Here is a 272,433-nt window from a genome sequence, read left to right on the forward strand (position 1 = left end):
CAATGCAGATGAAACGTTTTTCCATGTGTATTATCAACTGTATGCTGGGTTGTTGTTTTTTTGTATGAAAATCAGATTTTTTTTTTAGATGTTCGTGTGCCTTAAAGGGGTATTCTCAAGTTTGAAAGTTATCGCCTATTCAAAGGATAGGGAATAACTTTCCGATCGCAGGGGTCAAACCACCTTGGCCACTACTGATCCCAAGAATCGGGAATCTGTCACCCTTTTGAGCTTTTTGAGTTATTAATATGGACATATAGGTTGTATACAGCTGAAATTAGTAATAAGTGTATGCCTCCTGGATGATGCCTTGTTCAGTAAAAAATCATCTTTTATAGCTTCGATCTTCCAGCCTATGGGACATAGCTGCCCAGTAGACAAGACAGCCTCCGGTCTTCATTATACAAGATTTCTCCTCCCCTTCTCTTCAGTGTCCCTTTCAAGTCATGTTTGCGTCCGGAAATCTCGCTCCTGCGAATTCTGCTTAGCATCGCTCCTCTGTGGGCACGGTCTTCAATTTTGATGTGCGCAGGTGCCAGAGAGTCACTGTAACTTCTGGTCCCAGTGATCTCCGGTGCACAGTGAAGGTGAATTCTCCACAGTGCAGAGGAGCGACATCAGGCAGAATGCGCAGGCGCGGGATTTCCAGCCATGCACATGACATCAAAGGGACACTGAAAAGAAGGGGAGGAGAAATCTTGTATAACAAAGACCGGAGGCAATCTTATCTTCCAGGCTATGGGGCGTATGCTGCCCGGAAGATCGCAGCTATAAAAGATGATTTTTACTGAATAAGGCATCATCCAGGAGGCATATGACTAATTTTAGTTGTATAAAACCTGTATGCCCATATTAAAAACTCAAAAAGCTCAAAAGGGTGACACATTCCCTTTGAGGGCTGAATGGAGTAGAGGTCGATCATGCGCAATACCTCTGCATTTATTATAATAGGAGCGCGAAGATCAGCCAAACGCTGTGTTTGACAATCTCCGGTGCTCCTTTTAAGAATGAATTGAGTGGCATTATCTACCTACGCTCAGCCGGGGTTGGTGGGGTCCCATGGCAGTTGGACCCCCAGCAATCAGAAAGTTATCTCCTGTCATGCGGATAAGTGATAACTTAAACTTGTAAGCTGTAATTTCAAACCGGCTACTTGGGATACACATTTGGCTCCTAAGCTGGGAGCACCTACAGATAAAATTGTACATCCGTGCCATCTACTGAAACAGAAACTAGTACTCTCAAAGGCCTTATTCAGACGTCTGTTTTTCACATATTAGTTCTATTCATGATTTTCAAGGATCGAATACATACCCCATTATGTCTTATGGGGCTGCTCACATCTCCATTTTTTTGTGGAAAAATCACAGTTATATCCGTTTTTAAAGGCATTACCATTACAAGTCTATGGGTCCCTGAAAATCACAGGCAGCACATGGATTGCATCAATGTATAGAAGAAACTTCGTAATTTATTTATCCACATCTGAAAATCACTGATGACATCCGGATCCAAAACAATGATGATCTTCAGATTGTTTTTTGGCTTACTTGAACAAACACGGATGTCTGAATGAGGCCTAATAGCAATTGTTACCAGGATGAAATTACTAGCTGGTTAAAAGATTCTCTTAAATTTTTTTCCACTGTTTGAAGACCACTATAGCGATTTTGAAGGGAAGCAGCATTTTTGTTGTATTTTTTTCTTTCAAAATATGCTGCAGCTGTTTACTGGGAGTCAAAAGAAATTATAAGGTCATACCCTTTTTTTTAGCAAAACCAAAGAAATGAGCAGGAACATAAGTTGGTATATGTGCAATGTGTAAGAGCATGTTCACACTGTGGCCATTTCATAGGCAAAAACAAAGGAAAAAACCCAAACTGAGCATATACCTTTTATTAAGTAAATAAATAGTAATAGTATGAGTAAATAACATAGGGTACTTCGTAAACACTATTTTGAACAAAAGAATGTAAAAGCCACCCTATCATGACAAGGTGTACCCATCGGGGCGGTCCTATCCTGTCTCCAGTATTAAAACCGTACCTTGTATCAGCCGACCTCATTGTAGATAAGAGCAGAGCAGGACAGGGGTCCGACTGTTCAGACTCCTACCCATTGGAGTCTATACAGATGAAATGCCTAGCTCAGAAAGTGGGGCCATACCCCTGTTTGTATAAAGTACAAGAAACTACAGCAAAACCAAAGAAATGAGCCAGAGCATAAGAGCACTGTTTAAAACACTGTTTTTAGGTGCCATTTTTGTTACTTTATGTATGTTTTTTGCGATTGTGGCCTTTTTTTTTTCAAAAACACTGCAGCTCCAGATACTCCAATTTTGTTCTGTCACTTTGAGGCGTTTTTCTCCCATAGACCTCTATTGAGTTTTCATAGTAAAAAAAAAAGTATGTGTTGATATGAGTTGCATTTTTAGTGCATTTTTGTAAGTGCAAACTCCTATGGTTCTACAAAAAAACATGGAATCACATGATTGTTAGATTACATGACTTGTGATGTGACCATTAAAAAAAACACAGAAGAGGATGCATTTAACAGTGGCATTGATAGTTCTGAAGATTGGGGCAAATGGTCTGGACTTCTTGACCGATGCCCTGGACTTTGGGCATGTGCCACTTCTAACTATAGCACTGTCAACATAATGCCAATACAGTTTGAACCTGTGGTATAGGCTCCCTGTCATACCAGTCTCTGTCTTGTATGCTTCAAACATTAACCAGCAAAGGATCATATCAGGCATTATTAAAGGAGTTGTTCACTACTTTTTACGATTCTCCCAATGTACTAACCCTGTGATTAGAAGACTTTTTGTAATTACCTTTGTTAGTCTTTATTGCGTGTGAGCGGCGCTATCACTGGCCGCTCACAGGCATCACGAGACCCCCGGCTGCAGCCAGCTCTGACATCCGCTGATGTCACGTCAACTTCCGGCTGCGTTCCATGGTGGATGCTGGGCTGTGGGTGGGTTACCCCACGCGTCACAGCCAGCATCCACCGCGCGCTTTCCCTCTCCTCATTCATTGGGAAAGCGCGTAGTGGATCCTGGGTGTGATGTGTGGGGTAACCCCGCCCACAACTCAGCATCCACCGCGGGGACCGCGCTGCTGATGTCACGCCTCACTTGACGTGACATCAGCAGGGGGTCACGTGATGCCTGCGAGTGGCAAAGGATAGCGCCGCTCACAGGCAATAAAGACTACCAAAGGTAATTACAAAATGTTTTATAATCACAGGTTTAATACATTGGGGCAATCTTAAAAAGTAGTGGACAACTTCTTTAAAGTCTAGAAGCAAAAATGGGGCACTATCACTTTCTAGGATGCACACATATGGCCCTACTACTCTTTAGGGAGCATAGTGGGGGCATTATTTCTTTCTAAGTTGGACAAAATGGGCACTTAACTGTTAGGAGGAATTGTGAAATTCACCATTACTGTGTTGGACACAAAAAAGGTGGCAGTTACTGTGTAGTCCACTAATACCGTCTGTTTGGCACTATTAATTTGAGGGACACTATCTTACTGGCACTATTGTTATTGTTATAGTAATGAAACAATTTTGAAAGCATTGGGATCACTGTGCTACCTAATATATGGAGTGATGAGTTAAATGGGGCAGCAACAGATAACAGAACCAGGGGAAGCAGCAGGATAGTGAGTTAGTGTAGCTGGGATGGTGCTAGAAATGTTCGACGAAAAACAGGTCTTTGTTGCAAGACATGACTAGAAGAAGTCATCATAGTGGCCTGGGTCAGATGGAAAATACATGAAAAGTGGACAACTGGCATAAAAAAGGGAGCTTTAAATGATCTACACAACTGGTGTCTATCGCTGAGCTCAGTAATTGGCAAGAATGGTGATGCGCACTATTGACGTGACATCACCGCCGCAGCACTGGTGGTGGACGCAGGGAGGGCAAGTACCTGCTGAGTTTGTTATTCAGTTATTTTTCCTGAAAGTGGACAACCCCTTCTCATAGAAAGAGCTACAGGCAGTGCACCTCCCCCCATAATCAGTTTTCCTACTAGTACAGTTTCATCTATAAAATGGGTGTCCAGTATACGTATTGTATTTTACTGGCTATCACTGCTCTCTATCAATGGTGGCCGGTAACCTAGACACCTAACAGATAACCATAGAAATAAAAATCCTTCTTGAGAACAGAGAGGATTTTTAATAAGCATTGAATTGTAAAGTTTCTTCTTTTTACAAGCACTTTGCAATTTTAACCATTTAAGAAGATGAGAAAAGCTCTTTAACCATGAGACCAAATTTTATTACTGTAATCTCTCACTGCAGGTTTAGTCTCATTTCTGGCAAAACAAAACAAAACAGTTGTCCTAATGTTGCTACTCCTGCAGGGTATTTCTCAACTGGAATTTTTTTTTCCTTTGTGTATCTTTCATAATTTACTAAATGGGGCTAATGTGTACAGTGCATTAAGTTTTCGTACCTTCGAATTCACAGCGGTTTCCAAAATGGTTTAAATGACTGCCATGTAAATGAGCCGCAGAGCGCTGCACCACAGGTGTCTCTACAGAAAACTAAAGATCAAAGCAATGAACTGCAAGATTGAAGACCACGTATCGGGAACAATTCTAATACAAATGGAGAACAGCCAGACATTAGCTTTACTGCACAGAGTTGGAGACAAAAAAAAAATAATCTGAAAAAACCTGAACAGGAAAAAAATATATTCCTGACACTACTGAACAGACAGGATCTCTGCTTGCTTTTTCTTATAAAATATAGAGTATAAAAAAAAATTGCATGAAAAATAAATTGTGCAAAACTAGTAAAATAAAAGCACCAAAACTATAAATAATGATGATATAATTAGAACGCCTTACAGAATAAAGATATAATCTTAAATATACGGCACAGAAAGAATGTACAAGGGGCTGTATATAACAGGGGGGTAACGATAGTGGTCGCAGGGGGTTAGACCCTGACCAGACCCGCAGGTGAGGGGGGCCAGTACTATTTTCAACTGGAGGTGTGTCTTCAGACGAACCTCCAGTTGAAAACTTATGCTGAGCAGAGAGCTCCTGGCTTGCTGAAGACCTATCAGAGGCTCATAGCTGCAGAGCACTACAGCGTAATGTGGTCAGGGGGGCCTGCGACGTTACGCCAGTGTGACCTGCAGCTTCAGCCCTCTGATAGGCCTGCGGCTATAAACTAAATTGCACAGGGAGCCAGCCAGAAGGAAGAGGATCAGGTGCTCAACATTGGAATGGAGATAGGTGAGAGAGTGGCATTTTTTTTTAAATAATAGTAGAGCACTGTATGGGGGACATAATTACAATATTGGGGGGGGCATTATTAATTTATATAGCCAGAATTGGGGTGCATTACTATATAGGGGCTTTATTTATAGGTTCAGAACTGAGGGAGGCCCAGGTCCAAATTTTGCCCTAGGGCCCCTAGGACTCTTGTTACTCAATTGTCTAGAACACTGGTTCTAAAGAGATTGTATGAGATTACAAAAAAGGTCTACTTTTTCTCCCCCAGATACAGTTCCTCCCTTGACTAAGGGCTGAGGAAGCAGAGCTCCATGTAAGTGAATCAGAGTGAGATTTAACACTGTGGTTCATGGAGTTCGAGAGTGGCGCTGCCATTCCATTCATGATCGATGTGGAGTATAAGTGTTGGGAGCTGACAGCTTTTGGAAATCAAGACCTCCAGAACACGTGCACATCATTGAGCAGACTCCTAAATTCAGTCCACACTGCAGCTGATAGACTACTGCAAGAAAAAACTGTCATGGCTAAAATCAGGATCTCGCACTTAAATCTAATGGTAGATTCTCTTCATTTCATGTCCTATACGAGTATTTTACACTTAGGTATCTGTCCATTTCTCAAATTTCTAACCATGTACAATGAAATATGGTCTTTTATTTTTTTGCAAAGACACGTGTGACTAAGGCTTAAGACGGTTTATTTTCAGACCAGGAGAAATTTCTTAATTAAAAACAAATATAAAGGTGTATATATATGTATATATATACACAGGTGCTTCTCGCTAAATTAGAATATCAATAAAAAGTTAATTTATTTCAGTTCTTCAATACAAAAAGTGAAACTCATTATATAGAGTCATTACAGAGTGATCTATTTCAAGTGTTTATTTCTGTTAATGTTGATGATTATGGCTTACAGCCAATGAAAACACAAAAGTCATTATCTCAGTAAATTTGAATAATTAACAAAAAACACCTGGAAAGTTGAGTGGAAGGAAAAGGTGTGGTAGAAAAAGGTGCACAAGCAACCGAGATAACCGCAGCCTTGAAAGGATTGTTAAGAAAAGGCCATTCAAAAATTTGCAGGAGATTCACAAGGAGTGGACTGCTGCTGGAGTCATTGCTTCAAGAGCCACCACACACAGACATATCCAGGACATGGGCTACAAGTGTCGCATTCCTTGTGTCAAGCCACTCATGACCAATAGACAACGCCAGAAGTGTCTTAGCTGGGCCAAGGAGAAAAAGACCTGGACTGTTTCTCAGTGGTCCAAGGTGTTGTTTTCAGATGAAAGTGAATTTTGTATTTTATTTGGCAATCAAGGTCCCAGAGTCTGGAGGAAGAGTGGAGAGGCCACAATCCAAGCTGCTTGAGGTCTAGTGTGAAGTTTCCACAATCAGTGATGGTTTGGGGAGCCATGTCATCTGCTGGTGTAGGTCCACTGTGTTTCATCAAGATCAAAGTCAGCGCAGCCGTCTACCAGGAAATTTCAGAGGACTTCATGCTTCCCTCTGTCGTCAAGCTTTTTGGAGATGGAAATTTCACTCTCCAGTAGATCTTGGCACCTGTTCACACTGCCAAAAGTACCAATACCTGGTTTACAAACAACAGTATCACTGTGCTTGATTGGCCAGCAAACTCGCCTGACCTTAACCCCATAGAGAATGTATGGGGTATTGTCAAGAGGAAGAAGAGAGACACTAAACTATGCAGATGAGCTGAAGGCTGCTATCAAAGCAACCTGGGCTTCCATAACACCTCAGCAGTGCCACAGGCTGATCGCCTCCATGCCATGCCGCATTGATGCAGTAATTGATGCAACGGAGCCCCGACCAAGTATTGAGTGCATTTACTGAACATACATTTCAGATTTTAAAATAATTTTTCAAGGTGTTGTCATAAAGTATTCTAATTTACTGAGATAATGACTTGTGATTTCATTGGCTGTAAGCCATAATCATCAACATTAACAGAAATAAACACTTGAAATAGATCACTCTGTTTGTAATGACTATTATATGAGTTTCACTTTTTCTATTGAAGAACTGAAATAAATTAACTTTTTGATGATATTCTAATTTTGTGAGCACCTATACATATACACACACAGTGGGGAAAATAAGTATTCGATACACTGCCGATTTTGCATGTGGTCCCATCTTGAAAGAATGCAGAGGTCTGTAATTTTTGTCATAGATACACTTCAAATGTGAGAGACAGAGTCTTAAAAAAAATCCAGAAAATCACATTGATTTTTACATAATTAATTTGCCTTTTATTGCATGAAATAAGTATTTGATACAATACAAAAACAGAACCTAATATTTGGTACAGAAACCTTTGTTTGCAATTACAGAGGTCAGACATTTCCTGTAGTTCTTGACCAAGTTTGCACACACTGCAACATGGATTTTGGCCCACATCTCCATACAGAGCTTCTCAAGATCTTTCAGGTTTTGGGGCTGTCGCTGGGCAACATTGAGTTTCAGCTCCCTCCAAAGATTTTCTATTGGGTTCAGGTCTGGAGACTGGCTAGGCCACTTAGTTGCCCTGGCTGTGTATTTTGGGTCATTGTTATTCTGGAAGACCCAGTCACGGCCCATCTTCAATGCTCTTACTGAGGGAAGGAGGTTTTTGGCCAAAATCTCGTGATACATGACCTCATCCATCCTCCCTTCAATACGATGGGGTCGTCCTGTCCCCTTTGCAGAAAGGCACCCCCAAAGTATGATGTTTCCCCCACCATGCTTCACGGTTGGGATGGTGTTTTTGGGGTTGTACTCATCCTTCTTTTTCCTCCAAACATGGCAAGTGGAGTTGATACCAAAAAGTTCTATTTTGGTCTCATCTGACCACATGACCTTCTCCCATGCCTCCTCTGGATCATCCAGATGGTCATTGGCGAAATTCAAACGGGCTTGACATGTGCTGGCGTGAGCAGGGGGACCTTGCGTGCCCTACAGGATTTTAATCCATGATGGCGTAGAGTGTTACTAACAGTAATGTTTGAGACTGTGGTCCCAGCTCCCTTCAGGTCATTGATCAGGACGTCCCATGTAGTTCTGGGCTGATTCCTAACCTTTCTCATAATCATCCTTACCCCACGAGGCGAGATCTTGCATGGAGCCGCAGACCGAGGAAGATTAACAGTTATCTTGTGTTTCTTACATTTTCTAATAATTGTGCCAACAGTTGCGTTCTCACTAAGCTGCTTGCCTATTGTCCTGTCGCCCGTCCCAGTCTTGAGCAGGTTTACAATTTTTTCCCTGGAGTCCTTAGACAGCTCTTTGGTCTTAGCCATGGTGGAGAGGTTGGAGTGTGTTTGATTGTGTGACCAGGTGTCTTTTATACAGTTAACGAGCTCAAACAGGTGCAATTAAAACAGGTAATGAGTGCAGAGTAGTAGGGCTTCTTAAAGAAAAACTAACCGGTCTGTAAGAGCCACTTATTTGCCCCACTACCAATATTATTTTTAAGGCTCTAGACCACACATGTCAAACTCTATCCAGCAGGGTGGTAATATTTGGCCCACGACACCAGAACCGCCACCCCCATGTAGGGCCCATCATTCTGTTTGGAGGACTATGTGGGGCCCATTATTCTGTATGGAGGACGATGTGGGGCCCATTATTCTGTATGGAGGACGATGTGGAGCCCATTATACTGTATACTGGTTGGCCCGCAACTTTGTCCAAGTTTTTTATTTTGGCCCTCTGTGTGTTTGAGTTTGACATCCCTGCTCTAGACAAAGAGGCTGAGGCACTTGTAGACAAAAGATCTTTACTTCCCATATGGTTTCCATTCTTGAATTCTCTTCAAAATATATGGACATAAAACCATTTTACTCTTTTCAACAACTTTGGAAGGTTTCCCAATTTCCAGTGGGATACGTGAAAGAAAAACAAAATGTTAGTGCCCTGTCTACTAACAATAACTGGCTTAGATGCATTTCATATGTACTAACAACACGAGCCATGGTGGTATATATACCGTAAGCCTTTTTTTATCACACTGATATAATTATAAAAACACTTTCCCTTGTAAGGTGATCCAGTTCTTCTTAAGATTTTATCACCAGTAATGAAGCAAGTTCTGCTGGACACTGAGGGGCATCTGGATGCCAACATCAGGCTGACCACACAGTAAGTTACTATTCAATGACATCACTATTTTATAATAGAATCCAAATAGACGGGTCATCTAGTCTGAAAGTGGCGACTTAAAGGTGTACAAAAAAGTCACCCTTTCACAAGTGATCTATAGATTTATTTTAACCTATTCAAACTATCTATCTAATGATACATGCTCATTTTCAAATCTTTTTTTTCTTCTGATATATTTTATTAGCGAAACGTATTAATAGGGGCAGTCATCTTTCTGTTTCCCTATGCGGTGGATATCAGTTCAGAATTTTGCTTTATAGCAGGCACATGGATAGAGGTAACAGTCAGAAAACAACTTACTAACCGTATAGGATAGGGTTTTGAGGGCGTTTTCTGACAGTAAACTTATTTTTAATCAATGGCACAAAAAAAAATTAACAGATGCATACTGACCTTCTAGTTGCCCCCCCCCCTCGCTCCCCAGAGATCAAGTGTAGGCTGCTCTGGAGGTCTGCACGAGCTCCAAGAGTGGTGTCTGCCCAGTTTGGTAATCAACAGCATGACATGCCACCTGACTGCTGCAGCGGTGTTGTTATTTTTGAATAGTTTAGACATTGCTTCTGGAGACAGCACAGACCTCCTAATCGGGATCTGCAGGAGCGCCGGAACATGACTATGCATCATTTATTATTGTTAATCAATCCATGCCCAAGATAAAAATATCTTATGTTGGACACCCAATTTAAGAATACTTTAAGATCTGTGCAGAAGTCATTGAGCAGGGAGCGGAGGAAATTAGCTGTGTTGATTACCTATGGTCAGTAGAGGAATAAGGTGGCTTAACATATTTCAGTACTGCATAGGAAGGGAGTAGCCTGCAAGTGTTTTTAAGCTGAGATCATCTTAATTGCAATTATTCTGAAAATTGCTGAATCGCATGTATTGAAACTGCAAGATTTCAAGAATTTTTTTTTATATACATACAAAAAACTTGATTTGAACAATTAGCCATATTACTCTGGATAAAGTTCTTCTCAACAACATTTTACTGGGCTTAAAGTGAATTGGATGGAACTGAAACTCCAGACACAGCTATACACGAGTGGCGATGTTTCCGGGAAAATCTTTCCGTTCAAAGAAAATCCTTGTCATATGGGAAAAAAGGGAAATATTAACAAAATATATATTTGACACTTTTTATCATTTCCATGCATGCACAGATATGCAAATAAATACATCTAATAGTGGAATTTCATCATAAATCATAAAGGTCCAATATGTATTAAAAAACACATCAAAATTGTTATCCTCTTAATATATTGCAATCATATTATATTGCTCATTTTGCTCTTCAACCCAGTTAGACTTAATGGAAAGGAGAAGAATTATGATATCACATGATTAAAAACAGACTAGCTGAATCCTTCTAAGCTCTATGTAGAAACAGGAGGTCAATTTTCCCTGCATGACACATAAGTCACTGCAAAAGTCCATGGCACGGGGAAGGAGAAAGCAGTCGGGTCAGGAGTTGAAGTGGGTAATGATAAATGCAGGGAAGAGACTTCCTGTTTCTACATGGAGCAGAGAAAAAAGAAGAATTAGCTGGGTAGAAAGACAAAATAAGCAATTGTAAGTTCATATGATGAAGAGGATAAAAACTTTGATGGGAGTGCTTGTATAACTTGGACGTGTGACCATATCACCATAAGGCTTTCCTTTCACAGTTTATTTACATTTTTGGCTAGTAAAACAAGCTATGAATTCCAAGGATTTTTAATAAGTGTTTTTTAAGTCCTATAGAAAAGCCTATAGGAAAAATGAAAAAAGGGCCATATCTAGAGCATGTGTTTATTTAGAAAATATCAGGAACCCAAACAATGCACCAATAATGTAAGAAAAAACGCCACAAAAAAAGTGCAGTATTTTTAGTGCATTTTTCACCACCTAAAAAAAATGCTGAAAAAAATTATACGTGAAGCGGTTAGAAGAAGTGACAAACAGGACACGTTCATAACAATGTCATTTTTGACATTGCTGTACATTATGTTCATTTTTTGAGTTGCTTTTGCGGTGCTTTTTAGTATGTATGAGGAGGGTATGTGCACACGGTGCCTCATAAAATCAACATAATACACAGCAATGTCAAAATGATATTACTGTAATCCTGTTCTGTCTTATGTCCCGTCTTTTAACTGCTTCAGGGTTCAGAAACCCTGAAGCGGTGAAAAAAGCGACATGTTCATTCTTTGGGCACCTTCCTGAAATTATGGAATAAAAGACGCCGGTGATGAAGCCGAAGCAAAACCGCCAGTGAAGATGCTTCAGCAGAACTGCTGGCATTTTCTTGAAGCACTTTTACCGGGGAAAACTCAGTCAGGTGCGGCCAGTCCGTGCATTGCGGTATGTACTGTGATGAATGGATGTTTGAATGCAGTGCTAAAAAGGTTGTCCCGTTAGGGAAACAGCTTCTAAGGGCTCATACCCATATGTGTGAAAAAAAACGTTCTGATATCTGGAACGAAAAATTGGACGAGTGTCATACAATTTTCATTCGAGGACACTGCGATTCTTCACACATAGCATCCGATTTACATCCGATTGTCATGTGAATGCGATCTGACTGCAATGCGATTTTAACATGGGCTTTTACATAGAGAATTCCTATATGTCATTTACACATAGTTTTCCAAGTTAATATTCACACACACACATTCACACAATAGATATACAGACAGATAGATAGATACATACAGAAATATATATATGTAGATATAAATATGTTAGCTATATATTCATTGTTTTTCTTGTGGAGCTTACTGTACATGTCATTATTAAATTAAATAATTTTTGAAAAAAATGGTGTGGGGTCCCCCTACATTTTAATAACCAACAGAGGGAAAGCAGACAGCTGTGGGCTGATGTTTGTAGCCTGGGAAGGGGGTAATACCCATGGAGGTTCCCAGGCAATTAATATCAGCTCTCGACTGCATACTTAAGTTAATTTTAAAAATTGTCTGTGTCTGACCAAGTATGGAACATACCACAGCTCCTGGACAGGGTAGGAAGTAAAAGACTATACAGACATTACAGCATGGGATCACAGAGGATTCATTTTGTGAGGTAAAATATTGTTTAAAAACAGGCAGTGAAATGTTTTACCTCAGAAAATGAATCCTCTGCGATCCCCTGCTGTAATGTCTATATTGTCTTTTGCTTCCTCCCCTGCTCAGGAGATGTGGTATGTTCCGTACACAGTCAGACACAGACAATTTTTAAAATTAACTTTTGTTTGTGGGAAAACCCCTTTAACTTTTAATGACTATTAAAATGGTGGACCCCTCAAAAAATGACATGGGGTCGCCCCTATTTTAACAACCAGCAAAGGCTAAGCAGACAGGTGGGGGCTGATATTAATAGCCTAGGAAGGGGCCATGGATATTGTCCCCCTCCCAGACTACAAACATCAGCTCTCAGCCGCCCCAGAAAAGGCCGCCACTCTTCTCACTTGCCCTGGTGCGGTGGCAAGTGGGGGTACTATGGATGGGGTTGATGTCAACTTTGTATTGCCAGCTGACATCAAGCCCAGGGGTTAGTAATGGAGAGGCGTCTATAAGATGCCCAAATTGCCAACTCCATAGCCAAATAGTGAAATAAAACACAAACACCCAGAATAAATTAAATCTAAATTTATTTCAAATAAATTATTAAAAGAGTCTGTGTGTTTAACTAAAAGCCATATGCTTATCATAACGCCCATTCCATTGAAGCCCATGTCACCTAAAGTAAAAGTAAAATAATAAAGCAACATAATCTTCACCTGTCTCCGATGTGAAGAAAATAATCCATTTGTCCTGCGACGGGTCTAGCTCTGCTACATCTAGATGGCAGGCTGCATTGTTGCATGATGCGACTATACAGCCTGCCATGCTGCAGAGAGACTGAGCTGCACATGTTTGCGCACCTCAGTGACTCGCGGTGCTGGCAGAAAGGTCATCGGGGTTCATATCCAATGAACTCTGATGATCTCAATGACGTAAGCGCATGCATGGCGAGAACTTTCCCACGGCGCTCGTGCAGACATCATTGAGATGAACGAAGTTCATTGGATATGAACCCCGCATTAACTTCATCACTTCACCGCGAGTCATTGAGGTGTGCAAGCATGCGCAGCTCAGTGTCTCTGCAGCATGGCAGGCTGTATAGTAGCATCATGCAACAATGCAGCCTGCCATCTAGATGTAGAAGAGCTAGACCTGTCGTGGGACAAATGGATTATTTTCTTTATGTCGGTGACCGGTGAGGATAATGTTGCTCTATTTTATTTTTATTTCAAGTGACATGGCCTTCAATGGAATGGGCGTTATGGTACGTATATGGTTTTTATGTAAAATTTAGATTTAGGAGTCTGGCAACACAAAGTTGACATCAACCCCAGCCCTATTACCCAACTTGCCACCGCACCAGGGCAAGTGGGAAGAGCGGAGTCTAAGCGCCACAATTGGCACGGATGCGCCTTTTCTGGGGCGGCCGAGAGCTGATATTTTTAGTTTGAGAGGGGGCCAATATCCATGGCCCCTTCCTAGGCTATTAATATCAGCCCCCAGGTGTCTACCTAGCCTTTGCTGTTTGTTAAAATAGAAGGAACCCTACTGTCATTTTTTTTGGGGGGGTCCCCCATTTTAATAACCAGTGAAGGCTAAGTATACAGCTGAGAGCGGATATTAATAACCTGGGAACATCCATGGGTATTACTCCCTTCCCAGGCTATAAATATCAGTCCACAGATCTGCTTTCCCTCTGCTGGTTATCAAAATTTAGGGGAACCTCATGCCATTTTTAACAGAAATGTACACTCACTGCACTAATTATATATGTCAGTGACATCTTTCTATCTATTCTCTCTATTTTATAATGTCGGGTCCCGCTGTGATTTTACTGTACGCGGCTGATGAATTGTTGGGTCTTCAAGGAGACGGGTGCTTAAAAATAAGACGACACTCGCGTGGTCCAAGTGCCATGCGATTTTTTTCTCACACCCATCAACTTGCATTGGCGAGTCTCGTCTGATATACGCGGCAAAATGTAGCATGCAGAGATTTTTTTCTCCGTCCGATTTTGATCGGATCCGAGCTGAGAAAAAAATGGTATATGAGCAAGGACTCATAGAATAACAGAGTGCAATCCAATATTTTATCGTATTGCACTCGTCTGTTTTTCTCGCAAATGAGTATGAGCCCTAAGACTGAGAATGCAACAGGGAACAGCTCATTAGTGCAAGCCTGACTTTTCTCCAGCTTATTATTATAGGAGTTCATTAGGTTTTCCTGTATTTTGGCAGGAAAACTCTCTCAGTCCGCATTACTATTCTTGTTGTTAAAGCTATGGGAACTCAAGCAAAATGGAGTTCTTCAAGACTTGCCGATGTCCATTAGAAAATAGACCTTGCATAGATGTCACAGGTCTGTAAAAATAACCTTACCAACATCGATCAGCTGTCACATAAAAAGGGTGATCATGCATGTTTGTTTTAGGTTATGAAGATGGGTCTTAGGTGGGGAGCCTACTCTATAATGTTTATATGGCCGCATTCTTTTAACCGCTTCCCGACCACCCACTGTACATAAACGTCGGCGCTGCCTGGGCTCTGTGCAGCGCCGACGTTTATAAGCGGTCGGTGGTCCCGCAGCCCTCAGGACCCCCAGGGTCCTGCAAGCGTTTCGGGTGTGGTGCAGAGCGACAGCTCTGACAGGGGGCATCATCGGGACCTGACTGGATCAGGTCCCAATGATATTAACACTTTGCTTTCTGCTATATGCCGCGATCTATAGTGATCGCGGCATTTAGAAGATAGTGAGAGGAGAGGGGGTCGTCCACTTACCTCTCCGACGGCCCCCTGATGTCTGACAGGACCTGCCGTTGTCATGGCAGCCGGAGGTCACATGACCGCCTCCGGGTCTGCCATGTACAGTGTCCTGCTAGACTTCAGCCTGCAGCTGAAGTCTAGCAGGAGATAATGACAGTGTAAAACTGTCAGCTGAGCTCTCATGCAATGCAATACATGTCTATTGCATTGCATGAGAACAGTCATTAGAAAAATAAAAATTAATGTCCCATACAAGGACTAAGTAAAAATGTAAAAAAAAAAAAAAGTCTAAAAAATGTTTTCAAACTGTAAAAAAAAAAAAATCACAAAATAAAAATAACTAAAATATTAAACCAATAAATCCGTATATTTATGCAAAAACAAAAAAGTACACATATTTGGTATTGCCGCGTCCGAAACAACCCGATCTATAAAACTGTCACACTAATTAACTCCTTCTGTGCGCACGGTAAAAAATAAAAAACGGAGCAAAAAACTATGCTTTTTCATCATATCGCCAAACAAAAAGTGGAATAAAATGCGATCAAAAAGCAAAATGGAAATAAAAATGGTACCGCTGAAAACGTCATATTGTTCCGCAAAAAAAAAGCCGCCATACAGCTCCATCAGCCGAAAAATAAAAATGTTATAGCTCTCAGAATAAAGCGATGTAAAAAAAATATTTTTTCTATAAAATTGTTTTATGTAAAAGCGCCAAAACATAAAAAAAAATATACGGTAAGTGTAGTATCGCTGTAAACGTACTGACCCGAAGAATAATGCTGCCTTATCACTTTTACCACACGCAGAACGGCATAAGAAAAACCTCAAAAAACAATTCCTGAATTGTTGTTTTTTGTTCATTTTTACCTCCCAAAAAAAGGAATAGAAAGCAATCAAAAAATGTCACGTACCCAAAAATGGTACCAATAAAAACGTCAACTCGCCCCGCAAAAAACAAGCCCTCGCATGACTCTGTCGGCCAAAATATGGAAAAATTATAGCTCTCAAAATATGGCGATGCAAAAACTAGATTTTGCAAAAAAAAAGCGTCTTTTAGTGTGACAGCTGTCAATCATAAAAACCCGATATGAATCTGGTATCGCTGTAATCGCACCGATCCGAAGAATATAGTAATCTTACCATACGAGGAACAGCGTAAAAAAAATAAAACCAATTCTTCACCTGCTACTGATTTGTTTATTATGTCTCCCAAAGATCGCAGTATGGCTCTGCTCACATTTATCCTGCGCTCTGCGCTGAGCACTTACACCAGAGTTTCCGTGTAAATCTCTGAAATACGTGATTCAGACGGAACCCATGACGGAAGATTCCCTGTAATGAGAAATTTCACAACAAATTTCATGGTGCAATTTGTCCTGTTACCCTTATGATAATGCAAAATTAGGGGATGAAAAACATTTTTTGTGGGAAAAATGTGAAAATGTTATTTTTACGGCTCAATATTATAAACTTCTGTGAAGCACCTTGGGCTGCAAGGTGCTCACCACAAATCTAGATAAGTTCCCTAAGGGGTCTTGTTTCCAAAATGGTGTCACTTGTGGGGGGTTTCCACTGTTTAGGCACATCAGGAGCTCTCCAAACGCAACATGGCGTCCTCTAATTATTCAAACAAATTTTACATTCAAAAAGTCTAATGCTGCTCCTTCCCTTCTGAACCCTGCAGTGCGCCCAAACAGTGGTTTTCCCTCACATATGAGGTATCAGCGTCCTCAGGAGAAATTGCACTACAAATTGTGTAGTCCATTTTTTTCCTGTTACCCTTGTGAAAATAAAAAAATTGTGTCTAAAGTAACATTTTTGTGAAAAAAAGTTAAATGTTCATTGTTTTCTTCCACATTCCAAAAATTCCCGTGAAGCACCTGAAGGGTTAATAAACTTCTTGAATGTGGTTTTGAGCACCTTGAGGGGTGCAGTTTTTAGAATGGTGTCACTTTTGCGTATTTTCTGTCATAAAGGCCCCTCAAAGTCACTTCAAATAAGATGTGGTCCCTAAAAAAATGTTTTTGCAAATTTTGTTGGAAAAAATGAGAAATCGCTGGTCAACTTTTAACCCTTAGAACTTCCTAACAAAAAAAAAATGTTGGTTCCAAAATTGTGCTGATGTAAAGTAGACATGTAGGAAATGTTATTTATTAACTATTTTGTGTGACATATCTCTCTGATTTAAGGGCATGAAAATTCAAAGTTTGAAAATTGCACAATTTTCAAAATTTTCGCCAAATTTCTGATTTTTTAACAAATAAACGCAAGTGATATCGAAGAAATTTTACCACCATCATGAAGTACAATATGTCACGAAAAAACAATCTCAGAATCAGGGGGATCCGTTGAAGCGTTCCAGAGTAATTACTTCATAAAGTGACAGTGGTCAGAATTGAAAAAATTGGCCTGGTCACGAAGGCGAAAACAGGCTCTGGCGCGAAGTGGTTAATCATTATCTACAAGTCACTAATTTGGGTAGTGGTTACCTGCTTTTTATTTTTCTTAAAGAGAATCTGTCAGTAGGATCAACCCTCCTAAGGTCATAGGAGGTCATAGGAAGCCGAATAAAATCATACCTGTATATCTGCGATTTGATGGTTTATTCCAGAGTGATCCACATTTTTCTTAACATGTACATTAGCTGCACAGGAAATAGATCTCCCTGAGAATCTGCCTCAAGAGCATATTATAAATTAAAGAGGGCATTACCAGTGTGAGACATGTACTGATTAACAGTCTGCTCTCCTGTTCTACATGTCTCACACTGGTAATTTCCCCCTTTCATATAAAATAAGCTCTGGAAGCAGATTCTCAGGGAGATCAGTGTCCAGCCCATAGATCTTATCAGCTCATTTGCATATTAATAAAAACGTTAATTTCTCTGGAATAAGACATTGGATATCAAAGTATCATTTTATTCAGCTTCCTATGACCTACATGCCCATACACACGGCTTGAGAGGGTTGATCCTACTGACAGATTCCCTTTAACATGCTGTTTTTTTGGTTTGCACATTAGGTCAAGTACATCTATGCATCACACTAGCATCATGGATTTGGTTGATTGACCTTAATCGATATTACAGTATTTTTGACAGAAATCGTTATACAGGCTTTGCTGTTCCTGCCGTCAAAGATACTATAAAAGCAAAAACCAATACTGAACCCCTGACAGTGTGATGTGGTCCTATCAGTCACATAGTGACAAATTGTGCAGGGAGACCCTCTATTAAAAGAGTTAATCGTAATGCACTGTTGTCAATTCATTAATTACATTTCCAGGAGGTATAGAAGAGGTGCAGCACAACAGTATATCCACAATTTATCAAAGCGATTACATCAGAAATCTGGCGTCAAAAGCTTTAAAAAGTCGCAACATTTTTGCACAACACGAAGTTGAGCAAAAATGTTGTTACTATTGGCATTTTCACAACAGTTTTGGCCTGCTCAGCCAAAATGGGCAGAGTTGGGGCGGAACATGGTGTGATGGCGCTCGCTCGTCTAATTCATGAAGAATTGTGACATGCCTTAAACCACAATTTCTATTTCAGTCCCTGACTGGAGCAAGATTTATGGAGAGGCGCCTCTTAAAAGGGTTGTCCACTACTAGGACAACCTCCGATGCCGTTCTAGCTGTGTCGGCACTTGCGTTCCAGGGGTTCCCAACCAGCGCCGGCTTCAATGTCCCCACCTACGGACAAATCGATCCATCAAGAGGAAATCAGAGAGCAACTGCAGCCCTGACTTTCTGTTGATGTTCGATTCGTTCTAAGGCGGGTACAGTGAAGTCGATGCTGATTGGGTGCAGGGCTCACGTGGCATAACAACCTCACGTGAACCCAGGTAACATGACTGTCCACACCGCTGGAACGGTGGCGGCCCTAAAGAGGAGTATAGGTGTTTTTATTTTAACGGGGGCAAACATTCAGATTGAGAAGGGGTTGTCCTAGTGTTTGACAACCCCTTTAGTGAATCAGGGTGGTCTGACTCTACCATTCCCCCTTATCAAGGCCGGCCTGAACAAGGCTGGTCTTGATGAATCGGGCCTGAGTTCTAAAAGAAGCTCCATCATTGTTCTTTTGGTCTTCTTTAAGCACCATTAATGCAAACACTGTTCTCCAAAAGTGTGGACTAGACAAGCATCAGGAAGCTGAAATAATAAAAAGTATTTTATTTTTTTAGAAAATCATTATTTTGAGAATCATCTGTTGGAAAAAGAAACTGTGATGCCAGACCAATAAACCTAAAAAAGAAATTTGTTTTACATACGCAACATTCCTGTATAAGCCTCATATGGTAGACAAAGAACAACAGCTTGCACCAATGTTACAAGTGCATATACAACGCCATTCAGTTTCAACAATGGTCATGATATGGTATCTGCTATATATCGGAGAGTAACTTTAGTAATTTTTTTTTTTTAGGTTTACTGGCCTGGAAGACAAAAGAAAGTATTGGGTTTGTTTATGCACATAATACTTGGAATAACGTCTTAGAAATGAAGAACGCCCAAAATACCCTTTATAAATATAGATATTATGTAAGAAGTCAAATTATCCTGTATTTGGTATAATAAACCAAATGAACACATTTGTCACATTGAACACAATTCTGATAAAATGATTTGCATTGTTATACACTCTCATGCCTGACACAAAGCCTCTACTTAATTGTAATTTTACAACATTTCAAGAGAATAATAATAATAATGCCTTTATGTACACAGTTTAATATTCTAACAACTCGAGGCGAGCCCATCGGGACCCCCGCGAGGTGTATATAAAATCTGGAGATAAAACTATTAACATGAGTTTAGTTGTCAATGAAAACAGTATACAAATAAATAAGTTACAAAGAAATAATGGCACAAACTCCAAGATAAACGTAGTCCACATAAAAGGATGAAATCTTCAGTGCTTGTAATTAAAATGTACCAAGTCATATGCCGATTTAGAATGGTGGGCGCTACGGCACAGTCCTTTAGCGACTCTCCTTCAATATCCCACTGTGCATGGTGCGGTAGTATAGTTATTTTGGGTGATTAGTCTGCATTGGTATATTACATCCTCAATTTGTTGGTCAGTGATGCTGCAGGAGCGCATAATCTATAAGGCAGTTATGTGACAAAGTAATGGAAACATTTAAAGGGATACCGTATAAATAGCAACAAATAATATTTAAAGGAACAGTAAACGTAAGCTGATCTATCTGCTTAATATTCTGCTCCACGTAAGAGCAGCATATTATAAGCTCCCGGCCCAAGCAGCCAAAATGAAGTAGCAAAAAAAGGAAAAGAATACACCAGAAATATAGTATTAAAGAGGCCAGATCCACCATTGCCATTCTCTACAGTCATAGCAACCCATTACCCTACAGCTAGGGTAGGGGTGCGGAGAGCGGTGGTTGGGGGCGAGTGCTCTCCTAATCAATACACCTGATTCAAACAGAGTCCGGTGTATTCTTTCAGCACTTCTATAAAAGTGCAATTTTTGTGCCATTCTGGCTACTAGGAATAAGGATGGACCTGTAGTAATAATATGCTGCCTTTACATGAGTTTAGGAAAAAGTCATATGGGAGGTAAAGTAGTGATCATGGGGTCAGTAATCCCATTGTAGAAAACTACAGACAGCCTCTGTCCAACTTTTATGGCTGGAATAATGTTTTTAAATTCAACCAGACAGCAAGTAAGATAGATTTGTACAGTTAATGCCCTTTTAAAAGCATTACGTGTAAGATGGAAAAGTGGGGAAAATACAGCAAACAATCCTCCAAATGAAAAGAGTTGATCTGTTTTTGTTTGTTTTTATCACCATAAACAGAGAAGCTTCTATACAGTGGTTGTGTCTGATATAGCAGCACATCCACATTTATACTCAACATAACCCATGGACAAAACTGATGCCATTTATAGGGGGAAAAAAAGGCAAATTTTATATTTCTTTTCTATGACAACTTCTTAAAGGGATTGTCAGTAAAGAATCACTCTTCAAATTAAGTACAGGCGCTTGGTGCACTAAGGTGTGGCCAATCGTTTATGTGCACCTTCCCACCTGCTTGGTGTATTTAACTGACTGGCCCTGCCATGATGCATTGAGCCTGTACTTGGTTTCAACAGTCATTCTGTGCTGACAGACTCCCTCTAAATAGAGTATTTCGATCATAACAGGTAATAGCATGTTGGATATGCCCCCATTGAGAGTGGTGCACTAGGCATGGAGGAGAGGGTACACACACAAAAAAAAAAAAAAGTACTGTGGTCCATTCATTTTCAGCATCAATGAAGGGCCCAGAGATTGAATCACTTGCAATTGTTAAAGGGGTCGTTTGGGCACAAGATATTGATGACATCAATTAGGATAGGACATCAATATCAGATCGCTTTTGCAGTTACAAATTGTTTACATCCACCAGCTAATGAGCAAGAACAGCTGATCAGTGAGGGCATCAGCGGACCCCCACCAATCGGATAGTGATGTTCATGCAGCGCTAAGGTCCGGGGTTCAAATCCCACCAAGGACAACATCTGCAAGGAGTTTGTACAGTGTCGGCAATAAAAATCTTTACATTTGTGCAGTAAAAAAAAACTTTACGTGTAAAATCCGCATCATGATTTCACTTCTTAAAAGTGCACACAATGAAGGAGATAATCAAAAACTATATAATAGCAAAACTGGCTTAGTAAAATGTAAATATCAATACTAATTAATTAAAATACTAATTGTAACGTAATATCCGCAATAAAACACTTGAACGTTATGATTTTGTGGTTTCGTTGAATTTGTAAAGATTTTTTTTGCCGGCACTGTATGTTCTCCCTGTGATTGTGTGGGTTTCCTCCGGGTTCTCCAGTTTCCTCCCACACTCCAAAGACATACTGATGGGGAATTTAGATTGTGAGCCCCAATGGGGACAGTGCTGATAATGTCTGTAAGACGCTGTGGAATATGATGGCGCTATGTAAGTAAAATAAATGTTGTGCCCAGACAACACCTTCAAGTGGTGGCATATCCTAGCAATACGCCATCATTAACTGAAATGGGAAAATCACTTTAATTAGACAGCAAATAACTCAAGTCACAGACTTTTCCTACAATAAAGATGAACATGATTATTAATGCTATATTTTCTAACAAACACTTGCAGGAAATACAGGAATTGATGGATGGGAGGTTATTTGCTAGGTGGCATATACATGGCACTCTGAAGAACAGATGTCAGGACTCCAGGCTGCACATTGACCCATACACATTCCTGGTCTGTGGGGGTCCTCTATGTAAACAGTGATTCCTTCTAGTTGGGATCGCCAGGACCCGAACTGCCACACGCTACACACCAGGGGCACATACTTATATTCTGCAGTCACAGAGAACTTAATAATTCATTATTTTCCTATATAAAAATAGAGTTTCACATTTTGCCTATCCTTGCAGATCTTACCATATCCCATCCCATACGTCATGTTTAGGTTCTGGCTCCTGAAGTAGTCTTAGTGTGTATCAAAAATATGTGAAAAATCATAACCTTTCTAAAAATATTATGCAGGGTAGCTATAGGAACCCATCACAGCTTATTGTAGAGGTTTTCTGTGCATTTTTTTTCTTAAAAAAAAAAAAAATGTGATTAATATTCCAATATGTGCACATGGAGTCGTTTTACAGAGTTTTTGGAGCAGATACTGAGCAGCACCTCCACATTTTTGAGGAGTTTTGACAAGTTTCCTATCAATTTCTGCTCCAAAAAGACTCTGCGTGCACATAGCCATAAGGTGGAGAAAGGTATTGAAATACTGTCGCCAAGTTGATTTTGCTCTGTTCAGTTTTCAGCACAGTATAAATTTGACTTAAAGCTAAAAATGCCTGTCAGACAATATGGTTGCTATGGATATAGAGCCTAACAGCTCCAGACTTTACATGGGGTTGTCAGGCAGTAAATCCTTAGCAACCAATCCCATTATTCAAGGTAGGCCAAATCAGCACAGATAGAGGATAAAGAGCCTTACCGTGCTCACACTATCATTTTCTTTACAGATTACAGACATATTAACCATATTTACTTAAAATTCACTCGATGTGAGTACACCTTTAAAAGGGGTTGCCCCATAAACCATACCAATCATGAGAGAAAGGTCTTAAAAGTCCCTTTTGTGAATTAAGTGCTAGTTTGCATGTGCGACCTCTGCTCCTTTAACTGTCTATAGGAGTGCCGCAGTTAAAAGGACATGTCCCATGAATATTATTCAGGAGCCGGCCGCTCCCCAGCCTTCTGCTTGCTGGGGGCCGTACGCTGCCGATTGATGGCTCGGACCAGTGGCACCGAGCAGTGTGCTCTTCGGTGGAGAGCAGTGGCATTGAAGCTACCCAGATCCAACAATCCCCATTATTCAGCAGCACGCCGCTCCCCAGGTCTTCTGCTTGCTGGGGGCCGTATGCTGCCGATTGATGGCGCAGACCAGTGGCACCGAGCTGTGTGCTCTTCGGTGGAGAGCAGTGGCATTGAAGCTGGTCAGATCCAACAATCCAGCAGCGTTTCCTTGCCTAGAAGATCAGCCACCACTGATAAACTGCATCATCGGCCAATAACCCAGGCAACAAGCGGTAAAAATAAAGCTGAAAAACCCTCCGGCTCTTGAAAGCAGAGAATATTTTAAAATAACAAGTAATTGCAAAGTTTCTTGTTTTTACAAGCACTTTGCAATTTTACTGATTCAATAATAACGAGAGTAACCCTTTAATGGAGCAGTAGTCACACATTCTCATTAGCACCTCATTCACATAGGGAACTTTGGATCCTCTGCTTTTAAGATCAATAAGGGTCTCAGTAGCCATAAACCAACAATCACTAATTTATCACCTCTCCCATGGACAGGTGCTGTGGTCTGTGAGACAACCCCTTCAAATAGTAATTACTAAGAATCAAGCGACGAGAGACAATTATATTAAAAAAAAATGTAAAAAATCTGCAGACGGTCGGTTTAATTGTTTTTTTTTTTTTAGTATAGCTTCAAACCAAAAAAATAGATAAATATATGATTGATTGCTTTGAGCAAAACCCCATTATATAAAATTACTTTCAGAAAAGTCTTTTTTTTTAACCCCTTTCCAAATAGCTCTACTGTTGCAAAAATGTATGTTGTGATCACCACTAAAATAATGTTTTTTTTTCCTTTCTTTTCAGCTTCTAAAAAACTTAAGTGGTATTATTTTGTTCTTTTATTAGTGTATACGTTCTGCAGCGGTCACCTCCATAACATTATAAATCGACATTATGCTTATGGTTTCCAACTTAATTTCTTATACTAGAAAGAGGTCATTGATTTTGTATGTTACAGATACACATTTACCAAAGAAACAAGACTAAACAGAAACTGAATAAAATAAAATAAAATACGTGTGAGTGGAGTAGCGGGTAAAAAATTAACGTCTCGTTCTCTATTCACTGATTACTGGTAGGAGTAAATGAAAAGTCCTTATGAGTGACAGTCACAATGAGAATGATAAAAATCCAGTATATCGGGCCCCTCTGTGGTTTGTCGTCTATGGGCCTATATCATAAAGCATGATATATTTTCCAAAGCCAATTAAAATGTGGACCAGAACCTTGTAATGAAGTGTCTCATCTTCCTTGGAACATGACTGGATAGGAATGCATGGAGCTTCGGTTGTCCGGTGGATAATTTAACTTATTTAATTAATTAATTATTACATTTTTTTTAAATGATTAGGCTAGCTTCAAAGTGCTTACAGGGAATGATGGCATGGTTACCATAGTCACCGGGTTCAGGACAGTTTGCCCAACTAATTGGGGATGGTGGACCACCTGGGCTCCTACAGTTGGCTTTGCCATGACGGTAGGCTGACCCAGGTTTGTGGTTCCATTGACTTGTGGGTGGGAAATGGTGTGAGCGATGTGGCTCACCATGGGCTGACTTACTGCAACAGATTGGGGGTAGATGGGTAACTGCGGGCCAAGATGGGTCATATGGTTAATGGCAGCTGGGTGCACAGTGATGTGGCCGATTGGCTGAGCAGCAGTGGTTAGCTGTACAGGGCTTGACGTGGAAGGTGCAATATGAGCAATGTGCTTTGTCTGCGGCCCTGGGATGACATGGTTAAGAGTCTGGATGACAGAGGCATGAGTGGTGGCCGTGTGGGCTATTACTGTTGACTGCACCGTTGAAGCAGCAACAATATGAGTCTGTGCCGGCACCAAGGCCTGAGGTGGGACCAGTGCTTGGTTGGAGAGAGGCTGTGCATGAGAAGAAGGGACTTGTTTCTGCTGAATGGAGACGTGCTGAGGCAAAACAGCGGAATGATGATTGTGGGAAGCTGCGTTGGACGGTACCATCTTCAGAAGCTCTGGCTGTTGACGTTTCTGTAAAGTATTGACAGGTCTATCATCATCCATGTCCTCATCAATGTTGTCTTCACCCTCTGAAAGACAGAGGCAAACATACAGTTAGTAAAAAGAGATCAATTCTTGATATGCATTTACAGACATGTTCAATTGTAGTCATTCATCACACATGGTAAGGAAACAGCAGCTTCAGTTTTGACCGACTTCACACACCATGACCTGTAGCCTGCAATACTTATGAACAGCCTATAGAGGGCAGCAGCGGGTGGAGCGTGCATTGTATACTGAAGCAGCCATCAATCCTGGAAGGTACACTGGAGAGGTTTCCCCAGAATTGGCTTATTAACTAAACGTACAGTAACATATGTAAGACTTATCAGTCTCAATGGAGAAGTGTCTGAGCATTTGCAGTTTCTTTTCATCTTAATGAATTTACATTGATCAAATCTCCAAGTAAAGTTGTCGGGGGTCCAGGCTGGTGATATACCCTCACCAATTAAACTTTTAGGACATGTAAACCTCATTGAAAGATTAAAGCAAATACTGCATAGTAAGTTTACCATTATAGGAGGCAACTCTTCATAATTTTAAAATATATATGTGCTAGAAAACTTAAAAGGGGTTGTCCACTATCATGATAATGATGACCTATCCTCAGGGAGCGGAGCTGGTAAAATATAAATGCCAAGTATTGAGCCAACACTGAAATATCAGAACAGTGGAAAATCCCTATACAGCAACAACTACTCAATAGCTTACTATTTATTACCGTTCCCAGGAAAGCTGCTGCTGCTGCCCCGTGGCTGGAGGAATAGGTTCTTTCAGCAATATAATGGAAAAAAATAGAAGCTGTGGTGCGGGAATGAAAAGCCTTGGGATTCCAAAACGGTTGTTATTAATACCAATGTGTGTCTGTGCCTGACCGGCACCTTTCTCAGGGTATAAAAACCAAGGCTTTTTATACCTTAAGAATGGCGCTGGTCTGGAGCAGAAACGCGTTGGTATTAATAACAACCGTTTTGCAATCTCAAGGCTCTTCATTCCCGCAGTCCAGCCAGCCTAAACTTGCCAGCTTCCATTTTTGTCATTAGACGCCACTTTATGGCATCCATTAAGAGTATCTGATAAACTGATATGTACTGAGCTTTTCCATAGCTGATCATGATGTGTATGTTAAAAGGATGACATTAAGGCTGAGTGCCCACGATGCGGATTTAATGCGTTTCCGCAGCGGCATTTCTGCCGCGAAAACGCATTAAAATCGCTTAAGATGTCTGCCATGTGTCCCAAACAGCCATCAGGTGATGGTCGCGTGACCATCAGCTGATTAAATTACTTCACCGCAGGTCCTGCCAGTACACTGCAGGCCACCGAGGAGAGAGGATTGCCACCGGGAGGAGGCCGGGGGCCGCCGGAGAGGTGAGTATAAGGTATTTTTTTTCCTTTTTATTTTTTTTTTTTTTTTTTTAGTATAGATGCACCATTTGAAATCAGAACTCTCCTCATAAGTTGGTCACACAATATAAATCCATGCCAGTTGCATGGATTTAAATTGTGTGACCAACTTATTGTCAAGCACTTTTCCAAATGCATTTGAGTGATGCTCAAAATCGCTTGGAAAACCACTTGAAAAAACGCATGTAAAAACACTTAAAAAACCCATGTAAAATTTGCATGCGTTTTTTTCTGCCAGAGGAGAGAAAAAAACGCTCAGGAAATTTCTGCTTCAAATCTGCATCGTGGGCACATAGCCTAAAGCTTATGCCTTATGAAATTTTTGTATACGTTAAAAAGAGACAGAATTGCTTGATCGCTTATCACTACATGAGGACCGTGCTGTAGCCTTTTTGTCTGTGATTTTAAATAGTGATAGACCCTGTATTTAAAATCACAGACAAAAAGGCTACAGCACGGTCCTCATCTAGTGATAAGCGCAAGTGCTCGCTACCAGATTTTGTCTAGGGTGCTCAGGTATGCACCGGGTACCGCAGGAGCTTGAGTGACGTGTTCGAGTCCCCGCGGCCGCAAGTTTCGCGGTTGTTGGACAGTCACAAAACATGCGGGGACTGCTTGACATACTCGGGCAATCACCGAATGTTTTGTGTCTAACAGCCGCAAAACATGCTGCCGCGGGGACTCGAACACGTCACTCGAGCACCCACGATACTCGGTGCATACCTGAGCACCCTAGGCAAACTCCAGTAACGGGCACTTGCGCTCATCACTATCCTCATCACAATACTTTCTGGTTTTGTTCAGCCTTGTAAGAGGGATATTGTATGAACCATATCAATTTCCACATGTACATACATATATAAAGCTGCCACTACGACTCTAGGGCTGTAATTACAAGCACAGCCCATTCTGAAATCATTTCAAGAACTTCAGCAATATATTGGTTTAAAGGGGTTGTCCACTACTTGGCAACCCCATCTCAATCAATTCAGAACTCTAATTAAAACGAAAAAACAAAACAAAACGGTATAGTCACCTCCTGCAGGTGTGCCTTTCCAGTGGTGTCGGTGCTGCAATTCTTAGAAAGTGGTATGACTTGTGTCTATTGCCGGCTGCAAACAATGAGTGGTCGCTTGCCAGCTTCAAACTTTACTATTTCATCAGAGCAAGTGTCAGCGCTGACGGAATATTGATGAGCTGCAGCCTACACATGACATAAGTCATGTCACGCTCCGGGAACAATGGCGCAACTGTAAGAGGTGATTTTATTTTAATTTGGGTTCTAAATGGATTAAGCGGAAGGGTGCATTAGGGGACAGCCACTTTAAGGACAAATGCAAAGCTAACGAATGTAACTTACAGAAAAGAAACCTTGAAGAGATATTTGCACAGGAATCAGTGAAAGTCATGTTTTGGGCAGCACGGTGGCTCAGTGGTTAGCACTGCAGCCTTGCAGCACTGGGGTCACAAGGGACAACATCTGCAAGGAGTTTGTATGTTCTCCCCGTGTTTGCGTGGGTTTCCTCCGGGTTCTCTGGTTTCCTCCCACACTCCAAAAAGACATACTGATAGGGAATGTAGATTGTGAGCCACAATGGGGACAGTGATCATGTCCGAAAAGCGCTGTGGCACTAAATACCATAAATAATAATAATGTTTGTCTTTTTCTACTATGACAATTTTTTTTAGAAAATATTATAATTTCTGTTTATAAATATTCCCCTAAACATTTTTCCTAAAATCTACCTGAGGCAGTTGAGGTAGAAGCCTGGTCATCCTCTGGCTGAACTGTCTGGCGTACAATTCTGTCAATCTCCATTATATCCATCCATTGGCTGAGTTCATTTTTCAAGTCGGCCAGCCGCTGCTGGGTTGCGATTTTCTCTCTCGCCAGACGTTCCATTTCGTGTTCATATTCTTTTTCTTTCCTTTTCAGGCTCTAAAACCCAAGAAAATAAATATATAAAAATTTCCATTGAGTATGCACAAATATAAAAAAGTGAGAAGTCTAACGGTTATGGAGAACATCATGTTTGTACGCCAGCAAAAATGAAAGCAGATCTGACCATTTAGCTGGAACGCTAAAACCTACATCAGACAAGTAGATTATACAAGCAATAAAACTTGGTCGGAAATTTCTCCAAAGCATATTTCATTTTGGTTAAGCAGAATTGAAGAAACCTTAATGTGAGAATAACCTCATGCGTGAAAATTAAAATTATATAAAGTAATAAATGGTACCCCTGTTCTGACGAGTTTCTATTTGATCCATAATTAGAATTTGCCAGATACTGTATCTGCTAGTGTTTAAAGGGATTCAGTCAGTAAGATCACCCCCCCCCTCTAATCACATACATGGGCATGCAGGACTTTGACATGAAAATCCATTGACACCTTCATATATTTTATCTGCTGCTGCACTCCCGAGAAATTAACGTTTTCATTCATCCACAAATTACGTATTAATTAGGGCAGCACGGTGGCTCAGTGGTTAGTACTGCAGCCTTGCAGCACTGGAGTTCTGGGTTCAAATCTCACAAAGGACAACATCTGCAAGAAGTTTGTATGTTCTCCCCGTGTTTGCGTGGGTTTCCTCCGGGTTCTCCGGTTTCCTCCCACACTCCAAAGACATACTGATAGGGAATCTAGATTGTGAGCCCCAATGGGGACAGTGCTGATAATACACACACACGTGGTCAAAACTGTTGGTACCCCTCGTTTAATGAAAGATAAACCCATAATGGTCACAGAAATAACTTGAATCTGACAAAAGTAATAATAAATGAAACATCTATGAATATGAACAAATGAAAGTCAGTCATTGCTTTTCAACCCTGCTTCCATAGAATTTAAAAAAAATGAAACTCATGAAATAGGCCTGGACAGAAATGATGGTGCTCTTAACTTAATATTTTGTTGAACAACCTTTTGAGGCAATCACTGCAATCAAACTATTCCTGTAACTGTCAATGAGACTTCTGCACCTCTCGACGGGTATTTTAGCCCACTCCTCATGAGCAAACTGCTCCAGTTGTCTCGTGTTTGAAGGTTACCTTTTCCAGACGGCATGTTTCAGCTCTTTCCAAAGATGCTCAATAGGATTTAGGTCAGGGCTCATAGAAGGCCACTTCAGAATAGTCCAATGTTTTCCTCTTAGCCATTCTAAGGTGTTTTTAGCTGTGTGTTTTGGGGTCATTACCCTGTTGCAAGACCCTTGACCTGCGACTGAGACCAAGCTTTCTGACACTGGGTAGCACATTTCTCTCTAGAGTCCCTTGATAGTCTTGAGATTGCATTGTACCCTGCACAGATTCAAGACACCCTGTGCCAGATGCAGCAAAGCAGCCCCAGAACATAACAGAGCCTCCACCATGTTTCACAGTAGGGACAGTGTTCTTTTCTTGATATGCTTCATTTTTCAATGTGTGAACATACAGCCTTGCCAAAAACTTCCATTTTTTTCTCATCTTTCCATAAGACATTCTCCCAGTGGCTTGTCAACATGTAGTTTGGCAAATTCCAGTCTGGCTTTTTTATGATTTTTTTTCAACAATGGTGTTCACCTTGGTCGTCTCCCATGAAGTCCACTTTGGATCAAACAACGACGGATGATGCGATCTGACACTGATGTTCCTTGAGCTTGAAGTTCACCTTTAATCTCTTTAGAAGTTATCCTGGGCTCTTTTGTTGCCATTCGTATTATCCGTCTCTTTGATTTGTCATCAATTTTCCTCCTGCAGCCACGTCCAGGGAGGTTGGCTAGTCCCATGGATCTTAACCCCTTTACAGCCTGTGACGTATTAGAACGCACAGGCTGTAATCCCCCGGTTCAGTGAGGGCTCCGGTGGTGAGCCCGCACTGAACCGAGCACATGTCAGCTGATTATTACAGCTGACATGTGCCCGCAACAGCCCGCGGGTGGAATCGCGATCCACCCACGGCTGTTAACATGGTAAATGCCGCTGTCAATCTTCGACAGCAGCACTTAACTCGCGCTTCCGGGAAGCGCGTCCTAAGCCCCGCCCATCGGCGACCCGGTCACGTGATCACGGGTCACCGATGCGTGGGCATGACAACCCAGGGTCTGCAGCAGACGCCTGTGGTTGTCATGAGCTGGTCGCTATGAGTGCCACCTAGTGGTCAGCGCTCAGAGCACAGGACCATTTCTGCTGCATACAGGGGATCTGCTGATCCCCTGTATGTAGCAGAGGCGATCGGACAGTTGCTGCTTCTAGTCTCCTATGGAGACTATAGAAGCATGCAAAAAGTGAAAAAAAAATGTAAAAAAATTATAAAAGTTTAAATCATCCCCCCTTTTGCCCCATTCAAAATAAAATAATAAAAAACTCTACATAGAAATATTTGGTATCGCCGCGTTCAGAATCGCCCGATCTATCAATATAAAAAAAGAATTAATCCGATCGTTAAACGGTGTAACGAGAAAAAAATTCTAAATGCCAGAATTACGTTTTTTGGTCGCCGCAAGATTGCAATACAATGCAATAACGGGCGATCAAAACATCGGATCTACCCCAAAATGTTATCAATAAAAACGTCAGCCCGGCGCGCAAAAAAATAAGCCCTCACCCAGCCCCAGATCCCGAAAAATGGAGACGCTACAGGTCTTAGAAAATGGCGCTATTTTTTTTACCAAATTTTGGAATTTTTTTTTCACCACTTAAATAAAAAAGAACCTATACATGTTTGGTGTCTACGAACTCGTAATGACCTGGAGAATAAGAATGGCAGGTCAATTTTAGCATTCAGTGAATGTGGTAAAAAAAAAAAGAAAAAAAAACAACAACTGTGGTATTGCACTTTTTTTTGCAATTTCACAGCACTTGGAATTTTTTTCCCGTTTTCCCGTACACGCTATCATAAAACTAGTAATGGCGTTGAAAAGTACAACTCGTCCCACAAAAAATAAGCCCTCACACGGCCAAATTGACCAAAAAATAAAAACGTTATGGCTCTGGGAACAAGGGGAGCAAAAAATGAAATTGCAAAAACGGAAAATCCCAAGGTTGCGAAAGGGTTAAATTTCTGAATAATATGTGCAACTGTAGTCACAGGAACATCAAGCTGCTTGGAGATGGTCTTATAACCTTTACCTTTAACATGCTTGTCTAGAATTTTCTTTCTAATCTCCTGAGACAACTCTTTCCTTTGCTTCCTCTGGTCCATGTTCAGTGTGGTACACACCATGTCACCAAACAGCACAGTGAGTATCTGTAGCCCTATATACAGGCCCACTGACTGATTACAAGATTGTAGACACCTGTGATGCTAATTAGTGGACAAAGCTTGATTTAACATGTCCCTTTTGTCACATTATTTTCAGGGGTACCATCATTTCTGTCCAGGCCGATTTCATGAGTTAAATTTTTTTTTTAATTCTGTGGAAGCCGGGTTGAAAAGCAATGTCTGACTTTCATTTGGTCATATTCATAGATTGTTAATTTATTATTACTTTTGTCACATTGAAGCTATTTCTGTGACCATTGTGGGTTTTTCTTTCATTAAATGAGGGGTACCAACAATTTTGACCACGTGTGTATGTAAAGCGCTGTGGAATTAATGGAGCTATATAAGTGAGTAAAATAAATAAATAAAATAAATAAATTATGTAAAAATTTCCCAAAATCATGTTAAACTAGGGCACAACAACACGCAAGAAGCGAGGGTGTGCCCATGCAACTCCAAAGAGCATATAGAAAACCAGAGAAACTAGGATTTTATGCAAAAATATAACAGTCTTTATTAGATACAAATACATACATGAAAAAAACTGACAATTATATAAAACCAATGTGCATAGGAGCCAGTGTCTGAAAGACCCCCTAAGAATAGACCACCCAAAGGTAATGGAGTGACCTGTGTGGTATGTGGACTGAAAAAAAAACAGAAGACATTCAGCTAGTGGTAGGAAGTTGACCTAGATACATCATATAGATCCTGTGGTCATAATGTAAGCACAAAACAGGGCCAACAACCAGGGACCAATCCATGTCATAGTAAGCAAGCTGAAAGTTCAGAACCACTTTCCCCTCAGGTAGTTATGTCCCGCAGACCCCCGAACCAGTATATATAGGGTGGTTTTGTTTCTTCCCAACGTGCGTTTCACGTTGCCTGTGCGCTGCTTTCTCTAAATTACGTATTAAGTGGTCTGGCCAAGACCACTTAATGAGGCCATTAATGAGCCTCTGCCTTCTCAGAGAGTTTCCACCTAGAATCAGCCTCTTGATTGATAGCTCAACATCCGATTTCCTTCCCTGACACCGGGCGTCACACAGACAGATCTACCAATCAAGCTAAAGAGGCTGGTGCTAGGCAAGGAAACAACCTAGGAGGCAGTAGCCCCTTAAGGCTTTATCACACCCAGAGCACTTGACACTTAATTTGTATATGAATGAAAACACTAACTACTCAGGAATGCAGCAACACAGACGATATAAAGGTGTTGATGCCTTCCCATTTCAAGGAACTTGAGCTAAACTTGAAATAAAAACTTCCTTTGCTCGTCATATTTCAAAAGTGATCAGAACTGTCTTGCAGTTGACATTTATTACATTCTATAGTTATCACGTATGAGGAAATATGGAGGAAAACTGGGCATATCAATCAGCGCCACAGTTCCAAAACACCGGGACCATGTTTATTCCATTAAATGGAGTTTATTAACATTATGGGTTTTGAGTCAACTATGCTTTACTGGGCTTCCTCAGAATAAAAAACACAAGTACTAGTGTTCATCCTGAAGAAGGAACCTTTCTAAGCCCCATTACATATAAATGGCTCAAAACTCATTATTAATAAATTCCATATTGAACATTGTCCCGGTGTTTAGAACTGCAGCGTTGGTTAATATTGCTAGTTTTTTGGCATGCCTACTTGTATGCAGAATCTGGACACTTGTAGGAAAACAGCAGGAACCTTGATGCAGGGGTGGACATACCAATGGGGCAACCTGTGCAGCCGCATAGGAGCCGAAAAGGTAAGGGGGCAACTTTTACACCTCCAAAGCAGGTGGAATTGTGCCTTATGATGAGTTATTGGACTGCAAAGGACCCATATAATTTTTCTTGCACAGGGGCCCTCTCCTTTCTGTGTCCACCCCTGCTGGTGATCACTATTACCACCAGCATCACATGTGGTAATAGGTGGTATACGCCAAGCATAACTCATTTATGTGAGCGGTGAATCGTGTGCACAGTAATTCTCTCTATCACAATTGGGGAGCCCCTTCTCTCACAATCTATCTATGCTTTAATAGAGTTGCGTTAGGAAGTGGTCGTGCTCTTTTTCTTCTTTTCTACACGAGACATTTATCACGTGGTGCGAAGAGGAAAAGCGCAAAATTAAGGTGCAAATTTGTGTCTTCCCAGAGCAGCAGAAAAAGATTTCTGACTTGTCGCAAAGTTCAAAATGCACCACATGTATTAACACATAGGTGCCAATTAATAAACTTGCCCCAAATTTTGCTACCTACCTTCACTTTTGACTATTGTAAAATAATGTGGGTCACTGCTCTTGGATTTGTTTTAGGCTGTGTTCACATCACTCTATTGTGTATGTTGGGGAATACTTCACAAGCGTGATGTGAACAAAGTCTTAAAGGGGTTTTTCAAGCGGAGAAGAGAAGTCTTTACTCAAGACTTTCGTATAATTGTATAATAAGATTGTCCCGTCCAAAAATAATGACCAAAAATTGTGCTACACAGCAGTGGAGTCTGTCTTGCACTGAATGACTACAGCATTGCTCCTTTAAGGCTCACTGGGGACAGACACACACATGTCCGCGAGCACGTCACAATCCCTCTCAAGTATGCTGGCCCTCCCTTAAGCCTCTTGCTCTTTTTTTTTGCCGGGAAATGAACTGGACTGGTGCCAGGAGCAGGCTCTGCCCCCTGTCTGAGTGCATTCCATGTAAGGCTTATACAAACAGCGTGCCAGCAGCCCTCATCCATGTGCTCGGAGTGGCATGCCGGGCGTGGAGCCCTGTTCACCCAAAGTTGTGGATTACATGAAAAAAATTGTGTGATACCGGGTTAACCAGAATCATGTATGTTAGATGGTTATGTATATGGGTGACCTTATTAGAAGCAAAAAAAAAAAAATCTAAGCAAAAACTCAGAGCACATAGGCTCCTTCATCAGAAAAAAATTGCAAACACTAGGAAAAAACCCACACGTTACTGGGAATTTCATCCTAACTGCTGAAAACGACTGCGGAATTTTTGCATTCTTTACATTAGAATTTCCAAAAAGGAAAAAAATAAATGTTGAGAGCTCGTCTTGCAACTACATGAAACCCCTGGGAGGTGCATGGCTAACAAAAACGAATATAATAAACTTTATGTTTCCATTTGTGCCAAGTAAGATTACCTTCAGACCATGTCTGGGCCTCCTTTCTTTATGCCGTAGGAAGTTTCCTTTTGGAACCAAACGAAAGATGGGATTGAGACATACTGCATACGGAGCCATAGACTTCAGTTAAGCAAGTGGAGTCCAAAAAATGGAACTTTGGACTCAGTTTGACCCTATTTACAGTGTTGTAGTAGACTACACCGTTATGTCCGGCTTGAAAACTGGGCACTGTCTAAAAATGATCAAAAGGAGTTTTCAACTTGCACATTTTGGATTCTACTGGTCTAGCAGAAGTCTATGACTTAGTTGGGGGGCACTTTTGAATCCTGTTTTTCATGGATTCATATGGAGGCTCCCTATGGAGTCAGTATTGGGGGTCCAGATGTAGTCTGAATCCAGCCGTGGGGTGCCTTCACTCTCTTCAAAGGATAGCCTAGCTATGCCTGTTAAATCAGGGCACCAGTAAACGTTAGACCTTGCTGGCAGATTCATTAGTAAACATGGTATAAAGGGTAAGTACCTCCCAGTGGGAGGAAATGACTAGTCACAGCATTCTGCACTTGCTAACCTTTGCATCAGGGGGCGGTGGTCATAGAAGGATGGAAAATATTCAAAATCGTTACAGCTCACAGCACTGTTCCCGAAGATCAGAAGCAAAGTCTTCTGGATATACAAACTACTCTGTAATACTAGAAACTCACAAGACTTGAAATGTAACTGTTCTGTCTTTGGTTTAAAGAACAAGCCAAAAAAATCTATAAAAAATACCCGAGAAACCCACATATACCCTTGATCTAATTAGTATGCAAGAATTGCAATACTTGTATTCTGTACCTTGAATGACAATTTTTATATATATATATATATATATATTTTAATAAATTAACCGTTATATCAGATCCACAGAAAAACATAACCAAGATGCTTGTTTACACCAAAGGAATAGAAAGAGACTGAGAACATCGTGAAAGTGGAATTCAAAATGCGGCAAATTCAGGGTTCGCTCACACTAGTGTATGAATCCAACGCGTGCTATAAAATAAAAAAAAAAAAAAAAAAATATATATATATATATATATATCGAATTTCACTGGGAACAATGTTATTCAATGATGCAGTGCAGATCTGTGTATTTTTTCTCAGCGGTATTTGCAAGAGAAAACTCCAAAATCTGTAAAGTGTGAGAAAAAGAAAAAAAATTGAATGCCATACGGAGTGGCATCCGATTTTTGCACACTTTTCTTCTCCGCTTGGAAAACCCCTTTAAGACTTTGTTCACATCATGCTTGTGGAGTATTCCCCAACATACACAATAGAGTGATGTGAACACGCACTAAAAAAAAAAATGTTCGTATTTTACCTGTGGATTTTCCACATCTGCAAATAAGACTCGTCGTACCCGCAAGAGAAATTGACATGTTGCAGATTTGAAACACGCACCGCTGGTCAGTTTACGCCGAGTAAAAAAGAAACACAGCGGGCAGGAGACTTCTCTAAAACCCATCCACTTTGCTGGAAATGTAAGACGCTGTGGTTTTGACGCAGCAAAAAAATGCACCCAAAGCTGATGGTGGGAACGTAGCCTAAAGGTTTGGCTCCATTGTCTTTATTTATCAATCCCTACAGAACAGAAGATACGTTTACAATGCCTCACGTTCCACACATATTTGTTTTCTCTTTCATCAATAAGTTCAATGTGAAATTTTGCTATAATTATTATCCGTGGTATTTATTAACCGTTTCTGTTCGTGCTGAAATGTAAATGCTCACAATGCGTCTAGAGACCATGAAGATGTCTGACATGTTCCATTGGAGGAATCCCAGCGCGTTTCCAGGGAGACAGAAACGAGATATTGCCTTGGAAACTGCCTCGGCTGAGTTACTTCTTACAGATAAATGCTGCATCAATTTGGGTTTCCTTGGACTACCTTTTATTGAAAAGAAACATTAAACTCTTTTTTTTCTCCCCCCTGATAAGGGTTACAATGTTTTCCTTGACAATTGTAAATGATCGGAGGGTTACAGTAAAATAATAATGTGCATTATAGAGAAAATTCTACGTCATTTTTTTTTCACTGTACGATCCTATTAAGTGTTCCAACAACAGCTTTTCTTACTTTTCCCACTTCCTGCTTGGTTTACAGACGGATTTTAGCCCAAATTTGACTATTGAATGAGTGACGATCTGACGCATACTCAGCCTTCTGATGGCCAATACTAGGAAAGAAAGATTCGGCATCTTACAGCCTTTATCCTATTGTGTCATCATCATATAATACTTGGATATGTATCATACAAATAGCGTAATGTGATGTCATATAGATACATGGAAATACAAAAAAAAAAATGGCAAAAAAAGAGTGGCATAGAATTAAAAAAAACAAAAAAAAAACAAATTAAACAAAAATTAAAAGTAATGAAAGGTTATGTTCACATCAGCGCTGGAGGCTCGCTGGATGAGGAGAAGTCCAAAAATACCAGATAAAATAGAGCATCATCTCCCTAAAGAACTAAGGACTGGGCACATTGGAATCCAATATGCCCGATCCTTTGCCCAATTCCCTCATATTTGCCATCAGGGGAGAATTTTATTACAAATGACATGGTAGACTGGTCCTGACGAAATCGGAGGGCTTGGACCAGGTACGTATAAGGTGTATAGACACCTTTACAAATAATAGTATTTGAGAGGTTAAAAACAACCATCACTGATTTGTGAAGAGGTCTATTAAATACAGAAGACAGGAGGTGAGAAAATATTCACTCACTCCTTTAAATATGGCTTCTTGCTGACATATTGATATTTATATTGATCAGTAATTAATTAATGGGCAGGATAACATGAAAAACTAAAAAAAAAAACTAAAAAAAAAAAAAGCAAAAAAAATATTTGTGGAATATGTAAAAAATCAGCCCACTTTACGCAGTAGTACCTTTTCTATCAGGTCACAGTACTTGTCATGAGTCCCCCAAGCAGAAGAAGATGTCAAACTTCTAGTAAATCGGCCACAGAACATAATACACATCCTATAGATATATCGGGAATTTCCTGACACAAGCACAGGACACAAGGTCAGACAAGCATGGTTTCCTGGTGATAAAGCAATTAAACATCAAGTCCTAATTTATTTAGGACTATATTTAGCTCTCTGCTGGCCAAACAGAAATAGTATTTTATCCAGGGGAGAATTAAACAGAACACCGAGCCATGGAGACATTAAGTATTATTTTCTAAATCTATTCTCATTGAATAGATCTTTATCACATAAGCTCCTCGTACTTAGCTTTATAACTAGGTCACAGACAGCTAGAGACCACTTTCTTCAATTTAGCCAGCAGACTGTCGTTTCTTCGTTCTTCTCTCCCACAACCTCGGGTTGGTGTACGTGCCATGGAGGCCAACCACATGGCTGCTCAGGTGCCCATGGAATGAAGGGGTGAATAGTTGGAAAGAACCTGTGCAGGGCTCCCCGCTCCACGGGTCGTACAATCACAAGAGTGAGGAACTGAGCAAAGGATCGGGAAAAGGGCATGGAGCAAACAATCACCAATATCGCATGTACCAAATGACTGAAAGGGCTTTTGAAGACCTCTTTTGCAGGGATATCTACCAGATCTGCAGGGGTCTGACTCCTAGCACACCCACCAATCAACTGATAAAAAGGGACCATGGCACTTCGGCAAGCACTGGTGCCTCTTCATTGTTTACCATGCACAGCTCTGAAAATTGTGTAGTGGCCATGCCTAGTACTGCAGTCTCCGCTCCACCTTAAATTAATTGGACTGAGCTGCAATAATAGGTGCTACAAAATTTAAGAAGCGGTGCCTGGTGAACTGTGAAGAGGCCACGGCACCCACCAAAGCATCCTGATCAGTTGAATGTAGGTGTGCCGGGAGGCAGCACCCCACTGATCGGATATTACTGACCTACGCTAAGGATTTATTCATATTAAAGGTCCAAAAAATCCTGTAAAAGGTTGTGATAGCCATACCTAACTTTACAAAGGGGTAGGGGTTTAATCTTTGCTATGAGGCCCCTTCAACTATCTGTACACCTCAAAACAAATATGCACCAGCAGGGCATATTCAGGTGAAGTCAACATTACACTGGTGAACAGTGATTTTGGTGCTAACTGGGATAGTATCTTTAGTAATAGGAGCACGGATAGAAAATGGGACATTTTCAAAACAGTCCTACATAGTCACTGTAGAAGGTACATACCTTATGGGAATAAAAGGGCTAGGAATAGGAGGAAGCCAATGTGGCTAAATAAGGAAGTCAAGAGGGCAATGAAAAACAAAAAAAGGGCTTTCGGTAAACTTAAACAAGAAGGCAGCGAGGAAGCACTAATATCTTATAGGGAAAAAAACAAAATCTGTAAGAAACAAATAAGAATAGCAAAAGAGGAGACAGAGAGACTAATTGCCAAGGAAAGTAAAACGAATCCCAAACTGTTCTTTAACTATATAAACAGTAAAAGGATTAAAACTGATGGAGTTGGCCCATTGAAAAATAACCTGGGTAAAATCATAGAGGGCGATGAGGGTAAAGCAAACCTACTCAATAGCTTCTTCTCCACTGTTTTCACAAAAGAAAACAATTTATCGGAGGAAATGCAGAGTGATAAAGTAAATCCTCCGCTAAATATCACCCACCTAACCCAGGGGGAAGTTCAGAAACGCCTAAATAATATCAAAATAGACAAGTCACCAGGCCCAGATGGCATACACCCCCGGGTACTAAAAGAATTAAGTAATGTGATAGACAGACCGCTGTATCTTATATTCAAGCACTCTTTATGGACAGGGACTGTCCCACTAGACTGGCGCCAAGCAAATGTGGTACCAATATTCAAAAAGGGGTCTAAAAGTGACCCTGGGAACTATAGACCAGTCAGCTTAACGTCTGTTGTGGGTAAATTGTTTGAAGGATTTCTTAGAGATGCTATTGTAGAATATCTTAATGATAATAACTGTCTAACTCCATATCAACATGGATTCATGAGGGATCGCTCCTGCCAAACAAACCTGATGGCCTTCTACGAGGAGGTGAGCTCACAGCTGGACCGGGGAGAGTCAGTGGATGTTGTATACCTTGACTTCTCCAAAGCGTTTGATACCGTGCCACACAAAAGGTTGGTATATAAAATGAGAATGCCTGGTCTGGGGGATAATGTGTGCAAGTGGGTAAATAGCTGGCTGAGTGATAGAAAGCAGAGGGTGGTTATCAATGGAGTAAGCTCAGGGTGTGTCAGGGTTACTAGCGGGGTGCCTCAAGGGTCTGTCTTGGGCCCTATATTATTTAATATATTTATTAATGATCTAGTGGAAGGGTTGCATAGTAAAATAGCAATATTTGCAGATGATACTAAACTTTGTAAAGTAGTTAATACAGATGAGGACAGGGCACAGCTACAGGAGAATTTAGATAAATTGGGGAGTTGGGCCAAAAAATGGCAAATGGGGTTCAATGCCGATAAATGTAAGGTCATGCACATGGGAAAGAAAAACAGCAGTCACCCATACATATTAAATGGGAAACCGTTGGGGAAATCTGACATGGAGAAGGACCTGGGCGTCTTGGTTAACAGCAAATTAAATTGGAGTGCCCAGTGTCAGGCAGCAGCTGCGAAGGCAAATAGAGTCATGGCATGCATCAGAAGAGGAATAGGGGCATATGATGAGAACATTGTTCTTCCTCTGTATAAAGCGCTGGTAAGGCCGCACTTAGAATATTGTGCACAGTTCTGGGCTCCGGTGCTCAGGAAAGACATATTGGAGCTAGAGAGGGTACAAAGGAGGGCGACTAAGGTAATAAAGGGAATGGAGGGACTAGAATACCCAGAGAGGTTGTCAAAATTAGGCCTATTTACATTGGAAAAGAGAAGGCTTAGGGGAGACCTCATAAACATGTATAAATACATCAGGGGGCAGTACAGAGATCTCTCCCATGACCTGTTTATACCAAGGATGGTGACAAAGACGAGGGGGCACACTATGCGTCTGGAGGAAAGGAGGTTCCTGCACCAGCATAGAAGGGGATTCTTTACGGTCAGAGCCGTGAGACTCTGGAACTCTCTGGGAGAGGAAGTGGTGATGTCCAGCTCACTTAAAGAGTTCAAGAGAGGCCTGGACGCCTTTCTTGAGAACAATAAAATTACATCTTATGCTTAGTTAATTAATCCAGGGATTTAATCTGACTGCCAGATTGGTGTCGGGAAGTGAATTTTTCCTCAGTGATGTAAATTGGCCTATACCTCATAGTTTTTTGTTGCCTTCCCCTGGATCAACGCTGCGGAATAGCTGCAGTGCACAAGAAATAGGCTGAACTGGATGGACGCTTGTCTTTTTTCGGCCTTATAAACTATGTAACTATGTAACGATATCTGCACGGTTTTATATTGAAGGGAACCTGTCACCAGTTTTTTTTTTAAGTATCCCAATAAATACTACCACCTTTTTCTGCTGTTGTAATGCATTTCACAAATGATTACATTGCCTCCTGACTCCCCCCTGTACACCTCAAAAATACCATTGGATTTGGTCCCGCGCTGTATTTAAATGGGGCTGGTCCATCTCCTTGCGGCATCTGTTCCTACTCTCTTCTAGTAAAAGCTGTCCTCCGGCTCTGATTGATGTGGATGAAGTGTCCTGCATCATCCACATATTGGAACGAAGCCTCGCGCCTGTGCAGTACCATCTGCCCTACTGCAGATAGAGCAAAGGACATCAATGCGCATGCCCACAGTAGGGCAGAGCAAAGGACATCAATGCGCGTGCCCGCAGTAGGGCAGAGCAAAGGACATCAATGCGCATGCCCGCAGTAGGGCAGAGCAAAGGACATCAATGCGCATGCCCGCAGTAGGGTTGAGCAAAGGACATCAATGCGCATGCCCGCAGTAGGGCAGAGCAAAGGACATCAATGCGCATGCCCGCAGTAGGGCAGAGCAAAGCATGTGTTCGTGGCTGGTGAGGCTACTGCGTAGGAACGAGACTTAGTTCAGATATGTGGATGATGCAGGACACGTCATCCACATCAAAGCCAGAAGATCCTAAAAAAAACTGGTGATAGGTTCCCTTTAAGTCTTGGTGCTGATTAAGAATATGACTTTGGTTTTGCCCGATTGGCTCCAGTTTCTGAGATGTTTAATAGTTCATTAATTACAGTAGAATTCTGGCTTCAAAAAGTTGCTTTTATAGCATCGTAAGCCTACAAATTGAAATACAAAATAATTATGTGGGATATTTCATTACCTAAGACACTGTTAAAAAGTCAAAAGACCAAAAGCTATTGCATTTGTTATCACACGCAAGTCGCATTGGGGGAATGCATTATTTTCATGGACGAATTATCTCAAAAACTAGAACCAATTCGGAAAAAGTAAAGGGGTTTTTGAATTCAGTACCCTCAAAATACCCTAAAATCCATTCAAAAAACCTTGGCACCTGAAATGTTTTTCTTTTTTTGTAGACCTGTGTTATCAAAGAGATAAAGCATTCCCAAATCTAAGGACTCAGAGAACGGCCTCCCTGCATATATGTGGATATTCCTATGAGAACAAAACTGCAAGATGTTTCTAATATATCAGTAATGGAGCAATAGTTCACTAGGAGTGGTGACAGCAAAATGGAAACTTCGGTACCAGATTAGTTACATCATTTATCGGAGCAAAGATAGGCTTGTCACACGGGGCCAGACTAGTATTGACCTACAACCAATATTACAACGTGAAGAGACCGGCAGGCCACAAAGATGAGGAGCTAAGGAGGAACCTCAACCGGAAAAACATCCCTCTACTCCAAAGCACGTGATTCTTGGTCTGATTTATATATGGGACCATCTATAGACCTACAGCACCACAACACCTACTTAGTCCTATATATCATTTAAAATATATATATGTATGACAAGAATTTTCAGCAATGACCCATTTATTCCCTTTCCAGTGTGCTGATCGCGTAAAATCAATGAGACATCCTGCTGCCAGTAAACTCCGGGCACACGATTGTGCCTTTCAGACCAAACAAACCACAAACACTATCACCCGTGGACAACCAGGCCATCCTCTAAAGAGGGATCCCACACTACCCCCAATAATAATAATACTTCCATGCTACTAAAGAAAGCCTCCCTATTAAAGGCTCACATTAGAGTTTCAGGCTTGCAGAGATTTCCATCATTCCTCTTAAAAGTCTGGTCACTCGCTTCTCTGTCCCCTCAGCCAATCGTTATTCTGTCCGCATTCTTTATGTTGAAAAGGGTTTCTGTCTGTTGCTTAGGAGCAAGTGATGAGCAACTGACGGGTTTTCTGGAAATAAAGCTGAAGGGGGCATTCCACTCTCGTATTGCTAGGATTTGCCATCACTTCTGGTGTAGGTCTGACTTCTGCAATGGTAATCCAGGGCTGAACAGTCTTTCCTTGCACGGGGGAGCACTGGCCACCAGATGTGCACAGTTCTAGTCACGTGATTTGGGATAGCCGCTGGAATAAACAGTGCAAGGACCTCAGTGCCGCTGCCCCTTTTCAGGATCAGTTGGGATGCAAGAGGTCTGACACTGGCTGGTCATAAAGTGTTGGTGTATCCTAGTAATGCTTTATGAGATGGGCGGGTATATGGACAGGAGCTAAGCACGCATCTTACCCGGCAGATGCCAATCCTATTATAAAGCCAACATCTCCATGTAACAGTAGCGATCAGAGCTGAGCTCCCACTCCTGCAGTTAACCCCTTAAATGCCACTGTCAAACTCTGACAACAGTATGTATGGTACACGGTCCGGCGACGTGCCATTCCAGGTTCCCCACACCGCAACATTATCGCTTGGGTGCCAATAGAATATCACGGCAGCCAAGGGTCTACTGAAGGCCCCCAAGGCTATCATGTCAGTTGTATTGCACTATATAGAACAAATTCATTAAAAATAAAAATTGGAATGACCTAAAAAACCTCACCAATTCTTAGTTGTTCCCGTTTCGATACTTTCCCGGTTCCCTGCTTGTCTCAACTTTTTGGTCTCTTATCAACTGCTCATCCAATCACTGGCCACATCATTGTCCTGCCTCAGCCAGTGAATGGCTGCAGCTTGTCACATGTCTCATATCAGGCTATCATGGAGAGAGAGAGAAGGCCAGAAGGGCACCAGGCAACAACTCAGCAATAAAAATACTAATGCTATTGCTCTACCTTGTGACTAGACCATAAAGAGCAAAATTGTTTTGTACGATCGTGGTCGCTGGACAGAAGCCCTGTGTGCCTTCTCCTACCTGCCGGCATCCTAGATCCTCTGCTGATTAGTCTGTCTGATTTAACATTATCGACATGACGTCACATCAGGCTGGCTAATCTGAAGAGGAGCCAGGGATGCCGGCGGGTAGGAGGAAGGAGGTTAGAGGGGCTTCTGTCCAGCAACCAAGAAATACTGACGCAGCCACTGGACCAGGCTCCTGCAGATGTGCAGTACAGACCAAAAGTTTGGACACATCTTCTCATTTAAAGATTTTTGTGTATTTTCATGACTTTGAAAATTGTCCTTCAAGATTGTTGGAAGACCATTTCTGGTGACTACCTCTTGAAGCTCATCAAGAAAATGCCAAGAGTGTGCAAAGCAGTCATCAAAGCAAAAGGTGGCTACTTTGAAGAACCTAGAATATAAGACATATTTTCAGTTGTTTCACACTTTTTTGTTAAGTATATAATTCCACATGTATTAATTTATAGTTTTGATGCCTTCAGTGTGAATGTACAATTTTCATAGTCCTGAAAATACAGAAAAATCTTTAAATGAGAAGGTGTGTCCAAACTTTTGGTCTGTATTGTATATGCTCACTTCTACTAGACAGAAATGATGTATCATCCATAGTGATGCACATCCCACGGCATTTATTTAATGATATAAGCAAATTAATAAAGGGACCACTCTGGTTGTTTTGTTGTGATCTTTATTAGCAATCAGTAGTGTGTGTAGGGTGTGCATCAAAATACTAACCCAACGCTATCTGCTGCCGTTTCCAGCGCTGCTCCAGTCCTCTTCTGCATCACGTGACGGCAGCTCTTTCTTGCTGACTCAGCCAACCATTCTGAGTCTCACAAACTTTCATTGACTTCTGGTCCACAAAGAGGACGCTGTGTTAGCCAGCGGGTAATAGTTGTGGTCACATGATTCCGGATAGGGCGCAGAGGACAGCGATGGGTAAGGATTTTAATACATACACTGAACATACATTATTGATAGTTAATGGATGTGGAAGAAAAAATATCTGCTGGAGTGCTCCTTTAAAAGTCTTCACTGGTCTCTCAATTTTTATTTTTTTCTGTCTACTAGTTAAAGGAAAAAATATCTCTGAACCGTGTTAATTAGCCCAGACATCTTTCTAGAAAGGGGGATACCAGCACCAAGAAAAAGGATGAATTCTTACATTTAAATTGACCTTATTTTCTAGACGTCCTAAAGATACTAGAATAAAGGATTAGCAGGATACAAAATTAACTACATACTGGCCATAAAAACAATGCAGTATAGTAATGAGCATTACTGAACCGCCTAAACACGACAAGTGTTATGTGCTACATAGAGGGACCCAAAAAGACTGGCGCCAAACCAGCAAAGGCGCAGCCACAGACACACTTGGCACAAGCTGTCCAGATAGGCGAGCCCTTGAGTGTCAGGAATACTCTTCACCCAGCTCCCAGTAAATAGAAGGGGAACTTTGGCAGAGCCCTTTCCAGGCCCAGGCCTGTGGAGTCGGAGTAATGGTCGGTGTCCATTTTGGTGGAGTCAGAAGCGGAGTCGGTATAAAATGGACCGACTCCAACTCCAAAAATATATAATAAATTGGGTACAGTAGTTGAATGCAGTTTGTGGGGAATATTTTTTCATAAGAATTTGGGAAAGTTAGGACATGGCCTAAAAATGTCTGTCCTATTCCTGATCTAAGGGTCTGGACTTTTAGCTGAGATGAATCTGTGCTACAGTAAATTTATCACTTAAACGTGAGCCATGTATGAGGGAGTCGGAGTCGTTGTTATGGAAATTGAGGAGTCTGAGGTTTGGCTTACTGACTCCACAGCCCTGCCCAGGCCCACTGTCGCCGGACAGCTGGCGTCCGGTGACGCGGCTGGTGATCAGTCTAGGACCAGGTAAGTACCTCTGCAGGAACCCCAGAAAGCGTAACCAAAAGAGAAAATGAGAAAACCCTGCTGTAATAGCAAAACCTAATGCTAACACCACAAACCACCAAGCACATGGAAAACTGCAATAAACAGCAAAGGACCGAGCAGGGAGCACGATTATACAGCTAGTCTAAAGATCAGGTGCTGACTACCTCCCAATCATCCCCAGACAGCCACTCCCTGCTATCTGCAACAGCAGGCTGGTCAAAATCCCACTATTGCTTATTGCCAAAGCAAACAGCGTACTGCGTTGCTTGGCAACCAGGGAACACCATGTCCCATCTTCCCTGGGCAGAGAAATCAGTGAGGGACACAGTGTCCCGTGCCTTCACACATCCCACCAGAACTCGACGCTCCACGAGACTGGGACAATTTCCCTGCACGCATGGTTCCTCCGCCTCCAAGATAAGGACAATGGCGGCACCTGCGACCAGAGTAGCGCCGCACCGGACCCGCTCCATTACCAGGTGGGAGCACAGAACCACGATTCGTTACAAGCTATTCTATCTCTACTATAAACCTGTTCCAGTATATAGGTTTACTAGTACATGAGGCAAAATACCATTTTATAGCTTACAAAGCACAGCAGAATTTAGTTTCTCTGCATTAGATTCCCCATCTGCAGAGTTTGACACTACAGCGCAAGATTCACATTTCCTCTTTGATGTCTTACGCTGTAAAAAAGAATAGTCTAATCTCCCAATCGCTCATCATTCCATAGATTCTGTGGTGGAAACGAGAAACCTGGCAGATAACCAGCTATTTAATACAGCCACCCACACTCAGAACAAAACTTTTGCCATTTACGCTAACAGAACACAGACGCCATGCTACCCGGGGATGCGATTCTCTAATAGTAAACAGAGAGCTCAACGCCAAGATCCGGAGAACATGCCATGCTGCTGGAGACCACACACATAGCCGTACACATCCACTGAAGCATGTGTGCTCTGCATCATGGCAGGAGCAGACACAGAAGAGGGCCTTGTGCAAGGACAAGATATGGGCGCATTGCAGTCTAACAACTCATCATCATGACAATTTCCACCAGCTTTGCAGGTAGAAGTGGCCCCCTTGCCACGCGGAAGTTGCACCAATGATATGTCCGCCCCTGAAACATGGGAAATCTGAAAAAAAGGAGACCTCTACGTATTGCAAGTTCAAAAACATGGCATGAAAATAATATACGGGCTGATCATCTGGCAGACCACTAGATATTGCTCTACCAACATTACTGCTAAAGGGGATGTAAATATATGCAAACCGCAAAGTAGCATGACAAGACAAGAGATTTACTGGTATGGAAAAGGCTTAAAAAAATTAATTAGCTACAGTAATTTTAATTTTTTCCATGAAAAATATGGATATATTTTAAGATCGTCTTCATGACCAGGCGCTTATTTTTTTCAGTTTCCGCACTTTCATTCTTTCCTCCACCTTTTCTCTAGAGCCATAAACGTTTTGATTTTTTCATCTACATCTGTATGAAGGCTTGTTTTTTGCAGGATGAGTTGCTGTTTAGAATGACATTTATTATACCATATAATGGACTGACAACAAGGGGCAAAATGGTAAAAGTAAAAAAAAAAAAAAAAAAAATACACAATGCTGTCACTTTTTTGTGTGTTGTTTTGTTTTTTTACGGCGCATATTATGTGATAAAAATAACCCTGCAATTTGATTCTTCAGGTCAGTACAATTACAGTCATACCAAACTTGGTATGGTTTTTATTTTAATGACTAAAAAAACCTTGCAGAACTTTTTAAAAAATATATTAAAAAAAAAATATTATTTTTTAGTCCCCTTATGGAGATTGGAACCTGCCTTCATGGCAGCGACGGGGCTGTGGCATACCATCAGGGTGTCAAAGGGGTGATGGATGTCCAAAATGGTAAAATGGTATGCCAGCCTGCTTAAAAGCTGCTGTCAGAGATGGGAAGCCATGACCTAAATGTCAGTCTATTAGTTTTTGGTCAGTAGTCAGTATTTTTTCTCAGGAGTGGGAGCCAAAACCAGGTGAGGAATTAGCGTCTCCGTGGGTGAGCTTGTGAGGCGTCAAATAGAAGCAGTGGGCATGGGATTCCTATAAATCCATCCACTGTGCTTTCAATGTGGAATGCACCGTTTTATCAGCAGCACAGGTGAGCCGTGTCCAAAACGCTGCAAATACTGATCGTGGGCACGTACCCTTATACCTGTACTATTGGCACACTATAGACTGGCATTATTTGCACTCTATATACCAGTGCTATTTGCCCACTATATGCCAGTATTATTTGCAAGTTATAGAATTCTTTAGCCCTTATAAAAACTTGTGTCCAATCCACAATTGTATGCGGGCACCGGATGGTGGGCACTGTATGGTGGTAGTAGTGTGTGTGGCCACAGTATGGTGGTAGTAGTGTGTGTGGCCACAGTATGGTGGTAGTAGTGTGTGTGGCCACTGTATGGTGGGAGTAGTGTGTGTGGCCACTGTATGGTGGTAGTAGTGTGTGTGGCCACTGTATGGTGGTAGTAGTGTGTGTGGCCACTGTATGGTGGTAGTAGTGTGTGTGGCCACTGTATGGTGGTAGTAGTGTATGTGGGCACTGTATGGTGGTAGTGTATGTGGGCACTGTATGGTGGTAGGGTATGTGGGCACTGTATGGTGGTATTGTATGTGGGCACTGTATGGTTGATTTGTATGGTGGTATTGTATGTGGCCACTGTATGGTGGTATTGTATGTGGCCACTGTATGGTGGTAGGGTATGTGGGCACTGTATGTGTGCACTGTATGGTGGTATTGTATGGTGGTATTGTATGTGGGCACTGTATGGCTGCATTGTATGGTTGTATTGTGGTAGTGTATGTGGGCACTGTATGGCGGTATTGTATGTGGGCACTGTATGGCTGCATTGTATGTGGGCACTGTATGGAGGTATTGTATGTGGGCACTGTATGGTGGTAGTGTACGGTTTATTTGTATGGTGGTATTGTATGTGGCCACTGTATGGTGGTAGTGTACGGTTTATTTGTATGGAGGTATTGTATGTGGGCACTGTATGGAGGTATTGTATGTGGGCACTGTATGGAGGTATTGTATGTGGGCACTGTATGGTGGTAGTGTACGGTTTATTTGTATGGTGGTATTGTATGTGGCCACTGTATGGTGGTAGTGTACGGTTTATTTGTATGGAGGTATTGTATGTGGGCACTGTATGGAGGTATTGTATGTGGGCACTGTACGGTGGTAGTGTACGGTTTATTTGTATGGTGATAATGTATGTGGGCACTGTATGGTGGTAGTGTATGTGGGCACTGTATGGAGGTATTGTATGTGGGCACTGTATGGCTGCATTGTATGGTTGTATTGTGGTAGTGTATGTGGGCACTGTATGGCGGTATTGTATGTGGGCACTGTATGGCTGCATTGTATGTGGGCACTGTATGGAGGTATTGTATGTGGGCACTGTATGGTGGTAGTGTACGGTTTATTTGTATGGTGGTATTGTATGTGGCCACTGTATGGTGGTAGTGTACGGTTTATTTGTATGGAGGTATTGTATGTGGGCACTGTATGGAGGTATTGTATGTGGGCACTGTACGGTGGTAGTGTACGGTTTATTTGTATGGTGATAATGTATGTGGGCACTGTATGGTGGTAGTGTATGTGGGCACTGTATGGAGGTATTGTATGTGGGCACTGTATGGCTGCATTGTATGGTTGTATTGTGGTAGTGTATGTGGGCACTGTATGGCGGTATTGTATGTGGGCACTGTATGGCTGCATTGTATGTGGGCACTGTATGGAGGTATTGTATGTGGGCACTGTATGGTGGTAGTGTACGGTTTATTTGTATGGTGGTATTGTATGTGGCCACTGTATGGTGGTAGTGTACGGTTTATTTGTATGGAGGTATTGTATGTGGGCACTGTATGGAGGTATTGTATGTGGGCACTGTATGGTGGTAGTGTACGGTTTATTTGTATGGTGATAATGTATGTGGGCACTGTATGGTGGTAGTGTATGTGGGCACTGTATGGAGGTATTGTATGTGGGCACTGTATGGCTGCATTGTATGGTTGTATTGTGGTAGTGTATGTGGGCACTGTATGGCGGTATTGTATGTGGGCACTGTATGGCTGCATTGTATGTGGGCACTGTATGGAGGTATTGTATGTGGGCACTGTATGGTGGTAGTGTACGGTTTATTTGTATGGTGGTATTGTATGTGGCCACTGTATGGTGGTAGTGTACGGTTTATTTGTATGGAGGTATTGTATGTGGGCACTGTATGGAGGTATTGTATGTGGGCACTGTATGGTGGTAGTGTACGGTTTATTTGTATGGTGATAATGTATGTGGGCACTGTATGGTGGTAGTGTATGTGGGCACTGTATGGCTGCATTGTATGGTTGTATTGTGGTAGTGTATGTGGGCACTGTATGGCGGTATTGTATGTGGGCACTGTATGGAGGTATTGTATGTGGGCACTGTATGGTGGTAGTGTACGGTTTATTTGTATGGTGATAATGTATGTGGGCACTGTATGGTGGTAGTTTATGTGGGCACTGTATGGTGGTATTGTATGTGGGCACTGTATGGCTGCATTGTATGTGGGCACTGTATGGCTGCATTGTATGTGGGCACTGTATGGAGGTATTGTATGTGGGCACTGTATGGTGGTAGTTTACGGTTTATTTGTATGGTGGTATTGTATGTGGCCACTGTATGGTGGTAGTGTACGGTTTATTTGTATGGAGGTATTGTATGTGGGCACTGTATGGAGGTATTGTATGTGGGCACTGTATGGTGGTAGTGTACGGTTTATTTGTATGGTGATGTATGTGGGCACTGTATGGTGGTAGTGTATGTGGGCACTGTATGGCTGCATTGTATGGTTGTATTGTGGTAGTGTATGTGGGCACTGTATGGAGGTATTGTATGTGGGCACTGTATGGTGGTAGTTTACGGTTTATTTGTATGGTGGTATTGTATGTGGCCACTGTATGGTGGTAGTGTACGGTTTATTTGTATGGAGGTATTGTATGTGGGCACTGTATGGAGGTATTGTATGTGGGCACTGTATGGTGGTAGTGTACGGTTTATTTGTATGGTGATGTATGTGGGCACTGTATGGTGGTAGTGTATGTGGGCACTGTATGGCTGCATTGTATGGTTGTATTGTGGTAGTGTATGTGGGCACTGTATGGTGGTATTGTATGTGGGCACTGTATGGCTGCATTGTATGTGGGCACTGTATGGCTGCATTGTATGTGGGCACTGTATGGAGGTATTGTATGTGGGCACTGTATGGAGGTATTGTATGTGGGCACTGTATGGAGGTATTGTATGTGGGCACTGTATGGTGGTAGTGTACGGTTTATTTGTATGGTGATGTATGTGGGCACTGTATGGTGGTAGTGTATGTGGGCACTGTATGGCTGCATTGTATGGTTGTATTGTGGTAGTGTATGTGGGCACTGTATGGTGGTATTGTATGTGGGCACTGTATGGCTGCATTGTATGTGGGCACTGTATGGCTGCATTGTATGTGGGCACTGTATGGAGGTATTGTATGTGGGCACTGTATGGAGGTATTGTATGTGGGCACTGTACGGTGGTAGTGTACGGTTTATTTGTATGGTGATAATGTATGTGGGCACTGTATGGTGGTAGTGTATGTGGGCACTGTATGGAGGTATTGTATGTGGGCACTGTATGGCTGCATTGTATGGTTGTATTGTGGTAGTGTATGTGGGCACTGTATGGCGGTATTGTATGTGGGCACTGTATGGCTGCATTGTATGTGGGCACTGTATGGAGGTATTGTATGTGGGCACTGTATGGTGGTAGTGTACGGTTTATTTGTATGGTGGTATTGTATGTGGCCACTGTATGGTGGTAGTGTACGGTTTATTTGTATGGAGGTATTGTATGTGGGCACTGTATGGAGGTATTGTATGTGGGCACTGTATGGTGGTAGTGTACGGTTTATTTGTATGGTGATAATGTATGTGGGCACTGTATGGTGGTAGTGTATGTGGGCACTGTATGGCTGCATTGTATGGTTGTATTGTGGTAGTGTATGTGGGCACTGTATGGCGGTATTGTATGTGGGCACTGTATGGAGGTATTGTATGTGGGCACTGTATGGTGGTAGTGTACGGTTTATTTGTATGGTGATAATGTATGTGGGCACTGTATGGTGGTAGTTTATGTGGGCACTGTATGGTGGTATTGTATGTGGGCACTGTATGGCTGCATTGTATGTGGGCACTGTATGGCTGCATTGTATGTGGGCACTGTATGGAGGTATTGTATGTGGGCACTGTATGGTGGTAGTTTACGGTTTATTTGTATGGTGGTATTGTATGTGGCCACTGTATGGTGGTAGTGTACGGTTTATTTGTATGGAGGTATTGTATGTGGGCACTGTATGGAGGTATTGTATGTGGGCACTGTATCGTGGTAGTGTACGGTTTATTTGTATGGTGATGTATGTGGGCACTGTATGGTGGTAGTGTATGTGGGCACTGTATGGCTGCATTGTATGGTTGTATTGTGGTAGTGTATGTGGGCACTGTATGGAGGTATTGTATGTGGGCACTGTATGGTGGTAGTTTACGGTTTATTTGTATGGTGGTATTGTATGTGGCCACTGTATGGTGGTAGTGTACGGTTTATTTGTATGGAGGTATTGTATGTGGGCACTGTATGGAGGTATTGTATGTGGGCACTGTATGGTGGTAGTGTACGGTTTATTTGTATGGTGATGTATGTGGGCACTGTATGGTGGTAGTGTATGTGGGCACTGTATGGCTGCATTGTATGGTTGTATTGTGGTAGTGTATGTGGGCACTGTATGGTGGTATTGTATGTGGGCACTGTATGGCTGCATTGTATGTGGGCACTGTATGGCTGCATTGTATGTGGGCACTGTATGGAGGTATTGTATGTGGGCACTGTATGGTGGTAGTGTACGGTTTATTTGTATGGTGGTATTGTATGTGGCCACTGTATGGTGGTAGTGTACGGTTTATTTGTATGGAGGTATTGTATGTGGGCACTGTATGGTGGTAGTGTACGGTTTATTTGTATGGTGATAATGTATGTGGCCACTGTATGGTGGTAGTGTATGTGGGCACTGTATGGAGGTATTGTATGTGGGCACTGTATGGCTGCATTGTATGGTTGTATTGTGGTAGTGTATGTGGGCACTGTATGGTGGTATTGTATGTGGGCACTGTATGGCTGCATTGTATGTGGGCACTGTATGGCTGCATTGTATGTGGGCACTGTATGGAGGTATTGTATGTGGGCACTGTATGGTGGTAGTGTACGGTTTATTTGTATGGTGGTATTGTATGTGGCCACTGTATGGTGGTAGTGTACTGTTTATTTGTATGGAGGTATTGTATGTGGGCACTGTATGGAGGTATTGTATGTGGGCACTGTATGGTGGTAGTGTACGGTTTATTTGTATGGTGATGTATGTGGGCACTGTATGGTGGTAGTGTATGTGGGCACTGTATTTCTGCATTGTATGGTTGTATTGTGGTAGTGTATGTGGGCACTGTATGGTGGTATTGTATGTGGGCACTGTATGGCTGCATTGTATGTGGGCACTGTATGGCTGCATTGTATGTGGGCACTGTATGGAGGTATTGTATGTGGGCACTGTATGGAGGTATTGTACGGTTTATTTGTATGGTGGTATTGTATGTGGCCACTGTATGGTGGTAGTGTACGGTTTATTTGTATGGAGGTATTGTATGTGGGCACTGTATGGTGGTAGTGTACGGTTTATTTGTATGGTGATAATGTATGTGGCCACTGTATGGTGGTAGTGTATGTGGGCACTGTATGGAGGTATTGTATGTCGGCACTGTATGGCTGCATTGTATTGTTGTATTGTGGTAGTGTATGTGGGCACTGTATGGTGGTATTGTATGTGGGCACTGTATGGCTGCATTGTATGTGGGCACTGTATGGCTGCATTGTATGTGGGCACTGTATGGAGGTATTGTATGTGGGCATTGTATGGTGGTAGTGTACGGTTTATTTGTATGGTGGTATTGTATGTGGCCACTGTATGGTGGTAGTGTACGGTTTATTTGTATGGAGGTATTGTATGTGGGCACTGTATGGAGGTATTGTATGTGGGCACTGTATGGTGGTAGTGTACGGTTTATTTGTATGGTGATGTATGTGGGCACTGTATGGTGGTAGTGTATGTGGGCACTGTATGGCTGCATTGTATGGTTGTATTGTGGTAGTGTATGTGGGCACTGTATGGTGGTATTGTATGTGGGCACTGTATAGCTGCATTGTATGTGGGCACTGTATGGCTGCATTGTATGTGGGCACTGTATGGTGGTAGTCTACGGTTTATTTGTATGGTGGTATTGTATGTGGCCACTGTATGGTGGTAGTGTACGGTTTATTTGTATGGAGGTATTGTATGTGGGCACTGTATGGAGGTATTGTATGTGGGCACTGTATGGTGATAGTGTACGGTTTATTTGTATGGTGATAATGTATGTGGCCACTGTATGGTGGTAGTGTACGGTTTATTTGTATAGAGGTATTGTATGTGGGCACTGTATGGTGATAGTGTACGGTTTATTTGTATGGTGATAATGCATGTGGGCACTGTATGGTGGTAGTGTACGGTTTATTTGTATGGTGATAATGCATGTGGGCACTGTATGGTGGTAGTGTATGTGGGCACTGCATGGAGGTATTGTATGTGGGCACTGCATGGCTGCATTGTATGGTTGTATTGTGGTAGTGTATGTGGGCACTGTATGGTGGTATTGTATGTGGGCACTGTATGGCTGCATTGTATGTGGGCACTGCATGGTGGTAGTGTACGGTTTATTTGTATGGTGGTATTGCATGTGGCCACTGTGTGGCTACATTGTATGTGGGCACTGTATGGTGATAATGTATGTGGGCACTGTATGGTGGTAGGGTATGTGGGCACTGTATGTGTGCACTGTATGGTGGTATTGTATGGTGGTATTGTATGTGGGCACTGTATGGTGGTATTGTATGGTGGTATTGTATGTGGGCACTGTATGGTGATAATGTATGTGGGCACTGTATGGTGGTAGTGTACAGTTTATTTGTATGTAGGTATTGTATGTGGGCACTGTATGGAGGTAGTGTACGGTTTATTTGTATGGAGGTATTGTATGTGGGCACTGTATGGCTGCATTGTATGGTGGTATAGTATGTGGGCACTGTATGGCTGCATTGTATGTGGGCACTGTATGGTGGTAGTGTACGGTTTATATGTATGGTGGTATTGTATGTGGCCACTGTATGGCTGCATTGTATGTGGGTACTGTATGGTGATAATGTATGTGGGCACTGTATGGTGGTAGGGTATGTGGGCACTGTATGTGTGCACTGTATGGTGGTATTGTATGGTGGTATTTTATGTGGGCACTGTATGGCTGCATTGTATGGTTGTATTGTGGTAGTGTATGTGGGCACTGTATGGCGGTATTGTATGTGGGCACTGTATGGCTGCATTGTATGTGGGCACTGTACGGAGGTATTGTATGTAGGCACTGTATGGTGGTAGTGTACGGTTTATTTGTATGGTGGTATTGTATGTGGCCACTGTATGGTGGTAGTGTACGGTTTATTTGTATGGAGGTATTGTATGTGGGCACTGTATGGAGGTATTGTATGTGGGCACTGTATGGTGATAATGTATGTGGGCACTGTATGGTGGTAGTGTACAGTTTATTTGTATGTAGGTATTGTATGTGGGCACTGTATGGAGGTAGTGTACGGTTTATTTGTATGGAGGTATTGTATGTGGGCACTGTATGGTGATAATATATGTGGGCACTGTATGGTGGTAGTGTACAGTTTATTTGTATGTAGGTATTGTATGTGGGCACTGTATGGAGGTAGTGTACGGTTTATTTGTATGGAGGTATTGTATGTGGGCACTGTATGGAGGTATTGTATGTGGGCACTGTATGGTGATAATGTATGTGGGCACTGTATGGTGGTAGTGTACAGTTTATTTGTATGTAGGTATTGTATGTGGGCACTGTATGGAGGTAGTGTACAGTTTATTTGTATGGAGGTATTGTATGTGGGCACTGTATGGAGGTATTGTATGTGGGCACTGTATGGTGATAATGTATGTGGGTATGTGGGCACTGTATGGTGGTAGTGTACAGTTTATTTGTATGTAGGTATTGTATGTGGGCACTGTATGGAGGTAGTGTACGGTTTATTTGTATGGAGGTATTGTATGTGGTCACTGTATGGAGGTATTGTATGTGGGCACTGTATGGTGATAATGTATGTGGGCACTGTATGGTGGTAGTGTACAATTTATTTGTATGTAGGTATTGTATGTGGGCACTGTATGGAGGTAGTGTACAGTTTATTTGTATGTAGGTATTGTATGTGGGCACTGTATGGAGGTAGTGTACGGTTTATTTGTACGGAGGTATTGTATGTGGGCACTGTATGGAGGTATTGTATGTGGGCACTGTATGGTGATAATGTATGTGGGCACTGTATGGTGGTAGTGTACAGTTTATTTGTATGTAGGTATTGTATGTGGGCACTGTATGGAGGTAGTGTACGGTTTATTTGTATGGAGGTATTGTATGTGGGCACTGTATGGCTGCATTGTATGGTGGTATAGTATGTGGGCACTGTATGGCTGCATTGTATGTGGGCACTGTATGGTGATAGTGTACGGTTTATTTGTATGGTGGTATTGTATGTGGCCACTGTATGGCTGCATTGTATGTGGGCACTGTATGGTGGTAGTGTACGGTTTATTTGTATGGTGGTATTGTATGTGGCCACTGTATGGCTGCATTGTATGTGGGCACTGTATGGAGGTAGTGTACAGTTTATTTGTATGTAGGTATTGTATGTGGGCACTGTATGGAGGTAGTGTACGGTTTATTTGTATGGAGGTATTGTATGTGGGCACTGTATGGCTGCATTGTATGATGGTATAGTATGTGGGCACTGTATGGCTGCATTGTATGTGGGCACTGTATGGTGGTAGTGTACGGTTTATTTGTATGGTGGTATTGTATGTGGCCACTGTATGGCTGCATTGTATGGTGGTATTGTTTATGTATATAAATTAATACTGCTACTTCTTATTCCTCTCAAAAACAGAAAGGAGAGCCCTGAAGTAGGTTTTGTTTAGCGTCTCCACAGGATCGTCCTGCTCAGACAGACTGTGACGGCTGCAGACGATCATAGTTTCTGCTATGACCCCATCAGGGAGCAGTGTGCCAGGCTGTGAGGAGAGTATGGGGATTATTGTCTTATTCCCTTTGCTTTGTCTCAAACTAGAAGCTAAAACAAATGAAAAATAGTAAAAAATCTATTTCTCCGCGTCAGTCCTGAGCCGCCATGAGATGACTACTAAGTCATTCTCCATACACTACAGCAGCGCCGCTATTCGCCGTGTCCCCGGCAGGGGGCAGCACCATCACTGTGTCATCTTGCAGCTATGGAGCGGCTCCGCCCCCCGTCTGACCTCAAACACACGCGTTGCGGATCTCGTGTGGCCGCTGGCGCCATATCCCCCTCCCCCCTCCTCGAGCATCAGTCACTGGGCGGGGCTTTGGCTCGGCTGACGTCAGCGGACTTGGTGTAGCCATGTGCTCTGTGCGCACGTGGAGCGGGGCGGAGATGACGCCCGCGCTCTGCTCCTCGCACATACCTTCTTTTTTTTCTTCTAGGCGCGCTCACGTGATATCTGCGGGCGGAGCTTCGGGAGTCACGCTGTGGGCGGAGCCAAGTCGTCTGGAAACACCATACACGACGTCATCACCTCCGCCTCACACATGCCAGGAGTCTGCGGGGAGACACTAGCAGGCTGCACGGTCCCCACTGCCGGGGAGGCGGCGGCATCTCCCGCCAAGGAGTGTGTGACTGACGGCTCCATACCGGACAGACACACTGGGACTTGTAGTGCCAATATTATATGCAGATTCCCAATTACGGCCACGTTCACAGTATTTTACCTCAGTATCTGAAAGCCAAAACCAGGAGTGGAACAATCAGAGGAACAGTATAATAGAAACACGTCACCTCTTCTGTATTTATCACCCACTCCTGAGGTAAAAAAGTGACCGAATACTGAACGTGTGCACATGGCCTTAGGCACCTATACGGCTCAGACATAGCAACCCCACAGAGATGGGGAAACTAGTCATACACGTACCGCTGCAGCTAATCAGTACACACAATATGGGGGATCGCTGCACTAAGTGGCTGCATGAGGGCGGTGTGGGCCGGTAACTACCGGGCGGGACTAGCCCTCATGGGGCAGTGTGCAATGATCACATGACTGATTATTATACCACCTGTGGAGGAGGAGTGCCCCACACATTGCCCACAGCACAGGAGCCGCCGTCACCTCCCATTCTACATCCCTGGCTGATAAAGGGATCGTCCGTCCCGCAGACAAGACCTACTCAGGCTCCACATTCTCACACATAGAATAATACCGCTCTATACCTACCGCAGGCACCATTTTAATGACATGCGTCTCCTCCGTGATGTCATGTGAGCCTTGCAGCCAATCAGCATCCGCTTGCTTCAAACGTAAGACATCCGGAAGAACTGAAAGCTGCCGCCGGTCTCCGGCTTCCTCGGGATGACTGGCGGAACCAAGAGAGAAGTGGCCGCCAATTGGCTGCAGGGCTGAGGTGACACACGGCCCCGGAGGGGAGTACAGGCCGGTATTCTGTTATGTGGGGGAATGGGCTTGTAAAGTAATGGACTACTCTTTTAAGAGGAGTTGGTGGCCATGTTTGCAGCTATAACAGCTTACGCTCTTTTGGGAAGGATTTTGGAGAGGTCTTTGGAAATGTTTGCCCCCTCGTCCAGAAGAACATTTATTGAGGTCAGATACTGATGGTGGAGGAGAGGCCGGGCTCCCAATCTCCGCTCGAATTCATCCCAAGGTGTTTGATAGGATTGAGGTCAGGGCTCTATACGGACCAGTAAGGTTCCTCCACACCCAACTCTCGCAATATGGACTATCATCAGTCACAGAGAACAGAGAAACCTGCTCCTGCAAGATTGGAAGCTACAATTGTCCTACAAATGTCTTGTAAGCTGAAGTTTGAAGGTTTCCCATCACTGGAACTAAGTGGCCCAGGCCAACCCCCGAGAGACAACCATCTAGCAATATCCCCCTCCACCCAGCTTTACAGTTGGCACCATAGTCAGTCAGGTAACATTCTCCTGGACTTCAAACCATCAGACTGGCAGATAGAAAAGTGTGATCGTCACACCACAGAATACATTTTTACGAGTCCAGCAGTGACGTGCTTTACACCACTCCACCCTACGCTTGGCATTGTGCTTGGTGATATAAGGCAGCCACTCAGAATCACAGGCGGCATGATTCGGAGCCTGGTGGCATGATTGCAGCCAGGTATAGATCTCTATAAAATATATTTTCTCTGAAACACCAAGTTTCAAAGATTTGCTCAGAGAGGAGACTAGTCCGACTCCTCTGCAGGCGACTGACAGGTCTCCTGCGATGGGATAGACCTGTCAATCACCTTGAACAGGGAGAAGCTGGCCGGGAGGGGGAGGGGGGGGGCTCCAAACTAGTCTGGTCCCCAGCTGAATCTTCTATATTTACTTGTCACCACCATTATGAGCAGACTGTGCAGTCATAGAGGGCAGCCTTCTTTACAGTACAGGGGTTAATGTAGCTAACTTGAGAAAGCATGACTCAGAAAGCATCCTTGGCTAATGAATTCCTACCTCCCCCCACCCACCCCGCACAGCTTTAAAATTCACAGCAACATAACACTTGACAATCTTCAGCACGTAAAAAAAACACAGCGCGAGATTATGTGTTATTTAGAGGTCTCTGTTTTAGGGGCTAAATGGATTAGAAAACAGAGTTAGGCTATGTGCTCACGATGCAGAAATGCTCAGGATTTTTTCCTGAGCGTTTCTGCATCTCCCTGGCAGAAAAAAAACACATGCGGATTGTACATGCGGAAGTGAAGCGTTCTTCACATGCATTTCCGCATGCGGGTTGACAATAGAGATGAGCGGTGTTCGACTAGAACTGTTCGCCAATCTCAAATTCGAGCTGTTTTGGGCGGTGTTCGAGTTGTTCGACGAACCCGAACGATTTGCAAAAAATTCGGCTGTTCGAGGTTATGTTCGATAACTGTTCGTGCACCAAAAGCGTGTCCTGCATGTCTGGCGCTATTTAGAGCACCAATCATGCAGGGATTGTCTGCCACTCACTGTAATGCCACAGCCATGGTGGTTGTGGCATTACAGTGATTGCCCAAATCGATGGGAACTGTGATCACAGTGAAACATGAAAAGCCGGCAATTCATCAGCGCATACACCGGTACCCGACAATTTAGAACCGAAAGAATAGAGCTTCACACATAGATTAGATAGATAGAAACATGTCAGTCACATATATATGAAGTACAGTGACAGTGTTGCTTACTGTACTTGTCATTTAGTGTAAAGGATTTATTTAAAAAAATAATAGTGTTTTCATGCACTGTCTCTTTAAAAAAGCCGGCCGGCAATTCAGCAGCGGTACCCGACAATTTAGAATGGAAGGAATAGAGCATCACACATAGATTAGATAGATAGAAACATGTCAGTCACATATATAATAAGTACAGTGATAGTGTTGATTACTGTACTTGTCATTTAGTGTTAAAATAAAGGATTTATTTAAAAAAAAATTGGCGTGGGGTTCCCCTTAATTTTAGGCTCTAGCGGAGGTTAAGCAGACGGCTGGGGCAGATGTTTGAAGCCTGGGAAGGGGGTAATACCCACGGAGCTTCCCAGGCTACTAATATCAGCCCCCAGCTGAATACCTAGCCTTTACTAGCTATTAAAATGGGGGACCCCCCAAAAAAATGACGTGGGGTCCCCCCTATTTTATTAGCTAGCAAAGGCTAGGCAGACAGCTGGGGGCTGATATTAATAGCCCAGGAAGGGTGCCATGAATATTGGCCCCCTCCCAGGCTAGAAACACCAGCCGTCAGCCGCCCCAGAAATGGCGCATCCATAGGATGCGCCAATTCTGGCACTTAGCCTCGCTCTTCCCACTGCCCTGTAGCGGTGGCAGTGGGGTAATAGGGCTGGGGTTGATGTCAGCTTATAATGCCAGCTGACATCAAGCCCAGGTTAGTAATGGAGAGGCGTCTATAAGACACCCCCATTACTAACCCCGTAGTCAAAGTTAAAAAAAAACACAAACACCCAGAATAAAGTCCTTTAATTGAAATAAAGACACAATTCTTTATTGTTCTAAATTAAACCATACTTACAATCACGCCCATTCCAGCTGAAGCCAACGATCCCCTGCAATAAAAGAAAAATAATAAAGCAACATAATCCTTACCTTTCCATGGTTCCCACGACAGCTTCAGCTCTGCTACATCGAGATGACAGGCTGGACCACAGCAGAAAGCTGCCATCCAGCCTGTCATCCCGCAGACACTGAGAAGCGCAGGCTTGCTTGCGCTCCGCAGCGTCTCTCTGTGACGGCATCCAGATGAGCCGAGTTCATGTCCAATGAACTCGGCACACCTCATGCACGTCACTGACAGCGTGGGAAAATTCTCACGCTGAAGCGCTGAGTGCAGGAGAATTCTCCCACGCTGTCAGTGACGTGCATGAGGTGAGCTCATGTCCGATGAACTCAGTTCACCTCATGCACGTCACTGACAGCGTGGGAAAATTCTCCTGCACTCAGCGCTTCAGCGTGAGAATTCTCCCACGCTGTAAGTGACGTGCATGAGGTGAGCTGAGATCATTGGACATGAACTCGCCTCATGCACGTCACTGACAGCGTGGGAAAATTCTCACGCTGAAGCGCTGAGTGCAGGAGAATTTTCCCACGCTGTCAGTGACGTGCATGAGGTGAGCTGAGTTCATTGGACATGAGCTCACCTCATGCACGTCACTGACAGCGTGGGAGAATTCTCCTGCACTCAGGGCTTCAGCGTGAGAATTTTCCCACGCTGTAAGTGACGTGCATGAGGTGAGCTGAGATCATTGGACATGAACTCGCCTCATGCACGTCACTGACAGCGTGGGAAAATTCTCACGCTGAAGCGCTGAGTGCAGGAGAATTTTCCCACGCTGTCAGTGACGTGCATGAGGTGAGCTGAGTTCATTGGACATGAGCTCACCTCATGCACGTCACTGACAGCGTGGGAGAATTCTCCTGCACTCAGGGCTTCAGCGTGAGAATTTTCCCACGCTGTCAGTGACGTGCATGAGGTGAGTTCATGTCCAATGATCTCAGCTCACCTCATGCACGTCACTGACAGCGTGGGAAAATTCTCCTGCACTCAGCGCTTCAGCGTGAGAATTCTCCCACGCTGAAGCGCTGAGTGCAGGAGAATTTTCCCACGCTGTCAGTGACGTGCATGAGGTGAGCCGAGTTCATTGGACATGACCTCGGCTCATCTGGATGCCGTCACAGCGAGACACTGAGGAGCGAAGCAAGCCTGCTCTTCTCAGTGTCTGCGGGTTGACAGGCTGGATGGCAGCGTTCTGCTGCGGTCCAGCCTGTCATCTCGATGTAGCAGAGCTGGAGCTGTCCTGGGAACCATCGAAAGGTAAGGATGAGGTTGCTTTATTATTTTTCTTTTATTGCAGGAGATCGTTGGCTTCAGCTGGAATGGGCGTGATGGTAAGTATGGTTTAATTTAGAACAATAAAGAATTGTGTGTTTATTTCAATTAAAGGCCTTTATTCTGGGTGTTGTGTTTTCTTTTAACTTTCACTATGGGGTTAGTAATGGGGGTGTCTTATAGACGCCTCTCCATTACTAACCTGGGCTTGATGTCAGCTGGCATTATAAGCTGACATCAACCCCAACCCTATTACCCCACTGCCACCGCTACAGGGCAGTGGGAAGAGCGAGGCTAAGTGCCAGAATTGGCGCATCCTATGGACGCGCCATTTCTGGGGCGGCTGACGGCTGGTGTTTCTAGCCTGGGAGGGGGCCAATATTCATGGCACCCTTCCTGGGCTATTAATATCAGCCCCCAGCTGTCTGCCTAGCCTTTGCTAGCTATTAAATTAGGGGGGACCCCACGTCATTTTTTTGGGGGGTCCCCCATTTTAATAGCTAGTAAAGGCTAGGTATTCAGCTGGGGGCTGATATTAGTAGCCTGGGAAGCTCCGTGGGTATTACCCCCTTCCCAGGCTTCAAACATCTGCCCCAGCCGTCTGCTTAACCTCCGCTAGAGACTAAAATTACGGGGAACCCCACGCTAATTTTTTTTTTTAATAAATCCTTTATTTTAACACTAAATGACAAGTACAGTAACCAACACTATCACTGTACTTATTATATATCTGACTGACATGTTTCTATCTATCTAATCTATGTGTGATTCTCTATTCTGTCTGTTATAAATTGTCGGGTACAGATGCTGAATTGCCGGCCGGCTTTCTTAAAGAGACCGTGCATGAAAACACTATTATTTTTTTAAAGAAATCCTTTACACTAAATGACAAGTGCAGTAACCAACACTGTCACTGTGCTTCTTATATGTGTGACTGACATGTTTCTATCTATCTAATCTATGTGTGATGCTCTATTCCTTCTTGTCTAAATTGTCGGGTACCGGTGTATGCCGCTGCTGAATTGCCGGCCGGCTTTTTTAAAGAGAGTGTCTTCTGAGCAGTTTGTCAGCTTTTGGACACCTTTGAAGGTGTTTTCTATGTGTTTTTGTTTGCCTGCCATTGGTTTTAACGGTGTTCGACGGTGTTCTAAGGTGTTCGACGAACAGTTCGACGAACAGTTCCTCGAACATCCCGGTGTTCGACGAACCGAACCCGAACACTATGGGGGTGGCTCAACACTAGTTGACAAGCGCTTTCCAAGCGATTTTAGCATCACTTGGAAAGTGCTTGTCAACTTGGTTACACTACATAAATCCATGCAAACAGCATGTATTTATATAGTGTGACCGAAAGAATGTCAAAAAATAAAAAAATGAATCTATACTTACCCTCCAATGGTCCGCGCTGTCTTGCTTCACCGTCCCGGCTGCCGGCAGCAGTAGACTGAAGGACCTGCCGACGTCAGAATCGCGTGACCCGTCACATGACTGACGTCAGCGCAGATCCTTCAGTACATCGCGAACTGCCGGCAAGCAAGGAGGAGTGCAGCGCGGGCCGCCAGAAGGTAAGTATATATTTATTTTATTCTTTTTTTCACAGGTTCTATGGTACGCAGGTCTGGAGGAGAGTCTCCTGTCCTCCACACCCGGGTACCATCCGCACATTAGAAAGCATGGAATGCGCATCTACATATACAGTGGTGCGGATTCCATGCGTTCCAATGCAAGTTAATGGCGGCAAAAATGCAGCACTTCCGCAAAATAATTGGTAGTGCTGCGTTTTTTTCCGCAATGATAATCCGCAGCGGAAATTTCTGCAGCATGTGCACAGCACATGCGGATTATCATTGGGGAACATGGCAGGCCTTCTAACATGCGTTTTTTAAGCGTTTCTGCCGCTGTGGAAACGCTTAAAAAACGCATCGTGGGCACACAGCCTTTATTCTGCACTGAGGGCAGGTAAAGTAGTGGCAGAGACCCTAATTCTACTGCTGTAGTATTTTTTTTCCTTGCAGTAGTTAAAGGGAACCGGTCACTGGTGAAAACGCTATTAACCTGCAGGTAATAGCGTTATTAACCTGCGCGATGCCTGTACTTTGCAGCATTCAGTTAAGAGAAAAGTAACTTTATTCCCCCCACAGAATTCGGATTTCTGTCTCGGGGGTGGCGCTGGTTCAGTCACCACTCTGAGAATACACAGCAGCGGTTGTAACTGTGCCCCTGGTCCTGACTGACAGTCACTCTGCATTAAGGCCGGCTGTCAGTCATGGCCGGGGGCACAGTTACAGCCGCTGCTGTGTATTCTCAGAGCGGTGACTGAACCAGCGCCACGCCCGAGACAGAAATCTGAATGCTGCAGGGGGAATAAAGTTACTTTTATCCCCACAGCATTCGGTTAAGTGCAGGCTACGGGCAGGTTAATAACGCTATTTACCTGCAGATTAACAGCGCTTTTTCTGATGTCTGGTTCCCTTTAAAAAAAAACAAAAAGTGGTTATCGGCAACATCGTGATTCAACCACAGCAGCCCTGAGCTCAGAGGTCCTCAATATGCATAAGCCATGACTTCCTCGGCCACTTATTGACAGTGATGCTGTCAGTAATGAAATTAAAGGGAATCTGTAACCAGTTTTTTTCAACCTTATCTGTGAGTAGTATAATGTAGAGACAGAGACGTTGATTCCAGTGATGTCACTTACTGGGCCGTTTGCTGTAGTTTTGATAAAATCAGTTTATTTGTACGAGTTATCCCTAGTGGACTACTAAACCTGCTGCCATGTAGTCCTCCATATTCGTGAGCTCGTATAACCCCACCACTGATTGGAAGCTTTCTGCCTATGCACAGTGTACACAGAAAGCTGCCGATCAGTAGTGTGGGCGGGGTTATACAGAGCTCAGAATTCAGAACTGCTAGATCTGCAGCAGATAAAACTGATTGCATAAAAACGATCTCAAGCAGCTCAGTAAGTGACACATTGCTGGAATCAGGGTTTACATCATGTTGCTCTCAGATGGGGTACCAAAAATCTGGTGATAAATTCCCTTTGAGCATACATTTTGTTCATGCACTTAGCTCACAGTATATGCAGGGAGGTTTTATTTTATTTTTTTTAGCAATGGCTTCCAATGGTAATGAATGCCTAGGACTATATGCAGACAATGGCCACTTTTGGGGCATATACGCCCATGTCCCTAGCCTTAAGCCTGCCATACACATTAGATGGCTGTTGGCTGAACAATGGTTCTCCCAGTCTCTATGAGAGAGCATGTCTGGCGACGGCTTATGATCATCAGTCTGATATTGGAAATGCCGGATCAATATTTTTTCTTGCAAAATAAGTTGTCCGGCTCCCCCAAAAACATTAGACTGTTGTCCGAGCCCAATGATATCAGAGAGTTTGGCCGACATTAGTCTAGTGTGTATGGGGGCTTTAGAGTTATACAGAACTCTATTCATGCTGTTCCATGAAATCTTTTAAGTGACCCAGTGGTGGGATCAGGATATCGGTCATTATAGTACATCTACACTGCTTGCAGTTTTAACCAAATTATCACATTTTTTCTGTGCAGTTTTCACAGGTGACACATATAAAGTAAATGTTTTTCAGTTGAAAAAAAAACAGCTGGCAAAAAATGCATCTCAAGACCATGTAAAATTGAATTACAAAACCAGTGCAACCAAAACCAACTTGTGAATACACCCCTGCTCTAGCGGACGTGACAGATTCCCTTTAATAGATCAACATATACAATAAGGTGTCTTTCTGGCATATGTCAAGGTCCCAACCATATTAAACATCATTGACTGCACTTTTCGATTCAATTTCCTGCATAATATTTTTTAGTTTTAATGGCAAACATGTGCAGTGCTAAAGGTCTAGATACACGAGTCTGCCTGGGAAGTGAGTCTAAGTAGTAAACCTCCATTTTTTGCTCCCTTAGGAGTCTTTTACATAGCGTTTATTTATTTTGCACATGGCGCGTTTCAGGCAGATTCCACCTAAAATAGCGCTTCAAAAGCCCTCCATAAAATGAATAAAAAGCACAGCAATGTCAAAACGACACTGCTATGCACATGTTATGTCTTATGTCACGTCTTTTAACTGCTTCAGGGTTTCGAAACCCTAAAGTTGTTAAAGGAAGGGACCTGTCCACCCCATGGGCAGCTTCTCTTAGGAAGTCGCCGGCCCTCTATTCTTGAAAGTATAGAGCACGGGTCTTCAACCTCTCCTACTTTAAGAAATCATTCACCTCTGATAGACAGTCTTCAGCCACATTCTAGTAGAAGAAGTCGTAGACGCCTCATGTGCCTCTTTGAAGGTTATAATTCCCCGAGCACCCCCTTGTAAGTAATAATGCAAGAAGTGCCCCCCTTATAACATAATGGCATAAGCCCCCTCATATAAACTATTTGTGCCCCAAGTCTTTCTTTATAAATTAATAATGCCCAAGTGTTCCCTTATAAAGTAAAATAACAAGCTCTTATATGCTTGTAACTTCAAGGTGTAATCCACGTGAATGTAGACTGATTTCTCTCAGCCGTCATCCTAGTTACTTCCGTTTTTCTTCATTGACGCAGGCAGGCTGTCTGAACATTTTTTTTCATCCATTAACTCTTAACAACGTATCAGTTAAAACTCGGATGTAATTCTGATGTACAAAGTCTGTCTTCTGTGTGTCATCTGTTTTACATGGATCCCCATAGACTTTAATAACCGAGTCTTATCTGCAAAACTGATGAGAAGAGGACGTGCTCTGAGTCTCATGGACAGGAGACTGATGTGCGCATGGATCAATGAAACTCTGTGGGTCAGGCTTCTGTCAGAGAGAAAAAACGTACTGCACGTGTCACATGGATGTGTGAATGTAGCCTAATCCTCTATCATCAAAGCCAATAGCCCTAAATGCTACACTGTATGAAATAATGGGGACTACTAAAGATGTTACTTTTTCTATTGTATCACAAATTCCCTTTTTACCAAAAATGCATGAAGAACTGCAAGCACAGCTGGGCATCTAACAAATGCACTAAAAATGCCCTCAGTCCCAGAACATCATTGCTTTTGTTATTCTACATTATGCACATTTCCTTATCATACACCAGTCATAATAAGTCACATGCGATGTAATGCTATCTGAATATCAGAGCTGGACCCGACACTTAATGCAAATATGTCGTTTTTTACCTGCTCATTATTCTGAATGTGGCATTGTTTCTTGTTCCAACACCTCTCCATTCCTGAGGTCTGGCCTTTTTTTTCCTGTATGTAAATCTAGTATTGCTAGTCAAAGGGGCATGGCCCTCGACTTCTGTTTGTGGGTATATTCTTGTAACTCACGCCCCTGTGGCTAACAAGGCAAGATGTACATATAGAAAATAGGGAGCCACATCTAGGTAACGGAGAAGAGCAAGGACAATAAAAAACACCACCACCAGATTTAGGAGAACAGCCACATTTACACCAAGTAAAACAATGACATATTTAGGGCAAGTGACAGATCTTCTTTCAGTGTGGACAGTCGTATTACTCAGTATTAATTGTTAGGACCAAGATGAGTTGAATGTTTTTTATTTCCACAACGTGCTTCAATGCTGTAGTAACGTTTTTTTCAAGTGAAAAAGTGGCAGGGGTTTTAAAATAACTGGAGATGTGACAAACTGCAACACCCCTTTCTCACCTCCTTCGTCATGTTTAAAGCCCCTTCATCCCTTTCACTGGTTCTTCAAAAATTCTATCTACTATCCTGGCTTCCTACTTTCCCGTCATTCCCTGATGCATCCATACTGAAGTCTTTCTGTTTTCTTTGCTACTTTTTCATATTTTTTTCCAGTTCACATTTATTGATTTGTGTGTATGCATATACATGTTTATTTTACGTATGCATGTTTATGTATACACATATATACATATGAAAACCCTTCCTACTCATTTCCCTCCCATATCAATTGCCCTGCCACCCCCTTTTTGTATTTGCTTCACTGCCTAATACTTATTCCTTTGATTCACCACTTTGACACCTCACAACCTTTTTCTACACATCTCAATTTTAGAAAAAAACTATTCGTTACTATTCCACTTCTTTTTTACACGAATTTCATTTTCAATGTTCCATTCTTCACCACTTTTTATTGAGCTATTTCACACACAAAACCTCTTCTCACAATAAAAATTCACGTTTCCACTTCTTACGAATTTCACCTTAAATTTGTTTTTTAATTTTAGGATCACAAGTATCCAACTGAAAAATCAGTGTGACGCTTCCCAAAAAAATCTTTCAGATGTTTTCATCATATATATGAAAATATTTTTTTATTCTAGGCAATCAAAGCACAACAACGTGTTTCGGCTAATTTTTCACAATAGCTTTCTTCAGGTGATAAAAAATAAAATCAAGAGCACAAAAAACCATGGTCCATGATTAAAAAATGCATAGTGGGCACACAGCCTAAGGATTCTTCATTACAGCAGCACAGCCTGATATCATGTTATCGTGCAAATTGGACAACTATCCTGGAGGAGACCATCCCCCGCCACGAGGCGGCAGCAGCGGATATTTTCAGGTGTGCATAGGAGTTGTGCCTGCACACAACTGGCTAAGATGAGCACCTTCCCTTTACTTTCCTATGCACCCAAAAGGGTATCAGCCAATGGTCTTGTGCACTTTTGTTCCCCTACAGTTTTTCTACCATTAGTATTAATTGTAAGGCTTTATTAATATCTCGCTGCACTTTTTTTTTTTATTTCCGTCACTTTCACTGTTAAGAATAGGGCAGTTAGTCACCATCTGTTGTATGATAGATACGTCACAGTCTCATGACCGCTTGTTAGGGTCTTTTTCACACTTGTGTTTTTTTGTGCAGTAAAGTGTCAGGAGTGGATCATATAGGGAGGGGAAGTATAACAGCAAGTTTCGGATTCTCTCTTTTTAAATCTCCTCCTTGTTTTGGCTTCAAACTTGCATAAAAAAAAAACCTGCCTTAAGGCGGGCTTCACATGCAGCGGACGAGCTCGCCAAAAAAAAAAAAAAAAAAATCATTCAGAAATCACTTAAAGGGACTGTCAGCGCAGAACGACTGTTCAAACCAAGTCTTGGTGCATCACAGCGGAACTAAACATCTAAATATACCTTTCCACCTGCTTGTTTTCCCCCTGTCTACACCCCTCCACCCTTATTTGATTGACAGCTCTGGCTTCATAGGGCCAGACAAGGGCAGAGATAAAGGGAAAACAAGCAAGTGGTAAGGTGTATATAAATAATTGGCCCCGCCATGAAGAATCGAGCACCTGTACTTGGTTTGAACAGTCATTCTGTGCTGACACGAGTCCCTTTAATTTTGCAGGGAAACAACCATTACATTTGCAAAACCTCACGGTTGTTACCATCGGCCATACGGTTTTGTGGGTAAAACAGCGATTTCCTTAGAAAATTAAGGAATTCTAGCAGTTCCAAAACCAGAGACGCAATCACATTTGCAACATGTGAACACAGCCTAAGATAGTAAGTATAAAAACACCTGTAGGGTATAATCAAATGTAGTAATCACAGCTAAACACTGCAGTTTTTGCTAAATTTTAGCAAACTGACAGCTGCCTCTGCATATACTGTAATAGGTACAAACCATTAAGCTTAATTTAAGTTTGTAATAATGGAATTGTCTGGAAAATTTTACACTAAAACTAATGACATCTATGTAAAGTCGCTGTGATGTTGAGTAAAGCCATACATACCTTTGTAGTAGAAATCTGTGTAACCGTTTGAAAGAAATCCATCGGCAAATTTATACAAGTGAGAGGTTTGCACTGCACTTACAGTCTGCCGGCCTCTCTCCTTATTTACCCATCTGCCGCCTGACAGAGTCAGAGTCTCCCCTACTCATCGAGCAGGCGCCATCATTCCCCAATATGGCAAATACACAGATCGATAGTCCGGCTCTCACTGTGCATGCTCCATTCCATGACGGCATCTGTGCGACATCTCCAGTGGGAGACACAAGAGTGACCTGTCCATTATTGATAGAAGGCAGCCGGCGCAATAGGGAGAGAGGCTGCAGAGCTGTGCAGTGCCAACCCCGGGGCAACTGTGGCTCATTTGTGTAAACTTTTGCTGATGGATTCCTCAAAATACCTAAACAAGGATTTCTAATGGTATAGATTAAATCAACATTACAGCGACTTTACATAGATGACATTAGTTTGGGGTAGAAAAACCTGCTGACAAGTTGCTATTAAGCTAACCATAGGGATCAATATCATCCCAAGCACCTGAATTCAACTTTTTTCCTACTTACTGGTCTATAATTAGCCAATTTTCAGTAAAACAGTTGTGCTTTTTAAGGATTTTGTTATGGGACCGGGTGGTGGAACCACTGTGCCGTGGTACAAGGAGGGACCAGAGGGGCATAACTAAGTGACTAAGCCGCCGTGTAGCCAGGGTCAGTCCGGGTAGTCGACTCGAAGGAGGGACTGGGAAGGTGGACCAGGTGCCACTCTGGGACCGACCTCGTGTGAGAGCAGGCGACTCCCATGGGACTGACAGCCGAAACCGACAGGCATGGCACATGAGCACGGCTGGTAGGCAGACAGCCCAGGAAGACAGGCAGGCTTGACTGGCAGACTGACAGGTGGACACGGCAGATAGACAAGCTGGTGGACAACACTGGAACCTGTGGGCTGGAGAGAGTGTAAGAACACTAACAACAACTTTGGACAGGCACCTCCATTTTGGAGGAGGTGCCTTAAACAACAGAAGTCATTCCGGCCATCGGCCGGGGACATTTTAGGATGGCGCGCAAGGCCACTTTAAGAGGCGCTCTAAGTACAGTGCTCGGGGATCTGTGCGAGGTGCGCGCACCCCGGGCAGGCGCGGCGATGGAGTCAGACGAGGAGGTAAAGGACGCTGGACCGGGGCCGTGGCGGCCAGTGGATCGGCGTCTCTGCCGGACAGGAGGCAGAGACGCAGACGTCTCAGTAACCCCCCCCTCCCTTCCCCTTTACACTCCCTCTTCAAGTCCGCAAGAAATTTCTCCAGAAGAAGAGCTTGAATGTTCTCCCTGGGCTCCCATGACCTCTCCTCAGGACCAAACCCCTTCCAATCCACAAGAAAGACTTTCCTCTTACCCTTTTGGTGGCCAAAATGCTCTCTACCTCAAAAACGTCCTCAGCGGAGACTGGATCGTCAGAGAAGAAATTGAGGACTACAGGCTTGAGAGACATGTGAAAGGAATTGGGGATCCGTAAAGAGGCAGGGAGTTTCAACTTGTACACCAGTGGATTTATTTGGCTCCGAATCTCAAAAGGACCAATGAACTGTGGACCCAACTTGTATGAAGGTATCTTGAGACGAACATACTTGGAGGATAACCAGACCTTTTCCCCCGGATGGAATAGAGGCGGGTCCAGATGTCTCTTGTCAGCATGTCTCTTCATCCGCTCAGAGGACTGCAGCAGCGTAGTTTTAGTGTACTCCCAAATCACAAAAAAGTCTTTGACGAGAGACTCCGCAGCAAGATTGTCAACAGAAGTGGAAACCGGAAACTGAATATTGGGATGCTGTCCGTATACCACCAAGAACGGAGATTTGGCTGAGGATTCACGGACATGGTTATTGTAGGAAAATTCAGCCCAAGGCAGAAGCTCCACCCAGTCGCTATGGTGAGTGTTGACGAAGTGCCGAAGGAAGCTAGTGAAAATCTGATTGATACGCTCAACCTGACCATTGGACTGAAGATAAGCCGAAGAGAAATCCAATGAGACATTCAGCAGCTTGCACGTGGCTCTCCAGAAGCGAGAAGTAAACTGAACTCCTCTATCCGAGACAATATGAAGAAGAAGTAGGCCGTGGAGGCGGGAGATGTGAAGAATGAAGTCTTTAGCCAGCACTGGCGCAGAAGGAAGACTCGGCAAGGGAATTAAGTGAGCCATCTCGGAAAAGCGGTCAGCGACACCCAAATAACACTACAACCGGCCGATACAGGAAGATCCATGATGAAATCCATCGCAATATGTTGCCACAGAGCGGAAGGCACGGGTAGAGGAAGAAGTCGACCAGTCGGAGGCTGCCTAGGCATCTTGTTTCGGGCACAGGAAGAGCAAGCAGAGACAAAATCCGCAACGTCCTTGCGCAGTGTCGGCCACCAATAATGTCGGGAAATTAGCAGAAGCGTATTCCACAGACCGGCATGACCTGCCAGTTTGGATGAATGACCCCAGAGTAAGATCCTCCTCCTATCCGGAGCCGCCTCAAAGGTCATACCAGGAGGAAGATGAGACAGGTCAAACGGGGCGACAATCAATATTCTGGAAGGCTCAATGATGTGTAAAGGCTCCTCCTCTTGGTCGGTTGACAGGGACGATCGGGAGAGCGCGTCTGCCTTAATATTCTTGTCTCCTGGACGGAAGTGGAGAGTGAAGTTGAAGCGAGCAAAGAACAGAGACCATCTGTCCTGACGAGAATTAAGTAGTTGAACAGACTGCAAGTAGGCCGCAAATAGATTTTTGTTGTCCATGTAGATGACCATCGGATGCAAGGCCCCCTTCAGCAAGAACTGCCACTCGTCCAGCTCCAGTTTGATGGCAAGCAGTTCACGATCTCCAATGGAATAATTGCGCTCCGAAGGAGTGAAGAGCTTGGAAAAGAAGCCACAGGTCACCATTCGCCCAGACGAGGACTTCTGGGTGAGAACTGCTCCGGCCCCAGAGGAAGAGGCGTCAACCTCCAGGAAGAACTGCATGTTACAGTCAGGACGGTAAAGCACCAGGGCAGAAGAGAATGCTTGTTTCAAGGATATGAAGGCTCTTTCCGCCTTGGGAGTCCATTCCTTGGGATTAACCCCTTTGGGGGTCAGGGCAGATATGGGAGCAGTACGGGAGGAAAAATGAGGAATGAACAGGCGGTAATAATTAGCGAACCCCAGAAACCGCTGAATAGCCTTCAACCCCTCAGGTCGGGGCCACTTTAGAACGGCAGACACTTTCTCGGGATCCATCTTTAACCCGGTCTCCGAGATAATGTATCCCAGGAAGGGAAGAGAAGTCTGTTTGAAAACGCATTTCTCAAATTCGGCATATAGACGATTCTTCATGAGCCTCTGCAATACTTGTCGAACGTCTCTTCGATGTCAGGCCAGATCAGAAGAGAACACCAGGATATCGTCCAGGTACACTACCACACATAAATATAGAAAATCTCAGAATATCTCATTCACCAGTTCTTGGAAGACTGCTGGTGCGTTGCAAGATTCTCTTCGATGTATTCTGACATGGCAAGGGTCTCAGCCAACGACAGGGGGTAAATTCAACCTCGGGGTGGAGAAGCACCAGGAATGAGGTCGATAGGACAGTCAAATGGCCTATGAGGAGGAAGTGTCTCAGCCTCCTTCTTGTCAAATATGTCAGTGTATGACCAGTAGGGTGCCGGAAAGCCGGGCAAATTAGCTTGAGTGGACGGAGGTCGAGCAGAACGGACAGGAACCAAGCAGGTCTTGTGACACTCTTGGACCCAGCGCAGCACCTCTCCCGAACTCCAATCCAAAACCAGCTTGTGTGTCTGAAGCCAGGGCAGTCCAAGCAGTATAGAGTGAGAGAGGCCAGCACGTAAAAGGAGATTTTCTCCAAGTGTAGCATTCCTATCTGAAGAACTACAGGCTCGGTGACGAACAAGATGGACTCTGAAAGGGGTCTCCCATCCACCAAACAAACCGCTAATGGATCCGAAAGTTGCCAAATAGGGATCTGATACTGCTCCACAAGAGCCCGTTGGATCAATTTCCTGCGGCACAGGAATCCAGATAGCCAGTCTCAAAAAAATGTATCTTACCACAGGTTATCGATAGACAGCCAGGGATGGAGAGAAAGAAGTTTTGCCTAGGACGACGTCTCCAAGCGATCCTAGGCACTGGAGTTTCCGGGTCTCTCTGGACAAGAGCGGATTAGATGCTCCGAGCTGCCACAGTAAAAACATCTTCCCTCGGTGCGGCGGACCTCCTGGCGAGACTTGACCATCTTGACCTGGTCTACCTGCATAGCCTCTGGGGTTGATACCGAGGCAGAGGCTTGTTGAGAGACTGGCCTTTGGAAGGTTTGTGCTAGGCGCAGAGATTTTCTCTCACGGATCACCTCCTTAGAACGCTCCTGGAACCGGATGTTGATCAGTGTGGCCAACGACACCAGGTCGTCCAGAGTGGTGGGAAGGTCACGACCGGCCAGTTCGTCCTTGATCTGTCCAGAAAGGCCCTCCCAAAAGGTAGACACCAGGGCCTCGTTGTTCCAAGCTAGTTCGGACGCGAGGGTATAGAAACGCACAGCGTACTGACCCACTGTGAGGTTTCCTTGGCGTAGATGAAGAAGAGAAGAGGCAGTCGAAGATGTGCAGCCGGGCTTATCGAAAACCCTCCGGAAGGCCGCAAGAAAAGCCTGGAGGTTAGACACCAGAGGATCCCCTCTCTCCCATAGGGGGTTGAGCCATGCCAACGTTTCTCCGGTAAGACGGACATGATGAATGCCACTTTAGGCCGGTCAGAAGCGAACTGATGAGCCGGGAGCTTAAAGTGCAGAGTGCACTGGTTGATGAAGCCCCGACATAGAGTGGAATCACCGCCGAAGCGTGGTGGAGCAGAAAGTCGGGCTCCAGAGTTGGGTCCGGTGGTGGAACCACTGTGCCTACCCGGACTGACCCTGGCTACACGGCGGCTTAGTCAACTCCGTGAACCAAGGAGGTTGGGAATGACCTTGTGTGAGAGCAGGTGACTCCCACGGGACTGACAGCCGAAGCCGACAGTCACGGCAGATGAGCACGGCTGGTAGGCAGGCAGGCAGCGCAGGAAGACAGGCGGACACGGCTGGCGGGCATGGCTGATAGACAGGCTTAGGGACAACACTGGAACCTGAGAGCTGGAGAGGGTGTAAGAACACTAACAACTTTGCACAGGCACCTCCATTTTGGAGGAGGTGCCTTAAATAACAGAAGTCCTCCGGCCATGGGCCGGGGACATTTTAGGACAGCGCGGCCCCTTTAAGAGGCAGGGAGCGCGCCCTTTAAGTACAGTGCCCAGGGATCTGCACGCACCCCGGGCAGACGCAGCGAGATAGTCAGACGGGGAGGTAGAGGACGCTGGACTGGGGCCGCCTCGGTAAGTGGATCGGAGTCTCTGCCGGGCAGGAGGCAGAGACGTCGATGCCACAGATTTTTTTTGACCATGAGACTATAAAGTCTCATGTGAATGCACCCTTACTTGCCATAACCTAAATCAGGCAGATCAATCCGATAGAGCAGGAGTACCGGAACGAGACCAGCCACTTAGGAGTCACACTTATAAGTCATAATTATACATAGAACAATGTTTTTTGAAGAGGATTTCCAGGGAGGCAAAGGAAAAATCCAACATTCTGAGTGATTCCTGCACAATACCCAGCTGAATCTTCCTGAATTCTAGATTTCTGGGTTATGTTCCCTGCTGTGACGTTAGCTTCGCTTTTACTTCTTTGTGCTACCACTATATTATTCCAAAGCATGTGATTGCTGTGCTAGAGGCAATATCTGACAAGACTATTCAAGAGTCTGTGTTATACCAGCGGGAGACACCGAAAAGTTGAAAAGCAATGTATAAGGAGATTTCGAAGACAAAATAACTTACAATTTCAGTTCTGCATAAAAGAAAATTCTAATTCAGTGCAATTTGTAATAATAAAAAGCAGAGGCTGATATCAGGGGCAGCAAACTCATTACATTATGATGGGTTGCGGACCATTGTCCACGAGAAAACAGCATATGATAATCATAATTTGGATTCAACAGCCAAAATTCAAGTAAAGAGAAATTATAGAAAAAGTAATATTAGTAGATTACATAGGAATCAAAACTATACAAAGCACAAGGGGAAGAGTGGAGGAGTATAATGAGTCAGAATCCCTCCAGTGCCTACTGGTTTTCACACATCTGCCCCAGTATATTTTTGGAAGCAGCCGAATTGGTTTAGGGAACTGTGGTAGCAAAGCCAAATTCTTGATATTTGGTAATACAGCTTTATATTAACATGTATTTATACAATGAGGACAAGATTCACATGGCACACTAATTCTGTTTGCCCTAACCCTAGATGTAAATATCCTGGCCAAGGCAAAGTGGCTTGTTGGCATCCACCATCAGCAGCTATGCCCTGACTACAGGTAGAAGCTGACATGTACTGAATGATTTATGTCCTTGTCAGGATGAGACAGAAATTCCCCCATAGAATCGATCAGACTCACAATATAGACATGGAAGCCTTACCTGGATGTATCGCAGAGCACTTCTCAACACACTGAGGTTGGACGTCTTTTTGTCATCTACATTTGGGATGTTTCTTTTTAGCGTCTCAAAACATTCCTTAAGGTGTGCTCGTCTGTAAGAGAACAAAACAGATCATTGATAAAACGATCACATTTTTACTATGTATCCATTCCAGGTAATCTGTTACAGCAAACATAAAGCACAGGATTTCTTGTGCACATTATTGCATTACTACAAATATCATTATGCTTGAACGTCCCCTCCCCCCTCTGATATTAGACTGAAGTACTGTGTATGTATTCTGCAACCTTTTGGCACTTGCTGTGTTTTGAAAAGATTGGATCTAAAAGAAACCTGCGTAGGAAATCAGGAAGACCACATCTGTAGAAAAATAGTGGTCACCAAGAAGGAAAGTCATATGGTTGCTTGGTAATGCAAAGTACCTTTGCCTGTCAAATAGATGCATACATGGGCAGCATGGTGGCTCAGTGGTTAGCACTGTTGAATTAATAATAATAATAATTTTTATATATATAGCGTCAACATATTCCACAGCGATTTGCAATTCAGACAATTTACAGACATTATCATCACTGTCCCCATTGGGGCTCACAGTCTACATTCCCTATCAGTATGTCTTTGGAGTGTGGGAGGAAACCGGAGAACCCGGAGGAAACCCACGGGGAGTTGTCCTTGGTGGGATTTGAACCCATACTCCAAAGACATACTGATAGGGAATTTAGATTGTGAGCCCCAATGGGGACAGTGCAGATAGTGTCTGTAAAGCGCTGTGGAATTAATAGCGCTATATAAGTGAGTAAATAAAATAAAATACATACACATATATCCCTGCAGCATAAGACAATGAAATACTCTTTGGTTACAAACATCTAAGTTATAACATAGTTTAGAAGAAGGATGCACAACCTGTTTTGGTCTGAGGGCCACGGTGTCAGATCAGACCCATCCCAAGAGCTACAAGTAACTTATTAGGGGGCTTCCACTCTCACCATTCTGCACAGTATTTTATTTTAAATAATAGAAATGTCCGGTACTCACCCTCCCTGGGTCCAGCGCTGCGTCTGTGCCGCTGCTCTAGTGACTGTTTACCTGAGTGTAGTGAACTCACTTCAACAGCGCTGTGGACAATCACTGAGCCTACTGATTACTGGTGCAGTGATGATGTCCATCAATAGCGCTGCAGAGTGACCAGAGCAGTGGCAGAGAAGCAGGGGATGTGGGGAGGGTGAAGTGTGAGTAGCTGCTGTTTCTATTATTTTTTAACACAGGCAAAGGCCGATTGCATGCAGAATACTGAAAGCAAAAAAACCCATTAAATAGAGGCATTACTATCCGGGACATTTCTAACATATGGGAAGCATAAGCCAAAAATGTCTGATAGGTGCCAGTACCCCTTCTAGTGCTCCAAGCTACGGGGTGCCTTCCCATTCACACTCCGGAAAGGGAGGCTGCATGCATGCCGGCACGTCTCTCCATTGGAGTAAATGTGAGCTGCTGAAGATGATAGCACTCATATACTGCCACCTCTAAAACTTCTTTCTGAAGTGCCACAGGGGTCAGGAGACCCCCATTCCATCAATAGAGGGGATACACATTGCTCTATTAGGACTTACTTATCCCTGCTTCCTCACTACACGCCACCCTTCTAGAGTACATAAAATACATGTGAGCCCATCCAGAACATGTCGGTTACCACATGGGTTGGGCTGCACAAAATGGCATTGTAGGACGCCAGCAGCCCCAGAGCTGGAAGTTATGCAACACTAGTTTATAAAAAATACTGCGAAAGCGGAGAGTAGTTTTCTGGCCTGGTCCTAGCAGATTTCTCCCCACTTGGTTGATTGACAGGTCTCTCCTTATACAAGTCAGCAGGGACCGGCTCAGATGACTAGTCTCCCTGTTCCCTTCTTGGTTTTAAACTATTTTAAGACAGAGGTTTGCAATAAGAGATCATTTCCCTGTGAGATGCTGCTTCGGGTTCTGGCAGCATGCATCTCCTGCCAAGTTACTTTAATCTTATCACAAGCATACGCCATCGCTTTAGGATTGGGTATGCGTCCAACCGGATTGGGAATGGCCACAGTTTCTTCCATAGTGGGCGGCCATTGTACAGGTAAAAAAAACTGAATGAGACACCTCACTAAACCAGCTGTGAGGCTCCTTCATTCTCGGGATCTGTGGGGGTCCCAGAGGTCAGACCCCACCAATCAAAGAAATGGTGTATCCTAGCCTAGAGATACAAATTCTACAAAGCCATGCAATGCAAACTAACATATGTAAGCAAATGTTGGAGTGGTGTTAGGCATATTTAGGTCGAAATGGTTCCAAACAAGTTTACATACGCCAGCGTACAACTCCGAGCCCTGAGATGGTTGCTTTCTATTTTTTATCTAATAAAATAACTTATCGGAGATCCAGGTATTAGGAGGCTGAAGCATTACGCTGTTAGACCGATCACTCCTAATCACTCATGATCTTAATCTGTCTACATGCTCCCTCTTGTACGGTCTACCAGAATATGATCCAGAATTGAGGAAATAAAGCATATGTTCACAATGAAACACCAGGTTCCCATTTATACACACATATATAATCATGAAAAAATAAATAAAAATTGAGCAATACATGTTAATGTGCAGCCAAGAGCCACATCCACAATTTTGCTGGTTGTCATTGGAAACTGTCAAAGAATCCATGAATAGATGACATTCATGGAAGATTAGCTGAACTCAAAAACTAAAAATTGAAAATCCTCATTTATTTTTATCCATCTAAGGACTAACATGGTACAAAGATATATTTTTCTTGTAGCTGCACCGCAATGGGAGAGTTAATGTGGCTATAAACCACGGTAGACAGTTATACTTCCCGATCCCTCTCCCATTAATGCGCGGGTCCATGCATGCTCCGAAGCCTACAGAATTGTGAATGCACCACTAAGCTATGATACAAATTGCAATAAGTAGCACAATCTATTTACACAATCAACGTTGTATACAGATGAATGCTATACTTGTTATTAAAAGATGAACATACACATAATTCTACCAGTCACTTTCCTGGAAAACAATTGTCCGGAGGCAACAGTCCGCAGAACCCGAAACCTACATCCTGGCTTATGGTACTGGTAAGAGCTACATGAAGCAATTAACGCCTAATAAAATGAAATATAAAAATGTTTATGTGGCAATTACGGCCTCAATAAAAAAAAAAATAAAATAAAAATTTTAAACTACAAAATCCGATTAAGTGCCTTGAGACCAAAGCCATACTAAATATTAAATTAATCGGTTAACTTGGAGCATTACGTTAGATAAATACTGCATAAGTGGTCTAGGGAGTTGGTACAGAAAGGAGAGCGCCAGGGCTAATTACATACCTGTTTTTCTCCAATTTATTATGAACTTCCCGAGTGCCAGCCCTGCAGGCAAAAGAACAAAAGCGGAAAACAGATTATATAATCCACTAGTTTATTGCCTTAAAACTCATTTATGTAAAAAAAAAAAAAAAAAAAAACTCCACAAAACAAAAATATATAAACCCACAGACCAATGATGCTACACTGCGATTATAGGTCCAGTTGACAAAATTGCTACCTATTCAGTATGGTAAAGGCTCCAAAAAAAAGATGACCTCCTAACCTACCACTATATATAGCGCTCATATTTCACTCCTATTTTAGAAAGGGCTGTACTCTGACAAAAGGTAATTTCAATACCCTCATTCTCTTTTCTTACAATATTAGCCAATAGTTCTAATAAATGATTTTGAAAAAAAAAGCAATGTAAAGCATTGAATCCTTTATATGGAACATCATCCTCCGCCAGGCAAAGTGTATTATACAAGGAACCAAAATACTTGCAACATGAATAAAAAAAAATTATCCTAATTAATTGAAGGGGGAAGAATTAGCAAATGTGCTGATAGAAGAAAGGGAGACTTAATGGTATTAAACAGAATATACAGATATTTCCGATAATTCTGTATTTCATGCTTACTATATTCACATTCATAAGCTTTAAAGCATTAACAGTCAGTTCAGATTTTTTTTTTAACAAAATCAATAGTAACAAGTAAAGATTAGAAATTTTCAAATATACTTTGCTAAAGAAAAATGCCCCTTTAACTACTTATCAGTCTCCTCTGACTTCATTGTTCAAATCTGTCTTCAATGAAAACAAGTTATCAATTCACTGAGGGATCAGATTATAGTTGCTGCCTATCTAAGTCTATGGAGAGGGGAAGGGGAAGAGGATGAAGGGGATTAGTGAGAGAGACAGGGGGGACACATAACTTGTAGCCTGCAGTTTTCTCTAATTGCCAGAAATAGTGTTATTCCTCGTGGACAACCTATTCTGAAAAGTCACTTGAAACAACAATTACACTTTAATGCTACTTACACCCAAGTATAAAAGGATATAAATTGAAACAAAAAGGGCGCTTATACCAGCTCTGCAAATGTGTCTGCCCTTCCCTTAGCTTGAAATATCCCAAAATGACTGAAAACAACAAAACTATTACGTTAATCCATCAAGCGTTCGGAGTAACACAAATATTTTGGGGCCATTTCATCAGTTTGTGCCAGAAATCTGGAGTAAAATAGAAGGTTGAAAAATATTTGAGCACACTGCAGTTGCATAAACATTTTGTGACTTTTGGCATTTTTATGCCAGCTCTGCCAATTTTTTGAAAAGTGGGTGAGGCTTATGAAAGAGGAGGCATGGCTAAGCGTGGCCAACAAAATTCATCATAACATAAATGACATCACCTGACAGGAGTATACTTCACATGCTGGCACACGTCAACTGAAATGTGCGCCCAATTCATTAAGAGGTGCACTTGACTCTTCATCAGGACTAGAGTACAAAACACAGGTCTTGATTAATCCGCCTCTTTTTGTTTTTTTAAAGCTGGTCAACTTGTATCACTCATAACATTATAGGAATATATACTATTAATGTGAATTAGCTAGAGTCCAACCACCCTAACTTCCTCAAAGCCTAAACATAGAGCCAGTGGCACTAAAAGAGTGTCCTATCAAATCATTTCATGTAGGCCCATTACTGTGAAAGTCAGACCATGCAGCCCAGGGACAAAAAGCTAAGTGGAGCCGACAAAAGACAAAATGGCACAATACTTCTCTAACTATCGTCAGGTTATGGTTTTTGGACCCTACCGATCAAACGCTGAGGACATATGTGACAGATGGATCATTCAAGAACTGTGTGATGCAGAACCTTTGTTAAGACTTGTAATATGCGGTAACAACGAATGAAGCAATTTTAAGTTTTTTATCACTAGTCAGACAGAAGGACAAGTATGCCTACATTTCTTATATATTTGAAGACTATGCAATCATCTGTGATGCATCTAAGATCTCAAAAATAGTTAAGAGCTCAAAGCACAGCGTAACACCAAAAGCACTAGTTTTGGTCCTAATGAGGAAGTTCTTACCCTCCAGGTCGTCTTCTCTGCTCATTCGGCCTTCCATCATCTACTGAAGATAGTCTAAGAGCACCCAAGGGTTGTGCTGAAGGCTGCTGCTGTGGGTGTTGTAGGGCTGCTGGCTGGGGCTGTATAGGTTGCTGCTGCTGTTGTTGCTGCTGCACAATGTGGTGGTGTGTTATTGCCAGTACAGGGGTTGAGTAATGGTGCAGCTGCTTAGGACTTCCTACACTCAAAGGTGTTGTCTTGATCTCTGAGAGTCCGGGACCTGGTGGTCGCTGGATGACAGGAGCCAGGGATACATCTTTGTTGATAACAGGCGGGTTGACAACATGTGGCTGACGATGAACAACGGGAGGTGACAAAGATGTTTGGACTACTGGTTGAGGAGTGCTGGTTACCACAGGAAGGGGAATGACGGCTACTGGAGTAGGTAGGGGAGGAGGTGGGGGTGGAGGAGGTGCAGGTGCTGGTGGAGAAGCAGGATCAGGAGGGGCCTGGTTTACCAATTCTTCTGTTTGAGAAATAATGTCCTCTTCTTCCTCCTCTTCTTCCTCTTCCTCCTGTTCCACCAAAATCTTATCATTTTCCTCTGCAACGAAAGGGTAAAAATGACATTAGATCTATGTGACCTTTCATGCATTAACTGTTAATCCGTCGAATGTTTCCCACTTGACCTCTGAACAATTTTAGCTATGTAGAAAGCAATTTGTATCTGGTGGTTCCAGTAATTACAAGGAGAACCCTGACACATCCCATACAGAATAATGACATAATCAGAGTGAAATTAATGTCTATAAAGCTGAAAAGTAACACAAAAAAATGTAATAAAGAATTTCACTTTGCGATAATGTCTTAGTTTTGTGTAGTAGTAAAATGCAACTGACTAATCAGCATTCAGATAACCAGTTTTCCGGGACCTAAATATTGATGTCTAGGACTTAAAAGGGGTTATATGGGACTATCTTGATTTTCTTCTCATGGGGCCAAGAACTGACAGGCAGGTAGTTGCTATTTTTTTGTAAACAAAAAAGGATATAGACGTTCATTTCAATATAGTGTATTAATATCCTTCAGACAAAATGAGGAAACCCAAATACACTAAACTATTTCTCATTCCTCATTCTTCATTAATAATTTAAATAAAGAGATCAAAGTACTCAGTAAATCTGCTATTTCAAAATTTTTATTAATGTTATCACAAGACATACAAACACCCCATAAAATCATGTCAAAAGCCCCTAAGACATAGAAAGCCCCAGTAAGTTTGAGGCAGTGTGGTAAAGAGATATCACTGTAAGCACGGAAAATATAAATACAATTCAGAAAATAGGAATGTAAGATTATATCAGTAACGTTCCAAACCTCTTATTTTCGTGGGATATGCCCCATGTCCCTGCCATTAGATTATCACAAAGCATGTGTAAATAGAGTACATACCCCTATTTATAGGTCATAGAAATATCATATGACATGTACAGAAAAGTGCAAATTTTCACATTTGGAGGGATATGTTCTCATATGGAATTATCATATAGCATATATAGGCAAAGTACAGATCCTCATAATTTAAGGGAAATATCCTCCTGTACAGGTCATTAGATTATCGTATAACACATGTAAATAAAGTATAAATCCTCATGATTTGAGGGATATCTCCCATATACAAGCCAGTAAGATAATCACAGTGGTAACATCAATTATAGCTTACATATAAAACACAAAAGCTAGTAAATAAGACCGGGTGCATATCACCGATCCTAAGGATCTGAACAGAGTCCTTGTCAGCAGTCAAGTGATATCAGCATTATAGTACCCCCAAGGCAGGCAAAATACAAACCAATGCCAAAGTGTTGTAGGACCACACTGCCTCGTACCCCAACGCGCGTTTCGCGTGCTGCTTCATCGGTGGGTACAGAGGCAGTGCCACACCTGATGTATTTATATAAAAAGAAAAGAGCGACGCACACCTGTTATTCCCTCTGTGTATTAGGGCGCACGCATGCCGTCCATAGCGCGTCGCCATCACTCGGCCGGCGTCCAGGAAATCGAGATGCGCATGCGCGCATATCGATTCCTGATAGGACGCCAGTCGATGGAGGCGAGGCCGCTATGACGCGTCGCGCGCGCGCACCACACCGGGTCCGTGCACACTCCATGTTAAGTCTGGGCAAAGTTGCCCTCAAACCCTATCCATACATAGACAATACAGTTTGGCAATACATAGTAGATGTATCTTTATATCCATCACGATGACGTTATCTTTCAACTTGATGATTCACATTTTAACCCGTCCTGCATTATTAAAGAAGATAAAAAAGTAATAATATACATTCAAGACGAATAGAAAAAAAGTAATAAATGCAGAGTTCTACATCAAGGTAGTATCTACAATGAAATAATTATAGAATTCTCCTAATATTATTATCTAAAATGTACATATTATCACCAATAGTTATAAAAATATTATTATAAAATTGTATCAAAGTAAAAGGTCATCTTGATGAAGTATAAAATATCAATATACATATCTAGATAAATAAATAATTGTATTTCATATCCACATAATAACCATAGAGTATGTATAAAGGTAAATGATCACAGTGATCAAAATAACATATCGAGATAGAGAATATAGATAACCAGGAATGGCAATATAAAAGGTACAGTGTAGTGGGACAAGGCATAACCGCAACAGTGCCATCATATTCAATCCCATTATAAAAGGTCACACCAGAAATGGCGCAAAGCTCACTGAGTCATTTAGGCCCTTCGGTTTAATTGTATCAAGAATAGTAATCCATTTTGCTTCGGTTTTATGTAGCAAATTTTTAGCATCTCCGCCCCTTGCTCCCAAACGGATCTGGTCGATTGCTCGAAAACGTAAAAGGCGCCAGTTGCAATTATGCAGCTCGCGAAAGTGCTTAGGGATGTTTTTGAGTTTGGCTATTTGCTCCGGGTCTATAATTTTCGCCGCATCCCCCTCAGGTAATCAAATCAATCCCTACGGGACAATTCCTCCGGGCTCGGAGAATATGTTCTTCGGATGTTCTTTTTCAGGATCAAGCTAGGGAATTAAAAAAACGATTTAAGGTCCGTAATTATAACCCCGATGTCATCCAACAGGGCTACATTAGAGCAATGGCAACTTCAAGAGATCAACTTCTGAAGAAGAAAATAAAAGGAAAAAATGAACAGGTGAGACTAATTACACCCTACCATACGCATTGGAGGGAAATGTCGGCAATCTTCACAAGATACTGGCCTGTCCTCTTATCTGACCCTACCCTAAAAAACATAATCCCCTCAAGACCCCTAGTGACCCCTAGAAGATCAAAAAATCTAAATGATATATTAGTGAGAAGTCACTATATACCACCTGCATCTGGGGGTCTCAATTTTGGTCATGTAAAATCTAAATGGGGTTGTTTCCCATGTGGCGCTTGTAGTGCTTGTTCCCAGGTAGATAGAGCATTCTCCTTCCACGACTCCCAAAATACTCGTAATTTTAAAATCTTTAAGTGGCTAACTTGCCGCTCTACTGACGTTATCTACTGGGCGATCTGCCCATGTAAGTTAATTTACGTTGGGTTAACATCAAGAGAGTTCCGTGTGAGAGTCTTGGAACACTTGAGAGACATAAAAAATGCGGCGAAAATTATAGACCCGGAGCAAATAGCCAAACTCAAAAACATCCCTAAGCACTTTCGCGAGCTGCATAATTGCAACTGGCGCCTTTTACGTTTTCGAGCAATCGACCAGATCCGTTTGGGAGCAAGGGGCGGAGATGCTAAAAATTTGCTACATAAAACCGAAGCAAAATGGATTACTATTCTTGATACAATTAAACCGAAGGGCCTAAATGACTCAGTGAGCTTTGCGCCATTTCTGGTGTGACCTTTTATAATGGGATTGAATATGATGGCACTGTTGCGGTTATGCCTTGTCCCACTACACTGTACCTTTTATATTGCCATTCCTGGTTATCTATATTCTCTATCTCGATATGTTATTTTGATCACTGTGATCATTTACCTTTATACATACTCTATGGTTATTATGTGGATATGAAATACAATTATTTATTTATCTAGATATGTATATTGATATTTTATACTTCATCAAGATGACCTTTTACTTTGATACAATTTTATAATAATATTTTTATAACTATTGGTGATAATATGTACATTTTAGATAATAATATTAGGAGAATTCTATAATTATTTCATTGTAGATACCACTTTGATGTAGAACTCTGCATTTATTACTTTTGCCCTATATTGTATTGAATGTATATTATTACTTTTTTATCTTCTTTAATAATGCAGGACGGGTTAAAATGTGAATCATCAAGTTGAAAGATAACGTCATCGTGATGGATATAAAGATACATCTACTATGTATTGCCAAACTGTATTGTCTATGTATGGATAGGGTTTGAGGGCAACTTTGCCCAGACTTAACATGGAGTGTGCACGGACCCGGTGTGGTGCGCGCGCGTGACGCGTCATAGCGGCCTCGCCTCCATCGACTGGCGTCCTATCAGGAATCCATCGACTGGCGTCCTATCAGGAATCGATATGCGCGCATGCGCATCTCGATTTCCTGGACGCCGGCCAAGTGATGGCGACGCGCTATGGACGGCATGCGTGCGCCCTAATACACAGAGGGAATAACAGGTGTGCGTCGCTCTTTTCTTTTTATATAAATACATCAGGTGTGGCACTGCCTCTGTACCCCCCGATGAAGCAGCACGCGAAACGCGCGTTGGGGTACGAGGCAGTGTGGTCCTACAACACTTTGGCATTGGTTTGTATTTTGCCTGCCTTGGGGGTACTATAATGCTGATATCACTTGACTGCTGACAAGGACTCTGTTCAGATCCTTAGGATCGGTGATATGCACCCGGTCTTATTTACTAGCTTTTGTGTTTTATATGTAAGCTATAATTGATGTTACCACTGTGATTATCTTACTGGCTTGTATATGGGAGATATCCCTCAAATCATGAGGATTTATACTTTATTTACATGTGTTATACGATAATCTAATGACCTGTACAGGAGGATATTTCCCTTAAATTATGAGGATCTGTACTTTGCCTATATATGCTATATGATAATTCCATATGAGAACATATCCCTCCAAATGTGAAAATTTGCACTTTTCTGTACATGTCATATGATATTTCTATGACCTATAAATAGGGGTATGTACTCTATTTACACATGCTTTGTGATAATCTAATGGCAGGGACATGGGGCATATCCCACGAAAATAAGAGGTTTGGAACGTTACTGATATAATCTTACATTCCTATTTTCTGAATTGTATTTATATTTTCCGTGCTTACAGTGATATCTCTTTACCACACTGCCTCAAACTTACTGGGGCTTTCTATGTCTTAGGGGCTTTTGACATGATTTTATGGGGTGTTTGTATGTCTTGTGATAACATTAATAAAAATTTTGAAATAGCAGATTTACTGAGTACTTTGATCTCTTTATTTAAATTATTAATGAAGAATGAGGAATGAGAAATAGGTAGTTGCTATTTGCCTGTTCTACCTGGCGCCGGCTCAGAGCGAACACAAACTGTTCCTGCCGGCAATTCTGCAGCTTCACGCCAACAAAGCAGCTCTTACTCTTCTGGGCTGCTCTGTCAATGGGGCATGACTGCAGGCATCATGGTGATTGACAGCTCGCTCCCCGCAGATATGCAACAATAGCGGTCTGTCAAATCAGCATAACATGAGCACTCGAGCTTTGTTAACAGTGCAGAGTAGAAGAAAAGCAGCGGCTCTGTTAAAGTGATGTCTCTGGAAGGCACAGAATTCACAGCAGGAGCGGTCCGTGACTGCTCTGAGCCGGCAGAGATGATTGTCAACAGGCAGATAGTTAGCAACTAGTTTTTAGACCCACAAGAAAAAAAAAATTGTCCCGGATAAGCCCTTTAAACATTGTCGGCTTATCTAGTAGCCTATTGTTGAGCACTCAACGATAAAAAAAACAAGATAGAAAAATCGACGAGTTTGAAATGTGGTGCTGGAGAAGGCTGTTATCAATATCATGGAAGAACAAATAAATCAATTTTGGAACAAATCAAGCCAGACATGTCACTCGAAGCAAGGATCACCAAGCTACGACTTGCCTACTTTTGACACATCATACGAAGAGAGCAATCACTGGAGAAGGGCATCATGGTTGGAAGAATAGAAGGAACAAGGCGAAAAGGAAGACCGGCAACCCGATGGCGAAGAAGACCCTGGTGGACCTATCTAGGCTTGCACAAGATCGATCTTCCTACAGATCGTTCATAAAGTCACCATGGCTCAAGATCAAGCTGAAGGCCATTAAAAAACAAAACAAAAAAAAAAAACCTTTTAATTGTTTACAGAGGCACAGTGGCTTGAATGGAACGGAGCCGTCTGTTTCTCAAGGTGCCAGGGGTTTGATCCCGATTACCAAACAATGACAGCCTTATCTTAAGGATATTTAAAGAAAAACTAAAACTTTATTTAAAGGCTTATTCCCATCTTTATATATGGGTATTGTTGGATTGCGCATGTAAATACAAACAATTTAGCAATTTACTACTCATTAAAATTTTCAGCCGTTTTTTTATATATTATTGAAATTAATAATAGGCAGCAGGGAGACAAGTAGACGTGTTCTTGCTGTTTGAACAGTAGAGGCACAAAACTTGTTCACATAGGTTGTGATCCACTTCAGTGAGCACTTAGTCATTGGCATAGTAACCATGATGTGGAGGGAGGAGGAGATTACGAGATCTCCTTCTGAATCTCAGCTAATACATAACACATGGTTCTTGCAGAGGAGGAAAAATAGAGTTGTGTGCCAGCAAAGCCATTTGTAGTTTCTCCTTCACATGCAACGATTAAATGGTGTGGGCACATGTAGTAAGTATGAGCCGGAATCACATCTTCTGCATCTACAGAGGACTGTCAAGAGTAGCAGTCATTTACATTTTTATTTGAGAAGTCAATAGTGCACATGGAAACAAGTCACTTTGTAATATAATCTTATCAGAGAAGGCTGCTTCTTCTCCTGGACTGATCATTCATTCTCAATTCCCAGGTAAAATATTCAGTGAAGACAGATTTTCACATTACGGAGATAGTAGTACTTTTGCAACTCTATGGAGGAGGGAGAAGCTGATACATTCTGCTTCAAGTTCTCCTGAAACGACTGTTCCTGTTTTCCACTGAAGATAGATTTTACCCATGAATTGAGAATTTTGAGAATGACCAGCTCAGAAGTAGAAAGCAGCAGATATCTCTAATAAAATATATTACAAAATGTCTTACTTTCACGTGTACTATTGATATTTACAGTTGTGCTCAAAAGTTTACATACCCCGGCAGAATTTTTCCTTTCTTGGCCTTGTTTCAGAGAATATGAACGATGACAAAAAAAACTTTTTCTCCACTCATAGTTATTAGTTGGGTGAAGCCATTTACTGTCAAACTACTGTGTTTTCTCTTTTTAAATCTTAATGACAACCAAAAACATCCAAATGAACCTGATCAAAAGTTCACCTACCCCAGTTCTTAATATCATGTATTGCATCCTGTAACATCAAATGACAGCTTGAAGTCTTTTGTGGTAGTTGTGGATGAGGTTCTTTATTTTATCAGATGGTAAAGCTGCCCATTTTTCTTGGCAAAAAGCCTCCAGTTCCTGTAAATTCCTGGGCTGTCTAGCATGAACTGCGCGCTTGAGATCTCCCCAGAGTGGCTCAATGATATTCAGGTCAGGAGACTGAGATGGCCTCTCCAGAACCTTCACTTTGTTCTGCTATAGCCAATGACAGGTCGACTTGGCCTTGTGTTTTGGATCGTTGTCATGTTGGAACGTCCAAGTACGTCCCATGCGCAGCTTCCGGGCTGATGAGTGAAAATTTGCCCCCAGTATTTGCTGATAACGTGCTGGATTCATCTTTCATTCAACTTTTACCACGTTTCTTGTGCCTTTGTAGCTCACACATCCCCAAAACATCAGCGATCCACCTCCGTGCTTTAATGTAGGAATGATGTTACTTTCATCATAGGCCTTGTTGACCGCTCTTCAAATGTAACGTTTATGGTTGTGGCCAAAAAGTTCAATTTTGGTCTCATCACTCCAAATTACCTTGTTCCAGAAGTTTTGAAGCTGATCTCTATGCTGTTTGGCGTATTGTAGGCGAGATACTTTGTGGCATTTGCGTAGAAATGGCTTTCTTCTGGTGACTCGACCATGCAGCCCATTTTTCTTCAAGTGCCTCCTTATTGTGCATCTTGAAACAGCCACACCGCTAGTTTTCAGAGTCCTGAATTTCAGCTGATGTTATTTGTGGATTTTTCTTTTAATCCCGAACAATTTTCCTGGCAGTTGTGGCCGAAATCTTTGTTGGCCTACTTGACCGTGGTTTGGTTTTTACAGAGTCACTGAATTTTTCATTTGTTAATCACAGTTTGAACGCTGCTGACTGGCATTATCAATTCCTTTGATTTTTTTTTTTTTTTTTTATCCCTTTCCTGTGTTATACAGTTCAACTACCTTTTCCTGTAGATCCGTTGACAATTCTTTTGCTTTCCCCATGACTCACAATAAAGAAACGTCAGTGGCTGGATGAAAGATGCAAGAGGCTGTCTGGATCCCAGAAACTCACTCAGCTTTTATGCACACACTGACTACAAGCAAACAGGTCACAGGTGAGAATGTTACCTTTAGTAGCCATTCAAACCCATTTGCGTCAAATTCTGTGCATGTTAACCCCTTAAGCCCCGCGGGTGGTTTGCACGTTAATGACCGGGCCAATTTTTACAATTCTGACCACTGTCACTTTATGAGGTAATTACTCTGGAACGCTTCAACGGATCCTCCTGATTCTGAGACTGTTTTTTCGTGACATATTGTACTTCATGATTGTGGAAAAATTTCTTCGATATCACTTGCGTTTATTTGTGAAAAAAACGGAAATTTGGCGAAAATTTTGAAAATTTTGCAATTTTCAAAATTTGAATTTTTAAGCCCTGAAATCAGAGTGATATGTCACACAAAAGAGTTAATAAATAACATTTCCCACATGTCTACTTTACATCAGCACAATTTTGGAACCAAAATTTTTTTTTGTTAGGGAGCTATAAGGGTTAAAAGTTGACCAGCGATTTCTCATTTTTCCAACAAAATTTACAAAACCATTTTTTTTAGGGACCACATCACATTTGAAGTCACCCCTAGTTTCCAAAATGGGGTCAATTGTGGGGGAGCTCCAAAGTTTGGGCACACAGGGGCTTTCCAAACGCAACATGGTGTCCGCTAACAATTTGAGCCGACAATTTGTTAGCGGATATCATGTTGCATTTGGAGAGTCCCTGTGTGCCCAAACATTGGAGGGACATAAAAATGAAAAAGTGTTTTTTTTTTTTCACTTTTTCATTTTTACGAATCAATTTGTGAAGCACCTGGGGGTTCCAAGTGATCACTATGCATCTAGATAGGTGCCTTGGGGGGTCTAGTTTCCAAAATGGGGTCACTTGTGGGGGAGCTCCAATGTTTGGGCACACAGGGGCTCTCCAAAGGCAACATGGCGTCCGCTAACAATTTGAGCCGATTTTCCATTCAATTTGTTAGCGGACACCATGTCGCGTTTGGAGAGCCCGTGATGTGCCTAAACAGTGGAGCTCCCCCACAAGTGTCCCCATTTTGGAAACTATACCCCTCAAGGATTTTATTAAGGTGTATAGTGAACATTTTGAACCCAGAGGTACGGCACAGAATTTGTTTACATTAGGTCATCATATTGAATAAGTTGTCATTATTCTGGAGCGCAAGTGCTCGCTACTTGAGTTTGCATCGGGTACTCAGGTATGCACCATGTACAGCGTGTGCTTGAGTGACATGCTCGAGTCCCTGCTCCGCATGTTTCACGGTTATTAGACACCCAAAAAAAAACATGCGGGGATCGCTCGTGCATGGCAGGCAATCCCCGTAAAGTTTTTTGGCCGCGAAGCATATGGGGCAGAGACTCTAGCATGTCAAATACCCACGATACTCAATGCATACCAGAGCACCCGATGCAAACTCAAGTAGCGAGCACTTGCTCTCAACACTAGTCGCCATATCGTCATCTTTTTTTCTTACTTTTGAAAAAAATCCCAACCCCAGCCCTAGCCCCAGCACAACCCTAGCCCCAGCACAACCCTAGCCCCAGCACAACCCTAGCCCCAGCACAACCCTAGCCCCAAACCCAGCCCTAACCCTAGCCCAATCCTAACCCAAGAGTTTATTTTTGACGCTGTTCCTTGTGCGGTATAAGTGATTAGACGACTTTATTCTTCGGGTCGGTGTGATTACAGCAATGCCGGAATCATATGGGGTTTTTATGACTGACAGCTGTCACACACTAAAAGACGCATTTTTAGTAAAATCTAGTTTTTGCATCGCCATATTTTGAGAGCTATAATTTTTCCAGATTTTGGCAGACAGTCATGTGACGGCTCGTTTTTTGCGGGATGACTTGACGTTGTTATTGGTGCCATTTTCAGGCATGTGACATTTTTTGATCGCTTTCTATTCCGATTTTTGGGAGGCAGAATAAACAAAAACCAACAATTCAGGAATTGTTTTTTGTTTTTTTTTTTAATTCTGTTCCGCGTGTGGTAAAATTGATGAGGTATCTTTATTCTTCGGGTCAGTACGTTTACAGCGGTACCACATTTGTATCATTTTTCTATGTTTTGGCGCTTATACACAATAAAAGCTATTTTATAGAAAAACATTTTTTAGCATCGCTTTATTCTGAGAGCTATAACTTTTTTTTTTCGGCTGATGGAGCTGTATGGCGGCTTGTTTTTTGCGGGACGAGATGACGTTTTCAGCGGTATCATTTTTATTTATATGCGTCTTTTTGATCGCGTGTTATTCCACTTTTTGTTTGGCGGTATGGTGATAAAGCATTGTTTTTTGCTTCGTTTTTTTTTTTTTTTTTTTACCGTGTTCACTGAAGGGGTTAACTAGTGGGACAGTTTTATAGGTCAGGTTGTTCCGGACGCGGCGATACCAAATATGTGTACTTTTATTGTTTTTTTTTTATAATAATATTTATTGATGGGTACATTATATTTTTATTTTTGGTGGATTATTTTTTTTTTATATTTTTGCAAATTTTTTTTTTCTTTTTTTTTCCACTTTCACACAGTTTATACACTTTATTACTTTGTCCCACTCTGGGACTTTCACTTTTTTTTCTCTGATCGCCTGCATGGCACAGGAATGCAGCACCATCCCTATGCCATGCAAGCTGTCAGAAATGCACAGTGTGAAGATTGCTTGGAGATGCACTGCGCATGTCCAAGCAATCTTCCTGCTGTCTGGTGACCAGGATGTTGTCATGACGACATCGGGTCGTCATGGCAACACCCGGTAAGCCTTTGCAGACTGCGCTGGAAGCCGGAAGAGGAGGTGAGTATCGGCGATCACCTCCACTTGCCCCCGCAATGCCGCGATCGACTTCGATCGCAGCATCGCGGGGGTTAATGTGCTGGGAGCGGTGCAGGACCGCTCCCTGCACATAGTACCAGGTGTCAGCTGTGACAATCAGCTGACACCCGGCGGCGATCGCGCCCGCACAGCCTGTGTGCGCGCGCGATCGCCATGACGTACTAATACGGGTCTGGCTCTTAAGTCCCAGGGCACAGACGCGTATTAGTACGTCAGATGTTATTAAGGGGTTAATAGGCCAAAATCATCAGGGTATGTGACTTTTGATCAGGGTCATTTGGATGTTTTTGGTTGTCATTAAGATTTAAAAAGAGAAAAACACAGTACTTTGACAATAAATGTCTTGACCCAACCAATAACCATGAGTGGAGAAAAAGTTTTTTTGTTATTCATATTCTCTGAAACAAGGCCAAGAAAGGAAAAATTCTGCCGGGGTATGTAAACTTTTGAGCACAACTGTAAATATCAATAGTACACGTGAAAGTAAGACATTTTGTAACATAAAAATGACGGTTACTTTTTATGGCCATTGTTTTCACATGTGCAAGCTTCTAAACACACTTTTCCTACCCTTTTCTGTAGAAAATCTTATTGTAATTTAAAACAAAAAAATCTAGCCCTATAACTAAAAAACAATAGTACTAATGCAGTAAACATTTCATCAACCAAAAAAGCTGATGGCCAACTTAGCTGTTACATGTTAAATACTGTATTGTTGTTTTTGTTGATGATCCAGCCTCAGCACCTTTGCTCCCATGACAACACTTCTTATCTTGTGTCCCAGTAGTTTAGTTAGATCATAAAGACATTGGGACTTGTGCACAAGGCTGCAGAATGCAGAGAAGATTTTAAAAATACCATAAAAAAGAAGCAATAACCAGTGTAGTAAAGCAGTTACAACAGCTATGAACTTCCATCAAAATTAATGTTTGCCTTTAAAAATATAAAATATATTATATTGATATATACCTATATATATTATTTATGTAGGTCTAAATTTATTATTTTATGCTTTTAAAGGCAAACACACACAATATATATATATATATTTTAATATTATGTGCGCGTGTGTGATATATATCTATCTACATACACATATCTACATATATATATACACAGTACAGACCAAAAGTTTGGACACACCTTCTCATTTAAAGATTTTTCTGTATTTTCATGACTATGAAAATTGTACATTCACATTGAAGGCATCAAAACTATGAATTAACACATGTGGAATTATATACTTAACAAAAAAGTGTGAAACAACTGAAAATATGTCTTATATTATAGGTTCTTCAAAGTGGTCACCTTTTGCTTTAATGACTGCTTTGCACACTCTTGGCATTCTCTTTATGAGCTTCAAGACGTAGTCACCGGAAATGGTTTTCACTTCACAGGTGTGCCCTGTCAGGTTTAATAAGTGGGATTTCTTGCCTTATAAATGGGGTTGGGACCATCAGTTGTGTTGTGCAGAACTCTGGTGGATACACAGCTGATAGTCCTACTGAATAGGCTGTTAAAATTTGTATTATGGCAAGAAAGAAGCAGCTAAGTAAAGAAAAACGAGTGGTCATCATTACTTTAAGAAATGAAGGTCAGTCAGTCCAAAAAATTGGGAAAACTTTGAAATGTCCCCAAGTGCAGTTGCAAAAACCATCAATCGCTACAAAGAAACTGGCTCACATGAGGACCGCCCCAGGAAAGGAAGACCAAGAGTCACCTCTGCTTCTGAGGATAAGTTTATCCAGGTCACTAGCCTCAGAAATCGCAGGTTAACAGCAGCTCAGATTAGAGACCAGGTCAATGCCACACAGAGTTCTAGCAGCAGACACATCTCTTCAACAACTGTTAAGAGGAGACTTTGTGCAGCAGGCCTTCATGGTAAAATAGCTGCTAGGAAACCACTGCTAAGGACAGGCAACAAGCAGAAGAGACTTGTTTGGGCTAAAGAACACAAGAAATGGACATTAGACCAGTGGAAATCTGTGCTTTGGTCTGATGAGTCCAAATTTGAGATCTTTGGTTCCAACCACCGTGTCTTTGTGCGACTGAGAAAAGGTGAACGGATGGACTCTACATGCCTGGTTCCCACCATGAAGCATGGAGGAGGAGGTGTGATGGTGTGGGGGTGCTTTGCTGGTGACACTGTTGGGGATTTATTCAAAATTGAAGGCATACTGAACCAGCATGGCTACCACAGCATCTTGCAGCAGCATGCTATTCCATCCGGTTTGCGTTTAGTTGGACCATCATTTATTTTTCAACAGGACAATGACCCCAAACATACCTCCAGGCTGTGTAAGGGCTGTTTGACAAAGAGGGAGAGTGATGGGGTGCTACGCCAGGTGACCTGGCCTCCAGTCACCAGACCTGAACCCAATCGAGATGGTTTGGGGTGAGCTGGACCGCAGAGTGAAGGCAAAAGGGCCAACAAGTGCTAAGCATCTCTGGGAACTCCTTCAAGATTGTTGGAAGACCATTTCCGGTGACTACCTCTTGAAGCTCATCAAGAGAATGCCAAGAGTGTGCAAAGCAGTCATCAAAGCAAAAGGTGGCTACTTTGAAGAACCTAGAATATAAGACATATTTTCAGTTGTTTCACACTTTTTTGTTAAGTATATAATTCCACATGTGTTAATTCATAGTTTTGATGCCTTCAGCGTGAATGTACAATTTCCATAGTCAAGAAAATACAGAAAAATCTTTAAATGAGAAGGTGTCGAAACTTTTGGTCTGTACTGTATATACACACACACACTGCCAATCATCACGAGTTCACGATATAGCAATATTCTGCATTAGTAGGGGGTTTTAAGCAGTTTCCGTCTTCCTTATCTGGAGACCTTTCTCCTGTATGTAGAACGTCACCTCCTCCAGCCTTGGCAAGGAGTGCAATGCCAGTCACACACTGAGTCACTGGACTGGCACATTAACGTCAGTCAGTCATGGTCAGGTATTCCAGAACAGGACACACATTCTTTATGAACTTAAAGTAACAAAAAGTGAAAGAAAAAAATACCGGTACTTTGAAAAGAATAAAAGGAAGCATAGTCTCATAATAGGTCTACAGAACATCTCATATTAAAGAATATTTTTCACTAGGAGAATCCGGTTTAACCACTTTCCCTGGAATCATTCTGACCAGTAGAATTTTCCCAGTCCTTTGTATATACTGGTCAAACAGCTGAAGCTTGTATATTCTTTTCCACTATTTTGTGACTATTTTGATATATGACATGCCATTTGTAAAATAATGTGCCAGGATGAGGTTTGTTTATTGATAGAACGGTGCTTTTTTGTCATTATTTATGCTTATTCTACATTGTACATATATTTCACTTTTTATTTTGGTGTCTTTTATTTTTCCTATTTATTTCTCTTACAACTGGGTAAAGTGGGCTGCTCTGGGCCTAGCGAGACCCAGCGGCACGGTCATGTGACCTGGAAATCGAGGCGGCACAGTAGGTACCTGCTTTACATGCTCCCTGGCTCATATGCCCATCTAGAATCTAAGGGGATAGTGATGTCAGAATCCGTAACATATACCACCTTTACAAGCTCCAATACAGCAGTTATTTTACAGTGCAGCAAAACATGGAGCTCTAGAAAAAGGTCCAGTAATGACCATCTAATAAGGTATATTTGCAGCCAATTAGGGTTTTAAGTGGGTACCTGCCACTGTGTTAAAAGTGACCAGTTTTGCACTTGTTATTCCTGCTGCACTCCTGAATGTTCAGTTTTATTGTATGTTTAAATCCTCTATACGGTTCCAGAGATATGGGCCTTTATATTTAGCGCCAATTTGTATGATCTTTAACAAAGGGGCGTGGCTGACAGGATTCTCAGGGGCGTGTCTTTAAGCTGCTCTGCATAATTACTAAGGGGGGGTGCTCACAGGGTAAAGAGAATACAAGTTATTGTGTAGTGCTAAGTCCATAACTCTGGAGCCATATTATGATAAAAAAAAAAAAAAAAAAAAAGCTGAATACTTTTCAGACCCTCTTTACATTAGGACAATTGCACGATGCCCTAGCATCCTAATAGAGGCGAGCTAGTAGGTACAAATGCAAAAAGTGCGCGCTACAGGCTGAACTTTTGTGATCTGCATTCAACCATCCTATGTGTATGGGGGGACGGGGTTCTCCCCAATATGTGATGTGTGGAGAAAAAAAAAAAAAAAAAGATCGGTCTACCGTTATCTGAGGTGTATGGTTAGCTTTAGGGTGAATAGATGTGGCAGACTTGTCAAAATCTCCACAATTGTCCTATTCATCTAATTAAAGGAGAGGTCTGTGACTAACAGATTGATAATCTATCCTTAAGATAGGTCATAAATATTAGATCGGTGGAGAACCAACACCCTGGACCTCCACCGATCATTGGATTTATTTTTCCGGTAGTGGCCATATGTAAATAATGTATGGAGGCGAGACAGAGAGGCTGCTCTCAGGGACTGCACCCCATCTCCTATACAATGAATGGCGGATAAGGTGCCCTACTAGGAAGGGGCCACTAAATGTATGGAGCTGCACTATTCCAGCTACGTACATTATTTCCTGCCACAGCTGGGACAAATAACAACTGATAGGTCGCTGGGGGTCCGTAACCTGGCACCGCCACCAAACATTGACGACCTATTGTAAGGATCGGTTGTTAATATGTTAGACCCGGACATCCCATTTAATTCTTGCAGAAAGTAACCGAAACTAATGTCAACACATCTGCTACATAAGAGCACATCCTACTGTTTTCTTAAGTTCCCATACAAAGTGTTAAAGTTCAGGAATCTACAGGAATCCAAGTGTCACGGAAGGAAATGACGAGCGAGCTATTTATGGTGGTGATGTTTCTGTGGAAATGTGCAGAACATTAGCTGAGCAATCCACCGCTAATGAATTGGGTTTGCTAATTACAGTGAAATGGGAAAGTGAGTATTTGATCTGTTTCTTTATTCTTAAGATTGAGGAAAACAATGGGACGTGAAAGCTTTATACAATCACTACATAGTGGTCCCAAATACGAGCTTCAGCAGAAATCCCATTCACAAAGTGAAGCTGAAAGCTGCCTGCTCTACAGGTCAGGGTTATGCTGCCATTGCACCACAGGTTCGCATGACTGCGGGGTTGTCTGTGCAGTGCTGAAAAGTGTTTTGCTGTAGAAATAATTCTTTGGACCTTTAAGGTTAAGTTCCCAAGACGAGTTTTTGACGTTGCGTATTTTCCAGGCGCAAAAAATGCAGCGTCTTACAATTCCAGCAAAATAGATGGAATGTGATGTTATTTTTTTACGCTCTGTAAAATGACCTGCGGTGCGTTTTTGACATCCGCAACTTGTCAACTTCTCTTGCAAGTACACTGAGTTTATGTGCGGATTTTCCCCATAGAATCGCACTAGTTACGGAAAATTCACAGGTAAGGAAAAAAAACAAACATGCCTTTTTAAAGTGTGTGGTTTCTGCAGTACGATAGCAGGTGACATCTCTATAGGCAGTAGATAACACAGGATCGACCATTCACTATATCATCTGATATTCCTTCCCTTCACAATGACCTGTGTCCTTAACGGAAAATGCTCAGATCAAAAGCTCAGAAGGTTTCTATGCAAAATATAGTGTGTGAGTCTGTCTATTGCTGCTAATGTTCATGTGCCAGAAACAAACATTACATTGATTATTTTGTAGAAGGATTCCAAAGGAATCCACAACTTGCATCAGAAAAAAAGGCCTTTAAAATATAACTTATTCAACATATTAAAAATACAGTTCCAAGGAAAGTAGAGGAATTCATAACAATCCAAACAGATAAAATAAAAAACAATATCCAGGATAGAAGCCGTTACTATTAACCGGTATAGGAGAAGTGAACAGTTATGTGTAGTGGGAGTCCATCTCCTTTCTTACTTACAGGTCCAGAAAGAACACGGAAACAGAGAAAAAGAAAGGAAAAGGCAACATGGTGGGACTGGAAGGAGTACAGAGAGGACTATCTTGTCAGAATTAGACCTTGAAAAGTTTCTCCTCCCAGCACCCTAAAACCTATAACATGCAATGGAGTCCCCATTTCTCGTCATCAGTCCCTAAAAAAAATACCTAGAAGCCTTTATACAAATAAAAAGCAGCACTTGTATCAGATATAGTGACTACACACAAAGATACAGATATTAAAGGGGTTGTCCCCTTTCAGATGATGCTCGACCCTGGCTGCAGTTTTTTCAAACATGGATAAACAGAGCTGTACTCGCCTTCCCCAGGTCCACCATAGCACTGGCTATGGAGCTGACTTCATGTGTACAACGAGGCAGCCAATCAGTGAGCATAAAGGCTCTGAAGGGGAGAGTCCAGTCTACATGGGCAGGGCCACTGAGCTCACCAAGGCTACCACGCTGTCAATGTGACATCAGCTATACACCGAATGGCAGACACTGGAAGCAGCAGCAGAGACTTCCCGGTGGACTTGGGGAACGCGAGCACAGTGCGGTTTGTTATGTTTTATCAAAATGCAGCCGGGGCCAAACATCATCTGGAAGAGGACAACCCCTTTAAGTATAACAACAAGAGTCTACACCGATCAGACATTTATGGATTTAAACAGACCAGAGCAGGCATCCTACAAAGGCCCTCAAAATACCTAAGGTACACCATGACACAGGAACAGTTCCTCCAACCCCTACATAGTTCTCTGCCTGCCGGAGTTCAATTCTCAATTTCCAATGTGTTTCCCCTTTGTGATTCGGTGGCACGAAAAAGGAAGACAATTAGCATTTCTTCATTTTTCGTTGGAAGTAAGGAAGTTGTAGTAAGAGCGGAAAAGTAAGAGAACTGCAACATTTTCTTGAATTCAGTCCAGAGAGCTGATGTCTTTATGCATCTCTATATCTAATATATATAAACTAACGCTGATACAGAGGGTAGATGTTTGTAGGATCCAAACAGATCGCTTCTTTTATTCTTTATGCAAAAATGGAAAAATTAAAATAGGAATATTATCTGCACTTTTTGTCCACTTATATTTTTCCACATAGAACATATACTGAACTGCTTACATATTAAAAGGCTTGCACTAACAACCTTTAAAATAATATGAGCAACCTTAGGCCACGGCCCCACTATCAGTATTTGGTCAGTATTTTTTCTCAGGAGTGGGAGCCAAAACCAGGTGAAGAAAAATCTGAGAAAAAGGTATAATGGAAACAAGTCACCAATTCTGCATTTATCACCCACTCCTGAGAAAAAATACTGACCAAATACTGACCAATTACTGATAATGGGGCCGTGGTCTTAAAGCAAGCCTTTCCTCCCACCAACCCTACACAAGCCTGATAGATTAACTACATGTCCTAAATGACAAACCGAAAGAACAAATCTTTATCATAGCGAATGGGAGTGTCCTGCAAACCACAATCATTGAGAGCAGATGAAGCGATTGTACAAGATATCTGGAGACTGGATCTGCCGTTATAGATCATAATATTCCTGTTTTACTGTGCGGACACAGAATATGAGACTTTGGGGGGGAAACAGGAAGCCCACAATACTGTTTCACTCTTTGTCTCCTCCAACAATGACTGAAGCCCAATACATCTGATGTAACCCATGTGATTGACCAAATGAAACCCTTCATGACCATTGAAAGTATAGAAACTAAGTAAGGAAAGAGTCAGATGGCCGTATAACTCGGATGAGGATCGCAATGCAACGCTTGGACTGGCTGACTGCTCTCCCGAGCATGTATTTCTATGAGGAGAGCCGCCAGCCAGTCCGAGCATTGCGTTGCGATCCTCGTCTGACTCTTCCTAAACAAAGAAAAAAGTTCCAGATAGTGTTTACACATAGCGCAAATACGGCTTTTTTTCCTTTCTTCTGCGTATTTCTGTGCAGAAAATCTGCTGCATTTAACTGTCCAAGAAAAATGGATCTGATTTCATAAAAACTCATGCCCCCTGTGCATTTCAAGATACTTTTGAAAGGTGCGTTTTCTGGTGCCCTTTTACTGTCTATGAACAAAAACGCAAGTAAAAAACACAGTTGCAGTTAAATGCAGAATCAATGCTTTTCTGTGGTATAAAAAGAAGCTTTAAATCTGCACCAAAACGCATCAAATAAAAGGGAGAAATGCATAAAAAAAAAACCTTTGCAAAACACAACAGAGAAGAATGTTATTGCATATCTTTGTTATGGACACCTGCAGAAAACGTGCAGATAGAAAAGCAACATTTACGCCAAGTATGAACAAGGCCCCAGAGTTCTTTAGCAAGTGGTGAGTCACAGAACCTGGATGCAATGGGCCTAATGCACATGTGGATCTAATGACTAATCCATAACAGAAAGAAAACTTAACTTTGAATTTCTGCCACTCATTTTTGAAACATTGTGTGAACATGGCATCATGTGAACATGGCCTAAGCAGTCAGGCACAACTTATGAGAATACAAAAGCTTTGGGAAATTTCGTAGAACATGTAGTTTGTATGCTCGAGCTACACGGGTAGTGCAGCCAAAGATCGCTGTATATTGCATAGTAAAAGTGAATGGAGTGCTATGGTGAGATAAGGTACCGCGACAAGCAAATCGCAAAAAATCCAAATAATTCCAACTTTTTGCGGCTCGCTTGTCATGGTCGCAGTACCTCGTGGGTTGCAAGCTGACTCCATTCACTTGCACTGTGATGCAATTTAGCGGCACACAGATGCTACCTTTGGGCACATGACCCGTTTTGCGGCCAAAGTTGCTGTGTAACCCCAGCCTAGATGTAATGAGGCATACACAGAGATACAGCTTAAGAATATCCTGCTAAATTAATTGTATCCTACTGTTCATATTTCTAATATAATGAAACTAAACCAGGATAACATCTATCACAGTAACGCTCGGATGTGCAGTCACAATAAGCTGTGCTGCAGCAGCCGCATCAGAGGAGCAAATATACAGGTTATATAGGCATAATTGTAATGACCTAGTTAGCTATAGAAGCCAGTGCACCTGTTGTGTATCTTCCCAATGTTCCTCCCTTTGTCCTGGTTTAGCCAGACCACACCTTTACTTTTCATACTGGTTTTACAGCCAACCTAGGGCACATTATTAGCAAAAGGAGGAAGAAGGAAATTTTAGTGAATACACAAACATGGAAAAAAAATTATATTAATATTACTAGAATTATTACACTTGTACATATAAAAGCTCCAAAAGATTATTATTAGACATCCTCTGCCAAACACGGCACTCCCAGTAGAATGCATGGAGTGGCATTCAGCGGGTTCTCGGTTTCCGCCTGGGTCACGGCAGTATGACCCCCAGTAACCTGGGAATGAATTCCCTATCTTATGGATAGGGAATAACTTTTAAACTTGAGAATATCCATTTAAATGATACCCTAAAGCAGTGTGCACACAGTGCATTTTTGATGCTTTCTTTTCTGCACGGAATTGGCCCAAAAACGCTATGGAATCCTTATGCCAGCAAAGTCTATGAGAATCCTAAAGTGCTGTGCACATCATCAGTAGTTTTCCTTTCAGGATTTTCTGTGCTTTTAAATTCACAGCATGTCAACTCTTTGTGCTTTTTGCTTGTGTTTTTCACCCATTGAATGCATTGCATAAAAACTAATGCAAAAATGCATTCCCTTCTTTTCATATAAATGAGCAATACATAAAAAAAATTCAAGAAAATAAATTTTATACATACATATATCTAGAGATCAATATGGTATGCATGTATAAAAATGTATTCTCTTGATTTTTTTCCTTCCTATAGATTATACAAAAAAAAAAAAAAAGAAACTAGGTGTGGCAGACAATAGATCTGAAGCTCCGATCCAAGTAAAACCCTAAGATCTGCCTATATTTTTTTTATCCGTTTAAGGTGTGAATTACATTTTTTTTAAACTCCCATTCACTTGAAAGCCCCCAAATGTGTAGAAAGACAGTTTTTTCAACACTTCAAAACAAAATCTCCCCATCCTCAGTAAATGGGAGGCCACAATCCACGAGAGGCCTGGTGGAAGGCTCGCAGTATAATAAGTCCCATTATCACTGTGCCCAGTTCGGTGTATGAATGCTTCTAGTTTATTGGGAGAACCATGCTACAAACTGAAAAGCCATCAACCCAGTGTCGGCCTCTTCCTATGTTCCCAGGCTCTCGCACAGAATGGCTCCTTGGCTTCAGTCCGTGTCCTGTGCACCAGGAGATCCTGATGAAATAGAAGCTCAGTGTGACATTGCGCAGTCCGTGCCAAACTACGCTGTAATCTATTCAGGTCAGCAATCAATGTTCATTCACCAGAAACGTTACATGAAAACGACACTATGAGTTAGCCTTTATAGATGGATCAAAACAAAAAAATTAGTATTATTCCTATGAATCATATACATGATATATTGGCTATGTAAGGGAAAGAATATCAAAGGGGTTCTCCCGAGAATAGAAAAAAAATTAAGAAACTAAGAAAATTTTATTTTGTCGTGTATCATTTTTGGGTGTGTACGCCTACTGGCTGTGTCTGGGTGTCTGGGTGTCAGTCTCCAGTAGGCGTACACACCCAAAAATTATGCACATGTTCACTCTGCCGGCACCATTATAGTCTATGGCCCAGTAGAATATAGAATGGAGTTAGAAAGAGTCTCTGGGCCAGGAGGACCCAGCATTTCCATGCATTACTAAGGACAACTCATTTATGTCAATGGGAACCAGGTAATGCTTCATCTCTCCTGTGGTGACACACAAGGGCATTAAATTTTGCTGCAAGTTCCCTCACAGATCACAGCTGATCATTTAGGACTCATTTCATTGCCAAAGTAATGGCGCAGTCAGATGACCGAATAAATCAGACTAAGATCAGACCACAATGCCCAAACTGGCCGGCGGCTCTCCCGACCTGAGCGTGACAGCTTCATATATTTCTATGCAGCCCTAATTGATATTAATGTGACATGCCAGAAGTTAAACGGGTTGTCTAGTTCAGGGTTCCCCAACTCCAGTCCTCAAGGCCCACCAACAGGTCATGTTTTCAGGATTTCCTTAGTATTACACAGGTGATAATTGCATCACCTGCACAGGCAATAATTCCATCACCTGTGCAATACTAAGGAAATCCTGAAAACATGACCTGTTGGTGGGCCTTGAGGACTGGAGTAGGGGAACCCTGGTCTAGTCCTATCCACAGGAAAAATGATAACTTACTGATCGTGAGGGTCCGACTGGTGGGTCCTACACCAAGCAGCAGGAGTGGGAACATTTATCCTAGTTACAAAATTGAGCAAAAGGTCGGACGCCTGATCGCCGCTGAATTCATTCTCTATGGGGCTGCCGGGAAAAGCCATGTGCAGCGCTTGACAGCTAGAGTGGCGGAGTATGATCCTGCCGCTTCATTCTAGCTGGGTTAAATCTTCCATATTCTGCCCATGGTGTAGATCCCTGCAGTCAGATCCTCACCAATCAAAAATTCATAACCTATCCTGTGGATAGATTGCCTGTCCGAAGGATACTTTATCAATTTATAAAAAATGCATTACCCAGTAACTAAAGACAGTAATTGCAGTGAATGTGACTATTGGGTGGTTAGGGTGCACTCCAAAAATTATTAACCTCATCAAAAACAGGTTGTCATGGTGGGAACCCTGGATAACCTACGTAATGTCTGGATAGTTAAGAGTGGTGGCCTCCTTTCTTTCCTCACCTTTTAGTTTCCCTATCTTCTTTACATTTACCCTAATTTTAATTTGGTCTTTTAATGAACCTAGCACACTTCCAATTCTGCAAACCTTCCTTTTCCTTCTACTACGGGAAACAAAATGTGCTGTAGATAGGCCCTAATGTGCGGATTGTCAGTCTCCATCACTCTTCATACGAATGACTGGTCTCCTAAACTGAGACCCTGATAAATCACAAGTAATGGTCTGCACACATAATGAAGGGATTCCTTGTAGTATATAAAACATACCGTAAGGAAATCGGTAACTATTATTTACCACAGCGATCCCTACTAATAAAGCCTGTGCTATGACTATACTTTGAAAATGTCTGACCCTATAATTGCTTGTTGTGGATATTACACTAGACTGAGAACCTTTTGTTAAACTTTTGTTGCATAGACTGAGGCCTATAAATTGTAGTACTTAAGAGAGTTTCCTGAATGCATAGAATTGAACAAGTGCCCACCTACCAATCTACACTGATTTAGGGGCTGCATGGCCTGTACTTGCTAATTACATTGCAAACAAGGTAGCCACTACACAAAAAAAAAAACATCCATTTTTGCACTAAAGGGGTGTAATGGCCATGTGCTGTAGTTGCAATGTCACCAATGCTGCATGTCAGAAGGAAAAAAAAACAGGAAGGCAACGGAGAGGCAGAGCTTAAGTGGCAGGGGGTTATGGGTGCTTTCACACTACGTTTAGGCACCCTTCAGTGGCTTCCACTGGGGCCTACGTCCGAACCCCAAACAAATGGGATTCGGATGTATGTGCCGATGGGGCCATAGACTTGAGGTGGACACTCAGACGCAGTCTGCTACATCTGAGTGTCTGCCTCCAGTAGGTGTACACGCTGAAAAATTATGCATGTTAGAGCACACGATCACTGACATGGCCCTCTCGATGGCCCTGTCAGCGCATACGTCTGAATCCTAGATGGGACCACTGAACAGGTGCCTGAACGCAATGTGAAAGCACCCCAATCCTGATTTTTTATTCTTACAGAGTAAGCCTGTAGACCATACATGACAAACTCTGGCCCGTGGGCCATATCAGGCCGCAGAGCGGTTTTATTTGGCCCGCGACACCAGAATCACCACCCCCACGTGGGGCTATTACTCTGCATGGAGGACTATGTGGGGCCCATTATTCTGCATGGAGTACTATGTGGGGCCCCTTATTATACATGGAGGATTATGTGGGGCCCATTATTCTGCATGTAGGATTATGTGGGGCCCCTTAGTCTGCATGGAGGATTATGTGGGGCCCCTTAGTCTGCATGGAGGACTATGTGGGGCCCCTTAGTCTGCATGGAGGATTATGTGGGGCCCATTATTCTGCATGTAGGATTATGTGGGGCCCCTTAGTCTGCATGGAGGACTATGTGGGGCCCATTATTCTGCATGGAGGACTATGTGGGGCCCATTATTCTGCATGGAGGACTATGTGGGGCCCCTTATTATGCATGGAGGATTATGTGGGGCCCATTATTCTGCATGTAGGATTATGTGGGGCCCCTTAGTCTGCATGGAGGATTATGTGGGGCCCCTTAGTCTGCATGGAGGACTATGTGGGGCCCCTTAGTCTGCATGGAGGATTATGTGGGGCCCATTATTCTGCATGTAGGATTATGCGGGGCCCATTATTCTGGTTGGCCCACGACTTTGCTCAAGCTTTTCATTTTCGGTGTTGAGTTTGACATCCTTGCTATAGACTAAAAAAGATTAAACCCGGAAAACCTCTTTAGGCTGGAGCTACACTGAGACATTGGGGCGACTGATCACAATGTGACCCACATTCACCAGCATTATTCTGTAATATAGCAGCTCTACACATACATCTTTGGCCTTAAAAGTCAACTTGTATGAAGGCTACAAACACTGCTCAGTTTTTGCGATTAATGATGGCAGAATTTTACATGGCATAAAATGGTTTTGTTTTTAAATGTCGTCTTTCTTACTGATATTTCACCCTTCTCTATTGGTGGTGTCTAACATTTTATATATGGAAAGTCAAGTTGTTAACACTGATGGGGCTCATTAAGGGGTGAGGTGGGGCACTAACGAAGACCACACATAATGTAATAAGTAGTGTTGAGCGATACCTTCCGATATCAGGAAATATCGTATCGGATTGGATCGGACCGATACCCAAAAAGTATCGGATATCGCCGATTCCGATACCGGAAACCAATGCAAGTCAATGGGACACAAATATCGAAATGAAAATAAACCCTTTCTTTCCTTGTAGGTTAATTCTACATGAAGTAAAACAACTAAGAATAATTTAGAATGTATTACGCGAAAAGCCGGCAATTCATCAGCGGCATACACCGGTACCCGACAATTTACAACAGAAAGAATAGAGCTTCACACATAGATTAGGTAGATAGAACCATGTCAGTCACATATATATGAAGTACAGTGACAGTGTTGCTTACTGTACTTGTCATTTAGTGTAAAGGATTTATTTTAAAAAATATTAGTGTTTTCGTGCACCGTCTCTTTAAAAAAGCCGGCCGGCAATTCAGCAGCGGTACCCGACAATTTAGAATAGAAAGAATAGAGAATCACACATAGATTAGATAGATAGAAACATGTCAGTCACATATATAAGAAGTACAGTGACAGTGTTGATTACTGTACTTGTCATTTAGTGTTAAAATAAAGGATTTATTTAAAAAAAAATTGGCGTGGGGTTCCCCTTAATTTTAGGCTCTAGCGGAGGTTAAGCAGACAGCTGGGGCAAATGTTTGAAGCCTGGGAAGGGGGTAATACCCACGGAGCTTCCCAGGCAACTAATATCAGCCCCCAGCTGAATACCTAGCCTTTACTAGCTATTAAAATGGGGGAACCCCCCAAAAAAAATAACGTGGGGTCCCCCCTAATTTAATAGCTAGCAAAGGCTAGGCAGACAGCTGGGGGCTGATTTTAATAGCCCAGGAAGGGTGCCATGAATATTGGCCCCCTCCCAGGCTAGAAACACCAGCCGTCCCAGAAATGGCGCATCCATAGGATGCGCCAATTCTGGCACTTAGCCTCGCTCTTCCCACTGCCCTGTAGCGGTGGCAGTGGGGTAATAGGGCTGGGGTTGATGTCAGCTTATAATGCCAGCTGACATCAAGCCCAGGTTAGTAATGGAGAGGCGTCTATAAGACACCCCCATTACTAACCCCATAGTCAAAGTTAAAGAAAAACACAAACACCCAGAATAAAGTCCTTTAATTGAAATAAACACACAATTCTTTATTGTTCTAAATTAAACCATACTTACCGTCACGCCCATTCCAGCTGAAGCCAACGATCTCCTGCAATAAAAGAAAAATAATAAAGCAACATCATCCTTACCTTTCGATGGTTCCCAGGACAGCTCCAGCTCTGCTACATCGAGATGACAGGCTGGACCGCAGCAGAACGCTGCCATCCAGCCTGTCATCCCGCAGACACTGAGAAGCGCAGGCTTGCTTGCGCTCCTCAGTGTCTCTCTGTGACGTCATCCAGATGAGCCGAGTTCATGTCCAATGAACTCAGCTCACCTCATGCACGTCACTGACAGCGTGGGAAAATTCTCCTGCACTCAGCGCTTCAGCGTGAGACTTCTCCCACGCTGTCAGTGACATACATGAGGTGAGGTCATGTCCAATGAACTCAGCTCACCTCATGCACGTCACTGACAGCGTGGGAAAATTCTCACGCTGAAGTGCTGAGTGCAGGAGAATTTTCCCACGCTGTCAGTGACGTGCATGAGGTGAGCTGAGTTCATTGGACATGACCTCGGCTCATCTTTATGCCGTCACAGCCAGACACTGAGGAGTGGAAGCATGCCTGCGCTTCTCAGTGTCTGCGGGATGACAGGCTGAATGGCAGCGTTCTGCTGCGGTCCAGCCTGTCATCTCGATGTAGCAGAGCTGAAGCTGTCGTGGGAACCATGGAAAGGTAAGGATGAGGTTGCTTTATTATTTTTCTTTTATTGCAGGAGATCGTTGGCTTCAGCTGGAATGGGCGTGACGGTAAGTATGGTTTAATTTACAACAATAAAGAATTGTGTGTTTATTTCAATTAAAGGACTTTATTCTGGGTGTTGTGTTTTTTTAAATACTTTACTAGAAATTCATGGTGGTCATGTCTAATATTGGCGTGACCCCATGAATTTCGGGCTTAGGGCCAGCTGATAATGCCAAGCTGGCCTTAACCCCTTTATTACCCAGTGAGCCACCGCACCAGGGCCCTGGATGAGTTGGGTACAGCGCCAGAAGATGGCGCTTCTATGAACGCGCCATTTTCTGGGGCGGCTGCGGACTGCAATTTGCACCGGGGGGGGGGGGGCAGAAAGCTTGGGCCTCCCTGCGCTGCAGATTCCATCCCCCAGCTGCCTAGTTGTACCTGGCTGGACACAAAAATAGGGAGAAGCTTCACGTTTTTTTTTTTTTTTAATTATTTCATGAAATTCATGAAATAATTAAGAAAAAAAGGGCTTCCCTATATTGTTGTGTCCAACCAGGTACAAATAGGCAGCTGGTGGTTGGGGGCAGCCCGTTCCTGCCTGCTGTACCTGGCTGGACACAAATATAGTGCGAAGCCCCACGTCAATTTTTTTTAAATCATTTCAGGAAATTCATGAAATAATTAAAAAAAATTGATGTGGGGCTTCGCCCTATATTTGTGTCCAGTCAGGTACAGCAGGCAGGAAGGGGCTGCCCCCAACCACCAGCTGCCTATTTGTACCTAGCCGGACACAACAATATAGGGAAGCCCTTTTTTTCTTAATTATTCCATGAATTTCATGAATTTAAAAAAAATACGTGGAGCTTCGCCCTATTTTTGTGTCCAGCCAGGTACAACTAGGCAGCTGGGGGCTGGAATCTGCAGCGCAGGGAGGCCCAAGCTTTCTGGGCCCCACCCGCTGCAAATTGCAGTCCGCAGCCACCCCGGAAAATGGCGCGGTCATAGAAGCGCCATCTTCTGGCGCTGTACCCAACTCATCCAGGGCCCTGGTGCGGTGGCTCACTGGGTAATAAAGGGGTTAAGGCCAGCTTGGCATTATCAGCTGGCCCTAAGCCCGAAATTCATGGGGTCACGCCAATATTAGACATGACCACCATGAATTTCTAGTAAAGTATTTAAAAAAACACAACACCCAGAATAAAGTCCTTTAATTGAAATAAACACACAATTCTTTATTGTTCTAAATTAAACCATACTTACAGTCACGCCCATTCCAGCTGAAGCCAACGATCTCCTGCAATAAAAGTAAAATAATAAAGCAACATCATCCTTACCTTTCCATGGCTCCCACGACGGCTCCAGCTCTGCTACCTCGAGATGACAGGCTGGACCGCAGCAGAACGCTGCCATCCAGCCTATCATCCCGCAGACACTGAGAAGCGCAGGCATGCTTGCGCTCCTCAGTGTCTGGCTGTGACGGCATCCAGATGAGCCGAGGTCATGTCCAATGAACTCTGCGCACCTCATGCACGTCACTGACAGCGTGGGAAAATTCTCACGCTGAAGCGCTGAGTGCAGGAGAATTTTCCCACGCTGTCAGTGACGTGCATGAGGTGAGCTGAGTTCATTGGACATGACCTCACCTCATGTATGTCACTGACAGCGTGGGAGAAGTCTCACGCTGAAGCGCTGAGTGCAGGAGAATTTTCCCACGCTGTCAGTGACGTGCATGAGGTGAGCTGAGTTCATTGGACATGACCTCGGCTCATCTGGATGCCGTCACAGCCAGACACTGAGGAGCGCAAGCATGCCTGCGCTTCTCAGTGTCTGCGGGATGACAGGCTGGATGGCAGCGTTCTGCTGCGGTCCAGCCTGTCATCTCGATGTAGCAGAGCTGAAGCTGTCGTGGGAACCATGGAAAGGTAAGGATGAGGTTGCTTTATTATTTTTCTTTTATTGCAGGAGATCGTTGGCTTCAGCTGGAATGGGCGTGACTGTAAGTATGGTTTAATTTAGAACAATAAAGAATTGTGTCTTTATTTCAATTAAAGGACTTTATTCTGGGTGTTTGTGTTTTTTTTAAATACTTTACTAGAAATTCATGGTGGTCATGTCTAATATTGGCGTGACCCCATGAATTTCGGGCTTAGGGCCAGCTGATAATGCCAAGCTGGCCTTAACCCCTTTATTACCCAGTGAGCCACCGCACCAGGGCCCTGGATGAGTTGGGTACAGCGCCAGAAGATGGCGCTTCTAGGAACGCGCCATTTTCCGGGGTGGCTGCGGACTGCAATTTGCAGCGGGTGGGGCCCAGAAAGCTTGGGCCTCCCTGCGCTGCGGATTCCAGCCCCCAGCTGCCTTGTTGCACCTGGCTGGACACAAAAATAGGGCGAAGCCCCACGCATTTTTTTTTTTTTAATTATTTCATGAAATTCATGGAATAATTAAGAAAAAAAGGGCTTCCCTATATTGTTGTGTCCGGCTAGGTACAAATAGGCAGCTGGTGGTTGGGGGCAGCCCGTTCCTGCCTGCTGTACCTGACTGGACACAAATATAGGGCGAAGCCCCACATAATTTTTTTTTAATTATTTCATGAATTTCCTGAAATAATTTAAAAAAAATTGACGTGGGGCTTTGCACTATATTTGTGTCCAGCCAGGTACAGCAGGCAGGAACGGGCTGCCCCCAACCACCAGATGCCTATTTGTACCTGGTTGGACACAACAATATAGGGAAGCCCTTTTTTTCTTAATTATTCCATGAAATAATTAAAAAAAAAAAAAAAACGTGGAGCTTCTCCCTATTTTTGTGTCCAGCCAGGTACAACTAGGCAGCTGGGGGATGGAATCTGCAGCGCAGGGAGGCCCAAGCTTTCTGCCCCCCCCCCGCTGAAAATTGCAGTCCGCAGCCGCCCCGGAAAATGGCGCGTTCATAGAAGCTGGATGCTGTACCTGGCTGGCATACAAAAATATGGCGAAGCCCACGTCAAAAGTTTTGGGAAAAATTAATTAAAAAATAAATAATAATTTAGGGACTGCATCTTTATTAACTCCTCAAATGTCATTTAGTGTTAAAATAAAGGATTTATTTAAAAAAAAAAATTGCGTGGGATCCCCCATAATTTTAGTCTCTAGCGGAGGTTAAGCAGACGGCTGGGGCAGATGTTTGAAGCCTGGGAAGGGGGTAAAACCCACGGAGCTTCCCAGGCTACTAATATCAGCCCCCAGCTGAATACCTAGCCTTTACTAGCTATTAAAATGGGGGACCCCCCCAAAAAAAATGACGTGGGGTCCCCCCTATTTTAATAGCTAGCAAAGGCTAGGCAGACAGCTGGGGGCTGATATTAATAGCCCAGGAAGGGTGCCATGAATAATGGCCCCCTCCCAGGCTAGAAACACCAGCCGTCAGCCGCCCCAGAAATGGCGCATCCATAGGATGCGCCAATTCTGGCACTTAGCCTCGCTCTTCCACGCTGTCCTGGTGCGGTGGCAGGGGGTAATAGTGGTGGGGTTCATGTCAGCGCCAGCTGCCATGAAGCCCAGGTTAGTAATGATGGGCGTCTATAAGACACCCCCATTACTAACCTACAAAGTGTTAAAAAGAAAAAACACACTACACCCAGAAAAAAATAATTTATTTGAAATAAAACACACCATTTTATTTAATTCTTAGTTTACTAAAAATAATAGTTACCTGTCCACGTTCCTGCGCTGATCTCCCATGCACAGCTGTCACATCTGGAGAAGGTGACAGCTGTGCATGGCTGCTGTAAGCTCACGCTGCCGGGAACACGTCCGCTCCCGGCAGCGGGAGCCACTGACTGAGGTCACCGGAGTGCATTCAGGCAGTGCAGCTCCGGAGACCTCCTTTACGGCACTGCTGTACCGTGGGAATTTCTCACGATACAGCAGGGCCGTAAAGGAGCTAACCGGAGCAGCGCTGCCTGAACTCCGGTGAACCCGCTTATGCAATGACGGGGCTGCTTTACGGCCCCGTCATTCTAGCGGCGGCAGCGGTTCAGAGCGGTCACATTCTATGTGGCTGCTCTGAACTGGAGATCTTCGTGGGACACTCGTGGACTACTCCGGAGGGGTAAGGATAAGGTTGTGGTTTATTATTTTATATTTTATTACAGGAGATCGATGGCTTCGGGGAATTAGGTGTCTAGGTGAGTATAGGTGTAGTTTTTTATTTTTTACTTTATTTTAGGTGGCGATCGGCGGGGACAGGTAATGTATGAACTAATTTATTGTAGGTAACCACTGGCCACCAATGACATGTATCTAACATTTATTGGGGACACAGTAGGGCAATTTAAATAGCAGGATCAGGCTGATGGGAACTACTGCTCCCATCGAGCTGATCCTGCTGGCACGAGTGGACGGGGGACAGACATAGGCCGATGGGAGTAGTAGTGTCACATCGGCCTATGTCTGCCTGCACGCACAGACACCGCGCACACACACCCCGCACACACACACACCGCACACACACTAATCATGACGGGCTGATCGTCTGGGAGGTGAGGCTGACCTGTGCGGCCGTGGGAAAGTTCATGTGAGTTCATGCAGTCAAGCATGAACTCACATGAACCCTCTGAGGGCAACTCAGCGACTTCAAATGAACAGCTGATCGGCATCACCTGATACCTCAGCTGTTCATTTGAAATAACCGGCGGGAAAGTGCAGCACAGAACGGGAAAGCCGGCGGTGAAGTCTTTTCACTGCCGGCTTCCCCGCCCGGGTCCTTCGCTCCTTGGTGCTGCGCTCCCCGCCCGGTCCTAATTTACGATTGGGATTGGAGGTGGCGAGGGGAGCGGAGGATCGGGGTGGGAGGCTGCGGGGAAGCAGTATGGGGCTGTGTGATTGTTTAAAAGCCGGCGGCTTTTTACCGCGCGCCGGCTTTTAAACAATCAGGAGAATTCTCCCCCGCTGGGATGGCATTCTGATGACAGGCTGGATCGCGCTGCCATCCAACTTGTCATCCTTCAGAGACAATGCAGAGCGCAGGCATTATGGGAACTTCCGATTCCGGTATTCGATATTGTAAAAGTATCGGAATTAAGTATCGGAATTCCGATACCGCGAATATCGGCCGATACCCGATATTACAGTATCGGAATGCTCAACACTAGTAATAAGTCAAAAGCCTTTTTGGTAATAGTATAGATTTCAGATTGTTTAAGGCCAACTGTAGTCGTCAGTGGAGCTGTATATAGGCAGTTTACTATACTGACTGTGGGTAGTAAACAGCAATTTACACTATAAAACTATAGCTGAAGTAAATATAGTACATGCTTAAAATAAAACTTTTTTTTATAGTCTTGTGTCTCCTCAGGTTATTCCGAACTTCTCTCCAATTCTCAGAAAGGTTCTAAATAGATGAAGCACTACGGAAGATTTATGCAAAGTAGATTTTCATTGGGATAGCATGGAGGAAAAGCCTCTCCACAGGATGACCCATGACAATCATTTATAAAGAAGAAATGAATGAATAATATGTCATTTCTGCAGTATGATCTGTTTGGTGAGCCCAGTGAACGGATACAAAGAAAGTGTTAGGCCACAACCCCACTATCAGTATTTGGTCAGTATTCGGTCAGTATTTTTTCTCAGGAGTGGGAGCCAAAACCAAGCGTGGGTGATAAATGCAGAATTGGTGACTTGTTTCTATTATACCTTTTCTCTGATTGTTCCACTTCTGGCTTTGGCTCCCACTCCTGAGAAAAATACTGACCGAATACTGACCAAATACTGATAGCGGGGCCGTGGCCTAAGTGTCATGCTCTGGTCAAAGTTAGGTATCGGAGTGCCTCATATGGTTCATTTACAAATCTGTAAATACTGACCAAATACTGATAGTGGGCTTAGGCTCAATCCCCAAATCTATAATGCCGAATGACCATTTATGTGCGACAGACTGAACACAGATCATGGATAATTATAAGTAATATATAAAGTTAATACATGGATACAATAAGTCTGTTGGTGTAACAAACTAGAAAGGTCATTTTAATTTTCTGCCAGATGAATTTTTAGTTGTCCCAACATGTCAGACTATGATCCTTTGAGATAAGGTGAAACATTTTCATTTTTGAATCTTGGAGGAGAATAAAAGTTGCCCATGCTCCCATATGATTGCAGTGGATTAGGCGGCTGGTCTACAGCAGAGGAAGGCACAGTGGTGAGGTAGACGTCTATTGTTGGGATACAGATGTCGTTCTACTACGACTTTCGAAAATTAGTCACAATGTGGTAAAATAGAAGAAAACCTGGAGATGGCAACTATTCGTTGCATATTAAAGTGCTGATATGCGACACCATATCCATAGTGCCAGAATAGAATGGTACCTCATAGTCACTCTCTATAACCTTCTCAATGACACAGCCATGTAGTCAGAAGTTCTCTGTATTCCAGCAGGAAAAGGAACTTGGTGTCTGCAATAAAAACTGCTACAAAGTTAAAAGGAAGTAAAACTGCACAACTATGTCAGATACCATGAAACTACCCTTGGCAAGTTCTTACATCGACCAGGGCTCGTGTACAAACCACATAATGGTGAATGTATGCTCTATCAACACATGAATATAATAAGCACCACGTAAAAACAAAAAGAACTGACAAATGTTGATTAACTTCAGTAGGTAAAACAATACCAATCAATGCTTGTAAAAAGGAGTAAGGGGTCAAGACCTATGTAAGCGATAGAGGCAACAACAAATGACTAGAATCCAGTACATGTCAAGGGTTATCACTGTTACCCGAGCACCATCACAACAAAACCTACTGTACGAGACAAGTAACAGGCAGGTCGTCTAACCATCTATTGGCTTCCATGTAGCCTATGGGCCCCTTTTAGATGACTGCCAATCAGCTACATGCAAGACGATTTGTGGTCGTTTAATTGCTGGTTTAGACAAGTGGACCACACTCCTATAAGCACAGAAAATCACATGATCGACAGCACAAGTCCTGTTTACATAGGACGGTGTGCTGCCGAGAACAATGACTTTTAAGTCGGCTTAGAAATTGTAGCACTCGGCTAACAAGCATTTTGCACATTAGCTTAACAATCAACCAAACATGAAGAGTCCAACCATCGAATGTGTATTGGGGCCTTTCGACTCCTGACAGCAGATGTTGGGGGTACAGACGGATCGAGTAGTTGGATTTCAAGATGCTCTATGTTTTTAGTAACAGGACAGAAAAGCAGCTGCCATAGGTGTCCGGCAGTGACTTACTCCCTTCTCTCTGTGTTCAGAACGTATGCATGTTCAACTGGACTGAGCATGCATGAGTATGCATGAGTATGAGGGTTGAGGGGATCAGTTATCGAAAGAAAATGGATAACTTTAGGATTTGTTACAAAACTAATGACAATTCTATATTATGGCTCTTGCAAATATGAAGGTGGGAATGGAATATTAACTCACAATTCAGAGCTGGAGTGAAGTTCATCTAGAAGCGGCGCTGTCGTCATACATACTCTGCTCATTCTAACTACAGCTTTGGGAAGGTCCATATGGTCAGAAACGTTGGATCCCTAAAGGAGTTGTCTCATGGTCCTATCTTTAGGAGGGTACCATTTCCCTGGCTGCCGGATTCCTGCTGCTGGAGGGGTGGTGCACTTTTGAAGATTGACCGTTTGAGCTGACAGATTTTTAGTAAGAGGTAAAATTGCAAAGTTGCACATTTTTACAAGCACTTTGCAATTTTATTAATTTAATAAAATGAGACAAGCCCTTGAAATGTGTGGATATTGGATATGTATCCTCATTGCATAATATTTGTTGGGTGCTATGTTGGATTTCCACATGCTAGGTTCTTTTGTTCTTGAACTGCCAGCTGTGTTGGGCAGTGGCTTAGTCCCTGGCAATCAAAATAAGAGTTTACAATCCATACCCTGACCTGTGTATGGTGGTAATATTCAGAAAGTGTCATCTAAAAGCTCTTTTACACCGGCTTATAACCACTAAATGAATATTTGTATCTACCCTCTCTCTCAATCATTGGTCCATGTAAACAGGTTCAATCAAATGACAAATAGTTTGTGGGTGGTTTTCACAGAAATCTGTGAGAAAAAAACCCTATGGACGGATGTACCCTTTAGAGGAATTTGGATATCCGTGCTTCATGTTTCAGGTACGGACCGCAATGCACACATCAGGCCCGAATGTCTCCTGACCCAAACTTAATAGCCTCAAAGGCATATCTGAGGGTGTCCAAATTTGGGACAGGAGATCTGCGTCCAGTCTGATCATGGGGGGCTCTATGCTCAGACGTCTGAATTCGGCCATAGGCAGCATTCTGACAGCAGTAATGCCACCCCAATTTAGCTACTGCTGTATTGTTAAAGGTAAAGTTGTTGCTCCATATTACACCTGAGTCAAAGCACCCTAAGGATAGGTTCCCAGTTTTTTTTGGTAGGCGACAAAGATCTGAAAAATCTTTGAAAAGCAATCCAATTCAGGAAACGCTGTATTTTTAGTGGTGTATTTTTGAAGCTGTTATAAAGGTTTTAGAAGCATTTTTGCTACATGAAGTTTTGCAGACTTAACAGTGTTGGGAACTGAGTGGGTTCCACGAAAAATCTGCCGAAGAGAAGGGACATGTCACTTTTTTTTTTTTTCAGCAAGGTTTTCAAAAAAACTCGTAGGAAAAAAACTAAAAAACCTTCAGCAGAGTGGATTTTCCATTGAAGTGAATGGAAAGAGTTTGCAAATAGCATTTGAAGTGTTTTTTTATGTTGATTTTTATGCAGATTAGCTTCAAAATTGACCTAAAAAAACAGTTAACCTAGCCTTAGACGCCGGAACAGATTTGTAAATGAACCAGATGAGGCACTCCGATACCTAACTTTGACCAGAGCATGACACTTAGGCCACGGCCCCACTATCAGTATTTGGTCAGTATTTTTTCTCAGGAGTGGGAGCCAAAACCAGGTGAGGAACAATTAGAGAAAAGGTATAATAGAAACAAGTCACCAATTCTGCATTTATCACCCACTCCTGGTTTCAGCTCCCCCTCCTGAGAAAAAATACTGACCGAATACTGATAGTGGGGCCGTGACCTTAGAGATATTATGCCTCCCCGATCCTTAACGGGGTGGTACCAGAATGGGCATTTATCACCTATCCACCCCTGGATAGGTGGGTAAATGTCTGGTTGCTTGGGGTTCCATCTCTGGCACCTCCAAATATCACTAGAAAGCTGGCTCTGAGCTCTGTGTTCCTCCTCAGTGTGGTCATGCAGCGAGAATGGAGCAGTGGTCCATGCGCCCAGCCACCCTTGGGTATGGGAATGGGCATCCACCTTTTTCTGTTAACCCCATACACATGAACAGAGCATCAAACTCATCCATACGTGGTCACGCAGTGAGCAGACGGGGCTCGGAGCTCTTGATCTAGTGTTTGGTGGTGGTTCCAGCAGTGGATAAGTGATACATGTTTATTATGGCACCACACTTTCAACCAAGAGGGCGAAGCTGCAGATCAGAAAGCATGAATATTTTCTCCACAATTCAATGGATGGTAAACCAGAGACACAATTACAATTCCTGTGCTTTCTGGAAGATTTAGTTTCTTGTTATCTACAATGTATAAGTATTAGTCAGCAGTTCTCCTCCCAAATGCTAAGAAAGAAACCACTGTCCTCATTTCACTCCTGTCCTAAGAGGAATGATCCTGCTCAGGCTGCAGACTGTTCTCAGGTCATGTGACCGAGTAAAAAATCAATGTGCTGCGGATAAAGCAAGACTTGACCTTGTGACCTCCGGAGAAGAGCTCCCCAGGATGTACCCTGCTGCTCAGACTATCGCAATCCCATAAAGAATGCATCTGCAAATGTGATTACATCAGCAAAACTGTAGCTTAACTCTAATGTCTTTGTCTTTTTTTTCTAATGAATTTTCTAATATACTTATTGTTACAATAGTGACAAATAGGCAGCATTAACGCTGTGCCCATAATGGCATAATTATTTTTATTTATTGTTTTGCTTATATAGCACCATCATATTCCACAGCACTTTATATAGACATCATCACTGACCCCTTTGGGGCTCACAATCTAAATCCCCATCAAGTGTTTATTTCTGGTAATGTTGATGATTATGGCTTACTACCAATGAAAACACAAAAGTCATTATCTCAGGAAAGTAAAATAATTAACAAAAAACACCTGCAAATGCTTCATAAGCGTTTAAAAAGGTCCCTTAGGCTGTTTCAGTAGGCTCCACAATCATGGGGAAGACTGCTGACTTGACAGATAAAATGGCTTAGAATGGCTCAGAATGGGTGACAGCAACTTCAGATAAAACCTTATTTTCCCAATTGGATGATGTCCAATAATGGCAAGAAGGCACTTTAAGTAATGGGAAGTATGTCTGGGTGGCATTGGTTGAAATATGCCTAGGATATCGCCATTCTTCACAGCCCTTAAGCAGAAGAAAGATTAAATATTTTAACCTGAGAATGAATAGTTACGTCATCATTGTTTTCCTGGTGAAATTCTCTGCAGGTTTGATGCATCACACATCTACTTTCCTGTATGAAAAGCCAAAGTTGAATCCAAGATGGCGCCATTAAAAATGGTGACATGGCAGGCCAGGTTTCCCCCATCCTCCACAGCTTATGTCTAAAACGGGATCACTGTCTGCTAAACCCTTTTCTCTTTTCTTATTTTTTGAACATCTGATGTCCTGTCCCACTTGCTTCCTCTATAAGAGAGGATGGGAGTGCATGGTGCAGCTCGCTATTTGCTTTTTTACATTGCGGTTTTTTTTATGTGTATTTATTGTGTTTTTGTCTCTTTTTGGTATATCATGTTCCAAATTAAAGGGGTTGTCCACTACTTTTTATTATCTCCCTAATGTATTCCCCCGGGGTCCTTAAGGGTTTTTGTAAATACCTTGCGTTGCAGTTACTGCATGAGAGCGGTGCTATCACTGACCACTCACAGGAATCACGTGACCCCCGGCTGCAGCCGGCGCTGACATTCGCTGATGTCACGTCATGATTCCGGATGCAGCCTGTTGTCTCTGTCTTCTGCGTTCCACCAGTAGCTGCTGGGTTGTGGGCAGGGTTACCCCGCGAGTCACACACGGCATCCACCGCACGCTCTCCCTCTCCTCATTCATTGGGAAAGCACGCGGTGGGTGCTGGGTGTGACGTGGGGGGGGGGGGGGGGGGTAACCCCACCAACAACCTTGCATCCACCGCGGGGAGCGCGTCACGCCTCACTTGACGTGACATTAGTGGCGGGTCACGCAATTGCGCCGCTCACAGGCAGTAACTGCAACGCCGGCTGGAAATGCTCAATTACGGAGCTGCTCCATCTTCGGATAGTGGCCACGGCCGGGAACGGCACATTCACATCCTATTGATTTGACCTAAGGATAGGTCATCAATGATAAAGTAGTGGACAAGCTCTTTAATATATTTGGGCGCCTCCCGACTGTTTATACATAGGGAGAGACCTGGCAATCAAATGTAACGGGGCAGGGAGAAGCCAGTCGGAGACCACATGGGACTAGTTATGGTAGGTTTTTCCCTATAGTCCCGGACGGCTTTTCAAACTGTTTTTTCTAAAAGCACGTCAGAGTAAAACATACTTGGTTGCAATTGTGCCTCACAGTCGGGATGCACACTACTCAGAGTTTGGGCTGCATGAATCTATGAAGGTTCCTTTTTTAAAGCCCTTTGAGTCCTGGTCATTAAGGGCTTAAATATCATTATCTATATTGTAAACACACTGAAACAATGTGCTATGCTGCTAATTATATACCAGACCAGGTTGTCAGAGGTCACCAACCTTGACCTGCTGACCTCAAACTACTACCAGGTTATCAAAATGGTCACAGAGAGGTCAGACAGAAGAGGGTTATTTGCCTTAGGCCTTATTCAGACATCAAAGATTTTTTCACAAATGCAAAAAACAGTCTTGAGTGTCAGTGTTTTTCATCAGATTTTCATCAGTGTTTGGTCAGTGTCAATTTTTACCATCAATGATTTTCATGTGTAAAAGATAAAATTACAAATCTCATTCTATCCATTACAATATTAATAGTGAATACAGGCTGCAACTGATGCCATCTGTGTGCTGTCCAGGATTTTCAAAGAGCCAAAGCCTTTTGGTAATTTTGATCCTTGACACAGATCGAAAAACGGACATATCTGTGATTCTTTTTGCACACACACGGTCCGCAAAAAAAACATGACATGTGCACAGCTCCATAGATTAGGTCCTGTTTACACAGGATGAGCTGCCGAGAACAATGATCTTTTGCGCAAACCAAAAACCTGACGAACAAGTGTTTTGCTCATTCATCGGATGATCGGCAGCCTGTTTACACTGCACAAGTATTGGGAAATGACCATTCATGATAATTTGGAGTGTAAATAGACTTCAAATCATAGACACTTGATATTGTCCCAAGATTGAGAGAAGTCTACAGAAGCCATAGTGGACAGTGAACTCTATTTTATGGATGGCATTGGGAGTTTAAGGTTTATGTGGAACCTCCTGTTCATCCCACCATCTTCGACGCAAAGCCATTGAATACATGGGCCAAACCATTTCATCACACTGAATCTGCTTGAGATGTGCAAGATACAGAGCATTCGGTGGCAGCCCTGTTTATGCATCTATATAGCTGAAGCAGGGCTGTGGAGTTGGTATAAAATTAACGGACTACAACTCCTAAAATATATAGTAAATTGGGTTCAGTAGTCAATGCAGGATGTGCTGTAAATGTTTTTATAAGAATTTGGGAACGTTATGAAATATCCTATAAATGTCTGTTCTGTTCCTGATCTAAGGATCTCTGCTTTTAGTTGAGATGAATGTGTGCTGCACTTTATGTACACGCTCAGTAGTGAGGCCGTGCTGTGGAGTCGGGAATCAGGGAAATTGAGAAGTCGGAGGTTTGGCTTACTGACTCCACAGCCCTGAGCTGAAGTCTAGCATAGTGAGTGCCTCCGCTTTTGTGCAGTCACAGGAGCCCCATAGCCCAATAGTGTATAAGAGGAGCTTCTTTTCAACTTGAAAATATCTCAAGACAGTTCATTTCCTTATGCCCTTCTAGGTATTGCAGAGAAAATGACTGCCTGATTGCAGTTTCGCTTCATTTTAAAAAAGTTATTTTCACAAGAACACAACCCCTTTCCTATATCCTGAATAAAACACCACGGAGCCATATGATAAGAAGATATGGCAGTTGATGCTGGGTCACACTAAATAGTAAAATGGAAAAAATGTACATCTGAGAAATATGGCTATTACAAACTAGGCATGTGGGCAACTACGTAAAACGATGTGTGGCGGTGCACCGAGATCTGTACTATGAATTTGCAGAAACTTGAGTCACTATATGTTGAATATATTTTCCACTATCATGTATCCCCAAAACTAAGAGTTACCCCAAAACTAAGCCCTAGGATGATTTTACAGAATTTTTGGAGTATGCTTGAGAAATGTGCCCTAGTTAGTCAGGATCAGCATTTTGGAAAGGGTCAATTGCCCAGGGCCCCAGCATTTCTATTCTTAGGCTAAGACTGCATAAGAACCTTTGCCGATATCACGATCATGTGACCATTAAGTCACCAAAGGTTCTAAAGGCCCGTCACACTAAGCGACGCTACAGCGATCCCGACAACGATACGACCTGTCAGGGATCGTTGCTGCATCGCTATGTGGTCGCTGTTGAGATGTCAAACAGTCAGATCTTCCCAACGATGCAGCAACGATGCGGCGACCCGTAACGATCTGTATAAAGAAGCACGCCTATGTGTTTCTGTGTCTGGGTCGTCAACAAGGTCGTTGGTAAGGTGTCAAACACACCGATGCATGCTAACCAGCGGGACCTCAACGATCAAAGAAATGTCCAGACCATTCCAACATGACCAGCAATCTCACAGCAGGGGCCTGGTCGCGGCTACGTGTCAAACATAGCGAGATCGCTGCTGAGGTCGCTGTTGCGTCACAAAACTTGTGACTCAGCAGCGATCTCGCTTAAGGCCCCGTCACACTAAGCGAGATCGCTGCTGAGGTCGCTGTTGCGTCACAAAACTTGTGACTCAGCAGCGATCTCGCTTAATGTGACGGGGCCTTAAGCGAGATCGCTGCTGAGTCACAAGTTTTGTGACGCAACAGCGACCTCAGCAGCGATCTCGCTATGTGTGACACTTAGCAGCGACCAGGCCCCTGCTGTGAGATCACTGGTCGTGTTGGAATGGTCTGGACATTTCTTTGATCGTTGAGGTCCCGCTGGGTAGCATGCATCGGTGTGTTTGACACCTTACCAACGACCTTGTTGACGACTCAGACACAAACACATAGGTGTGCATCGTTATACAGGTCGCCGCATCGTTGGGAAGATCTGACTGTTTGACATCTCAACAGCGACCACATAGCGACGCAGCAACGATCCCTGACTGGTCGTATCGTTGTCGGGATCGCTGTAGCGTCGCTTAGTGTGACGGGGCCTTTAACTGCAGAAGTCTAGAGGAACTGAAGAGGAGACAGCCTGGTATGTACTGTATGTGCAGTGTGTGTATGTGCAGTGTGTGTGATGGCATGATCTATTTGAATAAATGTTGATTTTTTTTTTTGTTCCAAGAATAAATGTGGATTATTGTTGTTGACATCCTCTGAAAATAAGCCCTAACCCATCTTTCAGAGCAAAAAAATAATAAAAGACCCTGTCTTATTTTCAGAAAAACACTATTTTCTAGAGTAGACTATCCCCATAATACGGGGTCTTACTGAACATGGCAGGTTTTTCTGCGAGTTTCAATGAAAACATCTATATGAACAGTTTCACACGTTTTTTCACAGTCCATGCTGGTGCATATGGGCCATCTTCCACACAGACTTCAGGTTCACAGGGAAAAAAAATGCAGCAATGTGCTAGTCCGATTTCTAGACGAGACTAGCGCTTGTACATGAGACAGGTCCTGCACACGTACACTATGCAGATGAGCACTCGGAAACAGTCATGTCTGGAATTGCCTAGTGCAATAAATTCAGATTTAGCAGGTAACACTTGTTTTATTATTTTAATAATCCCCCCCACACATTATCCATATTTTTCTTGATCTAAGACAACCCCTTTAGCTGCAGTAACAGAATCGTCATGAATAAAAATAAGTTATCAGGATGGATAAGAAATTACAAGATGGGTTTATTCCACAAACAGGAGCGCACATGCCCTTCCACGAGCACGCGGCACTCATAAAACACCAGTTATGTTTTCCTAATGATTTGTACAATGCTATGATAAAGATGCCTCCATCACTGCTTGCACGGCTGGGTTATAGTATCACAAGATTCCTAACAAGGCTTCAGTCATTAACCAGAAAGACGAAATGGAAAAATTAATAATTTGCAGCTTTTTCGTTACAGCAATCGCTGGGCTGCGATGCAGAAAATGCCGCCCTGCGATTTCCCCAGCAGATTCTGCAGCCTCTACTACAAGAGGTGGAAAGCTCAGATTTCTGGCGGTGCATGAGCAGGAAGTTGGCTAATAATGATTGCCCTGTAGTGTCTGCCCTTCCCCCAACTCCAATGTACTCTGGAGGGCTCTCCCCAGAACCAGACAGCAGTGAAAGGAGGAAAGAGGGGAGGGTGGAATCTGTCCCACTCAGGAGCCGCCCCCACTCCACCCCCTGTACATCTGTGCTGGAGGAGGAAAGAAAAAAAATCATCATTAAAACCTGCAAATAAACAAGAGAATAGTGTGCGGCAATGCGGCTGTGATAGCTCGGAGTTGTAGACACCATGCTGCCTGGACCTTGTGCTCTTACTCCCATTGCAGAGGACAGACTTTGCCCGGTGGTTACCGACTGTATGTACACAACACGCTGCTCTCCATGTGCCATCCGCAGCGCAAGCATATAACGTATACAGCCCTGTGCAAGCCACAGCAGCGGGCAGACTGAAACCGCCAATGCCCCCAGATCCGCGCCATGTCTGAGATGGTTAATCTTTTACAGCAGACAGCGGTGGTTTCCTTGACATCACCGCCGATGACTCGCATAGAAATGTGTCTGCACTACGCAAAGAATATGAGGCAGGCATGCATCAACACTGTCAGTTGCATACAGCTGGGTGTATGTAACAATAACGGCCTCCATTGTGTAGTGCATGTACAGATATGGCGTACGCTAGCGAACCGACTGTCGTGTGTGCAATATCACATTTTTTGCAGGTCAACATGATTGAAAGAGACGAGATGAGAAATATCACACGACGCGCTCATTGTAAACATGACGCCGACGATTCCTCCCTAAATATTGTACACGAGAACAATTCTCTGCCAATAACAACTCAATTCTACATGCCCCGCACACGCAGCATACAGAGCTGCATCACCATGCAGTGATAGGCGATGACGGGATGGCTGTATTTGTACCACGGGAAGGGCGTGATACCACCCTACAGAACAGGCACCTGCGAGGGCGTGATCCTGGTGTTTACAGGGGAGGACTCCGCATAGCTCTCAGCTACTAACACACTGCTCCAACCTCATACACAAGTGTCACATCAAAGGCCACGGTCACACACTGCAACATTGGCTGTAATGATCTCCTATGGTGTCGTCTTACGATCTGCGATGCAGATTCACGTTTCCAAGTGTGTTGAATTTTCTATCGTTGGTCGCATGCATTGCACTTGGCGTAGACTTCAATGCAGGTAGCATACGACTTGTCTGAAACTTGGCTATTTTATTTACAGTAAAATCGAAGTACTAAAAGAAGTCACTCAGCAGCAAGTTGCAAAAGTATTTTTCAGAGAGTTGCTGAATATACAACCACACACATAAGAACAAAAGTATCGGGTCACGCAATCTCTATATTCTTGGAAGGCTTTCTGCAAAATTTTGGAGAGGTCTCTGGGAATTTTTGTCCATTCATCCAGAAGAACATTTGTGAGGTCAGACACGGATGTAGGACGAGAGGGAGGGCTTGTGATCTCAATTCTAGTTCACGCTAAAAGGTGTTCAATCGGGTTGACGTCAGGTCTCTGTTCGGACACTAAAATTCTTCCACACCAAACTCGCCAAAACATGCCATTATGGACCTTGCTTTGTGCACTGGGGCACATTAATATCGAAACGGGCCTTAACCACACTGCTCCTACAAAGCTGGAAGAAGTCAATTGTCCAAAATGTCTTGGTAAGCTGAAGCATTAGGCCTCATTCAGATATATGAAATTTCTCGTATCAGTAGAAAAACTGAACGTTTTTCATCAGTGTTTTGGATCCAATTTTCATTAGTGTTTGGTCCACAAAAAAAAACAGAGAAATGTGAACAGCCCAATAGACTATAATGGATCTATGTTCTAACCTTGAGAAACTCTTGGACGTCTGACTAAGGCCTTAATATTACCCTTCGCCAACCCCATGGCATTATCCTTCCTCCACCAAACTTTACATTTGGCACAATGCAGGCAAGTAGTGTTCTCCAGGCATTTGCCAATCCTCAACTCATCCATCAGGCTGTCAGAAGCGCGAGTCGTCACTACACAGAACATGCTTCTGCTCTAGAGTCCAGTGCTGTGCACCACTTTATCCGATATTTGGCATTGTGCTTGGTGATGTAAGACTTGCATGCCGCTGTTCTTCCATGGAAATCCATGACATGAAGCTTCTGGCACACAGCTTTTGAGCTTATATTGCTGTCAAGACTGTATGAGCTCTGAAGTAATTGACTCAGCAGAGTTAGTGACGTTTATAAAGTATATGCCTTTACACTTGGTGAGCCTTATCTGTAGGTTTATGTGGTCTCCACTTTGAGGCAGATTTCACATGTGATCACAGGAAGCCAATGGGTTGCCATGTCGGCTGGGGGTCAGCAAAGGCCCCTGTCGCTGCCATATTGGCCCTCCAGTGAAGCCCAGCCTATAACTCGACACCATAATAAACCGTGATTAGCACCATTTACTCCAATATTGATCACAAGTTGAAGTCTTATTTGTGAACTAAAATAAATAAAAATCAATTCACCACATTTTCCCCCAATTAAAAATAAAGAAATTTTAAACATAAAGCATACATTTTGTTTTGTTATTTCCGCACCTCCCATAAAAAATGCAACAAAAAGGGATTCAAATATCTTCTGTGTCGCTAAATAGTGCAATTAAAAACTACAACTCTGCAGACGAAAAAAAAACATGAACTCATACAGCTCAATTGACAATAAAAAGCTATAGGTCTCTGATAATGGCAACACAAACCAATTTATTAACTATTTTTTAAGGAACTAATGGCTACAAAATGCACATTTTTTTGGTATCGCTGTAGTCATACGGATCTGGATACTTTACTGCAGAATGAAAGCAGTCAAGACAAAACCAAAACAGCAATGACCGGAATTGCAGGGATTTTTTTTTCCCATTTCACATCACTTTGATTTTTTTCCCCCCGTTTTTCCAAACTCTAATTCAAAACGTTAACTTGTTCTACAAAAAACAAGCCCTCGTACTAGGTCAATGGAAAAATAAAGTTATGGCTTTTTGAAGGGTTTGAAAAAACGAAAACACAAAAACGAATATTGGTTGAGCAATTGAGGCACTAAAGTATGGAGGAATTGGGTGTAGTGTAAAGCAACCTGGACTGTATGTTGTGCTCATCGTATATACACTGAATGGTGTGATTTATTGTGTGGAGCGTCTCAGTATATTACAGGTTTCACTTCACGATTGATTGTAATTTATTAACAATAATACAAAAACAGTGGTCAGATAGCACTAAGAAAATAGCAAGTAGTTTAGTGACAAGGCTGTAATAAGAAGACGGCTACAGTCAGTGCTCCTCTGTCAGGTACCGGTGTAATAAGGAGACGGCTACAGTCAGTGCTCCTCTGTCATGTACCGGTGTAATAAGGAGACGGCTACAGTCAGTGCTCCTCTGTCATGTACCGGTGTAATAAGGAGACGGCTACAGTCAGTGCTCCTCTGTAAGGTACCGGTGTAATAAGGAGACGGCTACAGTCAGTGCTCCTCTGTCAGGTACCAGTGTAATAAGGAGACGGCTACAGTCAGTGCTCCTCTGTCAGGTACCAGTGTAATAAGGAGACGGCTACAGTCAGTGCTCCTGTCAGGTACCGATGTAATAAGGAGACAGCTACAGTCAGTGCTCCTCTGTCAGGTACCAGGGTAATAAGGAGACAGCTACAGTCAGTGCTCCTCTGTCAGGTACCAGTGTAATAAGGAGACGGCTACAGTCAGTGCTCCTCTGTCAGGTACCAGTGTAATAAGGAGACGGCTACAGTCAGTGCTCCTCTGTCAGGTACCGGTGTAATAAGGAGACAGCTACAGTCAGTGCTCCTGTCAGGTACCGATGTAATAAGGAGACAGCTACAGTCAGTGCTCCTCTGTCAGGTACCAGGGTAATAAGGAGACAGCTACAGTCAGTGCTCCTCTGTCAGGTACCAGTGTAATAAGGAGACGGCTACAGTCAGTGCTCCTCTGTCAGGTACCAGTGTAATAAGGAGACGGCTACAGTCAGTGCTCCTCTGTCAGGTACCGATGTAATAAGGAGACAGCTACAGTCAGTGCTCCTCTGTCAGGTACCGGTGTAATAAGGAGACGGCTACAGTCAGTGCCCCTCTGTCATGTACCGGTGTAATAAGGAGACAGCTACAGTCAGTGCTCCTCTGTCAGGTACCAGTGTAATAAGGAGACAGCTACAGTCAGTGCTCCTCTGTCAGGTACCAGTGTAATAAGGAGACAGCTACAGTCAGTGCTCCTGTCAGGTACCGATGTAATAAGGAGACAGCTACAGTCAGTGCTCCTCTGTCAGGTACCGGTGTAATAAGGAGACAGCTACAGTCAGTGCTCCTCTGTCAGGTACCGGTGTAATAAGGAGACCGCTACAGTCAGTGCTCCTCTGTCAGGTACCAGTGTAATAAGGAGACAGCTACAGTCAGTGCTCCTCTGTCAGGTACCGGTGTAATAAGGAGACAGCTACAGTCAGTGCTCCTCTGTCAGGTACCGGTGTAATAAGGAGACGGCTACAGTCAGTGCCCCTCTGTCAGGTACCGGTGTAATAAGGAGACGGCTACAGTCAGTGCTCCTCTGTCAGGTACCGGTGTAATAAGGAGACAGCTACAGTCAGTGCTCCTCTGTCAGGTACCAGTGTAATAAGGAGACAGCTACAGTCAGTGCTCCTCTGTCAGGTACCAGTGTAATAAGGAGACAGCTACAGTCAGTGCTCCTCTGTCATGTACCGGTGTAATAAGGAGACAGCTACAGTCAGTGCTCCTCTGTCAGGTACCGGTGTAATAAGGAGACGGCTACAGTCAGTGCTCCTCTGTCATGTACCGGTGTAATAAGGAGACAGCTACAGTCAGTGCTCCTCTGTCAGGTACCGGTGTAATAAGGAGACAGCTACAGTCAGTGCTCCTCTGTCAGGTACCAGTGTAATAAGGAGACGGCTACAGTCAGTGCTCCTCTGTCAGGTACCGGTGTAATAAGGAGACAGCTACAGTCAGTGCTCCTCTGTCAGGTACCGGTGTAATAAGGAGACGGCTACAGTCAGTGCTCCTCTGTCAGGTACCAGTGTAATAAGGAGACGGCTACAGTCAGTGCTCCTCTGTCAGGTACCGGTGTAATAAGGTGACGGCTACAGTCAGTGCTCCTCTGTCAGGTACCGGTGTAATAAGGAGACGGCTACAGTCAGTGCTCCTCTGTCAGGTACCGATGTAATAAGGTGACGGCTACAGTCAGTGCTCCTCTGTCAGGTACCGGTGTAATAAGGTGACGGCTACAGTCAGTGCTCCTCTGTCAGGTACCGATGTAATAAGGAGACGGCTACAGTCAGTGCTCCTCTGTCAGGTACCGATGTAATAAGGTGACGGCTACAGTCAGTGCTCCTCTGTCAGGTACCGGTGTAATAAGGAGACGGCTACAGTCAGTGCTCCTCTGTCAGGTACCGATGTAATAAGGTGACGGCTACAGTCAGTGCCCCTCTGTCAGGTACCGGTGTAATAAGGAGACTGCTACAGTCAGTGCTCCTCTGTCAGGTACCGGTGTAATAAGGAGACGGCTACAGTCAGTGCCCCTCTGTCAGGTACCGGTGTAATAAGGAGACGGCTACAGTCAGTGCTCCTCTGTCAGGTAATCACGGTGCAGTGACTGATGCCAGCTGCTACCATTGCTCTGGTTTGGGGGGTGTTAGGATACGTGCAGCGTTGGCTGTAGAAGTGGAGCAGTGCGGAGGGGGAAGCGTTGCTCGGGGACCGTATGCCTGCGGAGGGGGGGGGGAGGTTGTGAGTTACGTGGATCACGCGGTGTGCGTGCTGCCCAGTTTAGCCCCGCCCCCATGTCTGTCTCCGGGTCCCGCTCAGTCTCGCTCCACTCCTTCCCCACCACAGGGCGTGTTCCCAATGCACGTGGGGGAGAGGCGTGGCTAGACACGTCACCAATCACACGTAACCCCTTCAGTGCCGGCGCTCCCTGCTCAGACGATGGGCGCCTTCTGGCTTTTTGCAGTCGGACAGCGCACTGCAGCTGTCAGTGGGAAGCCATGGGGTCAGCCGTATACACACAGCCCGTTACCGGACACAGGCGATGCCCCCGGCGGAGGGCAGGGCGCTCCCGGCAGTGCAGGGGTTGAGGGGAGAGGCTGTCAGGAGTCATATGACAAGCCCGTGTCATGCTATTATGCAAAGTGCTGCTGGAGCATTGCCACCGCCCTGCACTGGGGCTCCGGCTCCTGCTAGCACTGGCGGCGAAGTGCTGCGACACTGCGAGACCGGGACACCGGCAGCCGGTCCTGCCGGCACTGCAGCAGCCTCACTGACAGCCCCGAGCCCCTCAGCGCTGCAGCCAGTGTCTGCAACACTGCATCCAACCACACTGCAGCCACTGTCTGCAACAAAGTAACACTGCAACACGAGCCAATCAGAAGCCGGCACTGCACTGATCACGGCAACAATGTATCAGTGTAATAAGCAGCCCTCATCCACTGTACCCTGAGCGGAGATGTGGTGGTGCCCCCTCAGCAGCCCCCTGCCCGGCACACAGGGCAGCCCTCTGCCACCACCACACGTGCCCCTGTGCCAGCACTCACCACGTGTCGTCCGCTGCTGCTGCTGGGCTTGCCATTCCAGGAACAGGGCTGCTTGTAAGAGAGTCTCCAGGCTCATGTCTCGGGCAAACCTGCGTCTTCTCTGCCTCCAGGAATCAATCACACATACAGGGGGCTGTGCTGAGTGTCCTCACCCTCCACCTCTGGGCGACCAGCTCCTGAATCCTACATACAAGGCAGCCACAGGACTGGTGTGTCACCCCGATCCCCCCACAGACCTTCCAGACAAGAAAAGGGCTGCAACAAGATGGCGATGAGTAACAGAAACACAACAAGAAAAAAAGGGCTCAGAGAGCTGTGAGCTACTACCGGCTGCCGGCAAAACCCGGCACTGGAGTCTCAGGAGGGCGGAGCCGGCGCCGTGCCCTGGACGTGTCCTCATCCTGCACCCAGCCTGGCAGCAGCCGGGACAGGGGGCTCATCATAGCCAGGGGGTCCCCAATGTGATACACACTAAACTCTCCCCCTTAGGTGCGGGCCATGTGCACACTGGGGTTTTGTCCAAGCAGGATCTGTAGCCTCTGTGAGAACAGGATAGAAGAAGCTGCCTTACTATTCTGTCCATTACCCCTTTTCCTCCATAAGCATTAGAAAACTTTTTTTTGTCTTTGTTGTTTTTTTTGTGACCCAGGAGCCATAATTTTTTATTTTTCTAATTACTATATAAAGTACCTAAAAATATTTGTGGAGTGAAATAATGAGAAAATGCATTACTGTTATGGCTCCTTAGCCTTCATTACACCGCCTTAATAACTTTATTGCGTCGTCAGTACAATATTGGGAAAACCAAACTCTTACTGCTTTTTAAATTGCGCAGAGAAACACATGACTTCTCCATCATTTTTTATTCAACTTTTTTTGGGAGGCGAGGTTAGAAGAAAAGGCCATTTTGGGGCATTATTTTAGGTGTTCATCCTGCAGGATAAATAATATACTAGCTGCAGTTTATTTTTAAAAACTTATTTATTCACCCTCCCCAGGTCCAGCACTGAGTCTCTGCCGCTGCTCCGGTGTCTGATATTGTCTGTAGTGCTGACATCACATTGATCAATCGACAAGCTCAGTGGCTCCGAGTAGCTCGTACCATCAACTCAGGCAGAGTTAAAGAAACTGTCCACTACTTTATATGAGCACCCCAATGTATCCCCCCGGGGCCCAGAAGTGTTTTTGTAAATACCTCGCAGTGCCTTTTCTGCCTCTGAGTGGCGCTATCGCTGGCTGCTCAGAGGCATCACATGACCCATCACTGATGTCACGTCAAGTGAGGCATGACATCAGTGGATGCTGGGTTGTGTGCAGGGTTACCCCGTGCGTCACACCCAGCGTTTTCCCAGTGAATGAGGAGAGGGACAGCGCGCAGTGTATGCCAGGAGTGACGCACGGGGTAACCTCGCCTACAGCCCAGCATCCACCATGGAACGCAGAAGTGAGTACCCCCTGCTGCAGCCGGGGGTCACATGATGCCTGTGATCGGCCAGTGTTAGCGCCACTCACGGGCAGAAAAGGCACCACAAGGTATTTAGAGAAACACTTATGGGCCCTGGGGGAATACATTGGGGGATCATATAAAGTAGTGGACAACCCCTTTAAAGGGACTCTGTCAGCGCAGAATGACTGTTCAAACCAAGTACAGGCGTTCAGTGCATCATGGCGGGGCCAAACATTTAAGTGCTCCTTCCCACCTACTTGTTTTCCATCTGTCTCCTCACATCTCTGGCTCTATGAAGCCAGAACTGTCAATCAAAGGAGATAGATGGAAACCAAGCAGGTGGGAAGATGTATATAAATGATTGGCCATGCTGTGGAGCACCAAGCATCTGTACTTGGTTTGAACAGTCATTCTCTGCTACAGAATCCCTTTAAAACAAACTGCATCCAGGTGAAAGGAGTTTTCTGAAACCTGGAAAGCCCCTTTAAATTCCTGTGATGCTAGCTCCGGTTGCGATCAATTACAGGCGAGTGCCTGCTGTATAACACAACCAGCACCTACTGTGTATGGATGATACCTAACACGACCCCGCTGATCTCTACTTGCCCCCTTAGCCAACCACTGGCAGAGGCAGGTTTATTTTCATCTGCTGAACAACACAATTCAAGTCAATTCATTGAAGTACTCAGCATCAGTTAATGGGGACCCATAAGCTCTTCTAACAATTTTGGAGTCTTTCATTAAGGCCTCATTCAGACATCGCTGTTTGTTCATGTATGTGAAAAATGGTCCGAGTTTCATCAGTCAAATTTTACCAGCAGTGGTTTTCACGTATGAAAAATAAATAAATTGGAAACTTCTATGCTCTCCAATGTTAATCACAGGAAGCAGGAGGAGTGTGCACTGACGCCATCCGGGTGCTGCCTGTGATTTTCATGGAGCTGGAGACTTGTATGGGTAAATATGAACCATGATTGCAATCAAAAGTGTGTATGGCATCATAGACTCATGGTTACGTGTTCTATCTGTGAAAATCACGGATAGAACGCATACCTGAAAAATGGATGCCTGAGTGAGGCCTAAAACTGTATATTGTGCCTGTCCTCTGTTGTTCCGCCTGGGAATTTATGAATAAATTGACAACTAGGTGTCACCAGTTTTAGTATGTCTATTTGCATTGTGACCTGTCAGAATGTGTTTTCCATACACCCCTTTAACAAAGGGAATGGTGTGGCCCAGGTATTAATTTATTCATACATTTCCAGATGAAATGACCCAGGGATAGCACAATACAGAGCTATAAGGGAAATTATGATGCAAATGTGAAAAAAGCCTTATCAATGACACTCAGTGCTACCACTAAGACTGTTATATTTTCCCCTGTATTAATCATAGGGTTAAATACCTCCAGAATACAACATGCAACATCATTTGGATGCAGATTCTCACATAACTACAAGAAAGAAAAAAAACATTTTATGGAATGATGGTACTGTATAGGCACATAGGAAGGAGGTAGTGTATGGGCACATAGGAAGGAGGTAGTGTATGGGCACATAGGAAGGAGGTAGTGTATGGGCACATAGGGTGGAGATACTGTATGGGCACAAATGGTGGAGGTACTGCATGGGCACATAAGAAGGAGATACTGTATGGACACAAAGGGTGGAGATACTGTATGGGCACAAAGGGTGTAGATACTGTATGGGCACAAAGGGTGGAGTTACTGTATAGGCACATAGGAAGGAGGTAGTGTATGGGCACATAGGGTGGAGATACTGTATGGGCACAAAGGGTGGAGTTACTGTATAGGCACATAGGAAGGAGGTAGTGTATGGGCACATAAGAAGGAGGTAGTGTATGTGCACATAGGAAGGAGGTAGTGTATGGGCACATAAGAAGGAGGTAGTGTATGTGCACATAGGAAGGAGGTAGTGTATGGGCACATAAGAAGGAGGTAGTGTATGTGCACATAGGAAGGAGGTAGTGTATGGGCACATAAGAAGGAGGTAGTGTATGGGCACATAAGAAGGAGGTAGTGTATGGGCACATAGGAAGGAGGTAGTGTATGGGCACATAAGAAGGAGGTAGTGTATGGGCACATAAGAAGGAGGTAGTGTATGGGTAAATAGGAAGGAGGTAGTGTATGGGCACATAGGGTGGAGATACTGTATGGGCACATAGGAAGGAGGTAGTGTATGGACACATAGGGTGGAGATACTGTATGGGCACAAATGGTGGAGGTACTGTATGGGAACACACAAAGGGTGGAAGTACTGTATGGGCACATAGGATGAAGGTGCTGTATAGGCACAAAGGGTGGAGTTACTGTATGGGCACATAAGAAGGAGGTACTGTATGGGCACACACAAAGGGTGGAGGTACTGTATGGGCACATACAGTGCTGGCTTAAAGTATTGGCACCCCTGCAATTCTGTCAGATAATACTCAGTTTCTTTCTGAAAATGATTGCAATCACAAATTCTTTGGTCTTATTATCATCATTTAATTTGCTTGCAAGGAAAAAACACAAAAGAGAATGAAGCAAAAATCAAATCATTGATCATTTCACACAAAACTCCAAAAAAAGGGCTGGACAAAAGTATTGGCACCCTCAGCCTAATACTTGGTTGCACAACCTTTAGCCAAAATAACTGCGAACAACCGCTTCTGGTAACCATCAATGACTTTCTTACAATGCTCTGCTGGAATTGTAGACCATTCTTCTTTGGCAAACTGCTCCAGGTCCCTGATATTTGAAGGGTGCCTTCTCCAAACTGCCATTTTGAGATCTCTCCACAGGTGTTCTATGGGATTCAGGTCTGAACTCATTGCTGGCCACCTTAGAAGTCTCCAGTGCTTTCTCTCAAACCATTTTATAGTGCTTTTGGAAGTGTGTTTTGGGTCATTGTCCTGCTGGAAGACCCATGACCTCTGAGGGAGACCCAGCTTTCTCACACTGGGCCCTACATTATGCTGCAAAATTTGTTGGTAGTCTTCAGACTTCATAATGCCATGCACACGGTCAAGCAGTCCAGTGCCAGAGGCAGCAAAGCAACCCCAAAACATCAGGGAACCTCCGCCATGTTTCACTGTAGGGACCGTGCTCTTTTCTTTGAATGCCTCTTTTTTTTTCCTGTACACTCTATGTTGATGCTTTTTCCCAAAAAGCTCTACTTTTGTCTCATCTGACCAGAGAACATTCTTCCAAAACGTTTTAGGCTTTCTCAGATAAGTTTTGGCAAACTCCAGCCTGGCTTTTTTATGTCTCGGGGTAAGAAGTGGGGTCTTCCTGGGTATCCTACCATACAGTCCCTTTTCATTCAGACGCCGACGGATAGTACGGGTTGACACTGTTGTACCCTCGGACTGCAGGGCAGCTTGAACTTGTTTGGATGTTAGTCGAGGTTCTTTATCCACCATCCGCACAATCTTGCGTTGAAATCTCTCGTCAATTTTTCTTTTCCGTCCACATCTAGGGAGGTTAGCCACAGTGCCATGGGCTTTAAACTTCTTGATGACACTGTGCACGGAAGACACAGGAACATTCAGGTCTTTGGAGATGGACTTGTAGCCTTGAGATTGCTCATGCTTCCTCACAATTTGGCTTCTCAAGTCCTCAAACAGTTCTTTGGTCTTCTTTCTTTTCTCCATTCTCAATGTGGTACACACAAGGACACAGAACAGAGGTTGAGTCAACTTTAATCCATGTTAACTGGCTGCAAGTGTGATTTAGTTATAGCCAACACCTGTTAGGTGCCACAGGTAAGTTACAGGTTCTGTTAATTACACGAATTAGAGAAGCATCACATGATTTTTCAAAGGGTGTCAATACTTTTGTCCACCCCCTTTTTTAGGTTTGGTGTGGAATTATATCCAATTTGGCTTTAGGACAATTCTTTCTGTGTTTTTTTCATTGAAGACAAATTAAATGAAGAGAATAATACCAAAGAATTTGTGATTGCAATCATTTTCAGGAAGAAACTGAGTATTATCTGACAGAATTGCAGGGGTGCCAATACTTTAAGCCAGCACTGTATGGGCATTTAGGTTGGAGGTACTGAATGGGCACATAGGGCGGAGGTATATATGGGCACATAACAGGGTATGGGTGCAGTATTATGGATGCACTTTTATGCTTTGTTCACATCTGCATTTTTAAAAACGAAAACCACAACACAGTGCCGCAGAACAGTATTCGAGCCCGACAGACCCCGTTGACCTACACTAGGATTTGTCGGATCCCACTGTGGGTTGATCGTGTCAGACGGTTTATGAAGCCGTAGTAGCGGCAGAGAACCTGTATGGGGACAATGTAAAGACACCACACTGCGTCAGTTAATTCATTAGGAAGAATGATATATTCCACATTCTGTGCTTGTCATCCTCTGAAGAGTTGGGGTCAGCTGAGCCTTGTAGTTCCATTAAGTGTAGAGCCAGGCTGTTATGAGCACTCAGCAACACATGTAAATATGCCAATAATATAATGGGTCTCATGTATGTTGCCACGGACTATACATAGTACCAGAATTAACCGCTTCCTGCCTGTACTGTCCGGGAGGTGTGGGCACAGTCAGGGGTTATTAACCACTTGGTGTCCAGGTGACCCATCAGGAAGCCGTAACTGTGGCACAATGACGTCATCACCCAGCTCCTCCTCCCCGCACAGTGCGAGGCCGTGCGTTCCAGCAGAATCCAGTCCGGACGTTCCAGACGCTCCGCCCCCCTGCAGTGCGTTTGCATCTCATTAAAATATGTCATTCCCAGTTCAGCCAATCAGAAGGCGGGACAACAAGGCATGGATCTGCTCCACATGGACACCCTGCTCTGTCTGACGCTGAGAGACAGCCATTTAAAGGGGCAGGCGCTTTTTTTTTCTGTACTGCAGATTTGTTGTTGATTATGGGAAAATGTCACTGATCTGTTTTACATATGAGTCATGGCAGAATTACAGAGATTGTGCAATTACAGAGACATGTATTGTATTTCTATGTATCAGGGAGGCTGAGCGATTCAGATAACTCCCAGTATAGTATTCCTGCTGCTAAAATTGCCCCTGATCAATTGTCTATGAAAGTAATGGAATCCGATGGTGAGTGGCCGCGCGTGTACAATGACATAATGGTAGATCTGCATACAGAGGGCGCTGCAGCATATCTGAGCTCTTAAATTGAAAATGTTGCTTCTAATTAAATACTACTAAAAATACTTTTATATGTGTCTATAAGAAATCAGAGGCCCACAGCGTTAGGCTGCATTCACACATACCTGTGACACGTCCTATTACGGTGCATTTTTTCTCGGACAGCACCCTGACCCACAGAGTTTCATTCATCCATACGATAAGAGTTTTAAAAACGGATCATTTTGTGGATCAGACTTGTCCATTAAAGTCTATGGGAATCCGTATAAAAGACAGCAGACTTTGTGCGTCAATGTTCCATCCGCGTTTCACTCATTTTAAAGTGAAACGGTCATGTAAAATAACGCTATTAACCTGCAGATATGGGGTTAACCTGCAGGTTAATAGTGTTCTGGCACCGTGCGGCGCCTACACTGAGATTCCTCCCTGCAGGCTCGCTCTTTCAGTAATGCTGGCTCGGTTTCAGTCACCGCTCAGTGCATAGCGAGCGGCGGCTGTAACCATGACGTTGACTGACAGCCGGCTCTAATGCTGGGCCGGCTGTCAGTCAGTGCTGTGAGCGCGGATTCAGCCACCGCTCTCTATGCACTGAGCGGCGACTGAAAACGTGCCGGCGCCTCCCCTATGACTGAAAGAGCGAGCCTGCAGGGAGGAATAAAGTTGATTTTCTACCGGCAGCGGGCTCCACACAGTGTCAGAACGCTGCAGATTAACCCCTTGTCTACAGGTTAATAGCATTATTTTACATGACAGGTCCCCTTTGACTTATCCATTGATAATGACTTGTTCAGACGAACATATAATCGGTCTGTGTGCACCGCGGACTGCACCTGAAGAGCACATTGACCCATTATAGCCAGTGTGCCAGAGCACATGTCCAATCTTCCATCTGGATCATGGAAAAAAATCGCAGCATGCACAACTTTGGTTCAGAACACTTGGACCAGAATAGTGCATGCAATGTAGCGGCATCTTGGGCACCAGTCTGCAATGCGGACCGGCACATGGACCTGCTCACAGAACCAGTGAGGTCTGCACTTTGCTGTCGTGACTGGCAAAATATTCCACACAACCAGGTGAATCCGGCCTTCAGCTAGGTTCATACAAGACAAGCATATTTCACAGTTCGTATATATGGACTGCAATGCCTGGAATGACCTCAGGTCTCCCATCTCCCAACCCAAATCAACAGTCTCATAGGCACATATGAGGTTGTAAGTTCGGGTCAGGAGACCCACTGTCAGTCTATGTACAAATCATGAAATATGCTCATGTGAACACGTCCTAAGAGTCAATGGATAAAAGAAGGAAGATCAGACAGTCTACCTGCTTCAGTGAAGAAACGGAAGAGAAAAGAAACAGATACAACTAGGATTACACCTGAAAAAAATATCCCTCCATTTCTCTCAGGTGGTAAAACATGGATGTGTGAATGCAGCCAAACTAAATGCTATGGACAGAACTGGCTCCAGTTGTCTGCAGGCCGTTGGGTGACAAAGTTACTTTTGATTTTTTTCTCTGCACCTTCCAAAAGCTAAAACTTTTTTTTATTTTTCAGTCAATAGAGTTGTTTCAGGACTAGTATTTTGTACTATGAGCTGTAATTTTTTTTATCATTACCATTTTGGGGTCTATACGACTTTCTAATATCTTTTTATTACATTTTTTTAAAGACAAAGTGACCAAACAACATTCATTTCCTTTTTCACTTTGGCATTCACAATAAGGGATTAATATTATAATATTTTATCAACTTGGACAGTTATGCACGCGGCGACACCAAATATGTGTATTTTTTATCTTTTAGATTTTAAGTTTCGTTATAGAAAAAGAGTGAAATGACCTTTTATATTTTTAACAAATATTTTTCTTTTTTTTACACTTTTAATTAGTCCTATTTGGGGACTTGAAACTGCTATTACTTATACAATACTCAGCAATACTGTAACACTGCAGTGTATTGTAAAATTACCTATATGAGTTTCATATGTGCACAATCATGGCAGATACAGAGGCGTACAACAAGCCTCTGGCTGCCATGACAATGCTATCGGCACACCACAATCATGTTGCAGGGGTTGATGGGGGCTCAGAAGGGACACCTTTCCTCATTTCTAGCTTTTTTAAATACCACTGTCGTGATTGACTGCAGCATCTAAAAGGTTAAAATGGTGCGATCAGAGCTAGTTCCAATCTCAGCAGTTAGACTTGGGTGCCAGCTGTTTAACACAACTGGCATTTGTATGGTAAGCAGTGTGCACATCTGCAGTACATGAATGGTGGAAGGTCAAAAATTGCAAATTGTCCTTTAGGCATCATGGGCCTCCACTTTGCTGGGTACTGTTGCTGGCTCTGATTACATAATATGTCACCCATAGACTTCCACCCTAGATGATTTCATGTTGAGGTGTCAATATGCTTTCTTTTCTTGATTATGTAGGAACCACAGGTTTCCGTCATAGATTTGCAGCTTTAAATGGAACTTGTAATCAGGATTTTATACCCCAAACTAATGGAATTTTAGTAAAGGTGCATTAAGACTGATTAAATCCTTACTTTGCCTCTAGAAATGCGTTAGTTGAAGTTGTATGCTAATGAGTTGCAAGTGCATTGGGGTTAGACTTTTTTTTTTTTTAATTTATTTATTTTACTCACTTATATAGCGCCATTAATTTCACAGCACTTTACAGACATTATGGGCACTGTCCCCGTTGGGGCTCACAATCTACAGTATGTCTTTGGTGTGTGTGAGGAAACCGGAGAACCCGCAGGAAACCCACACAAACACGGGGAGAAGATACAAACTCCTTGCAGATGTTGTCCTTGGTGGGATTTGAATTTAGGACCCCAGCGCTGAAAGGCTGCAGTGCTAACCACTGAGCCACTGTGCTGCCCTTAGACGAGACATTGCACTTGCAGATCTGCTACCCTTTCTTCCTATTCGCTGCATGCCTCTGACGGAGAGTTCACTCTTGTTTCAGTGACTGTCAATCAGCAACAGAAGAGCTGCAAGTGCAATGTCCAACCACACTGCACTTGCAACTCATTAGCATACAATTTCAATTATGGATTTCTTTGAGGACCAAAAGCCAAATAGCGAAGGGGTCCCTTACTGCAGAGCCTATGTGTTCAGAGGGCAAGGGGGTAACATTCCTCCCTCATTGCTTCCCCTCATGGTGCATTGCTGGATTTACCAAGGAGTCGTCAGCTTCCCAGTAGATCCTCCCACCATGTGTTCTATATGGCCATTGGTAAGGAATTTATCTTCCTGTTCTCTTCCCCTCCCCCCCTCCGGTTTTGATGTGCACTCTCCCATAATAAATACCCCCTTATTGGGCCCGATCTGCCTCTTCACCTGTATCTGCTGACTGAGCTTAAAGTGTCACACCAGGAGATATGGCCGATAATGACCTTCTATCAGCCCTGAGGGTGCGCACACAAGTCGGAGGGCAAGGTTTTTTACCGCGCCTCCTGGCTGAACTTGCAGCTTCGGCGCTTGCTTTCCGGTTTACATCGGGTGTGCAGGGTACTATGGGCGGCCGGGGGTCTGTACAACCCTCCACCAACTGAAGAAACTTTCACCCCCCCCCTGCTCCTACCCAGAGTCGTGAGCATGCTGAACCTCTAGGGAGACGACCGGCGCAGGCAGTGGCTGAAGACCTTTTCCCTCTGCACCAATTCTCTATCAGGCAGCGTTGTCCACGGCGTGTGGTGCTGTTAGATCCTTCACAGTCATGGGCAATCATAAAGCATCTCCTCTGTTGCGAAACCTTTAACCCGCCCCGCTACTCAGGCTACTGAAGGGGTCACAGCATCCCCTGTGCAGGCCCCAGTTGGAGATGAGAATGAGGCCAGTTGGAGATGCGCAGACCCTATTTGGAGATGAGAATGAGGCCAGTTCCTCCCAGGAGGAAGGCTCTTTCAGAACTGTTGTCCCAGGCACTATCACACAGGTGCCGCAGGAGGGCCCCCACGAGGTCACATTCCCAGTCCAGTTCCCAAGGCTCTGCAAGGCGCGGGCATAGCAGGGCCGTTGGACACAAACAGTGGATCATAGAATCCTAGAATGTTAGAGTTGGAAGGGACCTCCAGGGTCATCGTGTCCAACTCCCTGCTCAATGCAGGATTCACTAAACCATCTCTAACAGATGTCTGTCCAGCCTCTGTTTGAAGACTTCCATTGAAGGAGAACTCCCCACTTCTCGTGGCAGCCTGTTCCTCTCGTTAATCATCCTCACTGTCAAAAAGTTTTTTCTAATATCTAATCTGTATATGCTCCCATTCAGTTTCATCCCATTGCTTCTAGTCTTTCTTTGTGCAAATGAGAATAAAGCTGATCCCTCTACAGTGTGACAGACCTTGAGATATTTGTAGACAGCTATTAAGTCTCCTCTCAGTCTTCTCTTTTGCAAGCTAAACATTCCCAAATCCACTAATCGCTCCTCATAGGACATTGCAGACCGGTCACCATTTTGGTCGCTCTTCTCTGAACTTACTCCAGTTTCTTCATGTCTTTTTTAAGATGTGGTGCCCAGAACTGGACACAGTATTCCAGATGAGATCTGACTGTTATGATCTGCAACATGAACTAAGGAAAGATAGGGGAAAGCTGTCCCTACAGTAAGACTAAGCTGAATCCCTACAATGTAGCGGGCTGCCTGTTCCTAGCGAACAGACCCGCCTTAGTCCTCGGCTAGTCTGAACGAAGAACTATTGTTAGAACCCTCCTGTTAGTTTTTGCTATCTTGTGTTTTGCGGTCACGTGACCAGCTGCCTATATATTCCAGCTCCGCCCTTCTGGCTTTGCTGGACTTCAGTGTTGTTTTGACTGTCTCTCTAGCCAGATGCTTCGGTGCCTATCTCTGTCAGTTCTTGGTCCTCTGGGACCGTTAGTACTTTTTGTCAGTTTGTCATTTTTGCTCTGCAACAACTTCTGTTTAGGAGGTGTCCCATTTTTGTCCCAGTCCTTAGTTCTTTTAGGGACCCCTCCCTTAATTCTATAGGTCTCCGTTCAGACTAGCCGAGGACGAAGGCGGGTCTGTTCACAAGGAACAGGCAGCCCGCTACATCGTAGGGATTCAGCTTAGTATTACTGTAGGGACAGCTTTCCTTTTTTCCCTTAGTTTTGTTGCAGATCATAACAGTAAGTCCAGCCCAAAAAAAAAAAAAACTAATAGGAAAGAAATTCGGGAATCAGTATGGTTTCCGTCCAGGATTTGGCTCTACGCCTGCAGGGATTGTCTCTGGAGTTGGCCGAGCTTCAGCAACAAGTGAGTAGCTGTCCTGGAGCGCATTTTGTGGAACTGAAGGTAGGACTGCCTGATGTTTTTTATGGTAAACAGCAAGATTTTTTTTCCTTTAAAAATGCTTGTTTGTTATATTTTCGTTTGAGACCAAGATCCTCTGGGAATGAATCACAGCGCATTGGTTTTATTATGTCACTTTTGCGCAAAGAACCATAGGGTTGGGCCTTTTCTCTCCAACCTAATGATCCGTCTTTGGGGTCTGTTGAAGAATTTTTTTATGCTATGGGGCTATTATATGACAATCCTGATCGAATCTCATTTGCTGAATCAGAACTTAGACGTTTGAATCAGGGGTCAGATGATGTTGAAATTTATTGCACACACTTTAGAAGGTGGGCTTCAGAAGTTAAATGAAATGATTCTGCGTTGAAATGTTTATTTCTTGCTGGTCTGAGTGAAAGGGTTAAGGATTTGCTAATTGCATTCCCTGCACCTGAGATTCTGCAGGAAGCTATGCAGTTAGCTGTTCGTATAGACAGGAGACTGAGGTCCAGGGTTAATGATGTAAAGACTCCTGTAACTTCAGGTCCTAGTTCCCAGAAAATCTGCTCTGACAGCGGAGAACCAATGGAGCTTGGGGCGATGTCACTCCGCTCTCAGGAAAGAGATCGGAGATTCGCCGAAGGTTTGTGTCTTTATTGTGGTAAAAATGACCATTTGATTAAGTATTGTGAGCGTCGTTTAAGTAAAGAAAAAAAAGAGGTCAGTTACGCCCATATAGCTAGTTTATGCTCTGCAGGAGTATTTCTTTCTGGGAGTACTATTCTGCAAGGAGATTTGATTGAATTTCAGGTATTTGTGGATTGTGGTTCAACACTTAATGTGATTGATAAAGGGTTTTTGGAAAACCTTAAGTTGAAATCCAAACCTTTGTCATCACCTATTTCTGTGGTTGCAATTGATAACACTCCTTTGAAATGTATTACTCACAAGACTGCTGCATTTCCTCTCACTATCAATAGAGATCACCAAGAAATTTTGGACTTGGTTGTTTTGGATAATTTGCCCTCTCCAGATGTTCTAGGATTGCCTTGGTTAAGACTGCACAATCCTTTACTGGACTGGTCTACTAATGTAATTAAGTCTTGGAGTCCGAAGTGCTATGATAAATGTTGTAATGGTCGCATTGCGGCTGTGGAAAAAGGGGAATTACCTGTACCTATTCAAGATTTTTGGAGGGTTTTTTCAAGGAGGAGTCGCAAGTTTTACCTCCTCATAGGGATTATGATTGCGCCATTGAGTTTGTTCCGGGTGCTACTCTTCCCAAAAGTCGCTTGTTTAATCTGACTATCCCTGAAAGAAAGGCCTTGGAGGAGTACATACAGACACATTAGACATTCTAAGTCACCTGTGGCAGTTGGATTCTTCTTTGCTAAAAAAAAGGACGGTGGTTTACGTCCATGTTTGGATTTTCGTGAAATTAATAAGATTACCGTACACAATTCCTACCCATTGCCGTTAATTCCTGACTTGTTTAACCAGTTAGTGGGAGCCAAGTGGTTCTCCAAGATTGATCTCCGGGGGGCATACAATTTGTTACGTGTGAAGGAGGGTGATGAATGGAAAACTGCTTTTAACACTCCGGTAGGTCATTTTGAGAATCTGGTGATGCCTTTCGGTCTTACCAATGCACCTGCATTTTTTCAGAACCTTATTAATGACATCCTGAGACCTTTGATTGGTAAGAATGTGGTTGTGTATTTGGATGACATTTTGATTTATTCACCAGATCTAGAGTCCCATTGGCAGAGTGTACATGAAGTTTTGCAGTTATTGAGTGACAATTCACTCTTTGCTAAGCTGGAGAAATGTGAGTTCGCTGTGCAGAAAATTAGTTTTTTGGGCTACATTGTCTCCAGCGAGGGCTTTGAGATGGACCCTGTGAAGGTTTAGGCTGTGCAGGAATGGCCTAGGCCTATTGGTTTGAAATCTACACAGAGATTTTTGGGTTTTGCCAATTATTACAGGAAATTCATTAAGAATTTTTCTGTAATTGTTAAACCTCTAACCGATCTCACCAGGAAAGGTGCGAATACGGCCCAGTGGACTACTGAGGCCATTGAAGCGTTTTGAGTATCTCAAAGAGAGGTTCAGTTCTGCCCCTATCCTTATGCAGCCTGATGAGACCAAGCCTTTTTTGGTCGAGGTCGATGCTTCATCGGTGGGGGTCGGAGCAGTTTTGTCTCAGGAGAACAAGGGTGGAGTACATCCTTGTGTCTTCTTTTCGAAAAAAAATTCGGAAACCGAACTGAATTATGATGTTGGAAATCGGGAGTTGCTGGCTATTAAACTTGCGTTTGAACATTGGCGTCATTTTTTGGAAGGCGCTAGATTTCCTATTCAGGTTTTCACAGATCATAAGAATTTGATCTATCTGGATGCTGCCAAGCGCTTGAATGCCCGTCAAGCTAGGTGGGCACTTTTTTTTTCTCGGTTTCATTTTTCTGTTACCTATATCCCTGGTACTAAGAATGTTAAAGCCGATGCTTTATCTCGCAGCTTCTCTCCTACGGTCGGTTCCGAGGAGGAGGAGAGCATTTTGCAGAAAGGAGTTGTGGTGGCGGCTTTGGACTCCATTTTGGAGAATGGGATTCTGAATGCTCAAGATGATGCTCCATCTAACACTCCCCATGGGAGGTTGTTCGTGCCTAGAGCCTTTAGGAGAGATTTGTTTGTGGAGTGTCATGAATCTCTGTTGGCAGGTCATCCAGGAGTTTCGGAGACTAAGAGACATATCAGTCGCAGTTTTTGGTGGCCTGGATGGCAGAAGGATGTCAAGTGGGTGCGTCAGTGTACTGTGTGTGCTAGGTCAAAGGCTTCACATACTCCTGCTGCGGGGTTGCTTTGCCCTCTGGAGGTTCCTAGTGTGCCTTGGACGCATCTCACTATGGATTTTATTACTGATCTTCCGGTGTCCGAGGGTTTTACTGTCATCTGGGTGGTCGTGGACCGTTTTAGTAATATGTGTCATTTGGTTCCATTCATTAAGTTGCCCTGCGCCAAGACACTCGCTAAGGCGTTTGTTAAGGAGATTGTCAAGCTCCATGGCGTTCCCACGGATATTGTTTCTGATAGAGGACCTCAGTTTGTGGCTCGCTTTTGGCGTGCTTTTTGTGACAGGTTGGGAATCCATTTGTCATTTTCATCTGGTTATCATCCTGAATAGAATGGACAGACTGAAAGAAAGAACCAGGATGTAGAACAGTTTTTGCGTTGTTTTGTGGCGGACAATCAAGAGGTGTGGTCTGAGTTTCTGCCTCTCGCAGAATTTGCTCTTAACAATCATACATCCTCCTCTGCTGGGTGTTCTCCTTTTTTTGTTGTACTGGGAGATATCCGTCTTTTGGTTCGTTCTCCAAATTGGGGTCGGCGGTGCCGGAGAAGGAGAATTTTTCCGGTGATTTGGAGAGAGTTTGGACTAAGGTACGTTATAACCTGCAAGAGGCTAACAAGAAGTCCAAGAAGTATTTTGACAGGAAACGTAAGGCGGTTTTGTTTACTGTGGGTGACATGGTTTGGTTGTCCTCGGAGAACCTGCGGTTGAGGATTCCCTCTAAAAAACTGGGTCCTAAGTTTGTGGGTCCATTTAAAGTGCAACCACATGACCTACCTGGAGATCAATTTTAGAGAATCACTTGGCCCCCACTGACTGGTAAAACAAGTCAGGAATTAACGGCAATGGGTAGGAATTGCGTACTGTAATCTTAATTTCACGAAAATCCAGACATGGATGTAAACCCCCGTCCTTTTTCTTAACAAAGAAAAATCTAACTGCCACAGGCAACTTAGAAGGTCTAATGTGACCAGCAGCCAGGCTAGTCTGTATGTATTCCTCCAAGGCCTTTCTTTCAGGGATAGTCAGATTAAACAAGCGACTCATGGGAAGAGTAGCACCCGGAACAAACTCAATGGCGCAATCATAATCCCTATGAGAAGGTAAAACCTATGACTCCTCCTCCGAAAAAAACCTCCAAAAATCTTGAATAGGTACAGGTAATTCCCCTTTTTCCACAGCCGCAATGTGACCATTACAACTTTTATCATAGCACTTCCGACTCCAAGTCTTAACCACATTAGTAGACCAGTCCAGTAAATGATTGTGCAGTTTTAACCAAGGCAATCCTAGAACAACCAGAGAGGATAAATTATCTAAAACAACCTAGTCCAAAATTTCTTGATGAACTCCATTGATAGTGAGGGGAAATGCAGCAATCTTGTAATACATTTCAAGGGAGTGTTATCAATTGCAATCACAGAAATAGGTGATGACAAAGGTTTGGATTTCAATTTAAGGTTTTCCAAAAACCCTTTTATAAATCACATTAAGTGTTGAACCACAATCCACAAATACCTGAAATTCAATCAAGTCTCCCTGCAAAGTAGTACTCCCAGAAAGAAATACTCCTGCAGAGCGTAAACAAGCTATACGGGTGTAACTGACCTTTTTTTTTCTTTGCTTAAACGAAGCTCACAATACGTAATCAAATGGTCAGCTTTACCACAATAAAGACACAATCCCTCAGCGAACCTCCGGTCTCTTTCCTGAGAGGGGAGCGACTTTGCCCCAATCTCCATCGGAACTCCGCCGTAAGGGCAGACTTTCTGGGGACTAGGAACTGACATTACAGGAGTCTTTACCTCATTCAGCCTGAACCTCAACCTCCTGTCCACACAAACAGCTAATTGCATAGCATCCTGCAAAGTCTCAGGTGCAGGGAATGCAATTAGCAGATCCTTAACCCTTTCACTCAGACCAGCAAGAAATAAACATTTCAGCGCAGGATTATTCCATTTAACTTCTGAGGCCCATCTCCTGAAGTGTGTGCAATAATTTTCAACATCACCTGACCCCTGATTCAAACGCCTGAGTTCTGCCTCAGCAGATGAGATTCGATCAGGATCGTCATATAATAGCCCCATAGCAGAAAAAAATTCTTCAACAGGCCTTAAACACGGATCATTAGGTTGGAGAGAAAAGGCCCACCCCTGTGGTTCATTGCGCAAAAGTGACATAATAAAACCAATGCGCTGTGATTCATTCCCAGAGGACCTTGGTCTCAAATGAAAATATAACAAACAAGCATTTTAAAGAAAAAAAAATCTTGCTGTTTACCAAAAAAAACATCAGGCAGTCCTACCTTGGGTTTGACAAAATGCGCTCCGGAACAGCTACTCACATGTTGCTGGAGCTCGGCCACCTCCAGAGTCAACTCCTGCAAGCGTTGAGCCAAATCCTGGATGTAAGCCATACTGGATTTTTTGGGGGGGGCTGGACTTACTGTTATGATCTGCAACAAGAACTAAGGAAAGAAGGGGAAAGCTTTCCCTACAGTAAGACTAAACTGAATCCCTACGATGTAGCGGGCTGCCTGTTCCTAGCGAACAGACCCGCCTTAGTCCTAGGCTAGTCTGAATCAGCAAGATAAGACCTGCCCACAGGCCTGCCCCTATCTGTCTCTCTGTCTGTCTCTATGATGAGGATCATACTTGTGCTTCAGGGTGGTCCTGTGGGCAGCTCTTATCTTGCTGATCAGGCCTCAAGCACCAAGGAAAGACCCTACCTACAGGCCTGCCCCGGAGCACAGGCATATTATTAACTCAAAACTGCAAACACTGATTGCACAAGAACCACAAGATGGATTTCTTCACCTCAGGTATCATATTAATCAGTGCAGCAACCCCAACATGACACTGCCTGAAGTTTACTTAGCAAAATCCTGCTGTCAGGTTCGCTTTAAATGCTTCCTGTTCTTCCCTCTTTTAGGGATTGTTAACAACTGTGCTTTCAGAATCTTATTGTTCAAAATTTCCCATCCTTTCTTGACATTTCTGTCCTTAAGGACATCTAGCCATTGGATCCCTACTATCCTCTTTCTGAGTCCCTTAAAATCTGCTTTTCTGAAGTCCAACCTTAAAGTCTGGCTCTTCAGAGGTCTTCCTCCTCTAGTTATGCAAAATTCTATGATAGCAAGATCGCTGCCTCCGAGGGTCCCAGCCACCCTTACCTCCTCAACCATTTCCTCCCTGTTTATGAGGATTATATCCAAGGTAGCAGATCCCCTTGTTCTCTCTTCTACCTTTTGGAAGATGAAGTTGTCAGCAAGAGAGGATAAGAATTTGCTGGACCTGTCACTTTTGTCTGAGAGAGATTCCCAACAAATGTCTGGATAGCTGAAATCTCCCATGACCACTACGTCATATTTTTTTGATAACTTGGCCATCTGATGTATAAAGAGTTCATCCATATCTTCAGCTTGCCCAGGTGGCCTGTAGTAAATGCCTACAATGGTGTCCTTTCCGTTGTTCTCTCCTTGTATTATTACCCAAACAGTTTCCACAGAACTCCCAGTCTCTGAAGCTTCAATCTCTGTGGAGATATACTCTTTTCTAACATACAATGCGACACCTCCTCCCCATTTACTGAGTCTGTTTCTTGCAAATTAGTTGTATCCTCCTAGCCTTGTATTCCAATCATGTGTATCGTCCCACCAAGTTTCAGTGATGCCAATGACATCATATTTATTTCCCTGCGTTAGTAGCTCCAACTCTACTTGTTCGTTGCCCATGCTCTGTGCATTTGTATAGAAACATCTTAGTTTGTAATCGGTCTCTGTTTCTCCAATATTTTTATTATTCTGACTTTTTTGTCTTTGTTCTTCCTTTCCACTTCTAATAGCAGAGCTCTCAATAGTATTTGTTCGCTGTATGGCTTTCCCTGTCCTTTTGCTTCACTTCCCACAATTTTCTAGTTTAATCCCTTTACCCCTCAAGATGGTTTGCACGTTAATGACCAGGCCAATTTTTATAATTCTGACCACTGTCACTTTATGAGGTAATTACTCTGGAACGCTTCAACGGATCCCCCTGATTCTGAGACTGTTTTTTCGTGACATATTGTACTTCATGATTGTGGTAAAATTTCTGCGATATCACTTGCGTTTATTTGTGAAAAAAACGTAAATTTGGTGCAAATTTTGAAAATTTTGCAATTTTCAAAATTTGAATTTTTATGCCCTTAAATCAGAGAGATATGTCACACAAAAGAGTTAATAAATAACATTTCCCACTTGTCTACTTTACATCAGCACAATTTTGGAACCAACATTTTTTTTTATTAGGGAGCTATAAGGGTTAAAAGTTGACCAGCGATTTCTCATTTTTCCAACAAAATTTACAAGACCATTTTTTTAGGGACTACATCACATTTAAAGTCACTTTGAGGGGTCTTTATGACAGAAAATACCAAAAAGTGACACCATTCTAAAAACTGCACCCTCAAAGTGCTCCAAACCACATTCAAGAACTTTATTAACCCTTCAGGTGCTTCACAGGAATTTTTGGAATGTGGAAGAAAAAAATTAACATTTAATTTTTTTCACAAAAATGTTACTTTAGACCCATTTTTTTTTTTTTCGCAGGGGTAACAGGAAAAAATGGACCCCAAAATTTGTTGTACAATTTCCCCTGAGCATGGAGATACCCCATATGTGGGGAAAAAACACTGTTAGGCGCACGGCAGAGTTCAGAAGGGAAGGAGCGTCATTTGACTTTTTGAATGTAAAATTTGCTTGAATAATTAGCGGATGCCATGTTGCATTTGGGGAGCCCCTGATGTGCCTAAACAGTGGAAACCCCCGACAAGTGACACCATTTTGGAAACTAGACCCCTCACGGAACTTATCTAGATGTGTGGTGAGCACCTTGAACCCCCAGGTGCTTCACAGAAGTGTATAACATTGAGCCGTAAAAATACAATTTTCGCTTTTTTCCCACAAAAATGTTTTTCAGCCCCCAATTTTGCAGTTTCATAAGGGTAACAGGAGAAATTGCACCATGTAGTTTGTTGTGCAGTTTCTCCTGAGTAAGCAGATACCCCATATGTCGGGGAAAACCACTGTTTGGGTGCACGGCAGGGCTCGGAATGGAAGGAGCACCATTTGACGTTTTGAATGTAAAATTTGCTTGAATAATTAGCAGACGCCATGTTGTGTTTGGAGAGCCCCTGATGTGCCTAAACAGTAGAAACCTCCCACAAGTGACACCATTTTGGAAACTAGACCCCTCAGGGAACTTATCTAGATATGTGGTGAGCACCTTGAACTCCCAGGTGCTTCACAGCAGTTTATAACATGGAGCCGTGAAAATAAAATTTTCCCATTTTTGCCACAAAAATGTTTTTCAGCCCCCAGTTTTGCATTTTCATAAGGGTAACAGGAGAAATTGCACCAGGCAACTTGTTGCACAATCTCTCCTGAGTAAGACGATACCCCATATGTGAGGGAAAACTACTGCTTGGGCATACAGCAGGGTTTGGAAGGAAAGGAGCACCATTTGACTTTTTGAATGTAAAATTTGAATGAATAATTAGCGGATGTGCCCCTGATGTGCCTAAACAGTGGAAACCCCCGACAAGTGACACCATTTTGGAAACTAGGCCCCTCAGGGAACTTATCTAGATGTGTGGTGAGCACCCTGAACCCCCAAGTGCTTTACAGAATTTTATAACATGGAGCCGTGAAAATAATAAAAATCAAACTTTTTCCACAAAAATGATGTTTTAGCCCCAATTTTTTCATTTTCACAAGGGTAAGAGGAGAAAATGGACCCCAAAAACTTTTGTGCAATTTCTCCTGAGTACGCCAATACCCCATATGTGGGGAAAGTACAGTGTTTGGGTGCACGGCAGAGTTCAGAAGGGAAGGAGCACCTTGTGACTTTTTGAATGCAAAATTGGCTGGAATTGAGAGCGGACGCCATGTCGCGTTTGGAGAGCCACTGATGTGCCTAAATAGTGGAAACTCCCCATAAGTGACCCCATTTTGGAAACTACACCCCTCAAGGATTTTATCAAGGTGTATAGTGAACATTTTGAACCCAGAGGTACGACAAAGAATTTGATAATATTAGGTCATCATATTGAATAAGTTGTCATTAGTCTTGAGCACAAGTGCTTGCTACTTGAGTTTGCATCGGGTACTCAGGTATGCACCATGTATCGCGCATGCTCGACTCCCCGCCCTCATGTTTCACGGTTATTAGACACCCAAATAAAAACATGCAGGGATCGATCGTGCATGGTAGGCAATCCCCGTGAGTTTTTTTGGGCAGCGAAGCATTAGGGGCGGAGACTCGAGCATGTCACTTGAGCAAAAGCGATACTCAGTGCATAACCGAGCACCCGATGCAAACTCAAGAAGCGAGAACTTGCGCTCAACACTAGTCGCCATATCGCCATTTTTTCTTTTACTTTTGAAAAAAATCCCAACCCTAACCCCAACCCTAATACAACCCCAACCATAACCCTAGCCCAACTCTAACCCTAGCACAACCCTAACCCTAGAGTTTATTTTTTACGCCATTCCTTGTGCGGTATAAGTGATTAGACGACTTCATTCTTCGGGTCTGTGCGATTACAGCGATACCAGAATCATATCGGGTTTTTATGATTGACAGCTGTCACACGCTAAAAGATGCTTTTTTTTGTAAAATATAATTTTTGCATCGCCATATTTTGAGAGCTATAATTTTTCCATATTTTGGCCGACAGAGTCATGTGATGGCTTGTTTTTTGCGGGACAAGTTGACGTTTTTATTGGTACCATTTTCAGGCACGTGACATTTTTTGATTGCTTTCTATTCCGATTTTTGGGAGGCAGAATAAACAAGAAACAACAATTCAGGAATTGTTTTTTGTTTTTTTTTTACGCTGTTCCGCGTGTGGTAAAATTGATAAGGTAGCTTTATTCTTCGGGTCAGTACGTTTACTGACATTTATATAGTTTTTCTATGTTTTGGCGCTTTTACACAATAAAAGCTATTTTATAGAAAAAAATATTTTTTTCCATCGCTTTATTCTGAGAGCTATAACTTTTTTATTTTTCAGCTGATGGAGCTGTATGGCGGCTTGTTTTTTTGCGGGACAAGATGACGTTTTCAGCGGTACCATTTTTATTTCTATTTGTCTTTTTGATCTCGTGTTATTCCATTTTTTGTTTGGCGGTATGATGAAAAAGCATTGTTTTTTGCTTTGTTTTTTATTTCTTTTTTTACCGTGTTCACTAAAGGGGTTAACTAGTGGGACAGTTTTATAGGTCAGGACGCGGCGATACCAAATATGTGTACTTTTATTGTTTTTTTTTTCATAATAATATTTATTGATGGGTACATTATATTTTTATTTTTGGTGGATTTTTTTTTTTTTCATTTTTTAACACTTTTTTTACTTTTATACTTTGTCCCACTATGAGACTTTCACTTTTTTCACTCTGATCGCCTGTATAGCATAGGGATGGAGCCGAGGCAGAAGATACTTTGGTCATGCACTGGGCAAGACCAAAGTATCTTCCTGCTGTCTGGTGACCCGGATGTTGTCATGACGACATCGGGTCGTCATGGGAACATCCGGGAAGCCGCGGCAGACAGCGTTGGACACCGGCAGGAGAGGTGAGTATCGCGATCACCTACCCTTGCTCCCGCAATGCTGCGATCGACTTAGATCGCAGCACTGCGGGGGTTAATGTGCCGGGAGAGTTGCGGGACCGCTCCCAGCACAGCACCGGGTGTCAGCTATGACAATTAGCTGACAGCCGGCTGCAATCGCGCCCGCACAGCCTGTGTGCGGGCGAAATCAACAGGGCATACTAATACGTACCTGCCTCTTAAAGCCCAGGACGCAGGTACTTATTAGTACGTCTTGGGCTTTTAAAGGGTTAAAGCTCTCCTGATGAGTGTAGCAAGGCGACTTCCAAATATGTGTTTTCCAGTCTTGGTAAGGTGCAGCCCATCTCTAGCCAGTAGCCCATCGTTTAGGTAATTCACTTCGTGATGCAGAAATCGAAATCCTTGCTGACGGCACCATCGACATAGCCAGTTGTTTACCTGTAGAATCTTATTCCATCTCCTTGTTCCATGGCCATCCACTGGGAGGATGGATGAGACCCACCTGCGCTCCCAGTTCTTTCACGTTTTTTTACCTAAGTCTTCAAAGTCACTCCAGATGGTTTCCAGGTCCTTTCTTGTGGTGTCAGGCTTTGTAGTTGTTGAATGGGGATCGGGGCTCGGTGTAGGTTTGCACGAGCCCCTTTTTAGCGGTATAATTTATCGGTTTGAAGAGTATGGAGCGGAAGACGAACTTGCCCTCCGAGAGCAGGTGGTGCATACTGTTTTTGATTCCAGATGTCATACATATGTTACGGTTTTAGGAGAATGGTTATGTGTAAGAATAATAGGATTAAAAGCTGTGGCCGACCCCGTCCGTCAAAGAGTCATGCATTCTGTGCCTTATTGGAGCGTTTTATAACTGGGAGTGAAGCAACCTGCTTATTTAATAGGTTCAACATCTGCAAGGAGTTTGTATGTTCTACCCTTGTTTATGTGGGTTACCTCCGGGTTATCCGGTTTCCTCCCGCACTCCAAAGACATACTGATAGGGGATCTAGATTGTGAGCCCCAATGGGGACAATGCTGATAATATATGTAAAGCGCTGTGGAATTAATGGCGCTATATAAGTGAGTAAAATAAATAAAATAAATAAATAGGTTTGGTGTTATGGTTTTGGCAGTCTTGAGGACCACAAGCCAAATAGGGAAGGTGTCCCTGACTGTAGAGCTTATGTGTTCAGAGGGCAATTGCTTGCATGTTCCTCCCTCATTGTTTGCACTCCCATCTTCCTCTGATGGTTGGTTTTAGCAGGGGTGAAAATCTGGTCCAGCGCATTGCTGGCTTTAACAAGGGGTGGTCAGCTTCCCAATGGATCCTCCCACCAGGTGTTCTATATGGCCATTGGTAAGGAATTAATCTTACTGTTCTATTCCCCTACTCCTCTTATGGTTTTGATGTTGGCACTGTCCCATAATAAATACTCTCTTATTGGGCACGATTCACCGGTACCCGCTGACTCAGCTTCCCTCACTCCTTCCCCTGATATGGTTGTTTAAGATGTTGCAGTTTTGACAGAGTTTTCTATGTTTTAGTGAGACGAATAAAGTCACAGTTAGCGGTAAAATTTATCGGTTTGGAAAGTATGGAGATGGAGATGAACTTACCCTCCGAGAGCAGGTGGTGCATACTGTTTCGGATCCCGGATGTTATACATGTTTTACAATTTTAAGAGAATGGTTATTGTGTGAGAATAAAAGAAATAAAAGCTGTGGACGACCCAGTCCATCAAAGAGGCATGTGTTCTGTGCCTTATTGGAGCATTTTATTACCGGGAGGGAGTCAACCTGCTTATTTAAAGGGTTTGGTGTCATGGTCTCGGCAGTCTTAAACCAGAAAAACTGATTTAGACAAAAAAGGTAAGAAGTTACTTAGCATTAAAGGGTCTTTACAAAAATACCATGAGGTTGGGCCATAAAATTATGATGACAGGTGGATCTGCATTAGCATTTTTTAATAGGAATCTGTCATTAGGATCAACCCTCCTAAACTGTCTATATGGGCATGTAGGTCATAGGGAGCTGAATAAAATGATAAATTGAGATCTGCGATCCAATGTCTTATTCTGGAGGAATCTAATTTTTCTTAAACAGTGGCAAAAATAAGTATTTGATACACTGCAGAATTTTCAAGTTTTCCCACCTACAAAGAATGGAGAGGTCTGTAATTTTTATCGTAGCTACACCTCAACTGTGAGAGACAGAATCTAAAAAAAAAATTTATTTTATTGCATGCAATACGTATTTGATAGAATAGAAAAACAGAACTTAATATTTGGTACAGAAACCTTTGTTTGCAATTACAGAGGTCAGACGTTTCCTGTAGTTCTTGACCAAGTTTGCTCACACTGCAGCAGGGATTTTGGCCAACTCCTCCATACAGATCTTTTTTCTTTTTAAAAAAAAAAAAAAAAACCCTTTGTTTTAACTATTTACTGTATTCAATAGTCCCTTTAGGAGACTTGAAACTGCGTCGCTAGTGCTATACATAGCAGTGCACTACTATGTATAGCAGAAATCGTGATCTCCTATGAACACCGGCCACGGGGCGGCGTTCACAGGGGTATCATAACGACAGGCACGTGGGTCATCAGCAGACCCCCGGCTGTCATGGCAACTCATCGGCACCCCACAATCAGGTCATGGGCGCGCCGATGGAAGTGTGGAATGGCGCGCTCCCTACTGGTGCACGCTAACAGATTAACAGCAGCGAGAGGAGCCCCGCTCCACCAGTATCTGTTAAAGGCACATGATGACTAATTAAATCAGCCGTCATGTGCAGGAAATATGCAGGCTCAGCGTGCAAACCTGCATCAACGAGGACACGACATATGACTCAAGTATACATCATATGTTGTTAAGGGGTTAAAATAAGCTCTGGAGGCAGATTCTTATCCATATGCAATCTCTATGTCCATTCTTAGTATGCCATTTGTATGACCAATCTTAGCAGCAGTATGGCATGCATGTTCTGCATGAACAATTTAACCCCTTTACGACCTTGGGATTTTCCGTTTTTGCATTTTGTTTTTTTGCTCCCCTTGTTCCCAGAGCCATAGAGTTTTTATTTTTTTGGCAATATGGCCGTGTGAGGGCTTATTTATTGCGGGACGAGTTGTACTTTTAAATGCCATTACTAGTTTTACCATATTGTGTACTGGAATACGGGAAAAAAATTCCAAGTGCGGTGAAATTGCAAAAAAAAATGCAATTCCACAGTTGTTTTTTGTATTTTTTTCTTTCCACGTTCACTGGATGCTAAAACTGACCTGCCATCATTATTCTCCAGGTCATTACGAGTTCGTAGACACCAAACATGTATAGGTCCTTTTTTATTTAAGTGGTGAAAAAAAATTCCAAAGTTTGCTAAAAAATAAAAAATATAGCGCCATTTTCCGAGACCCGTAGCGTCTCCGGAATCTGGGGCCGGTTGAGGGCTTATTTTTTTGCGCGCCGGGCTGTAGTTTTTATTGATACCATTTTGGGGTAGATCCGATGTTTTGATCGCCCGTTATTGCATTTTATTGCAATGTTGCTGCGACAAAAAAAATGTAATTCTGGCGTTTGGAATTTTTTTCTCATTACGCCGTTTACCGATCGGATTAATTCTTTTTTTCTATTGATAGATTGGGCGATTCTGAACTCGGCGATACCAAATATGTGTATGTGGGGTTTATTTTTTATTATTTTATTTTGCAAGGGGCAAAAAGGGCGGTGATTTAAACTTTTATATTTTTTTAATATTTTTAAAAACATTTTTTTTTTTTTTTACAGATTTTTTTTCTAGTCTCCATAGGAGACTAGAAGCAGCAACTGTCTGATCGCCTCTGCTACATAGAGGTGATGAGCAGGTCACCTCTATGTAGCAGAAATGCTCCTGTACTATGAGCGCCGACCACTAGGTGGTGTTCATAGCGATCTTTACATGACAACCACTGGGGTCGGCTGCAGACCCAGGGTTGTCATGCCCACCCATCAGTGACCCGCGATCACGTGAAGGGGTCACCGATGGGCGGGGTAAGTGACGAGCTTTCGGCGCGGCGCTGTTAAATGCTGCTGTCAGAGATTGACAGCAGCATTTAACTGGTTAACAGCTGCGGGTGGATTGCGATTCCACCCACGGCTGTTGCGGGCACATGTCAGCTGTAAAAATCAGCGCTGGAGCCCTCACTGAACCGCGGATGATGGCCTGGGGCGTACTAATACGCCCCAGACCAGTAAGGAGTTAAAGGGACTCTGTGTCAGCACAGAATGACTGTTCAAACCAAGTACAGGCACCCAGGGCATCATGGCGGGGCCAATTATTAAAATGCACCTTCCCACCTGCTTGTTTTTCCTCTATCTCCACACTCCAGCTCTTCTTTGATTGACAGCACTGACTTCATAGATCCAGAGAAGGGTGGAGATAGATGGAAAACAAGCAGGTGGGAAGGTGTATATAAATGATTGACCCTGCCATTGTGCACCGAGTGCCTGTACTTGGTTTCACCAGTCATCCTGTGCTGACAGAATCCCTTTAAATAATAAACGGACAAACACAGCTTCCTATGTTAATGAATGTAATGGATCTGTGAAAAACGCATGACATACGGATGGTTTGGAAGGTAAGCCGTATGTGATCCATTTTTTACACACCCATTGACTTAAAATAGACGAGTCCATTTCCGCGAAATGGATGAAAGTATCACATGCTGCGATTTTTGACATGCAGACCATCGATTAGTGTGTAAAAACGTTCATGTGAACTAACACATTGATTTGCATTGGTCAGTGTGCTGTCCGTATACTACCTGTTTTACATAACAGACCGATCATACGCTTGTCTGAATGAGCCCTAACACAACTGCTGGGCACCTAGATATTACAAAGCTGAAAGTGAAATTACATTGGGTTTACTTAGTTGAAACACAGAGCTCAGGAAATGATTCAGCTCCAGTAGCTTTGTGTTGCTACTTTCTTTTTGCAATCCATATAATAATCTAGTACATAAATGCCTGAAATGCAATTACATAATGTAAATTTATTGTAAGATCTGGTGTTTTTACAAACTGGAACTTCCTGATAATTGGGCTGGGCAGTGGCACTGAAATTAAATACCTGTAGTATTCCTGCCCGCCCATCAGGAGATATGGGATGTTTTATGGTTCCGGTCACACTGCATCAGAATCATAGGCTCAACCAGGGTTGGACTGGCCCACCAGAGAACCCAAGAATCCTCCGGTGGGCTCTGGCTTCTCCTTCAGGAGAGTTCATAGTGCAAACCTTGCAGCTGCTATGGGGCTCTTGAGTGGGGGAGAAAGGTGGGCCCTCGGAATCAAATCCTCTGGTGGGCCCAATGTTTTCCAGTCTGACACTGAGTTCAACATATTGTATACTTAGGGCCTCATTCACCTGCCATAAACTAGTAGAAAGATATTTTGTCTTCCAACCTGGCCCTAAGTTTCGGCGTACCTTCCTTCAACTATAGAAAATGGCAGAATACTGATCTTTTTTTATAGGCTAGGATCACAAAAGAGAATTGGGCCGATTATGCTAATGACACTCGGCTTAAATTCTGATGAGAGTTTGAGCCGAGTGTCATCTTAGTGTGATCCAATTCTCTCGCATGCGAGAATCGGAGCACAGGTGTGGAGAAGATGGGGAACTTAATTTCTGCATCTTCTCCATTGTCTGAGTCCACGGATGTTGGCCTGCGCTCGGATGATGCTAACCATTATTTTGACGGATAAGTCATAGACCCATTACAATCGATGTGCCCTTTCATTTGTCCTTTTTTTGCGTACTGATTGTCCACGTCCCAATTTAATGTGTTGTGAATAAAACTCGCCAATGCAAGTCAATGGCCCTGTGAAAAAAACAGCACACAGATGTCATCCATGTGTTGTCCGTATTGTAATGGTGAGGCTATGTTCCCACTATGAGCTTTTGGTGAGTTTTTGATGTTGCTGAACTTCTGCACCTTTTCTGTACCTATTATTTAAATCAGGTTACTTGCGGTTTTTATTGCATTTTTGTGTGCGTTTTGTTAACATGCATTTTTATCGCATTTTTGATACTGCAGTTTTTGTCTCTTTTTTTGGTATGCAATGCTTTAAATAAAGCTGCTTTGTTTTTTATATTTCCTGGTATTTGGCTTTGACAAAACTTTATTGATATACTTAGCTGGGGATTACATGCGTTTTTAATGCATTTCTGCTACAAAGTTTCCTAACATAATATTTGGATCAATGGAGAAAATGATGTGCCCTGAACACTAAATAGTTGTATTTATAAATCTTTTCCATTCTTAATTTATTTTTCTGTGGTTGGATCTCATGGAAATATTTTCCTTCTTGTTCCATTAATTTTGGTAACAATATATGGAAGATAACATGGGCTACAAATCTAGTCATAAATAAGCCATAAGGTGAGTCAAAGAGAATCTGTCAGGTCCCCAGTTGTGTCTACATATATAAAATACCCTGCCCAACAGTCCCCGTATTACATTACACACATAATCAAATCTTTAGAAAAAGTATTTCTAAAGTCCGTTTATGATATGTAAATGAGGGTTTTGACTAGTCGATGGGGCGTTAGTGTCCTCAGATGAGTCGGCCCACATAGACTGTTATCACGCCCCTATGGGAGTGATAACATGACTTACAAGCGCCGGCATCATCGCAGCACTATACATACCTCGGCTTCTTTCCCTCACTGCATTGATCCTCTGAAGCTTCAGAGAGGCGCACTGCGCATTATCGGAGGTCTTCAGGATCAATGTAGTGAGGGAAAGAATGAAAACAGATCTCCCCAAATCCATTGTGATTTTGGCTCCTGCTTCCTTCCGAACTGCCCACTGAATCCGGCTGTTGGATTCAATAACTACTGTGTTTATTAATGGATATTGAATAAACTGCTGTCAAGCACCTACAGGGGAGGCTTATCTCACAGAAGAACAAAGGGTCTGGTCAGGTTGAAGGTGATGGCAAATGTCAGTGTGATAGTTCGGCCACCTCTCGCACATTATATGGACAGCAGAAATATGTAATGTGAGTGTCCTGATTTAGACCTCCTTCTCACAGCAGGCGTTTGATACGTTTTTACGGATGTTTTTGAAGAACATTATAAATATAAAGTATAACACATGAACTCAGCAAGCTGACGGGGACAACTTTTCTTGCCCAATGCGTATTTGCCTGTCTTGTATTCTTTTCCAATAGCCCTCTGGTTCTAGTAGAAATGAAAGCCATACAAATTAAATGACAATAGCGACAAAAGAAAAGGCCTAGAGGTCTGTGACTATTATGTTGTTTTATTACTGCTTCTCCTAGGAACTGTAAAATATATTTTGTAGAGCTGCATCATGACTTAATGCTAAAGGGAACCTTTCTCAAAACGCTATTTACCAGCAGGTATAGGGTTAATCTGCAAGTAAATAGCATTTAAACCCTACGTAGCCGGCTTACTGGATCTGCAATCAAACCTCTACTATGGGCCATACAGGTAAGTATAGATTTACTTTTCTATAACCTGTATGGCCATAGTAGAGGTCTGACAACTCCCAGGTGGGTGACAGATTCCCTTTAACTTTTAGTCTCCCACTCTGTGGCAAAAAAAAATGCAACATGGCTGCAATGTGAGAGAGCAGCTAAAGTCAGTGAGAGGTGAGAAAAATTTTCAGCATTTGCAAACCTGCATGGGATGTTTTTGAGTGCTTTTTCACAACATATTCAAGTAAAAAATACAATATCCAAATGCACTGGCAGACACAGACTGAATAGGGCCCCTGTGCAAGAACATTATATGGGCCCATTGCAGTCCAAGAGCTCCTAAAAATGCAAAATTGCACCTGCTTTGGAATTAGAAATGGGCCCCCTTACCTCTCGGGCCAACATGCTGCTGCACAGGTTGCACAAATGCACATACACCCCTGTCCAAATGTTAGCTACAGTAGATTGAGTATATCACTGCAGCAAAAGGACGCCTATAGAAGATTTCATGCAAATCCAACACAATATATTGTGAAATACTCCATTGGAACATTTGTCCCCTAGAAATATTACTGATATGTTAAATGAAGAATTGTAAGCAGGCATATGGAATCTTATAATGCTGTCATAGAAGACCCAGTATACCTCTATACCACCTCTGTCATTTGAGACGTTTTATAAAAATGTAAGTGTGTTTTTTATAAAAATAGTTATAGGAATATCTTTTGAATCAAATATACAAGTCAAACAAGAATTTTTGCTATTAGGCTGTGTGCCCACGATGCGTTTTTTAAGCGTTTCCGCAGCGGCAAAAACGCTGCAGAAACGCTTAAAAAACGCATGGTAGAAGGCCTGCCATGTCCCCCAATGATAATTCGCATGTGCTGTGCACATGGTGCGGAAATTTCCGCTGCGGATTATCATTGCGGAAAAAAAAACGCAGCACTACCAATTATTTTGCGGAAGTTCTGCGTTTTCGCCGCCATTGACTTGCATTAGAACGCATGGATTACGCATCACTGCATATGTACATGCGGAATCCATGCGTTCCAATGTGCGGATGGTACCCGGGTTTGGAGAAGAGGAGACTCTCCTCCGGACCCGGGTACCATAGAACCTGTAAAAAAAATAATAAAATAAACATTATACTTACCTTCTGATGGCCCCCGGTGCGCTCCTCCTCCCTTGCCGGCAAATCGCGATGGACTGAAGGACCTGCCCTGACGTCATAGTCATGTGACGTGTCACGCGACGCTGATGTCGGCAGGTCCTTCAGTGCAGTGTACTGCGATCTGCCGGCTGTCAGCACCGAGTGAAGCAAGACTCCGGGGACCATCAGAAGGTAAGTTTAGATTTATTTTTTATTTTTTTACATTCTCTCGGGTCACACTATATAAATCCATGCCGGTTGCATGGATTTATATAGTGTGACCAAGTTGTCAAGCACTTTCCAAGTGATGCTAAAAATCTCTTGGAAAGCGCTTGTCAACCCGCATGCGGAAATGCATGTGAAGAATGCTGCATTTCCGCATGTCCCTGGCAGGAAAATGCATGTACAATCCGCATGAGTTTTTTCTGCCAGGGGAGATGCAGAAATGCTCAGGAAAAATGCGGAGCATTTCTGCATCGTGGGCACATAGCCTTATTTTTTTTTTAACAGTACCACTGAGACCAGCTATAATAGGGCCCTGAACAACCATTGTTTTAACCCCTTCTCCCGCATTCACAGCATGCATATGACGCGCCCCCCTGGGCCTGTGTTGTGCAGGGGAACCTGGAACCGGGCCTGTTGTAGAATGCTGGGGGTTGTAGTCTCCGTGTGGCAGTGACCCGGTCCGTGCCCAGGGTGGTCAAACCAGTGGCAGTTTTAATGTATAGCAAATGTCCGACTACGCCACCCGTGGATTGCGGTCAGTGGGGACCGCCGCTGCGCTGCCGACCGCTGAGGCTGATGTTGTTTGTGCAGCCGAGTATGGGATAACTCCCCACGGGAGAAGTATTGCCTCAGGGCAGCTAATGTGAGAAATGATGGGAGTGATGGTGTGAGGGTCCCAGTGCTAATGGTGCTGGTGCGGCAAGGAATCACAGAGACGTGAGGTGCAGTTCAGGGTCTTTACTGATGGTACAAGGCAGACCCTCCCGGGAGAACTGGCTAGTATAAGGGGCCTGGTCAGTCTGCGAGCAAGCAGGAGTTCCCCTGGCCAGGTGGAGTTGTAGGCCTCCCCGTTTATCTGCACTCTTCCTGGCTACCTTGCTGTCAGCGGTTACAAGTAGCCCACGTCCCTGAGTATACCGTGTGGTGCTCACCCGTATGGCTGGTGACTTGGGGCCTTCTGTTAGCCTCCGCTCCTGGATGGCGGCGCTGGTCCCTTCTTTGTGACTGAGCCTCCGGGCTTCTATGGCCAGAGGACCTGGAATCCCCTGCCGGTTGGTTTCTGCTGCTGGGTATATATCAGTCCCCACAGCCTCGGACTCCTGTGTCCGGTTTTAGTAACTTCAGCCAGGGCGAGCTATATCTCTGCTCACAGCCCCTGGCCTTCAGCTGCTGCTCCTACAGAGCTCCTGTTCTCACTTTCCCTCTCCAGGCTCTGACTGCTCTGCTTGTTCCGCAGGCTCTGTCTCTGTCTTCACTCCCTAATCCCGCCCCAGACCCAGTTTATAAGAGCAGATTCCTCCCCTTCCAGGTCTGGGTGGGCAGTGTTGCATGCTTAGGGCTCCTGACCAGAGAAACCTCCCACTTGCTCTCAGACATAATATCTCTATTACTGTGGCAACCAGACCCCTGGGGTGTCACATTCCCCCCTAGTAAATTTTAGTACTCCGGGACTAAACACATTTTTAAAACATAATAACAGGGTATAAACAATAATACGATAACATATTTACAAGAAGCTTTAGTTCTTTAAAGGTGACGGCGTGTCCGCAACCGGGTGTCCATATCACCCAAGGTGAAGCTTTAAGCGAAGTAGGGGACCTGTCCAAAGCAAACCCCTTGCGTTGGCCTTGGGCGTGGCTGCAAGGGTAGACTAACTACTTTGGGCCGCAAGTAGGCCACGCCAGACAGGTTTTCTCTTCCGCGGCCGTCTTCGCAAGAGGCACCAAGGTGCAACTATCTACAAAACTGTTCCGGTTATCCAGCGTCCATAACCTGTTAGCCCATAAAAATCTGCAGGGTAACTGAGAAACATAATTAATAATAGGCAACAAACATAAACCATAAACAGTTAACAGATAAATTCACAGTGCATTAGTTTAGATTCTCCAGCGAGCGGGCATCTGACCTCTAGTGACTCTAGTGGACCTACGGAGCTCACTAACTGGTTCTGCACTACAGGGTGTAGGAGGTGTTATGGGTAAGCTGGGCAGCTGTCTGCGCACTCTTTGGCTCACTAGGGGCACGGCAGGCTCACTACTAGCAGAGGGTTGATCCTCCTGTACTGCTGGTGTGGACTCTTCTGCCTCTTGGGCCGGCTGCTCTTCCAGCTCTACCGGTTCCTCTGTAGGCACTTGCGGGGCTGGCTGGAGAAAGGTGAGGACGGGTACCACGACAGCGCCGTTTACTTGTGTCCAAGACCGGGGGAAGTCTCCGAGTACAGTACTGATCATTTCTTCCCTTTCCTCTGCGGGTTGAGGGTTTCCTTGATCTTCTTCAGGGCTTTGCAGCTGCTCGGGACACTTCTTCAGGTGGTCTCTGGAGACAATGGCTGTGGTTTCTCCTCCATCCTTACTGATTACGCAGATTTTTGGGTTCTCATGGCTTGATGGCAGTACGGTGTACGGGTCCTTCTCCCACTGGTCGTCCAACTTGTGGAGCCGCCTCCTCCTCTTCAAGACCTGCTCTCCAGGTACCAGGGGAACAGCGGGAGCATACTGGTTATAAGCCTTCTCTTGCCTTTCTCTAGCTTGAGACAGACTTCGCTCGACGCTCTCCTGTACTTTCCGATACTGCTGCTGCCGTTCTGTATCCCAGTCTGCCTCTGGCGAGGTGTCCTCAGGCGTCAGGACTCCCATATCCAGGTCAATAGGCAGCTTACCAGGTCTTGCTCTCATTAGGTAAGCCGGGGTACAGTTGGTGGAACCTACAGGGATGTGGTTATACAGGTCCACCAGATCGGGCAGTTTCTCAGGCCACAGACTGCGTTCTTCCAGGGGCAATGTTTTTAGCAGATCTATCACCACCTGGTTCATCTTCTCGCAGAGTCCATTGGTTTGAGGGTGATAGGGCATTGTTCTTATCTTCTTGCAGCCATACAGGTTGCAGAACTCCTGGAAGACCTCCGCTTCGAAGGCTGGTCCTTGGTCTGTCAACACTTGGTCCGGGTACCTGTGTGGACGGCAGAAGTGCTGCTGGAAGGCTCTAGCTGCTGTTTGAGCCGTTAAGTCCTTGACCGGGACCACCACCAGGAACCGGGAGTAAAGATCTACGATTGTGAGGGCGTAGACATACACAGATCTGCTTGGAGCCAGTTTCACATGGTCCAGGGCTACCAGTTCCAGTGGCTGTCTGGTGATGATGGGCTGCAGGGGAGTCTTCTGGCTGGCTCGGTTTTTTCTTCTCAGGTGGCACGGGCCACAGTCTCTGCACCACCTCTCGATGGCTCTTCTCATGCCTACCCAGTAGAACCGTTCACGCAACAAGAACTCCAGCTTCTTCCATCCGAAATGCCCTGCTCCGTTGTGGTATGCCTCCAGAACCATAGCCGCGTCTCGTCTTGGGACCACTACCTGCCAGGTCAACTCATGTGTTCGAGAGTTAACCATTCTCCGGCACAGCTTCTCCCTGTAGAGGAACAGCTTATTTTTCTCCTTCCACAGTTGCTTGGTCTCCTCCGGAGCATCTGGGTCAAGACGGGCATCGGCCTGGGTCAGCATTTCCTTCACCAAATGGACTGCGGGATCACTGTCTTGCGTCTCCGCCCAGTTGTAGTGGGGCAAGGGATTGAACGTCACGGAGCGCCTGTCCTTCACACGGTGGGAATACAGGGTAATCCCATGACGATGGAACGCAGGGAGCTCAACTTCTTCCAGATCTTCTGGATCTTCCCCTATGTCCGGTAAGTTCGGCATTCTAGACAGGGCATCCGCGTTGGCATTTGAGCGTCCTGCCCGGTATTTGATGGTGAATTCAAAGTTGGACAGGCGGGCCATCCATCTCTGTTCCAGGGCACCGAGCCTTGCAGTGTCCAGGTGTGTCAACGGGTTGTTATCCGTGTACACGGTGAATTTGGAGGAGGCAAGGTAATGCTTGAAACGTTCGGTCACTGCCCACACTACTGCCAGGAACTCCAGCTTGAATGAGCTATAATTCTCAGGGTTCCTCTCCGTGGGCCGTAGCTTTCGGCTGGCGTAAGCGATTACCCGTTCTTTCCCTTGCTGGATCTGGGACAGTACGGCTCCTACCCCGATGTTGCTTGCGTCCGTGTGGAGGATAAAGGGCTGGCTGTAGTCTGGATATGCCAGGATTTCATCCCCCGTGAGGGCCATCTTCAGCTGGCAGAAGGACTCCTCTTCCAGCTTTTCCCACCTAAAGGGCGGCTTCTGGTTTTTGGCTTTCCAAGACTGACCTATCAGGAGGTCCTGCATAGGGGCTGCCATTTTGGTGAAACCGGGAATGAATCTTCGGTAGTAGCCTACCAACCCGAGGAACTGCCGCACTTCCTTTATGCTGGAGGGTCTTGGCCAGTCCTTAATCACGGTGATCTTATCAGGGTCAGGAGCCACTCCGTCAGCACTCACCACGTGTCCCAGGTATTGCACCTTTGGTTTCAGGAGGTGACACTTGGAGGGTTTCACCTTTAGGCCGTAGTTTGCCAGAGCTTCGAACACTTCTGCCAGGTGTTTCAGGTGGTCCTCGTAGGTCTTGGAATAGACGATGACATCGTCCAGATATAACAGGACCGTCTCGAAGTTCCGGTGTCCCAGACAGCATTACATCAACCGTTGGAAGGTTCCTGGTGCGTTGCAGAGCCCGAACGGCATACAGTTAAATTCGCTGAGACCCATCGGGGTGGTGAATGCGGTCTTCTCCCGGTCCGCCTCTGCTACAGGAACCTGCCAGTACCCGCTAGTGAGATCCAAAGTAGAGAAGAAGTTAGCAGATTTTAATGCAGCTAAGGACTCTTCTATCCTTGGTAACGGGTACGCATCTTTGTGTGTGATACGGTTGACCTTCCTGTAGTCTACACACATTCTCATGGTGTTGTCTTTCTTTTTCACTAAGACTAGTGGAGCTGCCCAGGGGCTACAGCTGTCCCTGATTACCCCAGCCTCCTTCATGTCTCTAAGCATCCCCTTGGCGTGTTGGTAATGTGCCGGGGGTACGGGTCGGTATCTCTCCTTTATGGGAGGATGGTCTCCCGTGGGGATGTGGTGTTCTACCCCCTTTACTCGCCCGAAGTCTAGCGGGTGTTTACTAAACACTCTCTCGTACTCTCGAACCACCCGATAGACTCCCTGTTTCTGGTGTGAGGGAGTGGAGTCAGTACCCAAATGCAGTTGCTGACACCAGTCCTCCATTGGTTTCTTAGAGCCGTTACCTTCCTCTGGTTGAGATGGAGGCAAGGGTTCCACGGCCTGTACAGAATTCTGGTTTATGGTGAACAATTTGGCTAGCGTGGCATACCGGGGCAGGTATACTTCTCTCTCCCCGATATTTATGATGCGAACGGGCACCCTCCCATGGTGTACATCGACCACCCCCCGTGCTGTCAAAATGGTGGGCCTACTGTCTGAGTAGACGGGTTCTACCATTGCTTGGTAGTCTCTACCTCTTAGACCAATAGCTGCCCGGCACCAAATCATCATCTCACTTTTTGGGGGCATGGCAATAGGGAACAGGTCACACATTCACACGCTACCTATCTCACCACCAGATAGTTCCAACTGTTGCCGCTTCATCAGTGCCCGGATCTCTTTTTGGAGCACACGCTGCTGGCCGGAACTGGCGTTCTTGGCAACCTGCTGTAAAATGAGAATCACCTCTGCAAGACAATTTTCAATCACATTAGTTCCCAAGGTTATTCTAGGGTGACTCTCATGACGGTCTATGTCCACTATAATCACTCCTTGTGCCGCCAGTTCGACTTTACCGATCTTAATGGTCACCTCTTTGAATCCCACCTGCGGCACGGGCTGACCATTGCTGGCGATGATACTCAGGTCGTCATCTGGGTAGCGGGTTATGTCCGAGTCATTCCAGTACTGTTTAAAGAGCACGTACGGGATGGTGGTCACCTGTGACCCAGTGTCTAGTAGGGCACTCATAGGAATGCCATCCAGTACCACAGGCAAGATTGGACGTCCCCCTACGTATTTATCACGCCAGTTTGATGGGCCTGATGGTCTTATGCCTGGGGGTTGGCCCTCTACCCCAGGTTGTGCCCGTTTAAATGACAGTACCTTGCCACATGTCCGGGTTGATTGCAGCGGCGGCAGATGGGTCGTCCGTCCTCGTTGTATCTGTCGCTGGGTCTTCCTCTGGCCGGTGGGGTCCTCCTCAGTCGGCGCCACAGGACGTCCTCCGGTCCGGATGCCAGCTGGATCTTTCCTGGAGAAGAGACCTGTAAAGATTGCACAGTTCTGGTTAGCGCGGCAACGCTCTTAGTCAGCTCTTGGACCTGATGGTGCAGGTCTGTAGTCGGGTCACTGTTTAAAGCCTGCGCATCAGCTCTCACAGGCCCTGCAGACAAGGGCGCCGTCTCCTGGTGGTAAGTGATAGCAGGGCGCCTGTGGGTCACAGCGCCACCTGGTGCCGGTTCTCGGAGCACCCGGATGGCTCTGTCCTTGAACTGTGCAAAGTCCAGGTCAGGGTCCTGTAAGGCCATTGCCCACAACTGGGTTCGGTGGGCATTGCACAGTAGACCCTCAATAAATTGTTCAGTCAACAGCTTATCTTCATTTCCAACGCTGTCAGGGTCTGCCTGCCTAATGGCTCTCATGGCCTCTTGTAGGTTTATAGCATAGTCTCTTACACTCTCATGTGCCCGCTGTTTACACCCGTAAAATCTGAGCTTTATTTCGGCTGAGGTGCGGGTATCAAATGTGTCTTTCAGCCGGGCTAGTATTTCTCTGACAGTCCTCTTCCTCCCAGGTGGCCAGGACTTTACCTCCCTTTGGGCTGCCCCGATTAATTGGGCCACCAGGATGCTTACTTTTTGCTCTTCTGTTAGGGGGTACACCTGGAAGAGGCTATCCAGTCTTTCTCTAAAGTCATTTAGAGTATGTGACTCCCCTGAGTACTGGGGTAGCCAGGTTGCCCCCGGGATATAGGGCATGGTGAATGGCATGACTGCTGCAGCGGTTGCGCTGGCGGTGGCTGTGGCAGTGGAGCTCCCCTCGGTATCCGGCATCCTCCTCCCCCCTAGTGGACCGTGGCCTACCTTGCGATGCTCTTCTTCCGTAGGCCGCGGCTCCGCAGTCGATCGTCGGGGTTGAGGACCTGGCGTCGCGCTCCGATGACGTCAGCGTCGCTCTTCCTCCCTTCCAGGACCTTGCGCAGCATCAGAGCGTGGGGCGGAGCTTCGGATCTCGCGCGCTTTCGGTGTCCACGCCCCTCTTCTTCCCGTGCGGCGTCCCGAAGATGGCGTCCGAAGGCGGGAAGCAGCTGCGGATGGCGGGAAGAAGGCAGAAGACGGCAGGAAACGGTCCAAGATGGCGTCTGATGGCGGGAAACTTCACCACAGGTAAGTATAAAAGTCTCTTTTTCAGGCACGCAGTACCCGGTGGTTGCGGGCACGAAATCCTGCCGACTACGCCAAAGTTGACGCGCCCCCCTGGGCCTGTGTTGTGCATAGGAACCCGGAACCGGGCCTGTTGTAGAATGCTGGGGGTTGTAGTCTCCGTGTGGCAGTGACCCGGTCCGTGCCCAGGGTGGTCAAACCAGTGGCAGTTTTAATGTATAGCAAATGTCCGACTACGCCACCCGTGGATTGCGGTCAGTGGGGACCGCCACTGCGCTGCCGACCGCTGAGGCTGATGTTGTTTGCGCAGCCGAGTATGGGATAACTCCCCACGGGAGAAGTATTGCCTCAGGGCAGCTAATGTGAGAAATGATGGGAGTGATGGTGTGAGGGTCCCAGTGCTAATGGTGCTGGTGCGGCAAGGAATCACAGAGACGTGAGGTGCAGTTCAGGGTCTTTACTGATGGTACAAGGCAGACCCTCCCGGGAGTACTGGCTAGTATAAGGGGCCTGGTCAGTCTGCGAGCAAGCAGGAGTTCCCCTGGCCAGGTGGAGTTGTAGGCCTCCCCGTTTATCTGCAATCTTCCTGGCTACCTTGCTGTCAGTGGTTACAAGTAGCCCACGTCCCTGAGTATACCGTGTGGTGCTCACCCGTATGGCTGGTGACTTGGGGCCTTCTGTTAGCCTCCGCTCCTGGATGGCGGCGCTGGTCCCTTCTTTGTGACTGAGCCTCCGGGCTTCTATGGCCAGAGGACCTGGAATCCCCTGCCGGTTGGTTTCTGCTGCTGGGTATATATCAGTCCCCACAGCCTCGGACTCCTGTGTCCGGTTTTAGTAACTTCAGCCAGGGCGAGCTATATCTCTGCTCACAGCCCCTGGCCTTCAGCTGCTGCTCCTACAGAGCTCCTGTTCTCACTTTCCCTCTCCAGGCTCTGACTGCTCTGCTTGTTCTGCAGGCTCTGTCTCTGTCTTCACTCCCTAATCCTGCCCCAGACCCAGTTTATAAGGGCAGATTCCTCCCCTCCCAGGTCTGGGTGGGCAGTGTTGCATGCTTAGGGCTCCTGACCAGAGAAACCTCCCACTTGTTCTCAGATATAATATCTCTATTACTGTGGCAACCAGACCCCTGGGGTGTCACACATACATATTCCATCATGCAAACGTTTGAGGGAGTGCCTAACAGCTGTGGTAAAATTGCATTATTTGGGGGGGCAAATGAGCCATATGGTTGTGTAGGCCTGGATTCACACATCTGTGTATACGTCTATGAGTTCAGGTTGTGAGACCCATGGCTGGTTCATATATGGACAGTGTTCCATGAACATCTGAATTCAGCCCACAGAGGAGAAAAATGTTGCATCAAATATATTACATATCATTATAAAGTACTGTGCAATAGTTTTAGCCTGGTGTGGAAAAAATGTTGCAAATTAAGGATACTTTGACTACTTCACGATGCGGCCAATTTACGTTTTTGAATTTTCATTTTTTCTCGCCTTCTTCCCAGAGCCATAATTTTTTTTTTTTTTTTTCTATTTAGTACAGTAGTTGTGTGAGGGCTGTTTTTTGGCGGGATGAGTTGCACTTTTGAATGACACCATTCATTTTACCACATAGTGTACTGCAAAAATGGGAAAAAAAAATCCAAGTGGTGAGAAATTGTAAGAAAAACCCGCAATTCTGACAATGTTTTTTTGGGAAGTGTTGTACGGTGTACATTTTGTGGTAAAAATACCCTCACAATATAATTCTAATCAGTATGATTACATCAATACCAAACATGTCCAGTTTTCCAGTTTTTTTCACGTTGTGTCGCCATTTTCTGAGACCTCTTACGTTTTTCATTTTTCAGTCGATGGATCTGTGTGACAACTTATTTTTTTGCGGGGCGAGACAATGTTTTTGTTGATACTATTTTGAGATAGACGTTTTGATCGCTTGTTAAAGCATTTTTTGTGGTATTGCAGCGACCAAAAAAATGTAATTTTGGAATTTTTCAATTATTTTTCGTTTATGATGTTTACCGATCAGGTTAATTATTTTTATATTTTGATAGATCAGACTTTTCTGTGTATTTTATGTGTATTTTTTATGGGGGAAAAAAAGGGTGATTTAAACTTGTTATTCATATTTTGTTTAAAAGATTTTTGTTTTTTACTTTTCACTGTTCATAATAGTCCCCTTAGGGGACTAGAATCTGAGATCTTTTGATCGCTTGTGTTATATACAGCAAAAATGACAGGCTCCTTTTCCAGGCCACAGGCGGGGTTTCAAAGGCGCTCTGTAATAACAAGCACGGAGGTCTTCAATAGACCCCCGGCTGTCATAGAAACCCATTGGGAATCCGCAATCACGTCACGGGCATGCCGATGGGCGCATGGAATGACACGCCCCCATACCGGCACGTGTTAAATGCCAATATCATAGTTTGAGAGTGGCATTTAACAGGCAGAGCCCCAATCCACTTGCGATTGTTAGAGGCAGGTCCTGGCAGTAACACACAGCCATCATCTGCCATACGCCGCATATCGTGAAGGGGTTAAAAAAATAGAAGTGTTAATAGTTTATTTTTATCAATTAACAAAATACAAAGTGAATGAACAAAAGAGAAATCTAAATCAAATTCATATTTGGTGTGACCACCCTCTGCCTTCAATACAGCATCAGTTCTTCTCGGCATACTTGTACACAGTTTATGAAGGACCTCAACAGGTTATGCCAAACATCTTGGAGACCTATCCACAGATCTTCTGTGGATGTCGCTTGTGCAAATCTTTCTGTCTCTTCATGTAATCCCAAACAGACTCGATAATGTTGAGATCCGGGCTCTGTGGGGCCATATAATCACTTCCAGGACTACTTGTTTTTCTTTACTATGAAGATAGTTCTTAATGACATTGACTGTATGTTTAGGTTAGTTGTCCTGCTACAGAATAAATGTGGAGCCAATCAGACGCCTCTGATGGTATGATGATAAGCATCTGCCTGTATTTCACAGCATTGAGGACACCATTAATTTGACCAAATCTCCAAGTCTATTTGCTGAAATGCAGCCCCAAACTTGTAAGGACCCTCCACCATGCTTCACTGTTGCCTGCAGATGCTCATTATTGTACCGCTCTCCAGTCCTTCTGTTTTCTTTGCCAATCACTACATCTACAGACCTCAACTTTTCCCTTTTCTCTGGACTTCTTAAAAGAACCTGAACAGGACATCTTGAAACTCCAGTCTACTTTGAAATCTTTGCATGTGAGTGACCTGCCTGGTGCAGTACAACTACCTTGTGTCTTGTTGCTATGCTTAGTACTGCCATGGTGTATGATATGTGACATGAAACTGACTTCCACAACATCATCTTTGCAGCAGAGTTTGGCTGTTCCTCACCCAGTTTTAAGCCTCCTACACAGCTGTTTTTGTTTCAGTTAATGACTCTGTTTCAACCTACATATTAAAATAATGATCACTATCACCTGTTTGGAATAATTGGGTACCCATACACCTGACTATAATCCAGCAAAATCCCTGACTTTCTGCAAATAAACCTAGAAGAAGTGATGTTGGTTTAAAGAGAAATGGTGGTCACACCAAATATTGATTTAATTTAGATTTCTCTTTTGTTCATTTACTTACTTTGCATTTTGTAACTCGATAAAAATAAGCTATTAACATTTTTTTTTAAAATATTCTTACTTTGCAGCATTTTTCCTCACCGGTCTAAAACATTTCTATTGAATTTTATACATCATATCGTACATTCTGAGTAATTTTGATACATTTTTGGTAGATTTTTGTAGATATTACATGCCGATCTTATGCATGGAATACCTGCAAACAGTTTACCGTACCAGCAACGGGGAACAGTTTTATCTTAAAGGGGACAACCCCTTCTTCATCTGAATGTTTGCACCCGTGAAAATAAAAATCCTTAGGCTGTGTGCCCACTATGCGTTTTTTAAGCATTTCCGCAGCGGCAATTCCGCAGCAGAAGCGCTTAGAAAACGCTTGGTAGAAAGTCTGCAATGTTCCCCAATGATAATCCGCATGTGCTGTGCTCCTTTAATCTCATTCACATAATGATTTTTTTTCTGCGGAATCAGGGTCTCTTTCCCTACATTACACTGCTCTCAGATGAGGTAGCAAAAACCTGCTGACAGATTCCCTTTAAAATTTGTACATTTTTCTCAAATTTTGCAACAAACATGTGACTTTTTGAGGCAAAAAGAGGTTAAAAACAAAAAGAGCATTTTTAATTTTGCAAAAAAAAATTCATGGCTTTGAAGAATTTGACAAGCGTGGATATATCACTGTGCTTGGGCTGCGTTGCTAGAACAAACAAATCTTAGTGAATGAGTTTTTTTTTATTTTTTAATGTGTTTCGGTGCCTTTTTCGAGAACAAAAAAAAAAACAAGAACAAAACTGGCAAAATTTTTGCGGAACCTAAAGGTCGCCAAATATTTTTGCAATTTATCAAAGTTTTTTTCATGCAAGAATTCTGGCGAAAACACTTTGATGCATTTTTTGTTACTTTTTATCCACATTTTCTCTGCATCAAAATACGCCATCTACTCTGATCGTTGCGCTTTCTCGTTTGATGTGTTTTTGGCGCAGATTTGAAACAGTGGGGGTTTTTTTAATACAGAAAATCTTTGATTCTGAGCCTAAAAAAAACCTGCATTTTTACACACGTTTGAGAAAAATGCTCCAAAACTGCAGTTTCACAGCGTCTAGAAATGCACAGACGGCAGGAGCTCTCATGGAATCACATCCACTTTTCTTGTGCTTGGACAATTATATGCAGCAGATTTTCTTAAATAAAACAACGCAACATTTAGCACGCAGCTACGTGGGAACACGGCCTCAGGGCTCTTTCACATGTGCTATTTTTCATGCTTTTTTTTCATGCAGAAAAATATGCAGCGTTTTATAGTAACAGCAAAGTGAATGGGATTTCTAGAATGTCATTCACACGGTGCATTTTTATCCTGCAGTGTGTATTTTTTTAAAAAAAAAAAAAAAAGTCACTTCTTTAAGCATTTTTACTACAGATTTTCCACATTGACTTCAAAATTGTTTAGCAATAAAAGCATGTAATTTCATGGGGGAAAAAAATCATTCTTCTGGCAATTGAGTTTTTCACAGCGAAAAAAAAAAACGCATTAAAAAGCCAGGTGTGAACATAACATTATAAGACAACGTAGGAAGACGTCCATAGTGACCAATGAGGTGGCAGCTTTCATTCCCCAGATAGCCTCTGAGACATGAGAGCTGCAGTCTGGTTGGTCCCCTTCTTTCTGGCAGTGTCCCGCCCTGGGCTGCTCACCCGCCTGCAGTGACCTATTTTACTACAGTGGTTGTGTCTTGCTTAGCTGTAGTACTGTAACTCCCAGCATTTCTGAGCATTTGCAGCTGCAGAGCCACAAATGACAAAGCATGACCCCAGCGGCAGTGACAGGGTTACAGCAGGGTGTGTCCCCTGCCCCGTGATACGTGTTTTCCCCTCATGCGGTGGGCAGGGCGTGCGTGGACTGCTACGTTTCACAATCGTTTTGAAGAGAGAAACAACGTGGAGCGGGGAGGAGCCGGGATTACACAACCGCGTGATGCGAGGGAGAGGGCGGGGCCTAGCAGGGGAGGACGCCACGCCCCTCCGCTCACTGCTGGGACCGGCTTCTTAAAGGGGCGATGCTTGGCAGCGCTACAATGTGTCACGTGGTGTGAAGAATGCGGGGGCTCCATGATTTCAGGCTACTCTATCACTCTTGCAGCCGCGGAGATCACAGTAGTGCTGCAGCCCTGTTTTACCAGGACAATAAGCTGAAGTATATGCTACCTGTAGTTTTATGTATAAAGCTATCTATTGCCCTCTGGTGTCTGCCACTTCAGGCAGTAGTGTCCAGAATGACCTCTGCACTGCTTCTGGGGCCGTTAATATTAACAGTTTCCATGCTGATCTCTTGTGTGTAAGTTATGTCGCTGAATACGCTGTAGATATTCCGGATTTCCCGTCAGACAATCCTGTCCCGTCGGTTTCGTGCAGCCATGTTTTATGGTCCATGTATAAACTTTGATTTCTTTGTCTCCTCACCCCTGACTCAACAGCCTCATAGATACCTGCGACCAGGAGACCCGAAATCAGGGTCCGCACATGGAGGGTGATCTCAGGTGTGTGACAGCGGCTCGTGCCGGACCACCAGAGTGTCACCGCGCCTAAGTGGAATCGCCCCCCGAGAGTATCACCACGTGTATGTGCGCAGCACACACATTGTTCTCCCACTGCCCCATTAATGGGAAATATCCTCATTCAGGTGGATACAAACGATTTCCAATCATAGAAATTTCTGAAACGGAATCTGCAGCGACTGAATTCACCCTTAGCAAAGTTCCCACAATGAGTACTTGGTTGAGTTTTTGATGCTGCAAATTTTCATGTGCAAAAAATAACCTGACCCGCGCTGCGTGTTTCAAATCTGCAACGCATCAAGCTCTCTTGTGGAAAATATGTGTTTTATTTCCAGATTTTCCTCATAGACTTGAATGAGATGAGGAAAATCCACAGGTAAAAAAAAGCATATATGTGTTTTGAGTGGGTTTCTGCTGTGAAACGCATGTAATCTGCATGTGAGTATACCAGGAAGAATCCAAAAAAGCAGATTTATTTAACACATGACCAAAAAGAGACAAATTCTGCAGCATAAAATACAATGAAAAACTCAAATCTGATTTATGGAATAGACGCAGAAAATCTGCAACATATCAAAGTCCCCAAATACTCATCTAGCAGTATCTAATTCTGATTGTGTTTTTACTATAATAAGAGGGACATGACGCAGTTGTATTGATGGGAAACAGATAAGGGAAAATAATGAGACCGCCCCTTTCAAAATGCTGCTGATCTCCTTAGGTCCCACTTCCCCACAGACAATTAGGGATGAGCGGACCCGTGGAGGTTCGGGTCCTGGTGCCCAACCCAAACTTTAGGCCAAACTTTGGTTTGGGTACCAGAACTGTACCCGAAACCCATTTAAAACAATGGAGACCTGAACTTTGGATCTGGGAAAAAATTCTCTCTTTCTCCAATGGACTTCCCCTGAAACTCCGAACATTACTACAGACTTCCGAGGAAAGTCCGTGTTCAGCATTTAGCACCGGATACTAACTGTCCAGTACAAACACCGAACTTTTAAGTTCTGGTTCACTCATCTCTACAGACAACTAATTTTATTGGGGGAAGTGGTGGGCATTGAGCTCTTCATTCTCTCCTGCTCACCACATAGTATTATATGGCAGCCATTAAAATTTATTTATTTTTTTAAAATCTGCCATACGGCTCCATAGATGTAGGCTTTTTTTTAGGGCTAATTTTTATGGTCTTTACCACCAGTAGGAGCCGTCAGTGAAGCAGGAGGAGGATGTGCTGGGTGGGGAATAGAGCTTGAGTGACCGAGGCTTCATTTGCATATCAATTTAAAAGCTGATTTCTCAGTAACAGAGGAAGGGACTGAAGAGAATGCCAAGAGTGTGCAAAGCAGTCATCAAAGCAAAAGGTGGCTACTTTGAAGAACCTAGAATATAAGACATATTTTCAGTTGTTTCACACTTTTTTGTTAAGTATATAATTCCACATGTGTTAATTCATAGTTTTGATGCCTTCAGTGTGAATGTACAATTTTCAAAGTCATGAAAATACAGAAAAATCTTTAAATGAGAAGGTGTGTCCAAACTTTTGGTCTGTACTGTATGTGAATTTGTATATGTGTATCATGCAGACTTAGCTGCAGATTTTTTGATGTATTTCAGCTCAGATGTCACTCTTCTAGATTAAAAAGAGGGAGATCCGTAAGTGAATGTCCCCAATAGAAATACACATGCTGCAAACTTAAAAATCTCCCTCAATTAAGAAATATCCTGCAGCATTTTGATGTCCTAAAATCCACAGCATTTCCATTAAGTGTGCATTTAGCCTTTTGGTATATTCATGTGCTGCAGATTTATCACAGAAATTTCTGCAGCTGGCTCCTTTTACTTGAATTGCGTTTGTACAAATCCATGCGCAATCTACATAAACCCCATTCAGATGTCCGAAATGCGGAGATGACTGTATCAAATCTGCCGTGTGTGAACATGCCTGTGCCATGTTGTACGTCTGCATTATATTTTACAGATGGTGAGGCTGTTTTTCTTTGAAATGTTTACAGATTTTTAATGTGTAAAAATTGGTATAGTTGAAGGGTTTGTCATTATGAAAGAACACTATGCAGGGCTCCCGTGTTAAACTTTGCCGTAGTTTTTGTCATTTACCTGAACTGAACTGCAGCTAGCAGAAGACGTGTCTTTTTTCCTAAATATTATTCTAGACAATAATGGTGGGTGAGGCAGATTGAAGCCAGAAAGGAAAGAACAATGTCAGTATGTTTCTTTCTGCCAAGTCTTTTTCTAGTACAATGTCTGGCATAGTCTACGACTTGCTCCCATATTTCACCACACCGCATGCACTCATTTATAAAAGTTGGATTTTAACTTATTTAATGCCAGTGGTTTTCACCTTTTTTTTGTAGGTCATCTGGGGGTTTAAGACAGGAAGCACTAAACCATTTCTAAAAAAAATCTGGGCAGGAAATACAGAACGTTAACGGGATTGTCCAGTTAAGGCTATGTGGCACCCCAGGGGTCTGGTTGCCACAGTAATAGAAATATTATGTCTGAGAGCAAGTGGGAGGTTTTTCTGGTCAGGAGCCCTAAGCATGTGTGACACCCCAGGGGTCTGGTTGCCACAGTGATAGAGATATTACGTCTGAGAGCAGGTGGGAGGTCTCTTGGTCAGGGATCCTATGCATGCCACACCTCCTGCCCAGTCCTGGGAGGGGAAGAACTTCCCCTATATAAACCTAGGGCTGAGGCAGGGTTAGTGAGTAGAGAAGAGGTAGAGAAGAGAAGCAGCATAGGAAGAAACTACAGGAGCTCTGTAGGAGCAGTGCAACAAGGAGTCAGGGGCTGGCAGCTGCAGAGCTCGCCCTGACTGAGAAGATTTCTCACCGGAGTCCGAGGCTGTGGGGACTAACTCCTATCCAGCAGCAGAAACCGACCGGCAGGGGATTGCAGGTCCTCTGGCCCAGAAACCCGAAGGCACGGTCACACGCGTGGGACCAGCACCGCCGTCGTGGAGCGGAAGCTACTAAAAGGCCCCGAGTCACCGGCCATACGGGTGAGCACCACACGGTACACTCAGGGACGTGGGCTACTTATACCCGCCTCTAGCAAGGTAGCCAGAAGAGTACAGTCAGTTTGGGAGGCCTACAACTCCGCCTGGCCAGGGGAGATCCCATCTGCTCAAGGACTGACCAGGCCCCAATCGCTAGCCAGTACTCCGGGAGGGTCTATCTTTGTCACCAGTAAAGACCCTGAACTACACCGTACCGTCTCCGAGTGGTTCCTGCTACCCCCATCGTCCACGTCGGCTGCCCTGAGGCCATACCCCTCCCGTTGGGGGTTATGCTATCACGCTGCACAATCCTACCACCGGCCTCAGCGGTCTGCCCTGCAGCAGCAGCTCCTTAGCTGTACTCAACGGGTGGCGTAGTCGTCCAACATCTACCGCTGATACAGCGCCACTTAGTCTGACTCCCTGGGCACGGACCGGATCACCGCCACGAGACTACAACCCTCAAGAGATCCGGCTCCGGGTAAGCTCCCGCGTGCGCAACGCAGCGCGACACAGGCCCAGGGGCGCGTCAACTTTTGGCGTAGTCGGCAGGATCTCATGTCCGCAACCACCGGGTACTGCGTGCCTGAAAAAGACTGTTCAAACTTACCTGTGGTGAAGATTCCCGCCATCCGGCGCCATCTCCCGCTTCCTTCCCGCCATCGGTGGAGTTTTCCCGCCATCCGGCGCCATCTTCAGCCTTCTTCCCGCCATACGTGGAGTTTTCCCGCCATTGGACGCCATCTTGAGGACGCCGCGCGGGAAGAAGAGGGGCGTGGACTCCGAAAGCGCGCGAGAACTGAAGCCCCGCCTCACGTCCGGACGTTGCGTAAGGTCCTGGAAGGAGCCCAGCAGACGCCGACGTCACAGGAGCGCGACGGAAGGTCCTCAACCCTGACGATCCACTGCGGAGCCGCGGCCTACGGAAGAGGATCATCGCAAGGTAGGCCACGGTCCACTAGGGGAGAGAAGGATGTCGGATACGGAGGAGAGCTTCACCGCTTCAACCCCCGCCAGCGCCACCGCTGTGGCGGTCATGCCTTTCACCATGCCCTATATCCCGGGGGCAGCCTGGCTACCCCAGTACTCGGGGGAGTCACATACCCTGCATGACTTTAGAGAAAAGCTGGATAGCCTCTTCCAGGTGTACCCCCTCACAGAGGAGCAAAAAGTGAGCATCCTGGTGGCCCAATTAACCGGGGCAGCCCAAAGGGAGGTAAAGTCCTGGCCACCTGGGGGGAGGACTGTCGCAGGGATACTAACCCGGCTGAGGGACACCTTTGATACCCGCACCTCAGCCGAGATTAAGCTTAGATTCTATGGGTGCAAACAGCGGGCACATGAGAGTATAAGGGACTATGCCCTAAACCTACAAGAGGCCCTGAGAGCCATTAAGCAGACCGACCCTGACGGCGTGGGAGACGAGGACAGGCTGTTGACTGAACAATTTATAGAGGGTTTATATTGCAATGCCCACCGAACCCAGTTGCGGGCAATGGCCTTACAGGACCCTCATCTGGGATTTGCACAGTTCAAGGACAGAGCCATCCGGGTGCTTCGAGAACCGGCACCAGGTGGCGTTGTGACCCACAGACGCCCCACTACCACTTACCACCAGGAGGCGGCGCCCTTGTCGGCAGGGCCTGTGGGAGCTGATGCGCAGGCTTTGAACAATGACCCGGCTCCAGACCTGCACCATCAGGTCCAAGAGCTAGCTAAAAGCGTTGCTGCGCTAACCCGAACTGTGCAGTCTTTACAGGTTTCCACTCCAGGGAAGATCCAGCTGGCATCCGGACCGGAGGACATCCCGTGGCGTCGACCAAGGAGGACCCCACCGGCCAGAGGAAGACCCAGCGACCGATACAACGAGGACGGACGACCCATCTGCCGCCGCTGCAATCAACCCGGACATATGGCAAGGTACTGTCCTTTAAACTGGCACAACCTGGGGTAGAGGGCCAACCCCCAGGAAAAAGATCACCAGGCCCATCGAACTGGCGCGACAAATATGTGGGAGGACGTCCAGTCTTACCCGTGGTACTGGATGGCATTCCTATGAGTGCCCTGCTGGACACCGGGTCACAGGTCACCACCATCCCGTACGTGCTCTTCAAGCAGTACTGGAATGACTCGGATATCACCCGCTACCCTGACGACGACTTGAGTATCATCGCCAGCAATGGTCAGCCCGTGCCACAGATTGGATTTAAAGAGGTGACCATTAAAATCGGTAGAGTCGAATTGGCAGCACAGGGACTGATCATTGTAGACATTGACAAACACGAGAGTCACCCAAAGATAACTCTAGAAACTAATGTAATTGAAAATTGTCTTGCAGAGGTGATTTTCCTTTTACAGCAGGTTGCCAAGAACGCCAGCTCCGGCCAGCAGCGAGTGCTCCAGAAAGAGATCCGGGCACTGATGCGACGGCAACAGCTAGAACTCTCCGGTGGTGAGATTGGTAGCGTGCGAATGTGTGACCCTTTCCCTATTGCCATGCCCCCAAAAAGTGAAATGATGATTTGGTGCCGGGCAGCTATTGGTCTGAGAGGTAGAGATTACCAGGCAATGGTAGAACCAGTTTACTCAGACAGTAGGCCCACCATTTTGACAGCACGGGGGGTGGTCAATGTACGCCATGGGAGGGTGCCCGTTCGCATAATAAATATCGGGAAGAGGGAAGTGTACCTGCCCCGGTATGCCACGCTAGCCAAATTGTATACCATCAATCAAGATTCCATACAGTCCGTAGAACCCTTGCCTCCATCTTCCCCGGAGGAAGGTAACGGCTCTAAGAAAACGATGGAGGACTGGTGTCAGCAACTACATTTGGGTACTGACTCCACTCCCTCACACCAGAAACAGGGAGTCTATCGGGTGGTTCAAGAGTACGAGAGAGTGTTTAGTAAACACCCGTTAGACTTCGGGCGAGTCAAGGGGGTAGAACACCACATCTCCACGGGAGACCATCCTCCCATAAAAGAGAGGTATCGACCCGTACCCCCTGCACACTACCAACACGCCAAGGGGATGCTTAGAGACATGAAGGAGGCTGGGGTGATCAGGGATAGCTGTAGCCCCTGGGCAGCTCCACTAGTCTTAGTCAAAAAGAAAGACAACACCATGAGGATGTGTGTAGATTACCGGAAAATCAACCGTATCACACACAAGGATGCGTACCCCTTACCAAGGATAGAGGAGTCTTTGGCTGCTTTAAGATCTGCTAACTTCTTCTCTACCTTGGATCTCACTAGTGGGTACTGGCAGGTTCCTGTAGCAGAGGCGGACCGGGAGAAGACCGCATTCACCACCCCGATGGGACTTAGCGAGTTTACCTGCATGCCGTTCGGACTCTGCAACGCACCAGGAACCTTCCAACGATTAATGGAGTGCTGTCTGGGCCACAGAAACTTCGAGACGGTCTTGTTGTACCTGGACGATGTCATCGTATATTCCAAGACGTATGAGGACCACCTGAAACACCTGGCGGAAGTGTTCGAAGCTCTGGCAAGCTACGGCCTAAAGGTGAAACCCTCCAAGTGTCACCTCCTGAAACCAAAGGTGCAGTACCTGGGACACGTGGTGAGCGCTGACGGAGTGGCTCCCGACCCTGATAAGATCACCGCAATTAAGGAATGGCCAAGTCCCTCCAGTGTAAAAGAAGTGCGGCAGTTCCTCGGGTTGGTAGGCTATTACCGCAGATTCATCCCCGGTTTCACCAAAAAGGCAGCTCCTATGCAGGACCTCCTGATAGGCCAGTCCCGGAAGGCCAAGAACCAGAAGCTACCCTTCAGATGGGAGAAGTTATAAGAAGAGTCCTTCCGCCAGCTGAAGATGGCCCTCACGGGGGATGAAATCCTGGCGTACCCTGATTACAGCCAGCCCTTTATCCTCTACACCGACGCAAGTAACATCGGGCTAGGAGCCGTGCTGTCCCAGATCCAGCAGGGGAAAGAACGAGTAATCGCTTACGCCAGCCGAAAACTGCGACCCACCGAGAGAAACCCTGAGAATTACAGCTCATTTAAGCTAGAGTTCCTGGCAGTGGTGTGGGCAGTCACCGAATGCTTTAAGCACTACCTCGCTTCTTCCCGGTTCATCGTGTACACGGATAACAACCCGTTGACACACCTGGACACGGCAAGACTCGGTGCCCTAGAGCAGAGATGGATGGCCCGTCTGTCCAACTACGAGTTCACAATCAAATACCGGGCAGGACGCTCCAATACCAACGCGGACGCCCTGTCCAGGATGCCAAACCTACCGGACGTAGGAGAAGATCCAGAGGGACTGGAAGAAGTTGAACTCCCCGCGTTCCACCGTCATGGGACTATCCAGTATTCCCATCGGGTAAAGAGTAAGCAAGCCGCTACGTTTAACCCCTTGCCTCACTACAACTGGGAGGAAACGCAAGACAGTGACCCTGCCGTCCGACTGGTGAAGGAGATGCTGACTCGGCCAGAGGCTCGCCTTGACCCAGACGCTCCGGAGGAAGCCAAGCAACTATGGGCTGAGAAGAGTCGACTGTTCCTTTACAAGGGGAAGTTGTGCCGCAGAATGGTTAACTCCCGGACGCATGAACTAATCTGGCAAGTAGTGGTGCCACGAAGAGACGCAGCCATGGTGATGGAGGCATACCACGACGGGGCTGGACACTTCGGATGGAAGAAGCTGGAGTTCCTGCTGCGCGAGCGGTTCCACTGGGTAGGCATGAGGGGAACCATCGAGAGGTGGTGCAGAGACTGTGGCCCGTGCAACCTAAGAAGGAAGGACCGTGCCAGCCAGAAGACTCCCCTGCAGTCCATCGTCACCCGGCAGCCGTTGGAACTGGTAGCCTTGGATCATGTAAAACTGACCCCAAGCAGAAGTGGCTACGTCTACGCACTAACCATCGTGGATCACTACTCCCGGTTCTTGGTTGTCATCCCCGTCAAGGACTTAACAGCTCGAACAGCAGCTAGAGCCTTCCAGCAGCATTTCTGCCGTCCACACGGGTACCCGGACCAAGTGTTGACAGACCAGGGACCTGCCTTTGAAGCGGAGGTCTTCCAAGAATTCTGCACTCTGTATGGCTGCCGGAAGATAAGGACAACACCCTATCATCCGCAAACTAATGGACTTTGTGAGAAAATGAACCAGGTGGTAATGGATCTTCTGAAAACGTTGCCCCTGGAAGAACGCAGTCTGTGGCCTGAGAAGCTGCCCGATCTGGTGGACCTATACAACCACATCCCGGTAGGTTCCACCAACTGTACCCCGGCTTACCTAATGAGGGCGAGACCTGGTAAGTTACCTGTTGACCTGGAAATGGGAGTCCTGACACCCGAGGACACTTCACCAGAAGCAGACTGGGACACAGAGAGGCAGCAGCAGTACCGGAGAGTACAGGAGAGTGTGGAGCGAAGTCTCTGTCAGGCTAGGGAAAGACAAGAGAAAACTTACAACCAGTATGCTCCCGCTGTTCCCCTGGTACCCGGAGAGCAGGTCTTGAAGAGAAAAAGACGGCTCCACAAGTTGGACGACCAGTGGGAGAAGGACCCGTACACCGTACTGCCCTCAAGCCACGACAACCCAAAGGTCTGTACCATCAGTAAAGACGGAGGGGAAACCACGACCATTGTATCCCGGGATCACCTGAAGAAGTGTCCCGAACAGCTACGGAACCCTGAAGAGGAACAAGAAGACCCTCGACCCGTAGAGGAAAGGGAAGACATGGTTAGTACTGTGCTCGGAGACTTCCCTCGGTCTTGGACTCAAGTCAATGGCGCAGTTGTGGTACCCGTACTCACCTTCCTCCAACCAGCATCCCAAGCACCTACGGAGCGACAGGTAGAGCTGGAAGAGCAGCCGGTCCAGGAGGCAGAAGACTCCACACAAGCAGAACAGGAGGATCAACCCTCTGCTTATAGTGAGCCTGCCGTACCCCTAGTGAGCCAAGGAGCCGGTAGACAGCTGCCCAGTTTACCCTTGACAGCTCCTACACCCTGTAGTTCAGGGCTAGACAGTCAGCTCCGTAGGTCCACTAGGGCCACTAGAGGCCAGTTACCCGCACGTTGGAGGATTTGAAGTGTATAAATTGTTTTATTTGTGGTTACCTGTTTTTCTTGTTGCTTGTGTATAATTATGTGTTTCTAGTTGTTTATAGGAGTCTTTGGTGGATTTACCGGGAATCCTGTGTACATAGTTGGAGCGTAACCCAGGACGGACTAAAGACTGTTAAGGACTCGGGGCAGGACAGACCCCTACCTGGTTACGTCTCCCTGTTTTGGTGAAATGGACACCTTGCTTTTCTTCAAAGACTGCACCCGGTTACGGACATGCCGTGACCACCTTTATGTGTTTTTCTTATTGTATCATTATTGTTATACCTTGTTATGTTTTTCCAAAAATATGTTTAGTCCCGGAGTACTAAATTTCACTAGGGGGGAATGTGACACCCCAGGGGTCTGGTTGCCACAGTGATAGAGATATTACGTCTGAGAGCAGGTGGGAGGTCTCTTGGTCAGGGATCCTATGCATGCCACACCTCCTGCCCAGTCCTGGGAGGGGAAGAACTTCCCCTATATAAACCTAGGGCTGAGGCAGGGTTAGTGAGTAGAGAAGAGGTAGAGAAGAGAAGCAGCATAGGAAGAAACTACAGGAGCTCTGTAGGAGCAGTGCAACAAGGAGTCAGGGGCTGGCAGCTGCAGAGCTCGCCCTGACTGAGAAGATTTCTCGCCGGACCCGGAGTCCGAGGCTGTGGGGACTAACTCCTATCCAGCAGCAGAAACCGACCGGCAGGGGATTGCAGGTCCTCTGGCCCAGAAACCCGAAGGCACGGTCACACACGTGGGACCAGCACCGCCGTCGTGGAGCGGAAGCTACTAAAAGGCCCCGAGTCACCGGCCATACGGGTGAGCACCACACGGTACACTCAGGGACGTGGGCTACTTATACCCGCCTCTAGCAAGGTAGCCAGAAGAGTACAGTCAGTTTGGGAGGCCTACAACTCCGCCTGGCCAGGGGAGATCCCATCTGCTCAAGGACTGACCAGGCCCCAATCGCTAGCCAGTACTCCGGGAGGGTCTATCTTTGTCACCAGTAAAGACCCTGAACTACACCGTACCGTCTCCGAGTGGTTCCTGCTACCCCCATCGTCCACGTCGGCTGCCCTGAGGCCATACCCCTCCCGTTGGGGGTTATGCTATCACGCTGCACAATCCTACCACCGGCCTCAGCGGACTGCCCTGCAGCAGCAGCTCCTTAGCTGTACTCAACGGGTGGCGTAGTCGTCCAACATCTACCGCTGATACAGCGCCACTTAGTCTGACTCCCTGGGCACGGACCGGATCACCGCCACGAGACTACAACCCTCAAGAGATCCGGCTCCAGGTAAGCTCCCGCGTGCGCAACGCAGCGCGACACAGGCCCAGGGGCGCGTCACATGCAACACTGCCCGCCCAGACCTGGGAGGGGAGGAATCTGCCCTTATAAACTGGGTCTGGGGCGGGATTAGGAGAGTCAGAGTCTGGGAGTCAGAGCCTGGAGAGGGAAAGTGACAACAGGAGCTCTGTAGGAGCAGGAGCGAGTGCCAGAGGCTGGAAGCTAGAAAGCTCGCTTTGGCTGAAAACACTAAACCCGGACACGGAGTCCGAGGCTGTGGGGACATCCAGGTCCAGCAGCAGAATCCAACCGGCAGGGGATTCCATGTCCTCTGGCCATAGAAGCCCGGAGGCACGGTCACAAGCAAGGGACCAGCACCGCCATCGTGAAGCGGAGGCTAACGGAAGGCCCCAAGTCACCGGCCATACGGGTGAGCACCACACGGTATACTCAGGGACGTGGGCTACTTCTACCAGCACACAGCAAGGTAGCCAGGAAAGAGTGCAGAGAGACGGGGAGGCCTACAACTCCACCTGGCCAGGGGGAGATCCTGCTAGCTCTCAGACTGACCAGGCCTCTACTGCTAGCCAGTACTCCCGGGAGTGTCTGCGTTATACCATCAGTAAAGACCCTGAACTGCACCACACGTCTCTGTGTTTCATCGCCGCACCAGCACCATCAGTATTGGGACGCTCACACCATCACTCCCATCATCCACACTAGCTGCCCTGAGGCAATACTTCTCCTGTGGGGAGTTATCCCATACTTGGCTGCGCATACAACATCAGCCTCAGCGGTCTGCAGCGCAGCGGCAGTCCCCACTGACCGCTATCCACGGGTGGCGTAGTCGGACATTTGTCACATTACTAATACTGCCACTGGTTTGACCGCCCTGGGCACAGACCGGGTCACAGCCACGGAGGACTACAACCCCCAGCGATCCGGCTCCGGGTATCCCCTGCACAGCACAGGCCCAGGGGGCGCGTCAACTTTGGCGTAGTCGGCAGGATTGCGTGCCCGCAACCACCGGGTACTGCGTGCCTGAAAAAAAAAGACTTTTATACTTACCTGTGGCGAAGTTTCCCGCCGTCCGGAGCCGTTTCCCGCCATCGGACGCCATCTTGGGTCGTTTCCCGCCGTCTTCTGTCGTCTTCCCGCCATCCGCAGCTGCTTCCCGCCATCGGACACCATCTTCAGGACGCCGCACGGGAAGAAGAGGGGCGTGGACGCCGAAAGCGCGCGAGATCCAAAGCTCCGCCCCACGCTCCGACGCTGCGTAAGGTCCTGGAAGGGAGGAAGAGCGACGCTGACGTCATCGGAGCGCGACGCTGACGTCATCGGAGCGCGACGCCAGGTCCTCTACCCCGACGATTGACTGCGGAGCCGCGGCCTATGGAAGAAGAGCATCGCAAGGTAGGCCACGGTCCACTAGGGGGGTAGAAGGATGTCGGATACCGAGGGGAGCTCCACCGCCACACCGGCCGCCAGCGCAACCGCTGCAGTGGTCATGCCATTCACCATGCCCTATATCCCGGGGGCAACCTGGCTACCCCAGTACTCAGGGGAGTCACATACCCTAAGTGACTTTAGGGAAAGACTGGATAGCCTCTTCCAGGTATACCCCCTCACGGAAGAGCAAAAAGTAAGCATCCTGGTGGCCCAGTTAATCGAGGCAGCCCAAAGGGAGGTAAAGTCCTGGTCACCTGGGAAGAAGAGGACTGTCAGAGAAAGACTAGCCCGGCTGAAAGACACATTTGACACCCGCACCTCAGCCGAAATAAAGCTCAGATTTTACGGGTGCAAACAACGGGCACATGAAAGTATAAGAGACTATGCTCTAAACCTACAAGAGGCCCTGAGAGCCATTAAGCAGGCAGACCCTGACAGCGTGGGAAATGAAGACAAGCTGTTGACCGAACAATTTATTGAGGGTCTACTGTGCAATGCCAACCGAACCCAGTTGCGGGCAATGGCCTTGCAGGACCCTGACCTGGACTTTGCACAGTTCAAGGACAGAGCCATCCGGGTGCTCCGAGAACTGGCACCAGGTGGCGCTGTGACCCACAGGCGCCCTGCTATCACTTATCACCAGGACGCGGCGCCCTTGTCTGCAGGGCCTGTGGGAGCTGATGCGCAGGCTTTGAACAATAACCCGCTACAGACCTGCACCATCAGGTCCAAGAGCTGACTAAGAGCGTTGCCGCGCTAACCAGAACTGTGCAGTCTTTACAGGTCTCTTCTCCAGGAAAGATCCAGCTGGCATCCGGACCGGAGGACGTCCCGTGGCGCCGACTGAGGAGGACCCCACCGGCCAGAGGGAGACCCAGCGACAGGTACAACGAGGACGGACGACCCATCTGCCGCCGCTGCAATCAACCCGGACATATGGCAAGGTACTGTCATTTAAACGGGCACAACCTGGGGTAGAGGGCCAAACCCCAGGCCTAAGATCATCAGGCCCATCGAACTGGCGTGACAAGTACGTAGGGGGACGTCCGGTCTTGCCTGTGGTACTGGACGGCATTCCTATGAGTGCCCTACTGGACACCGGGTCACAGGTGACTACCATCCCGTACGTGCTCTTCAAGCGGTACTGGAATGACTCATACATAACCCGCTACCCGGATGACGACCTGAGCATTATTGCCAGCAATGGTCAGCCCGTGCCCCAGATTACCGTGACCATCAAGGTCGGTAAAGTTGAACTGCCGGCACAAGGACTGATCATTGTGGACATTGACCGTCGCGAGAGTCACCCAAAAATAACCCTAGGTACTAACGTAATTGAAAACTGTCTTGCAGAGGTGATTCTTATTTTGCAGCAGGTTGCCAAGAACGCCAGTTCCAGCCAGCAGCGTGTGCTCCAAAAAGAGATCCGGGCACTGATGAAGCGGCAACAAGTGGAACTATCTGGTGGTGAGATAGGTAGCGTGAGAATGTGTGACCCGTTCCCTATTGCCATGCCCCCAAAAAGTGAGATGATGATTTGGTGCCGGGCAGCTATTGGTCTAAGAGGTAGAGACTACCAAGCAATGGTAGAACCCGTCTACTCAGACAGTAGGGCCACCATTTTGACAGCACGGGGGGTGGTCGATGTACGCCATGGGAGGGTACCAGTCCGCATCATAAATATCGGGGAGAGAGAAGTACACCTGCCCCGGTATGCCACGCTAGCCAAATTGTTCACCATCAACCAGAATTCTGCACAGGCCGTGGAACCCTTGCCTCCATCTCAAACCAATGGAGGACTGGTGTCAGCAACTGCATTTGGGTACTGACTCCACTCCCTCACACCAAAAAGAGGTAGTCTATCGGGTGGTTCAAGAGTACGAGACAGTGTTTAGTAAACACCCGCTGGACTTCGGGCGAGTAAAGGGGGTAGAACATCACATCCCCACGGGAGACCATCCTCCCATAAAGGAGAGATACCGACCCGTACCCCCTGCACACTATGAACACGCCAAGGGGATGCTAAAAGACATGAAGGAGGCTGGGGTAATTAGGGACAGCTGTAGCCCCTGGGCAGCTCCACTAGTCTTAGTGAAAAAGAAAGACAACACCATGAGAATGTGTGTAGACTACAGGAAGGTGAACCGTATCACACACAAAGATGCGTACCCGTTACCAAGGATAGAAGAGTCCTTAGCTGCATTAAAATCTGCTAACTTCTTCTCTACTTTGGATCTCACTAGCGGGTACTGGCAGGTTCCTGTAGCAGAGGCGGACCGGGAGAAAACCGCATTCACCACCCCGATGGGACTCAGCGAATTTAACTGTATGCCGTTCGGGCTCTGCAACGCACCAGGCACCTTCCAACGGTTGATGGAATGCTGTCTGGGACACCGGAACTTCGAGACGGTCCTATTATACCTGGACGACGTCATCGTCTATTCCAAGACCTACGAGGACCATCTGGAACACCTGGCAGAAGTGTTTGAAGCCCTGGCGAACTATGGCCTAAAGGTAAAACCCTCAAAGTGTCATCTACTGAAGCCAAAGGTACAGTACCTGGGACACGTGGTGAGTGCTGACGGAGTGGCCCCGACCCTGACAAGATCACCGTGATTAAGGACTGGCCAAGACCATCCAGCATAAAGGAAGTGCGGCAGTTCCTCGGGTTGGTAGGCTACTACCGAAGATTCATTCCCGGTTTTACCAAGAAGGCAGCTCCTATGCAGGACCTCCTGATAGGCCAGTCCAGGAAGGCCAAAAACCAGAATCCACCCTTCAAATGGGAAAAGCTGGAAGAGGAGTCCTTCCGCCAGCTGAAGATGGCCCTCACGGGGGATGAAATCCTGGCGTACCCTGATTACAGCCAGACCTTTATCCTCCACACGGACGCAAGCAACATCGGGCTAGGAGCCGTACTGTACCAGATCCAGCAGGGGAGAGAACGGGTAATTGCTTACGCCAGCCGAAAACTGCGACCCACGGAAAGAAACCCTGAGAATTACAGCTCGTTCAAGCTAGAGTTCCTGGCAGTGGTGTGGGCAGTAACCGAACGTTTCAAGCATTACCTTGCCTCTTCCAGGTTCACCGTGTACACGGACAACAACCCGTTGACACACCTGGACACTGCAAGACTGGGTGCCCTGGAGCAGAGATGGATGGCCCGCCTGTCCAATTATGAGTTCACGATCAAATACCGGGCAGGGCACTCCAATACCAACGAGGACGCCCTGTCCAGGATGCCAAACCTACCGGATGAAGGGGAGGATCCAGAAGAATTGGAAGAGATCGAACTCCCTGCGTTTCACCGTCATGGGATTACCCAGTATTCCCACCGTGTGAGGGGCCAGCGATCCGCTACGTTCAACCCCTTACCCCACTACAACTGGGCGGAGACGCAAGACAGTGACCCCGCAGTCTGTCTGGTAAAGGAGATGCTGACCCAGGCTGACGCCCGCCTGGACCCAGATGCTCCGGAAGAGACCAAGCAACTGTGGACGGAAAAGAGCAGACTGTTTCTCTACAAGGAGAAGTTGTGCCGCAGAATGGTCAATTCCCGGACACATGAACTGATCTGGCAGGTTGTGGTACCGAGGCGGGACGCAGCTATGGTGCTGGAGGCCTACCACAATGGAGCAGGGCACTTCAGATGGAAGAAGCTGGAGTTCCTGCTGCGTGAACGGTTCTACTGGATAGGCATGAGAGGAGCCATTGAGAGGTGGTGTAGAGACTGTGGCCCGTGCAATCTAAGAAGAAGGGACCGTGCCAGCCAGAGGACTCCCCTGCAGCCCATCATCACCAGGCAGCCGCTGGAACTGGTCGCTCTGGACCATGTTAAACTGGCTCCAAGCAGAAGCGGGTATGTCTACGCCCTAACCATCGTGGATCACTACTCCCGGTTCCTGGTGGTGGTCCCTGTCAAAGACCTGACGGCTCAGACAGCAGCCAGAGCCTTCCAGCTGCACTTCTGCCGCCCACACGGGTACCCGGACCAAGTGCTGACGGACCAAGGACCAGCCTTTGAAGCGGAGGTCTTCCAGGAGTTCTGCAACCTGTATGGCTGCAAGAAGATAAGAACAACGCCCTATCACCCCCAAACCAATGGACTCTGCGAGAAGATGAACCAGGTGGTGATAGATCTGCTAAAAACATTGCCCCTGGAAGAACGCAGTCTGTGGCCTGAGAAACTGCCCAATCTGGTGGACCTGAATAACCACATCCCGGTAGGTTCCACCAACTGTACCCCGGCTTACCTAATGCGAGTAAGACCTGGTAAGCTGCCTGTTGACCTGGATATGGGAGTCCTGATACCCGAGGACACCTCGCCAGAGGCAGACTGGGATACAGAACGACAGCAGCAGTACCGGAAAGTACAGGAGAGCATCGAGCGAAGTCTCTGTCAATCAAGAGAAAGGCAGGAGAGGACTTATAACCAACATGCTCCCGCTGTTCCCCTGGTACCTGGAGAGCAGATCTTGAAAAGAAAAAGGCGGCTCCATAAATTGGACGACCAGTGGGAAAAGGACCCGTACACCGTACTGCCCTCAAGCCACAATAATCCAAAGGTGTACGTCATCAGCAAGGATGGAGGAGAGACCACAGCCACTGTCTCCAGAGACCACCTGAAAAAGTGCCCCGAGAAGTTGCAAAGCACGGATGAAGATCAGGAAGACCCTCAACCCATAGAGGAAAAGGAGGAAATGATCAGCACTGTACTCGGAGACTTTCCCCGGTCCTGGACACAAGTAAACAACGCTATCGTGGTGGCCTTTCTCACATTTCTCCAGCCAGCCCCTCAAGTGCCTACAGAAGACCAGGTAGAGCTGGAAGAGCAGCCGGCCCAGGAGGCAGAAGAGTCCACACCAGCAGCGCAGGAGGATCAACCCTCTGCTAGTAGTGAGCCTGCCGTGCCCCTAGTGAGCCAAAGAGTACGCAGACAGCTGCCCAGCTTACCCATAACACCTCCTACACCCTGTAGTGCAGGACCAGTTAGTGAGCTCCGTAGGTCCACTAGAGTCACTAGAGGTCAGATGCCTGCTCGCTGGAAAATATAAAGTAATGCACTGTAAATTTACCTGTTTCTTGAAAATGTTTATGGTTTTTGTTGTTGCCTGTTATTAATTATGTTTCTCAGTTACCCTGCAGATTTCTATGGACTAACAGGTTATGGACACTGGATAACCGGAACAATTCTTGTAGATAGTTGCACATTGTGCCTCTTGCGAAGACGGCCTCGGAAGAGAAAACCTGTCTGGCGTGGCCTCCTTGCGGCCCAAAGTAGCTAGCTTCAGCCTTGCAGCCACGCCCAAGGCCAACGTAAGGGGTTTGATTTGGACAGGTCCCCTACTTCGCTTAAAGCTTCACCTTGGGTGATATGGACATCCGGTTGCGGACACGCCGTGACCTTTAAAGAACTAAAGCTTCTTGTAAATATGTTATTGTATTATCGTTTATACCCTTGTATTTAGGTTTCTTAAAAAAAAAAATGTGTTTAGTCCCGGAGTACTAAAATTTACTAGGGGGGAATGTAGCACCCCAGAGGTCTGGTTGCCACAGTAATAGAAATATTATGTCTGAGAGCAAGTGGGAGGTTTCTCTGGTCAGGAGCCCTAAGCATGCAACACTGCCCGCCCAGACCTGGGAGGGGAGGAATCTGCCCTTATAAACTGGGTCTGGGGCGGGATTAGGAGAGTCAGAGTCTGGGAGTCAGAGCCTGGAGAGGGAAAGTGACAACAGGAGCTCTGTAGGAGCAGGAGCGAGTGCCAGAGGCTGGAAGCTAGAAAGCTCGCCTTGGCTGAAGACACTAAACCCGGACACGGAGTCCGAGGCTGTGGGGACATCCAGGTCCAGCAGCAGAATCCAACCGGCAGGGGATTCCATGTCCTCTGGCCATAGAAGCCCGGAGGCACGGTCACAAGCAAGGGACCAGCACCGCCATCGTGAAGCGGAGGCTAACGGAAGGCCCCAAGTCACTGGCCATACGGGTGAGCACCACACGGTATACTCAGGGACGTGGGCTACTTCTACCAGCACACAGCAAGGTAGCCAGGAAAGAGTGCAGAGAGACGGGGAGGCCTACAACTCCACCTGGCCAGGGGGAGATCCTGCTAGCTCTCAGACTGACCAGGCCTCTACTGCTAGCCAGTACTCCCGGGAGTGTCTGCGTTATACCATCAGTAAAGACCCTGAACTGCACCACACGTCTCTGTGTTTCATCGCCGCACCAGCACCATTAGTACTGGGACGCTCACACCATCACTCCCATCATCCACACTAGCTGCCCTGAGGCAATACTTCTCCCGTGGGGAGTTATCCCATACTTGGCTGCGCATATAACATCAGCCTCAGCGGTCTGCAGCGCAGCGGCGGTCCCCACTGACCGCAATCCACGGGTGGCGTAGTCGGACATTTGTCACATTACTAATACTGCCACTGGTTTGACCGCCCTGGGCACGGACCGGGTAACAGCTACAGAGGACTACAACCCCCAGCGATCCGGCTTCGGGTATCCCCTGCACAGCACAGGCCCAGGGGGCGCGTCAGCTACGTTCCCACAATGAGTTTTGGGGGAGCTTTTACACTTCGTATTTTTGTAAAAATGCAAGTAACCTATTTTACTTAATGAGTGCAGAAATGGAGTAGAAAATCTGCAACATCAAAAACTCACCAAAAGCTCATTGTGGGAACGTAGCCTAAGGGTATGTACAGATGGTCAGGAGCCGCTGCAGGTTTGAAGCTGTGTGTTATGCAGCGTCAAACCTGCAGCGGCCAGATGTTACAGCATAGTGGATGGGATCTCTAGAAATCTCATGTCCACTATGCGTTCATCTGTGCCTGCGAATCACCTGTGGACACGGACGTGCTTTGCATCTTTCCAGACCGCAGTATGTCAATTTCTCTTGCGGAGTCGCTAGTCTCTGCAAAAGAAATTAGATCACTACAATGTATTGAATGCGGTGGCAGGAAGAACCAATGTTCTCTGAGGATTTTTCTCACCAGCATAGAGGTGCTAAAATATGTGGGAGGAGATCATTTCCCCAAAGGCAGACTGGTCGTTTCTAGCCCATACCAGAGACACCACATGGCAATGGAAAAGCAATATTTGTATTCCAAATCGATAATAATCTGATATCAACACCATCCAAAACACGACTATGATATATACAGAATTTGGGTTGAGAATATACTTTTCAGTGGTTTCCAAAGGCCCAAAATCCTGGCACTTGAATTTACAGAAGCATATCTGTGGATGATGCTCATATCAGATTATTACCGATATGGCATGGTAATATTGCATTTCCATTTCCATGTGAGGTCTGAGGTCTCTGGTATGGGGCAGAGATGGCCAGCCTGCCTTAGGGTATGTGCACACGGTCGGTATTGGCAGTGCTTTGAACGCGGCATACTTTATTCTGCGTCCAAAGCGCTGCACGCAGGTGAATCTGCTTACAGTGCTGGCCAAAAGTATTGGCACCCCTGCAATTCTGTCAGATAATACTCAGTTTCTTCCCGAAAATGATTGCAATCACAAATTCTTTGGTATTATTATCTTCATTTAATTTGCTTGCAAGGAAAAAACACAAAAGAGAATGAAGCAAAAATCAAATCATTGATCATTTCACACAAACCTCCAAAAAAGGGCCGGACAAAAGTATTAGCACCCTCAGCCTAATACTTGGTTGCACAACCTTTAGCCAAAATAACTGCGAACAACTGCTTCCGGTAACCATCAATGAGTTTCTTACAATGCTCTGCTGGAATTGTAGACCATTCTTCTTTGGCAAACTGCTCCAGGTCCCTGATATTTGAAGGGTCCCTTCTCCAAACTGCCATTTTGAGATCTCTCCACAGGTGTTCTATGGGATTCAGGTCTGGACTCATTGCTGGCCACCTTAGAAGTCTCCAGTGCTTTCTCTCAAACCATTTTATAGTGCTTTTGGAAGTGTGTTTTGGGTCATTGTCCTGCTGGAAGACCCATGACCTCTGAGGGAGACCCAGCTTTCTCACACTGGGCCCTACATTATGCTGCAAAATTTGTTGGTAGTCTTCAGACTTCATAATGCCATGCACACGGTCAAGCAGTCCAGTGCCAGAGGCAGCAAAGCAACCCCAAAACATCAGGGAACCTCCCCCATGTTTCACTGTATCGACCGTGTTCTTTTCTTTGAATGCCTCTTTTTTTTTCCTGTACACTCTATGTTGATGCTTTTTGCCAAAAAGCTCTACTTTTGTCTCATCTGACCAGAGAACATTCTTCCAAAACGTTTTAGGCTTTCTCAGGTAAGTTTTGGCAAACTCCAGCCTGGCTTTTTTATGTCTCGGGGTAAGAAGTGGGGTCTTCCTGGGTATCCTACCATACAGTCCCTTTTCATTCAGACGCCGATGGATAGTACGGGTTGACTGACACTGTTGTACCCTCGGACTGCAGGGCAGCTTGAACTTGTTTGGATGTTAGTCGAGGTTCTTTATCCACCATCCGCACAATCTTGCGTTGAAATCTCTCGTCAATTTTTCTTTTCCGTCCACATCTAGGAAGGTTAGCCACAGTGCCATGGGCTTTAAACTTCTTGATGACACTGCGCACGGAAGACACAGGAACATTCAGGTCTTTGGAGATGGACTTGTAGCCTTGAGATTGCTCAGCTTCCTCATAATTTGGTTTCTCAAGTCCTCAGACAGTTCTTTGGTCTTCTTTCTTTTCTCCATGCTCAATGTGGTACACACAAGAACACAGGACAGAGGTTGAGTCAACTTTAATCCATGTTAACTGGCTGCAAGTGTGATTTAGTTATTGCCAACACCTGTTAGGTGCCACAGGTAAGTTACAGGTGCTGTTGATTACACGAATTAGAGAAGCATCACATGATTTTTCAAAGGGTGCCAATACTTTTGTCCACCCCCTTTTTAGGTTTGGTGTGGAATTATATCCAATTTGGCTTTAGGACAATTCTTTTTGTGTTTTTTTTCATTGAAGACAAATTAAATGAAGAGAATAATACCAAAGAATTTGTGATTGCAATAATTTTCAGGAAGAAACTTAGTACTATCTGACAGAATTGCAGGGGTGCCAATACTTTTGGCCAGCACTGTATGTTCATTGAACCATGCTTATTCACCGCATCCTATACATTGCACTGTATATAATTTCTCTTGCAGAGACTAGCATCTCTGCAAGAGAAATTGACGTGCTGCGGTCTGTAAATACCCGCTGCATGTCCGTGTCCGCGGGTGATCTGCAGGTGCACGGAGACGGCGTAGTGGGCATGGGATTTCTTGAAATCCCATCCACTGTGCTGTAACATCTGGCCGCTGCAGATTGCACGCAACACAAGTGCGCTGCGTCCAATCCGCAGCAATTACTGATTGTGTGCACGTACCCTTAGACACAATAATCAGTTCCCCAAATACCATTGTTGCAATTGGCTAATTCATTGAATCAAATTAATTTTAGGTAATTTACAAGAAAAATAAATTCTAATAAATAATAAAGTGATGACAAATATGTAATGCGTGTCTGTAGTATTTAGTGTTACATTTGATTAAGGTAAATTAAGTAATTTCAATTCAGTAATACAAGGATGTCTGTCAATGAGAAAACCACCTGGATTGTGTGGTAACACCCGGAAGTGATGCAGTAAATGCTTTTAATTTGACCATCTGAGTCCTAGTTGTGAAACTTTCAGGATGACATTGAAAAAGATTGCATGACCTCAAAGAGTATAAATCCTGAATGGAGGGAAAGATATTTACATGAGCTCTTATCTCCCAAACTCTACTAACTAAAGGGGAAGATCACGTTTTTGATATTTATTATTAAGCCTTTGGCTCTATACTTCGATCACACATGCCAAACTCTGGCCCGCAGGCCAAATGTAGCCCACAGGGTGAGTGTATTTAACCCGTGACTCTGGGTGGGTGTAGCATCGGCGTCTCCGTCTCCTGCCGTGCAGAGACGCCGTTCCCCTCACCGTCGCGGTCCCAGTCCGCCGTCTTCCTGCTCCCCTGCTGCTGCAATGGCCGGAGGACTTCCCCTTTATAAGGCACCTCCTCCAAAATGGAGGTGCCTGTGCAAAGTTGTTGTTTTGTGTGCTAACACTTTCCTCAGCTCTCAGGTCCCGCTGCCTGTCAGTCCTGCCCGCTAGTCTGTCTAACAGTCCAGCCCGCCAGTCTATCTATCAGTCCTGCCCGCCAACCTGTCAGCAACCTGCCTGTTACCTGTTGTGCTCGCCAGCCTGCCTACCTGGGGCACCTGCCAGTAACCTGCCGTGCCCACCAACCTGCCTACCCGGATCACCTGTCAGTACCTGTCGTGCCCGCCAGCCTGCCTACCCGGAGCACCTGTCAGTACCTGTCGTGTCCGTCAGCCTGCCTACCTGGAGCACCTGCCAGTAACCTGCCGTGCCCGCCAGCCTGCCTATCTGGAGCACCTGCCTGTTACCTGTCGTGCCCGCCAGCCTGTCTACCTGGAGCACCTGCCAGTAACTTGCCGTGCCCGCTAGCCTGCCTACCTGGAGCACCTGCCAGTTACCTGTCGTGCCCGCCAGCCAGCCTACCTGGAGCACCTGCCAGTTACCTGCCGTGCCCGCCAGCCCCTGTCTGGCTATCAGCCGTACCAGCCACCTTATCTACCTGGATCACCTGCCAGCCTTCCTGCCGTGCTCATCCGCTGTACCAGTCAGCTTCTGTCATCTGACCCATGGGAGTCACCTGCTCTCACACAAGGTCGGTCCCAGAGTGGCACCTGGTTCACGGAGTCGACTAAGCCGCCGTGTGGCCTGGGTCAGTCCGAGTAGGCACTTAGTTACGCCCCTCTGGTCCCTCCTTGCACAGAGGTTCCACCACCCGGACCCGTAACAGTGGGCATGATGATGTCATTACAATGTGGCCACTGTGCGGAGTAGTACAAATGTTCAAAGTGCTCATTGCTGAATCGGGGAGAGGCAAGTACTTTCTTTTTAATGCGGGGCCAGTATACTGTATTGAGGAATATATGGGGCTATTATTCTGTAAGAAAGGTAATGCAGGGCCCATTATACTGTATGGAAGACTATGTGGGCCCATTATACTGTATGGAAGGCAATTCAGGTGTCGCGACTCTGTTGTCGGATTACCCGGGGCCTGGGGCTCATGCCCTGCCATAGCTATCCCTGCTCCCTGGATTATTTCAGATGGTGAAGACGCCAAGGCCACGATGAACTCCTGAATCAGTCATATCTGTCCCCTTTCCCCATCCTGGGAAGTGGAGAATGATAGTGTATGAATATACACAATCCAGACTAACAAAGGAGGACGTACAGGGATAAATGAAAATACTAATCATACAAATATGCACTCACAGACAACAGAGAGGAACACCAGGGAGAAAAGGAAAGAAAACTAAATAGGAGACTTGCACACAGCCGAAACACCAAGCAACAGTCACAGATCAACACTCCAAACACCTCTACCAACAACCGACACCTCCACTCCACACCAGGCAGTATGAAAATAATGCTAGCAATCCAGATTGCCAGAGCCGAGTATATATAGGAGAGGGGAATGGCCAATATTGAACAGCTGAGATCATCCAAGCATGGAAGCTTCAGAGACTCCAAGCTGAACAGATTAAACCCTGCACTGCTAACAGAAACCTGCACAGTTTAATATGAAGGAGAAGTGATTCTGATCAGTGCAGGTGCACGTGAAATCAGTCACTGCGACCTCCTGGCCCCTCTGTCATGGTAAACCCATGACAGCAGTGTCTATTAAACTGTATGGAGAACTATGTGGAGATATTATACTGTATGGAAGGCAATGCAGGGCCCATTATACTGTATGGAGGACTATGTAGGGCCATGATACTACATGGAAGGCAATGCAGGGTCCATTTTTTTTTTTTTTTAAATGTGGGGTCATTATACTATATGGAGGAATATATATGGCTATTATTCTGTATGGAAGGTAATGCCGGGCCCATTATACTGTATGGAGTACTATGTGGGGCCCATTTTACTGTATGAAAGGCAATGCAGCGCCAGTATACGGTGTGGAGGATTATGTCGGGCCATTATACTGAACGGAAGGCACTGCAGGGTCCATTATACTGTATATAATGCCATGCAGGGCACATTATACTGTATGGAGGGCTATGTGGGGCCATTATACTGTATGGAAGGCAATGCAGGGCCCATTAAATAGTATGGAGGATTATGTGGGGTCATTATAATGTATGGAAGGCAATACAAGGCCCATTATACTGTATGGAAGGCAATTGGAGCCCATTATACTGTATGGAGGACTATGTGGGCCCATTATACTTGTATGTAATGCAATGCAGGGCCCATCATACTATATGGAGGGCTATGTGGGGCCATTATACTGTATGGAAGGCAATACAGGGCCCATTATATTGTATGGAGGACTATGTGGGACCATTATTTTGTATGGAGGACTATGTGGGCCCATTATACTGTATGTAATGCAATGCAGTGCCCATTATACTGTATGGAGCACTATGTCAGGCCATTATACTGTATGGAAAGCAATTGGAGCCCATTATACTGTATGGAGGACTATGTGGGCCCATTATACTGTATGTAATGCAATGCAGGGCCCATTATACTGTATGGAGCACTATGTCAGGCCATTATACTGTATGGAAGGCAATGCAGGGCCCATTATACTGTATGGAGGACTATGTGGGCCCATTAAACTCCATGGAAGGCTATGTGGGGCCCATTATACTGTACGGAAGGCAATGCAGGGCCCATTATACTGTATGGAGGACTATGTGGGCCCATTAAACTGCATGGAAGGCTATGTGGGGCCCATTATACTCTGTGGAGCACTATGTCAGGCCATTATACTGTATGGAAGGCTATGTGGGGTCATTATATTGTATGGAAGGCAATGCAGGGTCCATTTTACTTTTTAGAGGATTATGTGGGAACATTGTACTGTATGGAGGACTTTTGTGGGGCCCATTATACTTTGTGGAGGGCTGTGTGGGGATCACAGTTGAGGAATCATACTGTGATGGGGTCACCATACTTTGCCAAGGGGGGTACAGTAGGGTCATCGTACCGTGTATGTGTAGGGCACTGTGGAGGAATTCACTGTGGGGGTATCTTACTGTGTTGGGCACTTTTAATGGCATCATACTTTATTATCTGTATTATCCTTTGTTATTACATATTTAAATTGGGCCATATGCTTTTACATAACATTTTATATTTTTCTAGTATGTCCCATTTGTGATTATGTGTTTATTTTATTGTAAGATTTAATAATTAAAAAGTAGTTTGTTCGTGGCACAACCCCTTTAAGTTTGAGAATTTGATATATACAATACATTACGGGCTTTGCTCGGTAATATTTAGGGACTAATATGGAGTCACTTGTAGCCCAGTATTTTCATGCTGCGTTTTTTGAAAAAAAAAAGGGGGGGGTTCAAGTAGGGAGGGAGGAGAGAAGGAGTCTTAGTTGTACTTAAAGAAATCCTTATAGATGACAGGCACATGTGAAAACAGAATTGGACAATGGCAGACACACATAGGCAATGAAGAAACAGCGAAGGAACACCATTAATGAACATACCTGGTAGATGGGGATATATGCTTGGCATGTGTAGCGGTGGGACGCCGTGCGGTGTAGCAGGAGTGAAACACCATCCTTCTTATACCCGGTGCAATGATTAATGCCGTGTGCGCGGTGATACCGCTAATGCATATCCGGTCATACGCAGTGCAAACATGTGGACTTCCGGTGCGCGGGCTGGAACGCAGAAGAGAGCAGTGAGACGCAAGGAAGTTCCTGACATGCGCAGTAAATACGCTGCGCTGAGAAACGCTAGTGGACATTGTTATATTGCAGAAAAGAAACCGAGTAATGTACTAGAGGTATTGCAGTCCAAATGTGCCACATCTGAAGGGAGATAAATGATTTGTAGGATATGGATATTGTGCCCACTGTAGAGGAAGGGATGTTAGCAAGGAGGTTTTCCTAAATGCAGTAGAGGGAATCCTGAAAAATTGTATATTGTAATTCAATTCGAAGGAAACAGTGCACTCTAATTAGAGACCTAAAAAAACTAAAAGGAAACAATAAGTGGCATCCAATTACACTGTCATATTAAACCACCATATAACGGTTAGAAACTATAAAGGATCAATTTAGTTATTCATATTGTACTTCATATTCCCTATTAAGTCCCTTTGGAGTAAGGGTCTGTAAAGTATGTATCCAGTATAACTCACGTTTCTTGAGTTGTTGGATCTGATTACCACCCCGTCTGTGTGGTGGAATATGGTCAATGACCTGATATCTCAATTGTGAGATACCATGTGACATAGCCAAAAATGTGCAGGTATGGGAAGCATCGTGCGTCGACATCGGATCGTGGATTTGTGTTGTGAGATGCGGTCTCGGATATGTTGGGTGGTTTCACCAACATATTCGAGACCGCAAGGACATTTGATGAGGTACACTACATAAGTAGAGTCACAAGAGAAATATTCTTTTATAGGGAAGCGTTTACCAGAGAGAGGGTGGGTGAATGTGTCACCCTTAGTGATATTCGAGCACTGTAAACACCCGAGACAAGGAAAAGTTCCCTTGCGAGGGGTGGCCAAAGTGCGTTGAACAGGTCCTACGTGTGTGGACCCTACATCTGCCCTGATTAGATGGTCACGAATATTTCGGGGTCTTTTTGACACAATAATGGAAAAACACCAAACTCCTGTACTTCGGGGTAGGAATGGCCTAACAAGGGCCAATGTTTCTTAATACATTCAAATATCGGTCCACCGAAGGGATGATAAGTGTTCACGAATCATCTTTCCTTTTTATGTTGGATCGAGTGAGTTGATTTAAAATATGAGACGGATAGCCTCTCTGTCGGAATCTAACATTCATCTCCTCGTGTCTGATTTTTTTGGTATCCGCATTAGATACTATACGGTCGACCCTATTGTGTTGTGACTTAGGAAGTGCCCTCTTGACGTGACGTGGATGGCAGCTGGAATATAACAGTAAACTGTTTTTATCCGTTGGTTTTATAAATAAATCGCTTATTAGACAACCAGTATCAGTGAGCGTAATACATGTGTCCAAAAATTGTATGGAATGTGGATTATATTGAATAGTGAATTTTAAATTGGCCACTTTTGTATTAAGATCACTAAAAAAAGGTTTTAGATCATTCTCTGCGCCTGTCCAAATAAAGAATATATCATCAATAAACCGTTTCCAGTACAGTACGTAATGTATTGTATATATCAAATTCTCATGTTAGTTCCTAAGTACCATTGAATAAAACCCTATATACACATTATGTATGTTATCTTTACTCTTGGATACCACATCAACTAATTTTGTCTTATGCTTAATTATAAAGCGAATATGTTTATGTACTCTCTTGGCATATATGGACTATGATTGTTTAATTGCTTATGATTTGGATTTATAACTGGATTTCTAATGTTTATTATTTTGGTTATGTTTAAGAAAAGGCCCTGAAAAAGACCATGTAAGGTCGAAACGTTGGCCTATGCATCTCCTATGGGGTTTCTTTCAAATAAAGAATAAATTCTTTTGCATCTACACTGGAGTGCCTGAGTTCTTTTGATATTTTAGTAACGCATTACTTCAGAGCACCCTAATATTTTGACAGTGAAGCGACCCCTCACTTTATCTCCTTTAAGTTTGTTTCCATATGAAAAGATTCATCGTTATATTTGATGATAAGGAAAATTTTCCACAATTATAGACTTTTTTTTATCAAGGTTGGCCCGCAACTTTGTCCAAGTTTTTAATTTTGGCCCTCTGTGTTTGAATTTGACATTTCTTAGATTGTTCTAGATTTTCAGCCATAAAAATCGATAGGGTTGGAGCCTTTTATAGAGCCACTTCATTTTGGAAATCAGTGGTGGTCCGAGATCACAGGCTTCTTTATCTTCTCACATGTATCTACAACATCAGAGGATCAGTTTGACCAGATTTCCTGTTTGACCTCTCTTAAGAACTACAATCTACTTGAAGGAAGTTATGATTGTATTCTCCTCTTCTCTGATGTTGACAAGTATGAAAAATAAAATATACACTTTAAAGAGACAGTACAAGAAAACAAAGGGGTGACATGAAAAACTTTTACTACAGCTGTGTAGGAGCTCCTTAGGAGAACTGGTTATATTGATTACTGCCTTTATGTAACTGGTGCTAGCACGTGCTGAAAGGCCACATACCCAAGAACTGAAGTTTTAGGGCTCATGGAGACATCTGTGGATCTCGGTCCCATCACGGACCACAATGTTTGGACTGGTCGGAGGTCTCCCAACTGGAGCATGATAACTTCATACATTTCTATGAGGCTGTCACGCTTGGATCCAGAGACTCACCGGCAGTACATGCATTGCAGTCCGTGATTGGACCAAGATCCACAGGCCGTCTACATGAACCCTTAGCAAGAAAATCTCTATGCTTTCAGTAAATTGACAGTAAACTGGACTTGCACTATAAGTTGTTATGATCTGCTACAGGGACTAAGGAAAGACAGGAGAACTGTCCCTACAATAGAACTAAACTAGATCCCTACGATGTAACGGGGAACCTGATCCTGCGATCAGACCCGCTAAAGTCCTCGGCTAGTCTGACCGAAGACCTATAGATGTGAGGGAGGGATCCCTACAAGAACTAGGGACTGGGATAAGTTGGACACCTCCTAGCAGAAATAGTAGCAGTCAAAGACAAACACACAACAAAAAGCATAGAGGTCAGAAGACCTAGCAAATCTAACAGAGAACGGCAACAGAGCACCAAGCTAGCTCAAGAGTAGTGAATACAATGAAGTCCAGCAAGACCAGGAGGGCGGAGCCGGATTAAATAGGCAAAAATGGTCATGTGACCAGTAAACTAAAAAAAAACTAACAGGAGAGTTCTAACAGTACCCCCTCTTCTAAGAGGATCCTCCGGATCCCCTAGGCCCAGGCTTACCAGGAAACCTCCTGTGAAACGCTCTGACAAGTCTGGAAGCAGAAACATCATCCGCCCTCACCCATGAGTTATCCTCAGGTCCGAAACCCTTCCAAGCGACGAGATACTGCAAACTCCCTCTATACCGTCTAGAATTTAGGATGCGGGAAATTTCATATTCCCCGTCCTCCACCACCGGAGGAACAGTGGCAGAGGCGTCACCATCAGACACATCAGCTTTTTTCAACAGAGAAACATGAAACACCGGGTTAATCTTCCAGGACGTAGGAACCTCCAACCTAACAGCAGATTGGTTAACTATCTGAAGCACCTTAAAGGGCCCTACGAACTTGGGACCCAATTTTTTAGAAGGAATCCTCAATCGCAGATTCTTAGAGGGCAACCAAACCATGTCACCAACAGCAAACAAAACCTCTTGCCGTTTCCTATCAAAGTACCTCTTAGACTTTTTGTTAGCCTCCTGAAGATTACCACGCACATCCGTCCAAACTCTCTCCAAATCACCGGAAAAACTCTCCTCCTCAGGCACAGCCGAAACCAATTTGGAGAATGACCCAAAAGACGGATGTCTCCCAGAACAACAAAAAAAAGGCGAACACCCATAAGAAGAGGATGTATGGTTGTTAAGAGCAAATTCAGCAAGTGGCAGAAACTCAGACCACCCCTCTTGATTGTCTGCCACAAAACAACGCAAGAACTGCTCAACATCCTGGTTCTTCCTTTCTGTCTGGCCATTAGACTCAGGATGATATCCAGATGAAAACGACAAATGAACTCCCAACCTGTCACAAAAGGCACGCCAAAAACGAGCCACGAACTGAGGTCCCCTATCAGAAACAATGTCAGCAGGAACACCATGTAGTCTGACAATTTCCTTGACAAAGGCCGTAGCGAGTGTCTTAGCGCAAGGCAGTTTGATGAAGGGAACCAAGTGACACATCTTGCTAAAACGGTCCACGACCACCCAGATGACCGTGAAACCTTCAGAGGGGGGAAGGTCAGTAATAAAGTCCATAGCCAGATGTGTCCAAGGTGCACTAGGAACCTCCAGAGGGCAAAGGAACCCCGCAGCAGGAGCATGCGAAGACTTGGATCTAGCACACACAATACATTGGCGCACCCACTTAATGACTTCCTTCTGCCATCCAGGCCACCAAAAACTGCGACCCACAAGTCTCTTGGTCTCAGAAATTCCTGGATGACCTGCCAACCGAGACTCATGACACTCAACAAACAAATCTCTCCTAAAGGTCCTAGGCACAAACAACCTCCCATGGGGAGTGTTAGATGGGGCATTCTCCTGAGCTTTAAGAATCTCATCCTCCAAAACGGAGTCCAAAGCAGCAATCACAACACCTTCTTGTAAAATGCTCTCCTCTTCCTCCTCAACACCGACCATGGGAGAAAAGCTGCGAGACAAAGCATCCGCTTTAACATTCTTGGTACCCGGGATGTAAGTAACGGAAAAATTAAACCGCGAGAAAAAAAGTGCCCACCTAGCCTGACGGGCATTCAAGCGCTTGGCAGCATCAAGATAGATCAGATTTTTATGATCAGTGAAAACCTGAATGGGAAATTCAGCACCTTCCAAGAGGTGACGCCAGTGTTCAAATGCGAGTTTAATCGCCAGCAATTCCCGATTACCAATATCGTAATTAAGTTCAGTCTCAGAAAAATTTTTTGAAAAAAAGGCACAGGGATGTACTCCATCCTTGTTTTCCTGAGACAACACCGCACCGACCCCCACCGAAGAAGCATCAACCACAACCAAAAACGGCTTAGTCACATCAGGCTGCATAAGGATGGGAGCAGAGGTGAACCTCTCCTTTAGAAACACAAAAGCTTCAATGGCCCAAGAAGTCCAATGAACCGCATTAGCACCTCTCCTGGTGAGATCGGTCAGCGGTTTGACAATAATAGAAAAACTTTTTATGAATTTTCTGTAATAATTGGCGAAACCCAAAAACCTCTGTATCGATTTCAAACCAATAGGCCTAGGCCATTCCTGCACAGCTTGAACTTTAACCGGGTCCATCTCAAAACCTTCACTGGAGATAATGTAGCCCAAAAAACTAATTCTCTGTACAGCGAACTCACATTTCTCCAGCTTAGCAAAAAGCGAATTGTCCATTAATAACTGTAATACCTCACGTACGCTCCGCCAATGAGACTCCAGATCAGGCAAATAAATCAGAATGTCATCCAAATACAAAACCACATTTTTGCCGATTAAAGGTCTAAGGATGTCATTAATAAGATTCTGAAAAAATGCTGGAGCATTGGTAAGACCAAAAGGCATAACCAGATTCTCAAAATGACCCACGGGAGTGTTAAAAGCAGTCTTCCATTCATCACCCTCCTTCATGCGCAACAAATTGTATGCCCCCCGGAGATCAATTTTAGAGAACCACTTGGCCCCCACTAACTGGTTAAATAAATCAGGAATCAATGGCAGTGGGTAAGGATTGCGTACAGTAATTTTATTAATCTCACGAAAGTCCAGACAAGGACGTAAACCGCCATCTTTTTTTTTTACAAAAAAAAATCCAACCGCCACAGGAGACTTAGAGGGCCTAATGTGACCGGCGGCCAAACTTGTCTGTATGTATTCCTCCAAAGCCTTTCTCTCAGGAATAGTAAGATTAAATAAACGGCTTTTAGGAAGAGTCGCTCCAGGGACAAATTCAATGGTACAATCATAGTCTCTATGGGGAGGCAAAATTTGTGACTCCTCCTCAGAAAAAACTCTCCAAAAATCCTGAATAGGTACAGGCAATACGGGCATAACTGACCATATTTTTTTCTTTCTTCAAACGAAGCACACAGTTCTTAATAAAATGACCAGAATTTCCGCAATAGAAGCCCAAGCCTTCAGAAAGCCTGCGATCTTTTTCCTGAGAGCGGGGTGTCATCGCTCCAATCTCCATCGGCTCTCCATTGTCAGCACAGACCCTCTCAAGACTCGGAGCTGACATAGCAGAGGATTTGCTCTCATTAACCCTTGCACGCCGTCTCCTGTCCACCCGTATAGCTAATTGCATAGCCTCCTGCAAGTTTCCAGGTGTGGGATAAGCAATCAGTAAATCCTTAACCCTTTCACCTAGCCCTGCAAGAAACAAGCTTTTCAAAGCTGAATCGTTCCACCCCACCTGGGCAGACCACCGACGGAAGTGAGAACAATATTTTTCCACATTACCTGATCCCTGCCTCAAACGTCTCAATTCAGACTCAGCAGATGAGACACGATCAGGATCATCATACAACAAACCCAAAGCAGAAAAAAAACTATCCACTGATCTAAAGCACGGATCACTAGGTTGGAGAGAGAAGGCCCATCCCTGAGGATCTTTGCGCAAAAGTGACATTATGAACCCTATGCGCTGTGATTCATCACCAGAGGATCCGGGTCTCAAACGAAAATACAATAAACAAGCATTTTTAAAAGAAAAAAAATCTTGTTGTTCGCCAAAAAATAAATCAGGCAGACGTACCTTTGGTTCCACAAAATGTGCTCCAGAACAGCTACTCACGTGTTGTTGGAGCTTGGCCACCTCCAGAGAGAGTCCCTGCAAGCGTTGAGCCAAATCTTGAACCGAGACCATGATGGAAAACTGGAGGTCTTTCCTTAAAGAAAATTTTTCTTTTTTTTTTCTTTTAGGGCTGGACTTACTGTTATGATCTGCTACAGGGACTAAGGAAAGACAAGAGAACTGTCCCTACAATAGAACTAAACTAGATCCCTACGATGTAACGGGGAACCTGATCCTGCGATCAGACCCGCTAAAGTCCTCGGCTAGTCTGAACGAAGACCTATAGATGTGAGCGAGGGATCCCTACAAGAACTAGGGACTGGGATAAGTTGGACACCTCCTAGCAGAAATAGTAGCAGTCAAAGACAAACACACAACAAAAAGCATAGAGGTCAGAAGACCTAGCAAAACTAACAGAGAACGGCAACAGAGCACCAAGCTAGCTCAATAGTAGTGAATACAATGAAGTCCAGCAAGACCAGGAGGGCGGAGCCGGATTAAATAGGCAAAAATGGTCATGTGACCAGTAAACTCAGAAAAACCTAACAGGAGAGTTCTAACATAAGTAATGTTGAAAAGATAAAGTCATTGTTACAGGTCCGGGTGGTGGAACCTCTGTGCTTCCGTGCAAGGAGGGACCAGAGGTGCGTGACTAAGTGCCTACTCGGCCTGACCAAGGTCGCACGGCGGCTCAGTCGATTCCGTGAACCAGGGAGGGACCGAGCAGGGGGACCAGGTGCCACTCTGGGTCCGACCTGGTGTGAGAGCAGGTGATTCCCACGGGTCAGATGGCAGGAACTGACCGGTACAGCGGATGAGCATGGCAGGAAGGCAGACGGGTGGACCAGGTAGATAAGCAGGCTGGTTCGGCAGATAGCCAGACGGGTGCTCCGGGTAGGCAAGATGGCAGGCACGACAGGTAACTGGCAGGTGCTCCAGGTAAGCAGGCTGGCGGGCACGGCAGGTAACTGGCAGGTGCTTCCAGGTAAGCAGGCTGGCGGGCACTGCAGGTAACAGGCAGGTGCTTCCAGGTAAGCAGGCTGGCGGGCAAGGCAGATAACTGGCAGGCAGACTGGAGGATAGGACTGGCAGGCAGACTGGCGGACAGGACTGACAGGCAGAGGGACCTGAGGGCTGAAGCAAGTGTTAGCACACAGAACAACAACCTTGCACAGGCATCTCCATATTGGAGGAGGTGCTTTAAATAGGGGAAGTCCTCCGGCCATTGGCCGGGGACTTTTTAGGACGGCATGCGCGGCCCTTTAAGAGGGGGGGAGTGCGCGCGCGCGCCCTAAGCACAGTGCCCGGGAAGCTGTGTGCAGTGCGCGCCACAGTAGCTGCAGGACGGGAGCCGAAAGACGCCGGACCAGGGCCGTGGCAGTGAGGGGAACGGCGTCTCTGCTCGGCAGGAGGCAGAGACGCCGATGCTACAGTAATCATAACCAAAGAGCGAGGAATGCAACCTTTCTCAGTAACAAAGCTTAGTATTATACTAAATGCTATGGTAAAATAGCAATGAAGTTCACTTTAAACCACAGCCATCTTATATGAGCTGTGGTGAGGAATGAGGTGCAGCCATAAGGGCCAAGAGAATGCAGTTCCACTGTTTCCCTGGTGACGGCCGAGCGTCTTTGCTATTTAAGAAGACACAATTTTTTTCACTGTCTGCCAACATTTTGAGATTGCAATAAAGTAGTAGTAACCTTAGAAAGTTTATGACTGCAGCCATGCCCTGTGCAGAGCCCAAAGTTGATCCTCAACCATTCTCTGCCTCTTCCATACCCAGTTTTCCATCTCTGAATGTGCGATTGAACACTGGTACACAAGAAAGTATCACTGTTTTTTTCCAGAGGTTTCTGCAGTGCCTGGGAGATTTGCCAATCTTTTCAAGAATCCTGCAAATATGTGTTTTTCAAAATGTGATTGGAACATAGGTGCTTTTCGACAGATTTTGCATTAAGGTGCAGGAGCTATAGGTTATAACATGGTATGGATTAGAAATCTGGTTTGGATATTTTCTTGGTGGTTTCTGAGTTGTACTATTGTGGAAGGGACAAGGTTCATAAGTAACCATGGTTTTATTTTCTTCCCTCAAATCAATAGTTCATATGAAAATAAGAAACTTTGTAATCTATTTTATCAGATAAATTAGCTTCTTTCTACTCCGGGACTGATCTTTCATTTTCAATATTCTCACTTTACAGGCAAAATCTGTCTTTAGTGAATAAAGATTATCCCATTACTAAGATAGGAGATGCCAATTGGTGCTAATGAAGTTACGAGTTGTAAGGAGGTTTCTGTGTTTTCCACGTTAGCCCTTGAAGACACATGTATTGTTGCAATGTATTTTGATGTGCAGTGTGTTTAGTAATGTGCGTTATTAGTGATAGAGTGTGTTCTGCACATCCACAGATAGTTGATAAGGATAGGTAAAGTTGATAGTTGAGACTTGCCCAGAGTGGGAGGGGCTAAAGTGAAGGGGCAGAGAGAGTTTCCTGTTAGAAAGGTAGATAGGGCACAGCGTGCAGTAGAAGCAGACCTATGGCCTGACCAGTGAGCAGAGCCGCATGAAGTGGGTGTCCTTGATACATGTACGCCGCTAGGTTCAGATAGGGGCGAGACAGGTTACATGAATTCTTTGGAATCCCGGGGGAACCGTTACTCAGGGCAATTATAGACCAAGTGCTGCAGCTTCTCTCAGGCACACAGGGGTATTGATCCTCAGGCACAGACATGTAGGTTGTTTCACTTGCTGACCAGACCAGAACAGTATCGTTTAATAAGAAGCTGCACAGCCAGTGCAAGTTAAGTCTTATGAGCAACAGGCTCCAGTGACAAACAGTACAGTTTCCTTAGCAGCACAGCAGTTCACAGTCTTTCCAGTAGTACAGGACAGCAAAGTTCTCTAAATCATTCACAGATAGCCCATTTCAATGCCAGGAACTCCAATTTTCCGGAATGTAGATGATAATTCTTCTCGGCGTCTGTCAACGTTCTAGAACCGTAACCGATGTCTCTCATTTTTCCATCTTGATGCTGATACAGGGCAGCTCCCAGTCCTACTTGAGAAGCATCACAATGAAGAACAAATGGTAAATTTAAATCAGGATATCCCAAGATGGGTGGTTTTACCAGGTAGTCTACTTCCAATACCTCCTGGTGGTCTGCTGTCCAGAGAACGGGCTGTTTGGATGTAACTGGGTAGTTTCTTTTAAGCCCGGTACTACCCTCGTTCTTCTTTTTCTCCGTGGGTGTTGTTGTCTCTGTCGTCCCCCCCAAGAGGAGGTATAGTGGGGCGGCAATCCTGGAGAATTTTCATCTGCAACGATGGGATACAGCCTGTATTAGAGTCTTCTTTGGAGAACGCATGACACTCTTCTCTCAGCATCTGTTTTGCTACCGCTAGATCTTCAGCACACAAGTGTTCCAGGGATACTGGGGGATCCCAGGACTCCAAGGTGGGTCGTGCAATTTCTTCCCCTGGGCAATTCCTGTTCCTTGGTGGGGAGTCTGAATTCACTGTAGACCTCTGGGCGGGTCTCACACTGGCTGGATATACTGTTTTAACAGTTTCGATGTGACCTAACACAGTCTTTGGATCCAGTCTAATTTCGTGTCTCGTAGTATTCATCACCAGTATTGTCACTCGAGAAAACCCACCAGTAGGAATCGCAAGCACAGTCTCACCTTGAACTAGGCCTTCCGGAAGTGCTGAGGAGTCTTTTGACACGAACAGTCTTTTCTGGACTTTTCTTCCCGGTTCTACCTGGACTCCACACCTCACCCCCACCATTTCGTTTGCAGGGATGATGGTTGGGTGCCAGCCTACCTTGACTTCTTTCAGGTCCATTGTATTCTGTGCTTTCTTTACTCTATGAATCACGTTTTTCACCACGGCGTTTGGTATGGCAAGTGATGTGGCTGTTATGATCTGCTACAGAGACTAAGGAAAGACAGGAGATCTGTCCCTACAATAGAACTAAACTAGATCCCTACGATGTAACGGGGAACCTGATCCTGCGATCAGACCCGCTAAAGTCCTCGGCTAGTCTGTACGAAGACCTATAGATGTGAGGGAGGAATCCCTACAAGAACTAGGGACTGGGAAAAGTTGGACACCTCCTAGCAGAAATCGTAGCAGTCAAAGACAAACACACAACAAAAAGTAAAGAGGTCAGAAGACCTAGCAAAACTAACAGAGAACGGCAACAGAGCACCAAGCTAGCTCAACAGTAGTAAATACAAATGAAGTCCAGCAATGCCAGGAGGGCGGAGCCGGATTAAATAGGCAAAACTGGTCATGTGACCAGCAAACTAAAAAAAAACTAACAGGAGAGTTGTAACAGTACCCCCTCTTCTAAGAGGATCCTCCGGATCCCCTAGGCCCAGGCTTACCAGGAAACCTCCTGTGAAATGCTCGGACAAGTCTGGAAGCAGAAACATCATCCGCCCTCACCCATGAGTTATCCTCAGGTCCGAAACCCTTCCAAACGACGAGATACTGCAAACTCCCTCTATACCGTCTAGAATTTAGGATGCGGGAAATTTCATATTCCCCGTCCTCCACCACCGGAGGAACAGTGGCAGAGGCGTCACCATCCGACACATCAGCTTTTTTCAACAGAGAAACATGAAACACCGGATTAATCCTCCAGGACGTAGGAACCTCCAGCCTAACAGCAGATTGGTTAACTATCTGAAGCACCTTAAAGGCCCCTACGAACTTGGGACCCAATTTTTTAGAAGGAATCCTCAATCGCAGATTCTTAGAGGACAACCAAACCATGTCACCAACAGCAAACAAAACCTCTTGCCGTTTCCTATCAAAGTACCTCTTAGATTTTTTGTTAGCCTCCTGAAGATTACCACGCACATCCGTCCAAACTCTCTCCAAATCACCGGAAAAACTCTCCTCCTCAGGCACAGCCGAAACCAATTTGGAGAATGACCCAAAAGACGGATGTCTGCCAGAACAACAAAAAAAAGGCGAACACCCAGCAGAAGAGGATGTATGGTTGTTAAGAGCAAATTCAACAAGTGGCAGAAACTCAGACCACCCCTCTTGATTGTCTGCCACAAAACAACGCAAGAACTGCTCAACATCCTGGTTCTTCCTTTCTGTCTGGCCATTAGACTCAGGATGATATCCGGATGAAAACGACAAATGGACTCCCAACCTGTCACAAAAGGCACGCCAAAAACGAGCCACGAACTGAGGTCCCCTATCAGAAACAATGTCAGTAGGAACACCATGTAGTCTGACAATCTCCTTGACAAAGGCCTTAGCGAGTGTCTTAGCGCAAGGCAGTTTGATAAAGGGAACCAAGTGACACATCTTGTTAAAACGGTCCACGACCACCCAGATGACCGTGAAACCTTCAAAGGGAGGAAGGTCAGTAATAAAGTCCATAGCCAGATGTGTCCAAGGTGCACTAGGAACCTCCAGAGGGCAAAGCAACCCCGCAGCAGGAGCATGCGAAGACTTGGATCTAGCACACACAGTACATTGGCGCACCCACTTAATGACTTCCTTCTGCCATCCAGGCCACCAAAAACTGCGACCCACAAGTCTCTTGGTCTCAGAAATTCCTGGATGACCTGCCAACCGAGACTCATGACACTCAACAAACAAATCTCTCCTAAAGGTCCTAGGCACAAACAACCTCCCATGGGGAGTGTTAGATGGGGCATTCTCCTGTGCTTTAAGAATCTCATCCTCCAAAACGGAGTCCAAAGCAGCAATCACAACACCTTCTTGTAAAATGGTCTCCTCTTCCTCCTCAACACCGACCATGGGAGAAAAGCTGCGAGACAAAGCATCCGCTTTAACATTCTTGGTACCCGGGATGTAAGTAACGGAAAAATTAAACCGCGAGAAAAAAAGTGCCCACCTAGCCTGACGGGCATTCAAGCGCTTGGCAGCATCAAGATAGATCAGATTTTTATGATCAGTGAAAACCTGAATGGGAAAATCAGCACCTTCCAAGAGGTGACGCCAGTGTTCAAATGCGAGTTTAATCGCCAGCAATTCCCGATTACCAATATCGTAATTAAGTTCAGTCTCGGAAAATTTTTTTGAAAAAAAGGCACAGGGATGTACTCCATCCTTGTTTTCCTGAGACAACACCGCACCAACCCCCACCGAAGAAGCATCAACCTCAACCAAAAACGGCTTAGTCACATCAGGCTGCATAAGGATGGGAGCAGAGGTGAACCTCTCCTTTAAAAACACAAAAGCTTCAATGGCCTCAGAAGTCCACTGAACCGCATTAGCACCTTTCCTGGTGAGATCGGTCAGCGGTTTGACAATAATAGAAATTTTTTTTATGAATTTTCTGTAATAATTGGCGAAACCCAAAAACCTCTGTATCGATTTCAAACCAATAGGCCTAGGCCATTCCTGTACAGCCTGAACCTTCACCGGGTCCATCTCAAAACCTTCACTGGAGATAATGTAGCCCAAAAAACTAATTCTCTGTACAGCGAACTCACATTTCTCCAGCTTAGCAAAAAGCGAATTGTCGATTAATAACTGTAATACCTCACGTATGCTCCGCCAATGAGACTCCAGATCAGGTGAATAAATCAAAATGTCATCCAAATACACAACCACATTTTTGCCGATTAAAGGTCTAAGGATGTCATTAATAAGATTCTGAAAAAATGCTGGAGCATTGGTAAGACCAAAAGGCATAACCAGATTCTCAAAATGACCCACAGGAGTGTTAAAAGCAGTCTTCCATTCATCACCCTCCTTCATGCGCAACAAAACCAGGGGAGGAGTCCTGAGGAGATAATTTGCATATTCCCACTGCATTTTGGGGTAAGTGAAGAGTCTCCGCGAGCTCAAAGAACACTGGATTTTGGCTGTTGGAGCTGAAAAGAGGACATCGGTAAACCAGGGGAGGAGTCCTGAGGAGATAATTTGCATATTCCCACTGCATTTTGGGGTAAGTGAAGAGTCTCCGCGAGCTCAAAGAACACTGGATTTTGGCTGTTGGAGCTGAAAAGAGGACATCGGTAAACCAGGGGAGGAGTCCTGAGGAGATAATTTGCATATTCCCACTGCATTTTGGGGTAAGTGAAGAGTCTCCGCGAGCTCAAAGAACACTGGATTTTGGCTGTTGGAGCTGAAAAGAGGACATCGGTAAACCAGGGGAGGAGTCCTGAGGAGATAATTTGCATATTCCCACTGCATTTTGGGGTAAGTGAAGAGTCTCCGCGAGCTCAAAGAACACTGGATTTTGGCTGTTGGAGCTGAAAAGAGGACATCGGTAAACCAGGGGAGGAGTCCTGAGGAGATAATTTGCATATTCCCACTGCATTTTGGGGTAAGTGAAGAGTCTCCGCGAGCTCAAAGAACACTGGATTTTGGCTGTTGGAGCTGAAAAGAGGACATCGGTAAACCAGGGGAGGAGTCCTGAGGAGATAATTTGCATATTCCCACTGCATTTTGGGGTAAGTGAAGAGTCTCCGCGAGCTCAAAGAACACTGGATTTTGGCTGTTGGAGCTGAAAAGAGGACATCGGTAAACCAGGGGAGGAGTCCTGAGGAGATAATTTGCATATTCCCACTGCATTTTGGGGTAAGTGAAGAGTCTCCGCGAGCTCAAAGAACACTGGATTTTGGCTGTTGGAGCTGAAAAGAGGACATCGGTAAACCAGGGGAGGAGTCCTGAGGAGATAATTTGCATATTCCCACTGCATTTTGGGGTAAGTGAAGAGTCTCCGCGAGCTCAAAGAACACTGGATTTTGGCTGTTGGAGCTGAAAAGAGGACATCGGTAAACCAGGGGAGGAGTCCTGAGGAGATAATTTGCATATTCCCACTGCATTTTGGGGTAAGTGAAGAGTCTCCGCGAGCTCAAAGAACACTGGATTTTGGCTGTTGGAGCTGAAAAGAGGACATCGGTAAACCAGGGGAGGAGTCCTGAGGAGATAATTTGCATATTCCCACTGCATTTTGGGGTAAGTGAAGAGTCTCCGCGAGCTCAAAGAACACTGGATTTTGGCTGTTGGAGCTGAAAAGAGGACATCGGTAAACCAGGGGAGGAGTCCTGAGGAGATAATTTGCATATTCCCACTGCATTTTGGGGTAAGTGAAGAGTCTCCGCGAGCTCAAAGAACACTGGATTTTGGCTGTTGGAGCTGAAAAGAGGACATCGGTAAACCAGGGGAGGAGTCCTGAGGAGATAATTTGCATATTCCCACTGCATTTTGGGGTAAGTGAAGAGTCTCCGCGAGCTCAAAGAACACTGGATTTTGGCTGTTGGAGCTGAAAAGAGGACATCGGTAAACCAGGGGAGGAGTCCTGAGGAGATAATTTGCATATTCCCACTGCATTTTGGGGTAAGTGAAGAGTCTCCGCGAGCTCAAAGAACACTGGATTTTGGCTGTTGGAGCTGAAAAGAGGACATCGGTAAACCAGGGGAGGAGTCCTGAGGAGATAATTTGCATATTCCCACTGCATTTTGGGGTAAGTGAAGAGTCTCCGCGAGCTCAAAGAACACTGGATTTTGGCTGTTGGAGCTGAAAAGAGGACATCGGTAAACCAGGGGAGGAGTCCTGAGGAGATAATTTGCATATTCCCACTGCATTTTGGGGTAAGTGAAGAGTCTCCGCGAGCTCAAAGAACACTGGATTTTGGCTGTTGGAGCTGAAAAGAGGACATCGGTAAACCAGGGGAGGAGTCCTGAGGAGATAATTTGCATATTCCCACTGCATTTTGGGGTAAGTGAAGAGTCTCCGCGAGCTCAAAGAACACTGGATTTTGGCTGTTGGAGCTGAAAAGAGGACATCGGTAAACCAGGGGAGGAGTCCTGAGGAGATAATTTGCATATTCCCACTGCATTTTGGGGTAAGTGAAGAGTCTCCGCGAGCTCAAAGAACACTGGATTTTGGCTGTTGGAGCTGAAAAGAGGACATCGGTAAACCAGGGGAGGAGTCCTGAGGAGATAATTTGCATATTCCCACTGCATTTTGGGGTAAGTGAAGAGTCTCCGCGAGCTCAAAGAACACTGGATTTTGGCTGTTGGAGCTGAAAAGAGGACATCGGTAAACCAGGGGAGGAGTCCTGAGGAGATAATTTGCATATTCCCACTGCATTTTGGGGTAAGTGAAGAGTCTCCGCGAGCTCAAAGAACACTGGATTTTGGCTGTTGGAGCTGAAAAGAGGACATCGGTAAACCAGGGGAGGAGTCCTGAGGAGATAATTTGCATATTCCCACTGCATTTTGGGGTAAGTGAAGAGTCTCCGCGAGCTCAAAGAACACTGGATTTTGGCTGTTGGAGCTGAAAAGAGGACATCGGTAAACCAGGGGAGGAGTCCTGAGGAGATAATTTGCATATTCCCACTGCATTTTGGGGTAAGTGAAGAGTCTCCGCGAGCTCAAAGAACACTGGATTTTGGCTGTTGGAGCTGAAAAGAGGACATCGGTAAACCAGGGGAGGAGTCCTGAGGAGATAATTTGCATATTCCCACTGCATTTTGGGGTAAGTGAAGAGTCTCCGCGAGCTCAAAGAACACTGGATTTTGGCTGTTGGAGCTGAAAAGAGGACATCGGTAAACCAGGGGAGGAGTCCTGAGGAGATAATTTGCATATTCCCACTGCATTTTGGGGTAAGTGAAGAGTCTCCGCGAGCTCAAAGAACACTGGATTTTGGCTGTTGGAGCTGAAAAGAGGACATTTTGAAGCTTTTTTTTTAAGCTTTTTTCACTGTTTTCAGAACATTAACAATAAGAACATGGAAGAGTCCAGGAGCCATTTGGTGAGCTGCATATCCTGCTACATGTTCACAGACTTGCCAGTGGAAAAGCCAGACTTCACATGCCAGAAATGCAAGCTTGTGTCCCTGTTGGAGGAAAAGTTGCGAAATCTAGAAGAGAGGTTAACTACCTTGAAAATCATTAAGGAAGGTGAAGAGTTCTTAGACAGAGCAGAATTATCTCTTCATGATTCAGAAAGAGAAGAAATTCGAACTGCACCTGACGAAACAGAGGAATGGAAGCATGTGACCCACAGAAGCAGGAGGATCGAGAGGCAGTCAGCACCCATACTGCTCAGGAACCAGTACCAGGCTCTCACGCAGGAGAACCATGAAGAAATACAGCAAAATAAGACTTTGCCAGCAATGAATAACCTTGTAAGCCCTCAGAATCCTCCTGGATGGAGAAAGAAGAATGTTGTGAAGAAAAAACGGAGAGTGGTGGTCATGGGGGATTCCCTGTTAAGAGGAACAGAGGCTGCTATCTGCAGACCAGACATAACCTCAAGAGAAATGTGCTGTCTTCCAGGAGCAAAAATTAAAGATGTGTCTGACAGGATATCAAGACTCTTCAGACCTACAGATCACTACCCATTCCTGCTAATACATGTGGGGACAAATGACACCGCAAGAAAGGACCTGGAAACCATCTGCAGTGACTTTGAAGACTTAGGCAAGAAAGTGAAAGAATTGGGAGCGCAGGTGGTCTTCTCATCCATCCTCCCAGTGGATGGCCATGGAACAATGAGGTGGAATAAGATTCTACAGGTGAACAACTGGCTACGTCGATGGTGCCGTCAACAAGGATTTGGATTTCTGGATCACGGAATGAATTACCTATACGATGGACTACTTGCTAGAGATGGGGTGCACCTTACGAAGACTGGAAAACATGTATTTGGAAGTCGCCTTGCTGCACTCATCAGAAGAGCTTTAAACTAGAACAATGTGGGAAGGGAAGCAAAAGGCCAGAAAAAGCCATACAGCTGACAAATACTATTGAGATCTCTGCTACTGGAAGTGGAAAGGAAGAACAAAGACAAAAAAATCTAAATAATAAAAATATGGGAGGAAGAGAAACCAATCACAAACTAAAATGTTTTTATACAAATGCACAAAGCATGGGCAACAAACAAGGAGAACTGGAACTACTAATGCAGGAAAAGGAATATGATGTCATTGGAATCACTGAAACTTGGTGGGACGATACACATGATTGGAATAAAAGGCTAAAAGGATACAACTTATTTGCAAGAAACAGACTTGATAAACGAGGAGGAGGTGTTGTATTGTATGTTAGAAAAGCGTATATCTGCACAGAGATTGAAGCTTCAGAGACTGGGAGTTCTGTGGAAACTGTTTGGGTAAGAATACAAGGAGAGAACAACGGAAAGGACACCATTGTAGGCATTTACTACAGGCCACCTGGGCAAGCTGAAGATATGGATGAACTCTTTATGTATCAAATGACCAAGTTCTCCAAAAAATATGACGTAGTGGTCATGGGAGATTTCAACTATCCAGACATTTGTTGGGAATCTCTCTCAAGTAAAACTAACAGGTCAAGCAAATTCTTATCCTCTCTTGCTGACAACTTTATCTTCCAAAAGGTAGGGGAGAAAACAAGGGGATCTGCTACTTTGGATCTAATTCTTATAAACAGGGAGGAAATGGTTGAGGAGGTAAAGGTGGCTGGGACCCTAGGAGGCAGCGATCATGCTATTATAGAATTTTGGATAACTAGAGGAGGAAGACATGTGAAGACTCAAACTTCAAGGTTAGATTTTAGAAAGGCAGATTTTAAGAGACTCAGAAAGAGAATAGGAGGGATCCAATGGCTGGATGTCCTTAAGGACAAAAATGTCCAGGAAGGATGGGAAATTTTTAAAAATGAGATTCTCAAAGCACAATCGTTAACAATCCCGAAAAGTAGGAAGAATGGGAAGCATTTAAGGAAACCAGGATGGATGAACACAGAACTTAAACACATGCTAAAAAGAAAGAAAGAAATGTTTATTAAATGGAAAGAGGGAGGCATATCTAAAGAAGATTATAATGCAGTCTGCAGATCCTGTAGGGCACGTATCAGGTTAGCTAAAGCTGACAATGAATTAAGGCTTGCAAGAGATGTCAAAAGCAATAAAAAAGGATTTTGGGGGTATGTCAAAAGTAAAAGAAAAGTCAAAGATGCTATAGGATTTTTACAGGATGAAAATGGAGAAATGGTAAGAGAGGATGTTGAGAAGGCCGAACTTTTTAATTCCTATTTTGCATCTGTTTTCTCTCAGAAAGAAAATGTAACATCAACTGATCTTCACTGTCCTTTTAAAGGAATAGAGGAATCCAAGTTATCAGTAAACAGAAAGATTGTGAGGGAATATTTAGCTAACATAAATGAGTTCAAGTCTCCAGGTCCAGATGAATTACACCCCAGAGTACTGAAGGAGATTGTAGAAGAAATTTTAGAACCACTCTCCATAATCTTTGAAAATTCTTGGAGAACAGGAGAAGTCCCAGAAGACTGGAGAAGAGCAAATGTTGTTCCTATCTTCAAAAAGGGGAAGAAGGTGGACCCAGGGAACTATAGGCCGGTGAGTCTGACTTCTATACCAGGAAAGATCTTTGAACAAATTATTAAACAACATGTATGTAAGTACATGGATAAGAATGAAGTGATTAACCAGAGTCAGCATGGGTTTGTAACTAACAAGTCATGTCAGACTAACTTAATTTCCTTCTATGACAGAATCACTGACTGGGTGGATCAGGGAAATGCTGTAGATATAGTATATCTTGACTTCAGCAAAGCATTTGACAAAGTATCTCACATCATCCTTATTGAAAAAATGACCAAGTATGCAATGGACCAGGCAACTGTTAGGTGGATTCATAACTGGCTTAGTGATCGGACTCAAAGGGTGGTTGTAAATGGCTTCACATCCAGCTGGATGAATGTCTCAAGTGGGGTACCACAGGGCTCCGTCCTGGGACCTGTATTGTTCAACATCTTTATCAATGATTTAGATGAAGGAATTGAGGGTAAACTGATTAAATTTGCTGATGACACAAAGCTAGGAGGGATAGCTAATACTAGAGAAGAGAGAGAGAGGATTCAAAAAGACCTAAATAAACTGGAGCAGTGGGCAGCAACCAACAGAATGGTTTTTAACAGGGAAAAATGCAAAGTACTACATCTGGGCAATAAAAATGAAAAAAGCATATACAGAATGGGAGGAATAGAGCTAAGCAACAGTACATGTGAAAAAGACTTAGGTATACTAATAGATCATAGACTGAACATGAGTCAACAGTGTGATGCAGCAGCAAAAAAGGCAAATACAATTCTGGGATGTATTAACAGAAGCATACAGTCTAGATCACGTGAAGTCATTATCGGTCTTTACTCCTCTTTGGTCAGACCTCATCTGGAATACTGTGTACAGTTTTGGGCACCACATTTTAAAAAAGACATAGACAAACTGGAGCAAGTTCAGAGAAGAGCGACCAGAATGGTGACTGGTCTGCAAACCATGTCCTATGAGGAACGGTTGCAGGATTTGGGAATGTTTAGCTTGCAAAAAAGAAGACTGAGAGGAGACTTAATAGCTGTCTACAAATATGTCAAGGGCTGTCACATTGTAGAAGGATCATCTTTATTCTCATTTGCACAAGGAAAGACTAGAAGCAATGGGATGAAACTGAATGGGAGGAGACACAGATTAGATATTAGAAAAAACTTTTTGACAGTTAGGGTGATTAATGAGTGGAACAGGCTGCCACAAGAGGTGGTGAGTTCCCCTTCAATGGACGTCTTCAAACAGAGGCTGGACAGACATCTGTCTGAGATGATCTAGTGAATCCTGCTTTGAGCAGGGGGTTGGACCAGATGACCCAGGAGGTCCCTTCCAACTCTACCATTCTATGATTCTATGATTCTATGAATTGTATGCCCCCCGGAGATCAATTTTAGAGGACCACTTGGCCCCCACTAACTGGTTAAATAAATCAGGAATCAATGGCAGTGGGTAAGGATTGCGTACAGTAATTTTATTAATCTCACGAAAGTCCAGACAAAGACGTAAACCGCCATCTTTTTTTTTTACAAAAAAAAATCCAACAGCCACAGGAGACTTGGAAGGCCTAATGTGACCAGCTGCCAAGCTTGTCTGTATGTATTCCTCCAAAGCCTTTCTCTCAGGAATAGTAAGATTAAATAAACGACTCTTAGGAAGAGTCGCTCCAGGGACAAATTCAATGGTACAATCATAGTTTCTATGGGGAGGCAAAACCTGCGACTCCTCCTCAGAAAAAACTCTCCAAAAATCCTGAATAGGTACAGGCAATTCCCCTCTATCCACAGCAGCAATGCGCCCGTTACAACACTTGTCATAACACTTAGGGCTCCCGGACTTAATTTCATTGATAGACCAATCCAGTACAGGATTGTGCAATTTTAACCAGGGTAACCCCAATATTACTGGAGAAGGCGAATTATCCAATACCACCAAATCCAAATTCTCTTGATGAATACCATTAATAGTGAGGGGAAATTCACAGACCTTGTGAGTAACACTCTTCAAGGGAGAGCCATCGACAGAAACCACAGCAATAGGGGATGACAAAGTTTTAGGTTCTAATCTAAGTTTTTCCAAGAATCCCCCATCAATCACATTCAGAGTAGATCCACAATCCACAAATACCCGAAATTCAATTAATTCATCCTGAGCAGCAGTAGTGGCAGATAGGAATACTCCCTTAGAATTTAAACAGGCAATACGGGCATGACTGACCATTTTTTTTTTCTTTCTTCATACGAAGCACACAGCTCTTAATCAAATGACCAGAATTTCCGCAATAGAAACACAAGCCTTCAGAAAGTCGGCGGTCTTTTTCCTGAGAGCGGGGTGTCATCGCCCCAATTTCCATCAGCTCACCATTGTCAGCACTGAACCTCTCAGGACTCGAAGCTGACATAGCAGAGGATTTGCTCTCATTAACCCTTGCACGCAGTCTCCTGTCCACCCGTATAGCTAATTGCATTGTCTCCTGCAAGTTTCCAGGTGTGGGATAAGCAATCAGTAAATCCTTAACCCTTTCACCTAGCCCTGCAAGAAACAAGCTTTTCAAAGCTGAATCGTTCCACCCCACCTGGGCAGACCACCGACGGAAGTGAGAACAATATTTTTCCACATTACCTGATCCCTGCCTCAAACGTCTTAATTCAGACTTAGCAGATGAGACACGATCAGGATCATCGTACAATAAACCCAAAGCAGAAAAAAACCTATCCACTGATCTAAAGCACGGATCACTAGGTTGGAGAGAGAAGGCCCATCCCTGAGGATCTTTGCGCAAAAGTGACATTATGAACCCTATGCGCTGTGATTCATCACCAGAGGATCCGGGTCTCAAACGAAAATATAATAGACAAGCATTTTTAAAAGAAAAAAAATCTTGTTGTTCGCCAAAAAATAGATCATGCAGACGTACCTTTGGTTCCACAAAATGCGCTCCAGAACAGCTACTCACGTGTTGTTGGAGCTTGGCCACCTCCAGAGAGAGTCCCTGCAAGCGTTGAGCCAAATCTTGCACCGAGACCATGATGGAAAACTGGAGGTCTTTCCTTAGAGAAATTTTTTTTTTTTTTTTTTTTTATGGCTGGACTTACTGTTATGATCTGCTACAGAGACTAAGGAAAGACAGGAGATCTGTCCCTACAATAGAACTAAACTAGATCCCTACGATGTAACGGGGAACCTGATCCTGCGATCAGACCCGCTAAAGTCCTCGGCTAGTCTGTACGAAGACCTATAGATGTGAGGGAGGAATCCCTACAAGAACTAGGGACTAGGAAAAGTTGGACACCTCCTAGCAGAAATCGTAGCAGTCAAAGACAAACACACAACAAAAAGTAAAGAGGTCAGAAGACCTAGCAAAACTAACAGAGAACGGCAACAGAGCACCAAGCTAGCTCAACAGTAGTAAATACAAATGAAGTCCAGCAATGCCAGGAGGGCGGAGCCGGATTAAATAGGCAAAACTGGTCATGTGACCAGCAAACTAAAAAAAACCTAACAGGAGAGTTGTAACAGTGGCAAATGCATCCACCACCAGCGTCCCTGGCTTGTGTTTCGTTATGACCTCACTGATTACATTATAACCCAAGATGGGATCCTCTGCCACGTTCTGATCACTGGTCACGAGAAAAGGTACTAAGATCTCAATGGTGTTGCTGTTCTTCGTGGCCCTGAGTTGGAAAGTCACTTCCACCCAGCCTATGAAAGGGAGAAGGGGTTTGCTGAGGGAGATGATCCCTGTGACACCATTTCTTATCTTTATGCCTGACAATACTCTGCACTGCTAGTTCAGGAACTCTACCTGACCTGTGCTTAGCTTCACTCCTGACTTGAATCCTTTTCATTTGCAGGGGCGCTTCTGTGAGATACAGAACACACACACCCTTTCTCTTCGGCTCCAGCCAGCCAGTAAACAACTTCCCCACAATCCCCCTGGGGCTCTGCTAAAACACTCCCCTTCTCCTATGACTGTGTTAACCCCTCTAGTTGCTGGATGCTTTTAAAGCACCAGCACTACTTCTGCATGTCACACTCTGCAAAAGCAGTAGTTCTGCATGTCATATATGGTCCCAAGTTCGCAAGCCAAAGAAGTAACGGGACAAATCAGAGCAGGGAACTCAAGACGAAGAGAGTGTCCCGTGTGGTAGTTCTAAGACATTGACAAACAGAGAAGCTAAAATAATGGCTATAGTGGCAACGTAGCTCCCCTAAGGGGAAAAGGTCCGTCAGTTGAGAAATATGACTCTCGCTTACTGGACTGTGTGAGGAGCTAGCAACTTACTAAATATTATTGGACCAATGCACGTTGAACAGAGTCCGTGGCTCTAAGGGATGTAGACTTTTTCCAGCACGGAGCACCAGTTTCGTCAATCTTATTGCCGTGTTTTATTAGCGATTTGCTTACTCGTCAGTTTAAGTACACTAATTTCACTTGGAAAGTGTTCATCTTGAGGAGTCAATGTTTCCAATCAGTGACCGTAAGCAGAGGAAGATGTGCTGGTTGGATCTTATGTATACATAAGGCCAGCCAAGAGATTGTTAAGGCTATGGATGGGGCCGTCAGTGGATTGCTGAAGGTGAGCTTTGCTCCTTTTGTTATTTTATACCATAGCTAGATAACTGTAAAATATTGTATGTAGGTGAAAACTCCTTAAACTTTTTGCCATGCCACCACTGGCCAGCTGAAACTTACACCACCAAGGCCCCAATGCAAATTTTGTACCTGGTGAACCCACCATTACCATATTTCTCATAGATCACCTGCGGCCGTACGGCAAGGGTGCGAATACCTATACTGCCACTTTCACCCGAACGTATGAACTTGCCCATGGATGTATAAACGGTTGTGGCTCATAGTGAGAATTACCAATAATTTTTCTAATATTGGCGACCGGAAAAAGATGACAGAAAAAGCTAATGTTACAAATGAACAAATTTAGGGAATTGTGTCGGAGATCATATGGAAGCTTCAGGCTGAGTATCTATGACGCATCCAGCAAAGTACCAAAGCTGGGTGACTCACACCTCACTAAAATGAATGCAGAGGAGATAAAACTAGGTCACAGCAAAGAGAGCGCAGCAGCAGAGCCGGTACTCCCTTCACTAAGTGATTCAGAAACCAGCAGGCCATGTGAATACAGATACTGTATACTACTAGTTCATGGGTTGCGTGTACACATCACTGCGGCTGGGGTGAAAGTCATTACATGTAGTTCAAGTAAAAAAAAAAATTAAATCATATTTTTAGAACATTTTTTTTTCTTATCTTGAAGAGACAGTTATAATATGTATCTGAATGTACATTGTTAGTTCAATTATAGGGGATCTGCACTGATCTGGGGTACTCCGTAATAATGTCATCACTGACGGTGGCTACGCAGAAGCGTCTATGAGGAGGGCACTGGCATAGATCCCCTACTAGTGGTTGTACGGACAGCAGCTCCTTACAATCTGCTCCCAATGCAAATGCCAAATCTATACATGCGCCCCGTATGTGGCCAAAAAACTGTACCTTTGGGATACACATGTCAGTTTTTTCTTGGCATACCTGTATAAGAATGGATTCTTTTCTATACAGAGCAGTACATAAAAAAATGTTACCACCCAGTATTGTTTTTATTTTTTTTACAATGGGCGACATAAGACACCATATGTCTACTTAAACACCTAAACAAAATATCACATGAGGGGCCTAATAAATAGAGACAACCAGCAGACACATAGCCCCCCTAAAAAATAACTTTTATTAATAATCTCTAAAAAGGACCTAAAAGTCCATAGACAAACAACAATAATACTCTAAATGATAGGACATATAGAATCAGGTAATACACCGACCGGGAGGGAATACAGATTCAAGCTGTCCCTGTTATGTCCCTAAATCCTGTCCCTACCTGACAGCGGAGGTTGGCACCCTAATTTATACTTCGTGGCGCCCCCGCTCAACGTCGGTATCCCTAATGTCCCTACAAGGACCCTTGTCTTAAATTAAACAAAACCACAATAGTGAGAAAGGGTAGAAAAAGTGAACGTATAAATACAGAAGCCGATAATAGGTCAATGATTATAGATGGCCAAATTCATTTGGTCGGGTAAACATAAATGCTCTAGGGTAGAGGAGCACAGTGCTTGTTTCTCCATAGCCAAAACAAATCAAATAGCAGCCAGAGCAATCAAATATGGACACATGCTACACCTTAATAGTCCAGCTGTATACCTCAAAAGGGGGCTCAGAAAGCAAAATCCCACCCAGGTAGATGTCTCCCCATACATCAAATGGAATTTAAGTATTGGTATTTGAGAAAGCATAATATCTATATCAAAGTATCAGGTCCAGACTCTGTCTGTCATAGATGTACATAATAGTAGACAGAAAGAAGGACACTTATCATTATTAGTCCCTATACCTTTTCAAAGAGAGACACTCATCATTATTAGTCCCTATTCCTTTTCAAAAGACCAGAAAATGGCAATCAGAATATACATTTTCATTAGTAAAAAAACAATAACACTAAAACCTTAATGGTCCCCAATTCCAGCAGTCAGAAAGTAGATATCATTAGTAAGTAAAAAAATGACACTTATCCTTAGTAGTCCCAACGCGTTTCCCCCTAGTTTCCACCAGGGTTCATCAGGGGATCTGGGGAAGACCTCAATCCCTCACCCCAGATTGCCAGACAATGCTGCATGTGTAGGAAATTCTTGCACATATACCTCCCTTATAAACTCAGCTCAGCCCCATAATTAGTAATAATCGCAAACGCCTGTGTACTGCTGTCATCGTACACATGCCCGGCGTCCACCGCCAAATGTAAGTCCGTGGACCGCACATGGAACGCACGCACCCGGAAATGACGATATGCTAATGACGCCCACCGGAAATGACGTCACCAGACTGCATCAGAGTATCTGAAGCGCATCTGGAACGCACACACCCGGAAGTAACGGTGTCTAACTAGCGTCCATCGGGATATGATGTCATCCAAATGTGGCGGTACATGGTTAGGAGGCAAAGTGACTTTGCCTCCTAACCATGTACCGCCACATTTGGATGACATCATATCCCGATGGACGCTAGTTAGACACCGTTACTTCCGGGTGTGTGCGTTCCAGATGCGCTTCAGATACTCTGATGCAGTCTGGTGACGTCATTTCCGGTGGGCGTCATTAGCATATCGTCATTTCCGGGTGCGTGCGTTCCATGTGCGGTCCACGGACTTACATTTGGCGGTGGACGCCGGGCATGTGTACGATGACAGCAGTACACAGGCGTTTGCGATTATCACTAATTATGGGGCTGAGCTGAGTTTATAAGGGAGGTATATGTGCAAGAATTTCCTACACATGCAGCATTGTCTGGCAATCTGGGGTGAGGGATTGAGGTCTTCCCCAGATCCCCTGATGAACCCTGGTGGAAACTAGGGGGAAACGCGTTGGAACTACTAAGGATAAGTGTCATTTTTTTACTTACTAATGATATCTACTTTCTGACTGCTGGAATTGGGGACCATTAAGGTTTTAGTGTTATTGTTTTTTTACTAATGAAAATGTATATTCTGATTGCCATTTTCTGGTCTTTTGAAAAGGAATAGGGACTAATAATGATGAGTGTCTCTCTTTGAAAAGGTATAGGGACTAATAATGATAAGTGTCCTTCTTTCTGTCTACTATTATGTACATCTATGACAGACAGAGTCTGGACCTGATACTTTGATATAGATATTATGCTTTCTCAAATACCAATACTTAAATTCCATTTGATGTATGGGGAGACATCTACCTGGGTGGGATTTTGCTTTCTGAGCCCCCTTTTGAGGTATACAGCTGGACTATTAAGGTGTAGCATGTGTCCATATTTGATTGCTCTGGCTGCTATTTGATTTGTTTTGGCTATGGAGAAACAAGCACTGTGCTCCTCTACCCTAGAGCATTTATGTTTACCCGACCAAATGAATTTGGCCATCTATAATCATTGACCTATTATCGGCTTCTGTATTTATACGTTCACTTTTTCTACCCTTTCTCACTATTGTGGTTTTGTTTAATTTAAGACAAGGGTCCTTGTAGGGACATTAGGGATACCGACGTTGAGCGGGGGCGCCACGAAGTATAAATTAGGGTGCCAACCTCCGCTGTCAGGTAGGGACAGGATTTAGGGACATAACAGGGACAGCTTGAATCTGTATTCCCTCCCGGTCGGTGTATTACCTGATTCTATATGTCCTATCATTTAGAGTATTATTGTTGTTTGTCTATGGACTTTTAGGTCCTTTTTAGAGATTATTAATAAAAGTTATTTTTTAGGGGGGCTATGTGTACACCATATGTCTACCCAGGGATTTATCTTGCAGATTTCTGGCAGAAGTAAATGTCAAGTAATACTTTTGTATTGTATACAGTACATGTGAAAGTTTTAAGGAGGTGTGGAAAAAATGCTGCAAAGTAAGAATGCTTTCAAAAATAGATGTGTTAGGCCTCATTCAGACTCAGGTTTTTTGACACACTAGTAAAACGGACCACGATTTATCAGTGATTTTCATCAAAGTTTGGAGAGAATTACATCAGTTTTTTTCACTGATGATGGAAAAAAAAAGATAGGAGAAGGTGTAGAACCTATCAGTCAGTGAAAAACAGACAACACACGAATGGCATCCGAGAATGGCATCAGATAGCGCTCGTACGTGAAAAGGTGATGTCCTTACATTGAACCTGTCACGCGGGGGGCGTACATAGAAATCATGGGGCCCTATAGCAGAGGTTGTAATTGGGCCCCTCCTCAAAAAAAACAAAACGTAATATTCGCCAGGATCACAGAAGAGCATATCTCACAACTTTCTAGCCCTTAGAAAGTAATTTTTCTCCTATTGAAGCCCCTAGATTGCATTTTTTTGCCCCCATAAAGTACGATGCCAACTATAGTATCCCCCCAAAACACAGTATGATACTCCCACAGTGAATTCTTGCACAGTACCCTTCACAGGCACGGTATGATGACTCTACTGTACCCCCCACCCCGGCAAAGTATGGTGACCACAACACAGTATAATGCCCCAACTGTGATTGCCACACAGCCCTCCATACAGTATAACAGGCCTCCATACCCCTCCACTGAGTATGATGGCCACAACACAATCATCCACACAATATAATGGCCCCCACTAGCCCACCCGACAGTACAATGGCCCTCACCCAGCCTTCCAAACAGCATACTAGCCCCTACACAGCCCTCTACACAGTATGATGAACCCTACAAAAACCTTCACGCTGTATAATTGCTTGCATACAGTATAATGACCTGCACATAGCCCTCCAAACAAAATAATGGTCCCCAAATAGCCCTCCAAACAAAATAATGGTCCCCAAATAGCCCTACAAATAGTATAATGATCCCCACATAGCCTTCCCAACAGTATAATGGCCCCATGTAGTCCTCTAAACAGTGTAATGGCCCCCGACATAGACCTACAAACAGTATAATGGCCCTCCAAATAGTTCTGCAAACAGTATAATGGCCCATCCACATAATCCTGCAAACAGTATAATAGCCCCCACATAGTCCTGCTAACAGCATAATGCCCCCCATATCGTCCTGCAAACAGATTAATGCGGCCCCACATGGACCTGCAAACAGTATAATGCGGCCCCACATAGTCATCCATATAGTATAATGGCTCCCATACAACCCTCCAAATTGTATAATGGCCCCCACATAGTTCTCCATACAGTATAATGGCCCCCACATAGTACTCCATACAGTATAATAGATCCCACATATTCCTCCATACAGTATTATGGGCCCCACATAGTCCTCCTTACAGTATTATAGGCCCCATATAGTACTCCATACAGTATTATGATGGGCTCTATATAGTCCTCCATACAGTATTATGGGTCCCATCTCCCATGTAGTCCTCCATACAGTATTATGGGTCCCATCTCCCATGTAGTCCTTCATACAGTATTATGGGTCACATCTCCCATGGGACTTCATATAATGGGCTTCAGATAGTCCTCCATACAGTATAATGGGCTCCAGATAGTCCTCCATACAGTATTATGGGCCCCATATAGTCCTCCATACAGTATTATGGGCCCCATATAGTCCTCCATACAGTATTATGGGCCCCATATAGTCCTCCATACAGTATTATGGGCCCCATATAGTCCTCCATACAGCATTTTGATGGGCCCTATATAGTCCCCCATACATTATTATGGGTCCCATCTCCCATGTAGTCCTCAATGCAGTATTATGTGTCCCATCTCCCATGTAGTCCTCCATACAGTATTATAGGTCTCATAGTCCACCATACAGTATAATGGGCCCCACATTAAAAATAAACAAATACTCAATTGTCTCTGGTCTCCGGTCTCTGCAGTGCGTCTTCTGACCCTCTGCACTGCTTAGCATAGAGGGTGCGCTGTAGCGACGTCATCGTGCCCTTCGAGCTGAAATGTCACAGAGCTCAGACGCAGAGGGGGAATGATGAGAGAGGGAACCGTCAGCTGACACCATGGTTTTCAACTGTATCAGCATTCAGGATGCTGATACAGTTGAAAGTACAATGCTGGGCGGGGGTGGTGCTGCCACTGGGCCCCGACTCACGGGCTCCATAGTGGCCACATGACCTGCCGCAATTGGCAGTACGCCACTACTATCACGTGAAAAAACACTTATTAACCTGTAGATATGGGGTTAATCTGCAGGTTCAGGGACGGACATACCATTGGTGCAACCTGTGCAGTCGCACAGGGACCCAAGAGGTAAGGGGACCCATTTCTACCTCCAAAACATTTGGAATTATGCATTATGATGAGCTACTAGACTGTAAAGGGCCCATATATTGCTCCTGCACAGGGGCCCTCTTCTGTCTGTGTCTGCCAGTGTGCAGGTTAATAGTGTTCTGAACCTGCCCGGCACTGGCACTTAGACCCCTGCTGCTGGGAGGAAATTAACTTTATACCCTCCGGTAGGCTTGCTTTTTCAGTCATCGGGGTAGCGCTAGTGCGGGATCAGCCTCCGTTCTGTGTATAGAGAGTAGCGGCTGTAACTGCTCCCCCAGCACTGACTGACAGCGGCTCAGCATTATGGTCAGCTATCAGTCAGTGCCAGGGTCGCGGTTACAGCCGCTACTGTACACTACACTATACACAGAGTGGTGACTGAATCCGCGCCGACGCTACCTCTATGACTGAACGCTGTTGGGAGGAATAAAGTTCATTTCCTCCAAGCATGAGGGGTCTAAGTGCGGGGGCCGGCCAATTTCAGAACACTATTAACCTGCAGATTAACCCCATATTTGCAGGTTAATTGCATTTTTTTCAGGTTACAGGTTTCCTTTAATAATTAAGTAATTAACAAAACGGATATGCTTATTTTGGGCTCATTCACACTTCAGTTTTTCATGGTCGAGTGCTATCTTTTTTTTTCCACAGATATCAATCGTACCTATGACAGTCTATGGGGCTGTTCACATGTCTGATTCGTTCCCTGAACCAAGTGGTCCATGCAAAATTGCGGAAACATGTCCTATATTAATCAATATCAGCAATGCAAGTCTATGGGTCCATGAAAGAATCTGACAGCATTCAGATGCCATTCGTGAGTGGTCCATTTTTCACTGATTGATAGATCAGAAAAGCTGAAGAAATTTTTTGATGACGAAGCTCGGTGCGTTTTTCTCGTACATCAAAAAACCTAACGTCTGAATGAGACCTCATGAACATCTGCATATGAGGCAGGTAACTCTGGTCAGGAGACTAAAAGATCAAGCAAGATTTTCCCATATGAGCACAGTGCATTACTCTGACCTGAAGTACAGCGCCCACCGGTCAGTAATGTGCATGGTGCCTTCGAAAAAGGCACATCAAGGTCTTTCTTCGAGATTGAAAGATAAAGCCATACCAATAGGCTACCTACCTACTTTGTGGAAAATTCATTTTATTTATTGAAAAAAAAATAATAATAAAAATAAATTATAAAATAAATTATACACTACCGTTTGAAAGTTTGGGGTCATTTAGAAATGTCATTATTTTTGAAAGAAAAGCACATTTTTTTTCAATGAAGCTAACATTAAATGAATCAGAAATACACTCTATGTATTGTTAATGTGGTGAATGACTATTCTAGCTGCAAACATCTTGCTTTTATTGCAATATCTACATAGGTGTATAGAGGCCCATTTCCAACAACCACCACTCCAGTGTTTTAATGGTACATTGTGTTTGCTAACTGTGTAAGAAGGCTAATGGATGTTTAGAAAACCCTCGCAGAAGTATGTTAGCCCAGCTCAAAACGGTTTGGCTGATTTGAGAAGCTATAAAATTGACCTTCCTTTGACCTAGTTGAGAATCTGGAGCATTACATTTGTTTGTTCTATGAAACTCTCAAAATGGCCAGAAAAAGAGAACTTTCATGTGAAACTCAACAGTCTATTCTTGTTCTTAGAAATTAAGGCTATTCCATGTGAGACATTGCTAAGAAGCTGAAGATTTCCTACAACGGTGTGTACTACTCCCTTCAGAGGAGAGCACAAACAGGCTCTAACCAGAGTAGAAAGAGAAGTGGGAGGCCCCGCTGCACAACTGAGCAACAAGACAAGGACATTAGAGTCTCTAGTTTGAGAAATCGACGCCTCACAGCTGCTCAACTGGCAGCTTCATTAAATAGGACACATGAAACGCCAGTGTCAACATCTACAGTGAAGAGGCGACTCCGGGATGCTGGCCTTCAGGGCAAAGTGGCAAAGAAAAAGCCATATCTGAGACTGGCTAATAAAAGTAAAAGATTAATATGGGCAAAAGAACACAGACATTGGACAGAGGAAGATTGGAAAAAAGTTTTATGGACAGACGAATCAAAGTTTGAGGTATTTGGATCACACAGAAGAACATTTGTGAGACGCAGAACAACTGAAAAGATGCTGGAAGAGTGCCTGACGCCATCTGTCAAGCATGGTGGAGGTAATGTGATGGTCTGGGGTTGCTTTGGTGCTGGTAAAGTGGGAGATTTGTACAAGGTAAATGGGATTTTGAATAAGGAAGGCTATCACTCCATTTTGCAATGCCATACCCTGTGGACAGCGCTTGATTGGAGCCAATTTCATTCTACAACAGGACAATGACAAAGCACACCTCCAAATTATGCATGAACCATTTAGGGAAGAAGCAGGCAGCTGGTATTCTATCTGTAATGGAGTGGCCAGCGCAGTCACCAGATCTCAACCTCATTGAGCTGTTGTGGGAGCAGCTTGACCATATAGTAGGCAAAAAGTGCCCATCAAGCCAATCTAGCTTGTGGGCGGGGCTTCAGGAAGCATGGGGTGAAATTTCTCAAGATTACCTCAGCAAATTAACAGCTAGAATGCCAAAGGTCTGCAATGCTGTAATTGCTACAAAGGGACCATTCTTTGACGAAAGCAAAGTTTGAAGGAGAAAATTATTCTTTCAAATAAAAATCATTATTTCTATCCTTGTCAATGTATTTTCTATTCATTTTGCAACTTGTGGCGCCCTGCTATGCATGAGTGCCACAGATCCTAGAAGGGTGCATGAATGGATTCCTCCACAAGAGGCCCCCACAGCATACACACACCTCCACCTTCCACCTCAGACCACCAGAGGGAGCCCGTTAGGGATATAAATAGGGAAGGAGGAGTTAGTTAGTGAGGAGTTCCTCTGAAGAGTTCCTGCAGTAGAGAAGCCTAAGAGAGGTCAGGCTGCAGTGGAGCTCAGTCTAGTTTGGAGAACTCAGATAATAGTTCAGCAGTGGAGCACAAGGCTCCTGCTAGCTAGATTCAGGGAGCTCGGTTAGAGCTTATGGTGTGCCGACGCCATAAGAGCGGCAGAAGAGGCAGCCAGCTAACTGCCAGTGTGTATAGCCTAGTGAGGGCCCCGAGTAGGCCGAAGGCGAGTGGAGAGTTAGTAACCTAGGGGGCAGAGGAGCTTAACCAACTCACCCCGAAGCATTTACCGGACACCGGGTCCGAGCTTACCGGGATCTCCAAGACCCAGTAACGCATAACCGAAATCCCTGGAGAACTACAGGTCTCAGGATCACCAAAGAGCTGATACGTAACAGAGGCAGGAGACGCATAGGCCCCGCAAGCTGGGAGCATGTACTCCAAGAGAAGGCCCTACCACAAGGTCAGCCGGCGCAGGACAGAGACAAAGTTAGGCCTAGCTCCAGGCAGGTTAGAAACTTACTACGCAAAGGCAAGAAACAAGAAACCCTACACCCGCTCATTGGGGAGGATCCTGAAATGCACCTTTCACCCTACAGTGCTTCAGGATGTGCCTGAATTTCCACCAGTAAAAGGTACTGAAGAAAACTGTGTGTGTTTGCCTGTCTTTCTGTAGGCCCGGCTGGGTCTCCTTTATCCTGCATCCCCTCTTCATACGCTGCCCTGAGGCCAAGCTCCACCTGTGGGGAGCTGTTCCATCAAGCTTCCTTATCACTGGCCTCAGTGGGCTGCCGCAGCGCTGGTGCTTCTCACCAGATACCACAGGTGGCGTCACAAACTTACATATAACTAGCAAACCAACCACCCTTTTAAAAGAGAGGCCCAGGGTACAGCCCCGGGAGCCGACCGCCGCGACATCCCCCGAAGCTAACAACTAGACCTGGGCGCCGAGTCATCCCCATTTCCCTCTGGGCTCTACAAACTCATTTGATAAATAAAAGTATGAGTTTTCATGGAAAACACAAAATTGTCTGGGTGACCCCAATCTTTTGAACGGTGGGTGCAAAAGACTCTCAGAAATTGAGAAAATAGTGTCCAATGAGACAGAGAGAACACATTAACAGGAAGATGGAAAACGTGACTCAGCTGAAATAATTTCCGTAAGCCTCTCTTGCAGTCAGTGTCATTTACGCTGTAAAGGAATGTGATGTGTATTCAAAAATAACATGAAATGCAACTTGGCCACATGGTGCTCAGTGTGAGCAGATCCTTCCAACTCATTCTGTGGTCTAGATTGCAGTATTCTGAATCATACTCAGAGATGGTCAATAGGAAACACCTGCACAAACTAAGCAATGGAGCCGCTCAACATGGGGCACACAAGTTACTTTGAGGTATCAGTTAAAGGGGTATTCTCAAGTTTCCACGTTATCCTCTATTTATCAAATAGGGGATAACTTGACAATCGCTGAGGGTATAACCAATGGGACCCTCAGCGATCTCGAGAATCAGGCCCTGTGAATGGAGTGGAGGTCCATCATGCACACTGCCTCTTCATTCACTCTTAATGGGAGTGCCGGAGATAGCTGAGTCCAGTGCTCGGCTGGTCTTTGGCACTCCTATAAGAATGAGTGGATTGGCAGTGCACATTTTTGACTTCTGCTCCATTCACACGGTTCTCAGAATTGATGGGGGCCCCGTGGTTGGACCCCCAGAGATCGTCTAATTATTCCCTATTCAGTGAATAGAAGATAACTTTCAAACTTGAGACTATCTCTTTAAAGACAACCTGACAGCTCATAAATTCCGGCCTGATCTGCAGGCCGAATTTCTCACACTGGCTGTTTGATCTCAGTCATGTACAGTCAATTATATGGCACCCTTGAAATTGTTCAAGAAGATTTCTCCCAGAAAACGATTGCAATTACACGTTTTGTTATACACACGTTTATTTACTTTGTGTGTATTAGAACAACACAAAAAAAAACCTGAAAAAAAGGCAAATTGGACATAATTTCACACAAAACCTCAAAAATGGTCTGGACAAAATTGTTGGCACCTTCAACTTAATATTTGGTTGCACATCCTTTGAAATAAATAACTGCAATCAATCGCTTCGTATAACCGTCAACAAGCTTCTTACACCCCTCAACTGGAATTTTGGGCCACTCTTCTTTTGCAAACTGTTCTAGGTCTCGCATATTTGAAGGGATCCTTTTCTCCCAACAGCGATTTTAAGATCTCTCCACAGGTGTTCAATGGGATTTAGATCCAGACTCATAGCTGGCCACTTCAGAAATCACCAGTGTTTTGTTTCCATCCATTTCTGGGTGCTTCTTAAAGTAAGTATGGGGTCATTGTCCTGCTAGAAGACCCATGATCTAAGATGCAAACTCAGCTTTCTGACACTGGGCACTACATTGCGACACAAAATCTTCAGATTTTATGATGCCTTGCACACAATCAAGGCACCCTGTGCCAGAGGCAGCAAGACATCTTTGAACCTCCACCCACCATATTTGACTGTAGGTACTATGTTCTTTTCTTTGTAGACATCATTCCGTTTTCGGTAACAACAGTAGAATGATGTGCTTTACCAAAAAGCTCTATCTTGGTCTCATCTGTCGACAAGACATTTTCCCAGAAGGATTTTAGCTTACTTTTGGTAAACTGCATGTGAAGAATATTCAAGATAATCCCCTGTCAATCATTGTGTACTGTTGGGCGGTAGTTATAGAGAACTCCAATGTACAGTGTAATTCGACACTTTAGCTTGCAAGGGAGGGGGCCGAGAGGCAGGGAGTGACATACCTCACAGCAGCTGTGAGTGGCACAGCACGACCCCTCCCCCAGGCCATGCGGTCTTTTGTGTAAGATACTATAATTCAACACCGAGTTATGGGAATATGATACATCCCAGTGATAAACCAACTAGATTTTTGGAAACCCAAGAGAATGGGGACTGTCACCCTGGCTTTCAGCAGAGTCCAGTGCATAGGGAAAGGGAGATACACAGCCTTGCGGGAGCCCCTAGGGCCCTGGTGCTTGGTATCCACACATAGCAGGGGCCAGGCTGGATCCGATGACACCAGAACCGGCTTCCTAGGACAGTCCATTAAGGAGGTATAGCTTCCTTTAGTTTTTGGGCGTTTTAGCCAAGAGAGACCAGGGGTGGAGATTCAGGGGCAGCCAGGGGGCAGGAAAGGGAGTGACCCAGAGAGGTTAAGACTCCGGCAGCCCTGGTTCCATTGTGTTTTTTATCTGGGGAGGTCATGACGTCACGTCATGTGGAAAGAGTCTGGCAACAAAGAGAGAGCCCACAAGCCTCCCATGTGGCAGCCCTTTCCCCGAAAGCCAGGTTGTCCATCTGACCGGTAACTGTCTCTTAATAACTGCTTTATATCTTTTGTACCCCTACTATTGTGTTAACAACTCTGACCATTGTGTATGTATAATCCTTATGTATATAGTGTAACGTCTAGTGTGCTCTTATGGCAATTAAATATATATTTTAACCTTTGGCTGCTCTTTTATCTTGATCCACGAACTCTCACATCCATTGTTCAGACAACGAACACGCTACCGGGCAAGTTTCTAGCTCGATATAAGTCTGTTATATCTAATAGAAACTGGTGGCAGCTCTCCCAGGCCAACCAGGCTCTGCTTCACTGGAGCTAGTGAAGGAGCCTCTCAGCCTGTCAGGGGTGTGAGCGAGTGTGGTGCCACATCAGTGACTGAGTGGGCCACCTCTTCTCACTCCCTGGTGCCTTCCTGTATCTGTGTGGACAGGGGGTGTCTATGTAGAACTGTACCAATCTGACCTTATGCGACCTTGAGGGGGTGCGGAATGTCACGTTGGATCAAATGGCAGATCCATACCATGTGCTCAGTCTGACGTAATTGTGACGTCAGGTGGGTGGCGGGGTGTGGATCCATCACAAGTGGTGGCAGCGGTGGGATTCTGCGTGGTCTCTCTGTTGCCATTTCATCACATCGGGTGCAAGAGGTGTGGGCAGGCTTGGACTGGCCCACAGGAGAACATGAGAATCCGCTGGTGGGCCCCTGTGCAAGAATGGCCACCCTCTTATATGATCAGCACTTGGTACAATATACTTGACTCACTATGTACAGACAAAAGCAGCATCTTATTCAGTTAACAATATACTCAGTTCATTGTTATATACATTTGTGATTGATGATGGCCCTGGAATTGGTTACTGGTGGGCCCCTGGCACCCCAGTCCGACACTGCTCGTGTCTCTTGTATACGGCGGCTCTGTGTCCCGGTCTTCAGTCTTCTATCAGGTAGTTTGTTGTGTAGGACATATACTATTTTAGTTCCCTGCACCTATCACAGAAATCGGCCCTCATAACAGTTGTAATGTAACTTGGGACAGGAGCTGACATTGTGATATTACAATGGGTGGAGATATATGTGGTTTGCCGTCAATAAATGGCGCCCCCATAATTCCTGGTCCCACTTGAGGAATATTGAGGGAAGTAATGATCACTCCCATCATTGTAACTGTAAAAAAAAAAGTCAAGACAAAAAAACTCACATGACACTTTTATTTTCTTTCTTTTTATTTTTTATTGGAATAGCAATAAGCGACATTGTAATAAAAATATTACTGGCCCTTTAAGAAATTAAGCTATGATCGCAATGCCTCTCAGGTCAGGCCCCATAGAGACCACAGAACTGGCTGTGATCATTGAGGACCGGCTGAGAGACACTGGACCCAAAGATCCAGAGGAAGGCGAAGAAACCCCCCGGAGAGTCCTGCCTCAGAGGGGGAAAAAATTCCTTCCTGACCCCAGTTGTGGCGATCGGATATGTCCCTGGATCACGTCTGTCCTGCTGCATATTGCTGTAAATCTGCATTTATTATAAGCTCAGGAGAAGGAAAAGACAAATACACACTGCTCAACAGGAGCTAACAATCTAATATACAATATACAGGCTGCTCCTGAGGGCATGCAGAATAATGTACACCCTGTCCTAGGAGCTTACAATCTGATATATAATATACAGGCTGCTCCTGAGGGCATGCAGAATAATGTACACCCTGTCCTAGGAGCTTACAATCTAATATATAATATACAGGCTGCTCCTGAGGGCATGCAGAATAATGTACACCCTGTCCTAGGAGCGTACAATCTAATATATAATATACAGACTGGTCCTGAGGGCATGCAGAATAATGTACACCTGGTCCTATGAGCTTACAATCTAATATATAATATACAGACTGCTCCTGGGGGCATGCAGAATAATGTCCACCGTGTCCTAGGAGATTACAATCTAATATATAATATACAGACTGCTCCTGAGGGCATGCAGAATAATGTACACCCTGTCCTAGGAGCGTACAATCGAATATACAATATACAAGCTGCTCCTGAGGGAATGCAGAATAATGTACACCCTGTCCAAGGAGCTTACAATCTAATATATAATATACAGGCTGCTCCTGAGGGCATGCTGAATAATGTACACCCTGTCCTAGGAGCTTACAATCTAATATATAATATACAGGCTGCTCCTGAGGGCATGCAGAATAATGTACACCCTGTCCTAGGAGCTTACAATCTAATATATAATATACAGATTGCTCCTGAGGGCATGCAGAATAATGTACACCCGGTCCTATGAGCTTACAATCTAATATATAATATACAGGCTGCTCCTGAGGGCATTCAGAATAATGTACACCCTGTCCTAGGAGCTTACAATCTAATATATAATATACAGGCTGCTCCTGAGGGCATGCAGAATAATGCACACCCCGTTCTAGGAGCTTACAATCTAATATACAATATACAGGCTGCTCCTGAGTGCATGCAGAATAATGCACACCCTGCCCTAGGAGCTTACAATCTAATATATAATATACAGGCTGCTCCTGAGGGCATGCAGAATAATGTACACCCCGTTCTAGGAGCTTACAATCTAATGTACAATATACAGGCTGCTCCTGAGGGCATGCAGAATAATGCACACCCCGTCCTAGGAGCTTACAATCTAATATATAATATACAGGCTGCTCCTGAGGGCATGCAGAATAATGTACACCCTGTCCTAGGAGCTTAGAATCTAATATATATTATACAGACTGCTCCTGAGGGCATGCAGAATAATGTACACCCTGTCCTAGGAGCTTACAATCTAATATACAATATACAGACTACTCCTGAGGGCATGCAGAATAATGTACACCCTGTCCTAGGAGATTATAATCTAACTAGATGGTGGCCCGATTCTAACGCATCGGGTATTCTAGAATATGTATGCGGCCGACCGGGCGCAATCAGCAGAGCGTTGTTTAAATTTGGCGCCAAAATCGCTGATTGATCGCAGCCGGCAACCGCGACCAATCAGCAAAACGGTGTTTAAATTTGGCGGCAATATCGGTGAATGGTCGCGTCCGGCGGCCGCGACCAATCAGCAGAGCGGTGTTTAAATTTGGCGCCAATATCGCAGATTGGTCGCGGCTGGCGGTCGCGACCAATCAGCAGAGCGGTGTTTAAATTTGGCGCCAATAACGCTGATTGGTCGTGGCCGGCGACCGCGACTAATCAGCAGAGGGGTGTTTAAATTTGGCCCCAATAATGCTGATTGGTAGCGGCTGGCAGCCGCGACCAATAAGCAGAGCGGTATTCAAATTTGGCGCCAAAATCGCTGATTGGTCACGGCCGCCAGCCGCGACCAATCAGCAGAGCCGTGTTTAAATTTGCCGCCAATCTCGCTGATTGGTCACGGCTGGCGGCCGCAATCAATCAGCAGAGCGTTGTTTAAATTTGGCGCCAATCTCGCTGATTGGTCAAGGCTGGCCAGCGGTCACGACCAATCAGCAGAGGAGTGTTTAAATTTGGCGCCAATATCGCTGATTGGTCGCGGCCGGCAACCGCGACCGGCGACCAATCAGTAGAGCGGTGTTTAAATTTGGCGCCAATAATGCTGATTGTTCACGGCCGGCGACCGCGACCAATCAGCAAAGCGGTGTTTAAATTTGGCGCCAATCATGCTGATTGGTCGCGGCCAGCGACCACGACCAATCAGGAGAGCGTTGTTTACATTTGGCGCCAATAATGCTGATTGGTCACAGCCGGCGACCGCGACCAATCAGCAAAGCGGTGTTTAAATTTGGCGCCAATAATGCTGATTGGTCACGGCCGGCGACCGCGACCAATCAGCAAAGCAGTGTTTAAATTTGGCGCCCATAATGCTGATTGGTCGCGGCCGGCGACCGCGACCAATCAGCCAAGCGATGTTTAAATTCAGCGCCAATGATGCTGATTAGTCGAGGCCGCGACCAATCAGCAGAGCGTTGTTTAAATTTGCCGCCAATCTCGCTGAATGGTCGTGGCTGGCGGCCGAGATCAATCAGCAGAGCCGTGTTTAAATTTGGCGCCAATCAGCAGAGCCATGTTTAAATTTGGCGCCAATCTCGCTGATTGGTCACGGCTGGCGGCCGCAATCAATCAGCAGAGCGTTGTTTCAATTTGGCGCCAATCTCGCTGATTGGTCGCGGCTGGCCGGCGGTCGCGACCAATCAGCAAAGGGGTGTTTAAATTTGGCGCCAATATCGCTGATTGGTCGCGGCCGGCAACCGCGACCAATCAGCAGAGGGGTGTTTAAATTTGGCACCAGTAATGCTGATTGTTCGCGACCGCGACCAATCAGCAGAGCGGTCGCGGCCGGCGACCAATCAGTAGAGCGGTGTTTAAATTTGGCGCCAATAATGCTGATTGGTTGCTGTCGCCGGCCGCGAACAATCAGCAAAGCGGTGTTTAAATTTGGCGCCAATCATGCTGATTGGTCGCGGCCAGCGACCACGACCAATCAGGAGAGCGTTTACATTTGGCGCCAATAATGCTGATTGGTCACGGTCGCCGGCCGTGACCAATCAGCAAAGCAGTGTTTAAATTTGGCGCCCATAATGCTGATTGGTCGCGGCCGGCGGCCGCGACCAATCAGCAGAGCGTTGATTAAATTTGGCGCCAATCTCGCTGATTGGTTGCGGCTGGCGGCCGCGACCAATCAGCAGAGCAGTATTTAAATTTGGCGCCAATCTCGCTGATTGGTCGCGACTGGCGGCCGCGACCAATCAGCAGAGCGGTATTTAAATTTGGCGCCAAAATCGCTGATTGGTCGCGGCCGGCGGCCTCGACCAATCAGCAGAGCGGTGTTTAAATTTGGCGCCAATCTGGCTGAATGGTCGCGGCTGGCAGCCGCGACCATTCAGCAGAGCCGTGTTTAAATTTGGCGCCAATCTCGCTGATTGGTCACGGCTGGCGGCCGCGATCAATCAGCAGAGCGTTGTTTAAATTTGGCGCCAATCTCGCTGATTGGTCACAGCTGGCGGCCGCGACCAATCAGCACAGCGGTGTTTAAATTTGGCGCCAATCTGGCTGAATGGTCGCGGCTGGCAGCCGCGACCATTCAGCAGAGCGGTGTTTAAATCTGGCGCCAATCTCGCTGATTGGACGCGGCTGGCATCTGTGACCAATTAGCAGAGCGTTGTTTCAATTTGGCGCCAATCACGCTGATTAGTCACGGTCGGCCAGCGACCACGACCAATCAGGAGAGCGTTGTTTACATTTGGCGCCAATAATGCTGATTGGTCACGGCCGGCGACCGCGACCAATCAGCAAAGCGGTGTTTAAATTTGTCGCCAATAATGCTGATTGGTCACGGCCGGCGACCGCGACCAATCAGCCAAGCGATGTTTAAATTCAGCGCCAATGATGCTGATTAGTCGCGGCCGCGACCAATCAGCAGAGCATTGTTTAAATTTGCCGCCAATCTCGCTGAATGGTCGTGGCTGGCGGCCGAGATCAATCAGCAGAGCGGTATTTAAATTTGGCGCCAAAATTGCTGATCGGTCGCGGCCAGCGGCCTCGACCAATCAGCAGAGCGGTGTTTAAATTTGGCACCAATCAGCAGAGCGGTGTTTAAATTTGCCGCCAATCTCGCTGAATGGTCGCGGCTGGCGGCCGCGACCAATCAGCAGAGCCATGTTTAAATTTGGCGCCAATCTCGCTGATTGGTCACGGCTGGCGGCCGCAATCAATCAGCAGAGCGTTGTTTCAATTTGGCGCCAATCTCGCTGATTGGTCGCGGCTGGCCGGCGGTCGCGACCAATCAGCAGAGGGGTGTTTAAATTTGGCGCCAATATCGCTGATTGGTCGCGGCTGGCAACCGCGACCAATCAGCAGAGGGGTGTTTAAATTTGGCGCCAATAATGCTGATTGTTCGCGGCCGGCGACAGCAACCAATCAGCAAAGCGGTGTTTAAATTTGGCGCCAATCATGCTGATTGGTCGCGGCCAGCGACCACGACCAATCAGGAGAGCGTTTACATTTGGCGCCAATAATGCTGATTGGTCACGGTCGCCGGCCGTGACCAATCAGCAAAGCAGTGTTTAAATTTGGCGCCCATAATGCTGATTGGTTGCGGCCGGCGGCCGCGACCAATCAGCAGAGCGTTGATTAAATTTGGCGCCAATCTCGCTGATTGGTTGCGGCTGGCGGCCGCGACCAATCAGCAGAGCAGTATTTAAATTTGGCGCCAATCTCGCTGATTGGTCGCGACTGGCGGCCGCGACCAATCAGCAGAGCGGTATTTAAATTTGGCGCCAAAATCGCTGATTGGTCGCGGCCGGCGGCCTCGACCAATCAGCAGAGCGGTGTTTAAATTTGGCGCCAATCTGGCTGAATGGTCGCGGCTGGCAGCCGCGACCATTCAGCAGAGCCGTGTTTAAATTTGGCGCCAATCTCGCTGATTGGTCACGGCTGGCGGCCGCGATCAATCAGCAGAGCGTTGTTTAAATTTGGCGCCAATCTCGCTGATTGGTCACAGCTGGCGGCCGCGACCAATCAGCACAGCGGTGTTTAAATTTGGCGCCAATCTGGCTGAATGGTCGCGGCTGGCAGCCGCGACCATTCAGCAGAGCGGTGTTTAAATCTGGCGCCAATCTCGCTGATTGGACGCGGCTGGCATCTGTGACCAATTAGCAGAGCGTTGTTTCAATTTGGCGCCAATCACGCTGATTAGTCACGGTCGGCCAGCGACCACGACCAATCAGGAGAGCGTTGTTTACATTTGGCGCCAATAATGCTGATTGGTCACGGCCGGCGACCGCGACCAATCAGCAAAGCGGTGTTTAAATTTGTCGCCAATAATGCTGATTGGTCACGGCCGGCGACCGCGACCAATCAGCCAAGCGATGTTTAAATTCAGCGCCAATGATGCTGATTAGTCGCGGCCGCGACCAATCAGCAGAGCGTTGTTTAAATTTGCCGCCAATCTCGCTGAATGGTCGTGGCTGGCGGCCGAGATCAATCAGCAGAGCGGTATTTAAATTTGGCGCCAAAATTGCTGATCGGTCGCGGCCAGCGGCCTCGACCAATCAGCAGAGCGGTGTTTAAATTTGGCACCAATCAGCAGAGCGGTGTTTAAATTTGCCGCCAATCTCGCTGAATGGTCGCGGCTGGCGGCCGCGACCAATCAGCAGAGCCATGTTTAAATTTGGCGCCAATCTCGCTGATTGGTCACGGCTGGCGGCCGCAATCAATCAGCAGAGCGTTGTTTCAATTTGGCGCCAATCTCGCTGATTGGTCGCGGCTGGCCGGCGGTCGCGACCAATCAGCAGAGGGGTGTTTAAATTTGGCGCCAATATCGCTGATTGGTCGCGGCTGGCAACCGCGACCAATCAGCAGAGGGGTGTTTAAATTTGGCACCAGTAATGCTGATTGTTCGCGACCGCGACCAATCAGCAGAGCGGTCGCGGCCGGCGACCAATCAGTAGAGCGGTGTTTAAATTTGGCGCCAATCATGCTGATTGGTCGCGGCCAGCGACCACGACCAATCAGGAGAGCGTTTACATTTGGCGCCAATAATGCTGATTGGTCGCGGTCGCCGGCCGTGACCAATCAGCAAAGCAGTGTTTAAATTTGGCGCCCATAATGCTGATTGGTCGCGGCCGGCGGCCGCGACCAATCAGCAGAGCGTTGATTAAATTTGGCGCCAATCTCACTGATTGGTCGCGGCCGGCGGCCGCGACCAATCAGCAGAGCAGTATTTAAATTTGGCGCCAATCTTGCTGATTGGTCGCGGCTGGCGGCCGCGACCAATCAGCAGAGCGGTATTTAAATTTGGCGCCAAAATCGCTGATTGGTCGCGGCCGGCGGCCTCGACCAATCAGCAGAGCGGTGTTTAAATTTGGCACCAATCAGCAGAGCGGTGTTTAAATTTGCCGCCAATCTCGCTGAATGGTCGCAGCTGGCGGCCGCGACCAATCAGCAGAGCCATGTTTAAATTTGGCGCCAATCTCGCTGATTGGTCGCGGCTGGCCGACGGTCGCGACCAATCAGCAGAGGGGTGTTTAAATTTGGCGCCAATATCGCTGATTGGTCGCGGCCGGCAACCGCGACCAATCAGCAGAGGGGTGTTTAAATTTGGCACCAGTAATGCTGATTGGTCGCGAACGCGACCAATCAGCAGAGCGGTCGCGGCCGGCGACCAATCAGTAGAGCGGTGTTTAAATTTGGCGCCAATAATGCTGATTGTTCGCGGCTGGCGACAGCAACCAATCAGCAAAGCGGTGTTTAAATTTGGCGCCAATCATACTGATTGGTCGCGGCCAGCGACCACGACCAATCAGGAGAGCGTTTACATTTGGCGCCAATAATGCTGATTGGTCGCGGTCGCCGGCCGTGACCAATCAGCAAAGCAGTGTTTAAATTTGGCGCCCATAATGCTGATTGGTCGCGGCCGGCGGCCGCGACCAATCAGCAGAGCGTTGATTAAATTTGGCGCCAATCTCACTGATTGGTCGCGGCCGCCAGCTGCGACCAATCAGCAGAGCGGTATTTAAATTTGGCGCCAAAATCGCTGATTGGTCGCGGCCGGCGGCCTCGACCAATCAGCAGAGCGGTGTTTAAATTTGGTGCCAATCTGGCTGAATGGTCGCGGCTGGTAGCCGCGACCATTCAGCAGAGCCGTGTTTAAATTTGGCGCCAATCTCGCTGATTGGTCACGGCTGGCGGCCGCGATCAATCAGCAGAGCGTTGTTTAAATTTGGCGCCAATCTCGCTGATTGGTCACAGCTGGCGGCCGCGACCAATCAGCACAGCGGTGTTTAAATTTGGCGCCAAAATCGCTGATTGGTCGCGGCCGGCGGCCTCGACCAATCAGCAGAGCGGTGTTTAATCTGGCGCCAATCTCGCTGATTGGACGCGGCTGGCGTCTGTGACCAATTAGCAGAGCGTTGTTTCAATTTGGCGCCAATCACGCTGATTAGTCACAGTCGGCCGGCGGCCGCAACCAGTCAGCAGAGCGTTGTTTAAATTTGGAACCAATCTCGCTGATTGGTCGCGGCTGGCCGGTGGCCGCGACCAATCAGCAGAGCGTTGTTTAAATTTGGCGCCAATCTCGCTGATTGGTCGCGGCCGGCGGCCACGACCAATCAGCAGAGCGTTGTTTAAATTTGGCGCCAAAATCGCTGCTTGGTCGCGGTTGGCGGCCACGACCAATTAGCAGAGCGGTGTTTGAATTTGGCACCAAAATCGCTGATTGTTCGCGGCCGGCCGGCGGCCGCGACCTATCAGCAGAGCGTTGTTTAAATTTGGCGCCAAGATCACTGATTGGTCGCGGCAGGAGGCCGCGACCAATCAGCGAATTGTATTAGTGAGGACCGGGGAGCGGCGCTGCCTGTGCGGCTACTTCCGCTGCGAGAAGCCGGGAGATGAGCGGCTGCTCGCAGCAGAAGTATCCCGTCCGGCGGCGCCACTCCCCGGTCCTCCGTTCACACTTGCTGTCGGGAGATCAGCGGGCCAAGCCGCTGATCTCCCGACGTTAGCCGCATGGAGGTCAGCGGCGCCTCCTGTCGGGGTACTTGTGCTGCCAGCAGCGTGGAGATGAGCGGCTAGCGCCAGTCATCTCCCTGCTGCATCGCCGCTGACCTCCGTCCGGCAGATGAGCCGCTAACGGCAGCCATCTTTTTCTGAAATCCCGCGTCGCTGATTGGCCGTGGCCAGACCAATCAGTGACGCGGGATTTCCTGGACAGACAGACAGGCAGACAGAAAGACAGATGGGATAAGACGATTATATATATAGATATACAATATACAGGCTGCTCCTGAGGGCATGCAGAATAATGTACACCCTGTCCTAGGCGCTTACAATCTAATATATAATATACAGACTGCTCCTGAGGGCATGCAGAATAATGTACACCCTGTCCTAGGAGCTTACAATCTAATATACAATATACAGGCTGCTCCTGAGGGCATGCAGAATAATGTACACCCTGTCCTAGGAGCTTACAATCTAATATATAATATACAGACTGCTCCTGAGGGCATGCAGAATAATGTACACTCTGTCCTAGGAGCTTACAATCTAATATACAATATACAGGCTGCTCCTGAGGGCATGCAGAATAATGTACACCCTGTCCTAGGAGCTTACAATCTAATATATAACATACAGGCTGCTCCCGAGGGCATACAGAATAATGCACACCCTGTCCTAGGAGCTTACAATCTAATATATAATATACAGACTGCTCCTGAGGGCATGCAGAATAATGTACACCCTGTCCTAGGAGCTTACAATCTAATATACAATATACAGGCTGCTCCTGAGGGCATGAAGAATAATGTACGCCCTGTCCTAGGAGCTTACAATCTAATATACAATATACAGGCTGCTCCTGAGGGCATACAAAATAATGCACACCCTGTCCTAGGAGCTTACAATCTAATATACAATATACAGGCTGCTCCTGAGGGCATGCAGAATAATGTACACCCTGTCCTAGGAGCTTACAATCTAATATATAACATACAGGCTGCTCCCGAGGGCATACAGAATAATGCACACCCTGTCCTAGGAGCTTACAATCTAATATATAATATACAGACTGCTCCTGAGGGCATGCAGAATAATGTACACCCTGTCCTAGGAGCTTACAATCTAATATACAATATACAGGCTGCTCCTGAGGGCATGAAGAATAATGTACGCCCTGTCCTAGGAGCTTACAATCTAATATACAATATACAGGCTGCTCCTGAGGGCATGAAGAATAATGTACACTCTGTCCTAGGAGCTTACAATCTAATATACACTCTGTCCTAGGAGCTTACAATCTAATATACAATATACAGGCTGCTCCTGAGGGCATGTAGAATAATGTACACTCTGTCCTAGGAGCTTACAATCTAATATACAATATACAGGCTGCTCCTGAGGGCATACAAAATAATGCACACCCTGTCCTAGGAGCTTACAATCTAATATACAATATACAGGCTGCTCCTGAGGGCATGCAGAATAATGTACACCCTGTCCTAGGAGCTTACAATCTAATATATAACATACAGGCTGCTCCCGAGGGCATACAGAATAATGCACACCCTGTCCTAGGAGCTTACAATCTAATATACAATATACAGGCTGCTCCTGAGGGCATGCAGAATAATGTACACCCTGTCCTAGAAGCTTACAATCTAATATATAACATACAGGCTGCTCCCGAGGGCATGCAGAATAATGCACACCCTGTCCTAGGAGCTTACAATCTAATATACAATATCTGAAGGTAGCTTACCATGGGGCGGCTGCGGTGCAGCGGGGTCACAGGAGGCAGTGTCGCCGCCTCAGGAGGCCGGAGTCGGCGAGCCCTTTGCTCTCATAAGATGTCGGCGCCGGTGACCAGAGTCCCTTTTCCCATTGATTGCCCTGCAGTGGGCTTTGGGAAAATGGACGCTGGAGGAGGCACATGCATCTCCCAAGATCTCAATCTGCGCATGCTTCGCCTCCAGCGGCCATTTTCTCAAAGCCCACTGCAGGGCAATGTAACATACCTGGCGGCGTCCTTGCATAGTGGTCCATCTCCCACTGTGCAGGAGCGCGCACTTGATCTCCTGTCCAGAATGTCTCTCTGGCTTCCCTCCATGCTGTCTGTTTGTGTCTGTTTCTGCTGCTTAAGGGCGGCGCCCGATCACTTCCTGCTTTTTGTACCTGCTGTGGGTCACACCCCTTGTGCGTCCTCAGCCTATTGCTGTCTGACACTTGGTATATAGCTCAGCAGCTCCCTTCTATCCCTGCCTGAGCATAGTGTTTCCTTCAGTGTGTGCTTGCACTCTGAAGGTGCCAGGTCCCGTCTTTGTTTCCTTGTCTGCTTTTCCTGGAGGCTGTATTTCCAGGCCTGTCTGAACTTAGTCCTGTATGTCTCCTGCTTTGCGGTATCAGCTCCCGTGTCTGAACTGTGTCCTGTATGTCTCCTGCTTTGCGGTATCAGCTCCCGTGTCTGAACTGAGTCCTGTATGTCTCCTGCTTTGCGGTATTAGTTCCCGTGTCTGAACTGAGTCCTTTCTGTGTATCTTGTCTGTCCTGTCTGAACACGCTCCTAGCCTGTTCCTCCCGCCTTCTAGGGGCCGATTACCTAGACCCGCTCCTGTATCTTGTCTGTCCTGTCTGAACACGCTCCTTGCCTGTTCGTCCCGCCTCTCTGGGGGCAGTATTCCCAGACCCGCTCCTGTATCCCGCTGCAGTGTCGGTCTCCTCCGTACACTCAGTTCCAGTCTGAACTCTCTCCTATCCTTTACCTGTTTTGCCTCTATGTCCGTTCCCTTCCTTTTTCTGCAGAGTCTGAACTCGTACCTAACTCCTGCCTGTTGTCTCTGTACTCCCGTTTGTGAGTTTGTGGTCCACTCGCTACTTCACTGCAAGTACCCTGTGGGTATCTGGCTCTGTCTTTCCCTTCCTGTCTGTTCCGTGTGAACAGAGTCCTGTCCTGCCCTGCTTCTGCCCGCTGCTCCGGCAGTCCTGTCCTGCCCTGCTTCTGCCCGCTGCTCCGGCAGTCCTGTCCTGCCCTGCTTCTGCCCGCTGCTCCGGCAGTCCTGTCCTGCCCTGCTTCTGCCCGCTGCTCCGGCAGTCCTGTCCTGCCCTGCCTGTACCCCTCTGCCTGTAATGTTCCTGAGTCCCAGTGTGTACTGGGCCCTATCCCGCCTGTGTTCCTACCTGCTAGTGCCTCCCTGTCTGCACTCTAGCTGTGCTTGCCTGTACCCCCCCTGCCTGCTTACCCGCCTGCCTGCATACCAGTCGTGCCTGCCTATACCCACCAGTCTGTGTGCCAGCCTACCAGTCTGTTCCTGTATTCCCCTGTGTGGGTCAACAGCCGTGTCCGGGGTCTGTCCTGGAGTAGCACCTGGTCCCTCTGCTCGGTTCCTCCTTGGTGCACTGGCGTCGTATGCCGTCGTGCGACCCTGGTCGGATCGGGTGAATACCTAGTTACGCCCCTCCAGGCATTCACTCTCCGGCACGGTCCAGTGGAATCACTACCAATCACACGCACACGCCGCTTAGCCCGGGCGTGTGCATAACAGCATGCTCAGGCCATGGTTCCCGTTGAGCCCCACGGCCTTCGCTCTTTGAGAAGTTTTTCCAGCGAATACATGCATTAAAATAAATAAATAAATTTTTTTTCCTTAGCTGAGTTCCAGGCGAATTAAGCACCGTCCAGATGGATCTATCAGCTCTCGTTCCTGCGGATCCGCCACGTTACTATGGGGATCCAAGACAGTGTCGTGCATTTGTGGAGCAATGCATGCTACACTTTAAGGCCTACCCTCTCTATTTTCCTTCCGATTGGGCTAAAGTGGCCTTTATTATGTCTTACCTGGCGGGTGATGCCTTGGAATGGATCAACCCCCTATATGAAACACAGGATCCGATCCTCCTGGACCTAATGGCCTTCCTGGTGGCCTTTCTAATGGTCTTCGATAATCCTAACCCGGAGGCTCCTGCTGAAGCTTCACCTCCCAATATCCCGGAGCAGCCCCGATGGGTAATGTGTGTGGGTAGCGCAATAGTCCTCCAGCCCAATGAGACTACTGCCCACCCAGAATCCTCACAGGGTGACTACGCTTTCCGGAATACTTCTCTCAACCTCAAGAGGCAGTCCAGACGTGCTAGACTTAGAGGCAAGCCGTCACGCCAGGGTCTGCTCTCCCTGAGACCTCCTGACCCCAACCTTGAAGTCCCTACTGAAGCTTCATCTCCCTGTATCCCGGAGAAACCCCAATGGGTAATGTGCGTGGGTAGTGCACCAGTTCTCCTGCCCGAAGAGACTTCTGCCCATCCAGACTCCACACAGGAGAACTTCCTGCACCCGGCATCAGATGCTTCTCTCTCTTTAACCGGTGTGCATGTCCTAGGATGCTCCAAAGCTGTGGTTACCTCTGAGTCTGTGCACCTCTACTACCTGGCGGAGGATCCCCTGTTGCCTCCTGAATCCTCCGGGATACCACTCGATGACAAATGGAGAGAGACTTCTCTACACCCGGTACTCAATACTTTGTCCGCTTCGTCCTGTGAGCCTGACAATGGGTACCCCAAAGTGGTAGTTACCTACGAGTCTCTACACCCCTCCGACCAGGCGGAGGATCTCCAGTTGTCTCCTGAACCCTTCGGGGTGCTACCTGGTAGCGAAAGGACAGAGACTCTCCTATACTCTGTACCTGATACCTCGCTCGCTTCGTCCAGTGAGTCCAACCTAGTGTACTCCGAAGCAGAGGTTACTCCCGAGTCTCTACACCCCTCCGACCAGGCGGAGGACCTCCAGTTGTGTTCAGAACCCTTTGGGGTGCCACCTGGTGGTGAAAGGACAGAGACTCTCCTATACTCTGTACCTGATACCTCGCTCGCTTCGTCCAGTGAGTCCAACCTAGTGTACTCCGAAGCAGAGGTTACTCCCGAGTCTCTACACCCCTCCGACCAGGCGGAGGACCTCCAGTTGTGTTCAGAACCCTTCGGGGTGCCACCTGGTGGTGAATGGACAGAGACTTTCCTATACTCGGTACCCGATACCTCGCCTGCTTCCTCCAGTGAGTCCGACCTAGTGTACTCTGAAGCAGTTGTTTTCTCTGAGCCTCTGCACTCTTCTGACCCGGCGGAGGACCTCCAGTTGTTTCCTGAATCCTCCGGGGTACCACCAGATAACAAAGAGACAGTGACTTTTCCTCATTATGTACCTGATAACCCGTCTATTTTTTCCTGTGAGCTTGACAAGATGTACCTCGAAGCAGAGATTACCCTCAAGTCTCTGTCCCCCTCCAACCCAGTGAACGACTGGTCCTCGAATTCCCTGCGGAAGATTCTGGCAGGCCTGAAGAAGAGGGGGCGTAAGGGGGGAGGTACTGTAACATACCTGGCGGCGTCCTTGCATAGTGGTCCATCTCCCACTGTGCAGGAGCGCGCACTTGATCTCCTGTCCAGAATGTCTCTCTGGCTTCCCTCCATGCTGTCTGTTTGTGTCTGTTTCTGCTGCTTAAGGGCGGCGCCCGATCACTTCCTGCTTTTTGTACCTGCTGTGGGTCACACCCCTTGTGCGTCCTCAGCCTATTGCTGTCTGACACTTGGTATATAGCTCAGCAGCTCCCTTCTATCCCTGCCTGAGCATAGTGTTTCCTTCAGTGTGTGCTTGCACTCTGAAGGTGCCAGGTCCCGTCTTTGTTTCCTTGTCTGCCTTTCCTGGAGGCTGTATTTCCAGGCCTGTCTGAACTTAGTCCTGTATGTCTCCTGCTTTGCGGTATCAGCTCCCGTGTCTGAACTGTGTCCTGTATGTCTCCTGCTTTGCGGTATCAGCTCCCGTGTCTGAACTGAGTCCTGTATGTCTCCTGCTTTGCGGTATTAGTTCCCGTGTCTGAACTGAGTCCTTTCTGTGTATCTTGTCTGTCCTGTCTGAACACGCTCCTAGCCTGTTCCTCCCGCCTTCTAGGGGCCGATTACCTAGACCCGCTCCTGTATCTTGTCTGTCCTGTCTGAACACGCTCCTTGCCTGTTCGTCCCGCCTCTCTGGGGGCAGTATTCCCAGACCCGCTCCTGTATCCCGCTGCAGTGTCGGTCTCCTCCGTACACTCAGTTCCAGTCTGAACTCTCTCCTATCCTTTACCTGTTTTGCCTCTATGTCCGTTCCCTTCCTTTTTCTGCAGAGTCTGAACTCGTACCTAACTCCTGCCTGTTGTCTCTGTACTCCCGTTTGTGAGTTTGTGGTCCACTCGCTACTTCACTGCAAGTACCCTGTGGGTATCTGGCTCTGTCTTTCCCTTCCTGTCTGTTCCGTGTGAACAGAGTCCTGTCCTGCCCTGCTTCTGCCCGCTGCTCCGGCAGTCCTGTCCTGCCCTGCTTCTGCCCGCTGCTCCGGCAGTCCTGTCCTGCCCTGCTTCTGCCCGCTGCTCCAGCAGTCCTGTCCTGCCCTGCTTCTGCCCGCTGCTCCGGCAGTCCTGTCCTGCCCTGCCTGTACCCCTCTGCCTGTAATGTTCCTGAGTCCCAGTGTGTACTGGGCCCTATCCCGCCTGTGTTCCTACCTGCTAGTGCCTCCCTGTCTGCACTCTAGCTGTGCTTGCCTGTACCCCCCCTGCCTGCTTACCCGCCTGCCTGCATACCAGTCGTGCCTGCCTATACCCACCAGTCTGTGTGCCAGCCTACCAGTCTGTTCCTGTATTCCCCTGTGTGGGTCAACAGCCGTGTCCGGGGTCTGTCCTGGAGTAGCACCTGGTCCCTCTGCTCGGTTCCTCCTTGGTGCACTGGCGTCGTATGCCGTCGTGCGACCCTGGTCGGATCGGGTGAATACCTAGTTACGCCCCTCCAGGCATTCACTCTCCGGCACGGTCCAGTGGAATCACTACCAATCACACGCACACGCCGCTTAGCCCGGGCGTGTGCATAACAGGCAATCAATAGGAAAGGGGAATCTGCTCACTGGCGCCAACATCTTATGAGTCCGGGGCCCTCAGCATCACCCCACTCCTGCCGTCGCCGATCCCCTCCCCTGAAGCAGTGGCCATGCTCCACCACCGCCGATCCCCGGTAATCTACCATTAAACAGACTATAAGAGGCACCACCATTTTATTTAAAAAAAACATTTTCCACCCCAAAAATTGGGGTGCGTCTTATGGACCTGTGCGTCTTATAGTCCGCAAAATATGGCAATGGCAATGCAAGTCTATGGGTCTGTGAAAAATTTGGACCGCACTTTGATGACATCTGAGTGAGGTCTGATTTTCACCGACTGACAGAAGGGAGAAGCTGAGAAACCTTTTGTTTCTCCTCTCCACATCCGAGAAAAACTGATACCACTCTGATCAAAGTCTGATCAGAGTCTGTAACTCTATTACACCAGTTGCCGTTGTTTCAATTCGGCACATGATTTCCTGTGGGTTCAGTTCTGGTTCTCCTGCTGCCATCAAGCTACTACGTTCTCCATTGTTTCTGCTCGGCCATCCTGCTGCGCCGCCGTCATCTGCTTCATTACAGCTGCTCATCCGAACTAGATGAGACATAACACCTATCATTACAAAAAAGAGGATTAAATGATAGGTCCTATATAAGAAATCATCCTGATACACAAGAGAGAACACATCACTCAGAGATGTTTGCTGAGATTTTTAGGAGTAAATGGTGCAGTTCTAAACTTCACCACAAACACCCCACAGCTACACAAGGTGTGAATTGGGCCTTAGTGTTAAGTGAACAGCTACCTACATGGACTTGTCTTCCTCAAGCTGCTGCCTCTGGGACACAAGATGGTTCAGGATTAGAACCTTATACATTCTGTACCAATTGTGATGTCATATGATATCTGTGATGTCATATCCCCTGTGATGTCATAAAATGCCACCGCTGTGTTATATATCAAGTTTCCAACATCAAGGAAGAGTTGAATTAATAAAACAAAATCACAGGCGGCAAATCACCACCAGCCTCATTTTTAATTGAGTCATGATGTACGTTATAACCTAAACATTTCCACCCTTTTATTCTAATCCGCATCACCTACTGTTCTATGAACTAAAGGAAAGTACAGGACGCCATACTGCAATTCCTGATCACGATAAACCGTCAGCTCCAGGTCACCCCTGATCCAACAGGACCAAGAGAGCTGACAATGGAGAACTGGAGCAGTCTGCAATTACATTTATGTTATGAACGCTGTGTTTTGACAACATTAATGGCAAGCTACTCAAAAATGGAGCCAAATGGAGTGGTCTCAACTGGCCCACCCCTTTCTATGTGCTTTTATTAGAGCACATGGGTGTCATAGAGGGCAAAACCAGCTGATTGCTGAGGGTCTTCAAGACCTCTGACAGATGATCAGTTGATCACCAGCAAGTCCTCATTTAGGGAAGGGGTTGTCCAGATTGGTAGCCGCTGTTAGGCCGGGCTCACACTGACTTACTAAAGCACCCAAATGTGCAGATTTTCCTAGGAATCTGGTTAATAACATTTTTTTTTAAATCATAGAATCATTATAACAATCACAGCACAGGACACAAGATCCAGCGCCATCTGCTGAGATTTTCAGGTGAATGATGCAGTTCTGAATCCCACTACTAACCCCCCATCTATACAATGTATGAGTGAGGTCGTAAGTGAAGAGTTCCCTACCTGGACTTGTTTCCTTCAAGCTGTCAGGCTCTAATGAAACAAGATGGCTCAGGTGTTACACATTGTATATTGTATACCAATTGTGATGTCACATGATGTTTATGATGTTTATGTGCTTTGTGATGTCAACAAAACTGCCTGTTTAACCCCTTCCAACCCAATGACATACTTTGATTTTGTGAACAGGTTATTTGGATGCAACGGCGCAGACAGTGAAGGGACAATACTAATCACCCAAAACTATAACTATAGGGACACACATATATATATATATACAGTTGAAACCAGACGTTTACATACACTATATAAAAAGACACATATGCATGTTTTTCTTAATATCTGACATAAAATCATAACAAACCTTTCCTGTTTTAGGTCAATTAGGATTACCATAAATTTTAATATTTGAAAAATGCCAGAATAATGACAGAGAGAGAATGTTTTAAGGCATTTTTATTACTTACTGCAAAGTCAAAAGTTTACATACACTGAGATTGCTATGCCTTTAAACAATTTTGGACTGCCAATATGATGATGTCATGTGTTTGGAAGCTTCTGATTTTTTGACAACATCTGAGTTAATTAGAGACTCACCTGTGGATGTATTTTAATGCACATCTGAAGCACACTGCTTCTTTGTGTAGCATCATGGGAAAGTCTACAGAAATTAGCCAAAATATCAGGAGGAGAATTGTGGACTTGCACAAGTTTGGCTCATCCTTGGGTACAATTTCAAGATACCTGAAGGTGCCTCGTTCATCTGTACAAACAATTATACGCAAGTACAAACAAGATGGGAATGTCCAGCCATCATACCGCTCAGGAAGGAGAAGGGTTCTGTGTCCCAGAGATGAAGGTGCTTTGGTCCCACATGTGCATATCAACCCAAGGACAAAAGCAAAAGAGCTTGTGAAGATGATGGCGGAAGCTGGTAAGATTGTGTCAATATCTACAGTGAAATGAGTACTGTATCAACATGGGCTGAAAGGCCACTCAGCCAGGAAGAAGTCATTACTCCAAAAGAAACATAAAAAGCCAGATTAATGTTTGCAAATTCACACAGGAACACAGACCTTATTTTTTGGAGACATGTCCTGTGGTCTGATGAAACTAAAATTGAAATTTTTGGGCATAATGACCATCTTTACATTTGGAGGAAAAAGGGAGAAGCTTGGAAGCCTAAGAACACCATCCCGACTGTGAAACATGGGGGTGGCAGCATCCTGTTGCGGGGTTGTTTTGCTGCAGGAGGGCCTAGTGCACTTCACAAAATAGATGGCATCATGAGAAAAGAAGATTATGTGGCAATACTGAAGCAGCATCTCAAGACATCAGCCAGGAAGTTAAAGCTTGGGCGGAAATGGATCTTCCAAATGGACAATGACCCAAAGCATACTGCCAAAATGGTAACAAAGTGGCTTAAGGATAACAGAGTCAATGTTTTGGCATGGCCATCACAAATAACAAAGTCCTGATGTCAATCCTATTGAAAATTTATGGGCAAAGCTGAAAAGGCAGGTGCGAGCAAGGCGACTTATAAACATGGATCAATTACACCAGTTTTGTCAGGAGGAATAGGCCCAAATTCCGACCAACTATTGTGAGAAGCTTGTGGAAGGATATCCCAAACGTTTGACCCAAGTCATTCAGTTTAAGGGCAATAGTACCAAATACTAATTAATTTTTTTATTTTACTCACTTATATAGCGACATTAATTCCACAGCACTTCACAGACAATATCGGCACTGTCTCCATTGGGGCTCACAATCTAAATTCCCTATCAGTATGTCTTTGGAGTGTGGGAGGAAACTGGAGAACCCGGAGGAAGCCCACGCAAACATGGGGAGAACAAACTCCTTGCAGATGTTGTCCTTGGTGGGACTTGAACCCAGGACCCCAGCGCTGCAAGGTTGTGCTAACCACTGAGCCACCATGCTGCCCGCTAACTAATGAAATGTATGTAAACGTTTGACTTTGCAGTAAGTAATAAAAATGCCTTAAAACATTCTCTTTCTCTCATTATTCTGGCATTTGGCAAATATTAAAAATTATGGTAATTCTAATTGACCTAAAATGGGATAGATTCATTCTGATTTCATGTCAAATATTGAGAAAAACATGCATATGTGTCTTTTTATTTAATGTGTGTAAACCTCTGACCATATACAGTTGTGCTCAGTTTGCTTTCTTGGCCTTGTTTCAGAGAATATGATTGATAACAAAACATTTTTTTCTCCACTTATGGTTATTGGTTGGGTGAAGCCATTTATTGTCAAACTACTGTGTTTTCTCTTTTTAAATCTTAATGACAACCAAAAACATCCAAATGACCCTGATCAAAAGTTCACATACCTCAGTTCTTAATACAGTGTATTGCCCCCTCTAACATCAATGACAGCTTGAAGTCTTTTGTGGTAGTTGTGGATGAGGTTCTTTATTTTCTCAGATGGTAAAGCTGCCCATTCTTCTTGGCAAAAAGCCTCCAGTTCCTGTAAATTCCTGGGCTGTCTAGCATGAACTGCACGTTTGAGATCTCCCCTGAGTGGCTCAATGATATTCAGATCAGGAGACTGAGATGGCCACTCCAGAACCTTCACTTTGTTCTGCTGTAGCCAATGACTGGTCGGAGTCAACTCCACACATGCGGATCCTGCTGTGGACATACTGGTACTGTATGTTCATGTGTGCCAAGGGATTAATATTTTGAATTGATTTTATGTATGTGCATGTGGAGAATAGCGCCCTTATCCCGGCACTGGCGGTCTTAAAAAAGGCATGGAACAAATGCATTTATAGCAAAACTATTTTTACATGCATAAAAAGTTGCAATTTGTACAAAATTACATAACTGTGCAACATTTGACACACTGGACGCCAGCTCTTTTTTTAACATCGAGAAGTGTGCTACCATGCTTACAATGTTGTGTTAAATAATTTGCACCATATTTATCATTAGAGGTAAAATTTGATAAATATGGAATAGTGGAGTTGAAGTGAGTACACCATATTTGGCTCAAATTTTGCCATTTTTGATAAATGTGAACCATTGTGTTTTTATGTTACACCACAACATTAGCACATTTTATCTCACAATTGGTGGGCTTGTATTGTTTCTATGTAGCTACATAGTGGGCACCAGGAATGATTTTCTCTGATGGGCCCAAGTCACACCAGTCCGACGCTGGGTGTGGGATCGAGATAATAGCGTGTGTGTGTGTGTGTAACGCATACTCACAGACACTAAAGACTGCTAGTAGTAGCTTTTGCTGCTGGAGTCTTAAGACCAGCTCAGCACTAGACAGTTGGAGTGCAAATACTGTAAAATGTGTGGGTGCATCAGGTTGCAGTTCGGCGTCAGTGACAATAGAGTGCAAGGATGGCCAGTGGCACGAGGGGCAGAACCAAGGAGATGACCAATGCTATGGGTGGTGTTGAGGAGGTGGAAGACGATGTCGCTCTAAGAGAAGGGGAGTCCAACCTAGGCCCCCCAGAAAGAGAGTCACCAGCGGTCAGTCCCGCAGTGGACCACCCACCACCTGACCATCCCCCCAGCCAGGCAGGCTCAGATGCCCTCATGCCAGTTGCCCTGGCGAGTCTCCAGACTGAGGACAGGGCCACCTATGAGACCCTCATGGCGGAAGGTCAGAGGGAGCAAGAGCACCAGAAAGATATGCTGCAGGCCCCAGCCAGTCGCGAGTCCCCTGAGATCCGAGTCCCAAAGCTACGGGCGGAGGACTTTCCCCTGCTGGACAAAGAAGGGGACTTGGACACGATCTTGCTGGCATTTGAAAAAAACTGCCATCAGTACCATCTGACTGAGGACCAGTGGGTCCAGTTCTTAACCCCTCGCCTTAGGGTTAAGGCCCTGGAAATCTTTGGGTACCTGCCCAGTGAGACCACTCTTAGCTATGAGGACATCAAGCAGGTTCTGGTCCGGCAGTACAACTTGACCCCTGAGTCGTACCGGAAGAAGCTCCGGAGTATGCAGCGGGGTTCTGCAGACAGCTAGGTCGATCACATGCGGGCCCTACTGAGAGCAGTTGATCAATGGACCACGGGACTGGAGCTCACCACCATTCAGCAGTTGAAGGAGCTCATCGCTACTGAGCAGTTTCTGTGGAACTGCCCGGAGGACCTCCAATAGCACCTCCCTGACCGGAAGCCAAAGGGGGCCTCTGTAACAGCGACACTTGCTGACGAGTACTCCAACAACACGACTCCAGAGGCCAAGAAACTTGCTGGCTGGAGAGGGAGTAACATGAACACAGTGCCTGCTGTCCCTCGCCCCAGGCCCAAGGGGCCACCTACCCATGGTTCCTTCTCCACACTAGTAGGGGAACCCGACTGTGTCACCTTTGCAGACAGCCGGGCCACTTCAAAGCCATATGTCCCCAGCACTAGAAGGGCCCGTCCCTGTCCCAGAAACTGTCCACTGTTTTGTGTGTGAGTGGGTTTTGGTGGGAGGTCCCTTGACAACCTTCAGATTGTCACCATCGGCCACGCCAGGGCCTTGGGACTGCGAGACACCGGTGCGGAGATGACCCTTGTGCAGGCCAAACTGGTGTCACCCCAGGATTTGATACATGGGAAAACTCTCGCTGTCTCCGGGATTGGAGGCTTCTAGCCAGCATTGCCCGTCGCCAAGGTGTATTTGGACTGGTGCGCCAGGAGGGGAGTGCAGGAGGTGGGGGTAACACCGAACATTCCCGCAAGTGTTTTACTTGGGAGAGACTTGGTGCGGCTAGTGTCCCACTATGTGGTTACTGAACCCCCAAGGCCTAACTCTCCAGACAATGTCATGTCCACCCCTATTGATGGCAATGTTATTAACATGCCTACTGATGGGGATGTGAGGGTGGGTGATGTACTGTGTCCCTCTTCCCTCGGGGGGGAGGAGAATAATCAAGTCAGCTGTGATGAGGCCTTAGAATGTGGTCAGCTGGCAGGTTGGAACAATTTGTCCTGTGAGATTGTCACAGAGGGGACAGACAAGGGGCAAACAGCTGCGGAGGGGGGGGGGCATGCCATGGAGGGCAGGGGAGTTCCAGAAGAGGTAGGGCTCCCAGGTAAGGCCGCATGGCAGAGTTTCTCCACAACCGAGATGTCAGAGGGCCAGGGTAGTCCGTTTAGACCAGAGGCTTGGCCAGAAGCAAAGGAGAAGCGGGCGCTACTCGCGGTCACAGCGGCCGTGGCTGCTGTCACAAGCAGTGATGGCACTCGGGCCCCAGGGGCCCCTCGGGAGTCCGACGGCTTCTCCCCTTCCGACCAAGTGGCTCCCGGGTCAGACAGAGGCCAGGAGACAGGTCCTGGGGAACTGACAGAAGACGTGTTTCGTCTATTCTGGCCACGTCCAGTCAGGGTTTCAGGCGGCATTAGAGACTGACGACAGCCTGTAAGCTCTTAAGAAGCAGGTCGGCACAGCCTCCCTCAGACTCAGACTTTGAGTGGGTGGTCTGGGACCAAGGACGGCTATCCCGGGTAATGGTCCAGTGAGGTTCACCGGAGGTGTGGCCAACAGGGACCGACAGTTAGTGGTACCCTACCCATTCAGGGAGGAGTTGTTGCAGATGGCGCACGAGATTCCGATGGCCGGACATCCAGGGATCACTAAGACCAAGGCCAGGCTAGCCCAGCATTTCTACTGGCCAAGGATGGGGGCCGAGGTGACAGAGGGTGGGGAAGGCGAGGCGGCGCCCCAAAGGTAACTCATCATTGAAGAGCCTTTCAGAAGGGTGGCTGTGGATTTGGTTGGCCCAATGGCCACTCCCAGCAGCTCCAGGAAAAACTTCATACTAACGGTAGTAGACTATGCCACCCGGTACCCGGAAGGGGTAGCCTTGTCGTCCAATCGGGCTGACAAGGTGGCCACCTCCTTACTGGAGATTTTCTCCTGAGTAGGTTTTCCCTAGGAAATGCTCACCGACCGGGGAACCCAGTTCATGTCGCAGCTGATGGAAGTACAGGTGCAACATCTGGTGACAAGCCCATACCACCCACAGACCAATGGCTTGTGCGAACAGTTCAATGGCACCCTGAAGCAGATGCTTAAGATATTGGTCGACTCCCACGGCCATGACTGGCAGCGGTACCTCCCCCACCTGCTATTTGCCTACCGGGAGGTTCCACAGGCCTCAACGGGGTTCTCCCCATTCGAGCTCATATGCGGCCAGTGTGTGCAGGGCCGCTGGTTCTGGTGAAGGAGGTCTGGGAAGGGGACTATCCACCCCTGGAGTGTCAGTCATTGAATATGTTGTGCGCTTCCGTGAGAAAATACAAGCCTTGGTGCAGCCGGTGCACGACAATATGACGCGATCCCTGGCCGACCAGAAGCGATGGTATGACCAGAATGCTTGTGAGAGTGCCTTCCTGCTGGGTCAAAAGGTGTGGGTACTGGTCCCTTACCCCAGGACAAGCTTCAGGTGGCCTGGGAAGGCCCGTACCTCGTGCACCAGCAGCTCAATGCCGTAATGTACCTTGTCACCCTGGACCACACCAGGGGAAGGCAGAAGACCTTCCACGTAAACATGATTTAGACACATCATGAACGGGAGACAAGCGCCCTCTCCGCATGCAACCTACTAGAAGAGGGAGAGGCAGAGACCCTCCCGGACATGCTCGTCAAGGCTAGGGCTGGTGGGACCATCGAGGACGTGGAGTTTTGCCATCAACTGTTGTCGGACCAACGATCCCAGCTGTGGGCAACCCTACACCCCTTCCGGGATGTGTTTAGCAACAAGCCCGGAAGGACAGAGTCGGCCGTCCATCAAGTGGACACCGGGGATCACCCCCCAATCCAGCGTTCAGCATATCGGGTCTCCCTGGAGGTACAGCAGCACATGCGCCAGGAGATTGATGAGATGGTCAACACGCTGCTCAAGGGACTCGAAGGGTACACGGCCGCGTACCTGGATGACACTGCCATCTTCAGTTCCACCTGGGAGGATCACCTGGAGCATCTGGCGCAGGTACTCGGGCGAATCCAACTGGCAGGCTTGACCATTGAGCTGGAAAAGTGCCAGCTGGGTATGAGTGAGGTCCACTACCTGGGATACCGGGTAGGTGGTGGAGTTTTAAAGCCAGAGCCTGGGAAGGTGGATGCTATAGCATCCTGGCCCACCCCCAGGACCAAGAAACAGGTGATGTCCTTCCTGGGCACCGTTGGGTACTATAGGAGGTTTGTCCCTCAATATAGTAGCCTGACGAAACCCCTGATGGACCACACCAAGAAGCTGCCCTCCGCAGTCGATTGGCTAAAAGACTGTGAGACAGCCTTTTGGGCGCTGAAGACCGCACTTTCTAGCTCCCCAGTATTACAGGCAGCCGACTTCACGCGGCCTTTTGTAGTACAGACCGACACCAGTGACTTTGGCCTCGGTGCTGTGCTCAGCCAGGTCGACACTATGGGCCATGAACACCCCGTTTTGTACCTAAGCCGGAAGCTCCTGCCGAGGGAGGTGTCCTATTCCACGATGGAGAAGGAATGTCTGGCAATTGTGTGGGCCCTGCAGCGTCTGCAGCCATACTTGTACGGATGCCATTTCGCCATGGAAACAGACCACAATCCCCTCAGCTGGTTACACAGCGTATCTGGAACGAATGGGAGGTTGCCTTGCGCTCCAGCAGTACCACTTCGCCATTCGCCGCAAACATGGCAATGCTGACAGCTTATTCCGACAAAGGGAAGTTGCGGACGTTTGCACGGAGGAACACCGGAGTGGTGCTGCCTCCTAGTGCCCTCTAAAGGGAGGAGGTGTGAAGAATATTCAAGATAATTCCATGTCAATCACTGTGCACTGTTTGGCGGTGATTATAGAGTACTCCAATGTACAGTGTAATTTGACATTTCAACTTGCAAGGGAGGGGGCCGAGAGGCAGAAAGTGACATACCTCACAGCAGCTGTGAGTGGCACAGGACGAACCCTTCCCCAGACCATGTGGTCTTTTGTGTAAAATACTATAATTCAACACCGAGTTATGGGAATATGATACATCCCAGTGATAAACCAACTAGATTTTTGGAAACACAGGAGAATGGGGAATGTCACCCTGGCTTTCAGCACAGTCTAGCGCGTAGGGAAAGGGAGATACATGGCACAGCCTTGCGGAAGCCCCTAGGGCCCAGTGCTTGGTATCTACGCATAGCAGGGGCCCAGCTGGATTCAATGGCACCAGAACCGGCTCCCTTGGACCGTTCATTAAGGAGGTATAGCTCATTTTAGTTTTTGGGAGTTTTAGCCGAGAGAGACCAGGGGAGGAGATTCAGGGGCAGCCAGGGGGCAGTAAGGGGAGTGACCCAGAGACATTAAGAGCTTTGGCAGCCCTGGCTCCATTGTCTTTTTCCTGGGGAGGTCGTGACATCACGTTGTGTGGAAAGAGTCCGGCAACAAAGAGAGGGCCCACAAGCCTCACATGTGGCAGCCCTTCCCCCGAAAGCCAGGTTGTTTATCTGACAGGTAACTGTCTCTTAATAACTGCTTTATATCTTTTGCACCCCTACTATTGTGTTTACAACTCTGACCATTGTGTATGTATAACCATTATCTATATAGTGTAACAGCTAGTGTGCCATTACGGCGATTAAATATAGAATTTAACCTTGGACTTCTCTTTTATCTCGATCCACGAACTCTCACGTCCATTGTTCAGCCAACGAACACGCTACCGTGCGGGTTTCTAGCCCGATATAAGTCCGTTATAGCTAATAGAAACTGGTGGGAGCTCTCCCAGACTGACCAGGCTCTGCTTCACTGGAGCTAGTGAAGGAGCCTCTCAGCCTGTCAGCGGTGTGAGCGAGTGTGGTGCCACGTCAGTGACTGTGTGGGCCACTTCTTCTCACTCCCTGGTGCCTTCCTGTACCCGTGTGGACAGGGGGTGTCTTTGTAGAACTATACCAATCTGACCTTATGCGTCCTTGAGGTGGTGCGGAATGTCACGTTGGTGCAAAGGGAAGATCAGTTCCACGTGCTCCGTCTGACGTAATTGTGACGTCATGCTGGTGGCGGGGTGTGGATCCAACACAAGTGGTGGCAGAGCTGGGATTCTGCAGGGTCCCTCTGGTGCGATTTCATCACATTGGTGGCAGCGGTAGGATTCTGCGGGGTCTCTCTGTTGCCATTTCATCACACTGCAGTCTAGCTTTTTTATGTCTCTATCAGCAGTGGGGTCCTCCTGGGCCTCCTGCCATAGCATTTCACTGCATTCAAATGTCAATGGTTAGTTTGCAATGACACTGATGCACCCTGAGCCTGCAGGGCAGCTTGAATTTCTTTATTGGGGCTGCTTATCCACCATCTAGACTATCTTGCGTGCAACCTTTCATCAACTTTTCTCCTCTGCTGTCACGGGTATGTCAGAGGTGACAGACAGTCGTCCTGCAGTTTGTTGCAGGAGATCTCTACGATTGGCATTGCAGACAGCTTCTTAGATGAGAGGCTGTCTTTAAGACCTAGCGGCTACCTCCCTCTGCTAATTAGCTCTCTGGCCTGGGTGCATATATACCTGGTGTGTCAGAGGGAGTGGCCGGCTATATTCATTTCTACTTGTGAGGCTGAGCAGGAGCAGTACTTCGTCCTCTTTGGAGCTTGAGGCCATGTGCATATTTTGAGTTATCTAAAGCTAAGCTATTTCCCCCTGTTTTGTCTACCCTTGTTGTCTATAGTGTTTAGTGGAGGTTGACTAGTACTCATCTCCTCCCATCCTTAGCCGTAGCCATATGCCAGGGAAAGTAGGGCGAGGCAATCATGCAGCGATTGCTGAAGAGGCAATATAGGGACAGTAGCTGAGACAGGGTGACGCTAGTCCAGACTAGGAGGTCTCCACTTCCCCCTTTCCCTAGTGTCTGGGCTCCCTTTCCCTTTTCCCTCTGTGTTGCACTAACACCTGGCGTGACAGCCGTTCATGTCCAGGGAGTTTAGCTACAATGCCATGGGATGTAAACATCTTATGTTGCACACTGTGGAAAAAGGAACATCAAGATCTCTGGAGCTGGACATGTAACGGATTCTTGATATTGTTAACCCCTTTGCAACCCAAGGTGGTTTGCACGTTAATGACCAGGCCAATTTTTACAATTCTGACCACTTTATGAGGTAATTACTCTGGAATGCTTCAACGGATCCCCCTGATTCTGAGATTGTTTTTTTCGTGACATATTGTACTTCATAAAATTTCTTCGATATCACTTGTGTTTATTTGTGAAAAAAATGGAAATTTGGCCAAAATTTCGAAAATTTAGCAATTTTCAAAATTTTAATATTTATGCCCTTAAATCAGAGAGATATGTCACACAAAATAGTTAATAAATAACATTTCCCACATGTCTACTTTACATCAGCACAATTTTGGAACCAACATTTTTTTTTATTGGGGAGCTATAAGGGTTAAAAGTTGACCAGCGATTTCTCATTTTTACAACAAAATTTACAAAACCATTTTTTTAGGGACCACATCATATTTGAAGTCACGTTGAGAGGTCTTTATGACAGAAAATACCCCAAAGTGACACCATTCTAAAAACTGCACCCCTCAAGGTGCTCAAAACCGCATTCAAGAACTTTATTAACCCTTCAGGTGCTTCACAGGAATTTTTGGAATGTGGAAGAAAAAAATGAACATTTAACTTTTTTCACAAAAATGTTACTTTAGACCCAATTTTTTTTATTTTCGCAGGGGTAACAGGAAAAAATGGACCCCAAAATTTGTTGTGCAATTTCCCCTGAGCACGCAGATACCCCATATGTGGGGAAAAACCACTGTTTGGGCGCACGGCAGGGTTCAGAAGGGAAGGAGCGCCATTTGACTTTTTGAATGTAAAATTTGCTTGAATAATTAGTGGACGCCATGTTGCATTTGGGGAGCCCCTGATGTGCCTAAACAGTGGAAACCCCCCACAAGTGACACCATTTTGGAAACTAGACCCCTCAGAGAACTTATCTAGATGTGTGGTGAGCACCTTGAACCCCCAAGTCCTTTACAGAAGTTTATAACATGGAGCCGTGAAAATAAAAAAAATCAAACTTTTTCCACAAAAATGATGTTTTAGCCCCAATTTTTTTATTTTCACAAGGGTAAGAGGAGAAAATGGACCCCAAAAACTTTTGTGCAATTTCTCCTGAGTACGCCAATACCCCATATGTGGGGAAATACAGTGTTTGGGCGCACGGCAGAGTTAAGAAGGGAAGGAGCACTGTGTGACTTTTTGAACGCAAAATCGGCTGGAATCGAGAGCGGACACCATGTCGCCCTTGATGTGCCTAAATAATGGAAACCCCCCACAATTGACTCCATTTTGAAAACTACACCCCTCAAGGATTTTATCAAGGGGTATAGTGAATATTTTGCAAACCCAGAGGTACGACACAGAATTTGATAACATTAGGTCATCATATTGAATAAGTTGTCATTAGTCTTGAGCGCAAGTGCTCGCTACTTGAGTTTGCATCGGGTACTCAGGTATGCACCCTGTATCAAGGGTGCTCGAGTGACATGCTCGAGTCCCCGCCCGCATGTTTCACGGTTATTAGACACCCAAAACAAAACATGTGGGGATCGCTCGTGCATGGCAGGCAATCCCTGTGAAGTTTTCTTGGCCGCTAAGCATATGGGGCGGAGACTCTAGCATATCACTCGAGCATCCACAAAACTCAATTCATACCCGAGCACCCGATGCAAACTCAAGTAGCGAGCACTTGTGCTCAACACTAGTTTCCATATCGTCATCTTTTTTTTTAAATAAAAAAAACCAACCCTAACCCCAACCCCAGCCTTAGCGTTTATTTTTTACGTTGTTCCTAGTGCAGTATAAGTGATTAGACGACTTTATTCTTCGGGTCGGTGCGACTACAGAGATACCAGAATCATATGGGGTTTTTATGATTGATAGCTGTCACACACTAAAAGACGTATTTTTTTGTAAAATCTAGTTTTTGCATCGCCATATTTTGAGAGCTATAATTTTTTACATATTTTGGCCGACAGAGTCATGTGACGGCTTGGTTTTGCGGGATGAGTTGACGTTTTTATTGGTGCCATTTTCAGGCACGTCACATTTTTTGATCGCTTTCTATTCCGATTTTTGAGAGGCAGATTAAACAAAAACCAACAATTCAGGAATTGTGTTTTTTTACATTTTTTTATTCTGCTCCGCGTGTGGTAAAATTGATAAGGTAGCTTTATTCTTCGGGTCAGTACGTTTACAGCGGCACCACATTTATATAGTTTTTCTATGTTTTGGCGCTTTTACACAATAAAAGCTATTTTATAGAAAAAAATATTTTTTTGCATCGCTTTATTCTGAGAGCTATAACTTTTTGATTTTTCGGCTGATGGAGCTGTATGGCGGCTTGTTTTTTGCGGGACAAGATGACGTTTTCAGCGGTACCATTTTTATTGATATTCGTCTTTTTGATCGCACGTTATTCCATTTTTTGTTTGGCGGTATGATGATAAAGCATTGTTTTTTGCTTTGTTTTTTATTTTATTTTTTTACCGTGTTCACTGAAGGGGTTAACTAGTGGGACAATTTTATAGGTCAGGTCATTCCGGACGCAGCGATACCAAATATGTGTACTTTTATTGTTTGTTAGTTTTTTTTTTCAAAATAATATTTATTGATGGGTACATTATATTTTTATTTTTGGTGGATTATTTTTTGAATTTTTTTACAATTTTTTTTTTTAAGTTTTTTTTTCACTTTCTGACAGTTTTTTTTATTTTTATACTTTGTCCCACTATGAGACTTTCACTTTTTTATTCTGATCGCCTGCATAGCATAGGGATGGAGCACCATCCCTGTGCCATGCAGGCTGTCAGCGCTGCACAGTGAGAAGATAGTTTTGTCATGCACATGCGACTTCGATCGCAGCATTGCGGGGGTTAATGTGCCGGGTGCAGTGCGGGACTGCTCCCTGCACATAGCACCGGGTGTCAGCTGTGACAATCAGCTGACACCCGGCGGCGATCACGCCCGCACAGCCTGTGTGCGCATGCGATCACAATGACGTACTAATACGGGTCATGCTCTTAAACCCCAGGGCACTGACGCGTATTAATATGTCATGGGCTTTAAAGGGGTTAAACAATTTTGGTTCTCAAGTGCTCAGAGAGTTCTCTTCTCTTCTTTCTGTTCTTCATGCTTAGTGTGGCACAGAGAGACAGAATGCAAAGATTGAGTCAACCTCTCCCCTTTTTATCTGGTTTCAGGTGTGATTTTCATATTGCCCACACCTATTACTTGCCACAGGTGAGTTTGAACAAGCATCACATGCTTGAAACAAAGTTTTTTACTCACAATTTTGGAAAGATGCCAACAATTTTGTCCAGCCAGTGGAGCGGGAGGGGAAAAGCCGTTATGGACCTATCTTTTCGATTAGTCTCCCATGCAGCTCTGTCTCTGACAGTATATAGAGTTTGCTTTTCTCTGAAACGCTGGAGCGTTTCAGAGTCAATCATACTGTACATGGTTAAAATCATACAGTCCGTGCCCGATACAAGCGGCATGTATCAGCTGTCAGGTTCTCTTTCAGTAATTTTGGTATTGATAATTGATACAAGATAAGAAAATAATACTGAAGGTTAGCTGGGTCCATAAATGGAATCTCCAATAAAATAAGATTTTCTTACCACGTTATTCCTCACCAAGTCCCTAACAATATTTTCTCTCTGGAATGGCGCTGGCACGGGAGGCGAGTATAAGCTTTTTTTATTTTATCGGCGCCAAACATTTAGATCAAGAGGGAGTTGTCCTAGTCGTGGACAACCCCTTTAATGTAAAGGCCAGCTTTTTTCCCTCTTGAAGCATACTTTGCACCTTTTTTGTGATTTTCATACTTTGCTGTTTGGAGAACTTCACCAGGAATATGTTGACCTGTTACAATACGGGCACCATTAAATTCAACAGTATTGGGACACTTACCTTCCTGAGTGCCAAACATTAGGGCGTTGATGACTACATCCTAAAACTGAAGTAATGCCTGCATATCGAAACAGCACAAAACCATTGTACAGTGCCATCTGTACAATGTGCACAGCCAACTTTTTGTACCATTCTTTAGCTTTTCGCATGGCACTGTATGGTTTGAGGACCTGATCTGAGAGATGTACACCCCCCCATGAATTTATTATAATCCAGGATACAATCTGGCTTTGAACTTCTGTTGTGGTACCTCAGATAGTGACAAGGGAGCTTAATAAATGTCATTCAAATAGAAAAGTATGAAAATGGCACTCACCAAGTTCTGCAAAAAAGTTTTCATTAATCCATTAGGAATACACATATATAACGGTAGGAAGGGAGTTTGCAGGGAGATTTAACGTATTTATGAAGGTATGATATGCTTTGAATCAATCCTTAATGGAAAGGCCAGGTTTCTCAATGGTACATGGTTTCCTTTCGTATTCCCCTCTTGGAGCATACTGTGCATCTTTTCTATGTTCTTCCCTTCCTTACTGTTTGGGGAACCTCACTGTCAAAATGTTGCCCTGGTACAATACTGACATCTTCCGTATTAGAAGTACTGCGACCTTCACAATCCTGACTCCCAAACATTAGGGTCTTGACTACCTCCTGAAACTGAAGGAAGGTCCCCGTATTGCCTGTACATCGAAACAGCACAAACTCATTGTACAATGCCATCTGTACAATGTGCATGGCCAACTTTTTGTACCATACTTTTGCTTTTTGAATGGCACTGTATGGTTTGAGGACCTGATCTGAGAGATATACACTCCCCTGAATTTATTATAATACAGGATACAATCTGGGTTTTGGACTTATGTTGTGGTACCTCAGACAGCGATAGGGGAGCTGTTGTCACTTGTCACGGTGTATGGTGGTCAAGGTAAGGAGATCCCTCTTGTTCTTATACTTGACCACCACCATGTTGTCGCTGCATTGGACTCTATTCTCACCCTTTCTCAGCAGGTGCCAAATTAGCGGTTTAGGGAGGCCTCTCTGATTTCTTCTTATGGTGTCGCATGCAACTGTACCTCTGACAGAGAGGGTCTGGAAGAGTAGGATGCTGGTGTAAAAGTTATTTACGTAGAGGTGATAACTCTTATCCAGCAGTGGTTGCAGCAATTCCCACACAATTTTCTCATTCACCCCCAGTACAGGGGGGATAGTCAGGGTGTCCTTCCCTTCATAGACCCTAAATCTGTGGGTGTACAGAGGTACTCTAACACAGCTCGTACAGTTTTATTTTGTACCTTGCCCTCTTACTGGGCAAGTATTGTCGGAATTTCAGCCTACCTTTGAAAAGAACCAGAGCTTCATCTTATAGCGATATCCCTTAGGGGTTGTACGCCTCAGCAAATTTTCTGCTGAAGTGTTCAAGTACTGGCCGAATTTTGTATAGACGATCAAAGTTAGTATGGTCTTGGGGAGGACACTGCGCATTATCACTATAACGCAAACATTTTTGATTGCTTCAAATCGTGTCCTTGTCATGGGCATAGAGAATACCAGTGTGCTGTAGAGAATATCTGTACTCCAATATTGCCGAATTTGTTTTTTTTTTCACTGTGCCCATATGCAGCACAATGCCCCAAAATGTCATCATTTCTGCTGCATTTGCAGGGGTCCATCTGGCATATGATGACTTTGGATTTTGGGTGAAAAATTGATGAGCATACAAATTTGCCTGGGCCACTATAAAATTTATTATATCCTCATTGAAGAAGACTTTGAAAAAGTAAATTTCAGTGAGGCCTGTCAAATTGAATCCCTGAGCTGCCCATGAAATCTGGAATTAAAGGGCTGATATTTTTCAGGGGTGGGGTCCATATGGGATCAATTGCTGAAGGGG

General features: G+C 45.1%; 1 protein-coding gene across 2 annotated transcripts; it reads right to left on the bottom strand.

The window, feature by feature from the left end:
- Nucleotides 1–19,629: 19,629 nt before the first annotated feature.
- On the bottom strand, nucleotides 19,630–132,495 carry MNT (MAX network transcriptional repressor). Of its 2 annotated transcripts, XM_073667786.1 has the most exons (6): nucleotides 132,155–132,495; nucleotides 82,958–83,540; nucleotides 80,883–80,924; nucleotides 77,483–77,594; nucleotides 28,787–28,979; nucleotides 19,630–25,662 (listed from the first exon to the last, which is right to left on the bottom strand). In XM_073667786.1, the coding sequence occupies exons 1-6, from the start codon at nucleotides 132,228–132,230 to the stop codon at nucleotides 24,950–24,952; spliced, it is 1,719 nt and encodes a 572-aa protein (XP_073523887.1). In that variant the 5' UTR covers nucleotides 132,231–132,495; the 3' UTR covers nucleotides 19,630–24,949. The 2 variants fall into 2 exon arrangements, with proteins under 2 accessions (XP_073523887.1, XP_073523888.1); XM_073667787.1 differs by lacking the exon at nucleotides 80,883–80,924.
- Nucleotides 132,496–272,433: the final 139,938 nt, after the last annotated feature.

The sequence above is a fragment of the Phyllobates terribilis genome, unplaced genomic scaffold (genome assembly GCF_046119375.1).
Source record: "Phyllobates terribilis strain yellow unplaced genomic scaffold, ASM4611937v1 Scaffold_2__4_contigs__length_985480577, whole genome shotgun sequence".
NCBI classification, from domain to species: domain Eukaryota; kingdom Metazoa; phylum Chordata; class Amphibia; order Anura; family Dendrobatidae; genus Phyllobates; species Phyllobates terribilis.

Excerpts from the sequence above, each read along its gene's own strand:
- MNT (XM_073667786.1), bottom strand. The coding sequence starts at position 132,230 with ATGAGCCTGGAGACTCTCTTACAAGCAGCCCTGTTCCTGGAATGGCAA. Across the intron at positions 83,541-132,154 it reads GCAGCAGCGGACGACACGTG|AGGAAAATGATAAGATTTTG; the intron begins GTGAGTGCTGGC and ends CTTTCGTTGCAG. Across the intron at positions 28,980-77,482 it reads GTGCTCTGCGATACATCCAG|AGCCTGAAAAGGAAAGAAAA; the intron begins GTAAGGCTTCCA and ends CTTGGGTTTTAG.